General features: G+C 44.5%; 4 protein-coding genes across 5 annotated transcripts; all 4 read right to left on the bottom strand.

The window, feature by feature from the left end:
* Positions 1–15,498: 15,498 nt before the first annotated feature.
* Positions 15,499–17,964, bottom strand: LOC141047897 (uncharacterized). Its single transcript, XM_073543219.1, has 3 exons — positions 17,630–17,964; positions 16,902–17,013; positions 15,499–16,743 (listed from the first exon to the last, which is right to left on the bottom strand). The coding sequence occupies exons 1-3, from the start codon at positions 17,673–17,675 to the stop codon at positions 16,266–16,268; spliced, it is 636 nt and encodes a 211-aa protein (XP_073399320.1). The 5' UTR covers positions 17,676–17,964; the 3' UTR covers positions 15,499–16,265.
* A 24,474-nt stretch (positions 17,965–42,438) lies between these two features.
* Positions 42,439–96,331, bottom strand: LOC141047808 (cytochrome P450 2K1-like). 2 transcript variants are annotated; one of them, XM_073543126.1, is made up of 10 exons: positions 95,554–96,331; positions 78,456–82,343; positions 72,283–72,445; positions 59,570–59,719; positions 59,084–59,244; positions 57,582–57,755; positions 46,693–46,834; positions 45,269–45,456; positions 44,961–45,102; positions 42,439–43,121 (listed from the first exon to the last, which is right to left on the bottom strand). In XM_073543126.1, the coding sequence occupies exons 2-10, from the start codon at positions 78,648–78,650 to the stop codon at positions 42,934–42,936; spliced, it is 1,503 nt and encodes a 500-aa protein (XP_073399227.1). In that variant the 5' UTR covers positions 78,651–82,343; positions 95,554–96,331; the 3' UTR covers positions 42,439–42,933. The 2 variants fall into 2 exon arrangements, with proteins under 2 accessions (XP_073399227.1, XP_073399228.1); XM_073543127.1 differs by lacking the exon at positions 78,456–82,343 and having other exon boundaries at positions 95,554–96,329.
* A 1,029-nt stretch (positions 96,332–97,360) lies between these two features.
* On the bottom strand, positions 97,361–148,202 carry LOC141047809 (cytochrome P450 2K1-like). The gene is made up of 9 exons (XM_073543128.1): positions 147,956–148,202; positions 136,074–136,236; positions 113,793–113,942; positions 113,307–113,467; positions 111,788–111,961; positions 101,216–101,357; positions 99,790–99,977; positions 99,483–99,624; positions 97,361–97,670 (listed from the first exon to the last, which is right to left on the bottom strand). Exons 1-9 carry the CDS (start codon positions 148,148–148,150, stop codon positions 97,483–97,485), a joined length of 1,503 nt encoding a protein of 500 aa, XP_073399229.1. The 5' UTR covers positions 148,151–148,202; the 3' UTR covers positions 97,361–97,482.
* A 16,963-nt stretch (positions 148,203–165,165) lies between these two features.
* Positions 165,166–281,117, bottom strand: LOC141047807 (cytochrome P450 2K1-like). Its single transcript, XM_073543125.1, has 12 exons — positions 279,111–281,117; positions 267,237–267,399; positions 243,674–243,823; positions 243,188–243,348; positions 186,888–187,050; positions 181,763–181,912; positions 181,287–181,447; positions 173,918–174,091; positions 170,296–170,437; positions 168,870–169,057; positions 168,565–168,706; positions 165,166–166,770 (listed from the first exon to the last, which is right to left on the bottom strand). The coding sequence occupies exons 1-12, from the start codon at positions 279,303–279,305 to the stop codon at positions 166,583–166,585; spliced, it is 1,977 nt and encodes a 658-aa protein (XP_073399226.1). The 5' UTR covers positions 279,306–281,117; the 3' UTR covers positions 165,166–166,582.
* Positions 281,118–284,171: the final 3,054 nt, after the last annotated feature.

The following is a 284,171-nucleotide window of genomic DNA, read 5'->3' as shown; positions in this document are numbered from 1 at the left end:
AAGAGATTGAAAACCTTTTGCTGCTTTCCATCATCAGTGATAAGATTAGATTATCATCGGGGATCTTTTCAACCAAAGAAATGGTTAACCTCTTAAAATAGAAATTATTATTTACAGTGGGTTCGGAAAGTATTCAGACCACTTAAAGTTTTTCATTCTTCGTTTCATTGCATGCATTTGGTAAATTCAAAAAGTTCATTTTTTCTCATTAATGTACACTCTGCACCCCATCTTGACTGAAAAAAAATCAGAAATGTAGAAATTTTTGCAAATTTATTAAAGAAAAACTGAAATATCACATGGTCATAAGTATTCAGACCCTTTGCTCAGTATTGAGTAGAACCACCTTTTTAAGCTAGTACAGCCATGAGTCTTCTTGGAAATGATGCAACAAGTTTTTCACGCCTGGATTTGGTGATCCTCTGCCATTCTTCCTTGCAGATCCTCTCCCGTTCCGTCAGGTTGGATGGTGAATGTTGGTGGACAGCCATTTTCAGGTCTCTCCAGAGATGCTCAATTGGGCTTAGGTCAGGGATCTGGCTGGGCCAGTCAAGAATGATCACAGAGTTGTTCTGAAGCCACTCCTTTGTTATTTTAGCTGTGTGCTTAGGGTCATTGTCTTGTTGGAAGGTGATCCTTCGGCCAAGTCTGAGGTACAGAGCACTCTAATACGTGCTGCTGGAGAAAATAGCGCATTAGGGTCCTATCCGGGATACAAATTATTAAAATGATCAAATTGTACTCACCAATTTGAGCCAAAAGACAGGCTTATAGAGATATCAGCTGCAGCAGATCCACCTGTCCACTCATGACCAACCAGAGATAAAAAAAATTGGGTAAGCGTGGATTTAATCTTTGTTGCTGAATGATTTAGGGTCCAAACATGTAGCCATTAAATTGTGTATTTATTCAACGCATTTCAAAGTGCAAGACTTCTTCATCAAGAACACCACAATGGGACAACTGCTACCATCAGCCAACGCCTGCTGCAGCTAATAACAGTAAGAGCAGAAGCAGGTGATGTGCTGTAAATAAATAATTTTTTTAAAAAAACAGCGTGGGTTCCCCTGTATTTTTGATAACCAGTCAGGCAAAACTCACAGCTGAGAGCTACAACCCTCAGCTGTAAGCTTCAGCAAGTCTGTTTATCAAGAATAGAAGGTCCCCATTCCATATTTTTTAATTATTTAAATAAATAATTGTAAAAAATGGTGTGGATTCCCCCCATTTTTGACAACCAGCCTTGCTAAAGCAGACAGCTGGGGGCTGGTATTCTCAGGCTCGTAAGGGGCCATGGACATTGCCCCCCCCAGCCTAAAAACAGCATCCTGCAGCTAATAGATTCACTAATTCTGGCCCTTTGTCTGGCTCTTACCAATTGCCCTGTAGTCGAGGGAAGTGGGCTTCATATTTGTGGGGTTGATATCACTTTTGTATTGTCAGGTGACATCAAGCCCACAGCTTAGTAATGGAGAGGCGTTTATAAGACACTTATCCATTAATCCTATAGTTATATTGTAAATAAACACACAGCCAAAATAAAGTCTTTTATTTGAAATAAAACAAAATACACTTATCCATTTATATTTAAAAATAGCAAACACATTTATACACACCTAACACCTACTACCACTGAATCTTTTATCTCCTGTAATAAAATAAAAATAAAAAACAACCAGCATTGACGCATCTAATAGATGCGTCTTTTCTGGGTGGCTGCAGGCTGCTATTTTTAGGCTGGGGGGCCAATATCCATGGCCTCTTACCAGCCTGAGAATACAAGCCCCCAACTGTCTGCTTTAGCAAGGCTTGTTGTAAAAAATGGGGGGAAACCCAACGCTGTTTTTTATTTATTTATTTAAGTAATTTTTAAAAAAAAAAACAGCATGGGGACCCCTCTATTCTTAATAACCAGCCTTGTTAACGCTGACAGATGAGTTTTGCCTGGCTGGTTATCAAAAATGCAGTAGAACTCATGCTCTTTTTTTAATTAATTATTTATTTACAGCACAGGAGCTTGCTGATGAATACTCCCATCAGCCGCTCCTGCTCTCGCTGTTATTAGCGGCAGCAGGTGTCGGCTTATGGGAGCAGTTGTCCCATCAGCTGACACCAGTGACCAGTGGTAAACTTTAAACCTCCGATCATAGCTGTGGGTTCATGCTGTAATTTTACAGCGTGGGAACCATGGCTGTCTGACCATCAGTGATGATTTTACTGCTGATCAGAAGTGGTGTGTCAAACACACAGTGAAGTCCATGTTCAGTGTCCCTGCCCGAATAGTAGGTGTTTGGTACGGATGCCGAACTTTACTGTTCGGGATTGCCCATCTCTAAAGATGACCTGTCAGAACAATTATTTACATAGTAACATAGTTAGTAAGGCCGAAAAAAGACAATAGTCCATCCAGTTCAGCCTATAAAATTCTGTCAGAATAAATCCCCAGATCTATGTCCTTCTAAAGAACCTAACAATAACTGTAAGATATAATATTGTTACACTCTAGGAAGACATCCAGGCCTCTCTTGAACCCTTCGAATGAGTTCACCATCACCACCTCCTCAGGCAGGGAATTCCAGATTCTCACTGCCCTAACTGTAAAGAATCCTCTTCTATGTTGGTGGAAAAACCTTTTCTCCTCCAGACGTAGCGAATGCCCCCTTGTGATCGTCACCTTCCTTGGTATAAACAGATCCTTGGAGAGATATTTGTATTGTTCCCTTATATACTTATATATGGTTATTAGATCGCCCTCAGTCGTCTTTTTTCTAGACTAAATAATCCTAATTTTGCTAATCTCTCTGGGTATTGTAGTTCCCCCATCCCCTTTATTAATTTTGTTGCCCTCCTTTGTACCTGCTCTAGTTCCATTATATCTTTCCTGAGCACCGGTGCCCAAAACTGTACACAGTACTCCGTGTGCGGTCTAACCAGAGATTTCTTCAGAGGCAGTATAATGCTCTCATCAGTACCCTCAAGTCCTTCATCTAAATCATTGATAAAGATGTTGAACATTACAGGGCCCAGGACAGAGCCCTGTGGTACCCCACTTGAAACAATCTTCCAACTGGATGTGCAGCCATTTGCGACCACTCTTTGGGTCCGATCACTAAGCCAGTTATGAGTCCACGTAACAGTTGCCTTGTCCATTCCATACTTAGTCATTTTTTCAATAAGGATTGTGTGAGATACTTTGTCAAATGCTTTGCTGAAGTCAAGATATACTATATCTACAGCATTTCCCTGATCCACCCAATCAGTGATTCTGTCATAGAAGGAAATTAAGTTAGTCTGACATGACTTATTAGTTACAAACCCATGCTGACTCTGTTTAATCACTTCATTCTTATCCAGGTACTGACATACATGTTGTTTAATAATTTGTTCAAAGAACTTTCCTGGTATAGAAGTCAGACTCATTTGCCTATCGTTGCCTGGATCCACCTTCTTCCCCTTTTTGAAGATAGGAACAACATTTGCTCTTCTCCAGTCTTCTGGGACTTCTCCTGTTCTCCACAAATTTTCAAAGATTATGGAGAGCGGCTCAAAAATTTCTTCTGCCCCAATACTCTGGGGTGTAATTCATCTGGACCTGGAGACTTGAATTCATTTAGGTTAGCTAAGTGTTTCCTCACTATCTTTCTGTTTATAGATATCCTGGATTCTTCTATTCCCTTAATAGGATGGTGAAGAATAGTTAATGCTGCATTTCCTTTCTGAGAGAAAACAGATGCAAAATAGGAATTTAAAAGTTCGGCCTTCTCAACATCCTGTCTTACCATTTCATAATTTTCATCCTTTAAAAATCCTATAGCATCTTTGACTTTTCTTTTACTTTTTACATATCCCAAAATCCTTTATTATTGCTTTTGATGTCTCTTGCAAGCCTCAATTCATTGTCCACTTTAGATAATCTCATTCCTACCCTGCAGGTTCTGCAGACAGCATTATATTCTTCTTTAGATATGCCTCCCTCTTTCCTTTTTATAAACATTTCTTTCTTCCTTTTTAGCATGTGCTTAAGTTCTGTGTTCATCCATCCTGGTTTCCTTAAATGCTTCCTATTCTTCCCTCTTTTCGGAATTGTTAACAATTGTGCTTTGAGAATTTCACTTTTCAAGATTTCCCATCCTTCCTGGACATTTTTGTCCTTGAGGATATCCAGCCATTGGATCCCTCCAATTCTCTTTCTGAATCCCTTAAATTCTGCCTTTCTGAAATCTAACCTTGACGTCTGAGTCTTCACAGGTCTTCCTCCTCTAGTTATCCAAAATTCTAAAATAGCATGGTCGCTACCTCCTAGGGCTCCAGCCACTTTTACCTCCTCAACCATTTCCTCCCTGTTTATAAGGATTAGATCCAAGGTAGCAGTTCCCCTTGTTTTCTCCCCTACCTTTTGGAAGATAAAGCTGTCAGCAAGAGAGGATAAGAATTTCCTTGACCTGTTAGTTTTGCCTGAGAGTGATTCCCAACAAATGTCTGGATAGTTGAAATCTCCCATGACAACTATGTCATATTTTTTGGAGAACTCGGACATTTGAAGCATAAAGAGGTTATCTATATCTTCAGCTTGCACAGGCGGCCTGTAGTAAATGCCTACAATGGTGTCCTTTCCATTATTCTGTTCTTGTATTCTTACCGAAACAGTTTCCACAGGACTCCCAGTCTCAGAAGCTTCAATTTCTGTGCAGATATACGCGTTTCTAACATACAATGCGACACCTCCTCCTCGTTTATCAAGTCTGTTTCTTGCAAATAAGTTGTATCCTTCTAGCCTTGTATTCCAATCATGTGTATTGTCCCACCAAGTTTCTGTGATTCCAATAACATCATATTTCTTTTTCTGCATTAGTAGTTCCAATTCTCCTTGTTTGTTGCCCATGCTTTGTGCATTAGTATAGAAACATTTTAGTTTGTGATTGGTTTCTCTTTCCCCAATATTTTTATTATTTAGATTCTTTTGTCTTTGTCCTTCCTTTCCACTTCTAATAGCAGAGTTCTCAATATCATTTGTCAGGTGTATGGCTTTTTCTGGCCTTTTGCTTCCCTTTTGCTCCCCTTATCCAGGCTGAGTATGAGCAATGGCTGCCTCCACTGAACTTGGAGCCAGGGAAGGTCATGTATGATAACGCTGTGAACCTGGTGGTGGTCCTACGCCAGGGAAACCTCACATACATATCTTGCAAGGCTCACATCCTCAACCTGGTGGTACAGCCTTTTCTCTGTCACTATTCTAGGCTGGATGCACTGCTGCAGAAAGCACTGTTGCTCTATGCTAACTTCCAACAATCGCACCTCGAAAGTCATCGATTTGCATCACTACAGATGCCTTTCAACCGTTTTATTTGCAGTGTTCCGACACAGTGGAATTCCACTCTGCACATGTTGAAGTGACTGTGGCAGCAGCGATGAGCCCTGTTGAAGTATGTCCTTTTGCATAGCCTGGGCCAACGCAGTACGGACGTAGTGCAAATTACGCTTGCGGAATGGGCATAGATGAAAAGATGAAAGGCCTCTGCACAGTTTCAAAATGGCTACTCGGATGGTTAGCACTGACGATGCCATAATCAGCATCACTATTACGGTCATCTACATGGTGGAGCACACTTTGAATAGTTTGCATGAGGAGGTGATGGTCCCAGAGGAAGAGGTGGAAGCAGAGGAGGAAGTGGAGGGATATTGTTGTGAGTTCATTTTCCCCTTTACCACTGAGGCCCGATGAACTCCCTCTTCTGGTAAAGAAAGGTAGTGAGCCTGATTATCAAGCATCTGGGCCTAATGATGATGATTGGCTGAGTGGAGTTTCTGACTGGATTTGAGGCTGTCGACGCCCTTCTGCCCTGCGGGTGATTTCTCTGTGGGATCCTTGGATACCAGTCTGAATTCCTGCTCCTCTAAAGCTAAGTTTTCTGCTCTGCCGTTTGCATTTGTACTTTGACTTTGTTTTGTTGGATTTCTGTCATTCCCTGCTGGGGTGAGCTGAATTCTTTTAGCGCTGTCTTCAGAAAATACTTGACTGCTGATATAGTTTTTGAAGCCTAGCTGCTTCAGGGCCTTTTTCCATATCAGCCTGTTGGCTTATGTCTTTTATAGGGTTTTTGCAGATTGCAGACAGCAGCTTTCCTATCCTGTCCTATTTTTAGTTAGCTTGGGCCCCATTGTTTGCTCAGCCTATCTTTCTACCTGTGTGAGTGTTTTTTCATCTTGCTTCACCATCATTATATGTTGGGGGCTGCATTTTACTTTGGGGTCTGCTCTGGGGCAGTTTAGATTTCCTTTTCTGTCTTTAGGTTATGTAGTTCTCCGGCTGTGATCGAGGGGTCTAGGGCACCGTAGGAACCCCCCACGGCTACTGCTAGTTGTGTTGATAGGTTCAGGGGTCTGCAATCTGATAGTTGCCAACTTCTCCGGTTTTCTGGACGTAGCTTCTATTTTTGTGTCTGCCTCCTACGGTGACTCGTTCATAACAGAATCACCCGCCATACCGCAGATCCTAGGGTACTCAATAGCAGGAAAGAATTGTAAAAAAAAAAAGGTGTGTATATTTTTTCCTCTATATCTCTGAGGCCGTAGGGGGATTTTTTTTTCTCTCAATGGAGATAAAGCAATTGCCTGATCGTGTGGAGCAGCTCGCTGCGTAAGTGCGGGGAATTTCCGCCTACCTTGCTCATTCACATGCTGCTGAACCAAAGATTCCCACACCTGATGTATTTTTTGGGGATCGGTCTAAATTTTTGAATTTCAAAAATAATTTTAAATTATTTTTTGCTTTGAAGCCTAACTCGTCAGGGAGCTCCGTGCAGCAGGTTAAAATTGTCATCTCTTTGCTGCGTGGCGATCACCAGGATTGGGCGTTTTCTTTGAAACCTGATGATCCTATTCTGACTAATGTGAACACATTTTTTCAAGCCTTGGGGTTGTTGTATGACGAACCTAATGCCATTGATCAGGCTGAAAAGACCCTGCTGGCATTGAACCAGGGTCAAGATTCTGCAGAATCGTACTGTCAAAAATTCCAAAAGTGGGCGGTACTTACTACCTGGAATGATAATGCCCTGGCTGCTCTCTTTCAGAAGGGTTTGTCAGAAGCCGTAAAAGATACTATGGTGGGATTTCCTGTTCCCTCTGGTCTTGACGATTCTATGTCATTAGCCATTCAGATTGATCGTCGTTTGCGCGAACGCAAAACTGCACGAGTAGTGTTGCCACTTGTTGAACAAATGTCTGAACCTATGCAATGTGATAGAGTTTTTTCCAGAGAGCAGCGTCAGGAGTTCAGAAGGCGTAATAAGTTGTGTTTTTTCTGTGGAGATGCCTCGCATATTATTTCTGTATGTCCTAAACGAGAGAAACGCTTTGCACACACGTTTTCTGTTGGTGGTGTTCAACCTAAGTTTCTTCTGGCTATTACTCTGATCTGCTCCCTGTCCACATTTTCCACCAAGGCTTTTGTGGATTCGGGAGCAGCTCTAAACCTAATGGACTTGGATTTTGCTAAACATTGTGGATTTCCGATGACACCTCTGCAGACGCCTATCCCTTTGAGGGAGATTGATGCTACTCCTTTGGCAAAAAATAAACCTCATTTTTGGACCCAGGTGGTAATGCGGGTCGCCCCAGACCATCAAGAAAATTGCAGATTTTTGGTGTTGCATAATCTGCGTGATACCATTGTTCTGGGGTTTCCCTGGTTGCAAATTCATAATCCAGTTTTGGATTGGAAATCTGTGTCTGTGGTGAGTTGGGGTTGTCGGTGTGCCTTTAGTGAGGCTCCGGTGTTTTCCACCTCTCCTCAGTCGCATGATGTTCCTGATTATTTGGCGGACTTTTATGATGTATTTAGTGAGAATGAGTCTGCGTCTCTGCCTCCTCATAGGAGTTATGACTGTGCAATTGAACTGAGCCCGGGGTGTAAATTCCCCAAGGGTCGGCTCTTCAATTTATCTGTACCCGAGCACGAGGCTATGCGATCCTATATTAAGGAGGCGTTGGAGAAGGGTCATATTAGACCATCCTCGTCACCCTTAGGTGCCGGTTTTTTTTTTGTAGCCAAAAAAGATGGATCATTAAGACCTTGTATTGATTATCGTGCCCTCAACAAAATTACTGTTAAATGTCAGTATCCGTTACCCCTGATTTCGGATCTATTCTCTAGAGTTAAAGGTGCTTGCTGGTTTACCAAGCTTGACCTCAGGGGGGCGTATAATCTTATTCGCATTAAGCATGGGGATGAATGGAAGACGGCGTTTAATACTCCGGAGGGACATTTTGAGTACCTGGTGATGCCTTTTGGGCTCACTAATGCCCCTTCTGTCTTCCAGTGCTTCATGAACGATATTTTCCGAGATTTTGTTGATAAATTTTTGATTATCTATCTGGATGATATTTTGATCTTCTCCAAGGATTGGGATTCTCATGTGGAACATATTCGGACTGTGTTCCGGATCTTGAGGGAGAATTCCCTGTATGTCAAAGGATCTAAATGCCTTTTTGGAGTACAGAGGATTTCTTTTTTGGGATTTATTTTGTCTCCGTCAACTATTGAAATGGACCCGGCCAAGGTACAGGCCATTCACGATTGGGTTCAGCCCACTTCTTTGAAGGCCCTTCAGAAGTTTTTGGGTTTTGCTACCGTATATACTCGAATATAAGCCGAGATTTTCAGCCCGTTTTTTTGGGCTGAAAGTCCCCCTCTCGGCTTATATTCGAGTCATATACACCGGGGGGGTCGGAGGGGGAGGGGGGGCAGGGGTGTCAGGTCATACTTACCCATCCTGACGCTGTCGCTTGAGTCCCCAGCTTCTCCGCACTCTCTCTTCCTGCCTTCAGCGGTCACGTTGTGCCGCTAATTAAAACTCATGAATATGCGCATATTCATGAGTTTTAATGAGCGGTATCACATGACCGCTGAAGGCAGGAAGAGAGAGCGCGGAGAAGCTGGGGACTCAAGCGACAGCGTCAGGATGGGTAAGTATAGCGATACTCACCTGTCCTGCGTCCATGGCTGCTTGCTGCTGTCTGTCATCGGTCAGTGACTTCAGACAGCAGAGGGCGCGGTGATCTGATTAGTGCGCGCCGCGCCCCCTGCAGTCTGAACGTCACTGACCGATGACGTGGCAGATAGTGGTGAGCAGCCATGGACGCAGGACAGGTGAGTATCTGAAACCCAGCGACGGAGAGGTGAGTATGTCATTTTTTTTATTTTTACATGCAGCAGCAGCACATGGGGGAATAATCTAAGGAGCTTCTTATGGGGGCAGTATATGGGGGAACAATCTATGGAGCTTCTTATGGGGGCAGCATATGGGGGAACAATATGGAGCTTCTTATGGGGGCAGCATATGGGGGAATGATCTATGGAGCTTCTTATGGGGGCAGTATATGGGGGGAACAATCTATGGAGCTTCTTATGGGGGCAGCAAATGGGGGAATAATCAATGGAGCTTCTTCTGGGGACACCATATGGGGGAATAATCTGTGGAGCTGCTTCTGGGGACACCATATGGGGGAACAATCTATGGAGCTTCTTATGGGGGCAGCATATGGGGGAACAATATGGAGCTTCTTATGGGGGCAGCATATGGGGGAATAATCTATGGAGCTTCTTATGGGGGCAGAATATGGGGGAACAATATGGAGCTTCTTATGGGGGCAGCATATGGGGGAATGATCTATGGAGCTTCTTATGGGGGCAGCAAATGGGGGAATAATCGATGGAGCTTCTTCTGGGGACACCATATGGGGGAATAATCTCTGGAGCATTTCCCACCCTAGGCTTATACTCGAGTCAATAAGTTTTCCCATTTTTTGTGGCAAAATTAGGGGGGTCGGCTTATACTCGGGTCGGCTTATACTCGAGTATATACGGTAACTTTTATCGGAAATTTATAGCAAAATTTTCTAGTATTGCCAAGCCATTGACTGATTTGACTAAGAAGGGTGCTGATGTGTTAAATTGGTCTCCAGAGGCTGTTTCTTCCTTTCAGGAGCTGAAGCGAAGATTCACCTCCGCCCCGGTTTTGCAGCAACCTGATGTCTCACTTCCGTTCCAGGTAGAGGTGGATGCTTCTGAGATTGGTGCAGGAGCTGTTTTGTCCCAAAAGGATCCTGTAACATCTAAAATGAATCCCTGTGCTTTCTTTTCCCGAAAGTTCTCTCCATCTGAACGTAACTATGATGTGGGGAATCGGGAACTGTTGGCCATGAAATGGGCATTTGAGGAGTGGAGGCATTGGTTGGAGGGAGCTAAGCATCAAGTTGTGGTCCTCACTGACCACAAGAATTTGATTTACCTAGAGTCGGCTAAGCGCTTGAACCCTAGACAGGCTAGGTGGGCCTTGTTTTTTACACGTTTTGATTTTGTAGTTTCTTTTCTTCCTGGAACTAAGAATGTCAAGGCAGACGCCCTCTCTAGGAGCTTCTTTGCTGATTCTCCTGTGGTGACCAAACCTGCTACCATCTTAGGCGAAGGGGTAGTTCTTTCTGCCATCTCGCCCGATTTGAGACGTGCTCTGGAAGAGTTCCAGGAGGACAAACCTGAGCATTGTCCCAGTGGAAAGTTCTCTAAGATGGTTCATCTTGTACCACTCCCTAAGTTGCCATCTTCCTCTGAGTTGGTACCCCTGTTTTTGCAACAGGTGGTTCGCTTGCACGGGATTCCTGAGAACATTGTATCTGACAGAGGAGTTCAGTTTGTGTCTAGATTTTGGAGAACTTTCTGTTCCAAGCTGGGAATTCAGTTGTCCTTCTCCTCTGCTTTTCACCCTCAGACCAATGGGCAGACAGAGAGAACAAACCAGACCTTGGAGTCATATTTGAGATGTTTTATTTCCGCTGATCAGGATGATTGGGTTTCATTTTTGCCCTTGGCCGAATTTGCTTTAAATAATAGAGCTAGTTCTGCCACTTTGATGTCACCTTTTTTTTGTAACTTTGGGTTTCATCCTCGATTTTCTTCAGGGCAGGTGGAGCCCTCTGCCTGCCCAGGTGTTGACACTGTGGTGGAGAGAATGCACCAGATCTGGGACCAAGTGGTGGATAAGTTATCTCTCTCCCAGGAAAAGGCCCAGCGGTTTTCCAACCGACATAGGACCATTGGTCCCCAGTTTAAGGTTGGTGATATGGTGTGGTTATCATCAAAAAATATTGCTATGAAGGTGGCTTCTCCTAAGTTTAAGCCTAGATTTATTGGACCTTACAAGATTTTGGAGATTATTAATCCGGTCTCTTTTCGTTTGGCTCTTCCTGTCACATTTAAAATCCATAATGTGTTCCATAAGTATTTGTTGAAGAGGTTTGTTGAACCTGTTGTTCCGGGGGTGGCACCTCCAGACCCTGTATTGGTCGAAGGTAACATGGAACATGAGGTAGAGAAAATACTGGATTCCCGTCTGGCTAGACGGAGACTCCAGTATTTGGTTAAGTGGAAGGGTTATGGTCAGGAGGATAATTCCTGGGTCTCTGCCTCTGATATTCATGCCAAAAGATTGGTGCGTGCCTTTCATCGGTCTCACCCTGATCGCCCTGGTGGCGTGGTTGAGGGTTCGGTGACCCCTCCTCAAGTGGGAGGTAGTGTTGTGAGTTCATTTTCCCCTTTACCACTGAGGCCCGATGAACTCCCTCTTCTGGTAAAGAAAGGTAGTGAGCCTGATTATCAAGCATCTGGGCCTAATGATGATGATTGGCTGAGTGGAGTTTCTGACTGGATATAAGGCTGTCGACGCCCTTCTGCCCTGCGGGTGATTTCTCTGTGGGATCCTTGGATACCAGTCTGAATTCCTGCTCCTCTAAAGCTAAGTTTTCTGCTCTGCCGTTTGCATTTGTACTTTGACTTTTTTTTGCTGGATTTCTGTCATTCCCTGCTGGGGTGAGCTGAATTCCTTTAGCGCTGTCTTCATAAAATATCTGAGTGCTGATATAGTTTTTGAAGCCTAGCTGCTTCAGGGCCTTTTTCCATATCAGCCTGTTGGCTTATGTCTTTTATAGGGTTTTTGCAGATTGCAGACAGCAGCTTTCCTGTCCTGTCCTATTTTTAGTTAGCTTGGGCCCCATTGTTTGCTCAGCCTATCTTTCTACCTGTGTGAGTGTTTTTTCATCTTGCTTCACCATCATTATATGTTGGGGGCTGCCTTTTACTTTGGGGTCTGCTCTGGGGCAGTTTAGATTTCCTTTTCTGTCTTTAGGTTATTTAGCTCTCCGGCTGTGATCGAGGGGTCTAGGGCACCGTAGGAACCCCCCACGGCTACTGCTAGTTGTGTTGATAGGTTCAGGGGTCTGCAATCTGATAGTTGCCAACTTCTCCGGTTTTCTGGACGTAGCTTCTATTTTTGTGTCTGCCTCCTACGGTGACTCGTTCATAACAGGATAGTGTAAGGAGTGTATGGAGGCCAGTTTGTGCCCGCTAGCCTTGCACATGTTCCTGTGTCCCTGAAAAGGTGATATCCCTTAATCAGAGGAGCCCAGCCATACAGGGCCTAGGAGCTGACAGTCACATGGTAGTGGAGGAATATCAGGGCAGTATCAAAATGGTAGCAGCTAACTTCATGGGAACAATCCTTAACGTCCGAGGTCTAGGACCTGGTAAGGATTGGAAGAGCCATCCTTCGACTTCACCTTCGGAAAGGGAAGCGGGCGGGGAATACCTGAAGCGGGATAGTCTGACCAGTCAGAAAGTTGTAGTACCGGAGGAGACGGTATGACCCTGCGACATTCCTGGAGGAGTGAGGATCAGTACAGGGAACAGATTGGTTATATTCTGCGAAGAATCTTGTGCTGTTTCTGTGACTAAGCTGGATGAGCTGAGTAAAGTTGTTTTGTTAAAAATGGATCTGGACTTTGACTGTCATTGTGTGATGTTGAAAGGAAATAAGGCCCAGCAGTCCAGAGAGAACCCTGCCTTGCAAATAAGTGAACTACAGAGTGCACTACAGAAGGGACAGTGTGTTAATCTAGCAGGGAGCCAGGGTGTGCCAGAGCAGCCACCGTTAGCCATGACTACAGCCCTGGCCCCCGTTTCACTTGCCGTAGAATGGCAGGATTCAGAAACCTTACAATGTGGAGATACCCTGAATATGACAAAGATGGAGGAAAATGACGCGGAGACTAAGGAGAACTCCACCACTGGTGGGCGTTCTAACCTGAAAATGGCACAAAACTCCATCTGGCAGAGACAGTGGCCCAAGCCTTAGGCTACTTTCACACTTGCGTTTTTTTGCGCTGCGTTTTTTGCGCATACAAACGCATTAAAAAAACGCATACAAACGCTGAGGTTTTTTTCAGCATTTTTTTGTCCGCATGAAGAAAAAAATGCAGCCTTGTATGCTTTTGCATGCGTTTTCAATGCGTTTTCAATGCGTTTGCGTTTTTATGGACATTGTTTGTCTTCCCACAAAAAGAAATCTAGAAAACAATCTTGCAACACACACCACCAATGGGACATCAGTGGCGGTGTGGTATGGTAATATATGGACCCTGTCTACAGCCGTATTCTTCACATTTGCTTGATTTTTCTCGTGTCAATATGGATCTGCACTGGAAGAGTTTTCACTTCAACTTGGATTTGGACATCGCGATGGCTAGGGCATATGCAGTTGCTTGCCATGAACAAAGGAAGAGAGAGACAGCGAAGATGGCAGCGGCGGCGTTTGTGGATACATCCGATTGTTGAACTCCGGGAGAGCCGTGGGGGGTACCACACCCTCTACAGCGAGCTACAGGCAAACCCGGATAAATTTACAGATTATATCCAGATGTCCCAAGAAAGTTTCAGGGATTTGCTTGCTCGTGTCCAAGAATCCATCCGGAGACAGGACACAGCTCCGTCGTGCGATTCCTCCTGAGGAACAGCTCCTGGTGACATTACGGTACGTAATATTTAAAAACCAAGGGGGGGGTGTCTGCATTTTTTTTTTTGTGACCTGTATTATTCAAAACCTGGCCTAATTATTACTAATTTTTCTTTATTGTTTTAAAAAACCATATACAGAAATATTAATTTTACTTCTTTCTTTGTTTCGCAGATTCCTGGCGACTGGAGAGACCCTATCTTCACTACACTTTCAGTACCGTATTGGAATCTCCACCTTGTCTGGAATTGTTGCCGACACCTGCCGGGCTCTCTGGAATGTTCTTTGTCCAGAATTTATGCCCCTGCCCACCGCTGAAAAGTGGATGGAAATTACTGACAAATTCTGGACAGTATGCAATTTCCCCAACTGTTTAGGAGCGGTGGATGGGAAACACATACGGTTCATCAAGCCCAAAAGAACTGGATCGGAGTATTATAATTACAAAAAGTACTTTTCAACAGTACTCATGGCCACTGCCGATGCCGGATGTATGTTTGTAGCAGTGGACATTGGAGCATTTGGCCGTGGTAATGACTCCCAGGCTTTTAAAAACTCAGACATGGGCCGGAGTTTGTATGGCAACCAATTTAATTTCCCTATGCCACGGCCTCTTCCCCACACTGAAGCTCCGCCACTGCCCTTTGTAATGGTTGGGGATGAGGCTTTTCAAATGTGCGCAAACCTACTGAAACCCTACTCCAGCCGTGACTTGGACCACACCAAAAAAATCTTTAATTACAGGCTGACCAGGGCCAGAAGAACTGTAGAGTGTGCTTTTGGGATTCTTGTCTCCAGATGACGAATTCTCGGCACAGCCATTAATCTTAAACTTGAAACAGTGGATGAGGTGGTGAAGGCGTGTGTGGTTCTACATAATTTTGTGATGGCTAAAGAGCACCCGACCTTTGAACTCGATGATGCTGCTCCTAACCCATTGCCTGAATTCACTCAGCACCCTCTCAGGTCATCCGTTGAAGTTGGCCAAATGAGGGACAAATTTGCGGCCTACTTTATCTCTGATGTAGGACGGGGGGTGCACTGGCAAGATGAAATGGTGTAAAAATGTTTTCATGTGTGTATGTTAATAAAAAACCTGTTTGGATACCTGTACCGAGTGCACTATGTCTTTTTACACTACATTAAAATAAACAATTTCCCATGTATACCTGTGAATTAATGATGTTCTCACACCTGGGCAGGTAACTACACATACGAGTTAAACAGCAGCATCGCTAATTTTCGTGAAATATATTGGTACGTAAGTGACGCTGCAGGTTAAAAATCATATGTGTATTAACCTGCCCATGATTGATAAATAGTTATGATACTAGGCCTGGGTATTGGCGATATGATGTGTATTTTATCCATCAGATGATTGAACACACACTTAATAAGAGTATGTTGTTAATTACAAGGTATATCTATCATCCCCCTGGCCTAGTATAACAATTAGTGAAATGAGGATGGTAAAAACAGCTCATCCTCAAAACACTTAATGACACCTTGCAAAGTTAAAGGCGCATTGTGTGTATGGCGCAGTGTGTGTAGGCGGTGCAAAAAATATTAATCAAACTTTGTTATGGTAAACCAGAAATTCAAATTTATTTTTAAACAAAAAAATTATAAAAAACTTTATTTTTTTCGGCGTTTGGTGACAGATGGTTGCAAGTTGGGGGTGTGCAGTGAAGATGAACAGCTTATAGCAAATGAAGGTGTTCTAGGGGAAGGGGCAACAAAACTTGTGGGGGAAGGGAGGCCAGTGATGGGAATGGAACTAGACACACTAGGAGGAGAGAACAGAGGTTCAGCGACAGTGGTCCTAACTGTTTTTTGTTTCCTTAAACTGGCCTTCCTGGACCTCCTTGGGCCCAGTGCCCGCCTTGATTGTTGGCCCCGCCTGAACTTGGGGCAAATAAGGATTGTAGGTCCCCCGTCTGCTGCTGTGGCTGCTGCTGTGCCTGCTGCTGCTGTGCCTGCTGCTGTGGCTGCGGATGCTGCTGCTGTGGCTGCTGCTGATGCTCTGTGGTGGTGGTGGCAGTGTTTGTCCTTGCAGGAGGACAGGTGGCGGCAGTGATGGTCCATGTTTGCGGAGTGTTGGTGGCAGGGCTAGTACATGTTATAGTGCTGGCTGCAGGGCTGTTCCACATTTGAGGAGTGGTCACGGTGGCTGTGCTCCAAGCATGCATGGGGGTGGCGGTGGTGCTCCAGACAGGAGCAGCGCTTGCCATGGTGGTGTTGGTGAAGTGACCAGCAGCACTCAGACTTGTGGTGGTGTAATGGTGGGTGTCCTGGCTTTGAATAGGTGTCCGTGCAGTGGTATGCAGCACAAGTTGGTAGTGAGGTGAAGCGAGTCAATGGTGGCACAGTTGGAAATGACACCACTGACTGCTGCCCGTACCGATTATGCTGCATAGCCTGCTAGAAAGCATTGTTGCAGGCCTGCAGCACACTCTGCTGTTGCTCAGGACTAAGGTGTTCCGCCATGCCCTTTTCAATTTTACTAAAAAAAATGAGGTTGGCCTCCAGACGGTCAAGGCGCTGTTCCACAGAGTGGAAGCGGTGTTCCATGTGGTTAAAACCACGTTCCATTAGTGAAAAACCACTTTCCACTCTGTCTGACAGCGACTTGAGGCTGGCATTAAAGGCCTCGCTCAAGTGCATAAACTTGGGCAAGACATTCCTGGCCAAGGCCCTCTGCCACTGGCGGGTAGTGCCCGCATAACCAGTGGCAGAGACCTGGGATAGGGAAACACCTGATTGACCAGCTTCCTTTTCAGCAGCTGTCCGTGTTGCAGACGTGCAAGGTGCTTCCTGGCTGTTGGATGGCTGAGACAGGTCCGAGGTTGTCCGATGAAGGACCGCTCCAGGGCCAGGTTGCAGGGTGCTGCTCCAGGTGCTGTTGAAGAAAGGAAAAACATTACTATCATGCATTTACAAGAAGCATCAGCTGTGGAATAGAAAAACACAGATTAATAAAAATAAAAACCCCAAAATTATAATACTTATGCTCTGGTGGCAAGGACCAGTCTTAGGAACTGCAAAGCTTCATAGTACCGGTATTTTGTTCTGGTCCTTGCCACTGAACCACTGTGAACATGCCCCTCAGCACGAACATCAGTGTTGAAGCGGTCCTTGATCGAGCACCAACGTGTTCGGACTTTGATCACTGTTGGAAAAACAAACAACATTTAACAATTGTGTATGATGCACGATAAATGCTATCACTAAACCCAACAGTGCCATTATGAACAAGAGTCAATGCGGCACAAAACAACAATACAATACCCAAAGCAGTCACTGTTGAGCCAGATGACACTGTTGGGTTTCCTGCTTGAATATATCTAGCATGAAACTCAACAGTGCCATCACGAACAAGAATCATTGCGGCACAATACAGCAATACAATACCCAAAGCAGTCACTGTTGAGCCAGATGACACTGTTGGGTTTCCTGCTAGATTATATCTAGCAGGAAACCCAACAGTGCCATCACGAACAAGAGTCAATGCGGCACAATACAGCAATACAATACCCAAAACAGTCACTGTTGAGCCAGATGACACTGTTGGGTTTCCTGCTAGAATATATCTAGCATGAAACACAACAGTGCCATCACGAACAAGAGTCATTGCGGCACAATACAGCAATACAATACCCAAAGCAGTCACTGTTGAGCCAGATGACACTGTTGGGTTTCCTGCTAGAATATATCTAGCACGAAACACAACAGTGCCATCAAGGACAATAGTCACTGCAGCATAACAGAGCAAGGGAAATACTTACTAAACGCCTTTTTGGAGGTTGCAGTGGCGCTGTCCCAGCCATCCATCAACGCTGCGGCCACCTCACTCCATGGCCGCTGGGTCACCACATTGTCCTTGTACAGTCGGTCACGGCTGTCCCACAATGGGGAGCGCTCCTGGACCAGGCGGATAAGGTGCTCATTATCCAGGTAGACGTCTTCATCCCGTTGTGGAACCTAGACAAAAAACATTCATTAGAATATTCGAATTTTGTGTGAATAAAAAGTTAAAAAAGATCCAGAAAAGAGGAAAGATAGAAGATAAAAAATAAAGGACATTACAAATCATTTGATACTTACATTCCGTATCACCACCGGGACTTTGCTTGGCTGCTCATGCTGTTCGCCCTCACTAGTCGCGTCCACTGAAGATGACGATATCTGAAAAAAAAACAACAAACATTAGATATTTTGAGAAGCAGCAGATATACTTACCAAACACACGGAAATAATTACCTCACGGTCTGCTTGCGCCAGTTCCTGCCGAGATGGTGAATATTCAGATTCCGAAGACATACTGCATCTAAAAATAATACAAAGCATATCCAATTTAAAAGGACAGGTATACATTTTTAGATGTAATAATACTCACATTCTTGCCGCTGAAGCTGGAATTGAAAATGGTGTCTTCTTTTGCAGTCTGTCTGCTCTCCAGGCTGTCTCTGTAGTTGTGGTACAGTTCTGGCAGACACCTACTTTTATATAGACATGAAGTTTTTGTAGTTGGGGTTTTTTATAACCTGTCTAGCCAATGGTCACCTAAAAAACGCATGCGCAAAAAAAGCATATGCGCGCATGCCAATGCGCACATATGCGCACCCATAGACAATAATGTTAATTTTTTGGGCAAAACGTGCGCATACATGCGCATGCATTTTTTTTAAGCGGTTGGGCGGACTAAAAAATTCAACATGTAGCATCTGGAAATTATGGACGCACATCTTAAAAAAACGCAGTGCACGAAAAACGCATACATGCACATGCTAATGCGCAAGTATGCGCACCCATGTTAAATATAGGTAAAAAAACTAATACGCACGTATGCGCAAAAACGCAGCACAAATAAAAGCAAATGTGAAACCAGCCTTAGATGCATCCCCTGGTGAGCGGTGCCAGCACATGGTGGGCATGATGGAAGAAAAGGAAGCCTGGCCCCTTGCAGAAGATTCCTGAAGAATGGGCAGAATCCGATGCTGAATGGGTGGAGCAGCCGGAAGCGGCTCCACCCTGGAACGGGTGGGGCCCAGAAAAAAACCTTGTGCCCAGCTGCGTAGCGCAGTACTGGCAGCTGCCAGCTCTGGCACATGGTCGTACACCAAAAGAGGTTGATGAGCTGGAGGAATGTGAGCTGGAAGAAACTGATTTGAAAGAGCCCGAGGCAGAAGAGGCTGAACCAGAGGAGCTTGAGTTTGAAGAAGCTAACCTGGAGACTACCGCAGCTGTGCCAGAGGAGTCTGATGGTCACGGAGCTATTGCGGCCGGGATGCCGGAGCAGGCGGTGAGTGGAACTCGGTCCCAAACCCCGGAGCACAGGCCCGTATTCATAGGCGTTCCGTCCCTTAGTCCATCCCCCCTGGGCAGGCAGCGTGGATAGCGAGGGTGATGGAAGGGAAGAAGAAGAGGGATCTGGGTGGAGCCCGATGTGGGACAGAGTGGCACGGCATGAACGTCACTGGAATGATAACTGAGCCTGATCTCTTAAAGGAGAAGTAGTGCAAGTTGCACCTGAATGAGAAAACGGGACTGTTCCGCATTCCTGTGGGCAGAGGAACCCTGTAGCACCGGAGTCAGGTGCAGTGTGGCCGGTACAGGCCACGGTTGAACGTTGAGTGTTGTTTTTTTCCCATCTCAGTTTTTTTGAGAATGTTGCGCTGTGTTTTAGTTTCCTATGTGTAACCTAAATTTTGTCCCTAGGAAAGAGCAGCACACATACGTTAAAGGGCCGTACTCCATGCAAAGGAGGGAGGGAGAAGACCCCCAAAGACAGAAGGACCTGATGAGCAAGACGCGTCAGTATAATATGGTCTGCAGCTAATTGGACTTGTAGTGCTAGATAGCTGACACAAGGATCAGGCCGGGTCATGGAGAACTGTAACCAGGCGACTGCCTAAAGTATTTTACTGGCCAAAAGGTCAAGGGGGACACTAAAAAAACAGACTCTTATTTAGCGCAAAAGGACTTCTTATGGTTACAAAATAAGTTTCATAAATGAAAACAAATGTGTGTTTCATATTAAAGTGGTGTTCTACTGGCACTATATGGTCGGGGATGACTAAGGAGGGAGGTGTGTAAGGGTTGTACAGAGGCCAGTTTGTGCCCCTCTGTCCTTGCACTTGTTCCTATGTCCCTGTAAAGCTGATATACCTCATATGATTTATAATGTTGTTATACTTTGTAATGCATTGTACATGTGTTTATGTGTTGAGGAGATAAAGGAAAAGTGTAGGACTTAGACCAGTAAGGGGGCCACAATAGAATAGGATAAGGGTTAAGTTAGACCAATAGGATTTAGCTGGCTAGTAGGGGCCAACTAAGGGTAGTTGGGGAGCTTCCTGGAGTCAGTCAGTTAGAGCTGGGAGCCAGGACGGGACAGCTGTGTCCGGAATCGTTTAAAGGGAATCTATCACCCCATTTTAGCCCTATCAGCTGTCGGCACAAAAAGAGGACTGGGCAGGTAAGCATCTCTTCCTTTTTGCTGTGTTTTTGAATTTATGGAGGATTTCTAAGTCATCTTTTTGTGCTATTGCTGTTTAGTGTTAGGATAGGACTCTCAAGCGTGAGGATCCGTGATGTGGGTTCCGAGCTTGCATATTTTGGCCAAAATATTAACTAATACTTCACTTTTTTTATATGTGTTTTTTGCACTTTATTTTTCAGGGTGTAGTTGGGCCCATTCGGTCATGTAAACTGTGGTGTCTGTTTACATGGGATGCATTTAGATAGCGCTAGGCCGCACGCCTGATCTCATAGAAGGGCGTCACTTAAAGGCTGTTAACCTGGATGCGGTTCATTTCCAAGGTGTGAACAGCGCCACATACAAGTCTTAATTGTGCATTAATGTACCAAGCAACTGCCCCCTCTATGGATGGGTAGACTGTGAGCAGTTGTCTCATCAGTATTCTTGCACCTGTGTTGCTGCCATCTTAACTATGTGGGTCCACTGCACCTTGATAGTGCATTTGTTTGGAGGCCTGGGCAGGTAAGCATCTCTGCCTTTTTGCTGTGTTTTTGCTGTTTCTGTGACTAAACTGGATGAACTGAGTAAAGCTGTTTTGTTAAAAATAGATCTGGACTCTGACTGTCATTGTCTGATGTTGAAAGGAAAGAAGGTCTACAGTCCAGAGAGGACCTCGTCTTGCAAATAAGTGAACTACAGAGTGCACTACAGAAGGGACAGTGTGTCAATGTAACGGGAAGCCAGGGTGCGCCAGAGCCGCCACCGTTAGCCACGACTACAGCCCTGGCCCCCGTTTCACTAGCAATATCTCTAAGTTCCGGACTGTCTTTGCACAGGCGGCTGTGTTATGAATGGGTCACCGAGGAGGAGAGCGCAATAGGCTATGCCACCAGAACACCAGAGAGGTTGGTCGCTCAGCGGATTGCAGACCCCTGATCTTAACAACACAACTAGCAGTAGCCGTGGAGCGTTCCTACATTGCCCTAGATGCTTCGTCACAGCCGGAGGACTAACTAAGCCTAAAGATAGAAAGGTGAAATCTAAACTGCCCCAGAGCAGATCCCCAAAGGAATAGACAGCCCCCAAACATATATTGTCAGTGAGACAAGATAAAACACAAACACAGACAGAAAATAGACTGAGCAAATGATGGGGCCCACACTGACTAGATAGGACAGGACAGAAAAGGCACTGTCTGCAATCACGCAAAAACCCTAACAATTCCAACACAACTGATGTACAAAAATACTGAAGCTCGCCCTCACCATATAAGCACTCAGGTGTGAACTGGCGGCTAGCAACAGGCTAATATAGCAGGGCACTGAGCAAGCAAACACAAGATACAAAAATACAGGGCAGGAGCCAGCAGCCCGAGGGGGACAAAGCTGACCCCTGACAGCAAGGCAAAATCAGATGCAAAGGGTTTAGCAAATGACACTTAGCTGAAAAAATGCAGGATCAGGCAGGAGACAGAAATCCTCAGTAAGCAAAGAAAGGAGTATCACCGGCAGTCACTGAGAGAAGTCTGCTCGCTATTGTAGTCCTAGTCACTACCCCCACTCCTCCAATTATCCTCTGCAGCTGTTGGGTTAACATCATGTTGACCAGCTCCACTACCAGCAGTATCCACCAGAGGGAGCCTTGCCTCAAAAGTCGGATTAAGAGAGTTCACAACAGTACCCTCTCTTGAGGAGGGGTCACCAAACCCTCATCCATACCACCAGGCCGATCAGGATGGGCCCGGTGAAAAGCACGAACCAATCTCTCGGCATGAATATCGGAAGCAGAGAGACAAGAATTATCTTCCTGGCCATAACCTTTCCACTTGACCAAGTACTGGAGTCTCCGTCTAGCCAGACGAGAGTCCAATATTTTCTCTACCTCATACTCCAAATTACCCTCAACCAATACAGGGTCAGGGGGCGCCGCCACAGGAACTACAGGCCCCACAAACCTTTTCAACAATGATTTGTGAAAAACATTATTAATCTTGAACGTACCTGGAAGAGCTAAACGGAAAGAAACGGGGTTAAGGATTTCCAAAATCTTATAAGGTCCAATGAACCTTGGCTTGAATTTTAGAGACGCAACCTTCATCGGAATATTTTTTGAGGACAACCAAACCATATCACCCACTTTGAACCAGGGACCAAAGGTCCTATGCCAGTTGGAAAACCATTGGGCCTTTTCCTGAGAGTGGGACAACTTGTCCACTACTTGGTCCCAAATCTGCTGCATTCTGTCCACCACAGAATCCACACTTGGGCACGCAGAAGCCTCCACCTGCCCCGAAGAAAATCGAGGATGAAAACTAAAATTACAGAAAAATGGAGACATCAAAGTGGCGGAACTAGCTCTATTGTTTAGAGTGAATTCAGCCAATGGCAGAAATGAGACCCAGTCATCCTGATCAGCAGATATGAAACATCTCAAATAGGAATCCAAAGTCTGGTTTGTTCTCTCAGATTGTCCATTGGTCTGAGGATGAAATGCAGAGGAGAATGATAACTGAATTCCCAGTTTAGAACAAAAGGCCCTCCAAAATCTGGAAACAAACTGGACTCCTCTGTCGGACACAATGTTCTCAGGAATCCCGTGCAAACGAACCACCTGTTGTAAAAACAGGGGCACCAACTCAGACGAAGATGGCAACTTCGGGAGTGGTCCAAGATGGACCATCTTGGAAAATCTATCACAAATCACCCAGATAACAGTCATTCTCTGAGAGACAGGAAGATCAGAAATAAAATGCATTGTAATATGGGTCCATGGCCTGCTGGGCACCGGCAGGGGCATCAACAAACCACTTGAACGAGAACAGGACTTGGACCTGGAACAAGTCCCACAGGACTGGACAAAATTCCTGACATCACGAGATAAGGCAGGCCACCAAAAGGACCGACTCACCAAATCTCTGGTACCAAAAATACCCGGATTACCAGCCAGCGCGAAGCAATGAATTTCAGCCATCACTCTATTCCTCCAGTGGTCAGTGACATACAATTTCCCCACAGGGCATCGTTCAGGTTTGTCCTCCTGAAATTCCTCCAGGGCAAGTCTCAAATTGGGTGAAATGGCAGAAAGAACAACACCCTCACCTAGAATGGAAGTAGGCTCGGTCACATCAAGAGAATCCGCAAAGAAACTCCTAGAAAGGGCGTCCGCCTTAACATTCTTAGTGCCAGGAAGAAAGGTGACCACAAAATTAAAATGCGAGAAAAACAAGGCCCACCTAGCTTGTCTAGGATTCAAGTGCTTGGCTGATTCAAGATAAATCAAATTCTTGTGGTCGGTAAGGACTGCAACTTGATGTCTAGCTCCCTCCAACCAATGTCTCCACTCTTCAAATGCCCACTTCATGGCCAACAACTCCCGATTCCCCACGTCATAGTTACATTCAGATGGGAAAATTTTCGAGAAAAGAAGGCACAGGGATTCATCTTAGAGGTTACCGGATCCCTTTGAGACAAAACGGCTCCTGCACCAATCTCAGAAGTATCTACCTCCACCTGAAATGGGAGTGAAACATTAGGTTGCCGCAGAACCGGAACAGAAGGAGCTTAAGCTCCTGAAACACTGAGACTGCCTCTGGAGGCCAATTCACCACATCAGCGCCTTTTTTGGTCAAATCCGTCAGTGGTTTAACAATACCAGAAAAATTACTAATAAATTTACGATAGAAATTAGAAAAACCCAAAAATTTCTGAAGAGCCTTCAGAGAAGTGGGCTGAACCCAATCATAGATGGCCTGTACCTTGGCCGGGTCCATTTCAATAGCAGACGGGGGGCAAAATGAATCCCAAAAATGAAATCCTCTGTACACCAAAGAGACATTTCGATCCTTTAACATACAGAGTATTTTCTCTCAAGATCCGGAACATAGTCTGAACATGTTCCACATGAGACTCCCAATCACTGGAAAAAATCAAAATATCATCCAGATAAATGATCAAAAACTTATCCACAAAGTCCCGGAAAATATCGTTCATAAAAGACTGGAAGACGGAAGGGGCATTTGTGAGCCCAAAAGGCATCACCAGGTACTCAAAATGTCCCTCCGGAGTATTAAAAGCCGTCTTCCATTCATCCCCATGCTTGATGCGAATAAGATTATACGCCACCCTAAGGTCAAGTTTGGTAAACCAACAAGCACTTTTGACCCTGGAAAATAAATCAGAAATCAGGGGCAAAGGATACTGATATTTAACAGTGATCTTATTAAGGGAGCGATAGTCAATACATGGCCTTAATAAGCCATCTTTCTTGGCCACAAAAAAACAGCACCTAAAGGTGAAGAGGATGGTCTTATATGACCCTTCTCTAATGACTCCCTGATATAAGATCGCATAGCATCATGTTCAGGTACCGAAAAGTTGAAAAGCCGACCTTTGGGAAATTTACACCCGGGCATCAACTCAATTGCGCAATCATAACTCCTATGAGGAGGCAAAGACACGGACTTACTCTCACTAAATACATCAGAAAAATCAGCCAAATAGTCAGGAACATCTTGAGACTGGGGAGAGGTGGAGAAAACAGGAGTGTCACCAAGAGCACATTGACAACCCCAACTCACCACAGACACAGATTTCCAATCCAACACAGGATTATGGGCCTGCAACCACAGAAAGCCTAGTACAATAATATCTTATAAATTATGCAACACCAAAAATTTACAATTCTCTTGGTGGTCCAGGGTGACCGGCATAATCACCTGGGTTCAAAACTGGGGTTTATTCTCCACCAAAGGGGTAGCATCAATACACCTCAAAGGAATAGGGGTCCGCAGGGGTACCATAGGAAAACCACAACGCTTAGCGAAGTCAAAATCCATCAGATTCAAAGCTGCTCCTGAATCCACAAATGCCTTAGCGGAAAATGTAGACAAGGAGTAGATCAAGGTAACAGCCAAAAGCAACTTAGGCTGCACACTGCCCATCCCAAATGAGTGAGCAAAACGTTTCTCTCATTTAGGGCAGACTGAAATAGCATGGGAAGCATCTCCACAAAAGAAGCATAACTTATTACACCTTCTAAACTCTTGACGTTGCACCATAGACAAAACCCTATCACACTGCATGGGTTCAGAGGTTTGTTCGAAAGGTGGCACCTCCTCTCACATAGTTTTACGTTCTCATAAACGTCGATCAACTTGAATGGCCAACGACAGAGTCATCAAGACCAGAAGGGACAGGGAATCCCACCATAACATCTTTTACGGATTCTGCCAGACCTTTCCGAAAGAGAGCTGCTAGGGCATCATCATTCCATTTAGTAAGGACTGCCCACTTTCAGAATTTCTGACAATATAACTCAGCAGCATCTTGACCCTGTTTTAATACCAATAAGGTTTTCTCAGCTTGATCAATAGCATTAGGCTCATCGTACAATAACCCTAGGGCTTGAAAAATGCATCTACATTAGCCAGAATAGGATCTCCAGATATCAGAGAAAAGGCCCAGTCCTGGGGATCGCCGCGCAGCAGGGAAATGACAAATTGTACCTGCTGCACCGAGCTCCCCGAGGAGTTAGGCTTCAAAGCAAGAAATAGTTTACAATTGTTCTTAAAGTTCAGAAATTTAGTCCGATCCCCAAAAAACAGGAGTAGGGATCTTTGGTTCTACTACAGATGATTGGGCGAGATAAGCAGAAATTCTCCATACTTCCGCAGCGAGTTGCTCAACACGATCGGACAATTGCCTAGTCTCCATTAAGGAAAAAATCCTCCTACGGCCCCAGAGAAAAAAGAGGAAAAAATATATAAAAAATTCTGACACCTTTTTGTTTTTGTTTTTTTGCAATTCTTTCCTTCTTTTGAGTACCATAGAATCTACAGTTAGGCTGGTGATGCTGTTATGAATAGGTGACCGAAGAGGAGAGCGCAATAGGCTATGCCACCAGAACACCAGAGAGGTTGGTCGCTCAGCGGATTGCAGACCCCTGATCTTAACAACACAACTAGCAGTAGCCGTGGAGCATTCCTACGTTGCCCTAGATGCTTCGTCACAGCCGGAGGACTAACTAAGCCTAAAGACAGAAAGGTGAAATCTAAACTGCCCCAGAATAGATCCCCAAAGGAATAGACAGCCCTCAAACATATATTGTCGGTGAGACAAGATAAAACATAAACACAGACAGAAAATAGACTGAGCTAATGATGGGGCCCACACTGACCAGATAGGACAGGACAGAAAAGGCACTGTCTGCAATCACGCAAAAACCCTAACAATTCCAACACGACTGATGTACAAAATTACTGAGGCTTGCACAACCTCGCCCCCACTATATCAGCACTCAGGTGTGAACTGGCAGCTAGCAACAGGCTAATACAGCAGGGGACTGAGCAAACAAACACAAGATACAAAAATATAGGGCAGGAGCCAGCAGCCCCAGGGGGAACAAGCTTACCCCGACAGCAAGGCAAAATCAGATGCAAAGGGTTAAGCAAATGACACTTAGCTGAAAAAATGCAGGATCAGGCAGGAGGCAGAAATCCTCAGTAAGCAAAGAAAGGAATATCACCGGCAGTCACTGAGAAGTCTGCTCGCTTATGTAGTCCCAGTCATTACCCCCACTCCTCCAATTATCCTCTGCAGCTGTTGGGTTAACATCATGTTGACAAGCTCCACTACCAGCAGTATCCACCAGAGGGAGCCTTGTGTTGTGAGTTTATTCTCTGGTCCACCAGTTGTGAGTTCTCCTTCCAGACTCCGTCTGGTGGTAACAGGAGGTAGTGAGGCTGATTTAATCAGTAGAGATCTGCCACCTGATAATGAGGATGACAATTGGACCTCAGGAATCTCAGACTGGATTTAAGACAGCCGACTCCCTATTCTGGTGCTGGTGATTCCTTCTGGCTTGTCAGGTCTTGGTATTCAGCTCTGTTCCAGTCATCTAAAGCTAAGTTTTTCTGCTAATGTTCACACTTGATTTTGTTGGTCTATTCAGTTTTTTGTGTGGTCAGCCAGCCCCGGCTGGGGCTGCACTGAATTTCCACTCTTATTTATCTGTATTTGCCAATTTGCTTTTTGTCCCTTACTAGATTGGCCACTTTTTGCTCTGTCTCAGAATATTTCAGAGTGCTGATATAGTGGGAGAAGTCTAGTGACTTCAGGGTTAATGTTGCTATCAGAAGTGTTGGACATTATTTTTGTAGGGTTTTTTGCAGATTGCAGACAGTGTCTTTCCTTTCCTTTCTAGTTAGTTTGGGCCCCATCGTTTGCTCAGCCTATTGTCCTGCCTGTGTTTGTGCTTTCATCTTGTTTCCCCTTCAATACATGTGTGGGGGCTGTCTTTCCTTTGGGGTCTGCTCTGGGGCAGTTAGTTTTCCCCTTTTCACGCTTCAGGCTTATTTAGTCCTCCGGCTGTGACGAAGCGTCTAGGAACATTGTAGGTACGCTCCACGGCTGCTGCTAGTTGTGTGGTTAGGATCAGGGATCTGCAATCTGCATAGTTACCAACCTCTCTAGTTTTCTGTGACTTAGCTTGTTTTGTTTTTTTCTCCTCGGTGACCCATTCATAACAGAATCACTAGCCATACCGCAGATTCAAGGGTACTCAAAAGCAGGAAAAAGTTGTTAAAGAAAGAAAAAAAAAGTGTCAGAATTTTTTTTTTTAATTTATTTTTTCCTCTTTTTTTTCTGGGGCCGTAGGAGGATTTTTTTTTTCCTAATGGAGATTAAGCAATTGTCTGATCATGTGGAGCAACTTGCTGCTGAAGTACAGGGAATTTCCACCTATTTCATTCAGTCACATGCTGCTGAACCTAAGATCCCTACTCCTGATGTGTTATCTGGGGATCGGTCTAAATTTCTGAATTTTAAGAATAATTGTAAATTATTTCTGGCCTTGAAGCCTAACTCATCGGGGAGCTCTGTGCAGCAGGTTAAAATTGTCATCTCCTTGCTGCGCGGCGATCCCCAGGATTGGGCTTTTTCTCTCACACCTGAAAATCCTATTCTGACTAATGTGGATGCATTTTTTCAAGCCTTGGGGTTGTTGTATGCTGAACCTAATGCTGTTGATCAAGCTGAGAGAACCCTGTTGGCATTAAACCAGGGTCAGGATTCTGCAGAGTTATACTGTCAAAAATTCCAAAAGTGGGCGGTCCTTACTACATGGAATGATAGTGCATTGGCAGCTCTCTTTCGGAAGGGTTTATCAGAGACCGTAAAAGATGTTATGGTGGGATTTCCTGTTCCCTCTGGTCTGGATGATTCTATGTCATTAGCCATTCAAGTTGATCAGCGTTTAAGTGAACGTAAAACTTCATGGGAGGAGCTGCCACCTTTTGAACAAACGTCTGAACCTATGCAATGTGATGGGGTTTTGTCTAGGGCACAACATCAGGAGTTTAGAAGGCGTAATAAGCTGTGTTTTTTCTGTGGAGACGTCTCTCATACTATTTCTGTCTGCCCTAATCGAGAGAAACGTTTTGCACACACATTTGCTGTGGGCAGTGTACAACCTAAGTTTCGTTTGGCAATTTCTCTGATCTGCTCCTTATCCACGCTTTCCACAAAGACTTTTGTGGATTCAGGAGCAGCGTTGAATCTGATGGATTTGGACTTTGCTAAACATTGTGGTTTTTCCATGATGCCTCTGCGGACGCCTATTCCTTTGAGGGGAATTGATGCTACTCCTTTGGCGGAGAATAAACCTCAGTTTTGGACCCAGGTGACAATGTGAGTTGCCCCAGACCACCAAGAAAATTGTAAATTTTTGGTGCTGCATAATTTGCATGATACTATTGTTCTGGGTTTTCCCTGGTTGCAAACTCATAATCCAGTTTTGGATTGGAAATCTGGGTCTGTGATGAGTTGGAGTTGTCAGTGTGTTCTTAGGGACGCTCCTGTTTTCTCCACCTCTCCTCAGTCTCATGATATTCCTGATTATTTGGCTGATTTTTCTGATGTATTTAGTGAGAGCAAGTCTGCGTCTTTGCCTCCTCATAGGAGTTATGACTGTGCAATTGAGTTGATGCCTGGGTGTAAATTTCCCAAGGGTCGGCTTTTCAACTTATCAGTACCCGAACATGATGCTATGTGATCCTATGTTAAGGAGTCGTTGGAGAAGGGTCATATTAAACCATCCTCGTCACCTTTAGGTGCTGGGGTTTTTTTTGTGGCCAAGAAAGATGGTTCATTAAGACCGTGCATTGATTATCATTCCCTTAACAAGATGACGGTTAAATATCAGTACCCGTTACCTTTGATGTCTGATTTATTCTCCAGAGTTAAGAGTGCCTGCTGGTTTACTAAGCTTGACCTCAGGGGGTGCGTATAATCTTATTCGCATCAAGCACGGGGATGAATGGAAGACAGCGTTTAATACTCCGGAGGGACATTTTGAGTACCTGGTGATGCCTTTTGGGCTCACTAATGCCCCTTCTGTCTTCCAGTCCTTTATGAATGATATTTTCCGTGACTTTGTGGATAAGTTTTTGATCATCTATCTGGATGATATTTTGATCTTTTCTAGTGATTGGGATTCTCATGTGGAACACGTCCGGACTGTGTTCCGGATTTTGAGGGAGAATTCTCTGTTTGTTAAGGGATCGAAATGCCTCTTTGGTGTACAGAGGATTTCATTTTTGGGGTTTATCTTATCTCCATCGACTTTTGAAATGGAGCCAGCCAAGGTACAGGCCATTTATGATTGGGTTCAGCCTACTTCTTTGAAGGCCCTCCAGAAGTTTTTGGGTTTTGCTAATTTCTATCGTAAATTTATAGGTAATTTTTCTGGTATTGTCAAACCACTGACTGATCTGACCAAGAAGGGCGCTGATGTGCTGAATTGGTCTCCTGAGGCTGTCTCAGCATTTCAGGAGCTTAAGCAGAGATTTACTTCAGCTCCAGTTTTACGGCAACCTGATGTCTCACTTCCATTTCAGGTGGAGGTAGATGCTTCTGAGATTGGTGCAGGAGCTGTTTTGTCCCAAAAAGACCCTGTGACTTCTAAGATGAATCCCTGTGCCTTCTTTTCTCGAAAGTTCTCCCCATCTGAACGCAACTATGACGTGGGCAATCGGGAATTGTTGGCCATGAAATGGGCATTTGAGGAATGGAGACATTGGTTGGAGGGAGCTAGACATCAAGTTGTGGTCCTCACCGATCACAAGAATTTGATTTATCTGGTGTCGGCCAAACGCTTGAATCCTAGACAGGCTAGATGGGCCTTGTTTTTCACGCATTTTAATTTTGTGGTCTCTTTTCTTCCGGGCACTAAGAATGTTAAGGCAGACGCCCTTTCTAGGAGTTTCTTTGCTTATTCTCTTAATGTGACCGAGCCTACTACCATCCTAGGTGAAGGGGTAGTTCTTTCTGCCATTTCGCCCGATTTGAGACGCGCCCTGGAGGAATTTCAGGAGGATAAACCTGAGCGTTGCCCTATGGGAAGATTGTATGTTCCTGACCAGTGGAGAAAGAGAGTGATGTCTGAAATTCTTTGCTCCGCATTGGCTGGTCATCCAGGTATTTTTGGTACCAGACATATTGTGAGTCGGTCTTTTTGGTGGCCTGCCTTATCTCGTGACGTCAGGAATTTTGTACAGTCCTGTGGGACTTGATCTCAGTCTAAACCCTTTTCTCATTCTAGTGGGTTGCTGATGCCCTTGCCGGTGCCCAAGAGGCCATGGACCCATATCTCAATGGATTTTATTTCTGATCTTCCTGTCTCTCAGAGAATGACTGTTATCTGGGTGATTTGTGATAGATTTTCGAAGATGGTCCATCTTATACCACTCCCAAAGTTGCCATCTTCCGCTGAGTTGGTGCCCTTGTTTTTACAACAGGTGGTTCGGTTACATGGGATTCCTGAGAACATTGTGTCCAGTTTGTTTCCAGATTCTGGAAAGCCTTTTGTTCCAATCTGGGAATTCAGTTATCCTTCTTCTCCGCGTTTCATCCCCAGACCAATGGACAGACTGAGAGAACAAACCAGACCTTGGAGTCTTATTTGAGATGTTTTATATCTGCTGATCAGGATGATTGGGTCTCATTTTTGCCCTTGGCCAAATTCGCACTAAACATCTCCTACTCTCTAGGCTCCAGTCACTAGGCATTAAGGACACTGCACTCTCCTGGTTCTCTTCCTATCTCTCTGACCGCTCCTTCAGTGTTTTGTTCTCTGGCTCCACGTCATCTCCTCTTCCTCTTGCTGTCGGGGTACCTCAGGGCTCAGTCCTTGGCCCCCTTCTTTTCTCTCTCTACACGGCCCCAATTGGACAGACCATCAGCAGATTTGGCTTTCAGTACCATCTTTATGCTGATGACACACAACTATACACGTCTTCCCCTGACCTTACCCCCGCTGTACTACAGAACGCCAGTGACTGTCTGTCCGCAGTCTCCAATATCATGTCCGCTCTCTATCTGAAACTCAACCTCTCCAAAACTGAACTTCTTCTGCTCCCGCCGTCTACTAACCTCCCTAAATCTGACATTTCCTTCTCCGTGGGTGGTACCACAATAACGCCCCGGCAGCAGGTGCGCTGTCTGGGTGTTATGTTTGACACCAATCTCTCCTTTACATCCCATATACAATCCCTTGCCCGCTCTTGCCGCTTACACCTAAAGAACATCTCTAGAATCCGCCCTTTTCTCACTATGGAAACAACAAAAACCCTTACTGTTGCATTGATCCACTCTCGCCTGGATTACTGCAACGCTCTATTAATTGGCCTCCCCGTCACTCGACTATCCCCTCTCCAGTCCATACTCAATGCAGCAGCCAGGATCGTCCATCTGGGTAATCGGTACTCGGACGCGTCCGCTCTTCGCCAGTCCTTACATTGGCTGCCCATTCATTATAGGATCCAATTCAAAGTACTTGTTCTCACCCACAAAGCTCTCCACAGTGCGGCACCCCCTTACATCTCTTCTCTCATTTCTGTCTATCGGCCTAGCCGATCGCTGCGCTCTGCAAACGACTTTCGACTAACCTCTGCACTAATCCGTACCTCCCACTCCCGACTCCAAGACTTCTACCGTGCTGCTCCTATCCTCTGGAATGCTCTACCCCAAGAAATCAGGACTATCCACAATTTGCATAGTTTTAGGCGCTCCCTCAAAACACACCTGTTCAGAGTGGCCTATCACATTCACTAATCAAAGTCATTCTCTGTGTAAGTGTGCGTGCGTAGCCCATTCACTATCTCCATCCATCCTTCACTCCTGCATGATGGCTGGACCTTCATTGTAAATACACCATTGTAAATACACACCTGTACTCTGTATCTCCCTCACCTCATTGTAGATTGTACGCTCTCACGAGCAGGGTCGTCTTATTTCGTCTTATTTTGCTTTAATTATTGTATTGTTAGCGTTGTTACTTATGACTTGTGTTTTGAAACTGTTAAACTGTAAAGCGCTGCGGAATATGTTGGCGCTATATAAATAAAGATTATTATTATTATTATTATTATTATTATTAAACAATAGAGCTAGTTCTGCCACTTTGATGTCACCCTTTTTCTGTAATTTTGGGTTTCATCCTCGATTCTCTTCAGGGCAAGTGAAGGCTTCTGCGTGCCCAAGTGTGGATTCTGTGGTGGACAGAATGCAGCAGATTTGGGACCAAGTAGTGGACAAGTTGTCCCACTCTCAGGAAAAGGCCCAACGGTTTTCCAACTGGCATAGGACCTTTGGTCCCCGGTTCAAAGTGGGTGATATGGTTTGGCTGTCGTCTAAGAATATTCCTATGAAGGTTGCATCTCCTAAATTTAAGCCAAGATTTATTGGACCTTATAAGATTTTGGAGATTCTTAATCCTGTTTCGTTTCGATTGGCTCTTCCAGTTACATTCAAGATCCATAACGTATTTCACAAGTCTCTGTTGAAGAGGTTTGTTGAGCCAGTGGTTCCTATGGCAGCACCTCCTGACCCAGTGTTGGTTGAAGGCAATGTGGAATATGAGGTAGAGAAAATATTGGATTCTCGTTTGGTTAGACGGAGACTCCAGTATTTGGTCAAATGGAAGGGTTATGGTCAGGAGGATAATTCTTGGGTCTCTGCCTCTGATATTCATGCCAATAGATTGGTTCGTGCTTTTCACCGGGCCCATCCTGATCGGCCTGGTGGTGTGGATGAGGGTTCGGTGACCCCTCCTCAAGGGGGGGTACTGTTGTGAGTTCATTCTCTGGTCCACCAGTTGTGAGTTCTCCTTCCAGACTCCATCTGGTGGTAACAGGAGGTAGTGAGGCTGATTTAATCAGTAGAGATCTGCCACCTGATAATGAGGATGACGATTGGGCCTCAGGAATCTCAGACTGGATTTAAGACAGCCGACGCCCTATTCTGGTGCTGGTGATTCCTTCTGGCTTGTCAGGTCTTGGTTTTCAGCTCTGTTCCAGTCATCTAAAGCTAAGTTCTTCTGCTAATGTTCACACTTGATTTTGTTGGTCTATTCAGTTTTTTGTGTGGTCAGCCAGCCCCGGCTGGGGCTGCGCTGAATTTCCACTCTTATTTATCTGTATTTGCCAATTTGCTTTTTGTCCCTTACTAGATTGGCCTCTTTTTGCTCTGTCTCAGAATATTTCAGAGTGCTGATATTGTGGGAGAAGTCTAGTGACTTCAGGCTTAATGTTGCTATCAGAAGTGTTGGACATTATTTTTGTAGGGTTTTTTGCAGATTGCAGACAGTGTCTTTCCTTTCCTTTCTTTTCTAGTTAGTTTGGGCCCCATCATTTGCTCAGCCTATTTTCCTGCCTGTGTTTGTGCTTTCATCTTGTTTCACCTTCAATACATGTGTGGCGGCTGTCTTTCCTTTGGGGTCTGCTCAGGGGCAGTTAGTTTTCCCCTTTTCATGCTTCAGGCTTATTTAGTCCTCCGACTGTGATGAAGCATCTAGCAACATCGTAGGTACACTCCACGGCTGCTGCTAGTTGTGTGGTTAGGATCAGGGATCTGCAATCTGCATAGTTACCAACCTCTCTGGTTTTCTGTGACTTAGATTGTTTTGCTTTTTTCTCCTCGGTCACCCATTCATAACAGCCTTGCCTCAAAAGTCAGATTAAGAGAGTTCACAACACGGCTGCCATGGGAGGGTGGATTACAACGATCGAGGGGGGTTATGGTACCAGACAAACTGTAAGTGAAGGTGTAGGAGCCAAGGAACAATTGGAGGAGGATGAGGTGATGTGTGCGTAACCGTCAGGAGATGAAGATGATAATGATCCCCCCTTTATTATCCATGGTTGGTGGGAGGGGATGGAGGAAGCAACCTTGACTTGCCCCACCACAACACACCGTGGACTTGGACCTCTTGGAAGTTCCTGACACAAGAGCGTCTTCTTGCTGCACTATCTTCAACATGATGCTCATATTCTTAGGGTTAGAAATAGTGCTGATTACTGGGTTGCCACTCTGTTAGATCCACGGCTCAAGAGTAAATTTAGCCAGATGCTTTTCCCCCTGGAAAGGGAAAATTCTGAAAAGATTTTTCATTTGTTGATATTTCTGACAATTACATACATGGGAGTTTAGATGCTGCCACCCTCTCCAGTTGTCTACACAGAAGAAAAGGGGTTCCCTTTGCAAAACTTGTGCCAGGTTCTGCTACATAGGACATGACATGCAGATTGTTAGGGACAGCGGAACGCACTAATAAATAAATAATAAGTGCGTTCGCCGCCCGGGGTCCACCGTGCAGTAGGTGTTACACCGCTGCTAGATAATTGCGGACGCACAATATGGCGGTATATTGCACACAGGTTGAACGTCACCCGGTATGCACAGAGCATACTCTGTTATCTCCACAGAGACACTTGGAGCATAAACGTGAATACCGAGCCTGTTGACCTCACAGGACTCGGCGGTGTGCACACACGATAATCGGTCACAGGACTAGGCCCTAGACTCTGGGTCAAAGTCCGTCTTGACCTACCGTGCGTGTGGCGTCGCTACCGCGAACGCCCCAACTGCTGCTGACTGCAGCGCGGTGACCATACTAGCCGCAATACGACAATGCCCGGACAGGCGCACCGTCGGACGCTAGCACTGTGAAGATGGAGAACGTGGCCTGTAACGTGCCACTGATTGGCCCTGTCTCTAACACTAGTTCCCTGTCCACATGCGTAATATCAGAGGGAGGGGAATCATAATGAGTCATTCGCAAGTCCATACATCCATTATCATACACACAGTTAGCATCTAGTGTCTATACTAGCGCATGGCCGCTCGGCCATGCGGACCTTTTATAGTTGTGCGCTTCCGGGACCTTCCAGATCTCTGAGATGGACCAATCAGATCAGGAGAAGGACCTGAGCACGTGACTCCCGATCTCCACTGGGAGATCGTCTCGTGAGCATGCCCAGTAGCGCGGCGAGAGGACTTAGCCTCTGGAGTGGCTTGCTGCAGAGCAGGCTGCGCTACTATTGCTGGTCCAGAGGTGGCAGCAACAACCAGACCCAGAGAACTGGTCTGAGCAGGGCGTCTGGATCGCCGAGGTTGCTGTGCAGGTCCCTGAGAGGTCGGAGGGGAATGGAAGACCGCTGGTTGCATGGCTCTGGATTCCTGTTGTGCAGCTGCAGGTACCCCACGCCTAACACAGATTAGTCCAGTATTAATTGATGCTCCTCCTCTTTACAGAAGTAGCAGTATTGTCTTTGAGAAGCATCGATCATTTTAATACATTTTCGGGGTAGGCCATTTATTTTTTTAATTGAAAGTATGTTAAGTTTTATTCCCAACTGTGACATCGTAGGAAATTTTTTTTATTGTTGTTCACAGATTGCAAGCTCAGCAGTTACATAGGCTATGATTAGATCATAATTGGGGAACTTTTCTACCAAAAAAAATGGTTGACTCCTTAAATTAGAAATTAATATTTATATTTTATTTTGTAACCATTATATATTGGGGCAGATTTATTATTCCTTCTGACTTAAACTTAGCATGAAACCAATTGAAGCAGATTATGAGCAAAATACACCACAAAGGCCTACACTAAATAGAATCATAGAATCATAGAATCGTAGAGTTGGAAGGGACCTCCTGGGCCATCTGGTCCAACCCCTGCTCAAAGCAGGATTCCCTAAATCATCCCAGACAGATGTCTGTCCAGCCTCTGTTTGAAGACTTCCATTGAACGAGAACTCACCACTTCTCGTGGGAGCCTGTTCCACTCATTGATCACTCTGTCAAAAAGTTTTTTCTAATATCTAATCTGTGTCTCCTCCCATTCAGTTTCATCCCATTGCTTCTAGTCTTTCCTTGTGCAAATGAGAATAAAGATGATCCTTCTACAATGTGACAGCCCTTGAAATATTTGTAGACAGCTATTAAGTCTCCTCTCAGTCTTCTCTTTTGCAAGGTAAACATTCCCAAATCATGTAACCTTTCCTCATAAGACAGGGTTTGCAGACCTGTCACCATTCTGGTCACTCTTTTCTGAACTTGCTCCAGTTTGATGATGTCTTTTTTAAAATGTGGTGCCCAAAACTGGACACAGTATTCCAGATGAGGTCTGAACAAAGAGGAGTAGAGGGCAATAATGACTTCACGTGATCTAGACTGTATGCTTCAGTTAATACATCCTAGAATTGCATTTGCCTTTTTTGCTGCTGCATCACACTGTTGACTCATATTCAGTCTGTGATCAATTAGTATACCCAAGTCTTTTTCACATGTGCTGTTGCTTAGCCCTATTCCTCCCATTCTGTATATGCTTTTTTCATTTTTATTGCCCGGATGTAGTACTTTGCATTTTTCCCTGTTAAAAACCATTCTGTTAGTTGCTGCCCACTGCTCCAGTTTATTTATGTCTGTTTGAATCCTATCTCTCTCTCTTCTCTAGTATTAGCTATCCCTCCTCGCTTTGTGTCATCAGCAAATTTAATCAGTTTACCCTCAATTCCATCATCTAAATTGTTGATAAAGATGTTGAACAATACAGGGCCCATGACAGAGCCCTGTGGTACCCCACTTGAGACATTCTTCCAACTGGATGTGCAGCCATTTACGACCACTCTTTGGGTCCGATCGCTAAGCCAGTTATGAATCCACTTAACAGTTGCCTTGTCCATTCCATACCTAGTCATTTTTTCAATAAGGATTGTGTGAGATACTTTGTCAAATGCTTTGCTGAAGTCAAGACATACTATATCTACAGCATTTCCCTGATCCACCCAATCAGTGATTCCGCCATAGAAGGAAATTAAGTTAGTCTGACATGACTTATTAGTTACAAACCCATGCTGACTCTGTTTAACCCTATAACGCATACCTGGGGCCTCGCAGGCCTGCTAGGTTAATTGTTTTCTGTTTTCTGCAAGATTACTTTAGTTAGAATTCTGAAACTCTAGGTATTCATCAGATATATAGTTGTTAGTAATTTCCAGTTGTTCATATATTTTTATGTTACAGACATTTTGGTATAACAACTCTTTTTTGGGAATAAGCCATATTCACATACCTGGGGCCTTTTAGGCCTGTATTAGGTTTACATGTGATCCGCAGTCTTTTTGTCTTTACTGTTGCTGGGGAAGACTTTGTCTTTATGACTCAGTCTTTATGACTCTGCTGTTGCTGTGAAGTGTGTGGATTCTGCCTGACTACATGGTCATGTGATCTTGAGAAGGAGGCTCCCTCACAAGCTACTATGGGATGAATGGTCTGATTTACTGTGGTAAAGAAGTTCATACTCCAGTCCAGAAAGACTTATGTTCTGACAGAGTAAAAACACTTGTTGTACCAATTTTCAATTCTGGAAAAAATATAACAATAGACAACTACTTTACCAGTCTTGAACTGGGCAAATTTTTGCTTCAGAAACAACTTACACTTGTTGGTACTATGAAGCCAGACCACCGAGAAATTCCTCCAATCATGAAGCACAATCCACAGCGAACACTTTATGAGAGTGTCTTTGGTTTCTGCAATCAAGCAACAATGGTGTCTTATGAAGCGAAGAAAGAGAAATCATTGATATTACTGAGTACCATGCATCATGATGGAAGTATTGACACCAATGACAGGAAACAGAAACCAGAAATCTTCCTACATTATAATAAAACTAAAGGAGGTGTGGACAAGATGGACGAAATGATTAGAGAGTATTCGTCCAAGAGGCAGACAAAACGTTGGCCTGTAGTCATTTTTTCTAATATGCTTGATGTGTCAGCCCTCAATACCTATATTGTTTATAGTGAAACTCATCCAGAATTCCATGCCAACAGGAAGGACAAGAGACGTCTATTCTTGACAGAACTTTGCTATCAGCTTTTAATGCCTACCATGATGGAGCGAAGCAACATAAAATGCTTGCCAAGGCAAACTACGGAAGCTATGATCCGATGTGGTATACATTTTCAGGAACATCCAGAGCCAAGAGAAAAAAAAAAGAAAGCATTGTTATATTTGTCCAACAAAGAAGGAATGGAAATCTGAGCGTATCTGTACTACTTGTGGACAAAATGTCTGCAAGGAACATTCTTTCGAACAGATAACATGTGAAAATTGTTGAGGTCATCAGTAAAGTTCAAAATGGAAAGTTTGAAAAGAAATATTCCTGCACCATGTTTACTACAATTTTTATATAAAAAACGTTTAGACAAAAAAATCGTTATTATAAAGAATTATATAGAATCCATATATTGGGCGTTTTAAGCCCGTGTACTTACTTTTTTGTTGTTTTTTGCACATAATTATAATGTTTTGAAATATTCACAGCTTAGGCTGCGTTCCCACTGGTGCTGGGGTCCTCCAGGAGGGCATCCATAATGGATCTGACCTCCTGATAACTCCAGTTAAGGCTGCCGGAATGCCGGGATTCCACCAGACATAGTTGGGGCCATCAGGAGGTCAGATCCATTATGGATCCCTTCCTGGCGGACTCCAGCACTAGTGGGAAAGCATCCTTACTTTGCAATTTTCAAATAAACTTTGAAAAGTATTTTTGAGTTATTACATGTTATTTGCACACAGGTATGTTAAAGTGTGAATTTCTATGGTTATGCATTCTAGGGTTAATCACTTCATTCTTATCCAGGTACTGACATGCATGTTGTTTAAAAATTTGTTCAAAGATCTTTCCTGGTATAGAAGTCAGACTCACTGGCCTATAGTTGCCTGGGTCCACCTTCTTCCCCTTTTTGAAGATAGGAGCAACATTTGCTCTTCTCCAGTCTTCTGGGACTTCTCCTGTTCTCCAAGAATTTTCAAAGATTATGGAGAGGGGTTCAAAAATTTCTTCTGCTGTCTCCTTCAGTACTCTCAGGTGTAATTTATCTGGACCTGGAGACTTGAATTCATTTAGGTTAGCTAAGTGTTTCCTCACTATCTTTCTGTTTATAGATATCCTGGATTCTTCTATTCCCTTAATAGGACAGTGAAGAACAGTTGATGTTACATTCCTTTCTGAGAGAACACAGATGCAAAATAGGAATTTAAAAGTTCGGCCTTCTCAACATCCTGTCTTACCAATTCATCATTTTCATCCTGTAAAAATCCTATAGCATCTTTGACTTTTCTTTTACTTTTGACATATCCCCAAAATCCTTTATTATTGCTTTTGACATCTCTTGCAAGAATCATTTCATTGTCAGCTTTAGATAATCTGATTTGTGCCCTGTGCCCTGTGATAGACTTAGAGAAACTTTCTGCACATGATAAACAGTTTCCCCTTCCTTATGCCACCCCTTGGTTTGTGTATTTGGTTGAACCAAAATTTTGATGCGATTTGGCACTTTTGTAGCTAACTTCGTGCTTAGTGTCTGTGCAGTTCTTAGGCTGGGATGGATATGTTCACTTTTGGGAAGCAATCTTAACCCTAACCGGAGAGTCGGCGATACTAAAGGCTGACACTGTGAAGATGGTAAGCCAGAGGGTCTAGGTGGAGCTAAGAATAAGGCCTTATGTGCACATCATTATTTTTGTCTCTATCAATATTTATAAGGCAAAACCTGTGAAAGTCCCTTGTAGGCTACCGCAGGAGTACTTCTGGCTGAATGCATTATCAGGCCAGTTTGTTAGCTCTGTTGAGTGTGCTGGAATTGTAGGAATAGTCAACCCAGAAAGGTAACAAGTGTTTTGATAGAGTGGTAACGTTCAATCACATACGAGGATTAGACTAGTCAGTGCACCAGTGGCTTGGTCAAGAGGCCAAGTTCACCATTCCACCCACTGGTTTTATATACGTAAGGAAGGAGAGCAGTCTGTGGGTACCTATGAGACACTGGGTCCGGAACTACCAAGGCCGCATCCAGTGTTGCAGGGGGAAGGAAATGGGAGCCGGACAGGACCCATGAGCTTGAGAGAAGGGGCATTGGTAAGCAAGGGGAAGAAGGAGAGTCGAGCACAGGAAAAGTCAGAGAGTTGTTGCCGGAGGGAATAGAGAGTAGGGACCAGCTGCGCACTGCGTAGCAAGTTGAAGCGCAGAGCAGAGATCCGGTAAGGGTTCAAGGAGGACTCCCAGCTACCAGTGGGTGCACAGAGAGACGGGCGCTGAGTGAAGCAGCGCGGTGTGGGTATTCAGGTGCTCACGGGTGTATTGAGGGACGAGCGCCAAGTGAAACACCAGGGTGCGTGAATCCAGTTATCGGCAATTGCGCAGGGGAGCACACGCCGAGCAGAGACTTGTACAGAGCTTCACACTTCGGCTCTGCAGTTCAGTGGACTAGGGTCTCAAAGGGCAAAACCAGTGACTACCCGCTGCTGCCAGAAGCGAGACCGTGTGTTGGGCGGGGAAGCCTGAAGACGCAGTGTCGGCCTCTGCTGGCATCTCATCATCCATCGGACTGCAAGCAAATAAAGGACAGCAAGTCACGATAAGTTAAAGTTGATAGAAAGACTGTTGTATTGAACCACAATTACACTGTTTAACCTGTTTCCCCTTTCCTGTTATCTCCCTGCGAGGAGTTCATTATTGTTAATTAAACCGCACTCTTGTTAACCCTTGATCTGTGCCTCTGCGTTACTGCATCCGTTTACCTGCTTTAGGCTGGATTCACACTAGCGTTTTGTAGCACTGCGGATGGCAGCCTACTTCCTCCTTTCTTCCTCCGTTAAGCCCCGCCCACTGCCGCTCCTCTTCCATTAGCTTTGCCTACATCTGCATGCGTCCTACGTACCCTATCTTTAATAATGGGTACGAAGGCCATGCGGATGTATGTTAACGCATCCGCATGCGTCGTTTTGATGCTGCGCTGAGCTGTGCCGAACGCAGCAAGCTGCATTTTGTTGCAGTCGGCTGATGCGTCAAAACGATGCTTGCGGATGCGACAGCATCAGCATACATTCGCATGGCCTGCGCATCCAATGTTAAAGATAGGGTACGCAGGACGCATGCAGATGTAGGCGGAGCAAAAGGAAGAAGTGTGGCAGCGGGCGGCGTTTAACGGAGGCAGCAAGAAGGATGTAGGCTAGCCAAACGCTAGTGTGAAACTAACCTTACATATGCTCCCACCTCTGTCACTGGTGAATTACAGCACAGGCTTGCTTGAGCTTTCACTGCTGACAATGCAGCCAGCGCTATTGATCACCAGTAACAGGAGCATGCAAAACTAGTGGGTGTAATGGTTCATTAAGCCCCCCAATTGCTTATGCTTTAGGTTCTACAGAGCAGAAGCAGCTATTAGAACATTAAATGTTTGATTTTTTTTATAGGGGTTATATCCCTTACAAAGCTATGTGCTTACTTTATAATGTCAGTTTGGGCTGATAAACTCCCTTTAAATAATTAATTTTTTAGTAATGTCTTTCCCAGGATTAAACTATAATGTATAAGAGAATTTTCTCTAGCTATAGACCTTAATAGTATTATTATTTTTTACATACAATAATATTCTGATATGAGGAGATACATTTCTATATATCTACATTATTGCCCTGCATGTTTGAGCAATAATAACAGCAGCAATTACAATATTGTTCCTATAGTTGGAGGCACCTTAGAGAACTTTCCTCTGTCTTATGTCTTATGCCATTGGGTATAATGACCATTTGCAGGACTTCACTTTCCTGAATATTTGCATTATTATTAGTCAAGGGGATGAGGAACAGCCCAAAGACCCTGATTAGTGATCTACAAGTGCCAATAAACCTAGAAAAAGGTCAGACGACACTCAGTCGACCAACAACTATCTCTCCTGTTCTCCCAAAATAAATGTACTGTATGTTTGGTGTTTAACTTTTTAATGGCAACAGACGAGAAGGGCTTACAGCATTTACCTTGATTATGATGACCATACTTTTTATCTCCGGACATCATTTTACGGTAACAAAGACCCCTTTAAGGATTATATGTTTGTCCAACTTTAATCTAATGTGTATGGGGGTCCTAAACGTTCTATTTTGTGTCCCAGAAAAAAAAGGCACAAGAAGTCAGGAAAAAGCAAAAAAACAAACTTACAAAATATAAACTATGCACGGTTACAGCACATAAACATTTAGATTTGTGCCAGAAGATACCCCTAATCTAAAAATATCCTATCAGCGTTTACTAAAACTAAACAAGATTTCATTAGTTTAAAGGTCGATTAAGATAATTGGAGATCATTGCAAGATTTACTCTACTAAGGTTTGGGAGCTTTAAAAAAGCACAACATTAAATATATTAAAATATAATCAGGCATAAACACCAGTATCTGTGTTGTCTCTGCTTCACACCAAACTAATCGTTTGGCTTTGCACAAGTCATGTATGATGTGGGGACTAATGTTAGTCCAACGCGAGGCTTGAGACTGAGGTCTTCTCTGGAAACTCCTGGAGGCGGATAGAAAGTAAATTCTTGAAGAAGTCCAGTAAAAAACAGGAAAAGTTCCATCTTGGCCAAACTTTCCCCAGCGCAAGCTCTTCTTCCTGCAGAAATGGGATAAGTGAGCTAACAATATCATGTTGAAAGTAGATTTTGACTCTAACACTTGTAGTAATTAAATAAATTAGACATAATTCATACTTTCTAACTTTCTCTAAATGACTACAAGCCTGTAAAAAAGAAAACCTCCACGAAGTCACATAAGTTTACTAGAACCCCCTAGAAAGCATTCTTGACTGAATGTTTCTTGCTCATGACTCCAAGATGTTTCATATCTAGACCAAGCCCCAGCTTACAAAGAATATTACGACAATACTTCATCCTCCACGAGGATGCCAATTGAAGAGCAAGTTCTTGAAAAGGGATGAAAAGTTTGACTTTGCTCCCTTTCTTTGCCCTAGATATAGCTATGCTATTTAGAAATGAATGCTGATCTTCATGAGCTAAAGTACCTGAGAGCATGACCAAGCAACATATCATGAGTCATGACATTTTTAACCACTGGTTCCTACTCTTTTATATGTTTGGGGGATCTCAGTCAAACCACTCTGCCTTGGTCATGGTATTTTATCAAAGGGTCAGAGAAGCAAACTGAATTCTTGCCCCAGGTGAATAAAAACACAAAGAAGATTTTGAGAAATGTACTCGCTGTCTTGGGGTCATATTTGACACAGAACTTCCCTTTATCCCCTATACAGTATTCAATCACTCACTCACTCGCTAATGGTACGTGTATCTTAAAAATATCTCTATAATTCGACCTTTCCTCACCATTGAAACTGCAAAAACAGTTACTGTCGCTCATATTCATTCTCCTCTGGACAACTGCAACTCTGTGCTGATTGGTCTCCCCCTAACTAAATTTTCTCCTCTATAATCCATCCTGAATGCGACAGCCAGGGTCATATTTTGGTCCAGCCACTTCAACAATACCTCCGCCTTGTGCACTATTTACCCATTTGATACAGAGTACAATAAACACTTAATTCTCTTCCCCTCAAAACTCTCCACAGTTCTGCACCACTCTTCATCTCATCACTCATTTCTGTCTATCACCCTACCCATGCCCTCCATTCTGCAACTGATCTAAGGCTAACATTTGCCATAATCCAAACCTTGCACCTCCATTTCCAAGACTTCTCTCATGCTGCAACAGTGTTCTTGAATGCACTACTCTAAACAATCCGACTAATATCTAACCCCCATATTTTTAAACATGCTTTAAAAGAAAATTTCTCTAGACAGGCCTATCACCTCAACTCACCAACCTAACTCTCCCCTGTTCCCTCCTTCTAAATGTTAATCATAATCTGCTCCCTACTATTCAGCTGTCTCCATATCCTCCATACACCCAATAGCACATGGTAACTGCACTTAAACAGATACTGGCTGATGACTGCATCATTCAGCTTTATATGAAAAGCCTTATTTATTATAATGATGGCTGGATCATAAATAACAAGAACGTTCTACCTATTGTGTCCCCTCTATCTCCTCATTATAAACTTGCTAGCAAGGCCCTCACTCCTCCTGTAACTGTTGAACTATGTGTTACTTTGTATTGTTTTTATTGTCTGTACACGTCCCCGCATAATTGTAAAGTGCTGCAGAATATGTTGGTGCTATATAAATGAAATTATTACTATTATTATTATTATTATGCTAGGGTATATTGCAAAAAGAAAATTACAACGTGTTCATGCATATGCTGAACATCTTAAAAAGATCATAGAACATTTTTTAACTTTTTGAAGGAAAAATATGAGATTTAGAAAACATATTATTCCTGGTAAAATATATTCATTCTGTTATACAGTGTTTTGTCAGTTGAGTGACATGTAAAATTATTTATTTTTTTCATCTAAATGATCCTCATTACTTACCCACTGAGAACGGCATAAATGCATCATGTCGAACAAATTTCCCATTTTCATCCAAGAAGTGATTGGGATTGAAATCATTGGGAGTTTTCCACTGAGTCTTGTCATAGAGTACTGATGTCAGGGATGGAATAACCTCTGTACCCTGTGAACAATAAAAAAACAGATATCTTTTATTTATTACATACATTTCATTTAAAAAAAAAATGAGATTATTGGGGTGGCTTTAGACCCCATAGCAGTACTTTATACTAATAAGTAAACACAGGCAGTACTTGAGTTTAAGGACTTTTTTTTATGTATAAACTCACTTTTGGGATAAGGTAACCCCGCAAATACACATCAGTTGGAGTTGAGTGTGACAGGTTCAATGGCACAATATTGCCAAACCTTTGTATTTCATGTATTACTGCATCAGTATAAGGCATTTTCTTCCGATCTTCAGCTGTCGGCAGCTGTCCTGGTTTAATATGTGTTTTAATTTCCTCCTGTACCTTCTCTATAAAGCAAAAGAAAATATATTTTGCTACATATTGCACTAGCACAACAATACCAATGCATTTACTTAACAGATTATAGGATGCGACTCTATGACTGAAAGCCAGAGGCTGCTCAGAGGAATAAAATTCTTTTCCTCCCAGTAGCCGAGCTTTCAGTGCAGCGGCCGGTCAGCTTTGGAGATCTATTAACCTGCAGATTAACCTTATATCTGCATGTTAATAGCATTTGTGAACATAAAAGGTTCTCTTTAAATGGAGCCGGGATCAAGCATGGGCATTGCCGCTCTATTCATTCTTTATTGGACTGTTGGAGATTATATCTAGAATTTCAGTATACTCCTTTGTATAAGAAAATTCTAAAGTTTGATTAGACTAAAACATGGATTTTTATTAGATATGAAAAAAGCTATTTTAGTTGAAATCTAAATGTCATACTCCACCAAAAATCACAAGTCCCCTCTGTCTAGGGTGGGTGGCAGCATCGTGCAAAACATTGGAAAATACAAAATAATAAATGCAAAAAAATATACTAGTATTACCTTAACTTAATTGATAATTTGGATAAAAAATAATAGTGAAACCTATTTGAGAGAACCACCCAAAATTGCACTTAAAAATTTACTTTGGAATCCTATTAACCTGCAGATTAACCTTATATCTGCAAGTTAATAGCATTTGGGAACATGACAGGTTCTCTTTAAAAGGAGTGAAGATCAAGCATGGGCACTGCGGCTCCATTCATTCTCTATTGGACGGCTGGAGATTACATCAAGAATTCCCGGTATACTCCTTAATATAACAAAGTTCTAATGCTTGGAGAGGCTAAAACATGGATTTTTATTGGCTATGAAAAAAGGTATTTCCAGTGAAATCCAAATGTCACACTCTATCAAAAATCACATATCCCTGTCTAGGGTTGGTGGTAGCATCATGCTAAAACATTAGAAAATATAAAACATGCAATAAATGCAAAAAAACATATACTAGAATTACTAGAACTTAATTGATTTGTTTATACAAATAGTAAAATTGCATTTAAAAATTGACTTCTACAAGGTTCGGTCACCAAAAAGGCGGCCATTATACAGTATAAGGAATATGATGCAAAAGTGAAAAAATAACAGACAATCTGGGTAAAGTGATAGCCTTCATGAAGACATGATCTGGTGGTCTTTATAGACTGTGGCTTTTCACCTACAGTTTTATGTAACTTTTAGAAATAAAGTAAGAATTACTTTGAATCTCCGGATACTTCATCATCAATAAAAGTCCCCAGCGGATCGTTGTAGATGTAGTTTCAGTTCCAGCAGCGAAGAGATCCAGGACAGTAACAAGTAGATTTTCTTCATCAAATAATGTATGATCTTTTGTTGACTCCTAAAAGTAAAAAACACAAATATTCCCCATGTTACTATAATCAGCTGCATCTCGGCAATTATAGCCTTCTTCTGTTTCTTATATGGTAGGCACCTTCCTGTTTTGCTTAACATTATTTAACCTGAAACAGGTTGTCACAGAAATGTTCTCATGACTATAGCTGTCTGAATGGGAAGTGCTAAGGCAATTTGTGATATCATTGAAGCAGGCCATATATGACAACTAAGTGCATCAGTATGGAATAGACATCAACAAACTTCAGCATAAACATTGGTCAGGACTCAGGAGATATGTAACCACCAAGGTCTGTGCCTCAATACTGGGTGCAACTACCAAGATTGTAGCCTCATTGGGAGGCTGTAACCATTATGTGAATTGCTTTATATTCAGTGAACATTTGTTCTGATTACATCTTGCAGATCCTGTGCTTTAGCAAAAATGTCATAGTCATAACAATTTTGGTAGCAGCTAAAAGTAGCAGTCACTGACCAGTCTGTAGTGACTTAAGGCCCCATCACACACAGCGAGATCGCTGATTTTGTGACGCCACAGTGATCTCGCCAGCGATATCGCTGTGTGTGACACACATCAGCGACCGGCCCCCCGCCGGGTATCGCTGATCGCGCTCGAACGTCCTGGGCCATTTTTTGATCATTGGTCTCCCGCTGGCCAGCGCGCATCGCTGCGTGTGACAGTGAGAGACCAACGATCAGCGATGCTGGGAGCTGGTTTCCAAGGTAAACAGCGGGTATCTAAGAGCTGTGTGGCTCTTAGATACCCGCTGTTTACCTTGGAAACCAGCTTACTCGCTGGTCCTGATCGCTGGTGAGTCTGTCTATGTGACAGCTCACCAGCAATCAGCTATCTATGTCCCAGCGATCCTATCCACGTCGGATCATTGGTGGGATCGCTGGGACATTGAAGTGTGTAACGGGGCCCTTAGTCCCCCTCGAAACAGGGAAAACAGGTGGCAGAGCATAAAGTGGAGAAAAGTCAGTTAGGTCTAGGAACCTGCAGAGGAAGCGTCCATGAGGTCCGCCAAAACTTGAAGGGCAAAGACTAGGTTACATTATCTGTGTTTTTAAGGAACAAAAGGACCCATTGTTAGTATAGAACATAGAACATGGGAGCTGTTAAAAGGCCTTTAAGCAAAGAAATTCAGCAACAGGGGACTGTGACCTACTTTCACCTCAACATCGACTCTGCTGTTCCCCTGAGGTCAATCAAGGCCGGAGAGCTACCAGAAAAAGAAAGAGGAAGGACAAAGTAGCGACATGTTCCTGCCAAGGTTGGCACTGAATTTCAGACTCTCCTTGCAAGTAGTCACTGATCATGGCTGTGAAATAATAGATTAGAGCAAAAAAATAAAAACAGCAAATACGACGACGGAAACAGCACATAATGAGTAACTAAAGATACTGATTTACATATAATTTTTAAACACACAACTTAATATCCAGATTAACTGTTCTCTGGATGTTTCTAGTATTGTGCCTTAGAAACCACCTCACGTAAAGGAAAAAAAAAAGAAGAGAGAAACCAGCGGCAGTTACACAATTCAAACCTAGTGGTATCACCAGCTGGTAATCCCACATTGGAGGAGAGTGCGGGGAAATACATTTCCAACTTTACCTATTCTGTCCTTATCTGGTGCCCTGTTTTGTCAAAATTCATGTTTTATTTATATGCAAATTGGGCTCACAAGTGCATCAGTGGGCGTAGCATTGCACTTGCAGTCCTCGGGTCCTCCTTGATTCTTTCTGCTGGTGCCACCCCTGAGTGGAGAGCAGAGGTGACATCCGGCAGCAGAGCATGTCTCTACTGTTAATCAATCAAGAAGCAGGGGTAGAGCTGGTGCAGAGAAGCAAAGAGGAGTCAAGGACTGCAAGTGCACTGATACACCTACCTCTGAACTTGTAAGTTTAATTTACATATGAATACAACATGAGTTTTTTTGTAACAGAGCATCAGGTAACGACAGCAAGGTATCTCTGAAAATGTGTTTCTGTGGCGCCCCTGAGGCTCAGTCGCCACAGAGGAACTGCACCTCCTCCTGAGGTGTGGTGCCCCACCATCCAGGTAAGTTGGAGGCTCCTGACCACGCTCCAACACTTGCACCCCACACAACAGAGTAGTTCAGCAAAGCCACATCGTGGCTCCTTGCTTAGATAGTAGCAGAGCAACTTTGGTGGCTCCCTGCTTGGAACACTAAATGTGCTGGGAGGCGGGTGGAGTTAGAGTACATAAAAGAGCGGGAAGGTTTAGGATTTGAGGTCAGTCAGTAAGTGAGTCTGGGAGAGGAAGCCACTCAGAGAGGAGTGAGGATCCCTGGAAGAGGGATGGAGGAAGGAGTGCTGCAGCAGACCTAAGTGACCTGGGTCTGCTGGCACGGGAAAGGAAAGAAGGAGAAAGACATTGAACTGAAACCTGATCTTCCATAAGAAGGAAAGAATAGTACGGAACGAAGGAGTAAAAGGGAACAGAGAGGACGTGGGTTAGAGGAAGAACCCTGCCTAGAAGTTCTAAGCGCAAGGCCGGGGCCCGGTCCCCGAGGTTGTATGGACACTAATGGTTCTGCAACAGACACCGGTGGAGTAGTGGGCTGTAAATGCACTACTCCCATCTAAGACTTGGGGGCACAACAGCAACTTGGATAGTGAGCCGGGACTCAGGAGTAGGGAGTCCCCGAAGCAGGCTACAGCTGTCTGCCATACAAGTAGAGTTCTTGGGAACATCTGTCAGGAGGCACTCCAGTGTAACTCAGTACTGGGAGTACTTCACACTTAAAGGCGCTATAGAGGAGACGTTCAGAAAGGCACATGTTGGTGGAGCATTGGAAGGGAGCATTCCATCTTTCCTAGAGGATGACTGAGTCCCTGACCCGGAGGACACAGCGCGGAGGCAGGCACCTGTGTGTACTACAGACTGTGAGTAAAGCTTTGGAACTGCAAGCCCTGGTGTCCTCCATTCATTCCTGCGCCAACACACCTGGTACCGCTACATCTGGGTACCAGTTTCTACACTCCCTGCGCCTCTCAGCTACCCCCTACATCTACACTGCCCTGGGACTACAGCTCCACCTGTGGGGAGCTTCACCATCTTGGCTGCAACACACCACCAGTCCCAGAGGATCTGCATGCAGCGTCGGCCTAACATCTCACTTTGCCGAACACCGCAGGTGGCGTCACGAACTATTCATTCAAAGCATTACATTCCCCCCATTACTTGGGCGCCCAGGGCCACGGGCTGGGTACCCGCTGCTGTGACACATCCCGCTGACACCGGCCCAGTACCGAGTACCCCACGGCCCTGGGAGGGCGACCCAACTTGGCGTCACGAACAGGATGACTAGACCCAATGCCATCGGGTTCTGTGTGCCTAAGATTTGTTGGACTTAAAACTTTTGAGAATGTGCAGAAGACCCAATTTAATAGACTGTAAAATGAACATTAAAAATGGCCGCTGGCGTGGGGAAGAAGGGCGTGATGAAATGGGAGGTCCTAGGAAAAGACAGCGAACAGTCTTGGGCCTCCCCTGCCTGAATTACTATGTGACAGCAACATGGCCCACCCCCCGAGGGGTTCGTATACTGGCTTGGTATGGAGGCGCTGGAAGAAGACGCCGCCCCAAGAAGGAGGGGCAGAAGCCAGTGGCGGAAAAGGGGCCGAGACAGGAAGAAGAAGAATGCCAGAACGCCATGATGGAAGGAGCCTGGAGGCCAGAAGAAAATGGCGGGGGGAAGCCACTCTCCCCCAGGCAGCGCTCGCGGAGCATACAGCCGCTTCGACACCCTTTACAGCACCCGCCGCTGCCTCCAGGCCGGTGCTGTCACTGGATGCGGCCTGCCAGGAGAAGATACATGTGAGTCCCGGAGATTGTGGGACAGGAGCGGAGTCCCAGCCCAAAGCCGGCACGGCCGCGTAGGCTCCTACCGGCCAGCCCTGGTCCTGAGCCGGGACGGATACAGCTACCGGCCGTACGACAGACAACCTCGGGGGTTGCGGTAGCCATCATTCGCCATCCAGTGCCTCCGCAGGAGCCAGAACATCACCGGGAGGTAGCAGGTATGATGACCGCCCCTACCATGATCCTGGTATTAGGAGCCGCACCCACAGACAGAAACGGTCTAGTGATCGCGCCGACATCATGTGGTGGCCACCAAATTGCCTCATACCCGCAACAACCGGCCGTAGTATCACTCGCTGTGGTACCCCCTGCAATCGCAGAACAACATCTATCGGTACCCGCTACAGCTCTGGCCGAATTGCTGACGGCAGAGATACCGGCTGCAACCCCTGCAGAACCCCAAGTAGCAGACCCATCAGCTACCACAGTATCCACACAAGCAGCTGTCAATCTTATCCCTGAAGAGAGGGAATACCTGCATTTTGTAAGCAACCAGCAACAAGATGAAGACACCCAAAGTTTCACCCCTGGAAGCAGTTCCAGTCCAGAAACCCCAGAAGGGGATAACCACTAGTCAAGATGCTTCTTGAAAATAACTCTCATTACCCAGGAGGGTATTTGCACAGTTGTGCTTTGTTTTCTATTGTGTTTTAGTTTTGGTTTTTCCAGTGTTGCCCTGTTTTGTTGGCAGCCTTTTCCATTTGAACTACAGAGATCATGAACGCTGAATAGGGATGGGCGAATCCTGAAATATTCGGAATCGCTAGGCTGTAACGAGTCCGACTTGGAAACTCGCTATTCGTTGCAAGTCTAGCGAGTCCAATGTTAATGAATGGGGATGTGAGTTTTGCAGCGATTCCTGTGCTGGGGAGGAGGAGAATGGGGATGCAGATTTTTTGTTTTTGCAGAGTTTCTTAGCGATTTTGTGTCAGCAGCTGGACACAAAATCGCTAAGAAACTAGGATTGCTTGTATTAAACTGTTAAAAAACTAGCTAGGAGTTCTCTCTCTCTGTTTTGCAGCGATTCCTGTGCTGGGGAGGAGGAGAATGGGGATGCGAGGAGAGAGAGAGAGAGAGAGAGAGAGAGAGAGAGAGAACGAACTCCTAGCTAGTTTTTTCACAGTTTAATACAAGCAATCCTAGTTTCTTAGCGATTTTGTGTCCAGCTAGGACACACAAAACTAGCTAGGAGTTCTCTCTCTCTCTCCCCTCCAGCACAGGAATCGCTGCAAAACTCGCATCCCCATTCTCCTCCTCCCCAGCACAGGAATCGCTGCAAAACAGAGAGAGAGAACTCCTAGCTAGTTTTTTCACAGTTTAATACAAGCAATCCTAGTTTCTTAGCGATTTTGTGTCCAGCTGCTGACACAAAATCGCTAAGAAACTCTGCAAAAACTAGGATTGCCATTCATTTGCATTGGACTTGTTACTGTGCGAGTAATCGCTTGGAAACTCGCAGAGTACCGACTCCTGCGAGTCCCCTACTACTCGCAGAGTAACGAGTCCTAACGAGTAGATTCGCCCATCCCTAACGCTGAATGGTCCAGAACTGCAATTGTAAATAGTTGCACCTCTTTAGGTGCCCTCTCTTGGTTTTACATAGACACTTTGCGAAGATAAGGTCTACCTCATCTGGAGTATGACTCCAATCAAAGGACACTGCAAGAGATCCCGGCTGGGAGCGGTGTCCAGCGTTTACAAGAATTGTTGAAAGTTTTAATGTGAAGTATTTGATAATGATGTGTCTTATAAGAGCATTGGTAACTAGGAAACTGCTTTTATATAGAATTAGGAATGTTTTGATAGAGAGATGAGAGATTTGAATAAAGAATAAAGAATTGAAAATGTAGGTGATGAACCAGGCACCACGGTTGTCACTCAGAGTTAAAAGAATGTAGAAAATGTGCACTAAAGATGGAAAGAAATGTGTTGATGAAGAATACTGAAGTGATAGTGAGTAACAGACAATAGCACTTTGAATTATGTATTGTATTGAAAATTGCACTTTTGACTTAGGATTTTAGATAGTTAATTAAGAATTGCTTGCAACGTTCAAGAATGGGTGACTCCCACATTGGGAAGTTTAGTATAAGAAATGTTTATTCAGCATTACAAAAATGTTGTATGTTCCTGTGTTGTCAACTTTGTTTGCCTTGCAGCCCGCGGATGTGCTGTGTTTAACGGGGGGTATGTGGCGCCCCTGAGGCTCACTCGCCACAGAGGTACTGCACCTCCTCCTGAGGTGTGGTGCCCCACCATCCAGGTAAGTTGGAGGCTCCTGACCACGCTCCAACATGCGCACCCCATACAACAGAGTAGTTCAGCAAAGCCACATTGCGGCTCCTTGCTTAGAGAGTAGCAGAGCACCTTTGGTGGCTCCCTGCTTGGAACACTAAATGTGCTGGGAGGCGGGTGGAGTTAGAGTACATAAAAGAGCGGGAAGGTTTAGGATTTGAGGTCAGTCAGTAAGTGAGTCTGGGAGAGGAAGCCACTCAGAGAGGAGTGAGGATCCCTGGAAGAGGGATGGAGGAAGGAGTGCTGCAGCAGACCTAAGTGACCTGGGTCTGCTGGCACGCAAAAGGAAAGAAGGAGAAAGACATTGAACTGAAACCTGATCTTCCATAAGAAGGAAAGAATAGTACGGAACGAAGGAGTAAAAGGGAACAGAGAGGACGTGGGTTAGAGGAAGAACCCTGCCTAGAAGTTCTAAGCGCAAGGCCGGGGCCCGATCCCCGAGTTTGTATGGACACTAATGTGTTGTGAGTTCATTTTCCCCTTCACTACTGAGGCCCGATGAACTCCCTCTTCTGGTAAAGAAAGGTAGTGAGCCTGATTATCATGCACCTGAGCCTAATGATGATGACTGGCTGAGTGGAGTGAATGACTGGATATAAGGCTGCCGATGCCCTTCTGCCCTGCGGGTGATTTCTCTGTGGGATCCTTGGAGACCAGTCTGAATTCCTGCTCTTCTAAAGCTTTTCTGCTCTGCCTTTTGCATTTGTGCTTTGACTTTGTTTTGCTTTGTTTTTCTGGATTTCTGCCATTCCCTGCTGGGGTGAGCTGAATTCCTTTAGCTCTGTCTTCAGAAAGTACCTGAGTGCTGATATAGCTTTTGAAGCCTAGCTGCTTCAGGGTCTTTTTCCATATCAGCCTGTTGGCTTATGTCTTTGATAGGGTTTTGGCAGATTGCAGACAGCAACCTTCCTTTCCTGTCCTGTGTAGTTAGTTTGGGCCCCATCGTTTGCTCAGCCTATCTTTTTGTCTGTGTGAGTGTTTTTTCATCTTGCTTCACCGTCATTATATGTTGGGGGCTGCCTTTTACTTTGGGGTCTGCTCTGGGGCAGTTTAGATTTCCTTTTCTGTCTTTAGGCTATTTAGCTCTCCAGCTGTGATCGAGGGGTCTAGGGCACAGTAGGAACCCCCCACGGCTACTGCTAGTTGTGTTGATAGGTTCAGGGGTCTGCAATCTGATAGTTGCCAACTTCTCTGGTTTTCTGGACGTAGCTTCTATTTTTGTGTCTGCCTCCTACGGTGACTCATTCAGAACACTAATGGTTCTGCAACAGGCACCGGTGGAGTAGTGGGCTGTAAATGCACTACTCCCATCTAAGACTTGGGGGCACAACAGCAACTTGGATAGTGAGCCGGGACTCAGGAGTAGGGAGTCCCCGAAGCAGGCTACAGCTGTCTGCCATACAAGTAGAGTTCTTGGGAACATCTGTCAGGAGGCACTCCAGTGTAACTCAGTACTGGGAGTACTTCACACTTAAAGGCGCTATAGAGGAGACGTTCAGAAAGGCACATGTTGGCGGAGCATTGGAAGGGAGCATTCCATATTGCCTGGAGGTTGACTGAGTCCCTGTCCCGGAGGACACGGCACGGAGGCAGGCACCTGTGTGTACTACAGACTGTGAATAAAGCTTTAGAACTGCAAGCCCTGGTGTCCTCCATTCATTCCTGCGCCAACACACCTGGTACCGCTACATCTGGGTACCAGTTTCTACACTGCCTGTGCCTCTCAGCTACACTCTACATCTACACTGCCCTGGGACTACAGCTCCACCTGTCAGGAGCTTCACCATCTTGGCTGCAACACACCACCAGTCCCAGAGGATCTGCATGCAGCGTCGGCCTAACATCTCACTTGCCGAACACCACAGGTGGCGTCACGAACTAGTCATTCAAACCATTACATTCCCCCCCATTACTTGGGCGCCCAGGGCCACGGACCGGGTCCCCATTGCTGTGACACATCCCGCTGACACCGGCCCAGTACGGAGTACCCCATGGCCCTGGGAGGGCGACCTATTTCCCTGCCCTTTTCTCAAGTACCTCAGGTTTCTTAAGTACACTTCTTTTACGTAAGAAAAACTATTGAAAATCACAAAAGAATTTATTACTTGTTTAACCGTAGTGTTACTTTAGGGCCTTTGTCATGAAAGTTGTGTTAATTAAAGGGTTATCAAACAAACAAGAGTATATTTTAATCAACAGATCTTGGAATAAAAATAAGCTCCACAATTGGATTGCTTTGTTGTTGGTTGCTGGGCATGCATGAATTGGCCAAATTATGTGCTAAACGTCTCTTATTATCTACAGCAGTAAAGAAATTCAAGTTTCATATATTTTAAGTTTATATGCTGTAGCACTACAGAGTGCAACTTTGTTTGTCATTAACATTCAAACCTACTACAAAGTACATTTTGAACCTCTTTCATAGATAGTGTGATGATGATACGTATATGCTTTACTGTGCCTTGTTATGCCCTCTGAATTTACCAGTATTTATTCTTCTGTAAATAAACCTGCTAATTATTTCAACACCAGCTCTTGTGAGTGTGAACGGAGCATGGACAGGGGTTTCCAGAGTTGACAACTGGCAGAAGAGGAAGATCGTCCTGCATCCCACTACAGCTTGCAGCAAGATTCGGGTGGAGGCACTGCACCAAGGTTACAAAAGAATTCCTGCAGTACTCAAGGTTCCTAAGAGCACAGAGGCCTCCATAATCCTTAACTGGAAGAAGTTTTGGACCACCAGAATTCTACATAGACCTGGCCATCCAGCCAAACTGAGCAATCGTGGGAGAAGAGCCTTGGTGAGAAAGGTAAAGAAGAACCCCAAGATCACTGTGACTGAGCTCCAAAGATGCCGTAGGGAGATGGGAGAAAGTTCCACAAAGTCAACTATCACAGCAGCCCTCCTCCAGTCGGGCCTTTATGGCAGAGTGGCCCGATGGAAGCCTCTCCTCATTGCCAGACATTTGAAAGCCCATATAAAGTTTGCTAAAAAAAAACACATGAAGGACTCCCAGACTATGAGAAATAAGATTCTCTGGTGTAATGAGACGAAAACAGAACTTTTTGGTGATAATTCTAAGCGGTATCTGTGGAGAAAACCAGGCACTGCTCATCACCTGCCCAATACAATCCCAACAGTGAAATATGGTGGTGGTGGTGGCAGCATCATGCTATTGGGGGTGTGTTTTTCAGCTGCAGGGACAGGATGACTGGTTGCAATTGAAGGAAACATGAATTCGGCCAGGTAGAGAGATATCCTGGTTGAAAAACTCTTCCAGAGTGCTCTGGACCTCAGACTTGGCCAAAGACTCACCTTTCAACAAGACAGTCACCCTATGCACACAGCTAAAATAACAAAAGAGTGGCTTCAGAACAAGTCTGTGACCATTCTTGACTGGCCCAGCCAGAGCCCTGACCTAAACCCAATTGAGCATCTCTGAAGAGACCTGAAAATGGCTGCCCACCAACGTTCACCATTCAACCTGACGGAACTGGAGGGGATCTGCAAGGAAGAATGGCAGAGGATCCCCAAATCCAGGTGTGAAAAGCTTGTTGCATAATTCCCAAGAAGACTCATGGCTGTACTAGCTCAAAAGGTGCTTCTACTCAATACTGAGCAAATGGTCTGAATATTTATGACCATGTGATATTTCAGTTTTTCCTTTTTGATAAATTTGCAAAAATTTCTACATTTCTGTTTTTTTCAGTCAAGATGGGGTACAGAGTGTACATTAATGAGAAAAAATGAATTTTTTTGAATGTACCAAATGGCTGCAACGAAACAAAGAGTGAAAGATTTAAAGGGGTATGACTACTTTCTGTACCAGCTGTACATCTAACAAAAGATGACGGTATAGATATCTGCTGTATCCATTTTCCCAACTTAGTGTTCACTATGGATATCAATTCCATTATATCACAACCTGGATCTGATATATACGGTGGACCGTCAAGAAGGCACATAGTGCTGAAACATATAATCCCTTGCTGGAATGTTACCAATTGTTTGGAGTTCCTCATATATTTTTTATATGATTTAATGGATAATAAAGAAGAAGATTTTATAATTCTGGTGAACTTTCATCTTTTTGCTGGATCCCAATTCTCTTATATTTCTATTTGTTGGGGCATACTCCCTGCCTGGATCCGTGCAGAATATAAGGTGAACACCGACTATTGCATTAAGAGGAACTCCTTTATGGTGAGCTGGCTATATGTTTTTTACATTGTTTGAATATATATATATATATATATATATATATATATATATATATATAAAATATATATATAGCTTCTTTGTCGCCATAAAAGGAGGGGGGCCCAGACACATTTCTTGCACAGGGGACACAAGCTGTCAGTGTCCCCCCCTGGGAGTAGTAGTGCAACATTTACCGGCTTACTTTTCCATTCAGCCACAAGGTCACATGTCGCCTAGAACCAACCGTGTCAAAATAGATATTAAATTCCTCAGATGTTCCCAAAATAATTCTTATCACACCCTTTTGACTACATGAATGAAAATGAAGGTAATATATTAACGCACCTGTTCCTGTTTCAGAAGATATGCATCGATAAATCCTGTGATGTCATTTGCATCAAAATCCGATCGTCGATTCATCGAACAATAGGAAATAAAATTCTTCAGATCTTGTATGTTCTGCTGTACTTTCTTATGTAGACCAAGGAGTGGTCCGAGGAAGGGATAATAGTTATACAGCTGTGGAAATCAACAATTCCTCTTTAGATTTTCTTGCAACAAAAAGTACAGACCAGTTCAATAACGGTGCATAATGGAAGCTGCTCGGCCAGTCAGCGGTGCTCCAACCTACATCAGTAGGAGCCTAGGATAGAACCCAGCCAAGTGTATTCTCTGAAATGGACCCCGTTCAGTTTTTTTTTTTCTACATAAGTTTTGTCAGTGTAGCGGATCCAATTTGTATTCCATTTTTGGTCCTTGTGGATGTTTTTTTTAACCATTCATGTGTGTTGTCCATTTTTCTCATAAGAGAAAAAAAGAACAGATTCAGGTTTCCTAAGTTTCTACCATTATTAGTCAGTTAAAAATGGACAGTGCACAAATTCACTGAAATGGATGTGTTTTATTCGCAAATTGGATCAAAATCAGATATAACTTTGGGTATGTGATAAAGGTCATAGACTATAATAGGTATGTGTTCTATCTGCAAATAAAACAAGCAAATAAAAAAAACACAAAACATATATGCAAAGCTTTTGTAAATGGGACCTAAGTTGGTATGTTCTCCTTGTAGGTTTGCCTGAGTTTCCTCTAGGGCAGTGTTTCTCAACTCCAGTCCTCAAGACCCACCAACAGGTCATGTTTTCAGGATTTCCTTAGTATTGCACAGGTGATGGAATTAATGATTGAGCAGGTGTTGAAATCATCTGTGCAATGCTAAGGATATCCTGAAAACTTGACCTGTTGGTGGGTCTTGAGGACTGGAGTTGAGAAACACTGCTCTAGGGTTTCTACTTTCTTTCCATACTCTAAAAAACATACGGGTAGGCTCATTGGTCCTAGTGTGTATGTGAATGAGAAACAGATTTAGGTTGTGACCCTTATTGGGAACAAGAACTGATAAGAGAAATTGCGGTCTCTGAGGAGCGCTGTAGAATATTACGGTATTTTTACGCCCCAATGGGCAAAGTGGCCAGTTCCCATAAACTCCCTATTATGTTCATCTTGTACCAACTGTATATATCTGGTGAGTGTCTGAGAAGGACTGGTCTGCTCCAGTACAGTAAACCATTAAATTTTAGAAAGGGGAAACAGAATACTAATTGGATATTATACATGAATTGTAAGGAAACATTTTAGGGCTCTAGGTTTGTGCATCATCATCTATTATACAGGACACTTTTATTTCATAAATGAAACAACTGGAGGATATTGGGTGAGAACGAAGAGATAAGTTTGGGTCCATTTGCCTGAGTTCATGATTGCACTACAATTAGTCCTAAAGGTGACCCTGAAACTACTCTTCTGAGAATTCACTAAAAAGGTTAGATATCTGAAGGTTTTCTTACCAGCACTGCGGGTGAACCGGCCAGTTTGGCATTTTCATCTAACATTTTGATTAATTTTTGAAACGTTGGGTCATCATACTCAAACCTTTTCCCAAAGATAATAGAGCAAATTACATTGGAAACTGCACTGTTTATCAGCATGTGAGTATCGAATGGTTTTCCTAAAATAATACAAATATATATACAATAAAATAAAATTTGAATAAAAAACCTAAATAATATTACAAAATGACTCAATGTTAAAGGTCATTTGTAACCCTAGGTTAAAACTACCTTGAGTAATGACAGTAGATCACTAAAACAACACTGTGGCGTAACCTCTACTATATGTGAATGTGGATTTGCAAAACCCCTCTGAATAACATTGTAGTTTAACTATGTTGCAGATTGACAATGTGGATTCTGTAGACCGGGTTGTAGAAAGCGACAAACAAGAAGTTAAGAGTATATGAAAGCTGTGCCATAAATGTGAATGATGTATCTTACCATTGTGAGATCTAAAACTTTCTATAAGGGGCATTAATTCATCTTGAATTCTGGCTTCCACACTTTTCTTCCCCATTCCAAAGTCTCGAAGTGTTGATATCGTGAATCTCCTCATGGATTTCCATGTTTCTCCATTAGCAAATATTATACCTAAAATATAGTTAAATATGAAAAACTTTGGTAAGTATTAATTAATCATACTGAATAGAAAATAGCAATCCAGCAAGTGGTTTCTTTAGTAAGATGAAGTAGTTTAATTCTGTGACATAAAAACTGCATTAAAAAGAAAAGCACAAATAAGAAAACGCACATAAATTGACAATTGAAGTTGCCATACACAATAATAATTAAACTAATAATTAGAAAGAAGAAAATTATGCAAAATTAAGAAGAAAGAAGAAGAGAATAAAAAAAAGAAAAATGTGATGGTTACAAAAAAAAAAGAAATCGAAAGATGAGGAAACAAAACAGGAAAATAAAGAATTAAGAAAATTATGTAAAGATGAAGAAAAAAAAGTAGGAGAAGAAGCTGATGAATGAGGAAGAAGAAATGGAAGAAGAAAAGTAAAATGAAGATGATAATGATAAAGATGGAGAAGAAAAAGGTGAAGGAAGCATGGGCAGACATACCGCATGTGCAGCTAGTGCGGCTGCATCGGGGCCCGGAGGTGGAAGGGGGCCCCTGGAGGGGGGCTAATAATGAGGGCAATCTGGACCGTTTCTCCAGCCCCGAGGCTCTGGGGGGGGCCCTGGCCAGATTGCCCTCATGTGCGGTGAGAAGGGAGCAATCCCTGCAGCTCCGCTGCCTATAGGAGAAAATGGCAGCAGAGCGGAGGTGCAGGGATCCGTCCTGCTTCCCGCCCGCACTTCCTGTCACAGTCGCGTGGCTGGATAACATCATCATTCACGACGCTGTGCCAGAGAGAGGAGGCTGTCAGCGACGGTGATGCTGCGGCTGTGGGCACCATGCCAAGACGTGAGTGGTGCTCTGTGTGAGTGAGTGTGTGTGTAAGTATATGCATGAGTGCATATAGTTGAATAGTGCTGTCTGTGAGTGTGTGTGCGCTGCAGCTGCCGGGTGTGCAGAGAGGTGAGTGATGCTCTAACTCTGTGTATGTGTGCAGAGGTGAGGGTGAGTGTGTGTGTGTGTGTGTGTGTGTGTAGGTGGAGGAGAGGGCAATGATGGGGGTGGTGAAGGAGGAGGCAATGATGGATGTGGTTGAATAGGCAATGATGGGGTGGTGGGGGAGAAGGCAATGATAGAGGTGGTGGAAAGAGCATTGATGGGGTGGTACAGGAGAAATCAATGATGGAGGTGATGAAAAGGACAATGATGGGGTGATGGAGGGAAAATTATGGGAGTGGTGGGAGAGAACAAAGATTGGGTTGGTAGGAGAGGAGATGATGGAGGTGGTGAAGAGGGCAATGTTGGTGGTGGGGGGAGGCAATGATAGGGGTGGTGAGGGAGGAGGCAATGATGGAGGTGGTTTAATGGGCAATGATAGGGTGGATGAGGAACATGCAGTGATGTAGGTGAAGGAAAGAGCAATGATGGGGTGGTGGGGGAGAAGGCAATGATGGTGGTGGAAAGAGCAATGATGGGGTGCTGAGGGAGAAGGCAATGATGGTGGTGGTAGAAAGGGCAATGATGGGGTGGTGGGCGAGAAGGCAATGGCAGAGGTGGTGGAAAGGGCAATGATGGGGTGGTGGGGGAGAAGGCAATGATGGTGGTGGAAAGGGCAATGATAGGGGTGGTGGGGGAGAAGGCAATGATGGAGGTGGAAAGGGCAATGATGAGGGTGCTGCAGGAGAAGGCAATGATGGAGGTGGTGGAAAGGACAATGATGGGGTAGTGGGGAGAACAATGATGGGGTGGGGAGAGGATGATGATGAAAGTGGTGGGGAAGAACAATGATTGGGGTGCTGGAGAGGGCAATGATGGTGGTGGTGGGGGAGAAGGCATTGAGAGAGGTGGTGGAAAGGGCTTTGATGGGGTGGTAGGGGAGAAGGCAATGATGGAGGTGATGGAGAGGATAATGATGGGATGGTGGGGAGGGCAATTATGGGAATGGTGGGGGAGAACAATGATTGGGGTGGTGGAGAGGAAATGATGGGGGTGATGGGGAGGCAATAATGGGGTGGTGGAGATTGAAATTATGGGGATGGGGAGAGGACAATGATGGGATTTGGGGAGAACAATGGGATGTTGGAGAGTGCAATGATGGAGGTGGTGGGGGAGAACAATGATTGGGGGGGTGGAGAGGACAGTGATGGAGGTGGTGGAGCGGGCAATATTGGGGGGATTGGGATGGGAATAAGGGGGACTTATACTGGACTTATGAAAAGGTGGCGGGGAGAAGGACATAAGATATAAGATATGGATGTGGAATGAATTGGTTGGTGGAGGAGGCTGTTAAGCCTCTGAGAGCGTTCTCCCCCATCTCACAATTCATTGTGATGCTGTCAGGGACTTAAAATGTATTGGGGAGAGGAGGTGATAAGGTGCATAGGACTTTTTATAATGAACTGAAGGGTGAGAGAAGACTCTTTCAGGGACTTGTTATAAAATGGGAGGTGGCAGAGAATGCTCAGTACCTGATAATGTCTTCTCCCACCCACAAATTTGTTATGATAATATAAAGGACTTATAACGAATGGGGGGCACAGGACAGGGACTAAGGCTATGTGCACCCGTTCAAGATTTGCAGGAGAAAATTCTGCTGCATATCCTGATGTGTTGGCAGGAAGGACGCTGCGCTAAATACATTTATTTTTTGCCAGTGTTTTTACCATGCTTTTGTTATGTTTTTTTCCCCTAATAGTATGGGTGAAATACGCTGCAAGAATTGACATTATGCAGATTTAAATTTTCTGCAAATCTGCAAGGAAAAAATAAGCAGCGTGTACATGAGACTTCAGGGATCTCAATCTCTTTTCCTGTACTGTAAAACCTTGCATATATTCCATGTGCACATAGCCTTACAGGTAATTGAATAGAGTCACAGACACAATAATTAATATTATTGGGTGGCAGGGATTAAAGTTAATTGGGGACACAGTGCTGTTTAACACTTTATATTTTTAATGTTGGGGTACATATCTGTATTGAGGGGAGAGACACAAGTATATGTACAATATATGTGACCTTGTTAATTTCAGGGCTGCGATGATCATTGTGACAAGACGAGTCATGGCTGGGAGATGTCGACATGAAGGTCTGACCAAATGGAGAAGAAACAGGAGAAAGCGGCTCTAATCAGATGCCTGGATGTAGATATTATTCTGTATCTGTTCTGTGCGACTTGGAATAATAATGTTATCTGTAATATCACTTATTCTACATTCTCATATTTGTATGAAATGTCCGTGTGCTTCCAGATTTTTTTATCTGACTGTACATAGACTCAGTTTTATAGGTCCATTCAACATAGATGAAAATCACAGATCTAAGAATGTTTTGTTCTGATCCGATTTGGAGGATCAGCATAGGGCATGCTCAATGCGTCTGTAAAAGTGCACAGCACACCGACACTGCACACGGATACAGGAATGTAGCTGTTAGGGCTGGCGGAACGCACCAAATTATAAAATAGTAGTAGGTGCGTTCGCAGCCCGGGGTCCACCGTGCAGATGTGGTACACTGCTGCTAGATACTGGCGGAAGAATTAAATGGTGTGAAAACAGTCACACGTGAGTTACGTCACCCAATGTGAACAAGAGCGAACTCTGTTAATTCACAGAGCCGCACGACCGCTGAACATAAATGCCGGGGCCTGTTTAGCTCATAGAGCCCAGCCAAAAGAGCGCACAGTGTACGGCCACAGAACTCTACCCCAAGGACACAGGGATAGAGTCCCTCTAGGCCCACTGAGCGTGCGGCGTCGCTGCCGCGAGAGCCGCTATAGACGCTGGCTAAGGAGTGTGGAGCACGTGCACTGAGGCATGCCGAGTCACTGGTGAGGACTAATGCCTGACTCAAACTCTGACCTACCTACGCCTAAGCCTGGGCGCTAGCAGGCTAGGCTGCACAACACATGAGTACCAAGGGTAGGGGTTTCTTAATGAGTCATTCACCAGAGACATTCATACATGCATACATCACTCACTCCTCATAGTCTGAAAATACAGTCTATCCTAGCGCATGGCAGAGCGGCCATGCGAGCCTTTTATAGCCGCGAGCGTCCGGGACCTTCCTAGCTTCTCGGATGGGCCAATCCGAACACGAGCAGGACCTGAGCACGTGACCTTCAATCTCCAATGGGAGATCACTCCACGGGCATGCTCAGTGGCCCGATAAGGGGACTTAGTCCCTGGAGAATCTCGCTGCCGAGCAGCATGCATTGCCATAGCTGTGCCAGAGGTGGCAGCAGCAAGCAAACCCACGGAGCCAGTCTGGGCAGAGCGCCGGGTCCGACGAGTTTGCTGAGCAATGTCCTTTGCGGCTGGAGAGGTATAGTGTACTCACTTATTATATATAGCACAGTCCCTTAGTATAAAGTGTACTCACTTATTATGTATAACACAGTCTTTTAGTATATAGTGTACTCACTTATTATGTATAACACAGTCCCTTAGTATTGAGTGTACTCACTTATGTATAGCACAGTTCCTTTGTATATAGTGTACTCACTTATGTATAGCGCTGTCCTTAGTTACATAGTTTCCTCTTTTATTATGTACAACACTGTCTGTTATTACGTACCTTCCTCTCTAGTTATATATGGTGCCGTTCCTTATTATATAGCTTCCTTTGCTGTAGAGTACAGTACTGTCTCTTACATAGTGTATTCTTGTTATTCACAGCTCCCTCTTTTATTACATAGTCATCTCTCATAGATATAAAATGACTGCTGATGGAGCAGCCGGTGACCAGACGACCAGTCCATCAGCTCCTCCATTAGAAAAGAAGCTTTACAGTGGTACATCAGCCGTCATTGCATTATATGTGTAACAAGAGAGGACGGTATGTAAGAAAGACAGGGCTCTATATAATCCAATATGTAAGGGACAGAGGCGTACATAACAAGAGAGGGCACTGTGTAATAAGAGATGGCAATATACATACCGTATATACTTGAGTATAAGTCGACCCGAGTATAAGCCGAGGCATCTAATTTTGCCATGAAAAACTGGGAAAACTTATTGACTCGAGTATAAGCCGGGTATGCATTGTAGCCTCATCTCTAACCTGGTATGTATAGCTCCCCATCCCTGTACTTGTAAGCATGGCTCCCCATCCCTGTCCTTGTATGCATGGCTACCCATCCCTGTCCTTGTATGGATTGCTCCCCATCCCTGTCCTTGTATGGATGGCTCCCCATCCCTGTCCTTGCATGCATGGCTCCCTGTCCCCATCCTTGTACGCAGGTATCCCTGTCCCCATATGCATGGCTCCCCATCCCTGTCCTTGTATGCGTGGCTCCCCATCCCTGTCCTTGTATGCAGGTCTCCCCGGCCCCATCCTTGTATGCATGGCTCCCCGTCTCCGTCTTTGTATGCATGGCTTCCCGTCTCTGTCCTTGTATGCATGCATCCCGTCCCTGTCCTTGGATGCATGGTTACTATAAAAAAAAATCCTACTTACCTTCCCTGCGCGCCCTCGCTGCATCTTGCTCTGGTGCCAACAGCTCTTCCAGGCGAGTGATCACATGTCCCTGCTCATTAAGGCAATGAATATTCACTCCACGCCTATGGGAGTGGAGAGGGGTGAATATTCATTACTTTAATGAGTGGATACCCATGTTAGCCTAGCTGCTGCTGGAAGACGGCGGCTGTGGCTGCAACTGGGCACGCTATAAGAGAAATGAATATTCACTGCCAGTGCAGTGAATATTCATTTCTCTTTAGCAGTGGGCACAGACTTTAGCCGCAGCTGCCGCTTCCTGCCTCTGTCACCCAATGCTCCGTGCTCCCCCTCCCCCGCTGTCTTTCTGTGACAATGACTCGTGTATAAGCCGAAAGGGGCATTTTCAGCACACAAAAAATGTGCTTAAAAACTCAGCTTATAATAAAGGAGATGTCATGATCCAGGTTGGATATGACAGGTTTTGAATAAGTAAACTTTTTTTTCCTTTGAGCTGGTTGCTTAGAGTTAGTTTTGTCCCCGGTGGCCATTAGGGTTATTACACAGTGGTGTGTTTTGTTCTAGTTTGCCCCCGGTGGTGGTTAGTGTTATTGCACATGATAATGAAGCAGATGTGAAACCTTGGGTCCTGCCTACAAAGGTGTAGCAGGTGGTTTCACTCACTGTTGGTGATATTGGTCTTTTCCAACCATCCTTGGTGAAGGAAGGAACTTGAGAAGAGTCCCGGGCAGCTCAGTCAGAATCCTGGAGTGGCAGCTATGGTGTCAGCGAGGAGTTCTTGCAAAGCTTGGAGGAGTGGCAGCTATGGTGTCAGTGTGGAGTTCTTGCAAAGCTTGGTGGAGTGGCAGCTATGGTGTCAGCGAGGAGTTCTTGCAAAGCTTGGTGGAGTGGCAGCTATGGTGAAGGCTGCACTCAGATGCTGGACTCTGTTGCTGGAAGAGAGCTGGACTCAGATATTGGACTCTGTTGCTGGAAGAGAGCTGCACTCAGATGCTGGACTCTGTTGCTGGAAAGCTGCACTCAGGTGTTGGATCCGGTTGGAGGAAAAGATGCACTCAGGTGTCGGACTCTGTTGCTTGGAGCCTTAGCAACAGAGCAAAGCTAAGTGGTGTTTCCCTGTTTGTCACTTTCCTCAATGTGTGTTTTAGTGCAGTGGTGGGATTAGTTTCTGCACCTTCCACTTCACTAGTAAGGGATTGGTTCAGGGCGAGCTAGGGATTCCAGGTATCCTGATTGGTGCCCGGTGCTGAACCGGCCTAGGGATCGTTAGGAGTGTAGAGACACTGACTCAGGGGAGTGCAGAAGGTCTCCACGTCCCCGTTCCCTATCGCAGGGCCACCATTGTAATTGTTTTCCTGGTTTTCCTCTTTATTCTGAAATTCGCCCTGCTGGAGGCAGTGTATCCAGACATATGGGTACTACTGAAATTCGCCTGCTGGAGGCGGTGTATCCGGCTGCACGTTCTATTATTTAAATTCACCCTGCTGGAGGCGGTGTATCCAGGGTCACGCATGTCATATAAATTCGCCCTGCTGGAGGCGGTGTGTCCAGTCACACGTGACCATGACAATATCACCCACCCTACTTTTTTTTCTGGTAGGCCTTTGGCCAGGTTCAGGCCGGTGAGTAATTGCTGCTGGGCCTCACTGAGGTGAGTGAGGAGCTGCATGGTGTGTTGAAGCGGTTCCAGCAGCAGTTATCAGGGTCTGGGGCCTTCCCTCTGGCTAAACCAGAAAATCAAATTGCGGCTCTGGCAAAGAAGCCCCCAGAGTCCCTGCTGGTGAGCGGGACTTGCTCATGCATGCAGACGCACCCAGGCAGGTGGGAGGAGTGGGTGTCCCCATGGTGCTGCCTGGTATTCCCCGAGATGAAGGGGTACTTCCCTGTGGTGGGCAGATTTGTGATATAGTCCGCGTGACTCACGCCAAACCTTCCATACCACCAAAGAAGCCACCCCTGTTGTGAGTTCATTTTCCCCTTCACCGTCGATGTCTGATGAACTCCCTCTTCTGGTGAAGGAAGGTAGTGAGGCTGATTACCAAACACCTGATCTGGTAGATGATGACTGGGTAACAGGAACTGCTGACTGGATATAAGGCAGCCGACGCCCTTCTGAGTCGCTGGTGATTTCTCTGCTGGATTCTTGGAGACCAGTCTGATTCCTGCTTCCCAAAGATAAGTTTTTGCTCTGCTATTGAACTTATTAGTTTTGTTTTGTTTTCCTTGTTTTTTGGAGTTCAGCCATCCCCGGTCGGGGGTGTGCTGAGTTCCATTTTTGTCTCTGATCAGTTTGTCTCTTTGCTCTGTCTTCAGAATTTACCTGAGTGCTGATATAGTCATTTTGAAGTCCTAGCGACTTCAGGGCCTGTTTTTCCTATCAGACCGTTGGGACATTTTTTGGTAGGGTTTTTTGCGGATTGCAGACAGCAGCTTTTCTATCCTGTCCTTTTTAGTTAGCTTGGGCCCCATCGTTTGCTCAACCTATCTTTCTATCTGTGTTAGTGTTTTCATCTTGCTTCACCGTCATTATATGTTGGGGGCTGCCTATTGCTTTGGGGTCTGCTCTGGGGCAGTTTAGATTTCCCCTTTCTTTCTTTAGGCCTATTTAGTTCTCCGGCTGTGATCGAGGGGTCTAGGGCATCGTAGGAACCCCCCACGGCTACTGTTAGTTGTTGTGGATAGGATCTTGGGTCTGCAATCCGATAGCTACCAACCTCTCCGGTTTTCTGGACTTAGCTTGTATTTTTGTTTTTTCCTCCTTCGGTGACTCATTTGTTATGAATGAGTCACCGTAGGAGGCAAAAACAGAAATACTAGCTCAGTCCAGAAAACCAGAGAAGTTGGCAGCTTTCGGATTGCAGACCCCTGAACCTATCAACAACAACTAGCAGTAGCCGTGGGGGGTTCCTACGGTGCCCTAGACCCCTCGATCACAGCCGGAGAGCTAAATAGCCTAAAGACAGAAAGGGAAATCTAAACTGCACCAGAGCAGATCCCAAAGCAATAGGCAGCCCCCAACATATAATGACGGTGAAGCAAGATGAAAAAACACTCACACAGATAGAAAGATAGGCTGAGCAAATGATGGGGCCCAAGCTAACTAGATAGGACAGGATAGAAAAGCTGCTGTCTGTAATCCGCCAAAACCCTATCAAAACAAGAGCCAACAGCTGATAGGGAAAAAAGCCCTGAAGACGCTAGGCTTCAAAAAGACTATATCAGTACTCAGGTATTTTCTGAAGACAGAGCAAAAAGGAATTCAGCTCACCCCAGCAGGGAATGGCAGAAATCAAGGAAAACAATGCAAAACAAAACCAAAACAAAAATGCAAAAAGTAGAACAGAAAACTTAGCTTTTGAGGAGCAGGAATCAGACTGGTATCCTAGAATCCCTCAGAGAGATCACCAGCAAGGCAGAAGGGCGTCGGCTGCCTTATATCCAGTCAGTACTTCCCGTCACCCAGTCATCATCATCCTGCTCAGGTGCTTGGTAATCAGCCTCACTAACTTCCTTCACCAGAAGAGGGAGTTCATCAGACCTCAATGGTGAAGGGGAAAATGAACTCACAACACTCATTCATAACACGCCCCCTCCTGGTCATGTGGAGGAAGGCGACCAGGGAGTGTATATTTCCTCCATACCCCCGTCCCCTTCTCCTCCAGTTGTGGCTGCAGGGGTGCTGCCAGGGAGTAGGGGCAAGTCTCAACCCTTGCCATTAGCCAACCCAGAGAGGCGCAGGCCTCGTAGTAGGAGGGGTTGGAATGTGGTGTTTCCCTTGGTGAATAGCGGGGGTGTGAGTATGGTGACACAGGGGGACGCCTCTGTTGTCAGTTCCAGTAAAAGTTCACAGTATTTGACAAAGTAATGAGTGGCAATAAACCTTCTGGTCCGGACCAGTGTGTGAACGAGCGTGTATGGGTGTCCACCAAATAACATCCAGTGGAAGTGTGTGCGGAGTCTTGTCAGCTTGTTTTAGCTCCAAACATGCTCATACACAACTCGTTCCCCAGGACAGTGCTCTGGGGATGTGAAACGCCGCCAGAATATACATTGCCAATACCAGCGGTGCCCACTTGTCATTAACCTGAGGTACAGGTAGTTGCAGAGGTGAACTCTGAATCTGGGCGTCCCCTCTGTAGGTGGTTCCCTGATGAGGAGAGGTCTTGAGGGTCCAGAGGCCCCTCATTGAGAGAGAGTACTGTCATGATCCAGGTTCGATATGACAGATTTTGAATAAGTAACCTTTTTTCCTTTGAGCTGGTTGCTTAGAGTTAGTTTTTCCCCCCGGTGGACATTAGGGTTATTACACAGTGGTGTCTTTTGTTCTAGTTTGCCCCCGGTGGTGGTTAGTGTTATTGCACATGATAATGAAGCAGGTGTGATTCCTTGGGTCCTGCCTATAAAGGTGTAGCAGGTGATTTCACTCACTGTTGGTGATATTGGTCTTTTCCAACCATCCTTGGTGACGGAAGGAACTTGAGAAGAGTCCCGGGCAGCTCAGTCAGAATCCTGGAGTGGCAGCTATGGTGTCAACGAGGAGTTCTTGCAAAGATTGGAGGAGTGGCAGCTATGCTGTCAGTGTGGAGTTCTTGCAAAGCTTGGTGGAGTGGCAGCTATGGTGTCAGCGAAGAGTTCTTTCAAAGCTTGGTGGAGTGGCAGCTATGGTGTCAGTGAGGAGTTCTTGCAAAGCTTGGTGGAGTGGCAGCTGGTGAAGGCTGCACTCAGATGCTGGACTCTGTTGCTGGAAGAGAGCTGCACTCAGATGCTGGACTCTGTTGCTGTAAAGCTGCACTCAGATGCGTGACTCTGTTGCTGGAAAGCTGCACTCAGGTGTTGGATCCAGTTGGAGGAAAAGATGCACTCAGGTGTCGGACTCTGTTGCTGGGAGCATTAGCAACAGAACAAAGCTAAGTGGTGTTTCCCTGTTTGTCACTTTCCTCAATGTGTGTTTTAGTGCAGTGGTGGTGTCAGGAGGCAGCTGGATAACGCTGCCACTCAGATGCCAAGGGCAGGTTACCAGAGAGAAGGGTACCTACTCACCGTGGTGAGAGCCAGGAGTGCAGCGCTGGTATAGATAGACCAGCTTCAGGACCTGCGGGGAGGACGGAGCGGTAGTAAGGCGCCCGAAGTCTGCAGGACCTGCGGTCACGTGACCGCGCATCAGAGAAGCTGGGCGGGGTCACAGACAAGCTTTAGTAGCGCTAACAGTTATGCTGATAATAATGTGGCTCAGAGTAATCCAATAGTCAAACAAGCAATAAGGTCATACATGGGGCGGGCGGCGAGGTACTGGAGGGATGTACAGAGGAAGGTCAATAACATAGCCAAGGGTCATACACAGGACGGGCGAGAAAGTACCAAATCAGCAGACAAGAGATGTAAACCGTGACGGGACCGGATCAAGCACCAGACACACAGCGACAGGTATGAAGCACAGGCAGAACAGGGTCAGGCGCACTCAGCTAAGAGTATAAACAACAGAGGATGGCTCTTCCATGAGGCTATAAGAACCCTTCCTGGATCCACAGAGAGGCTTTCCATGTTAACTCTTACATACCCTAACCTGAAGTCTCAGTAAACCATGATAGGTGGGATTAGTTTCTGCACCATCCACTTCACTAGTAAGGGATTGGTTCAGGGCGAGCTAGGGATTTCAGGTATCCTGATAGGCGCCCAGTGCGGAACCGGCCTAGGGATCGTTATGAGTGTAGAGACACTGACTCAGGGGAGTGCAGGAGGTCTCCACGTCCCCGTTCCCTATCGCAGGGCCACCAATGTAATTGTTTTCCTGGTTTTCCCCTTCATTCTGAAATTCGCCCTGCTGGAGGTGGTGTATACCAGACATACGTGAACTACTGAAATTCGCCTGCTGGAGGCGGTGTATCCGGCTGCACGTTCTATTATTTAAATTCGCCCTGCTGGAGGTGGTGTGTCCAGTCACACGTGACCATGACAGGAGACAATGCAAGATACAGTGTGTCCATAAAGTCATGGTGCACGTTTGACCAGTCATAGGAAAGTATACAATTATACCACAATCCTCAAATCTGACGCCCTTAGACTTTTACTTTTGGGGTTATGTGAAACAGCCTGTGTACATTGAACGTATCAACGACATTAATCACTTAAAATAGAGAATCACAGACGTTGTTCACTCTGTTACACCGGACATCCTTACCCGTGTGTGACAAGAACTTCATTATCATTTGTATGTGTGTTGGGCAACAAATGGAGCCCACATCGTACTTCACTGAATTGGTATAAAACTGGGAGAGTTTTTCTTTTATTTGGAGCAGATTTCACATTTCTATCGTTTTTTGTTGCTTTCCAGTGACTGGTCAAACGTGCACCATGACTTTACGGACACACTGTATTTACATGTATGTGTGTGGCCATATATACATATCTTACATATCTGTAGTTATGTCACCATAAAAGAAGTGGGGCCCAGACACATTTCTTGCACAGTGGCCACAAGAATAATGAAGATGGTGATTATTTGAATGGTAATGATGATGAAGGAGATGGAAAAGAAACTAGGAAGGAGATGACTTGAAGATAACAAAAAATGAAGAGAATGATGAGGTAGATGAATAATTAAAGAAAATGAACAGAAGGAAGATGAAATCAACGAAAAGAGTAAAATGAAAAAGTAGTAAGAATGAACATGATTATGATGATGATGAAGATGAATGAGAAAAAGGAAACCAAAGAAGGAGATGAAGAAGAAGGCAGAACCTGAGCGCTTCCCTCCCTTCCCTTTTTCTTTTGTGTCTTTCTTATTAATGTTCACACTTGACTGATAAAAAATGTTTGAACGTTTGTTCCCCTGGATTTGTTCAAGTAAATATAAGCAGCTTCATTCTAATGTGTTGTGTAAAATTCATTATGGACACTAGCCGCCCACTACGACTTTCTGCAGTCATTACACAACCTCTAAGAGTTGGCATAGATGTTTAAGTGTTCTTCAATTAATAATATAAATGACATTTATTGATGTTGTTAGTGAATATTCAATTAGCAGAATCAACTATTGTAACTGGACCTCAAAGTATTCTTCTCCCCTAACAGTTCATTATGGTGAATTTTACAATTCATAGAATGCACAATATTATAGTTCTATAAATACCATGCTCATTAGATAAAATATAGAAGATTGGAGTAATCGCTCGTTCTCCAAAATCGTCAGCTTGTGTAACAAGTGCTTCTTTCATTATCTTATATCCAGAAAGTATCACCATTTTCTTCGGTCCAAAGTGCAAAGTATATATTTCGCCATACTTCTCAGAAAGCTGCAAAATATAATTTTTTTAGTTATATAAAACATTCATTTGAATAGTACTTCTGTAGAGACAAAAATTGTATACCACAATGTCACTCAAACAGAACTAATAAAGATAAGCTTTCAACAAGCCACAGTTACTGTTGTGACCATAAAGCTGGAGAAATATGCAAAAAGTTTGAAATGATCACAGTCAAGGCACCATAGAATCATAGGTCATCGTGTCCAGCCCACAACTCAATGCAGGATTCACTAAACCATCTTATGTGTGTAGATAAAAACTGGAATGACAATAAGAACAACAGGGTCTTATCCAGATTACAAAAAAGAGAAAATTGGATTTGCTCAACTAGGGGAGATGTGAAAGTCACAACCCCTTTGTTAGTTTGTAAGCAATGACGGTTGCGGCAGATCTAACAAACAGATAATAGACAAACTTGGAGATGAAAGTGGGTGTAAAACTACGCTGCAGAGAATCCAATATACAAAAGGAGACAAGATGCTATTTTTATTTGTCAATGCGCTTTGAAGTTATCCTACCTCTTCATCTGGGCAAACCACAATGATAAACTATGCGGTATGGATGTGATTTTATAGTGGATAATTACTTCACGTCTTCTAGACTCTATGCTTGTCTTAATCCATCACAGAAGTGTGTTTGCCTTTTTTGCTGCTGTATTACACTGCTGACTGATGTGTATACTAATAGATCACAGACTGCACAAGTCCTTTTCACAGATGCTGTTGCTTAGTTCTAGTCCTCCCATTCTGTAGATGTAATTTTCATTTTACTTGCCTAGATGTTGAATCTATTAGTTGCTGCCCATTGTTCAAGCTTATTTAGATCATTCTGAATCCTATCTCTGTCTTCTTTAGTGCTAGCTATGCCTCCTAGCTTTGCATCATCTGCAAATTTGATTAGTTTACCTTCAGTTCCCTTATCTAGATCATTTATAAAAAATGTTGAATAACACTGGGGCCAGGACAGAGAGACTTGTGGTACCCCACTTGAAACACTCTTCTAATTGGATGTGAATCTCACTAAATTGTTCAATAATAAACTGTTCAATAATGTAGAGAGTCAGTGGCAGCAGATCCATGGGTCAGCAAGTAACCATCAGACATCAGACTGTAAAAGGAGTTAGTGGACAATTTTGCGCTGCCGACAGATTTGAGACATATATCCCAGTGTGGTAAAATAAGGTGGTGGTTTATTTCAACGCGTTTCAAAGTACAGAGTTACTTCTTCATCAGGAAATTCACATGTATCAATTGAAATTGTCCACTAACTCCTTTTACAGTCTGAGTACCCTGGGATGTAATTCATCTGGCCCAGGAGATTTTAATTAATTTAAATTAGCTGTGTTCCCTTATCATCTATCTGTTTATACAAAGTTTATACAAATTCTTTTATTTCATCCATAGCACAATGAAGATCAGATACATTTGCTTTCTTAGAGAACACAAATATAAAATAAGAATTTAAAAGTTGGGCCTTCTCCGCAACATTTTTGATCACTTCAACCTTTTCATTCCGCAAAAGTACTATAGCATCTTTGACTTTTCTTTTACATTTGACATACCCTCAAAATTGCTTTTTATTGCTTTTGGTCTCCCTTGCAAGCCTCACTTCATTACTGGCTGTGGCTTATCTAACGCTTGCCCTGTATTCCATGCAGATAGCATTATGTTCTTCTTTAGATATTACCCACTTTTTCCATTGTATATACATTTATTTTTTCATTTTCGGCATGTGTTTGACTTTAGTGTTCATCGATCCTGGTCTCTTTAAATACTTCCAATTCTCCCTTCTTTTTGGGATTGTTACTGATTGTGCAGTGAAAATTTCACTTAGCAAAATCTCCCATCCATATTGAAAATTTCTGACCTTTACGACATCCAGCCATTGGACCTTTCCTATCCTCTTTCTGAGTTTATTAAAATCGGCCTTAATGAAGTTCAACCTTAAAGTCTAAGTCCTTGAAGCCGCAGGTCTTCCTCCTCTTGTAATTCAAAATTCGAGAATAGCATGATAGCTACCTCTTAAATTCCAAACCACCTTTACTTCCTCAACCATTTCCTCCCTGTTGAAAAGAATTAGGTCCACGATGTCATATACCCTTGTTCTCTCTACTACCTTTTGAAAGATAAATTTGTCAGTGAGTGAAGATAATAATTTTCTGAACCTATTGCTTTTCCTGAGAGATTCCAACAAATATCTGGAAAGATAAAATCTCAGACGATCACTATGTCATTTTTTTTTAGAACAAAGACATCTGATGTAAAAAGAGTTCATCTATTCTTCAGTCTGTCCAGGTGGCCTATAGTAAAAACCTACAATAGTGTCCTTTCTGTTCTTCTCTACTTGTATTCTTACCCAGTTTCCACAGAGCTACCATTCCCTGAAGCTTGAATCTCTGTGGAGAAATATGCTTTCCTAATTTACAATTAAACACCTCCTCCCCCTTTTTAAGCCTCTTTCTTATAAATAAGTTGTAGTCTTCAAGGTTTGTATTCCAATCATGTGCATCATCTCACCAAGTTTCAGTGATGCCTATAAGATTGTATCTCTCTTCCTGTGTTAGCAGCTCCAATTCTGCTTGTTTGTTTCCCATGCTCTGTGCATTTGAATAGACACATTTTAGTTTGCAGTCGTTTTTACTTGCTCCTCTATTTTCATTCAGAATTTGTTGTCTTTGTTCTTTATTTCCACTTTTAATAGCAAGGTTCTCATTAGAAATCATTAGCTGCATAGTTTTTCCTATCCCATATTGCCTTAGTTTAAAGCTCTATTGAATAGTGTAGCAAGGCATGTACCAAATATATATTTTCCTGTTTTCGCAACCCATCTCTAGCAAGGATTCCTTCATCCAGGTAATTCACTCCATATGGTCAAGAAACCCAAAATGTTGCTGACAGCACCATCAACGTAGCCAGTTGTTCCCCTGTAGAATCCTGTTCAATCTCCTTGCTCCATGTCCGTTCACTGGGAGGATGGATGTTGCCTTAACACTAAAGTTAGAGATCAAGAGGCCTAAAGACTTGATCGGATCAGCAAAAAATGTAAGCCTGACAGTAGATAGTTAGAAATAGCTAGTGTTTGAAGGATCAAAGCTAACTGGAGTGATTCTCTGACCTAAGGATGGAACCTGGACTTAGAAGTTCAATGGTGACCTTAGGGAATTGAATGCATAGGTCTGCCTGCTTTGAAACGGCTTCTGAGACAGTAAGAGAGGAGCCATAGCTTGGAAGCTAAGCGGTAATACAGTTAGAGACAGTTTGAGAAACTGTGGCTGGAGGTAAGCAGTGGCCTGAACTGGAAGTCTTACAAGAAACTGTGGTGTCCACCAGTAGACCTGAGAAACAATGTGTGGCTCTAAAGTAGTTGCACCCTGCATAGGTAAGATAGTGCACGGTTTGCAGTCATGTTTAAAGGACAAAGACACCCACAACTGCTGGCCAACATGCATATTTATTCATTAATACAGTCCAAACCACACTTTATTGAGTAGATTACAAAACTGTATCTCATGAAACTCAGTTTAGCGGCTCATGATGAATCAGCACATTCATTGAGTATTGAGTTTAGACCAATTTGTTCTGAGTTCAGTTGCAGTCAAAACTGTAATCAGCGATCCTGATAATCAACTATTTAAAGAGTCTCATAACTTTTATTCATTTTTTAATATTTTGTAGACACTGTACGGTGGGACCCTGGATCCTGAGATCCTCACCGATCGCTCAAAACACAGTAGATAAGTGGGCCATACGAGAGGGAGAAGTGCACAACTCTTGCTCACAAGAGTACCCAAAATGGAGTATGGATATAATAGAAAGCCTATCATTTTCTAATGTATCCGTACTGTTTTCTGTGTGCTCACTCGGACAGGAGCTTTACATTCCTGCCTTCATCTCTGCACACTTCTCTGCCAACTTTTCACTGCTTTGAGAAGATCTCAGGACTGTAATCCCCTACTAATCTACAAACATTAAAAGTGCCTGCGAAATATAAAAAATGCATACAAATTTAGTTATTCTTTGATATTTTCATATGTCCACGTATTTTGCACTTTTTCAGATGTTAACCAATAAAATGTACTAACATAGCCACTCATGAAAGAAAAAGTTCATTAAGTTGAACTTTGAAGCTCTGCTATTAGCAGAAGACATACCAACTGTGCAGAAGGAAGGGTCCTGCTACCAATGAAGACCTCCGCCATCTATACAAATTACATTTCCCACAGCTTCTAGGAGCTGATAAAATAGTTTTTTCCAAAGTGTCGTGAAAAAGAACCAAACAAAAAACCCTGATTCCAACAATGAACTTTATTAAAGAGGATGCACACCCCAAATAATCTGGTTCAGTGATCAGTTGATCAGGGCAGATTTGGCTTTTCTAATTCATGGTGGTCATTGCTTCCATAAAGTATGATGCCAACTACAGTGTCCCCCTGAAACACAGTATGATACCTTACAGTGAATTCTTCCACAGTACATACACAGTATGATGACCCTACTGACCCTCGATAAAATATGGTGACTCCAACACACAGTATGATGTCTCAATGGTGATCGTCACACAGCCCTCCATACAGTATAATGGCCCCAATACAACAATCCACACTGGATAATGGCCCCTCTTGCCCACCAAATAGTATAATGGCCCTCACCCAGCCCTAAAAACAAAATACTGACCCACACGTAGCCCCCTACACAGTATTATGGATGCCCAAAAAACCTTCACACTGTATAATTGCTTACATACAGTATAACAGCTCCCACACAGCCCTTCAAACAATATAATGGACTCCACATAGCCCTCCTTACCGTATTATGGGCCCCACGTAACCCTTCATACATTATTAAGGTCCCCACATTGCCCTTCATACAGTATTATTTGCCCCACATAGCCTTTCATACAGTACTATAGGCACCACATAGTCCTTCATACAGTGTTATGGGCACCACATAGCCCTTCATACAGTACTATGGGCACCACATAGCATTCCATAGTGTCTTATGGGCCCCATGTAGCCCTCAATACAGTATTAAGGGCCGCATATAGTCCTCGATACAGTATTATGGCCACCACATAGTTCACCATAAAGTATTATGGGTACCACATAGTTCTCCATACAGAATAATGGGCACTACAAAGTGCTCGATACAGTATAATAGGCACCACATAATGCTACATACAATATAATAATTCCCACATAGTGCTCCACACAGTATAATAGGCTCCACATAGTGCTCCATACACTATTGTGGGCCCATACATTCCTTCATTCAGTATAATAGGCCCCACATAGCGCTCGATACATAAAAAATAAATACTCGCCTCTCCCAGTTCCCCTGCTGCTTTGGTCTCTGCAATCTCTGGCCTTCTGACTCATTACAGAGGGCACGCTGAAGTGACATCATTAGAACCCTCTGTGCTGAGATGTCACAGAGCTCAGACGCAAAGGGGGGAATGATGGGAGAGAGAGCATCAGGTGACGGCTCCCTCTCCCATCATTGTTTACAACAGCATCGTCATCGCAAATACAGTTGAAAGTATGATGCTGGGTGGGGTGGGTCCGATGCTGGCACCAAGCTCCCCAACTCACGGGCCCCATAGAGGCTGTGTGGTCTACTGATATTGGTGGTGCGCCACTGAACATGACAAGTCTCTTCAAGGGGGTTCTTGACTTTGAACCATCTATATTTTATTAGATGGTCTCTTGACAATTGGTTTATCATAAACTGTTCACCTCCAGACAGCTCCAGTGATAAACTATTATTTCAGGGAAATCTGACAGTAAGTATTCATTGTCTCTGCCTCACCACCACAGGGAAAATGGTGCCCATTCACATCAATAGTTTGTGTATAATACAGCCAAGAAAAAGACCTCCAGACCCTTAATGCCCAACATGAATCCAACTGTACCTGTCTCATTCAGAAACCACCCACAATTCCTTTGCCCCCAACTAAATACTGTTGAACCCTTCTTGACTATACAGCAAGTACAGTATCCTACCTGCATCAGAGATTCGTGGGGTCTATTCAGGTCCACCAGGTGGAGATTTCCAATGACAGGCAGAGGCATAGGTCCAGGGGGCATCTTTGCTGTGCTCTTCTTAATTCCATTTATCCAATAGATAAATAGTGCAATGAAAATTGAAAAGTATACCAACACATCGGCTCTAGCCAAAAAGTAGGCAATAAACGCCATAGCAAAGTACTTGTAGGAGTCTGTTCTGATTGTGCTGCTGTCCTTATATTTATACACTTGGGCTTCTTTTTCCTACATGTGTTAATCGTTACTAGGGCACAAATAGCCTATAATAATCTGATTGGCTCACTGCCATTTACCTTGGTCAGACAATCTTTGCTTAGATTGCACAATCTTGTTTTTACATACATAACATTATGTATTGTATCCAAATTAATTTCCAAGTGTATTATAATGTGATGTTTACAGTGGGGTAAAGGAATATCCTTTGCAATTTTTTATCTTATTTGTTCTGCAGCTGTACAAGTGCCATGGTGTAAAGTTCACATACTAATGTTTGGAGACACAAACGAATTGATTTGCAGTTATAGCAGGATGAACTTTACAACTATTGTGGTTTTTTGCATTAAATTTTGTGTATTGAAGGTTTTAATAAATTACCAATGTAATCAGCTAAACAGAACTTGGTGGACAAGAGACTGAAAAGATTTTCCATTTTATGACAAGTCTGACAATTACATCTATCGAAGCCTAGAAATTACCATCTCCAACATTGGTCTACACAGGAAAAATGGGTCCCCTTCGCAACAATTGTGCCAGGTTTTGCCTTGTAGGACATGACTTAGAGAATTAGCCCAGTATAATTTGAGGATCCCCCTCATCTACCCTGTTTCCCCGAAAAAAAGACGCCGTCTTATATTAATTTTTGCTCCGAAAGTTGCACCATGTCTTATTTTCGGGGGGGGGGGGTGTCTTATTTTCTCAAGAAAAAGAATTGACACTGGACACTGTACCGCTACCGTAACAATCACCCACAGCAGTTCCTTTACCGTAGCAGCCCCATCATCATTTTGCAGCCCCAAATATTCCCATCATCCCATTGCAGCCCTCATCATCCCTTTACAGTCCCCAATACAGCACCCCCATCATTCCATTACAGCCCCCGTCATTCTACAGTACAGTACTGCAGCCTTCCATCATCCCACATCATCCCACTGCAGACTCCCGTCATCCCGGTATCCCACTGCAGCCTCCCATTATCACAGTATCCCACTGCAGCCTCCCATGTGTGTACCGTACACACACACACACACACCCTTACACAGACACACCCATACACAGACACACACACCCTTACACAGACACACACACACACCCATACACAGACACACACGCACTTTCACTTTCTTACTGGTTTCCTCCGCGGTGCAGCTTTCAGTGCTTTGGTGGTGCAGGAGCCTTGGGCCAATCAGAGAGCAGGAGCTCTAGGCCAATCACAGCCCAGGAACAATCAGAGGCTATGGATGACGTCAGCTGGCCCATGGTTCCTGCCCTGTGACTGGCGCAGGGCTCATGGGCGGAGATCAGCACACAGCTCCGAGGCTGTGATTAACTCCTGCGAACAGCGCGGCTGCAGTGGCGGGCATCGGACAGCGGGAACAGCGGGAACGGGACACAGCTGCATGCCCCATGCACAGAACAAGGTATGCCTTATTTTCGGGGGGTGCCTTATATTAGCAGGCACAGTGCTCCCCCTAGCATGCCTTACTTTCGGGGAGTGCCCCATTTACGGGGAAACACGGTACATTATTAGATGGACAGTTTCTCATTCTCGAGGACCAATCAAGTTAATGTATTTTAGGGGTAGCTCAATTTTTTTTTCAATTGAATTTGTGTAAAATTGTATTCCCAGCAGTGGCACCATAGGCAAATTGTATACTTTTATTGTGTTCCTGTAAGATGCCCAAGCAAGGTATTCGTGGTCGAGGCTCTGTTCCCACTCGCTTTGGCATACTACAAACAACATGTGTCCCAGTCCCGATGTACTGCTCTGTGCTAGGTACATGACACTTACTTCAGGGCCGCAATCCTTTTCTGACTCCAGGAATTCCACTTCCAGAACCAGGGCAGTAATAAATCAAGGAGAAATGAGGTTCATAAAAACAACCAAACTTTTACTTGGTTATTGACAGTATTTACAATATTTACAGGCAGGTTCAGAAAGAAAAAAATGTACGCAAGAGCCAATAATAATAAAAAGTACAAAAGAAGGCAATAGCTGAAACGTGCGTAGGGGCAGGCACCCTCACCCACCAGAGGTAATGTTTGTACCATCTTGACCTCCTTTAATAGCTCTTCACACTCCTTCAGGAGAACATTTTTCCACTAGGAATTTTTTATTTTTTTTCCTTGTATGTATTACCTTGTGAAGTATTTTATCCCATCAATTCTTATGTACAACCTCTGTTTAACGTGTGGTGGCACTGGTGGGTAGTTGGTGCCATTGTTTTGGTTTCCCACTTCTTAATAACTTTTTCTGTTTTTTTGTTGTTTTTTGGTAAATAAAATTTTGTACTTTTTATTATTATTGGTTCTGGGGTACATTTTTTTCTTTCTTCTTCTATTACATGGTACTGAACCTTATGTATGTCCTTTTAGCTTGGCACTTTATTACTACTTTTTGACACATCGGATCGTGTTTTTTTTTATTTGATGCCTTCATTTTTACCAAACGTCCTGTAAATTTAAAGGCAGGTGTAGAGGATAAGGCCCAAGGGATTGTCACCTTTCACACATTTTCCAAACACAACTTCAACCCTGGTTTTCACTATAGGTAGAAAATCCCTTTTAGGCTATGTGCACACGCTGCGGTTTTTGCTGCGGATCCGCTGCGGTTTTGGCTGCAGCGGATCTGCAGCAGTTCTGCAGACAGTGTACAGTAGCATGTAAATCTAGGTGATTTACAATCTGCTGTGCACATGCTGCTGATTTTTAACTGCGGAAAAGCTGCAGTTTTAAATCCGCAGAAAGAAATGACATGTCACTTCTTTACTGCGGATTCTGCTGCGGTTTACCATCTCTTCCATTGTAGAGGTGATAAACTGCAGGGCAAAACCACAGGCCAATCCGCAGATCATTTTACCTGCGGTTCCGCAGATACAAATCCGCAGACCAATCCGCAGCGTGTGCACGTAGCCTTACCATTTTCTCTAGTCTTAGAGGATCCTCTCTTCTTCTAGCATATATCTGAATTCCATCTCACTCTGCCTCTTATAGTTTGAGTCCAATTTCTACTGCAGCTTCGCAGGAGTGTGCACCCGGACACCGACGTCTAACTTGAGGTTCCCAGGCTGACAAGGGGACTTGTACATAGGGGGGTTCTCTTACAATCCACTGCCCTGAGGTTCTAGGCTCATGCTGTCCCTAGCAGCCTATGACTTGCTCCTATTACTTGTCATTGCTCATCTCTCACTGGCCCTGTCACTTCCTGCCCTTGACACTAACTCTCAGTTCCCCACTCGCAAACAGGGCCGGCCATTAAAGTTAATCCTGTCTAAGCTAACTGCAGCCCCTGTGAGTGTTACCCTTTTATAACATACATGAGCATCAATACATTTCACCCTTTAGAGTGTCAGGGAGTAGACCATCAGCTGCACCACTCCTATATTCTCCTACACTTTAATTATGTTTTTTCTCCGACCATGTCAGACCTTAAAAGAAGAGGTAGTGCAGAGATAAGACATTATAAAACTCTATAAAACATTATGAAACATCAGACTGAATGCTGGTCCCGATGTCTTCTTCCTTGTGTAGATCCGACCCTGCTCGGTTAATGGCCACTGAGTGGCAAGCATGACAGTCCATAACCATAAAACTTTTTTCAAGTAGTACCAATCCTTCTCGGTAAGGAATCTGGAAGCAAAGTGTCCAAGTTAATTAAGCAGGTTAAACTGATGCAATAGCACAGAGGTGCAGAATAGGGGTTAACAAGAGTGCGGTTTAATTTACAGTAATAAACTCCTCGCAGGGATATAACAGGGAATATAACAGGAAGGGGGAAAATCAGGTGAAAACAGTGTCATTGTGATACCACACAACAGTCTTCCTATCAAATACAACTTATCGTGACTTTATCCTTTAGTCGCTGGCTGTCCAATGAAGGACGTACTGCCAGCGGAGTCCGACACTGCATCTGCAGGCTTCCCCGCCGAACACATGGTCTTGCTTCTGGTGGCAGTGGGTGGTCACCGGGTTTTCCCGCTGAGCCCCTAGTCCATTAAATTGCGGAGCAAAAGAATAAAGCTCTCCGCAAAGTTCCACGTGGCACGTGTCTCTCTCAGCAGCTGCCGTCACCTGAATGGCTGCTCTGCACGGCTCTGCTCGGAGTGCGCTCCTCTGTGTGCCAGCCGACACCCGGATGCCCGCGCTGCAATGCTCTGCCTAGCACGCGCTTCTCTGCGTGTCCACCGATACCAGTAAGTCTCTCACGCAGCTGTCCTGGATCTGTGGTCTGTGGCCGGGAGCTTTTCTCAACAAACTCCCGCTCGGCATACTCTGACCTGCGCGCTCGCTGACGCTCCCTGGGTCCTTACTGCCCCTGACCCTTATCTCTGCTGCGTGGCCTGTTTCTGCTCATGGAGCAGCGCAGGTCCTCCCTCACTAATCCCTCCGGCAAGAAGCCCCTCTCTCTTCCCACACAAACCTCTTTATACTCTCTGGACTCTCCACGCCCCCTCCCTGCTGGTCATGGGTCTCGTCCTTAATATGCTTCTCCCTGCAACCGAAGGTTGGCCCCAAAAGTTCTGGAACCGGCTCTTCAGCAGCATTCGCAGCCTGGTCCTCCATTCTACAAGGGTCTGACCTGACAATACAATTAATGTACCATATCCTGTTGGTGGTTCTGGTGATGTATTTCTGTTGTGATGAGGGTTGTCAAGTTGTGTTTTTGTACTGTTGGAGGTTTTGATGATGTACTTCTGTACTTGAAGTGATTCTGGTGATGTGTTTCTGTACTGATGATGGTCATGGTGATATATTCTTGTGCTGTTATTCTCTCTGATCCTGAACACATGTAACAATCCATAACTTGTAAGATTTTGTGATACATGCCTACATTAATAACGTGTTGTGCTCTCTGATAAGTTTCGGGTTACTATTAGGGATGAACAAACATGCGCGGTGATACTTGGATATGACTTGAGTATCTGGGTGCTCGGATGTGCTCGTCACTCAGCGAACATTAGCCGGTGCTCAATTTCAAACTTGAATCTCAGCCCCGCATGTTTGGTGCCTGTTACACAGCCAATAAGCATGCAGGGATTGCGTGCTCATCAATTTAATGCTGTAGCCATCTTGGTAGTGGTGGTGACATTACTGTGATTGGCCAGCCACGTAACATCATCAAGGCTTATTAAAGGATAGTCGCCACCAGGCCTGGCACACTGATGCCATTGCACAGTTCTGTGACAATTGTTATTGGATGGAAAGAGTGCTTGTCCAGACGTGTGTGCACGGTTTAACGAATCAGAGTCCTGTAGGGTTGATACTGGTGCTGAAGCTGAACCATCATACTAACAGTCTTTGCAAGGGCTAATTTTGTGCTTTGCTGTTTGTATAAGATACAATCTGCATTTAACCTAGGGAGGGACAGAGAGTTGCAGAAGCAGAGATAATGGCTGAATACAGTCTCTAGACGGGGATTAGGGCTTTGCAGTCCGTTGCTAAATATATAGCTAGCTGCGGCACTTGACCACATTTTCATTTTTTTGGCGAAAAAATTGACTATATTGTTGTTAGGCGTCGGGTCTCTGCATCTGCTCTGCAGGAATCCAGAGCCTCACATTCTGTGGTCTCCTACTGTTTATCTACAGCAAAGGAGATTGCTCTGCAGCAAATCTCTCCAGAGACTAAGTCCCTCTGTTCTCCTACTGGGCATGCTCACGAGTAGAGTTGAGCGATACCAGCCGATACTTGAAAATATCGGATCGGAATGGATCGGCCGATCTTAAAAAAAAGTATCGGTATCGCTGATTCCGATACCGGAAGTCCCATTCAAGTCTATGGGACTTCCGGTATCGGAATTAGAAATACCCTTTTTTTCCCACGTACAGCCTTTCGAGGGTCTGTACGGGCCTTCCGGGGGTCGGTGCCGGCCTGCCGGGGGGCTGTGCTGGCCTGCCGGGTGTCTGTGCCGACTCCCCGGGGGTCTGTGCCGGCCTGCCGGGGGGCTGTGCTGACTCCCCGGGGGTCTGTGCAGGCTCCGGTGGTCTGTGCCGGCCTGCCGGGGGGCTGTGCAGGCTCCGGGGGTCTGTGCAGGCATCGTCCGATGGGACTACAAGTCCCATCGGGCGATGCCTGCTACCATGACGGTGATTGACACATTTGCCAATGATGGGACAGTAGTAGTCCCATCATCCGGCTAATGTGTTGAATGTAAAAAAAAAAAAAAAAAAATTACATACATACTACATAAATACATGCTACATACATACTACATACATGCTGCATACATGCTACATACTACATACATACTACATACATGCTACATGCTACATACATGCTACATACATACTACATACATGCTACATACTACATACATGCTACATACATGCTACATACATGCTACATACATGCTACATACATGCTACATACTACATACATGCTACATACATGCTACATACATGCTACATACATACTACATACATGCTACATACATACTACATACATGTTACATACATACTACATACATGCTACATACATGCTACATACTACATACATGCTACATACTACATGCATGCTACATACTACATACATGCTACATACATGCTGCATACATGCTACATACATGCTACATACATGCTACATACATGCTACATACATGCTACATACTACATACATGCTACATACATGCTACATACTACATACATGCTACATACTACATACATGCTACATACATACTACATGCATGCAACATATATACTACATACAATACATTCATACAATACATACATATAGACATACAGTACATATAACATAGAGTACATACTCACCATCACTTGTCACATTGTTCCCCGAAGCCATTGTCGTCTGAGGATTAAAAATTAAAATAACAAACCACAAATATACTCACCCTTGATCTGCAGAATTCCACGTATGTCCCACGACGATTTTGTGTGGAGAACAGCAGCATCAGCTGATGCTGCCGTTCTCTACGAGCACCAGGAATCCACTGTAAAAAAAAGGCCCGAGTCTCAATTTATGGCAAAGTGCCATAAAGTGAGACTAGGGACTTTTTTTTACAGTGGCGGAGGAATACAGTGCGGAAGGATATCTACCTTCCGTCATTGGATTCCTGGCGCTCGTAGAGAACGGTAGCATCAGCTGATGCTGCTGTTCTCCACACAAAATCGTCGTGGGACATACGTGGAATTCTGCGGATCAAGGGTGAGTATATTTGTGGTTTGTAATTTTAATTTTTAATCCTCAGATGACAATGGCTTCGGGGAACAATGTGACAAGTGATGGTAAGTATGTACTCTATGTTATATGTACTGTATGTCTATATGTATGTATTGTATGAATGTATTGTATGTAGTATATATGTATGTTGCATGCATGTAGTATGTATGTAGCATGTATGTAGTATGTAGCATGTATGTAGTATGTAGCATGTATGTAGCATGTATGTAGCATGTATGTAGCATGTAGCATGTATGTAGTATGTAGCATGTATGTGGTATGTATGTAGCATGTATGTAGCATGTAGTATGTATGTAGCATGTATGTAGCATGTATGTAGCATGTAGTATGTATGTAGTACTGTATGTATGTAGCATGTATGTAGTATGCATGTAGTATGTATGTAGCATGTATGTAGTATGTATGTAGTATGTATGTAGCATGTATGTAGCATGTAGCATGTATGTGGTATGTATGTAGCATGTATGTAGTATGTAGCATGTATGTAGCATGTATGTAGTATGTAGCATGTATGTAGTATGTATGTAGCATGTATGTAGTATGTAGCATGTATGTAGCATGTATGTAGTATGTAGCATGTATGTAGTATGTATGTAGCATGTATGTAGCATGTAGTATGTATGTAGTATGTATGTAGTATGTATGTAGAATGTATGTAGCATGTATGTAGTATGTATGTAGTATGTATGTAGCATGTATGTAGTATGTATGTAGTATGTATGTAGCATGTATGTAGCATGTAGCATGTATGTAGTATGTATGTAGTATGTAGCATGTATGTAGCATGTATGTAGTATGTATGTAGCATGTATGTATGTAGTATGTATGTAATTTTTTTTTTTTTACATTCAACACATAGGCCGGATGATGGGACTACTACTTTCCCATCATTGACAAATGTGTCAATCACCGTCATGGTAGCAGGCATCACCCGATGGGACTTGTAGTCCCATCGGACGATGCCTGCACAGACCCCAGGAGCCTGCACAGCCCCCCGGCAGGCCGGCACCGACCCCCCGGAGCCTGCACAACCCCCCGGCAGGCCAGTACAGACCACCTAGAAGGCCCGAAGTGACGGCGCATCATGATGCGCACAAACCGCGCATCATGATGACATCATTTCGGCAGCCAATCAGAGCCACAAAAGTGGCTCTGTTCAATTTGGGACTTCCAATTCCGGTATCCGATATAAAAAAAAATATCGGAATCGGTATCGGATTTCCGATACGGCAAATATCGGCCGATACCCGATACTTGCGGTATCGGAAAGCTCAACACTACTCACGAGACAATCTCCCATTGGAGATCGGGAATTATGTGCCCAGGTCCTGCTCCAGATCTCATTGGTCCATCTTGGAGATCTGGAAGCTTCCGGAAGGTCCCGGCTATAAAAAGCGCGCATGACCGTTCGGCCATGCACTAGTATAGTCTCTAGTTGCTACTGTGTGAATGATGATGGATGTATGAACCTGCAAATGACTCATTAAGATCCCCTCCCTCTGATATTCCGAATGTGTACAGGGACTTAGATTAGAGTCAGCGCCAGCGCGTGGCAAGCCTCAAGCCACTACACCATCATCTGGAGTGTTAGCGTCCGACATTGCGCCTGCTTCTTTGCTTTGTCGACTAGCGGCAATGTCCTACACTGTGCTGCAGTTGCAGCCCTTGTTGGCGTCCGCAGTAGCGAAGCCGCACACACAGTAGGTCTAGACGGACGCAGCTCCTCTGCCTTGGGTCCTGCTCCTGTGACCAGATACCGTGTGTGCATTTACCTGAGGCCTGTGACACTAACAGGCTCAGCTTTTGTATGTTTATGTTGCAGCACCTCTGTGAGTTAACAGAGTCCGCTTTGCGCACTTCGGGTGAGGTTGAACCCGTGCGCATTATACCGCCATATAGCACGTCTGCCATTACTCAGCAGCAACACCTTCTGCACGGTGGCCCCCGAGCGGCGAACGCACTTTATTATTTATTTTATTTAGTGCATTCTGCCTTCCCTAACATTTGTTATCCATAGAGTATTAGGCGCTTTGTGGTACATTTCTGGATTATATAAGACTCAAAATAAGCGTTGAAACATTTTTAAATATTCAGTGACTCATCCATATACTTTTACGTGGTCTGTGGTACATATCGGAGTTATAACAGTCCAAAAAAGAATTGATAAATGTTTCTGTGTACAATTATTTATCCACATACTATTACATGTTCTGTGGTACATTTCTATGGCATATAACAGACCAAAAAAGCATTGAAACTTTTTTCTGTATTTAATTACTCATCCATAGTGTATTATGTGCTTTCTGATACATTTCGATGGTATATAACACTTAAAAAAAAGCACTGAAAATTTTTTCAAAAATTTTCTGCATTCAATTACTCATCCATATAGTATTACATACTCTGGGGTACATTTCAGTGGAATGTAACACTCAAAAAAAGTTGACTTTTTGGGTATTATATTACTCATCTATCGAGTATTATGTGCTTTCTGTTACATTTCTGTGGTATACAACAATCCAAAAGAGCATTGAAAAATGTTTGCTATTCAATCACTCATAAATAGAGTATCATGTGCTCTGGGGTACATTTCAGTGGTATATAACAATCTAAAAAAATGTTCAAATATTTTTTTCTGGATTGAATGAGTAATCTGTAGAGTGTAGCGTGCTTAGTGGGCAATAAGGCAACAAAGGTGGCAGAATACTGCGAGACTCCAGAGGGAGTGACCAGAGGAATATTGCAGCCAGACCAAGCTGGGCCGACAGTAGAGGTGGCAGTAGCATGTGGTCCGGAACTGGATGATTTCTCAGAACCACCAAGGCCCAAAATCAGGTTGCAGCCTTCACCACTGGTGCTCTTGTGACTGCAGATGGGAAAGCCAGGATCCAGCAACTAGTGAGCAGAAAGCGGGCCTAGGCTGGTCGTAAGAGAGAACGAGGCAAGCCAGGACCAGGGCTGGAGAAATGCAGGTGGGCCCACTAACTACAAGTTACCATCAGTTGTCATCCCAGTGGGAGGTTGTTAAATATGACCGGCAGCGGAGATGAGGGTCCATAGTAGAGTTTAGGACCCGTCATCACATATCGCTCACCAGCGGGCAGCAGAGATAAAACACTTGCCTCGAAAGCTGCAAGAGCTGACGACTGGAATCAAGGTTATGTTTCTCAAAATTGGATGGCCAACATCATAGGTGTGATCTGAGAAGGAAGGGAGCAAGATGAACCCTTCTTGAGAAATGAACGAGCCTGGGAGAGGCTACTCTAGGCAGGCTTAAGATGGGGCTACAACTCCTGAGAGATCGTACTGTCCTTGGGGTTCCCCACCTCCTATGCAGGAGCAGACAATGGTGCAGGTGACACAGGGGGCTGTCACCCATTTTCTACTTGTCGGGCGCTCTGGCACTACCTGAAGCCAGGTCAAGTAGAGCCCAACTTCATTGCCAGCAGCTCCCTGTCCCCGATGGAGTAGTTCTTTTCTGCCGGTGAGAAGGTCTTAGAGAAGAAGAAGCGGGGATGCTTCCGACCTTGAGCATCCTTCTGGAAAAGGACTGCTCCTGCACTGACGGAAGAAGCATCTACCTCTAGGATAAAACGTTTATCCACATCGGGACGGTGTAAGATGGGAGCGCCTGCAAAATGGGATTTTAGAGACGAGAAGTCCTTGGAGTCTTGTTCAGACCAAGCCTTAGGATTAGCTCCTTTCTTTGTGAGAGCAACCAGAGGAGTTACCAGTGTGGAGAAGTGGGGGATGAACTGGCGATAATAGTTGACGAATCCCAAAAAGTGCTGCACCGCTTTGAGTGAATGTGGTTCCTGCCAGTCCATTACCGCTTGGAGTTTGGCCGGATCCATAGCCAACCCCTGGGCCGAGATGAAGTAGCCCAGGAACGGCAAGGACTCCTGCTCAAACTGGCACTTCTCCAGCTTGGCGAAAAGAGAGTTCGCCCGCAGACGGTTGAAGACCCTGCAGACGTCTCTCCGGTGGGAGGTCAATTCTGGCGAAAAGATGAGGTTATCATCCAGATAGACCACCACCGAGGTAGTGAGCATATCGCAGAAGACGTCATTAACAAAATCCTGGAAGACAGCAGGCGCATTACAGAGGCTGAAGGGCATGACCAGATATTCATAATGGCCGTCCCTGGTGTTAAATGTTGTCTTCCAATCGTCTCCTTCGCGAATGCGGATAAGGTTGTTCACCCCCCGTAGATCTAATTTTGTAAAGATCCGGGCCTCTCGCAACCTGTCAAATAACTCAGAGATCAACGGAAGAGGGTACTTATTTTTAACTGTTATGGCGTTGAGACCTCTGCAGTCAATGCAGGGACGTAACTCTCCGCTCTTCTTCTTCACGAAGAAGAACCCTGCACCAGCCGGCGACACCGACTTTCTGATAAAACCTCTTGCCAGGTTCTCCCGGATATATTGAGACATAGCCTCCGTCTCGGGGAGTGATAGCGGATACACGCAGCCTCCAGGAGGTTCCGTGCCTAGCAATAGATCTATCGGACAATCGTAACGACGATTTTTTAGAGAAGACGTCCGCGTACTGATGGTACAGTTTGGGAAGCGCGGAGAGATCCGCGGGTACTTCAGTGGAAGCTACCTGAACACTACCCCTCAGGCACCTTCCCTCACAGTCCTTGCTCCAATCCAGTATTTTCCCCGAAGCCCAATCAATATGAGGGGAATGGCAACGGAGCCAGGGAACTCCGAGAAGCACCTGGTCGATGCCATCAGGCAAAATGAACAAGGACAAAATCTCACGGTGGGACGGTGAGATTGAGAGACCGAGTGGTGCTGTCTGGTGGGTCACCTGAGATGGTAAAGGTGCACCATTAACCACCCTGATGGTCAGGGGTTGGGGTAGTAACACCAGAGAAATAGCATGCTTTAGGGCGAAGGTCGAGGACATAAAGTTCCCTTCTGCCCCAGAATCCACCGTGACCTCTACTTCCCAGGTAGAAGCCCTGCTATCTAAGGTCTCTCGGAATACTGGTTTGGGAGAAAAGGGTTTCATATTAGTTAGACCACCACCTACGACCACTGGACGTGATCGTTTTTTCGACCGCAGAGGACATGTGCTAGCCGAGTGACCAAACTGCCGGCACTAGTAAAAACATGCGGAGCTTCGCACCGGACGTGGTTTGGGGTCAGCGCGAGACACCTCCATAGGTTCAGAAGGTGTAAGCTCCTGAGCGGGAAATCTTAGCGGCTCGGAGAAGGTGGGAGCCAAGTTAACCCTTTGTCTGGATTGCGCACGTTCCAGCCCGCGCTCCGTAAACCGGAGATCAATGAGGGTTGAGATGGCAATCAATTCCTCCAGGCTTGCGGGGACCTCTCTCGTTGCTAGAGCATCTTTGACACGCTCTGCTAACCCTCTTCAAAACACAGGGACGAGTGCTTTATCAGGCCACTCCAGTTCGGAAGCCAATGTCCGGAATCGGACGGCATAATGGCTGACCGAGAGAGACCCCTGTGTTAGGGCCAATAATTGAAGAGAGGTGTCGTGCGTGATCCTTGGTCCCAAAAAGACCTGCTTCAGGGCCGTGAGGAACTGAGCAGCGCCCTGTACCACGGGATAATCACGCTCCCACAATGGCATAGCCCACTCTAACGCCCTGCCTGATAGGAGAGAAACAATAAACCCCACCTCAGCCCGCTCTGTAGGAAATCTCGTGGCCAGTAACTCAAGCTGGATAGAGCACTGACTCACGAAACCTCTGCAGGCGGTGCTGTCACCGGAAAACTTATCGGGCAACGGGAGGCGGGTTATTGTCGGCATAGGCGTGGGTTTGGACATGCATGAGACAGCCTCTGCGACTGCCCGAGCAGCGGCCACTGTAGCATTCGCAGCTGAGGTGGCGCTCTCAATAGCCGCCAACCTGCTCTCCAGCTGCTGAATGTACCGCTGTAGCTGCTGCAGGTCCGCCATTACTAGCCAGACCCTGGCGCTAGTATATTGTTAGGGACAGCGGAACTCACTAATAAATAAATAAGTGCGTTCGCCGCCCGGGGTCCACCGTGCAGTAGGTGTTACACCGCTGGTAGATAATGGCAGATGCACAATATGGCGGTATATCGCACACGGGTTGAACGTCACCCGGTGTGCACAGAGCGTACTCTGTTATCTCCACTGAGACGCTTGGAACATAAACGTGAATACCGAGCCTGTTGACCTCACAGGACTCAGCGGTGTGCACATACGATAATCGGTCACAGGACTAGGCCCTAGACTCTGGGTCAAAGTCCGTCTTGACCTACCGTGCGTGCGGCGGCTAGTGTCTATACTAGCGCATGGCCGAGCGGCCATGCGGGCCTTTTATAGCCGTGCGCTTCCGGGACCTTCCAGATCTCTGAGATGGACCAATCAGATCATGAGGACCTGAGCACGTGACTCCCGATCTCCACTGGGAGATTGTTTCATGAGCATGCCCAGTAGCGCGGCGAGAGGACTTAGCCTCTGGAGTGGCTTGCTGCAGAGCAGGCTGCGCTACTATTGCTGGTCCAGAGGTGGCAGCAACAACCAGAATGGGAGACCGCTGGCTGCATGGCTCTGGATTCCTGTTGTGCAGCTGCAGGAATCCGACACCTAACACAGATTAGTCCAGTATTAATTGATGCCCCTCCTCTTTACAGAAGTAGCAGTATTGTCTTTGAGAAGCACCAATCATTTTAATACATTTTCGTGGTAGGCCATTTAATTTTTTAATTGAAAGTATGTTAAGCTTTATTCCCAGCTGTGACATCGTAGGAAATTTTTTCTATTGTTGTTCACAGATTGCAAGCTCAGCAGTTACATAGACTATGATTAGATCCTAATTGGAAAACAATCACTGACCTCAGAGAGACCAGTCAAAGAAAACACTGCGGCAGCCGGCAAAGGCGCTCAATCAGTGAAATCCTAGGTGCAATGCTCCCTGGGAAATACAAATATGCAAATAAAGTCTGTGGAGCCTCATTTAAGAGTCTCAAACACGGGACTAGCTAGATCTTCCTCCAGGGAAGGACCCAGCCAAGGGGTGGCTCCTTTCGGAAACCACCATTTCCACCATATTAAGTGGCCCTTTAAGTCAGTATCCAGCTCTTTACGAGTTTACAGATATGGCAAGGGAAATACCAAGGCCAGGTATCCATCCACAGACAGCTGTTTCGGGGTGTTGCCCCTCATCAGTGTGGAGTAGGATTCTGGCTAGGTGGGAGCAATGCCTAGTAGACCAACATCACAAAACAATCACTGACCTCAGGGAGACCTGTCAAAGAAAACACTGCGGCAGCCGGCAAAGGCGCTCAATCAGTGAAATCATAGGTGCAATGCTCCCTGGGAAATACGAATATGCAAATAAAGTCCGTGGAGCCTCATTTAAGAGTCTCAAACACGGGACTAGCCTGATCGTCCCCTTGGCTGGGTCGTTCCCTGGAGGAAGATCTGGCTAGTCCCGTGTTTGAGACTCTTAAATGAGGCTCCATGGACTTTATTTGCATAGATCATAATTGGGGAACTTTTCTACCAAAAAAAAAGGTTGACTCCTTAAATTAGAAATTAATATTTATATTTTATTTTGTAACCATTATATATTGGGGCAGATTTATTATTCCTTCTGACTTAAACTTAGCATGAAACCAATCGAAGCAGATTATGAGCAAAATACACCACAAAGGCCTACACTAAGTAGAATCATAGAATCGTAGAGTTGGAAGGGACCTCCTGGGCCATCTGGTCCAACCCCCTGCTCAAAGCAGGATTCGCTAAATCATCCCAGACAGATGTCTGTCCAGCCTCTGTTTGAAGACTTCCATTGAATGAGAACTCACCACTTCTCGTGGCAGCCTGTTCCACTCACTGATCACTCTGTCAAAAAGTTTTTTCTAATATCTAATCTGTGTCTCCTCCCATTCAGTTTCATCCCATTGCTTCTAGTCTTTCCTTGTGCAAATGAGAATAAAGTTGATCCTTCTACAATGTGACAGCCCTTTAGATATTTGTAGACAGCTATTAAGTCTCCTCTCAGTCTTCTCTTTTGCAAGCTAAACATTCCCAAATCATGCAACCTTTCCTCATAAGACATGGTTTGCAGACCAGTCACCATTCTGGTCGCTTTTTTTCTGAACTTGCTCCATGTCTTTTTTAAAATGTGGTGCTCAAAACTGGACACAGTATTCCAGATGAGGTCTGAACAAAGAGGAGTAGAGGGCATTAATGACTTCATGTGATCTAGACTGTATGCTTCTGTTAATACATCCTAGAATTGCATTTGCCTTTTTTACTGCTGCATCACACTGTTGACTCATATTCAGTCTGTGATCTATTAGTATACCCAAGTCTTTTTCACATGTGCTGTTGCTTAGCCCTATTCCTCCCTGCTTAGCCGCCACTAAGCAGGGACTCACCCGCACCATAGGGACCCCTGGGGACAAGAACAGCCGGACAATAAAGATGCACGGGACCTGAATGTAGAAGTTTAGAAAGCCGGCACAGGACCTACGGTCATGTGAACGGTCATGTGACTGCAAGGGGGTGGAGCTTAGCGTCCTGCTTTCAGAGGAGGAAGAAAACTCAGAGTAGGACAAAGCAGAGGTCAGGCACAATACAGGCAAGCGAGGTACAGGAGGGATAAACAGACGGGAGGTCAGACAAAGCCAAAGGTCATACACAAGATATCAATACAGTACCAGGGATGAGAAAGAACGGACAGTCAGGGTCAAGCAGAGATCAAAAACCAAATGGACATAGAAGGTACCAAGCAGAATCCAAAGCGACATCCAGAGAACAGACCGAGTCATACACAGGGAATCAAGCAACCAGAACACAGCACTAACACACTCAGGGGTCACCACACAATGCCAAGGGCGAAAGTATAACTGACGGGGGATGGGAGCTTCCTGAGGCTATAAGAAGCCTCCCCAGAACCAATGAGAGGCCACCCTAATAGGTCCCAGGTGTGCAGGTGAGAGTCTGCACTGCGATCAGAACATTAACCCCAGAAGTGCCGGTCACCCAGCACTGGTATCATGACATTTTCATTTTTATTGCCCAGATGTAGTACTTTGCATTTTTCCCTGTTAAAAACCATTCTGTTAGTTGCTGCCCACTGCTCCAGTTTATTTATATCTTTTTGAATCCTCTCTCTCTCTTCTCTAGTATTAGCTATCCCTCCTAGCTTTGTGTCATCAGCAAATTTAATCAGTTTACCCTCAATTCCTTCATCTAAATCGTTGATAAAGATGTTGAACAATACAGGGCCCAGGACAGATCCCTTTGGTACCCCACTTCAGACATTCTTCCAACTGGATGTGCAGCCATTTATGACCACTCTTTGGGTCCGATCGCTAAGCCAGTTATTAATCCACCTAACAGTTGCCTTGTCCATTCCATACCTAGTCATTTTTTCAATAAGGATTGTGTGAGATACTTTGTCAAATGCTTTGCTGAAGTCAAGATATACTATATCTACAGCATTTCCCTGATCCACCCAATCAGTGATTCCGTCATAGAAGGAAATTAAGTTAGTCTGACATGACTTATTAGTTATAAACCCATGCTGACTCTGTTTAATCACTTCATTCTTATCCACGTACTGACATACATGTTGTTTAATAATTTGTTCAAAGATCTTTCCTGGTATAGAAGTCAGACTCACCAGCCTATAGTTGCCTGGGTCCACCTTCTTCCCCTTTTTGAAGATAGGAACAACATTTGCTCTTCTCCAGTCTTCTGGGACTTCTCCTGTTCTCCAAGAATTTTCAAAGATTATGGAGAGGTTGTTCAAAAATTTCTTCTGCTATCTCCTTCAGTACTCTGGGGTGTAATTCATCTGGACCTGAAGACTTGAATTCATCTGGGTTAGCTAAGTGCTTCCTCACTATCTTTCTGTTTATAGATATCCTGGATTCTTCTATTCCCTTAATAGGACAGTGAAGAAAAGTTGATGTTAGACTTCCTTTCTGAGAGAAAACAGATGCAAAATAGGAATTTAAAAGTTCGGCCTTCTCAACATCCTGTCTTACCATTTCATCATTTTCATCCTGTAAAAATCCTATAGCATCTTTGACTTTTCTTTTACTTTTGACATATCCCCAAAATCCTTTATTATTGCTTTTGATGTCTTTTGCAAGCCTCAATTCATTGTCAGCTTAAGGTAATCTGATTTGTGCCCTGTGATAGACTTAGAGAAACTTGCTGCACATGATAAACAGTTTCCCCTTCCTAATGCCACCCCTTGGTTCGTGTATTTGCTTCAGCCAAAATTTTGATGCGATTTGGCACTTTTGTAGCTAACTTCGTGCTTAGTGTCTGTGCAGTTAATGGAGGCAGCAAGAAGTAGGCTGCCATCCGCAGCTCTAATGTGAAACTAACCTTACATATGCTCCCACCTCTGTCACTGCTGAATTACAACACAGGCTTTCTTGAGCTTTCACTGCTGACAATGCAGCCAGGGCTATTGATCACCAGTAACAGGAGCATGCAAAACTAGTGGGTGTAATGGTTCAGTAAGCCCCCCAATTGCTTATGCTTTAGGTTCTACAGAACAGAAGCAGCTATTAGAACATTAAATGTTTGATTTTTTTTATAGGGGTTATATCCCTTACAAAGCTATATGCTTACTTTATAATGTCAGTTTGGGCTGATAGACTCCCTTTAAATAATTAATTTTTTAGTAATGTCTTTCCCAGGATTAAACTATAATGTATAAGAAAATTTTCTCTAGCTATAGACCTTAGTAGTATTATTATTTTTTACATACAATAATATTCTGATATGAGGAGATACATTTCTATATATCTACATTATTGCCCTGCATGTTTGAGCAATAATAACAGCAGCAATTACAATATGTTCCTATAGTTGGAGGCACCTTAGAGAACTTTCCTCTGTCTTATGTCTTATGCTATTGGGTATAATGACCATTTGCAGGACTTCACTTTCCTAAATATTTGCATTATTATTAGTCAAGGGGATGGGGAACGGCCCAAAGACCCTGATTAGTGATCTACAAGTGCCGATAAACCTAGAAAAAGGTCAGACAACACTCAGTCGACCAACAACTATCTCTCCTGTTGTCCCAAAATATATGTACTGTATGTTTGGTGTTTAACTTTTTAATGGAAACAGACGAGAAGGGCTTACAGCATTTACCTTGTTCATGACCATACTTTTTATCTCCTGACATCATTTTACGGTAACGAAGACCCCTTTAAGGATTATATGTTTGTCCAACTTTAACCTAATGTGTATGGGGATCCTAAAAGTTCTATTTTGTGTCCCAGAAAAAAAGTCAGGAAAAAGCAAAAAAAAAAAATCTTACAAAATATAAACTATGCGCAGTTACAGCACATAAACATTTAGATTTGTGCCAGAAGATACCCCTAATCTAAAAAAATCCTATCAGTGTTTACTAAAACTAAACAAGATTTCATTAGTTTAAATCGACCATTAAGATAATAGGAGATCATTGAAAGATTTACTCTACTAAGGTTTGATAGCTTTAAAAGAAAGTACAACATTAAATATATTAAAATATAATCAAGCAAAAACATCAGTCTCTGTGTTGTCTCTGTTTCACACCAAACTAATCGTTTGGCTTTGCACAAGTCATGAATGGTGTGGGCACTAATGTGAATCCAACACGAGGCTTGAGACTGAGGTCTTCTCTGGAAACTCCTGGAGGCGGATAGAGAGTAAATGCTTGAAGAAGTCCAGTAAAAAACAGGAAAAGTTCCATCTTGGCCAAACTTTCCCCAGCGCAAGCTCTTCTTCCTGCAGAAATGGGATAAGTGAGTTAACAATATCATGTTGAAAGTAGATTTTGACTCTAACACTTGTAGTAATTAAATAAATTAGACATAATTCATACTTTCTAACTTTCTCTAAATGACTAAAAGCCTGTAAAAAAAGGAAACCTCCACGAAGTCACATAAGTTTACTAGAACCCCCTGGAAAGCATTGTTAACTGAATGTTTCTTGCTCATGACTCCAAGATGTTTCATATCTAGACCATGCCCCAGCTTACAAAGAATATTATGACAATACTTCATCCTCCACAAGGATGCCAATTGAAGAGCAAGTTCTTGAAAAGGGATGAAAAGTTTGACTTTGCTCCCTTTCTTTGCCCCAGATATGGCTATGCTATTTAAAAATGAATGTTGATCTTCATGAGCTAAAGTACCTGAGAGCATGACCAAGTAACATATCATGAGTCATGACATTTTTAACCACCGGTTCCTACTCTTTTATATGTTTGGGGGATCTCAGTCAAACAACTCTGCCTTGGTCATGGTATTTTATCAAAGGGTCAGAGAAGCAAACTGAATTGTTGCCCCAGGTGAACAAAAACACAATGAAGATTTTGGGAAATATACTCGCTGTCATATTTAACACAGAACTTCCCTTTATCCACTATATTCAATCACTCGCTAATGGTACGTGTATCTTAAAAACATCTCTATAATTTGACCTTTCCTCACCACTGAAACGGCAAAAACACTGTCACTCGTATTCATTCTCCTCTGGACTACTGCAACTCTGTGCTGATTGGTCTCCCCTAACTAAATTTTCTCCTCTATAATCCATCCTGAATGTGACAGCCAGGGTCATATTTCGATCCAGCCACTTCAACAATGCCTCCGCCTTGTGCACTATTTACCCATTCTCCACAGAGTACAATAAAAACTTAATTCTCTTCCCCTCAAAACTCTCCACAGTTCTGCACCACCCTTCATCTCATCACTCATTTCTGTCTATCACCCTACCCTTGCCCTCCGTTTTGCAACTGATCTAAGGCTAATATTCGCCATAATCCAAACCTTGCACCTCCATTTCCAAGACTTCTCTCATGCTGCAACAGTGTTCTTGAATGCGCTACCCTAAACAATTCGACTAATATCTAGCCCCAATATTTTTAAACATGCTGTAAAAGAAAATCTCTCTAGACAGGCCTATCACCTCAACTCACCAACCTAACTCTCCCCTGTTCCCTCCTTCTAAATGTTAATCATAATCTGCTCCCTACTATTCAGCTGTCTCCATATCCTCCATACACCCAATAGCACATAGTAACTGCACGTAAACAGATACTGGCTGATGACTGGATCGTTCAGCTTTATATGAAAAGCCTTATTTATTATAATGATGGCTGGATCATAAATAACAAGAACGTTCTACCTATTGTGTCCCCTCTATCTCCTCATTATAAACTTGCTAGCAAGGCCCTCACTCCTCCTGTAACTGTTGAACTATGTGTTACTTTGTATTGTTTTTATTGTCTGTACACGTCCCCGCATAATTGTAAAGTGCTGCAGAAAATGTTGGCGCTATATAAATGAAATTATTACTACTATTATTATTATTATGCTAGGGTATATTGCAAAAAAAATTACAACGTGTTCATGCATATGCTGAACATCTTAAAAAGATCATAGAACATTTTTTAACTTTTTGAAGGAAAAATATGAGATTTAGAAAACATATTATTCCTGATAAAATATAGTCATTCTGTTATGCAGTGTTTTGTCAGTTGAGTGACATGTAAAATTATTTATTTTTTTCATCTAAATGATCCTCATTACTTACCTGCTGAGAACGGCATAAATGCATCATGTGGGACAAATTTCCCATTTTCATCCAAGAAGTGATTGGGATTGAAATCATTGGGAGTTTTCCACTGAGTCTTGTCATAGAGTACTGATGTCAGGGATGGAATAACCTCTGTACCCTGTGAACAATAAAAAAACAGATATCTTTTATTTATTACATACATTTCATTTAAAAAAAAAATGAGATTATTGGGGTGGCTTTAGACCCCATAGCAGTACTTTATACTAATAAGTAAACACAGGCAGTACTTGAGTTTAAGGACTTTTTTTATGTATAAACTCACTTTTGGGATAAGGTAACCCCGCAAATACACATCAGTTGGAGTTGAGTGTGACACGTTCAATGGCACAATATTGCCAAACCTTTGTATTTCATGTATTACTGCATCAGTATAAGGCATTTTCTTCCGATCTTCAGCTGTCGGCAGCTGTCCTGGTTTAATATGTGTTTTAATTTCCTCCTGTACCTTCTCTATAAAGCAAAAGAAAATATATTTTGCTACATTTTGCACTAGCACAACAATACCAATGCATTTACTTAACAGATTATAGGATGCGACTCTATGACTGAAAGCCAGAGGTTGCTGAGAGGAATAAACTTCTTTTCCTCCCAGTAGATGAGCTTTCAGTGCAGCGGCCGGTCAGCTTTGGAGATCTATTAACCTGCAGATTAACCTTATATCTGCAGATTAATAGCATTTGTGAACATAAAAGGTTCTCTTTAAATGGAGCCGGGATCAAGCATGGGCACTGCCGCTCCATTCATTCTTTGTTGGACTGTTGGAGATTATATCTAGAATTTCAGTATACTCCTTCGTATAAGAAAGTTCTAAAGTTTGATTAGACTAAAACATGGACTTTTATTAGATATGAAAAAAGTTATTTTAGTTGAAATCTAAATGTCATACTCCACCAAAAATCACATGTCCCCTCTGTCTAGGGTGGGTGGCAGCATCGTGCTAATACATTGGAAAATACAAAATAATAAATGCAAAAAAATCTATACTAGAATTACTTTAACTTATTTGACAATTGGATAAAAAATAATAGTGAAACCTATTTGAGAGAACCACCCAAAATTGCACTTAAAAATTTACTTTGGAATCCTATTAACCTGCAGATTAACCTTATATCTGCAGGTTAATAGCATTTGGGAACATGACAGGTTCTCTTTAAATGGAGTGAAGATCAAGCATGGGCACTGCGGCTCCATTCATTCTCTATTGGACGGCTGGAGATTACATCAAGAATTCCCGGTATACTCCTTAATATAACAAAGTTCTAAGGCTTGAAGAGGCTAAAACATGGATTTTTATTGGCTATGAAAAAAGGTGTTTTCGGTGAAATCTAAATGTCACACTTTATCAAAAATTACATATCCCTGTCTAGGGTTGGTGGTAGCATCATGCTAAAACATTAGAAAATATAAAACATGCAATAAATGCAAATAAACATATACTAGAATTACTTCAACTTAATTGATTTGTTTATACAAATAGTAAAATTGCATTTAAAAATTGACTTCTACAAGGTTCGGTTACCAAAAAGGCGGCCATTATACAGTATAAGGAATATGATGCAAAAGTGAAAAAATAGCAGAAAATCTGGGTAAAGTGGTAGCCTTCATGAAGGCATGATCTGGTGGTCTTTATAGACTGTGGCTTTTCACCTACAGTTTTATGTAACTTTTAGAAATAAAGTAAGAATTACTTTGAATCTCCGGATACTTCATCATCAATAAAAGTCCCCAGAGGATCGTTGTAGATGTAGTTTCAGTTCCAGCACCGAAGAGATCCAGGACAGTAACAAGTAGATTTTCTTCATCAAATAATGTATGATCTTTTGTTGACTCCTAAAAGTAAAAAACACAAATATTCCCCATGTTACTTTAATCAGCTGCATCTCGGCAATTATAACCTTCTTCTGTATCTTATATGGTAGGCACCTTCCTGTTTTGCTTAACATTTTTTTAACCTGAAACAGGTTGTCACAGAAATGTTTTCATGACTATAGCTGTCTGAATGGGAAGTGCTAAGGCAATTTGTGATATCATTGAAGCAGGCCATATATGACAACTAAGTGCATCAGTATGGAAGAGACATCAACAAACTCCAGCATAAACATTGGTCAGGAGATATGTAACCACCAAGGTCTGTGCCTCAATACTGGGTGCAACTACCAAGATTGTAGCCTCATTGGGAGGCTGTAACCATTATGTGAATTGCTTTATATTCAGTGAACATTTGTTCTGATTACATCTTGCAGATCCTGTGCCTTAGTAAAAATGTCATAGTCATAACAATTTTGGTAGCAGCTAAAAGTAGCAGTCACTGACCAGTCTGTAGTGACTTAGTCCCCCTTGAAGCAGGGAAAACAGGTGGCAGAACATAAGGTGGAGAAAAGTCAGTTAGGTCTAGGACCCTGCAGAGGATGCGTCCATGAGGTCCGTCAAAACTTAAAGGGCCAAGACGAGGTTACTTTATCTGTGTTTTTAAAGAACAAAAGCACCCATTGTTAGCATAGAACATGGGAGCTGTTAAAAGGGCTTTAAGCAAAGAATTTCTGCAACAGGGGACTGTGACCTACTTTCACCTCAACATTGACTCTGCTGTTCCCCTGAGGTCAATCAAGGCCGGAGAGCTACCAGAAAAAGAAAGAGGAAGGACAAAGTAGCAACATGTTCCTGCCAAGGTTGGCACTGAATTTCAGACTCTCCTTGCAAGTAGTCACTGATCATGGCTGTGAAATAATAGATTGGAGCAAAAAGATAAAAACAGCAAATATGACGTAAACAGCACATAATTGTCAGAGACACCGCACTACACTTGCTCATAAAGCCAGTGCGCGTGTCCTGAGTACAGAAGCAGTGCTAAGAGTTACCTGGGGAGCAGGGCAGCAGAGGTGACAATGGGTGCTACAAGCTAATAGTGTTAGGGTCCAGTCAGCGCTGGAACGTAAAGAGGCACGGGATCTGCGGACACTGAAAATAAACAAGCTTGCACGGGACCTATGGTCATGTGACTGCAAGGGGGCGTGGCTTAGCGTCCTGCTTTCAGATATGACAGTACAACTCAGAGTCAGGCAAAACGGAGGTCACAACAGTACAGGCAAATGGAGTACAGGAGGGACAAACAGATGGGAGGTCAGACAAAGCCAAAGGTCATACACAGGATCACAGTACAGTACCAGGGATGAGACAGAGTGGATAATCAGGGCCAAGCAGAGATCAAAACCAAACAGACATAGGAGGTACCAGGCAGAATCCAAAGCGATATCCAGGGAACAGACCGAGTCATACACAGAGAATCAAGTAACCAGAACACAGCACTAACACACTCAGGGGTCACCACACAATGCCAAGGGCAAGAGTATAACTGACAGGGATGGGAGCGTCCTGAAGCTATAAGAAGCCTCCCCAGAACCAGGGAGAGGCCACAATCATAGCCCCAGGTGTGCAGGTAAGCCTGCATCAGGATCACAACCTTTAACCCCAGAAATGCCAGTCATCAGCACTGGTTCCAAACATTAACCCCACGTGTGCGAGTCAAACCCGCACTGAGATCATGACAGTACCCCCCTCTCAACGGGGGGCCTCTGGACGCCCAGGCTTGCCCGGGTGCTTAGCATGGAAAGCCCGTACCAGGCGATCAGCATGCATCAACCGGGCCGGTACCCAGGACCTGTCCTCCGGTCCATACCCCTTCCAATGAACCAGGTACTGTACCGACCACCGTACCAACCTGGAATCTACGATATGACCAACCTCGTACTCCACCTGCCCCTCGACCAAAACAGGAGAAGCAGCAGACTCTGAGTCTCCCCGGACTGCTTCAAAAGGTTTCAGTAGAGATTTGTGGAAGATGTTAGGGATCTTGAAAGAGGGTGGAAGGCACAGCCTATACGCCACTGGATTGATTTTTTCCACAATCTTGTACGGGCCAATGAATTTGGGTCCTAACTTGGCTGACGGAATCTTTAACTTAATGTTTCGCGTGGAGAGCCAAACTTTCTCTCCAACCTGAAACGTGGGACCAGGTGTTCGTTTCCTGTCCGCGAAAAACTTATACCTGCCTTGAGACCTGGATATACGCCGCTGGACTTCTGCCCATGTATCTTTTAACCGCTGAACAGAGTCCTCAGCCCCGGGGCACCCCGAATCCAGATGAGAAAACTCACCAAAATGAGGACTGAACCCATAGTTAATCAAGAAAGGGGACCTACCAGTGGATTGACTCACCCGACTATTGAAGGCAAATTCAGCCAATGGCAGTGCATCGCACCAGTCACTCTGTCTAGCAGAAGTTAGGCACCTGAGGATCTGTTCCAGGGACTGGTTAGTGCGCTCCGTCTGCCCATTGCTCTCAGGATGGTATGCAGAAGAAAAGGACAGAGACATCCCTAATTTTTTGCAGAAAGCACGCCAAAACGTAGCCACAAACTGCACACCACGATCAGACACCACATTCAGGGGTACCCCATGCAACCGGATCACATGCTGCACAAACAACCTGGACAAAGTCTCAGCTGACGGTAGTGCGGACAGGGGTACGAAATGACCCTGCTTAGAAAACCTGTCCACCACTACCCATACCACTGTATTACCCTTAGATGGAGGGAGATTGGTAACAAAATCCATGGACAAGTGAGTCCATGGCCTCTCGGGCACTGCCAAGGGTATCAGCTCCCCTGCCAGCCGGCTATGAGAGCTTTTAGAACGAGCGCAGACCCCACAACCAGCAATGAATTTTTTTATGTCCGAACCAAGGGTAGGCCACCAAAAGATCCTAGCCACCGCCAGACGTGTGGCTGAAATACCAGGGTGAGCACTCAGCTTGGATTCATGGAACTCCTGCAAGAGTTTCAGGCGAAGTTGCTCTGGGACAAACAACTTCCCCTCTGGCTTGGCCGCCAAGGCCTGCGTCTGGGCCCCCTGAATCTCCCGTTCCAATTCAGATGAGACCTCTGCTATCACAACCCCAGGGTGAAGAATGGAGGACGGTGGCTCAGGGGGAGACACCGGCTGAAAACTGCGTGATAAGGCGTCAGCCTTGACATTCTTAGACCCTGGACAAAATGTAATCGTAAACTGAAAACGGGAAAAAAAAAGTGACCAACGGGCTTGTCTGGGCGTTAGTCTTTTAGCAGATTCAATGTATGACAAATTTTTGTGATCCGTGATCACCGTAACCGGGTGACTGGCCCCCTCCAAAAAGTGCCTCCATTCTTCAAACGCCAATTTGACCGCAAGAAGCTCTCTATTGCCTACGTCGTAATTTCTTTCCGCAGCAGAGAACTTCTTGGAAAAGAAAGCACATGGCCTGAGGTTGGTTAGAGTGGCAGGCCCTTGGGACAACACCGCCCCCACCCCCACCTCAGAGGTGTCCACTTCCACGACGAATGGTTTGGACGGATCTGGCTGCACTAACACAGGAGCAGACATAAAACATTTTTTCAGCGTCGCAAAGGCCTCTTTTGCGAGCGAGGACCAATTTCTCACATCCGCACCTTTGCATGTTAGATCCGTGAGAGGTTTGACCACTTGCGAAAACCCCCGGATAAATTTGCGGTAATAATTGGCGAACCCCAAGAAGCGCTGAAGACCCTTAAGATCTCGGGGTTGCACCCAATCCGCAAGGGCCTGCACCTTCCTGGGGTCCATGCGAAAACCCTCACCGGATACAATTAACCCCAAAAAGGACAACTCTTGTACACAGAATACACATTTTTCCAATTTGGCATACAAATGATTTTCTCTCAGCCTTTGGAGCACAGTTCGTACATGTTCCAAATGAGAATACTTGTCGGGGGAATATATCAAAATATCATCTAAGTAGATAACGACAAAACGACCAATGAGATCCGAGAATACCACGTTGATGAAATTCTGAAATATGGCAGGGGCGTTGGTAAGACCAAACGGCATGACTAAATTTTCAAATAGTCCCTCGGTCGTGAGGAACGCGGTTTTCCATTCATCCCCCTCACGGACCCTTATCAAATTATATGCCCCCCGAAGGTCCAGTTTAGAAAACCACTTTGCCCCTGATAGTTGGTTACATAAATCGGGAATCAATGGAAGGGGGTACGTATTCCGTACAGTAATTTGATTAAGCTCCCGGAAGTCGAGACAGGGACGTAACCCGCCATCTTTTTTCTTTACAAAAAAGAAACCTGCTGCCACAGGTGAGACTGAAGGACGTATGTGTCCTTTGCGCAGACTTTCAGTAATGTACTCCTTCATAGCCAAGCGCTCAGGACCTGACAAATTAAACAGACGGGCTTTTGGTAATTTAGCCCCCAGGACCAGCTCAATAGCGTAGTCAAAGGGTCTATGTGGCGGTAACGTCTCGGCCTCGCTTTCGGAGAATACATCTTCGAAGTCCTTCAGGCATTCCGGAATACCTTCCAGCTCGACAGATGATACAGACACAGATTTAACAGGTTCAACCAGCAGTGCGGATTTATCATACAACTCAAAATCATTAAACCCCCATTGTACAATCTCCCCCGTTTTCCAGTTAATAACTGGGTTATGGTGTTGTAACCAGGGCATGCCCAGCACCAACCCTGCAGGTAGATTGTCCAGCACAAAACAACTTCTTTTTTCCACATGAGTAGCGCCCACTCTGAGCGAAAACACATCAGACATAAAGCGAATTCCCTCCTTAGTGAGGGGAGATGAGTCAATGGCCATCACCTTGATCGGAACCTTGAGCCTAACTGTCCCTATCTTGCAGTGTGTGACCAATTGGGAGTCAATAAGATTAATAGATGATCCACAGTCCACGAAGGCTGTAGAGGAAAAAGAACTACCATCCACAAACAGTTCCACAGGCAGTACTACTTTAGAAAACGAGGAAAATGGTACCTGAGGGTCTGAGCAGCCTCCCCGTTGACTACCCAGACCTAGTCGTTTCCCGCCGACCGGGTTTGAAGACGGGCAATTCGGGCACTCCCTTTTCCAATGTCCCGTTTTACCGCAGTAAAAGCATAATTGCATGTCCTTCCGGCATTTCCTCTCCATATCCTTCAGGGAGAGGGCGCCTACATCCATGGGCTCAGGGGCAGTCTCTTTTCCACTGGGGAATAATGGAGTATCCACCTGCATCACCCCTCTGTCCCGCAGCCTGCGGTCCATCCGGACGGCCTGGGTCATGGCGTCCTCGAGAGAGTTAGGTGGGGGATGTAACGCCAAGGCATCCTGCAGCCGCTCGGACAAACCTCTGCGAAAGAGTCCTCGGAGTGCGGCGTCGCTCCAAGAGACCTCTGCCGCCCAGCGGCGGAACTCAGAACAAAACCACTCAGCTGAGTGTTTACCCTGACAGACACTCATCAACATGTCCTCTGCCAATCGCACTCGGTCAGGTTCATCATAAATGTGCCCGAGGGCCTCAAAGAATGCGTTCACTGACATACGTTCAGGAGCAGAGGAAGACAGAGAGAAAGCCCATGCTTGCGGAACCCCCCGAAGTAGGGAAATAATGACCCCCACCCTCTGGAACTCATCCCCGGAGGAGCGGGGCCTTAGAGAAAAAAAAAGCTTGCATCCTTCTCTGAAAGACCTGAACTCCTTTTTATCCCCTGAGAAAAGGTCTGGTAATTTGACCGGAGATTCGGGGGACGCTAATGACACATCCCTACCCCCAGCACCAGAAGCCCCTGCATCGACAGCCCCCTGCACAGTAACCACCAACTGTTGCTGGGTCTGGGCCATCGTGTGTTGTTCCACATTGAGCTTATGGAACATTTGGGTCAGGTGCTTGACCTGATCAGACAAGGCTTGTATGGGATCCATGAGGATAACACACTTTTTTTTTTTTCCTGAGTACAGAAGCAGTGCTAAGAGTTACCTGGGGAGCAGGGCAGCAGAGGTGACAATGCGTGCTACAAGCTAATAGTGTTAGAGTCCAGTCAGTGCTGGAAAGTAAAGAGGCACGGGACCTGCGGACACTGAAAATAAACAAGCTTGCACGGGACCTATGGTCATGTGTCAGCAAGGGGGCGTGGCTTAGCGTCCTGCTTTCAGATATGACAGTACAACTCAGAGTCAGGCAAAACAGAGGTCACAACAGTACGGGCAAATGGAGTACAGGAGGGACAAACAGACGGGAGGTCAGACAAAGCCAAAGGTCATACACAGGATCACAGTACAGTACCAGGGATGAGACAGAGCGGATAATCAGGGCCAAGCAGAGATCAAAACCAAACAGACATAGGAGGTACCAGGCAGAATCCAAAGCGATATCCAGGGAACAGACCGAGTCATACACAGAGAATCAAGTAACCAGAACACAGCAAAAACACACTCAGGGGTCACCACACAAATGCCAAGGGCAAGAGTAAAACTGACAGGGATGGGAGCGTCCTGAAGCTATAAGAAGCCTCCCCAGAACCAGGGAGAGGCCACAATCATAGCCCCAGGTGTGCAGGTAAGCCTGCATCAGGATCACAACCTTTAACCCCAGAAATGCCAGTCATCAGCACTGGTTCCAAACATTAACCCCACGTGTGCGAGTCAAACCCGCACTGAGATCATGACAATAATGAGTAACTAAAGATACTGATTTACACATAATTTTTAAACACACAACTTAATATCCAGATTAACTGTTCTCTGGATGTTTCTAGTATTGTGTCTTAGAAACCACCTCACATAAAGGAAAAAAAAAAAAAAAAGAGAGAGAAACCAGCGGCAGTTACACAATTCAAACCAAGTGGTATCACCAGCTGGTATTCCCACATTGGAGGACAGTGCGGGGAAATACATTTCCAACTTTACCTATTCTGTCCTTATCTGGTGCCCTGTTTTGTCAAAATTCATGTTTTATTTATATGCAAATTGGGCTCACAAGTGCATCAGTGGGCGTATCATTGCACTTGCAGTCCTTGGTTCCTCCTTGATTCTTTCTGCTGGTGCCACCCCTGAGTGGAGAGCAGAGGTGACATCCGGCAGCAGAGCATGTCTCTACTGTTAATCATTCAAGAAGCAGGGGTAGAGCTGGCGCAGAGAAGCAAAGAGGAGTCAAGGACTGCAAGTGCACTGATACGCCTACCACTGAACTTGTAAGTTTAATTTACATATGAATACAACATGAGTTTTTTTGTAACAGAGCATCAGGTAATGACAGCAAGGTATCTCTGAAAAAGTGTTTCCCTGCCCTTTTCTATAGTACCTCAGGTTTCTTAAGTACACTTCTTTTACGTAAGAAAAACTATGAAAAATCACAAAAGAATTTCTTACTTGTTTAACTGTAGTGTTACTTTAGGGCCTTTGTCATGAAAGTTGTGTTACTTAAAGGGTTATCAAACAGAGTATAGTTTAATCAACAGATCTTGGAATAAAAATTAGCTCCACAAATGGATCGCATTGTCGTTGGTTGCTGGGCATGCATGAATTGGCCAAATTATGTGCTAAACGTCTCTTATTATCTACAGCAGTAAAGAAATTCAAGTTTCATATATTTTAAGTTTACATGCTGTAGCACTACAGAGTGCAACTTTGTTTGTCATTAACATTCAAACCTACTACAAAGTACATTTTGAACCTCTTTCATAGATAGTGTGATGATACGTATATGCTTTACTGTGCCTTGTTATGCCCTCTGAATTTACCAATATTTATTCTTCTGTAAATATACCTGCTAATTATTTCAACACCATCTCTTGTGAGTGTGTACGGAGCATGGACAGAGGTTTCCAGAGTTGACAACTGGCAGAAGAGGAAGATCCTCCTGCATCCCACTACAGCTTGCAGCAAGATTCGGGTGGAGGCACTGAACCAAGGTTACAAAAGAATTTCTGCAGTACTCAAGGTTCCTAAGAGCACAGTGGCCTCCATAATCCTTAACTGGAAGAAGTTTTGGACCACCAGAAGTCTACTTAGACCTGGCCATCCAGCCAAACTGAGCAATCGTGGGAGAAAGGTAAAGAAGAACCCCAAGATCACTGTGGCTGAGCTCCAAAGATGCAGTAGGGAGATGGGAGAAGGTTCCACAAAGTCAACTATCACTGCAGCTCTCCTCCAGTCGGGCCTTTATGGCAGAGTGGCCCGACGGAATCCTCTCCTGTTATGAGCACATTTTCTCCTTCACCTCTGATGTCCGATGAGCTCCCTCTGCTGGTGAAGGGAGGTATTAAGGCTGACCAGGCTGGGAGAGACTTGTCATCAGATCAGGCGGAGTGTGATTGGACATCCTGAGTTTCTGAGTGGATATAAGGCTGCCGACGCCCTGCTGGGTTGCTGGTGATACTTCTCTGTTCTGAGCTCTGGCCTCCAGTTTGTTCCAGTCTTCTAAAAGCTAAGTTTGCTCTTCTGTTGTTTCTTGAGATTTTGTCTGGTTTACTTAGTGCATGTTTTCAGCCAGCCCTGACTAGGACTGGCTGGACTCCATTTTTGGTCCCTGATCACTTGCCCTTTTTGCTTTGTTTGCAGGAATTACCTGAGAGCTGATATAGGTATTTGGAAGTCTAGTGACTTCAGGATCTTTTTCTTATCAGTCGGTTGCCATGATTTTTTGGCAGGGTTTTTGCGTGATGGCAGACAGCAGCTTTTCTGTCCTGTCCTATCCAGTTAGTACGGGTCCCATCGTTTGCTCAGTCTGTCTTTCTATCTGTGTTTGTGCTTTCTTCTGTTTTCACCGTCAATACTCTTTGGGGGCTACCTATTGCTTTGGGGTCTGCTCTGGTGCAGTTTAGATTTCCCCTTTCTTTCTTTAGGTTTATTTAGTCCTCCGGCTGTGATCGCGGGGTCTAGGATCACCGTAGGAACCCCCCACGGCTGCTGTTAGTTGTGTGTTTAGGATCAGGGGTCTGCAATCCGCTAGTTACCAACCTCTCGGTTTTTCTGGACTTAGCTTATATTTTGTTTTCCTCCTCCGGTGACTCAATCACAACACTCTCCTCAGTGCCAAACATTTGAAAGCCCATATAGAGTTTGCTAAAAAGAAAACACGAAGGACTCCCAGACTATGAGAAATAAGATTCTCTGATGTAATGAGACGAAAACAGAATTTTTTGGTGATCATTCTAAGCGGTATCTGTGGAGAAAGCCAGGCACTGCTCATCACCTGCCCAATACAATCCCAAAAGTGAAATATGGTGGTGGCAGCAACAAGCTATTGGGGATGTTTTTCAGCTGCAGGGACAGGATGACTGGTTGCAATTGAAGGAAACATGAATTCGGCCAGGTAGAGAGATATCCTGGATGAAAAACTCTTCCAGAGTGCTCTGGACCTCAAACTTGGTCAAAGACTCACCTTCCAACAAGACAATGACCCTATGCACACAGCTAAAATAACAAAAGAGTGGCTTCAGAACAACTCTGTGACCATTCTTGACTGGCTCAGCCAGAGCCTTGACCTAAACCCAATTGAGCATCTCTGAAGAGACCTAAAAATGGCTGTCCACCAACGTTCACCATTCAACCTGACAGAACTGGAAGGGATCTGCAAGGAAGAATGGCAGAGGATCCCCAAATCCAGGTGTGAAAAGCTTGTTGCAGAATTCCCAAGACAACTCATGGCTGGACTAGCTCAAAAGGGTGCTTTCACTCAATACTGAGCAAATGGTCTGAATACTTAGGACCATGTGATATTTCAGTTTTTCTTTTTTAATAAATTTACAAAAATTTCTACATTTCTGTTTTTTTCAGTCAAGATGGGGTGCAGAGTGTACATTAATGAGAAAAAAATGAATTTTTTTGAATTTACCAAATGGCTGCAACGAAACAAAGAGTGAAAGATTTAAAGGGGTATGACTACTTTCTGTACCAGCTGTACATCTAACAAAAGAGGACGGTATAGATATCTGCTGTATCCATTTTCCCAACTTAGTGTTCACTATGGATATCAATTCCATTATATCAGAACCTGGATCTGATATATATATATACTGTTTATATATATATATATACACACATATATATACATATATATACATATACATATACAGTATATATATATACATATATATACATATATATATACATATACAGATACTTATATATATGCATATATATATATATATATATATATAGCTTTGTCGCCATAAAAGGAGGGGGGCCCAGACACATTTCTTGCACAGGGAACCCAAGCTGTCAGTGTCCGCACCTGGGAGTAGTAGTGTAACATTTACTGGCTTACTTTTTCATTCAGCCACAAGGTCACATGTCGCCTAAACCAACAGTGACAAAATAGATATTAAAATCCTCAGATGTTCCCAAAATAATTCTTATCACACCCTTTTGACTGCATAAATGAAAATGAAGGTAACATATTAACGCACCTGTTCCTGTTTCAGAAGATATGCATCGATAAATCCTGTGATGTCATTTGCATCAAGATCCGATCGTCGATTCATCGAACATTGGGAAATAAAATTCTTCAGATCTTGTATGTTCTGCTGTACTTTCTTATGTAGACCAAGGAGTGGTCCGAGGAAGGGATAATAGTTATACAGCTGTGGAAATCAACAATTCCTCTTTAGATTTTCTTGCAACAAAAAGTACAGACCAGTTCAATAACGGTGCATAATGGAAGCTGCTCGGCCAGTCAGCGGTGCTCCAACCTACATCAATAGGAGCCTAGGATAGAACCCAGCCAAGTGTATTCTCTGAAATGGGCCCCGTTCAGTATTTTTTTCTACATAAGTTTTGTCAGTGTAGTGGATCCAATTTGTATTCCATTTTTGGTCATCGTGGATCTTTTTTTCAACCATTCATGTGTGTTGTCCATTTTTCTCATAAGAGAAAAAAACAACAGATTCAGGTTTCCTAAGATTCCATCATTACCATTACCATCATTAGTCAGTTAAAAAAGGACAGTGCACAAATTCACTGAAATGGATGAGTTTTATTCACAAATTGGATCAAAATCAGATATAACTTTGGATATGTGATAAAGGTCATAGACTATAATAGGTATGTGTTCTATCTGCAAATAAAACAAGCAAATAAAAAAGCACAAAACATACTGTATGCAAAGCTTTTGTAAATGGGACCTAAGTTGGTATGTTCTCCTTGTAGGTTTTACTGAGTTTCCTCTAGGGCAGTGTTTCTCAACTCCAGCCCTCAAGACCCACCAACATGTCATGTTTTCAGGATTTCCATAGTATTGCACAGGTGATGGAATTAATGATTGAGCTGGTGTTGAAATCACCTGTACAATGCTAAGGATATCCTGAAAACTTCACCTGTTGGTGGGTCTTGAGGACTGGAGTTGAGAAACACTGCTCTAGGGTTTCTACTTTCTTTCCATACTGTAAAAACCATACGGGTAGGCTCATTGGTCCTAGTGTGTATGTCAATGAGAAACAGATTTAGGTTGTGAACCTCATTGGGAACAAGAACTGATAAGAGAAATTGCGGTCTCTGAGGAGCGCTGTAGAATATTACGGTATTTTTACGCACCAATGGGCAAAGTGGCCAGTTCCCATAAACTCCCTATTATGTTCATCTTGTACCAACTGTATATATCTGGTGAGTGTCTGAGAAGGACTGGTCTGCTCCAGTACAGTAAACCATTAAATTTGAGAAAGGGGAAACAGAATACTAATTGGATATTATACATGAATTGTAAGGAAACATTTTAGGGATCTAGGTTTGTGCATCATCATCTATTATACAGGGCACTTTTATTTCATAAATGAAACAACTGGAGGGTATTGGGTGAGAACGAAGAGATAAGTTTGGGTCCATTTGCCTGAGCTCATGATTGCACTACAATTAGTCCTAAATGTGACCCTGAAACTACTCTTCTGAGAATTCACTAAAAAGGTTAGATATAAGATCTGAAGGTTTTCTTACCAGCACTGCGGGTGTACCGGCCAGTTTGTCATTTTCATCTAACATTTTGATTAATTTGTGAAACGTTGGGTCATCATACTCAAACCTTTTCCCAAAGATAATAGAGCAGATTACATTGGAAACTGCACTGTTTATCAGCATGTGAGTATCGAATGGTTTTCCTAAAATAATAAAAATATATATACAATAAAATAATATTCGAATAAAAAACCTAAATAATATTACAAAATTACTCAATGTTAAAGGTCATTTGTAACCCTAGGTTAAAACTACCTTGAGTAATGACAGTAGATCACTAAAACAACACTGTGGCGTACCCGCTACTATATGTGAATGTGGATTTGCAAAACTCCTCTGAATAACATTGTAGTTTAACTATGTTGCAGATTGACAATGTGGATTCTGTAGACCGGGTTGTAGAAAGCGACAAACAAGAAGTTAAGAGTATATGAAAGCTTTGCCATAAATGTGAATGATGTATCTTACCATTGTGAGATCTAAAACTTTCTATAAGGGGCATTAATTCATCTTGAATTCTGGCTTCCACACTTTTCTTCCCCATTCCAAAGTCTCGAAGTGTTGATATCGTGAATCTCCTCATGGATTTCCATGTTTCTCCATTAGCAAATATTATACCTAAAATATAGTTAAATATGAAAAACTTTGGTAAGTATTAATTAATCATACTGAATAGAAAATAGCAATCCAGCAAGTGGTTTCTTTAGTAAGATGAAGTAGTTTAATTCTGTGACTTAAAAACTGGATTAAAAAGAAAAGCACAAATAAGAAAATGCACATAAATTGACAATTGAAGTTGCCATACACAATAATAATTAAACTAATAATGAGAAAGTAGAAAATGATGCAAAATTAAGAGGAAAGAAGAAGAGAATAAAAAAAAGAAAAATGTGATAGTTACAAAAAAAAAAGAAGTCGAAAGATAAGGAAACAAAACAGGAAAATAAAGAATTAAGAAAATTATGATAAAGATGAAGAAAAAAAAGTAGGAGAAGAAGCTGATGAATGAGGAAGAAGAAATGGAAGAAGATAAGTAAAATGAAGATGATAATGATAAAGATGGAGAAGAAAAAGGTGAAGGAAGCATGGGCAGACATACCGCATGTGCAGCTAGTGCGGCTGCATCGAGGCCCGAAGGTGGAAGGGGGCCCCTGGAGGGGGGCTAATAATGAGGGAAATCTGGACCGTTTCTCTGGCCCCGAGGCTCTGGGGGGGCCCTGGCCAGATTGCCCTCATGTGCGGTGAGAAGGGAGCAATCCCTGCAGCTCCGCTGCCTATAGGAGAAAATGGCAGCAGAGTGGAGCTGCAGGGATCCATCCTGCTTCCCGCCCGCACTTCCTGTCACAGTCGCGTGGCTGGATGACATCATCATTCGCGACGCTGTGCCAGAGAGAGGAGGCTGCCAGCGACGGTGATGTTGCGGCTGTGGGCACCATGCCAAGACGTGAGTGGTGCTCTGTGTGAGTGAGCGAGTGTGTGTGTATGTATATGCATGAGTGCATATAGTTGAATAGTGCTGTCTGTGAGTGTGTGTGCGCTGCATCTGCCGGGTGTGCAGAGAGGTGAGTGATGCTCTAACTCTGTGTATGTGTGCAGAGGTGAGCGGTGATTGTGTGTGTGTGTGTAAGTGGAGGAGAGGGCAATGATGGGGGATGGTGGAAAGGGCAATGATGGTGGTGGAGGAGGCAATTATGGGGGTGGTGAAGGAGGAGGCAATGATGGATGTGGTTGAATAGGCAATGATGGGGTGGTGGGGGAGAAGGCAATGATAGAGGTGGTGGAAAGAGCAATAATGGGGTGGTACAGGAGAAAGCAACGATGGAGGTGATGAAAAGGACAATGATGGGGTGGTGGAGGGAAAATTATGGGAGTGGTGGGAGAGAACAATGATTGGGTTGGTGGAGAGGAAATGATTGAGGTGGTGAAGAGGGCAATGTTGGTGGTGGGGGAGGAGGCAATGATAGGGGTGGTGAGGGAGGAGGCAATAATGGAGGTGGCTTAATGGGCAATGATAGGGTGGATGAGGAACATGCAGTGATGTAGGTGAAGGAAAGAGCAATGATGGGGGTGGTGGGGGAGAAGGCAATGATGGTGGTGGAAAGAGCAATGATGGGGTGGTGAGGGAGAAGGCAATGATGGTGGTGATAGAAAGGGCAATGATGGGGTGGTGGGCGAGAAGGCAACGACAGAGGTGGTGGAAAGGGCAATGATGGGGTGGTGGGGGAGAAGGCAATGATGGTGGTGGTGGAAAGGGCAATGATGGGGGTGGTGGGGGAGAAGGCAATGATGGAGGTGGAAAGGGCAATGATGAGGGTTCTGCAGGAGAAGGCAATGATGGAGGTGGTGGAAAGGACAATGATGGGGTAGTGGGGAGAACAATGATGGGGTGGGGAGAGGATGATGATGAAAGTGGTGGGGAAGAACAATGATTGGGGTGCTGGAGAGGGCAATGATGGCGGTGGTGGGGGAGAAGGCATTGAGAGAGGTGGTGGAAAGGGCTTTGATGGGGTGGTAGGGGAGAAGGCAATGATGGAGGTGATGGAGAGGATAATGATGGGATAGTGGGGAGGGCAATTATGGGAATGGTGGGGGAGAACAAAAATTGGGGTGGTGGAGAGGAAATGATGGAGGTGATGGGGAGGGCAATAATGGGGTGGTGGAGATTGAAATTATGGGGATGGGGAGAGGACAATGATGGGATTGGGGGAGAACAATGGGATGTTGGAGAGTGCAATGATGGAGGTGGTGGGGGAGAACAATGATTGGGGGGGTGGAGAGGACAGTGATGGAGATGGTGGAGCGGGCAATATTGGGGGGATTGGGATGGGAATAAGGGGGACTTATACTGGACTTATGAAAAGGTGGAGGGGAGAAGGACATAAGATATAAGATATGGATGTGAAATTAATTGGTTAGTGGAGGAGGCTGCTAAGCCTCTGAGAGCGTTCTCCCCATCTCACAATTCATTGTGATGCTGTCAGGGACTTAAAATGTATTGGGGAGAGGAGGTGATAAGGTGCATAGCACTTTTTATAATGAACTGAAGGGTGAGAGAAGACTCTTTCAGGGACTTGTTATAAAATGGTTGGTGGCAGAGAATGCTCAGTACCTGATAATGTCTTCTCCCACCCCAAATTTGTTATGATGCTATAAAGGACTTATAATGAATGGGGGGCACAGGACAGGGACTAAGGCTATGTGCGCCCGTTCAAGATTTGCAGGAGAAAATTCTGCTGCATATCCTGATGTGTTGGCAGGAAGGACGCTGCGTAAAATACATTTATTTTTTGCCAATGTTTTTACCATGCTTTTGTTATGTTTTTTTCCCCTAATAGTGTGGGTGAAATACGCTGCAAGAATTGACATTATGCAGATTTAAATTTTCTGCCAATCTGCAAGGAAAAAATAAGCAGCGTGTACATGAGACTTCAGGGATCTCAATCTCTTTTCCTGTACTGTAAAACCTTGCATATATTCCATGTGCACATAGCCTTACAGGTAATTGAATAGAGTCACAGACACAATAATTAATATTATTGGGTGGCAGGGATTAAAGTTAATTGGGGACACATTGCTGCTTAACACTTTATATTTTTAATGTTGGGGTACATATCTGTATTGAGGGGAGAGACACAAGTATATATACAATATATGTGACCTTGTTAATTTCAGGGCTGCGATGATCATTGTGACAAGACGAGTCATGGCTGGGAGATGTCGACATGAAGGTCTGACCAAATGGAGAAGAAACAGGAGAAAGCGGCTCTAATCAGATGCCTGGATGTAGATATTGTTCTGTATCTGTTCTGTGTGACTTGGAATAATAATGTTATCTGTAATATCACTTATTCTACATTCTCATATTTGTGTGAAATGTCCATGTGCTTCCAGATTTTTTTATCTGACTGTACATGGACTCAGTTTTATAGGTCCATTCAACATAGATGAAAATCACAGATCTAAGAATGTTTTGTTCTCATCCGATTTGGAGGATCAGCATACGGCATGCTCAATGCGTCTGTAAAAGTGCACAGCACACCGACACTGCACACGGATACAGGAATGTAGCTGTTAGGGCTGGCGGAACGCACCAAATTATAAAATAGTAGTAGGTGCGTTCGCAGCCCGGGGTCCACCGTGCAGAGGTGGTACACTGCTGCTAGATAATGGCGGAAGAATTAAGCGGTGTGAAAACAGTCACACGTGAGTTACGTCACCCAATGTGAACAAGAGCGAACTCTGTTAATTCACAGAGCCGCACGACCGCTGAACGTAGATGCCGGTCCTGTTTAGCTCACAGACCCCGGCCAAAAGAGCGCACAGTGTACGGCCACAGAACTCTACCCCAAGGACACAGGGATAGAGTCCCTCTAGGCCCACTGAGCGTGCGGCGTCGCTATCGCGTACGCCGCTATAGACGCTGGCTAAGGAGTGTGGAGCACGTGCACTGAGGCATGCCGAGTCACTGGTGAGGACTAATGCCTGACACAAACTCTGACCTACCTACGCCTAAGCCTGGGCGCTAGCAGGCTAGGCTGCACAACACATGAGTACCAAGGGTAGGGGTTTCTTAATGAGTCATTCACCAGAGACATTCATACATGCATACATCACTCACTCCTCATAGTCTGAAAATACAGTCTATCCTAGCGCATGGCCAAGCAGCCATGCAAGCCTTTTATAGCCGCGAGCGTCCGGGAGCTTCCTGGCTTCTCGGATGGGCCAATCCGAACACGAGCAGGACCTGAGCACGTGACCTTCGATCTCCAGTGGGAGATCACTCCACAGGCATGCTCAGTGGCCCGACATGGAGACTTAGTCCCTGGAGAATCTTGCTGCTGAGCAGCATGCATTGCCATAGCTGTGCCAGAGGTGGCAGCAGCAAGCAAACCCACGGAGCTGGTCTGGGCAGAGCGCCGGGACCGACGAGTTTGCTGAGCAACCTCCTCTGCGGCTGGAGAGGTATAGTGTACTCACTTATTATATATAGCACAGTCCCTTAGTATAAAGTGTACTCACTTATTATGTATAACACAGTCTTTTAGTATATAGTGTACTCACTTATTATGTATAACACAGTCCCTTAGTATTGAGTGTACTCAGTTATGTATAGCACAGTCCCTTTGTATATAATGTACTCACTTATGTATAGCGCTGTCCTTAGTTACATAGTTTCCTCTTTTATTATGTATAACACTGTCTGTTATTACGTACCTTCCTCTCTAGTTATATATGGTGCCGTTCCTTATTATATAGCCTCCTTTGCTGTAAAGTGCAGTACTGTCTCTTACATAGTGTATTCTTGTTATTCACAGCGCCCTCTTTTATTACATAGTCATCTCTCTTAGATATAAAATGACTGCTGATGGAGCAGCCGGTGACCAGACGACCAGTCCATCAGCTCCTCCATTAGAAAAGAAGCTTTACAGTGGTAAATCAGCCGTCAGTGCTTTATATGTGTAACAAGAGAGGACGGTATGTAAGAAAGTCAGGGCTCTATATAATCCAATATGTAAGGGACAGAGGCGTACATAACCAGAGAGGGCACTGTGTAGTAAGAGATGGCAATGTACATACCGTATATACTTGAGTATAAGTCGACCCGAGTATAGGCCGAGGCACCTAATTTTGCCAAGAAAAACTAGGATAACTTATTGACTTGAGTATAAGCCGGTTATGCATTGTAGCCTCATCTCTAACCTGGTATGCATGGCTCCCCATCCCTGTACTTGTAAGCATGGCTCCCCATCCCTGTCCTTGTATGCATGGCTCCCCATCCCTGTCCTTGTATGGATGGCTCCCCATCCCTGTCCTTGTATGGATGGCTCCCCATCCCTGTCCTTGTATGCATGGCTCCCTGTCCCCATCCTTGTACGCAGGTATCCCCGTCCCCATATGCATGGCTCCCCATCCCTGTCCTTGTATGCGTGGCTCCCCATCCCTGTCCTTGTATGCAGGTCTCCCCGGCCAAATCCTTGTACGCATTGCTCCCCGTCTCCGTCCTTGTATGCATGGCTCCCCGTCTCTGTCCTTGTATGCATGGCATCCCGTTCCTGTCCTTGGATGCATGGTTCCTATAAAGAAAACCATCCTACTTACCTTCCCTGCGCCCCCTCGCTGCATCTTGCTCTGGTGCCAACAGCTCTTCCAGCCGAGTGATCACATGTCCCTGCTCATTAAGGCAATGAATATTCACTCCACGCCTATGGGAGTGGAGAGGGGTGAATATTCATTGCTTTAATGAGTGGATACCCATGCTAGCCTAGCTGCTGCTGGAAGATGGAGGCTGTGGCTGCAACTGGGCATGCTATAAGAGAAATAAATATTCTCTGCCAGTGCAGTGAATATTCATTTCTCTTTAGCAGTGGGCACAGGCTTTAGCCACAGCTGCGGCTTCCTGCCTCTGTCACCCAATGCTCCACGCTCCCCCTCCCCCACCGTCTTTCTGTGACAATGACTCGTGTGTAAGCCGAAAGGGGCATTTTCAGCACACAAAAAATGTGCTTAAAAACTCGGCTTATAATAAAGGAGATGTCAAGATCCAGGTTGGATATGACAGGTTTTGAATAAGTAAACTTTTTTTCCTTTGAGCTGGTTGCTTATAGTTATTTTTGCCCCCGGTGGCCATTAGGGTTATTACACAGTGGTGTCTTTTGTTCTAGTTTGCCCCCGGTGGTGGTTAGTGTTATTGCACATGATAATGAAGCAGGTGTGATTCCTTGGGTCCTGCCTATAAAGGTGTAGCAGGTGGTTTCGCTCGCTGTTGGTGATATTGGTTTTTTCCAACCATCCTTGGTGAAGGAAGGAACTTGAGAAGAGTCCCAGGCAGCTCAGTCAGGATCCTGGAGTGGCAGCTATGGTGTCAGTGTGGAGTTCTTGCAAAGCTTCGTGGAGTGGCAGCTATGGTGTCAGCGAGGAGTTCTTGCAAAGCTTGGTGGAGTGGCAGCTAGGGTGAAGGCTGCACTCAGATGCTGGACTCTGTTGCTGGAAGAGAGCTGCACTCAGATGCTGGACTCTGTTGCTGTAAAGCTGCACTCAGATGCGGGACTCTGTTGCTGGAAAGCTGCACTCAGGTGTTGGATCCAGTTGGAGGAAAAGATGCACTCAGGTGTCGGACTCTGTTGCTGGGAGCATTAGCAACAGAGCAAAGCTAAGTGGTGTTTCCCTGTTTGTCACTTTCCTCAATGTGTATTTTAGTGCAGTGGTGGCGTCAGGAGGCAGCTGGATAACGCTGCCACTCAGATGCCAAGGGCAGGTTACCAGAGAGAAGGGTACCTACTCACCATGGTGAGAGCCAGGAGCGCAGCGCTGATATAGATAGACCAGCTTCAGGACCTGCGGGGAGGGCGGAGCGGTAGTAAGGCACCCGAAGTCTAGAGGACCTGCGGTCACGTGACCGCACGTCAGAGAAGCTGGGCGGAGTCACAGACAAGCTTTAGTAGCGCTAACAGTTATGCTGATAATAATGTGGCTAAGAGTAATCCAATAGTCAAACAAGCAATAAGGTCATACCCGGGGCAGGTGGCGAGGTACTGGAGGGATGTACAGAGGAAGGTCAATAACGTAGCCAAGGGTCAGCGAGGTACAGGAGGGGTATTCCAAAGGAGGTCAATAACGTAGCCAAGGGTCATACACATGACGGGCAAGAAAGTACCAAATCAGCAGACAAGAGACGTAAACTGTGACGGGACCGGATCAAGCACCAAACAGACACACCATGACAGGTATGAAGCACAGGCAGAACAGGGTCAGGCACACTCAGCTAAGACTATAAACGACAGAGGACGGCTTTTCCATGAGGCTATAAGAACCCTCCCTGGATCCACAGAGAGGCTTTCCATGTTAACTCTTACATACCCTAACCTGATGTCTCAGTTAACCATGACAGTACCCCCCTTTCAACGGGGGGCCTCCGGACCCCCAGGTCTCTCAGGATATCAAGCATGATATGCCCTATCCAGGCGATCAGCGTGCACCGATCTGGCTGGTACCCAAGACCGGTCCCCCAGACTGTACCCCTTCCAATGCACCAGGTATTGCAAAGACCCACGAACCCATCGAGACTGTACAATATGTTGAATTTCGAATTCCATATGTCCGTCAACCAATACTGGGATTGGAAGAGAACCAGGATCCTCCACCATCGAACCTACAGGTTTAAGCAAAGACCTATGGAAAACATTATGGAGTTTCAAAGATGAAGGAAGGAGTAAGCGATACGCTTCCCGGGTTAATCACTTCGGTTATCTCATAAGGGCCAATGAATTTCGGCCCAAGTTTGGTGGAGGGTAACCTTAGGCTTATGTTTCACGTGGAAAGCCACACCTTATCCCCATGCTGAAGCGTCTGACCAGAGCCCCTCTTATTATCAGCGAAAAATGTATATCTCCCTTGTGCTTTAGAGATATTCAAACGCACCTTTGACCATAGATCACTGATCCGGTTGACACAGTCCTCAGCCCCCGGACAGTTAGAATCCAGACGTGAGAATTCACCGAAATAAGGGTTTAATCCGTAATTAATAAAAAACGGTGACCTACCAGTGGATTGATTTACACGATTGTTGAAGGCGAATTCCGCCAATGGCAAGGCATCACATCAGTCATCCTGCAAAGTGGAAGTCAAACATCGGAGAATCTGTTCCAGCGACTGATTGGTGCGCTCCGTTTGTCCATTGCTTTCTGGGTGATAAGCTGAAGAAAAAGATAGAGATATCCCCAACTTCTTGCGAAAGGCCTGCCAAAACTTAGCTACAAATTGTGTCCCCCTATCGGACACAATATTCATAGGCACCCCATGAAGACGAACAACCTGAGAAAGGAAATGTTTAGAAAGAACTTCAGCAGATGATAACTTAGCCATAGGTACAAAGTGTGCCAACTTGGAGAATCTGTCCACAATTACCTAAACCACAGTGTTACCCTGGGATGGAGGGAGATTAGTAATGAAGTCCATGGACAAATGAGTCCAAGGTCTTCTAGGGATTGGTAAAGGCACCAATTTCCTGGCCGGCAATGAGAGCTCTTGGAACGGGCACACACCCCACATGCTGCGACATATCTCTTAACCTCTGCAAATATAGACGGCCACCAAAAAACTCTTTTTACTGCTTCACATGTGGCTGCAATACCTGGATGAGCGCCCAGTTTTGAGTCATGGAACTCCAGCAGGAGATTGGTGCGCAAGTGCTGTGGAACAAACAATTTATGTGCGGGTTTGGACATTGGAGCTAAAGATTGAGCCCCCACAATCTCTCGCTCCAATTCCGAAGACAGCTCCGCTATAACCACCCTGGGTTGAAGAATGGAGGACGGTAGGTCAGGGGCGGACAACGGCTCAAAACTGCGTGATAATGCATCCGCTTTCACATTCTTCACCCTGGTTGAAAGGTAATCGAAAATTGAAACCTGGAGAAAAAAAGTGACCAGCAGGCCTGCCTGGGAGTCAATCTTTTGGCAGTTTTAATATATTCCAAATTTTTGTGATCAGTAATGACTGTGATAGGGTGAGCTGCCCCCTCCAAAAAATGCCTCCACTCTTCAAAACGCCAACTTGATTGCCAGAAGCTCTCTGTTCCCAACGTCGTAATTTCTCTCTGCTGGAGAAAATTTTTTTGAAAAATAGGCACAAGGCCTAAGGTTAGTCAGAGTAGATGACCCCTGAGACAATACAGCCCCCACCCCCACCTCTGAAGCATCAACCTCCACTACAAATGGCAAGGATGGGTCCGGTTGAACCAATATCGGAGCAGACATAAAGCAATTCTTTAGGACAAGAAAAGATTGTTTGGCTTGAGGAGATCAATTGCTAATATCAGCCGCTTTACATGTGAGGTCAGTGAGAGGCTTAACTATCTGTGAAAAGCCTTTAATGAACCTGCGATAATAGTTTGCGAATCCCAAGAAGCGCTGGAGTCCCTTCAGGTCCTGAGGTTGGACCCACTCCACAATGGCTTGCACCTTCTTGGGATCCATCCAAAACCCCTGTGGCGAGATTATGAGCCCTAAAAATGTCAATTCCTGGACAAAAAATGTAAATTTTTCAAGCTTGACGAAGAGTTGATTTTCTCTGAGTCTTTGGAGAACTGTCTTAACATGTAATAAATGAGAATCCTTGTCAGCGGAATATATTAGGATATCATCTAGATAGACAACAACAAAGCGGCCAATAAGGTCCACAAATACCACATTAAAGAAATTTTGAAAGACAGCTGGTGCGTTAGCGAGACCAAATGGCATCACCAAATTTTCAAACAATCCCTCTGACGTGAGGAACGCTGTCTTCCATTCATCTCCTTCTCTGATTCTTATCAAGTTATAGGCCCCTCTAAGATCCAATTTAGAAAATCACTTAGCCCCTGAGAGCTGGTTACTAGAGTTGAGCGACTTTTGTTTTTTTAGGGTCGAGTTTCGTTTCGTGAAACCCGACTTTTCCAAAAGTCGGGTCGAGCAAGATCGGCCGATTATAGGGAAAAGTCGGGGTCGTCCCGAAACACGAAACCCAATGTAAGTCAATGGGGAATAAAAGTCGGCAGTGAGAGGAGGACAGGAAACACACCTACAGTGCTCATTTGAATGCCAAAAGCATCAATTCTTCTTACTTAAGCTTGTCAACCTTAATTAACTTCATAATACAAGTTACGCACTGAAAAATGGGGGTTATTTGGCTAAAGTTGTGGGGGGGTAGGGCTGGCTCCAGGTTTTTATGTGCCCTGGGCGAAAGAGCGCCCCTTTAACACATACCACAACTCATCATGCTCCGATACGGCAGAGAAATAGCGGTATAGTACAATGAAAAATACTTCACTTTTTACATCTCATGACGGCGCCCATCTATTTCTCCATACAGAATCATTGGTCCCATATAATGTTTGAAACAGTATATGATGAGCTCCACATAAAGCTACAGTATATGTTGGTCCCCATGGATGAAGCTCCACTGTCTTATGGGCCCAAATAATGCTCCAAACATAATGGGCCCCATTTCTAATGCTCTAGTGTATAGTGGGCCCCATCTATCATTCTCCAGAGTATAGTGCTCCCCAAAAATTGCTGTCCCAACATTGAAAACAATGAAATAAGTCTCCTCGCTAGGGAATCCCTGTACTAGTCTGGACTCCTCGTCGTCCCCATCTTCCATCTCACTGCACAGTATTTCAATCTTGCAAGTGCTGTGATCCTGAGCAAGCAGGGGGGGCCCACTCGTTGGCGACGGCACTGGCACAGGGCCCCTGATAGTACGGTGGTGTGTCTGATGGTGGGTGGGCCGAACCTGCACTTTCATCTGCAGCTTCCTCTTTGTCACCGTGTAAGATGGAACTGTATATGGGAAGGGTAACCTGAGTTTCATCAGGGTCAGATTCAGGCCGTGTAGCGTGCGAGGGGAATGTAGTGGTCTGGGTCAATGTACCAGCAGATTCATTGAGCAGTGGCTGGGCATCAGTGCACTTGTGTCGCCCCCAGGAGTACGGTCGCCACAGTGGCATTACCTTCCTCCTAGGGAGTGTGATGTCATGCTTGGGAGCAACGAAGGATCTCTCTAGCAGGTTAACTGATTGGGCGGCGTTATTCCCACGAGTCATGACCCTCCAAACAGCGTTCATGAAGGCAAAGTGTTTGTTTTACATGGGCAGTATGGTTGCAAAGCTGAACCTTAAAGGAATGTCCAGAAGGGCACCACCAGGAGTGGAGCCTACGGTTAAATTCGACTCCACCTGGGAAACCTCAACCATGCCAGCTACAGAACAGATGCACACATTGCAAGCTTAATTCCGTTAACGAACGAGACTCCGTCATGCCCCGCGGTCCGAGTCCGGCTTACTAAAGGGACACGTGAGGCTCTGGCACATGAGATTGGCCAATAACTGGTGTGTCATGCCCTTACATGTCCGTGGCTGCATGTGAACTACACTGAAAAGGCCAGCGTTTGTCGCTTACAGGTGTAGATAACCCGCTGAACAACGTTAGTGATGGGGATCACTGATTACAATTATTACCCGCGAACGATGATTTCCCAGTAAGTGCCGGTCAACCGCAGTTCCGGAATTAGGCCTAACCGTCATTCCTGCAAAAATGAAAAACTTACGTGTGCAAACCACAGGTGCTGTAGCTTGCTTAACAGCTCGCCAGCCGTTCTCACGCCCAGTATGGATTACATGTGATTGCACAAAGGTGAGAAAGGGTACCGTATCCCCGGATAACATGTATGGATAGCGTACACATTCAAAATATATGTCTATAAATCAGGAGGCAGGCTCAGACGGTGTTAGGCCCAGTATGGATTGCACGTGATTGCACAAAGGTGAGAAAGGGTACCGTATCCCAGGATAACATGTATGGATAGCGTACACATTCAAAATATATGTCTATACATCAGAAGGCAGGCTCAGACGGTGTTAGGCCCAGTATGGCTTGCACGTGATTGCACAAAGGTGAGAAAGGGTACCGTATCCCAGGATAACATGTATGGATAGCGTACACATTCAAAATATATGTCTATACATCAGGAGGCAGGCTCAGATGGTGTTAGGCCCAGTATGGCTTGCACGTGATTGCACAAAGGTGAGAAAGGGTACCGTATCCCCGGATAACATGTATGGATAGCGTACACATTCAAAATATATGTCTATACATCAGGAGGCAGGCTCAGATGGTGTCAGGCACAGTATGGATTTGACGGCCCTGACTACACAGTGGAGGAGCAGGGAGAGGTAAAGATTGCAAATGCTGGGGCCCTGCCCAAGCAAGGGGGGCCCACTCGTGGGCGTCGGTACTGGCACTGGGCCCCTCATAGTACGGCGGTGTGTCTGACGGCGGGTGTGCACCACCACCGTCAGAGACACTTGATTGCACTATGAGGGACCCTGTGCCAGTGCCCGCGCCCAAGAGTCAGCCTACCCACCTGTCCAGGGCAACGGCACTCGCACGGTGTCGTGCGCTAGGTGGTGACCCCGGCCATGGGGGGGGGAGGCAGCACAGTTAGGGAGTTTTAGAAAGTGGCATATGTTGATGTTGGACATTCAGCTGATGCAAAAGGCGAAATAGGTCAAGTCCCAGGAAGAGGTGGACCAAAGCAAGCCATTTTTCTGTCACCCTATGTGTCATCAGGGGAAGGTGGGACAAAATCCTTGGAAACCCATGCATGGTTCATTTTAATGAAGGTTAGATCATCCACATTTTGGGTTGACAGACGGGTCCTTTTTTTTCTGTCAGGATTGATCCAGCTGTCCACAGGTGTCCAGTTTAAACAGGTGTCCAGTTTAGCGGCCCAATAGTCAAAGGGGAATGACCTGTGTGGGAGAACATCGATATGGGAGGAAAAGTAGTTTGTAACCATAGTTGACAACTGCTGTCTCCTGTCACTTTCCATCGATGCAGTATTACCAGTTGTGTGAGCGGTACTTGAAAAATCAGTCCACAACATTGTCATGAAACCCCTGTCTCCAACGCCACTTCTGCTGTGTGCACCATGAACACCTCTACCAAGCTGCCCCCGGCCCGTACGGCTCGTGTGAGAACCATCACCGCTGCTGTGTGCTGGGAATGCCTCAAGCAACCGATTTACCAGAGTTGCTTGTTTATTAGCCAATATTAGGTCAAGGTTCTCCTGTGGCATGATGTTTTGTAATTTGCCTTTATAGCGTGGATCCAGGATGCTGGCCAACCAGTAGTCGTCATCGTTCATCATTTTGGCAATGCGGGGGTCCCTTTTTAGGATCCGAAATGCATAATCTGACATGTGGGCCAATGTTCCCGGTGTCAATGATGCACTGCGAATGCTGGTTGGAGGAGCACTTTCTGGCAAATCCACATCCCTCCAGTCACGCACAAACCCTGTACCAGATCTTGCCACGCCAACATTTTCACTTGCCCCACGAGATGCATCCTCCTCCCCAAAGTAATCATCCCCATCATCATCCTCCTCCTCCTCTTCTTCCTCCACCTCGTCCAGGAGAGGTCCCTGAGCAGACAATGGCTGAATGTCATCAAGGATTCCCTCCTCGTCAACATTGGCTGCAGACGCCTGCTCCTTAAGGTGCGTCAAAGTTTGCATGAGCAGACGCATAAGTGGGATGCTCATGCTTAGGATGGCATCGTCTGCGCTTACCAGCCGTGTGCATTCCTCAAAACACTGAAGGACTTTACAGAGGTCTTTCAGCTTTGACCACTGCACACCTGTCAACTCCATGTCTGCTCTCAAAGTGCCTGGCCGTGTATCCTCCCACAAATGCATTATGGCCTGCCTCTGCTCGCACAGCCGCTCCACCATGTGCAGGGTGGAGTTCCACCTTGTTGCAATGTCGATAATGAGGCGGTGGTTGGGAAGGTGGAGCAATCGCTGCAGCTTCTGCATACGAACGGAGTGTACAGGCGACCGGCGGCTGTGCGCGCACAGTCTTCACACCTTCTGGATAATTTTTGAGGAAGCACTGCACCACCAGGTTCAAGGTGTGAGCCAAGCAAGGTATGTGGCTGAGTTTTGAAAGGGCTATGGCTGCCACAAAATTACGGCCGTTATCACTAACTACCTTGCCTGCCTCAAGATGTACACTGCCCACCCATGACTCAGTTTGCCGCTTCAAGTACTCGGCCAGCACCTCGGCGGTGTGTCTGTCGCCCAAACACATCATCTGCAACACAGCCTGCTGACGCTTTCCACTAGCTGCTCGATAGGGGGACACCTCATGTGCAACAGTGGCAGCTGCAGATGGAGTGCTCGTACGACTGCGCTCTGTGGACGAGCTTTCACTTCTGGAGGAGGAGGAGGAGGAGGGTCGAACTCCTACAGCCAACTGTTTCCTATACCGTGGGCTAGGCAGCACTGTCCCACCACCGCTGTCCCCTGTGGACCCTGCATCCACCACATTAACCCAGTGCGCAGTGATGGACACGTAACGGCCCTGGCCATGCCGACTGGACCATGCATCAGTTGTGAGGTGCACCTTTACACTCACTGACTGCTTGAGTGCATGGACAATGCGGTCTTTTACATGATGGTGGAGGGCTGGGATGGCTTTGCGAGAGAAGAAGTGGCGACTGGGTAGGTCATAGCGTGGTACTGCATAGGCCATGAGTTCGCGGAAAGCTGCGCTTTCCACCAACCGATAGGGCATCATCTCAAACGAGATTAGTTTGGCAATGTGGGCGTTCAAACCCAGTGTACGCGGATGAGAGACTGAGTACTTTCTTGACCTACTCAAAGTGTCTGGGAGGGTGAGCTGGACTTGAGAGCTGCATATGGTGGAAGTAGCGGTGGACAGGGCGGACTGAGAGAGGGTTGATGATGGTGATGGAGTTGGTGTTCTTTCTGATGGCCTAGATTCAGTATTTCGTTGATATAACAGTGGGATTCCCTGACTGCTGTGGCCTTGCAACGACACCTCAACATTTGCTGCTGTGCTAACCGGTGGGCTTACAGTGGGGGAAACAATGTAGCGTTGCTGACTACCTTCTTTGTGATCAGTTGCACATGTGGCACTTGAGGTTTGGTGTTGTGTCCACGCTTACAAGTGCATGGTGGTTAAATGTCTAAGCATGCAACTGGTATTCAAATTTTTCAGATTTTTCCCTCGGCTAAAGGTCTTTGCGCACTTCTTACAGATAACCTTGGCCTGATCATGAGGATTTTGTTCAAAAAAGTGCCACACTGCACTCTTCCTACTTTGGCAGACATTTTGCGGCCTAGCACGCTGTGATCTTTTGACCCTCTGGACAAGCTGTCCAGCAACTCTTTTGATTTTTGGAACCTGTCTTTGGAGTGCTCCGGGCCTGCCAGATAACAGCTGTTGCGATGTCGATGTCTGCTGTGGATGCTCCTCATCTGAGCTATTGGAAGCAGCACCCTCTTCCCCCAATGGATGCCAATCTGGGTCAACAACTGGGTCATCCATCACCTCCTCTTCAATGTCATGTGCACCTTCCTCTGTGTCACCGTGTATGGTGGTATAGTGTGCGGGAAGGGGCACCTGAGTCTCATCAGGGTCAGAATCTGGCTCTGTACACTGCGAGGACAATGTAGTGCTCTGAGTGAATGTACCAGCAGAATCATCTGTCAGCAGCTGTGCATCAGTGCACTCCATGTCAGATTCATCTTGGCCTGGGTAATTCACCATTTCACTTGATAATCCAGGCATGGTATGTGAAAACAGCTCCATGGAGTAATCAGTAGTATGGCCTGCGTCATCCTTCAATCTTGGTTGGGGTGAAGGACACAAGGAAAGGTGTGGTTCATGAACATGAGCCTCCAATGACGACTCAGTGCTTTTACTTTTTACAACTTCAGAAGAGGAGGCGATAGAGCTGGAGGCTGAGTCAGCAATGTAAGACAAAACTTTTGCCTGATGCTCTGGCTTTAAAAGCGGTTTGCCAACTCCTAGAAAACTAAGCCTTCGAAGCCTTATGGAGCCAGACGATGACACAGGCTCAACACCTCCTGTATTCGGCCCTATTTTGCTCTTGCCACTACCATCAGATCCACCACCAACACCATCATTACCAGCTGCCAACCCCCGCCCAAATCCATGGCCTCTTCCACCAGCCTTCCTCATTTTTTGTAGAAATGTAGACAAAATCCAACAAACTATATAGTAATGTAAAACAAGGTACAAGGTGTCTATAGGACAGGGGAGATTTTGAATTTCTGCACACACTTGTGGACACTGGACACTTATGGATTGTGTGAGGCCCACTGAATATCAGAGCGCTATGTCACAGGCTCGATGGCACAGGTGTGAAAAAAGTGACTACAGGATAAGGGAGATTTTGAATTTCTGCAGACACTTGTGGACACTGGACACTTGGATTGTGTGAGGCCCACTGAATATCAGAGCGCTATGTCACAGGCTCGATGGCACAGGTGTGAAAAAAGTGACTACAGCATAAGGGAGATTTTGAATTTCTGCAGACACTTGTGGGCACTGGACACTTTTGGATTGTGTGAGGCCCACTGAATATCAGAGCGCTATGTCACAGGCTCGATGGCACAGGTGTGAAAAAAGTGAGTACAGGATAAGGGAGATTTTGAATTTCTGCAGACACTTGTGGACACTGGACACTTGGATTGTGTGAGGCCCATTGAATATCAGAGCGCTATGTCACAGGCTCGATGGCACAGGTGTGAAAAAAGTGACTACAGGATAAGGGAGATTTTGAATTTCTGCAGACACTTGTGGACACTGGACACTTTTGGATTGTGTGAGGCCCACTGAATATCAGAGCGCTATGTCACAGGCTCGATGGCACAGGTGTGAAAAAAGTGACTACAGGATAAGGGATATTTTGAATTTCTGCAGACACTTGTGGACACTGGACACTTTTGGATTGTGTGAGGCCCACTGAATATCAGAGCGCTATGTCACAGGCTCGATGGCACAGGTGTGAAAAAAGTGACTACAGGATAAGGGAGATCTGGAATTTCTGCAGACACTTGTGGACATTGGACACTTGGATTGTGTGAGGCCCACTGAATATCAGAGCGCTATGTCACAGGCTCGATGGCAAAGGTGTGAAAAAAGTGACTACAGGATAAGGGAGATTTTGAATTTCTGCAGACACTTGTGGACACTGGACACTTTTGGATTGTGTGAGGCCCACTGAATATCAGAGCGCTATGTCACAGGCTCGATGGCACAGGTGTGAAAAAGTGACTACAGGATAAGGGAGATTTTGAATTTCTGCAGACACTTGTGGACACTGGACACTTTTGGATTGTGTGAGGCCCACTGAATATCAGAGCGCTATGTCACAGGCTCGATGGCACAGGTGTGAAAAAAGTGACTACAGGATAAGGGAGATTTTGAATTTCTGCAGACACTTGTGGACACTGGACACTTTTGGATTGTGTGAGGCCCACTGAATATCAGAGCGCTATGTCACAGGCTCGATGGCACAGGTGTGAAAACAGTGGCTACAGGATAAGGGAGATTTTGAATTTCTGCAGACACTTGTGGACACTGGACACTTTTGGATTGTGTGAGGCCCACTGAATATCAGAGCGCTATGTCACAGGCTCGATGGCACAGGTGTGAAAAAAGTGACTACAGGATAAGGGAGATTTTGAATTTCTGCAGACACTTGTGGACACTGGACACTTTTGGATTGTGTGAGGCCCACTGAATATCAGAGCGCTATGTCACAGGCTCGATGGCACAGGTGTGAAAAAAGTGACTACAGGATAAGGGAGATTTTGAATTTCTGCAGACACTTGTGGACACTGGACACTTTTGGATTGTGTGAGGCCCACTGAATATCAGAGCGCTATGTCACAGGCAGAAATTGGCTAGTGTGTCACAAACTACAAGGTGTATGTAGAATTGGGCAGAATAGGAATCTCCCTAGAGTGTAGGTCTGTAAGAACGGAACAAGTCCTCCACTTATCCTTCCACAGTGACACACAGATAGCTTCACTGTGGCTGTGATAACAGCCGTTACACGGTACTGTGTGAGGAGCGTACACCGCTGTATGGTGTGAAAAAATGCACGCTCAGTACCTCATCAGGACAAAAAAAAATATTGGGATTGCTTTTAAAAAAGCAGTTTGCAGAGCAGTGAGGAAACAGCAATGCAGCTGTCAGGAAGCCTTAGAAGGCAGCCTAACAACCAACACCGCTGATCCACCACAATATAGCCTCCCCTTGCACTGCACACACAGTGACTGGTGTGTTGTACAGGCAAAATCGCTAGCAGCAGAAGCAGTTTTTTTTTCTTCTTCCCTGCCTAACGCTCTCCCTACAGAATCAGCAACCTCTCCCTATGCTAAGATCGGCAGAAGTAAGATGGCGGTCGGCGTTGCCGCCCTTTTATAACCCCTGTGACGCCCACCAAAGCAAGCCAATCACTTGCATGCCCTTCTGAAAGATGGTGGTGACCCCTGCCTATGTCATCACGTTGCCCACAGTGTCCGTGGATCCTGATTGGCTGAAAAAGAGCGCAAAACAAACTTTTGAAACGCGACTTTGGCGCGTAAGTCGCTGACCTCGTGGCCGACCTGATCCTAGGGTCGGGTTTCGTTTCATGAAACCCGACTTTGCCAAAAGTCGGGGACTTTTGAAATTTTTCGACCCGTTTCGCTCAACTCTACTGGTTACACAAATCTGGAATCAGGGGTAAGGGGTATGTATTTCTGACCGTAATTTTGTTGAGTTCTCGAAAGTCGAGGCAGGGACGTAGGCCACCATCTTTCTTTTTAACAAAGAAAACTCCTGCTGCTACTGGGGAAACTGAAGGTCTTATGTGCCCTTTACGGAGACTTTCAGCGATGTATTCCTTCATAGCTAGACGCTCAGGGCCTGACAAATTGAATAAATGAGCTTCGGGCAATTTGGACCCAGGGATCAGATCAATATTTCAGTCAAATGGCCTATTCGGGGGTAATGCCTCGGCCTCACTTTCAGAAAACACGTCTTCAAAGTCCTTGAGGTACTCCGGAATACCCTCCAGACTGACAGAAGACTCGTAGACAGTTTTTGCGGGTGACACACACAAGACAGATTTATGGCAACAGTCAAAACATTTAGAACCCCACTTGACAATCTCCCTTTTTTCCCAATCAATCACTGGGTTGTGCCGTTGAAGCCACGGCATGCCTATTACCAGCCCTGCGGGCAATTTGTCCATCACAAAACATTTAATCTTCTCTAGATGAGAAGCACCGATTTGCAGGGAAAAACTGTCAGAAACAAAAAGAATCCCTGAACGGGTGAGGGGGGAAGAGTCGATGTGTTATGATCAGTCACCGAAGGAGGAAAAAACAAAATACAGCTAAGTCCAGAAAAACCAGAGAGGTTGGCAGCTATCGGATTGCAGACCCCTGAACCTATCCACAACAACTAGCAGTAGCCGTGGGGGGTTCCTACGGTGCCCTAGACCCCTCGATCACAGCCGGAGAGCTACATAGCCTAAAGACAGAAAGGGGAAAAACTAAACTGCCCCAGAGCAGATCCCAAAGCAATAGGCAGCCCCCAACATATAATGACGGTGAAGCAAGATGAAAACACAAACACAGATAGAAGGATAGGTTGAGCAAATGATGGGGCCCAAGCTAACTACATAGGACAGGATAGGAAAGCTGCTGGCTGCCATCCGCAAAAACCCTATCAAAATGAGCCACCCGACTGATAGGAAAAACAGGCCCTGAAGTCGCTAGGCTTCAAAAGACTATATCAGCACTCAGGTATATTCTGAAGACAGAACAAAAGATCAACAGATCAGAGACAAAAATGGAATTCAGCTCATCCCCGGCCGGGGCTGGCAGAATTTCCAAAAAACAAGGCAAGACAAAAACAAAACTGAAGAGTACAAAGCAGAGCAGAAAAACTTAGCTTTGAGATGCAGGAATCAGACTGGTCTCCAAGAATCCAGCAGGAAAATCACCAGCCAGGAAGAAGGGCGTCGACAGCCTTATATCCAGTCCTCAATTCCAGCCACCCAGTTATCATCTAGCTGCCCAGGTGTTTGGTAATCAGTCTCACTACCTTCCTTCACCAGAGGAGGGAGTTCATCAGACCTCAATGGTGAAGGGAAAAATGAACTCACAACACGATGGCCACGATTTTCAGTGGGGTCTCCAGCCTGACTGTCCCTATCTTGAGTTGGGAGATGATACGGGAGCAGACCAGATTGAGGGATGAACCGCAGTGTACCAATGCTGTAGAAACAAAATGATAATAGTCTACTACCAGTTATTTGAAGGATGCCTTCTCCAAACTGCCATTTTTAGATCTCTCCACAGGTGTTCTATGGGATTCAGGTCTGGACTCATTGCTGGCCACCTTATAAGTCTCCAATGCTTTCTCTCAAACCATTTTCTAGTGCTTTTTGAAGTGTGTTTTGGGTCATTGTCCTGCTGGAAGACCCATGACCTCTGAGGGAGACCCAGCTTTCTCACACTGGGCCCTACATTATGCTGCAAAATTTGTTGGTAGTCTTCAGACTTCATAATGCCATACATACGGTCAAGCAATCCAGTGCCAGAGGCAGCAAAGCAACCCCAAAACATCAGGGAACCTCCGCCATGTTTGACTGTAGGGACCGTGTTCTTTTCTTTGAATGCCTCTTTTTTTCTCCTGCAAACTCTATGTTGATGCCTTTGCCCAAAAAGCTCTACTTTTGTCTCATCTGACCAGAGAACATTCTTCCAAAACGTTTTAGGCTTTTTCAGGTAAGTTTTGGCAAACTCCAGCCTGGCTTTTTTATGTCTCGGGGTAAGAAGTGGGGTCTTCCTGGGTCTCCTACCATAAAGTCCCTTTTAATTCAGATGCCGACGGATAGTACGGGTTGACACTGTTGTACCCTTGGACTGCAGGGCAGCTTGAACTTGTTTGGATGTTAGTCAAGGTTCTTTATCCAACATCCGCACAATCTTGTGTTGAAATCTCTTGTCAATTTTTCTTTTCCGTCCACATCTAGGGAGGTTAGCCACAGTGCCATGGGCTTTAAACTTCTTGATGACACTGCGCACGGTAGACACAGGAACATTCAGGTCTTTGGAGAAAGACTTGAAGCCTTGAGATTGCTCATGCTTCCTTAAAATTTGGTTTCTCAAGTCCTCAGACAGTTCTTTGGTCTTCTTTCTTTTCTCCATGCTCAATGTGGTACACACAAGGACACAGGACAGAGGTTGAGTCAACTTTAATCCATGTCAATTGGCTGCAAGTGTGATTTAGTTATTGCCAACACCTGTTAGGTGCCACAGGTAAGTTACAGGTGCTGTTAATTACACAAATTAGAGAAGCATCACATGATTTTTCGAACAGTGCCAATACTTTTGTCCACCCTCTTTTTTATGTTTGGTGTGGAGTTATATCCAATTTGGCTTTTGGACAATTCTTTTTGTGTTTTTTCATTTAAGACAAATTAAATGAAGATAATAATACCAAAGAATTTGTGTTTGCAATCATTTTCAGGAAGAAACTGAGTATTATCTGACAGAATTGCAGGGGTGTCATTACTTTTGGCCACAACTGTATGTGTGTGGCCATATATACATATCTTACATATCTGTAGTTATGTCACCATAAAAGAAGGGGGGCCCAGACACATTTCTTGCACAGTGGCCACAAGAATAATGAAGATGGTGATTATTTGAATGGTAATGATGATGAAGGAGATGGAAAAGAAACTAGGAAGGAGATGACTTGAAGGTAACAAAAAATGAAGAGAATGATGAGGTAGATGAATAATTAAAGAAAATGAACAGAAGGAAGATGAAATCAACGAAAAGAGTAAAATGAAAAAGTAGAAAGAATGAACATGATTATGATGATGAGGAAGATGAATGAGAAGAAGGAAACCAAAGAAGGAGATGAAGAAGAAGGTAGATAAAAGTTAAAAACAGGACTGCTGGCTACTTTCTAGGAATAACCTCCCTTCCCTTTTTCTTTTGTGTCTTTCTTATTAATGTTCACACTTGACTGATAAAAAAAATGTTTGAATGTTTGTTCTCCTGGATTTGTTCAGGTAAATATAAGCAGCTTCATTCTAATGTGTTGTGTAAAATTCATTATGGACACTAGCCGCCCACTACGACTTTCTGCAGTCATTACACAACCTCTAAGAGTTGGCATAGATGTTTAAGTGTTCTTCAATTAATAATATTTTGCTCATAAATGACATTTATTGATGTTGTTAGTGAATATTCAATTAGCAGAATCAACTATTGTTACTGGACTTCAAAGTATTTTGCTCCCCTAACAGTTCATTATGGTGAATTTTACAATTCATAGAATGCACAATATTATAGTTCTATAAATACCATGCTCATTAGAGAAAATATAGAAGATTGGAGCAATCGCTCGTTCTCCAAAATCGTCAGCTCGCGTAACAAGTGCTTCTTTTATTATCTTATATCCAGAAAGTATCACCATTTTCTTCGGTCCAAAGTGCAAAGTATATATTTCGCCATACTTCTCAGAAAGCTGCAAAATATAATTTTTTTAGTTATATAAAACATTCATTTGAATAGTACTTCTGTAGAGACAAAAATTGTATACCACAATGTCACTCAAACAGAACTAATAAAGATAAGCTTCCAACAAGCCACAGTTGCTGTTGAGACCATAAAGCTTGGGGAATATGCAAAAAGTTTGAAATGATCACAGTCACGGCACCATAGAATCATAGGTCATCATGTCCAGCCCACAACTCAATGCAGGATTCAATAAACCATCTTATGTGTGTAGATAAAAACTGGAATGACAATAAGAGCAACAGGGTCTTATCCAGATTACAAAAAGAGAAAATTGGATTTGCTCAACTTGGGGAGATGTGAAAGTCACAACCCCTTTGTTAGTTTGTAAGGCCTCTTTCACACTTCCGTTTTTGACAATCAGTCAAGATCCGCCAATTTAGAAAAAAAACGGATCCGCCATTTTTCTTTGCGGATCCGTTTTTTTCCCCATTGACTTTCATTATTGGCGGATCATGACTGATTGCCGTCCGTTACATCCGTTTTTTTGAGGATCCACCACAATGTTAGTGTCCGTCACCATCCTCAAAGATTTCTAAACGGAGCTTGCAACGTTTCTTTTTCCGGCGGATCCTCCAGACACTGAATTAACCCCAAAATCTGTCTGGGTGCCGGAAAAAAAAAAATCTCTCTCTCTCTCTCTCTCTCTCCATCCCTCCCTCGCTCTCTCTCTCTCTCCTTCCCAGCCAGCGGTTCCTTTAAATTTCCTCATTTTCAGGATCCGTCTAAAAACGGATCCTGTGCCATCCGTTCACATCAGTTCAGAACGGATCCGCTTGTCTGCCTTTTTGGTGGATTGTAACTGATGCAAATAACTGAAGTGTGAAAGAGGCCTAAGCAATGACGGTTGCAGCAGATCTAACAAACAGATAATAGACAAACTTGGAGATGAAAGTGGGTGTAAAACTACGCTGCAGAGAATCCAATATACAAAAGGAGGCAAGATGCTATTTTTATTTGTCAATGCGTTTTGAAGTTATCCTACCTCTTCATCTGGGCAAACCACAATGATAAACTATGTGGTATGGATGTGATTTTATAGTGGATAATTACTTCACGTCTTCTAGACTCTATGCTTGTCTTAATCCATCACAGAAGTGTGTTTGCCTTTTTTGCTGCTGTATTACACTGTTGACTGATGTGTATACTAATAGATCACAGACTGCACAAGTCCTTTTCACAGATGCTGTTTCTTAGTTCTAGCCCTCCCATTCTGTAGATGTAATTTTCATTTTACTTGCCTAGATGTTGAATCTATTAGTTGCTGCTCATTGTTCAAGCTTATTTAGATCATTCTGAATCCTATCTCTGTCTTCTTTAGGCCTCTTTCACACATCAGTTTTTTGCCTTCAGGCGCGATCCGGCTTTTTTTGGAAAAAACGGATCCGGCAAAATGCAATGCCGGATCCGGTTTTTCCCCATTGACTTGCATTAGCGCCGGATCGTGCCGGATGGCATTGCGTTTCATCCGTTTTTTGCCGGATCCGGCAACTTGTCTCATTCCGGCGTCTTGAAAAAACGTCTACTGTAACGTTTTTTGTCTCCGGCGAAAAAGCCGGAAGCGCCGGATCCGGCGCTTCCAGCTTTTTGCTACAATGAAAGTCTATGGGTGCCGGAATGCGCCGGATCCAGAAAAAGACGGATCCAGCAACCGGATCCGGTTTTTTTAAGTCTGCGCATGCTCAGATCCAATTGGCCAGCCCCCAGGAACAGAGACGGATCCAGCAAAAAAACGGATCCGTTTCTACAGTTCTCCAAAATTTATGCCGGATCCGTTTTTTCTAAAAAAAGCCGGATCATGCCTGACGGCAAAAAACTGATGTGTGAAAGTAGCCTTAGTGCTAGCTATGCCTCCTAGCTTTGCATCATCTGCAAATTTGATTAGTTTACCTTCAGTTTCCTTATCTAGGTAATTTATAAAAAATGTTGAATAACACTGGGGCCAGGACAGAGACTTGTGGTACCCCACTTGAAACACTCTTCTAATTGGATGTGAATCTCACTAAATTGTTCAATAATAAGCTATTCAATAATGTAGAGAGTCAGTTGCAGCAGATCCATGGGTCAGCAAGTGACCATAAGACATCAGACTGTAAAAGAAGTTAGTGGACAATTTTGCGCTGCCGACAGATTTGAGACATATATCCCAGTATGGTAAAATAAGGTGGTGGTTTATTTTAACGCATTTCGAAGTACAGAGTTACTTCTTCATCAGGAAATTCACGTGTATCAATTGAAATTGTCCACTAACTCCTTTTACAGTCTGAGTACCCTGGGATGTAATTCATCTGGACCAGGAGATTTTAATTAATTTAAATTAGCTGTGTTCCCTTATCATCTCTCTGTTTATACAAACTTTATACAAATTCTTTTATTTCATCCATAGCACAATGAAGATCAGATACATTTGCTTTCTTAGAGAACACAAATACAAAATAAGAATTTAAAAGTTGGGCCTTCTCCGCAACATTTTTGATCACTTCAACCTTTTCATTCCGCAAAAGTCCTATAGCATCTTTGACTTTTCTTTTACTTTTGACATACCCTTAAAATTGCTTTTTATTGCTTTTGGTCACCCTTGCAAGCCTCACTTCATTACTGGCTGTGGCTTATCTTACGCTTGCCCTGTATTCCCTGCAGACAGCATTATGTTCTTCTTTAGATATTACCCACTTTTTCCATTGTATATTCATTTATTTTTTCCTTTTCGGCATGTGTTTGACTTTTGTGTTCATCCATCCTGGTCTCTTTAAATGCTTCCAATTCTCCCTTCTTTTTGGGATTGTTACTGATTGTGCAGTGAAAATTTCACTTAGCAAAATCTCCCATCCTTATTGAAAATTTCTGACATTTAGAACATCCAGTCATTGGACCTTTCCTATCCTCTTTCTGAGCTTATTAAAATCGGCCTTTCTGAAGTTTAACCTTAACCCCTTCACCCCCAAGGGTGGTTTGCACGTTCATGACCGGGCCAATTTTTACAATTCTGACCACTGTACCTTTATGAGGTCATAACTCTGGAACGCTTCCATGGATCCCGGTGATTCTGACATTGTTTTCTCATGACATATTGTACTTCATGTTAGTGGTAAAATTTCTTTCAAATAACTTGCGTTTATTTGTGAGAAAAACGGAAATTTGGCGAAAATTTTGAAAATTTCGCAATTTTCCAACTTTGAATTTTTATGCCCTTAAATCACAGAGATACAGCTCACAAAAAACTTGATAACTAACATTTCCCACATGTTTACTTTACATCAGCACAATTTTGGAACCAAAATTTTTTTTTGTTAGGAAGTTATAAGTGTTAAAATTTGACCAGCGATTTCTCATTTTTACAACACCATTTTATTTTTAGGACCACATCACATTTGAAGCCACTTTGAGGGGTCTATATGATAAAAAATACCCAAAAGTGACACCATTCTAAAAACTGCACCCCTTAAGGTGCTCAAAACCACATTCAAGTAGTTTATTAACCCTTTAGGTGCGTCACAGGAATTTTTTTGAATATTTAAAAAAAAATGAACATCTAACTTTTTTTCACAAAAAAAATACTTCAGGTTCAATTTTTTTTATTTTACCAAGGGTAACAGGAGAAATTGGCCTGCGAAAGTTATTGTGCAATTTGTCCTAAGTACGCTGATATCTGATATGTGGGGGGAACGACTGTTTCGGCGCATGGCAGAGCTCAGAATGGAAGGAGCGTCATTTGACTTTTTCAATGCAAAATTGGCTGGAATTCAGATCGGACGCCATGTCACGTTTGGAGAGTCCCTGATGTACCTAAACAGTGGAAACACCCTACAAGTGACCCCATTTTGGAAACTAGACCCCCCAAGGAACTTATCTAGATATGTGGTGAGAACTTTGAACCCACAAGGGCTTTACAGAAGTTTATAACGTACAGCGGTACAATTAAAAAATCTTATTTTTTCCACAAAAATGACCTTTTCACCCCAATTTTTATTTTCCCAAGGGTAACATGACCATAAAAGTTATTGTGCAATTTGTCCTGAGTACGCTGATACCCCACATGTGGGGGTAAACCACTATTTGGGCGCATGGCAGAGCTCGGAAGGGAAGCAGCGCCATTTGACGTTTTTGGCTGGAATTGAGATCGGACATCATGTCGCGATTGGAAAACCCCTGATGTACCAAAACAGTGGAAACCCCCCACAAATGACACCATTTTGGAAACTAGACCCCCCAAGGAACTTATCTAGATGTGTGGTGAGAACTTTGAACCCCCAAGGGCTTCACAGAAGTTTATAACATACAGCCGTACAACTAAAAAATCATATTTTTTCCACAAAAATGATCTTTTCAGCCTCAATTCTTATTTTTCCAAGGGTAACAGGACCCTAAAAGTTATTGTGCAATTTGTCCTGAGTACGCTGATACCCCACATGTGGGGTAAACCACTATTTGGGCGCATGGCAGAGCTCGGAAGGGAAGCAGCGCCATTTGACGTTTTTGGCTGGAATTGAGATCGGACACCATGTCGCGATTGGAAAACCCCTGATGTACCTAAACAGTGGAAACCCCCCACAAATGACACCATTTTGAAAACTAGACCCCCCAAGGAACTTATCTAGATGTGTGGTGAGCACTTTGAACCCCCCAGTGCTTCACAGAAGTTTATAATGCCCGGGCATGAAAATAAAAAATTTGTATTTTTTCCACAAGCATGATCTTTTAGTCACCATTTTTTTATTTTCCCAAGGGTACCAGGAGAAATTGGACCCCAAAAGTTGTTGTCCAATTTGTCCTGAGTATGCTGATACCCCATATGTGGGAGAAAACTATTGTATGGGCACACGTCGGGGCTCGGAAGGGAAGTAGTGACGTTTTGGAATGCAGACTTTGATGGAATGGTCTGCGGGTGTCATGTTGCCTTCGGAGAGCCCCTAATGTACCTAAACAGTGGAAACCCCCCACAAATGACACCATTTTGGAAACGAGACCCCCTAAGGAACTTATCTAGATGTGTGGTGAGCACTTTGAACCCCCAAGGGCTTCACAGAAGTTTATAATGCCCGGGCATGAAAATAAAAATATCGTTTTTTTTCCACAAACATGATCAATTAGTCCCCAATTATTTTATTTTCCCAAGGGTAACAGGAGAAATTGAACCCCAAAAGTTGTTGTCCAATTTGTCCTGAGTACACTGACGCCCCATATGTGGGAGAAAACTATTGTATGGACACACGTCGGGGCTCGGAAGGGAAGTAGTGACGTTTTGGAATGCAGACTTTGAGGGAATGTTCTGCGGGTGTCATGTTGCCTTTGGAGAGCCCCTAATGTACCTAAACAGTGGAAACCCCCCACAAATGACCCCATTTTGGAAACGAGACCCCCTAAGGAACTTATCTAGATGTGTGGTGAGCACTTTGAACCCCCAAGGGCTTCACAGAAGTTTATAATGCCCGGGCATGAAAATAAAAAAATCTTATTTTTTCCACAAACATGATCAATTAGTCCCCAATTTTTTCATTTTCCCAAGGGTAACAGGAGAAATTGGACCCCAAAAGTTGTTGTCCAATTTGTCATAAGTACGCTGACACCCCATATGTGGGAGAAAACTACTGTATGGACACACGTCGGGGCTCAGAAGGGAAGCAGTGACGTTTTGGAATGCAGACTTTGATGGAATGGTCTGCAGGTGTCATGTGCGTTTGGAGAGCCCCTGATGTACCTAAACTATTGAAACTGCCCACAAGTGACCCCATTTTGGACACTAGACCCCCCATGGAACTTATCTAGATGTGTGGTGAGCACATTGAACCCCCAAGTGCTTCACAGAAGTTTATAACGCTCGGACGTGAAAATAAAAAAATCATTTTTTTCCACATAGATGATATTTTTGCCCCCAATTGGACCCCAAAAATTGTTTTGCAATTTGTCCTGAGTAGTCTGATACCCTACATGTGGGCGTAAAACACTGTTTGGGCGCATGGCAGAGCTTGGAAGGGAAGGAGCACCATTTGACTTTTTCAACTCAGAATTGGCTGGAATTGAGATCAGACGCCATGTTGCATTTGGAGAGCCCCTGTTGTGCCCAAACAGTGGAAACCCCCCAATTCTAACTCCAACCCGAACCCCAACACACCCCTAACCCTAATCTCAGCCCTAACCCTAACCCTAGCCCTAACCCTAGCCCTAACCCTAGCCCTAGCCCTAACCATAATGGAAAAATGGAAATAAATACTTTTTTTTATTTTATTATTTTTCCCTAACTAAGGGGTGATAACGGGGGGGTTTGATTTACTATTTATGGCGGTTTTTATATTTGGCAGCTGTCGCACGCTAAAAGACGCTTTTTATTGTAAAAATAGTTTTTGCATCACCACATATTGAGAGCTATAATTTTTCCGTATTTTGACCCACCGAGTCGTGTGAGGTCTTATTTTTTGCGGGACGAGTTGACATTTTTATTGGTACCATTTTCGGGCACGTGAGATTTTTTGATCGCTTTTTATTCCGATTTTTGGGACGCAGAATGAACAAAAACGAGCATTTCATGAATTTCTTTTGGGGGGGTGCATTTACACCGTTCCGCATGCGGTAAAATTGATAAAGCGGTTTTATTCTTCGGGTCAGTACGGTTACAGCGATACCTCATTTAGGTCGTTTTTTTATGTTTTGTCGGTTTTATGCAATGAAAACTATTTTATATAAAAAATAATTATTTTTGCATTGCTTTATTCTGCGAGCTATAACTTTTTTATTTTTTCGTTGATGATGCTGTGTGGTGGCTCGTTTTTTGCGGGACAAGATGACGTTTTCAGCGGTACCATGGATATTTATATTCGTGTTTTTGATCGCACGTTATTACACTTTTTGTTTGGCAGTATGATAATAAATCATTATTTTTTGCTTCGTTTTTTATTTTTATTTTTTAAGGGGTTCACTAAAGGGGTTAACTAATGGGACAGTTTTATAGGGCGGGTCGTTACGGACGCGGCGATACCTAATATGTGTACTTTTATTGTTTTGGGTTTTTTTATTTCCAAAAAATGGATTTATTTGGGGGAATATTTTTCTTTTTCTAATTTATTTGGCGATTTTTTTTAAATTATTTTAACACTTTTTTTAATTTTTTTTTAACTTTATTAAATAGTACCAGGTGGGACATCACTGTCCTGTGACAGATCGCTGATCTGTCACATCACGGATCACTGTGACAGATCAGCGATCTGTCACAGGCAGTGCAGAAGGCTTCCTCATGCCTGCGCTTTGCAGTCACTGAGGAAGCCAGCTTCCTGCAGGCCCCCCGAAGGCCCCCGTAGCCATCTTGGATTTGGGGGCCTGCAGGAAAGGAGCCCCTCGCAGCAGCGCTGCACATTGCGCTGCCGTGGGGGGCTCAGGGAAGCACGGAGGGAGCCCCCTCCCTGCCGATGCTTCCCTTTAACCCCCGGTACACCGCGATCATGTTTGACCGCGGTGTGCAAGGGGTTAACGTGTCGGGGGCGGTCCGTTACCACCCCTGACACATTGTGCCGGGTGTCAGCTGTGATAATCAGCTGACACCCGGCCGCGATCAGCGGCGCTCATCAAGTGGGCGCCGCTGATCGCGGTAGACGTACTATCCCGTCCATGGGCATAGGGGCCCGGGTCCCATGGACGGGATAGTACGTCGGATGTCAGGAAGGGGTTAAAGTCTAAGTCCTTGAAGCCGCAGGTCTTCCTCCTCTTATAATTCAAAATTCGAGAATAGAATGATAGCTACCTCTTAAATTCCAAGCCACCTTTACTTCCTCAACCATTTCCTCCCTGTTGAAAAGAATTAGGTCCACGATGTCATATACCCTCGTTCTCTCTTCTACCTTTTGAAAGATAAATTTGTCAGTGAGTGAAGATAAAAATTTTCTGAACCTATTGCCTTTCCTGAGAGATTCCAACAAATATCTGGATAGTTAAAATCTCAGACGATCACTATGTCATTTTTTTTAGAACAAAGACATCTGATGTAAAAAGAGTTCATATATTCTTCAGTCTGTCCAGGTGGCCTATAGTAAAGACCTACAACAGTGTCCTTTCTGTTCTTCTCTACTTGTATTCTTACCCAGTTTCCACAGAGCTACCATTCTCTGAAGCTTGAATCTCTGTGGAGAAATATGCTTTCCTAATTTACAATTAAACACCTCCTCCCCCTTTTTCAAGCCTCTTTCTTATAAATAAGTTGTAGTCTTCAAGGTTTGTATTCCAATCATGTGCATCATCTCACCAAGTTTCAGTGATGCCTATAACATTGTATCTTCCAATTCTGCTTGTTTGTTTCCCATGCTCTGTGTATTTGAATAGACACATTTTAGTTTGCAGTCGTTTTTACTTGCTCCTCTATTTTCATTCAGAATTTGTTGTCTTTGTTCATTATTTCCACTTTTAATAGCAAGGTTCTCATTAGAAATCATTAGCTGCATAGTTTTTCCTATCCCATATTGCCTTAGTTTAAAGCTCTATTGAATAGTGTAGCAAGGCATGTACCAAATATTTATTTTCCTGTTTTCGCAACCCATCTCTAGCAAGGATTCCTTCATCCAGGTAATTCACTCCATATGGTCAAGAAACCCAAAATGTTGCTGACAGCACCATCAACGTAGCCAGTTGTTCCCCTGTAAAATCCTGTTCAATCTCCTTGCTCCATGTCCACTCACTGGGAGGATGGATGTTGCCTTAACACTAAAGTTAGAGATCAAGAGGCCTAAAGACTTGATCGGATCAGCAAAAAATGTAAGCCTGACAGTAGATAGTTAGAAATAGCTAGTGTTTGAAGGATCAAAGCTAACTGAAGTGATTTCCTGACCTAAGGCTGGAACCTGGACTTAGAAGTTCAATGGTGACCTTAGGGACTTGAATGCATAGGTCTGCCTGCTTTGAAACGGCTGCTGAGACAGTAAGAGAGGAGCCATAGCTTGGACGCTAAGCGGTAATACAGTTAGAGACAGTTTGAGAAACTGTGGCTGGAGGTAAGCAGTGGCCTGAACTGGAAGTCTTACAAGAAACTGTGGTGTCCACCAGTAGACCTGAGAAAACAATATGTGGCTCTAAAGTAGTTGCACCCTGCATAGGTAAGATAGTGCACGGTATGCAGTCATGTTTAAAGGACAAAGACACCCACAACTGCTGGCCAACATGCATATTTATTCATTAATACAGTACAAACCACACTTTATTGAGTAGATTACAAAACTGTATCTCATGAAACTCAGTTTAGCGGCTCATGATGAATCAGCACATTCATTGAGTATTGAGTTTAGACCAATTTGTTCTGAGTTCAGTTGCAGTCAAAACTGTAATCAGCGATCCTAATAATCAACTATTTAAAGAGTCTCATAACTTTTATGCATTTTTTAATATTTTGTAGACACTGTACAGTGGGAGCCTGAATCCTGAGACCCTCACCGATCGCTCAAAACACAGCAGAGAAGTGGGCCATACAAGAGGGAGAAGTGCACAACTCTTGCTCACAAGAGTACCCAAAATGGAGTATGGATATAATAGAAAGCCTATCACTTTCTAATGTATCCGTACTCTGTCCTGTGTGCTCACTCGGGCAGGAGCTTTGCATTCCTGCCTTCAACTCTGCACACTTCTCTGCCAACTTTTCACTGCTTTGAGAAGATCTCAGGACTGTAATCCCCTACTAATCTACAAACATGAAAAGTGCCTGCGAAATATAAAAAAATGCATAAAAATTTAGTTATTCTTTGATATTTTCATATGTCCACGTATTTTGCACTTTTTCAGATGTTAACCAATAAAATGTACTAGCATAGCCACTCATGAAAGAAAAAGTTCATTAAGCTGAACTTTGAAGCTCTGCTATTAGCAGAAGACATACCACCTGTGCAGAAGGCAGGGTCCTGCTACCAATGAAGACCTCCGCCATCTATACAAATTACATTTCCCACAGCTTCTAGGAACTGATAAAATAGTTTTTTGCAAAGTGTCGTGAAAAAGAACCAAACAAAAAACCCTGATTCCAACAATGAACTTTATTAAAGAGGATGCACACCCCAAATATTCTGGTTCAGTGATCAGTTAGTTGATCAGGGCAGATTTGGCTTTTCTAATTCATGGTGGTCATTGCTTCCATAAAGTATGATGCCAACTATAGTGTCCCTCTGAAACACAGTATGATACCTTACAGTGAATTCTTCCACAGTACATACACAGTATGATGACCCTACTGACCCTCGATAAAATATGGTGACTCCAACACACAGTATGATGTCTCAATGGTGATCGTCACACAGCCCTCCATACAGTATAATGGCCCCAATACAACAATCCACACTGCAAAAAGGCCCCTCTTGCCTTCCAAATAGTATAATGGCCCTCACCCAGCCCTACAAGCAAAATATTGACCCACACGTAGCCCCCTACACAGTATTATGGATCCCAAAAAAAACCTTCACACTGTATAATTGCTTACATACAGTATAACAGCTCCCACATAGCCCTTCAAACAATATAATGGACTCCACATAGCCCTCCTTACAGTATTATGGGCCCCACGTAACCCTTCATACATTATTAAGGTCCCCACATTGCCCTTCATACAGTATTATTTGCCCCACATAGCCTTTCATACAGTACTATAGGCACCACATAGCCCTTCATACAGTGTTATGGGCACCACATAGCCCTTCATACAGTACTATGGGCACCACATAGCATTCCATAGTGTCTTATGGGCCCCATGTAGCCCTCAATACAGTATTAAGGGCCGCATATAGTCCTCAATCCAGTATTATGGCCACCACATAGTTCTCCATACAGAAAAATGGGCACTACAAAGTGCTCGATACAGTATAATAGGCACCACATAATGCTACATACAATATAATAATTCCCACATAGTGCTCCACACAGTATAATAGGCTCCACATAGTGCTCCATACACTATAATTGGCCCATACATTCCTTCATTCAGTATAATAGGCCCCACATAGCGCTCGATACATAAAAAATAAATACTCGCCTCTCCCAGTTCCCCTGCTTCTTCGGTCTCTGCAATCTCTGGCCTTCTGACCCATTACAGAGGGAACGCTGAAGTGACATCATTAGAGCCCTCTTTGCTGAGATGTCACAGAGCTCAGACGCAAAGGGGGGAATGATGGGAGAGAGAGCATCAGGTGACGGCTCCCTCTCCCATCATTGTTTACAACAGCAGCGTCATCGCAAATACAGTTGAAAGTATGATGCTGGGTGGGGTGGGTCCGATGCTGGCACCAAGCTCCCCAACTCACGGGCCCCATAGAGGCCGTGTGGTCTACTGATATTGGTGGTGCGCCACTGAACATGACAAGTCTCTTCAAGGGGGTTCTTGACTTTGAACCATCTATATTTCAATAGATGGTCTCTTGACAATTGGTTGATCATAAACTGTCCACCTGCAGACAGCTCCAGTGATAAGCTATTATTTCAGGGAAATCTGACAGTAAGTATTCATTGTCTCTGCCTCACCACCACAGGGGAAATGGTGCCCAGTCACATCAATAGTTTGTGTATAATGCAGCCAAGAAAAAGACCTCCAGACCCTTAATGCCCAACATGAATCCAACTGTACCTGTCTCATTCAGAAACCACCCCCAATTCCTTTGCCCCCAACTAAATACTGTTGAACCCTTCTTGACTATACAGCAAGTACAGTATCCTACCTGCATCAGAGATTCGTGGGGTCTCTTCAGGTCCACCAGGTGGAGATTTCCAATGACAGGCAGAGGCATAGGTCCAGGGGGCATCTTTGCTGTGCTCTTCTTAATTCCATTTATCCAATAGATGAACAGTGCAATGAAAATTGAAAAGTATACCAACACATCGGCTCTAGCCAAAAAGTAGGCAATAAATGCCATAGCAAAGTACTGGTAGGAGTCTGTTCTGATTGTGCTGCTGTCCTTATATTTATACACTTGGGCTTCTTTTTCCTACATGTGTTAATCGTTACTAGGGCACAAATAACCTATAATAATCTGATTGGCTCACTGCCATTTACCTTGGTCAGACAATCTTTGCTTAGATTGCACAATCTTGTTTTTACATACATAACATTATGTATTTCATCCAAATTAATTTGCCAAGTGTATTATAATGTGATGTTTACAGTGGGATAAAGGAATATGCTTTGCAATTTTTTATCTTATTTGTTCTGCAGCTGTACAAGCGCCATGGTGTAAAGTTCACATACTAATGTTTGGGGACACAAACAAATTGATTTGCAGTTATAGCAGGATGAACTTTACATCTATTGTGGTTTTTTGCATTAAATTTTATGTATTGAAGGTTTTAATAAATTACCAATGTAATCATCTAAACAGAACTTGGTGGGCAAGAGACTGAAAAGATTTTCCATTTTATGACAAGTCTGACAATTACATCTATAGAAGCCTAGAAATTACCATCTCCAACACTGGTCTACACAGGAAAAATGGGTCCCCTTCGCAACAATTGTGCCAGGTTTTGCCTTGTAGGACATGACTTAGAGAATTAGCCCAGTATAATTTGAGGTTCCCCCTCATCTACCCTGTTTCCCCGAAAATAAGACACCGTTTTATAATAATTTTTGCTCCAAAAGTTGCACCATGTCTTATTTTCGGGGGGGGTGTCTTATTTTCTCAAGAAAAAGAATTGACACTGGACACTGTACCGCTACCGTAACAATCACCCACAGCAGTCCCTTTACCGTAGCAGCGCCATTATCATTTTGCAGCCCCAAATATTCCCATCATCCCATTGCAGCCCTCATCATCCCTTTACAGTCCCCAATACAGCACCCCCATCATTCCATTACAGCCCCCGTCATTCTACAGTACAGTACAGTACTGCAGCCTTCCATCATCCCACATCATCCCACTGCAGTCTCCCATCATCCCGGTATCCCACTGCAGCCTCCCATTATCACAGTATCCCACTGCAGCCTCCCATGTGTGTACCGTACACACACACACACACACCCTTACACAGACACACCCATACACAGACACACACACACACACACCCTCACACAGACACACACACACACCCTTACACAGACACACACACACACCCATACACAGACACACACACACCCTCACACAGACACACACACACACCCTTACACAGACACACACACACACCCATACACAAACACACACACACTTTCACTTTCTTACTGGTTTCCTCCGCGGTGCAGCTTTCAGTGCTTTGGTGGTGCAGGAGCCTTGGGCCAATCACAGCCCAGGAACAATCAGAGGCTATGGATGACGTCAGCTGGCCCATGGTTCCTGCGCTGTGATTGGCGCAGGGCTCATGGGCGGAGATCGGCCCACAGCTCCGAGGCTGTGATTAACTCCTGCGCGGCTGCAGTGGCAGGCACCGAACAGCGGGAACAAGACACAGCTGCATGCCCCATGCACAGAACAAGGTATGCCTTATTTTCGGGGGGGTGCCTTATATTAGCAGGCACAGTGCTCCCCCTAGCATGCCTTACTTTCGGGGGGTGCCCCATTTACGGGGAAACACGGTACAGTATTAGATGGACAGTTTCTCATTCTCGAGGACCAATCAAGTTAATGTATTTTAGGGGTAGCTCAATTTTTTTTTCAATTGAATTTGTGTAAAATTGTATTCCCAGCAGTGGCGCCATAGGCAAATTGAATACTTTTATTGTGTTCCTGTAAGATGCCCAAGCAAGGTATTCGTGGGCGAGGCTCTGTTGCCCCTTGCTTTGCTACATACTACAGACAACATGTGTCCCAGTCCCGATGTACTGCTCTGTGCTAGATACATGACACTTACTTCAGGGCCGCAATCCTTTTCTGACTCCAGGAATTCCTCTTCCAGAACCAGGGCAGTAATAAATCAAGGAGAAACGAGGTTCATAAAAACAACCAAACTTTTACTTGGTTATTGGCAGTATTTACAATATTTACAGGCAGGTTCAGAAAGAAAAAAATGTACGCAAGAGCCAATAATAATAAAAAGTACAAAAGAAGGCAATAGCTGAAACGTGCCTAGGGGCAGGCACCCTCTCCCACCAGAGGTAATGTTTGTACCATCTTGACCTCCTTTAATAGAAGAAGAGAGGATCCTCTAAGACTAGAGAAAATGGTAAGGCTATGTGCACGCGCTGCAGATTGGTCTGCGGATTTGTATCTGCGGAACTGCAGGTAAAACCGCAGGTAAAATGATCTGCGGATTGGCCTGCGGTTTTGCCCTGCAGGAGAACATTTTTCCACTAGGAATTTTTTATTTTTTCCTTGTATGTATTACCTTGTGAAGTATTTTATCCCATCAATTCTTATGTACAACCTCTGTATAACGTGTGGTGGGTAGTTGGTGCCATTGTTTTGGTTTCCCACTTCTTAATAACTTTTTCTGTTTTTTTGTTGTTTTTTGGTAAATAAAATTTTGTACTTTTTATTATTATTGGTTCTTGGGTACATTTTTTTCTTTCTGCTTCTATTATATGTTACTGAACCTTATAGATGTCCTTTTAGCTTGGCACTTTATTACTACTTTTTGACACATCGGATCGTGTTTTTTTTTATTTGATGCCTTCATTTTTACCTAACTTCCTGTAAATTTAAAGGCAGGTGTAGAGGATAAGGCCCAAGGGGTTGTCAACTTTCACACATTTTCCAAACACAACTTCAACCCTGGTTTTCAGTATAGGTAGAAAATCCCTTTTAGGCTATGTGCACACGCTGCGGTTTTGGCCGCATCGGATCTGCAGCAGTTCTGCAGACAGTGTACAGCAGCATGTAAATCTAGGTGATTTACAATCTGCTGTGCACATGCTGCTGATTTTTAACTGCGGAAAAGCTGCAGTTTTAAATCCGCAGAAAGAAATGACATGTCACTTCTTTTCTGCGGATTCTGCTGCGGTTTACCATCTCTTCCATTGTAGAGGTGATAAACCACAGGGCAAAACCGCAGGCTAATCCTCAGGTCATTTTACCTGCGGTTCCGCAGATACAAATCCGCAGACCAATCCGCAGCGTGTGCACATAGCCTTACCATTTTCTCTAGTCTTAGAGGATCCTCTCTTCTTCTAGCATATATCTGAATTCCATCTCACTCTGCCTCTTATAGTTTGAGTCAAATTTCTACTGCAGCTTCGCAGGAGTGTGCCCCCAGACACCGACGTCTAACTTGAGGTTCCCAGACTGGCAAGGGGACTTGTACATAGGGGGGTTCTCTTACAATCCACTGCCCTGAGGTTCTAGGCTCATGCTGTCCCTAGCAGCCTATGACTTGCTCCTATTACTTGTCATTGCTCATCTCTCACTGGCCCTGTCACTTCCTGCCCTTGACACTAACTCTCAGTTCCCCACTCGCAAACAGGGCCGGCCATTAAAGTTAACCCTGTCTAAGCGAACTGCAGCCCCTGTGAGTGTTACCCTTTTATAACATACATGAGCATCAATACATTTCACCCTTTAGCGGGGAGTAGACCATCAGCTGCACCACTCCTATATTCCCCTACACTTTAATTATGTTTTTTCTCCGACCATGTCAGACCTTAAAAGAAGAGGTAGTGCAGAGATAAGACATTATAAAACTCTATAAAACATTATGAAACATCAGACTGAATGCTGGTCCCGATGTCTTCTTCCTTGTGTAGATCCGACCCTGCTTGGTTAATGGCCACTGAGTGGCAAGCGTGACAGTCCATAACCCTAAAACTTTTTTCAAGTAGCACCGATCCTTCTCGGTAAGGAATCTGGAACCAAAGTGTCCAAGATAATTAAGCAGGTTAAACTGATGCAATAACACAGAGGTGCAGAATAGGGGTTAACAAGAGTGCGGTTTAATTTACAGTAATAAACTCCTCGCAGGGATATAACAGGGAATATAACAGGAAGGGGGAAAATCAGGTGAAAACAGTGTAATTGTGATACCACACAGCAGTCTTGCTATCAAATGCAGCTTATCGTGACTCCACAGTCCTTTAGTCGCTGGCAGTCCAATGAAGGACGTACTGCCAATGGAGTCCGACACTGCATCTGCAGGATTCCCCGCCGAACACATGGTCTTGCTTCTGGTGGCAGCGGGTGGTCACCGGGTTTTCCCGCTGAGCCCCTAGTCCATTAAATTGCGGAGCAAAAGAATAAAGCTCTCCGCAAAGTTCCACGTGGCACGTGTCTCTCTCAGCAGCTGCCGTCACCTGAATGGCTGCACTGCACGGCTCTGCTCGGTGTGCGCTCCTCTGTGTGCCAGCCGACACCCGGATGCCCGTGCTAAAATGCTCTGCCTGGCATGCGCTGCTCTGCGTGTCCACCGATACCAGTAAGTCTCTCACGCAGCTGTCCTGGATCTGTGCTCTATGGCCGGGAGCTTTTCTCAACAAACTCCCGCTCGGCATACTCTGACCTGGGCGCTCGGTGATGCTCCCTGGGTCCTTACTGCCCCTAACCCTTATCTCTGCTGCGCCGCCTGTTACTGCTCATGGAGCGGCGCAGGTCCTCCCTCAATAATCCCTCCGACAGGAAGCCCCTCTCTCTTCCCACGCAAACCTCTTTATACTCTCTGGACTCACCACGCCCCCTCACTGCAGGTCATGGGTCTCGTCCTTAATATGCTTCTCCCTGCAACCGAAGGTTGGCCCCAACAGTTCTGGACCCGGCTCTTCAGCAGCATTCGCAGCCTGGTCCTCCCTTCTACAAGGGTCTGACCTGACAATACAATTAATGTACCATATCCTGTTGGTGGTTCTGGTGATGTATTTCTGTTGTGATGAGGGTTGTCAAGTTGTGTTTCTGTACTGTTTGAGGTTTTAATGATGTACTCCTGTACTTGAAGTGATTCTGGTGATGTGTTTCTGTACTGATGATGGTCATGGTGATATATTCTTGTGCTGTTATTCTCTCTGATCCTGTACACATGTAACAATCTATAACTTGTAAGATTTTGTGATACATGCCTACGTTAATAACGTGTTGTGCTCTCTGATAAGTTTTGGGTTACTATTAGGGATGAACAAACGTGCGCGGTGATACTTGGATATGACTTGAGTATCTGGGTGCTCGGATGTGCTCATCACTCAGCGAACATTAGCCGGTGCTCAATGTCAAACTTGAATCTCAGTCCCGCATGTTTGGTGCCTGTTACACAGCCAATAAGCATGCAGGGATTGCGTGCTCATCAATTTAATGCTGTAGCCATCTTCGTAGTGGTGGTGACATTACTGTGATTGGCCAGCCGCATAACATCATCAAGGGTTATTAAAGGATAGTCGCCACCAGGCCTGGCACACTGATGCCATTGCACAGTTCTGTGACAATTGTTATTGGATGGAAAGAATCAGAGTCCTGTAGGGTTGATACTGGTGCTAAAGCTGAACCATCATACTAACAGTCTTTGCAAGGGCTAATTTTGTGCTTTGCTGTTTGTATAAGATACAATCTGCATTTAATCTAGGGAGGGACAGAGAGTTGCAGAAGCAGAGATAATGGCTGAATACAGTCTCTAGATGGGGATTAGGGCTTTGCAGTCCGTTGCTAAATATATAGCTAGCTGCGGCACTTGACCACATTTTCATTTTTTTGGCGAAAAAATTGACTATATTGTTGTTAGGCGTCGGGTCTCTGCATCTGCTCTGCAGGAATCCAGAGCCTCACATTCTGCGGTCTCCTACTGTTTATCTACAGCAAAGGAGATTGCTCTGCAGCAAATCTCTCCAGAGACTAAGTCCCTCTGTTCTCCTACTGGGCATGCTCACGAGACAATCTCCCATTGGAGATCGGGAATCATGTGCCCAGGTCCTGCTCCAGATCTCATTGGTCCATCTTGGAGATCTGGAAGCTTCCGGAAGGTCCCGGCTATAAAAAGCACGCATGACCGTTCGGCCATGCGCTAGTATAGTCTCTACTCTAGTTGCTACTGTGTGAATGATGATGGATGTATGAACCTGCAAATGACTCATTAAGATCCCCTCCCTCTGATATTATGAATGTGTGCAGGGACTTAGATTAGAGTCAGCGCCAGTGCGTGGCACGCCTCAAGCCACTACACCATCATCTGGAGTGTTAGCGTCTGACATTGCGCCTGCTTCTTTGCTTTGTCGACTAGCGGCAGTGTCCTACGCTGCGCTGCAGTTGCAGCCCTCCTTGACGTCCGCAGTAGCGACGCCGCACACACAGTAGGACTAAACGGACGCAGCTCCTCTGCCTTGGGTCCTGCTCCTGTGACCAGATACCGTGTGTGCATTTACCTGAGGCCTGTGACACTAACAGGCTCAGCTTTTGTATGTTTATGTTGCATCACCTCTGTGAGTTAACAGAGTCCGCTTTGCGCACTTCGGGTGAAGTTGAACCCGTGCGCATTATACCGCCATATAGCACGTCTGCCATTACTCAGCAGCAGTTATAACACCTTCTGCACGGTGGACCCCGAGCGGCGAACGCACTTTATTATTTATTTTATTTAGTGCATTCTGCCGTCCCTAACATTTGTTATCCATAGAGTATTAGGCGCTTTGTGGTACATTTCTGTATTATATAAGACTCAAAATAAGCGTTGAAACATTTTTAAATATTCAATGACTCATCCACATATTTTTACGTGGTCTGTGGTACATATCGGAGTTATAACAGTCCAAAAAAGAATTGATAAATGTTTCTGCGTACAATTATTTATGCACATACTATTACATGTTCTGTGGTACATTTCTATGGCATATAACAGACCAAAAAAGCATTGAAACTTTTTTCTGTATTTAATTACTCATCCATAGTGTATTATGTGCTTTCTGATACATTTCGATGGTATATAACACTTAAAAAAAAGCCCTGAAATTTTTTTCAAAAATTTTCTGCATTCAATTACTCATCCATATAGTATTACGTACTCTGGGGTACATTTCAGTGGAATGTAAAACTCAAAAAAAGTTGACTCTTTTGGGTATTATATTACTCATCTATCGAGTATTATGTGCTTTCTGTTACATTTCTGTGGTATACAACAATCCAAAAGAGCATTGAAAAATGTTTGCTATTCAATCACTCATAAATAGAGTATCATGTGCTCTGGGGTACATTTCAGTGGTATATAACAATCTAAAAAAATGTTCAAATATTTTTTTCTGGATTGAATGAGTAATCTGTAAAGTGTAGCGTGCTTAGTGGGCAATAAGGCAACAAAGATGGCAGAATACTGCGAGACTCCAGACGGAGTGACCAGAGGAATATTGCAGCCAGATCAAGGTGGGCCGACAGTAGAGGTGGCAGTAGCATGTGGACCGAAACTGGATGATTTCTCAGAACCACCAAGGCCCAAAATCAGGTTGTAGCCTTCACCACTGTTGCTCTTGTGACTGCAGATGGGAAAGCCAGGATCCAGCAACTAGTGAACAGAATGCGGGCCTAGGCTGGTCGTAAGAGAGAACGAGGCAAGGCAGGACCCGGGCTGGAGAAATGCAGGTGGGCCCACTAACTACAAGGTACCAACAGTTGTCATCCCAGTGGGAGGTTGATAAATATGACCGGCAGCGGAGATGAGGGTCCATAGTAGAGTTTAGGACCCGTCATCACATATCGCTCACCAGCGGGCAGCAGAGATAAAACACTTGCCTCGAAAGCTGCAAGAGCTGACGACTGGAATCAAGCTTATGCTTCTCAAAATTGGATGGCCAACATCATCGGTGTGATCTGAGAAGGAAGGGAGCAGGATGAACCCTTCTTGAGAAATGAACGAGCCTGGGAGAGGCTACTCTAGGCAGGCTTAAGATGGGGATACAACTCCTGAGAGATCGTACTGTCCTTGGGGTTCCCCACCTCCTATGCAGGAGCAGACAATGGTGCAGGTGACACAGGGGGCTGTCACCCATTTTCTACTTGTTGGGCGCTCTGGCACTACCTGAAGCCAGGTCAAGTAGAGCCCAACTTCATTGCCAGCAGCTCCCTGTCCCCGATGGAGTAGTTCTTTTCTGCCGGTGAGAAGGTCTTAGAGAAGAAGAAGCAGGGATGCTTCCGACCTTGAGCATCCTTCTGGAAAAGGACTGCTCCTGCACTGACGGAAGAAGCATCTACCTCTAGGATAAAAAGTTTATCCACATCGGGACGGTGTAAGATGGGAGCGCCAGCAAAATGGGATCTTAGAGACGAGAAGTCCTTGGAGTCTTGTTCAGACCAAGCCTTAGGATTAGCTCCTTTCTTTGTGAGAGCAACCAGAGGAGTTACCAGTGTGGAGAAGTGGGGGATGAACTGGCGATAATAGTTGACGAATCCCAAAAAGTGCTGCACCGCTTTGAGTGAATGTGGTTCCTGCCAGTCCATTACCGCTTGTAGTTTGGCGGGATCCATAGCCAACCCCTGGGCCGAGATGATGTAGCCCAGGAACAGCAAGGACTCCTGCTCAAACTGGCACTTCTCCAGCTTGGCGAAAAGAGAGTTCGCCCGCAGACGGTCGAAGACCCTGCAGACGTCTCTCCAATGGGAGGTCAATTCTGGTGAAAAGATGAGGATATCATCCAGATAGAACACCACCAAGGTAGTGAGCATATCGCAGAAGACGTCGTTAACAAAATCCTGGAAGACAGCAGGCGCATTACAGAGGCTGAAGGGCATGACCAGATATTCATAATGGCCGTCCCTGGTGTTAAATGCTGTCTTCCAATCGTCTCCTTCGCGAATGCGGATAAGGTTGTTCACCCCTCGTAGATCTAATTTTGTAAAGATCCGGGCCCCTCGCAACCTGTCAAATAACTCAGAGATCAACGGAAGAGTGTACTTATTTTTAACTGTTATGGCGTTGAGACCTCTGCAGTCAATGCAGGGACGTAACTCTCCGCTCTTCTTCTGCACGAAGAAGAACCCTGCACCAGCCGGCGACACCGACTTTCTGATAAAACCTCTTGCCAGGTTCTCCCGGATATATTGAGACATAGCCTTCGTCTCGGGGAGTGATAGCGGATACACGCAGCCTCCAGTAGGTTCCGTGCCTAGCAATAGATCTATCGGACAATCGTAATGACGGTGCGGCGGAAGCGTCTCCGCAGATTTTTTTAGAGAAGACGTCCGCGTACTGATGGTACGGTTTGGGAAGCGCGGAGAGATCCGCGGGTACTTCAGTGGAAGCTACCTGAACACTACCCCTCAGGCACCTTCCCTCACAGTCCTTGCTCCAACCCAGTATATTCCCCGAAGCCCAATCAATATGAGGGGTATGGCAACGGAGCCAGGGAACTCCGAGAAGCACCTGGTCGATGCCATCAGGCAAAATGAACAAGGACAAAATCTCACGGTGGGACGGTGAGATTGAGAGACCGAGTGGTGCTGTCTGGTGGGTCACCTGAGATGGTAAAGGTGCACCATTAACCACCCTGATGGTCAGGGGTTGGGGTAGTAACACCAGAGAAATAGCGTGCTTTAGGGCGAAGGTCGAGGACATAAAGTTCCCTTCTGCCCCAGAATCCACCGTGACCTCTACTTCCCAGGTGGAAGCCCTGCTATCTAAGGTCCCTCGGAATACTGGTTTGGGAGAAAAGGGTTTCATATTAGTTAGACCACCACCTACGACCACTGGACGTGATCGTTTTTTCGCCCGAAGAGGACATGTGCTAGCCGAGTGACCAAACTGCCGGCACTAGTAACAACATGCGGAGCTTCGCACCGGACGTGGCTTGTGGTCAGCGCGAGACACCTCCATAGGTTCAGAAGGTGTAAGCTCCTGAGCGGGAAATCTTAGCGGCTCGGAGAAGGTGGGAGCCAAGTTAACCCTTTGTCTGGATTGCGCACGTTCCAGCCCTCGCTCCGTAAACCAGAGATCAATGAGGGTTGAGATGGCAATCAATTCCTCCAGGCTTGCGGGGACCTCTCTCGTTGCTAGAGCATCTTTGACACGCTCCGCTAACCCTCTCCAAAACACAGGGACGAGTGCTTTATCAGGCCACTCCAGTTCGGAAGCCAATGTCCGGAATCGGACGGCATAATGGCTGACACGAGAGAGACTCCTGTGTTAGGGCCAATAATTGAAGAGAGGTGTCGTGCGTGATCCGTGGTCCCAAAAAGACCTGCTTCAGGGCCGTGAGGAACTGAGCAGCGCCCTGAACCACGGGATAATCACGCTCCCACAATGGCATAGCCCACTCTAACGCCCTGCCTGATAGGAGAGAAACAATAAACCCCACCTTAGCCCGCTCTGTAGGAAATGTCGTGGCCAGTAACTCAAGCTGGATAGAGCACTGACTCACGAAACCTCTGCAGGCGGTGCTGTCACCGGAAAACTTATCGGGCAACAGGAGGCGGGTTATTGTCGGCATAGGCGTGGGTTTGGACACGCATGAGACAGCCTCTGCGACTGCCTGAGCAGCGGCCACTGTAGCATTCGCAGCTGAAGTGGCGCTCTCAATAGCCGCCAACCTGCTCTCCAGCTGCTGAATGTACCGCTGTAGCTGCTGCAGGTCCGCCATTACTAGCCAGACCCTGGCGCTAGTATATTGTTAGGGACAGCGGAACGCACTAATAAATAAATAAGTGCGTTCGCTGCCCGGGGTCCACCGTGCAGTAGGTGTTACACCGCTGCTAGATAATGGCAGACGCACAATATGGCGGTATATCGCACACGGGTTGAACGTCACCCGGTGTGCACAGAGCGTACTCTGTTATCTCCATTGAGACGCTTGTAACATAAACGTGAATACCGAGCCTGTTGACCTCACAGGACTCAGCGGTGTGCACACACGATAATCGGTCACAGGACTAGGCCCTAGACTCTGGGTCAAAGTCCGTCTTGACCTACCGTGAGTGCGGCGGCTAGTGTCTATACTAGCGCATGGCCGAGCGGCCATGCGGGCCTTTTATAGCCGTGCGCTTCCGGGACCTTCCAGATCTCTGAGATGGACCAATCAGATCAGGAGAAGGACCTGAGCACGTGACTCCCGATCTCCACTGGGAGATCGTCTCGTGAGGATGCCCAGTAGCACGGCGAGAGGACTTAGCCTCTGGAGTGGCTTGCTGCAGAGCAGGCTGCGCTACTATTGCTGGTCCAGAGGTGGCAGTAACAACCAGACCCAGAGAACTGGTCTGAGCAGGGCGTCTGGATCACCAAGATTGCTGTGCATGTCCCTGAGAGGTCGGAGGGGAATGGGAGACCGCTGGCTGCATGGCTCTGGATTCCTGTTGTGCAGCTGCAGGAATCCGACACCTAACACAGATTAGTCCAGTATTAATTGATGCCCCTCCTCTTTACAGAAGTAGCAGTATTGTCTTTGAGAAGCACCAATCATTTTAATACATTTTCGTGGTAGCCCATTTATTTTTTTAATTGAAAGTGTGTTAAGCTTTATTCCCAGCTGTGACATCGTAGGAAATTTTTTTTATTGTTGTTCATAGATTGCAAGCTCAGCAGTTACATAGACTATGATTAGATCATAATTGGAAAACAATCACTGACCTCAGGGAGACCAGTCAAAGAAAACACTGCGACAGCCAGCAAAGGCGCTCAATCAGTGAAATCCTAGGTGCAATGCTCCCTGGGAAATACAAATATGCAAATAAAGTCTGTGGAGCCTCATTTAAGAGTCTCAAACACAGGACTAGCCAGATCTTCCTCCAGGGAAGGACCCAGCCAAGGGGTGGCTCCTTTCAGAAACCACCATTTCCACCATATTAAGTGGCCCTTTAAGTCAGTATCCAGCTCTTTACGAGTTTACAGATATGGCAAGGGAAATACCAAGGCCAGGTATCCATCCACAGACAGCTGTTTCGGGGTGTTGCCCCTCATCAGTGTGGAGTAGGATTCTGGCTAGGTGGGAGCAATGCCTAGTAGAACAACATCACAAAACAATCACTGACCTCAGGGAGACCAGTCAAAGAAAACACTGCGGCAGCCGGCAAAGGCGCTCAATCAGTGAAATCCTAGGTGCAATGCTCCCTGGGAAATACGAATATGCAAATAAAGTCCGTGGAGCCTCATTTAAGAGTCTCAAACACGGGACTAACCTGATCGTCCCCTTGGCTGGGTCCTTCCCTGGAGGAAGATCTGGCTAGTCCCGTGTTTGAGACTCTTAAATGAGGCTCCATGGACTTTATTTGCATAGATCATAATTGGGGAACTTTTCTACCAAAAAAAATGGTTGACTCCTTAAATTAGAAATTAATATTTATATTTTATTTTGTAACCATTATATATTGGGGTAGATTTATTATTCCTTCTGACTTAAACTTAGCATGAAACCAATCGAAGCAGATTATGAGCAAAATACACCACAAAGGCCTACACTAAGTAGAATCATAGAATCATAGAATCGTAGAGTTGGAAGGGACCTCCTGGACCATCTGGTCCAACCCCCTGCTCAAAGCAGGATTCGCTAAATCATCCCAGACAGATGTCTGTCCAGCCTCTGTTTGAAGACTTCCATTGAACGAGAACTCACCACTTCTCGTGGCAGCCTGTTCCACTCACTGATCACTCTAACTGTCAAAAAGTTTTTTCTAATATCTAATCTGTGTCTCCTCCCATTCAGTTTCATCCCATTGCTTCTAGTCTTTCCTTGTGCAAATGAGAATAAAGATGATCCTTCTACAATGTGACAGCCCTTGAGATATTTGTAGACAGCTATTAAGTCTCCTCTCAGTCTTCTCTTATGCAAGCTAAACATTCCCAAATCATGCAACCTTTCCTCATAAGACATGGTTTGCAGACCAGTCACCATTCTGGTCGCTTTTTTCTGAACTTGCTCCAGTTTGTTGATGTCTTTTTTAAAATGTGGTGCCCAAAACTGGACACAGTATTCCAGATGAGGTCTGAACAAAGAGGAGTAGAGGGCAATAATGACTTCACATGATCTAGACTGTATGCTTCTGTTAATACATCCTAGAATTGAATTTGCCTTTTTTGCTGCTGCATCACACTGTTGACTCATATTCAGTCTGTGATCTATTAGTATGCCCAAGTCTTTTTCACATGTGCTGTTGCTTAGTCCTATTCCTCCCATTCTGTATATGCTTTTTTCTGTCAGGGTCCTGACAGCGCCGGCGTACAGCCCCCACTAAGCAGGGACTCACTCGCACCATAGGGACCCCTGGGGACAAGAACAGCCGGACAATAAAGATGCACGGGACCTGAATGTAGAAGTTTAGAAAGCCGACACAGGACCTACGGTCATGTGAACGGTCATGTGACTGCAAGGGGGCGGGGCTCAGCGTCCTGCTTTCAGAGGAGGAAGAAAACTCAGAGTAGGGCAAAGCAGAGGTCAGGCACAATACAGGCAAGCGAGGTACAGGAGGGATAAACAGACGGGAGGTCAGACAAAGCCAAAGGTCATACACAAGATATCAATACAGTACCAGGGATGAGACAGAACGGACAGTCAGGGTCAAGCAGAGATCAAAAACCAAATGGACATAGAAGGTACCAAGCAGAATCCAAAGCGATATCCAGAGAACAGACCGAGTCATACACAGGGAATCAAGCAACCAGAACACAACACTAACACGCTCAGGGGTCACCACACAATGCCAAGGGTGAAAGTATAACTGACGGGGGATGGGAGCTTCCTGAGGCTTTAAGAAGCCTCCCCAGAACCAATGAGAGGCCACCCTAATAGGTCCCAGGTGTGCAGGTGAGAGTCTGCACTGCGATCCGAACATTAACCCCAGAAGTGCCGATCACCCAGCACTGGTATCATGACATTTTCATTTTTATTGCCCAGATGTAGTACTTTGCATTTTCCCTGTTAAAAACCATTCTGTTAGTTGCTGCCCACTGCTCCAGTTTATTTATATCTTTTTGAATCCTCTCTCTCTCTTCTCTAGTATTAGCTATCTCTCCTAGCTTTGTGTCATCAGCAAATATAATCAGTTTACCCTCAATTCCTTCATCTAAATCGTTGATAAAGATGTTGAACAATACAGGGCCCAGGACAGATCCCTGTGGTACCCCACTTGAGACATTCTTCCAACTGGATGTGCAGCCATTTACGACCTCTCTTTGGGTCCGATCGCTAAGCCAGTTATGAATCCACCTAACAGTTGCCTTGTCTATTCCATACCTAGTCATTTTTTCAATAAGGATTGTGTGAGATACTTTGTCAAATGCTTTGCTGAAGTCAAGATATACTATATCTACAGCATTTCCCTGATCCACCCAATCAGTGATTTCGTTATAGAAGGAAATTAAGTTAGTCTGACATGACTTATTAGTTACAAACCCATGCTGACTCTGTTTAATCACTTCATTCTTATCCAGGTACTGACATACATGTTGTTTAATAATTTGTTCAAAGATCTTTCCTGGTATAGAAGTCAGACTCACCAGCCTATAGTTGCCTGGGTCCACCTTCTTCCCTTTTTTGAAGATAGGAACAACATTTGCTCTTCTCCAGTCTTCTGGGACTTCTCCTGTTCTCCAAGAATTTTCAAAGATTATGGAGAGGTTGTTCAAAAATTTCTTCTGCTATCTCCTTCAGTTCTCTGGGGTGTAATTCATCTGGACCTGAAGACTTGAATTCATTTAGGTTAGCTAAGTGCTTCCTCACTATCTTTCTGTTTATAGATATCCTGGATTCTTCTATTCCCTTAATAGGACAGTGAAGAACAGTTGATGTTACACTTCCTTTCTGAGAGAAAACAGATGCAAAATAGGAATTTAAAAGTTCGGCCTTCTCAACATCCTGTCTTACCATTTCATCATTTTCATCCTGTAAAAATCCTATAGCATCTTTGACTTTTCTTTTACTTTTGACATATCCCCAAAATCCTTTATTATTGCTTTTGATGTCTTTTGCAAGCCTCAATTCATTGTCAGCTTAAGATAATCTGATTTGTGCCCTGTGATAGACTTAGAGAAACTTGCTGCATATGATAAACAGTTTCCCCTTCCAATGCCACCCCTTGGTTCGTCTATTTGCTTCAGCCAAAATTTTGATGCGATTTGGCACTTTTGTAGCTAACTTCGTGCTTAGTGTCTGTGCAGTTCTTAGGCTGGGATGGATATGTTCACCTTTGGGAAGCAATCTTAACCCTATCCGGAGAGTGGGCGATAGTAAAGACTGACACTGTGAAGATGGTAAGCCAGAGGGTCTAGGTGGAGCTAAGAATAAGGCCTTATGTGCACATCATTATTTTTGTCTCTATCAATATTTATAAGGCAAAACCTGTGAAAGTCCCTTGTAGGCTACCGCAGGAGTACTTCTGGCTGAATGCATTATCAGGCCAGTTTGTTAGCTCTGTTGAGTGTGCTGGAATTGTAGGAATAGTCAACCCAGAAAGGTAACAAGTGTTTTGATAGAGTGGTAAAGTTCAATCACATACGAGGATTAGACTAGTGCACCAGTGGCTTGGTCAAGAGGCCAAGTTCACCATTCCACCAACTGGTTTTATATGCGTAAGGAAGGAGAGCAGTCTGTGGGTACCTATGAGACACGGGGTCCGGAACTGCCGAGGCCGCGCCCAGTGTTGCAGGGGGAAGGAAATGGGAGCCTGACAGGACCCATGACCTTGAGAGAAGGGGCGTGGTAAGCAAGGGGAAGAAGGAGAGTCGAGCACAGAAAAAGGCAGAGAGTTGCTGCCGGAGGGAATAGAGAGTAGGGACCAGCTGAGCACTGCGTAGCAAGTTGAAGCGCAGAGCAGAGATCCAGTATGGGTTCAAGGAGGACTCCAAGATACCAGTGGGTGCACAGAGAGACGGGCGCTGAGTGAAGCAGCGCGGTGTGGGTATTCAGGTACCCACAGGTGTATTGAGGGACGAGCGCCAAGTGAAACACCGGGGTGCGTGCATCCAGTTATCGGTGAGTGCGCAGGGGAGCACACGCCGAGCAGAGACTTGTACAGAGCTTCACACTTCGGCTCTGCAGTTCAGTGGACTAGGGTCTCAAAGGGCAAAACCAGTGACTACCCGCTGCTGCCAGAAGCAAGACTGTGTGTTGGGTGGGGAAGCCTGAAGACGCAGTGTCGGCCTCTGTAGGCATCCCATCATCCATCGGACTGCAAGCAAATAAAGGACAGCGGAGTCACGATAAGTTAAAGTTGATAGAAAGACTGTTGTGTTGAACCACAATTACACTGTTTAACCTGTTTCCCCCTTCCTGTTATCTCCTTGCGAGGAGTTCATTATTGTTAATTAAACCACACTCTTGTTAACCCTTGATCTGTGCCTCTGCGTTACTGCATCCGTTTACCTTCTTTAGGCTGGATTCACACTAGCGTTTTGTAGCACTGCAGATGGCAGCCTACTTCCTCCTTTCTTCCTCTGTTAAGCCCCGCCCACTGCCACACCTCTTCCTTTAGCTTTGCCTACATCTGCATGCGTCCTGCGTACCCTATATTCAACAATGGGTACGAAGGCCATGCGGATGTATGTTGACGCATCCGCATGCGTCGTTTTGATGCTGCGCTGAGCTGCACCGAACGCAGCAAGCTGCATTTTGTTGCAGTCGGCTGATGCGTCAAAATGACGCTTGCAGATGCGACAGCATCGGCATACATTCACATGGCCTGCGCACCCAATGTTAAAGATAGGATAGGGTATGCAGGATGCATGCAGATGTAGGTGGAGCTAAAGGAAGAGGTGCAGCAGTGGGCGGCATTTAATGGAGGCAGCAAGAAGTAGGCTGCCATCCGCAGCTCTAGTGTGAAACTAACCTTACATATGCTCCCACCTCTGTCACTGCTGAATTACAACACAGGCTTTCTTGAGCTTTCACTGCTGACAATGCAGCCAGCGCTATTGATCACCAGTAACAGGAGCATGCAAAACTAGTGGGTGTAATGGTTCAGTAAGCCCCCCCAATTGCTTATGCTTTAGGTTCTACAGAACAGAAGCAGCTATTAGAACATTAAACGTTTGATTTTTTTTTTATAGGGGTTATATCCTTTACAAAGCTATGTGCTTACTTTATAATGTCAGTTTGGGCTGATAGACTCCCTTTAAATAATTAATTTTTTAGTAATGTCTTTCCCAGGATTAAACTATAATGTATAAGAAAATTTTCTCTAGCTATAGACCTTAATAGTATTATTATTTTTTACATACAATAATATTCTGATATGAGGAGATACATTTCTATATATCTACATTATTGCCCTGCATGTTTGAGCAATAATAACAGCAGCAATTACAATATGTTCCTATAGTTGGAGGCACCTTAGAGAACTTTCCTCTGTCTTATGTCTTATGCCATTGGGTATCATGACCATTTGCAGGACTTCACTTTCCTGAATATTTGCATTATTATTAGTCAAGGGGATGGGGAACGGCCCAAAGACCCTGATTAGTGATCTACAAGTGCCGATAAACCTAGAAAAAGGTCAGACAACACTCAGTCGACCAACAACTATCTCTCCTGTTGTCCCAAAATATATGTACTGTATGTTTGGTGTTTAACTTTTTAATGGCAACAGACGAGAAGGGCTTACAGCATTTACCATGATTATGACTATACTTTTTATCTCCTGACATCATTTTACGGTAACGAAGACCCCTTTAAGGATTATATGTTTGTCCAAGTTTAACCTAATGTGTATGGGCATCCTAAAAGTTCTATTTTGTGTCCCAGAAAAAAAGTCAGGAAAAAGCAAAAAAAAATATCTTACAAAATATAAACTATGCGCAGTTACAGCACATAAACATTTAGATTTGTGCCAGAAGATACCCCTAATCTAAAAAAATCCTATCAGTGTTTACTAAAACTAAACAAGATTTCATTAGTTTAAATCGACCATTAAGATAATAGGAGATCATTGAAAGATTTACTCTACTAAAGGCCCCGTCTCACTAAGCGACTCACCAGCGATCCCGACACCGATATGAAGGTGTCAGGATCGCTGGTAAGTCGTTATGTGATCGCTGGTGAGCTGTCACACAGACAGCTTCACCAGCGATCAGCACAGCGACGCCGAGCGCCCGGCATCGCTGGCTATCGCTGTAGAAAATAGTATCACTGGGACCGGAGCGTGGAGAGAGGCAGGATGGCTGAACAGGACGTCGGAAGGTGAGAATAACTATATTTTTTATTTTTTTTTATTATTTTTTTATACCTGATCGCTGGTCTCCCGCTGTCACACACAGCGATGCGTGCTGGCCAGCGGGAGACCAGCGACCAAAGAAATGTCCAGAGGTTTCTTCCAGCGATCAGCGATACCGGCAGGGGGGCCGCTCGCTGATCGCTGTCACACTCAGCAATCTCGCTGGTGAGATCGCTGTTACGTCACAAAAGTTGTGACTCAGCAGCGATCTCGCTACCGAGATTGCTTAGTGAGACGGGGCCTTAAGGTTTGGGAGCTTTAAAAGAAAGTACAACATTAAATATATTAAAATATAATCAAGCAAAAATATCAGTCTCTGTGTTGTCTCTGTTTCACACCAAACTAATCATTTGGCTTTGCACAAGTCATGTATGATGTGGGCACTAATGTGAATCCAACACGAGGCTTGAGACTGAGGTCTTCTCTGGAAACTCCTGGAGGCGGATAGAGAGTAAATGCTTGAAGAAGTCCAGTAAAAAACAGGAAAAGTTCCATCTTGGCCAAACTTTCCCCAGCGCAAGCTCTTCTTCCTGCAGAAATGGGATAAGTGAGCTAACAATATCATGTTGAAAGTAGATTTTGACTCTAACACTTGTAGTAATTAAATAAATTAGACATAATTCATACTTTCTAACTTTCTCTAAATGACTAAAAGCCTGTAAAAAAAGGAAACCTCCACGAAGTCACATAAGTTTACTAGAACCCCCCGGGAAAGCATTGTTGACTGAATGTTTCTTGTTCATGACTCCAAGATGTTTCATATCTAGACCATGCCCCAGCTTACAAAGAATATTACGACAATACTTCATCCTCCACAAGGATGCCAATTGAAGAGCAAGTTCTTGAAAAGGGATGAAAAGTTTGACTTTGCTCCCTTTCTTTGCCCCAGATATGGTTATGCTGTTTAGAATGAATGTTGATCTTCATGAGCTAAAGTACCCGAGAGCATGAACAATCAACATATCATGAGTCATGACATTTTTAACCACTGGTCCCTACTCTTTCATATGTTTGGGGGATCTCAGTCAAACAACTCTGCCTTGGTCATGGTATTTTATCAAAGGGTCAGAGAAGCAAACTGAATTGTTGCCCCAGGTGAACAAAAACACAATGAAGATTTTGGGAAATGTACTCGCTGTCATATTTAACACAGAACTTCCCTTTATCCCCTATATTCAATCACTCACTCGCTAATGGTACGTGTATCTTAAAAACAACTCTATAATTCGACCTTTCCTCACCATTGAAACAGCAAAAACAGTTACTGTCGCTCATATTCATTCTCCTCTGGACAACTGCAACTCTGTGCTGATTGGTCTCTCCCTAACTAAATTTTCTCCTCTATAATCCATCCTGAATGCGACAGCCAGGGTCATATTTCGATCCAGCCACTTCAACAATGCCTCCGCCTTGTGCACTATTTACCCATTCGCTACAGAGTACAATAAAAACTTGATTCTCTTCCCCTCAAAACTCTCCACAGTTCTGCACCACTCTTCATCTCATCACTCATTTCTGTCTATCACCCTACCTATGCCCTCCGTTCTGCAACTGATCTAAGGCTTACATTAACCATAATCGAAACCTTGCACCTCCATTTCCAAGACTTCTCTCATGCTGCAACAGTGTTCTTGAATGCGCTACCCTAAACAATTCGACTAATATCTAGCTCCCATATTTTTAAACATGCTTTAAAAGAAAATCTCTCTAGACAGGCCTATTACCTCAACTCACCAACCTAACTCTCCCCTGTTCCCTCCTTCTAAATGTTAATCATAATCTGCTCCCTACTATTCAGCTGTCTCCATATCCTCCATACACCCAATAGCACATAGTAACTGCACTTAAACAGATACTGGCTGATGACTGGATCATTCAGCTTTATATGAAAAGCCTTATTTATTATAATGATGGCTGGATCATACATAACAAGCACGTTCTACCTATTGTGTCCCCTCTATCTCCTCATTGTAAACTTGCTAGCAAGGCCCTCACTCCTCCTGTAACTGTTGAACTATGTGTTACTTTGTATTGCTTTTATTATCTGTACACGTCCCTGCATAATTGTGAAGTGCTGCAGAATATGTTAGCGCTATATAAATGAAATTACTACTACTATTATTATTATTATGCTAGGGTATATTGCAAAAAAACATCTTAAAAAGATCATAGAACATTTTTTTAACTTTTTGAAGGAAAAATATGAGATTTAGAAAACATATTATTCCTGGTAAAATATAGTCATTCTGTTATACCGTATTTTGTCAGTTGAGTGACATGTAAAATTATTTATTTTTTTCATCTAAATGATCCTCATTACTTACCCACTGAGAACGGCATAAATGCATCATGTCGAACAAATTTCCCATTTTCATCCAAGAAGTGATTGGGATTGAAATCATTGGGAGTTTTCCACTGAGTCTTGTCATAGAGTACTGATGTCAGGGATGGAATAACCTCTGTACCCTGTGAACAATAAATCACCAGATATCTTTTATTTATTACATACAGTTCATTTAAAAAAAAATGAGATTACTGGGGTGGCTTTAGACCCCATAGCAGTACTTTATACTAATAAGTAAACACACAGTACTTGAGTTTAAGGGCTTTTTTTTATGTATAAACTCACTTTTGGGATAAGGTAACCCCGCAAATACACATCAGTTGGAGTTGAGTGTGACAGGTTCAATGGCACAATATTGCCAAACCTTTGTATTTCATGTATTACTGCATCAGTATAAGGCATTTTCTTCCGATCTTCAGCTGTCGGCAGCTGTCCTGGTTTAATATGTGTTTTAATTTCCTCCTGTACCTTCTCTATAAAGCAAAAGAAAATATATTTTGCTACATTTTGCAATAGCACAACAATACCAATGCATTTACTTAACAGATTATAGGATGCGACTCTATGACTGAAAGCCTGAGGTTGCTGAGAGGAATAAACTTCTTTTCCTCCCAGTAGAAGAGCTTTCAGTGCAGCGGCCGGTCAGCTTTGGAGATCTATTAACCTGCAGATTAACCTTATATCTGCAGATTAATAGCATTTGTGAACATAAAAGGTTCTCTTTAAATGGAGCCGGGATCAAGCATGGGCACTGCCGCTCCATTCATTCCTTGTTGGACTGTTGGAGATTATATCTAGAATTTCAGTATACTCCTTCGTATAAGAAAGTTCTAAAGTTTGATTAGACTAAAACATGGATTTTTATTAGATATGAAAAAAGTTATTTTGGTTGAAATCGAAATGTCATACTCCACCAAAAATCACATGTCCCCTCTGTCTAGGGTGGGTGGCAGCATCGTGCTAAAACATTGGAAAATACAAAATAATAAATGCAAAAAAATATACTAGTATTACCTTAACTTAATTGATAATTTGGATAAAAAAATAATAGTGAAACCTATTTGAGAGAACCACCCAAAATTGCACTTAAAAATTTACTTTGGAATCCTATTAACCTGCAGATTAACCTTATATCTGCAGGTTAATAGCATTTGGGAACATGACAGGTTCTCTTTAAATGGAGTGAAGATCAAGCATGGGCACTGCGGCTCCATTCATTCTCTATTGGACGGCTGGAGATTACATCAAGAATTCCCGGTATACTCCTTAATATAACAAAGTTCTAAGGCTTGAAGAGGCTAAAACGTGGATTTTTATTGGCTATGAGAAAAGGTGTTTTCGGTGAAATCTAAATGTCACACTCTATCAAAAATCACATATCCCTGTCTAGGGTTGGTGGTAGCATCATGCTAAAACATTAGAAAATATAAAACATGCAATAAATGCAAATAAACATATACTAGAATTACTTCAACTTAATTGATTTGTTTATACAAATAGTAAAATTGCATTTAAAAATTGACTTCTACAAGGTTCGGTCACCAAAAAGGCGGCCATTATACAGTATAAGGAATATGATGCAAAAGTGAAAAAATAACAGAAAATCTGGGTAAAGTGGTAGCCTTCATGAAGACATGATCTGGTGGTCTTTATAGACTGTGGCTTTTCACCTACAGTTTTATGTAACTTTTAGAAATAAAGTAAGAATTACTTTGAATCTCCGGATACTTCATCATCAATAAAAGTCCCCAGCGGATCGTTGTAGATGTAGTTTCAGTTCCAGCAGCGAAGAGATCCAGGACAGTAACAAGTAGATTTTCTTCATCAAATAATGTATGAGCTTTTGTTGACTCCTAAAATTAAAAAACACAAATATTCCCCATGTTACTTTAATCAGCTGCATCTCGGCAATTATAACCTTCTTCTGTTTCTTATATGGTAGGCACCTTCCTGTTTTGCTTAACATTTTTTTAACCTGAAACAGGTTGTCACAGAAATGTTCTCATGACTATAGCTGTTTGAATGGGAAGTGCTAAGGCAATTTATGATATCATTGAAGCAGGCCATATTTGACAACTAAGTGCATCAGTATGGAAGAGACATCAACAAACTTCAGCATAAACATTGGTCAGGAGATATGTAACCACCAAGGTCTGTGCCTCAATACTGGGTGCAACTACCAAGATTGTAGCCTCATTGGGAGGCTGTAACCATTATGTGAATTGCTTTATATTCAGTGAACATTTGTTCTGATTACATCTTGCAGATCCTGTGCCTTAGAAAAAATGTCATAGTCATAACAATTTTGGTAGCAGCTAAAAGTAGCAGTCACTGACCAGTCTGTAGTGACTTAGTCCCCCTTGAAGCAGGGAAAACAGGTGGCAGAGCATAAAGTGGAGAAAAGTCAGTTAGGTCTAGGACCCTGCAGAGGATGCGTCCATGAGGTCCGTCAAAACTTGAAGGGCCAAGACGAGGTTACTTTATCTGTGTTTTTAAAGAACAAAAGGTCCCATTGTTAGCATAGAACATGGGAGCTGTTAAAAGGGCTTTAAGCAAAGAAATTCAGCAACAGGGGACTGTGACCTACTTTCACCTCAACGTGGACTCTGCTGTTCCCCTGAAGTCAATCAAGGCCGGAGAGCTACCAGAAAAATAAAGAGGAAGGACAAAGTAGTGACATGTTCCTGCCAAGGTTGGCACTGAATTTCAGACTCTCCTTGCAAGTAGTCACTGATCATGGCTGTGAAATAATAGATTAGAGCAAAAAAATAAAAACAGCAAATATGACGTAAACAGCACATAATGAGTAACTAAAGATACGGATTTACACATAATTTTTAAACACACAACTTAATATCCAGATTAACTGTTCTCTGGATGTTTCTAGTATTGTGCCTTAGAAACCACCTCACATAAAGGAAAAAAAAAAAAAGAAGAGAGAAACCAGCGGCAGTTACACAATTCAAACCAAGTGGTATCACCAGCTGGTAATCCCACATTGGAGGACAGTGCAGGGAAATATATTTCCAACTTTACCTATTCTGTCCTTATCTGGTGCCCTGTTTTGTCAAAATGGGTTATCAAACAGAGTATAGTTTAATCAACAGATCTTGGAATAAAAATAAGCTCCACAATTGGATCGCTTTGTCGTTGGTTGCTGGGCATGCATGAATTGGCCAAATTATGTGCTAAACGTCTCTTATAATCTACAGCAGTAAAGAAATTCAAGTTTCATATATTTTAAGTTTACATGCTGTAGCACTACAGAGTGCAACTTTGTTTGTCATTAACATTCAAACCTACTACAAAGTACATTTTGAACCTCTTTCATAAATAGTGTGATGATACGTATATGCTTTACTGTGCCTTGTTATGCCCTCTGAATTTACCAATATTTATTCTTCTGTAAATATACCTGCTAATTATTTCAACACCATCTCTTGTGAGTGTGTACGGAGCATGGACAGGGGTTTCCAGAGTTGACAACTGGCAGAAGAGGAAGATCCTCCTGCATCCCACTACAGCTTGCAGCAAGATTCGGGTGGAGGCACTGCACCAAGGTTACAAAAGAATTTCTGCAGTACTCAAGGTTCCTAAGAGCACAGTGGCCTCCATAATCCTTAAATAGAAGAAGTTCGAGACCACCAGAAGTCTTCCTAGACCTGGCCATCCAGCCAAACTGAGCAATCGTTGGAGAAGAGCCTTGGTGAGAAAGGTAAAGAAGAACCCCAAGATCACTGTGACTGAGCTCCAAAGATGCAGTAGGGAGATGGGAGAAAGTTCCACAAAGTCAACTATCACTGCTGCTCTCCTCCAGTCGGGCCTTTATGGCAGAGTGGCCCGACGGAAGCTTCTGCTCAGTGCCAAACATTTGAAAGCCCATATAGAGGTTGCTAAAAAAAAACACATGAAGGACTCCCAGACTATGAGAAATAAGATTCTCTGGTGTAATGAGACGAAAACAGAACTTTTTGGTGATAATTCTAAGCGGTATCTGTGGAGAAAACCAGGCACTGCTCATCACCTGCCCAATACAATCCCAACAGTGAAATATGGTGGTGGAAGCATCATGCTATGGGGGATGTTTTTCAGCTGCAGGGACAGGATGACTGGTTGCAATTGAAGGAAACATGAATTCGGCCAGGTAGAGAGATATCCTGGATGAAAAACTCTTCCAGAGTGCTCTGGACCTCAGACTTGGCCAAAGACTCACCTTCCAACAAGACAATGACCCTATGCACACAGCTAAAATAGCAAAAGAGTGGCTTCAGAACAACTCTGTGACCATTCTTGACTGGCTCAGCCAGAGCCTTGACCTAAACCCAATTGAGCATCTCTGAAGAGACCTGAAAATGGCTGTCCACCAACGTTCACCATTCAACCTGACAGAACTGGAAGGGATCTGCAAGGAAGAATAGCAGAGGATCCCCAAATCCAGGTGTGAAAAGCTTGTTGCAGAATTCCCAAGATGACTCATGGCTGTACTAGCTCAAAAGGGGCTTCTACTCATTACTGAGCAAATGGTCTGAATACTTATGACTGTGTGATATTTCAGTTTTTCTTTTTTAATAAATTTACAAAAATTTCTACATTTCTGTTTTTTTCAGTCAAGATGGGGTGCAGAGGGTACATTAATGAGAAAAAAATGAATTTTTTTGAATTTACCAAATGGCTGCAATGAAACAAAGAGTGAAAGATTTAAAGGGGTATGACTACTTTCTGTACCAGCTGTACATCTAACAAAAGAGGACGGTATAGATATCTGCTGTATCCATTTTCCCAACTTAGTGTTCACTATGGATATCAATTCCATTATATCAGAACCTGGATCTGATATATATATACAGTATATATATATATATATATACATATATATATACAGATACTTATATATATATATATATGCATATATATATACATATATAGCTTTGTCACCATAAAAGGAGGGGGGCCCAGACACATTTCTTGCACAGGGGACCCAAGCTGTCAGTGTCCGCCCCTGGGAGTAGTAGTGCAACATTTACGGGCTTACTTTTTCATTCAGCCACAAGGTCACATGTCGCCTAAAACCAACCAAGTGGTGAGTTCTCCTTCAATGGAAGTCTTCAAACAGAGGCTGAACAGACATCTGACTGGGATGATTTAGCGAATCCTGCTTTGAGCAGGGGGTTGGACCAGATGGCCCAGGAGGTCCCTTCCAACTCTACGATTCTATGAATCTATGAATCTAACCGTGACAAAATAGATATTAAAATCCTCAGATGTTCCCAAAATAATTCTTATCACACCCTTTTGACTACATAAATGAAAATGAAGGTAACATATTAACGCACCTGTTCCTGTTTCAGAAGATATGCATCGATAAATCCTGTGATGTCATTTGCATCAAAATCCGATCGTCGATTCATCGAACATTGGGAAATAAAATTCTTCAGATCTTGTATGTTCTGCTGTACTTTCTTATGTAGACCAAGGAGTGGTCCGAGGAAGGGATAATAGTTATACAGCTGTGGAAATCAACAATTCCTCTTTAGATTTTCTTGCAACAAAAAGTACAGACCAGTTCAATAACGGTGCATAATGGAAGCTGCTCGGCCAGTCAGCGGTGCTCCAACCTACATCAGTAGGAGCCTAGGATGGAACCCAGCCAAGTGTATTCTCTGAAATGGACCCCGTTCAGTTTTTTTTTCTACATAAGTTTTGTCAGTGTAGTGGATCCAATTTGTATTCCATTTTTGGTCATTGTGGATGTTTTTTTCAACCATTCATGTGTGTTGTTCATTTTTCTCATAAGAGAAAAAAAGAACAGATTCAGGTTTCCTAAGCTTCTACCATCATTAGTCAGTTAGAAAAGGACAGTGCACAAATTCACTGAAATGGATGAGTTTTATTCGCAAATTGGATCAAAATCAGATATAACTTTGGGTATGTGATAAAGGTCATAGACTATAATAGGTATGTGTTCTATCTGCAAATAAAACAAGCAAATAAAAAAACACAAAACATATACTGTATGCAAAGCTTTTGTAAATGGGACCTAAGTTGGTATGTTCTCCTTGTAGGTTTGCTTGAGTTTCCTCTAGGGCAGTGTTTCTCAACTCCAGTCCTCAAGACCCACTAACATGTCATGTTTTCAGGATTTCCTTAGTATTGCACAGGTGATGGAATTAATGATTGATTGAGCAGGTGTTGAAATCACCTGTGCAATGCTAAGGATATCCTGAAAACTTGACTTGTTGGTGGTCTTGAGGACTGGAGTTGAGAAACACTGCTCTAGGGTTTCTACTTTCTTTCCATACTGTAAAAACCATACGGGTAGGCTTATTGGTCCTAGTGTGTATGTCAATGAGAAACAGATTTAGGTTGTGAACCTCATTGGGAACAAGAACTCATAAGAGAAATTGCGGTCTCTGAGGAGCGCTGTAGAAAAACAGGATTTTTGGTTTGCTTACCATAAAATCTGTTTCTCGGAGCCTTCATTGGGGGACACAGAGACCATGGGTGTATACTGCTGCCACTAGGAGGCTGACACTATGCACAAAAAAAGGTTAGCTCCTCCTCCGCAGTATACACCCCACCAACCGGCAGGAATTTCCTCAGTTAGTGAGAAAGCAGTAGGAGAAGTAACAGAATAGATTGAAACAGAACAGACAACTCAACTGTACATAATCAACAACATAAGAACAGGAGTTGTAGAACATGGGAGGGTGCTGTGTCCCCCAATGAAGGCTCCGAGAAACAGATTTTACGGTAAGCAACCCAAAAATCCTGTTTTCTCGTTCGCCTTATTGGGGGACACAGAGACCATGGGACGTCCCAAAGCAGTCCCTGGGGTGGGAAACAAACTTCCATCGGGCCAGTGGACTCACCACCGCTGCCTGCAGGATCCTTCTACCTAGGCTGGCCTCCGCCGAAGCGTAGGTGTGGACCTTGTAGAATGTCACAAACGTGTGAACAGATGACCAGGTTGCAGCTTTGCAAAGTTGCAGCACGTAAGCTCTGTGGCGCACCGCCCAGGAGGCACCCGCTGCCCGGGTAGAGTGAGCTATAATTCCCGGAGGGGCCACTCGATGCTTGATCCGGTAGGCCTCCAACCTCCAAAATTGCCGACCTGATCCAGCGAGCAATAGTAGCTTTGGAGGCCGGCTGACCTTTCCGTGCCCCATCTGGAATGATGAAAAGAGAGTCAGACTTCCTCAAACGAGTCGTTCTAGCTAGGTAGACCTTCATTGCCCTGACCAAGTCCAGCTTGTTCAAGGAGCGCTCCGGAGGGTGAGTTGGACCCGGACAAGAGGACGGGAGAACAATATCCTCATTCAGGTGGAAAGTGGACACCACCTTAGGAAGGAAAGAAGGCGGAGTCCGTAGAACTACCTTGTCCTGGTGGAGCTCCAAGAAAGGGGAACGACAAGAAATGGCCGCCAATTCCGACATGCGCCGGATGGAGGTGACGGCTACTAGGAAGGCTACTTTCCATGAAAGGAGAGATAGGGAAACTTCCCTGAGAGGTTCAAAGGGAGGACCTTGCAGAACCTCGAGAACCAGATTAAGATCCAATGGATGTACGGGCGCACGGTAGGAGGAGCCGCATGAGCCACTCCCTGAAAGAAGGTCTTGACCTGAGGACGGGAGGCCAATGTCTTCTGGAACAAAATGGATAGCGCCGAGACTTGACCTTTTAAAGAGCTGAGGGCAAGGCCCACATCAAGGCCTGCCTGAAGAAACGCCAGGACAGAAGGGGGAGAAAATGACATGGGCGGAATGTTATTGGCCTCACACCAAGTGAAATAGGCTTTCTGGCCCGGATCATGGTATGAATAACCCAATCAGAAAAACCTGATCGTTTCAAAAACTTGGTCTCAATAGTCACGCCGTCAAATTGAGCGGCCGAGAATTGAGGCGGCAAATCGGGCCCTGAGACAGCAGCTCTGCCCTGTCTGGAAGCTTCCAGGAGGCGTCCGCGAGAAGGTTGACGATGTCCACGAACCAAGACCTTCTGGGCCAATTCGGGGCGATGAGGATGACTGGACTTCCTTCTGCTTTGATTTTCTTCAACAGCTTGGGAAGAAGGGGAAGGGGAGGGAACAGGAAGGGGAGCTTGAACTAAGACCAAGGAATGGTCAGAGCATCGGCGCCCATGGCGAGAGGATCTCGAGCCCTGGATACAAACTGTGGGACTTTCCTGTTAAGACGAGACGCCAGCAGGTCAACGTCCGGAGTTCCCCAACGACGGCAAAGCTGATGAAATACATCCGGATGTAAGGACCACTCTCCCGCCGCGGGACCCCCGTGGCTGAGAAAATCGGCGGCCCAGTTGTCCATGCCGGGAATGTGCACCGCGGATATTGTTGGAACTGAAACCTCTGCCGCTTGAAGAATTTTGGACACTTCCGCTAGGGCTGAGGCACTCCGTGTCCCCCCCTGGTGGTTGATATCTGCCACCGCTGTGGCAGTTTGTCTGAATACGGATTGGCAGGCCCCTGAGAAGTCTCTCCCAGTGAACGAGAGACAGATAGATCGCCCGTATCTCGACGACGTTGATCAGCAGAGCTGTCTCTAGTCGACCACTGACCCTGAACAGTGTGATTGCGAAATACTGCCCCCCCAGCCGAGGAGGCTGGCATCCGTTGTCACAATCTGCCAGAGAATGAGAAGGAATGACCGTCCTAGGGCAATGAGAGGTGACGTCCGCCACCAAATGAGGGACTGCCTGACCTGGTATGAAAGGCGAATTGGACAATCCAGGGAAGGAACAGACCTGTTCCACCGAGACAGGATGGCCTGTTGGAGGGGTCTGGAGTGAAATTGAGCAAAGGGAATCGCTTCTGTCGACGCCACCATCCTTCCTAGAACTTTCATGGTTGTCCGGTCTGCAGTGATCGTACATCTCGCTGCAGAGAAACTATCTTCTCCTCTGGGAGAAAACCCCTCGATCGACGAGTGTCGAACAATAGGCCCAGAAACACCAGACGTTGTGTCGGACCAAGGCAGGACTTCTTTTTGTTGCCGAGCCACCCAAAATTGGACAGGGTGTCGAAGACGATGGTAAGATTTTGGCGAGCCTGGTGAAAAGACGGAGCTTTAATCAGAATGTCGTAGAGGTACGGAAAAAGAACGAGACCTCTGATCCTCAACAAGGCCATCAACGCCGCCATGATCTTTGTAAAAACTCTGGGTGCGGTGGCGAGACCGAACGGCAGTGCAACGAGCCGGTAGTGGTCCTGGTGAATCGCAAAACGCAGGAATCACTGATGCCCGGGAAAGATGGGAACATGTAGATAGGCATCTTGAATGTCTATTGAACACATGAACTCCTGCGCCTCCATGGAAGCGATTACCGACCGAAGAGACTCCATCCTGAAATGACGCAATCGGACCATCTTGTTCAGTAACTTGAGATCCAGGATGGGATGAACTGCACCATCTTTTTTCGGCACTGCAAACAGGTTTGAATAAAACCCTGTGAAACGTTCTGATTCGGGAGTGGGCAAAATCACCCCGGAACTGAGGAGAGAGGTGATGGATGCAAAGAAACCCGGACTAAGGCATGGTCTTTTGGAGGGACTTGAAGAAACGATCCCGGGGACGAGAAACAAACTATCTTGTATCCTGGGGATACAACTTCCCTGACCCAAGCGTCCTCTACTGAGGCAAGCCAGACGTCTCTGTAGAAAAGGAGTTGACCGCCCAGTTGGGAAGGACCCTCGGGACTTCCTTGATAGTCATGCTGATGTGGACCAACCAGATCTGGACCTGGAGGATCTGCCCCGGGATGAGTGAGATCGCCAGGAGGGAGTGGGTCTGAAGGAGACCTTCTTTCTATCCTGGCGTGCCTGCGGCCTCTGTTGGTAGACCGAAAGGGCCGAAACTGACGCCTTAGCGGAGGCCTACGAGGCTTGGACTGAGGGAGGAAGGAACTTGTGCCTCCAGTAGTGTTCCTAACAATCTGGTCCAGCTGGGATCCAAAGAGACGCGCTCCCTGAAAAGGCAGATTGGTAAGGGACTTTTTGAAGACAAATCCACCTGCCAAGCCTTGAGCCAAATTGTACGCCAGATTGTCATCACATTGCTGGACGCCTGAGCCGCGCAAGACGCGGCATCCAAGGAGGCAGAGAGCAGATAATCCCCTGCATGGGAGATCTGGTTAGCCAGTTCATCCAATTGCTCCGGTTGGGCTTTATCTAGGATGCCCTTGCAGAGATCCTCCGCCCAAGTAGCTATGGTCTTTGCTACCCAAGATGAAGTGAAGGCTGGGCTTAGAGCCACCGCAGCCGCTTCGAATACTGACTTTGCTAGGGATTCTATAATTCTGTCATTAGAATCCTTTAGCGACGCCACACCTGAAATCGGGAGGACCGTGTTGTTAAGATAGTCTGGACACGGGAGCGTCTACAGAGGGGGGAGCCGACCAGTTGTCGGTGAGCTCTATTGAAAATGGATAGAGCACGCCGAGGCGCTTCCCTCTTTGAAAGCATCTGGTCGAATTTTCTCTCTCCCTGGTAAGGATCTTGCCAAACTCAGAGTGGGAGGCGAAGACTCTGGAAGGTGTTTCTGACCGTCTGAACGAAACCTCCTGATCTGAGAGTTTCGCAGGGGAGTCTGTATTTCGAAGGTGTGGTTAATCGCAGCAATGAGGTTCTGTACCGTAATCTTCATGTCCGCGTCCTGGTCCGAATCCAGCTCTAAAATCTCTTCGGATGACGCGTCCGAGAACGCTTCACCTGACTCGGGTGAGGAGGCACGGGAAGGACTATGTGGAGAAACCAGGTCAGGAGAGGATTCCGGCTGGAGATCCTGCCTGGGTCTTTTGCGGCTTCTGCTGGCTGGCTCAGATGGAACCCCTTGCGACCTGCTGGACCCTGCAGAAGTGTCCAGGGGCAACTTATCAAGAACGGCCACTAGGGACTGAGACACCCTGGTGAGGTCCGCCACTGATTGTGATAGAGAAGAGGCCTAGCCAGGAATGGGGGGTTTCACACTCACGTGGCGCAATAGATGGTTCCTGGACGGCATCGGGCTGAATGGGATTACTGCAGTCTAAGCTGAGTGGCGTGGGAAAGTTCTCTGTGCTGGCGGACGGGCACGTTCCGGTTTGGGGTTAGACATAATGAAAGAAAAGAAGAAAGAACCCCGAGGAGATGCCGGAAGGTTGAGGGAAAGAAGGCAGAGGAGGGTGTCAATCTGCAGTTGCAGAGCTACTCACAGTCCGGTGGCCCGAAAGGCGATGTGCCCAGCTCGTCTGAGATGCAGGGCGGCAGTAGAGCATAACGAGGAACCCCTTTCCGCTGCCCGGTGTCTTCAAAGGCGTCCGGCTGACAGGCTGCAAAGATGGCGGCAGCCTGAGGTAAAAGGAGCGTGCAGTTCAGGAGAGAAGAAGAAGGGCGGAGCTAGCCGCCTGACCCGAAGAGAAGACCGCCCGCTGCCCAGCTAGACTAGGAGGGTGGGTGGTCCTAGAACGGGCGGGAGAGCAGCCCGCCTATAACAGAGGGCGGGGGGCGTGGCCACGACGGCCGAGTAGGCCCGAAATGAAGCCGGGGACTAAATTAGTATCGGCGGCCGCCTGTCAGCGCGGGGTGGCGCGGAAGTCCTGCAGCGCTGCTACGGCCACCCAAGAAGAAACCGCCGCCCGGAAAAAAACCCTCAGGATACGCCCGCATAAGAATGTGGGCGGGGGGAACAAGGCCCGCACCGCAGCCGGGGCCTGGCATGTGGCGCAACAGAAAGTGCGGCGGCTGCCGGGAGACGCAGGCAGCTGAGGACCCTGCGGCACTGCCCTGTGCCGCTCCGAAGAATCCTCCAGTGGTGTCTTCAATAAAGGTACCTTATAAATCCAACGCTGTCTGAGTCTATTTTCCCCCGTGTCCGCGCCTCGTCCAACCGACAGGCTCTGGTAGGCGAGTGGGTGGGAGGCGGGGGGCAAGGACCATCCGTATAGCTGGCACGCACCTGTGCAAAGCTCCTGGTCCTGCTGCGGAGAGCTATGAGGATACCGGGTGGCAGTACACGCCGTACTCATAGTCTCTGTGTGGGAGTACAGTTGTGACTGATCACACTGTATCCCTCCGGAACCTGAAAGGGAACGACGCACACCGAGGTAGATATGGGTCTAATAAAAGACCCGTGTCCACCTCCTACTGACACTAAGCTAAACTGAGGAAATTCCTGCAGGTTGATGGGGTGTATACTGCGGAGGAGGAGCTAACCTTTTTTTGTGCATAGTGTCAGCCTCCTAATGGCAGCAGCATACACCCATGGTCTCTGTGTCCCCCAATAAGGCGAACGAGAAATTACGGTATTTTTACGCCCCAATGGGCAAAGTGGCCAGTTCCCATAAACTCCCTATTATGTTCATCTTGTACCAACTGTATATATCTGGTGAGTGTCTGAGAAGGACTGGTCTGCTCCAGTACAGTAAACCATTAAATTTGAGAAAGGGGAAACAGAATACTAATTGGATATTATACATGAATTGTAAGGAAACATTTTAGGGCTCTAGGTTTGTGCATCATCATCTATTATACAGGGCACTTTTATTTCATAAATGAAACAACTGGAAGGTATTGGGTGAGAACGAAGAGATAAGTTTGGGTCCATTTGCCTGAGTTCATGATTGCACTACAATTAGTCCTAAAGGTGTCCCTGAAACTACTCTTCTGAGAATTCACTAAAAAGGTTAGATATAAGATCTGAAGGATTTCTTACCAGCACTGCGGGTGTACCGGCCAGTTTGGTATTTTCATCTAACATTTTGATTAATTTGTGAAACGTTGGGTCATCATACTCAAACCTTTTCCCAAAGATAATAGAGCAGATTACATTGGAAACTGCACTGTTTATCAGCATGTGAGTATCGAATAGTTTTCCTAAAATAATAAAAATATATATACAATAAAATAATATTCGAATAAAAAACCTAAATAATATCAATGTTAAAGGTAATTTGCAACCCTAGGTTAAAACTACCTTAGTAATGACAGTAGATCACTAAAACAACAACACTGTGGCGTACCCGGTACTATATGTGAATGTGGATTTGCAAAACCCCTCTGAATAACATAGCAGTTTAACTATGTTGCAGATTGACAATGTGGATTCTGTAGACCGGGTTGTAGAAAGCAACAGACAAGAAGTTAAGAGTATATGAAAGCTATGCCATAAATGTGAATGATGTATCTTACCATTGTGAGATCTAAAACTTTCTATAAGGGGCATTAATTCATCTTGAATTCTGGCTTCCACACTTTTCTTCCCCATTCCAAAGTCTCGAAGTGTTGCTATTGTGAATCTCCTCATGGATTTCCATGTTTCTCCATTAGCAAATATTATACCTAAAATATAGTTAAATATGAAAAACTGTGGTAAGTATTAATTAATCATACTGAATAGAAAATAGCAATCCAGCAAGTGGTTTCTTTAGTAAGATGAAGTAGTTTAATTCTGTGACTTAAAAACTGGATTAAAAAGAAAAGCACAAATAAGAAAATGCACATAAATTGACAATTGAAGTTGCCATACACAATAATAATTAAACTAATAATGAGAAAGTAGAAAATGATGCAAAATTAAGAGGAAAGAAGAAGAGAATAAAAAAAAGAAAAATGTGATGGCTACAAAAAAGAGAAATCGAAAGATAAGGAAATAAAACAGGAAAATAAAGAATTAAGAAAATTCTGATAAAGATGAAGAAAAAAAAGTAGGAGAAGAAGCTGATGAATGAGGAAGAAGAAGTGGAAGAAGAAAAGTAAAATGAAGATGATAATGATAAAGGATGGAGAAGAAAAAGGTGAAGGAAGCATGGGCAGACATACCGCATGTGCAGCTAGTGCAGCTGCATCGGGGCCCGGAGGTGGAAGGGTGCCCCAGGAGGGGGGCTAATAATGAGGGCAATCTGGACCGTTTCTCCGGCCCCGAGGCTCTTGGGGGGGCCCTGGCCAGTTTGCCCTCATGTGCGGTGAGCAGGGAGCAATCCCTGCAGCTCTGCTGCCTATAGGAGTGCTGTCTGTGAGTGTGTGTGCTCTGCAGCTGCCGGGTGTGCAGAGAGGTGAGTGATGCTCTAACTCTGTGTATGTGTGCAAAGGTGAGCGGTGATTGTGTGTGTGTAGGTGGAGGAGAGGGCAATGGAAAAGGCAATGATGGTGGTGGAGGAGGAGGCAATTATGGGAGTGGTAAAGGAGGAGGCAATGATGGGTGTGGTTGAATGGGCAATGATGGGGTGGTGGGGGAGAAGGCAATGATAGAGGTGGTGGAAAGAGCAATGATGGGGTGGTACAGGAGAAAGCAATGATGGAGGTGATGAAAAGGACAATGATGGGGTGGTGGAGAGCACAATTATGGGAGTGGTGGGAGAGAACAATGATTGGGTTGGTGGAGAGGAAATGATGAAGGTGGTGAAGAGGGCAATGGTGATGGTGGGGGAGGAGGCAATGATAGGGGTGGTGAGGGAGGAGTCAATGATGGAGGTGGTTTAATGGGCAATATGATAGGGTGGATGAGGAACATGCAGTGATGTAGGTGAAGGAAAGAGCAATGATGGGGGTGGTGGAGGAGAAGGCAATGATGGTCGTAGAAAGAGCAATGATGGGGTGGTGGGGGAGAAGGCAATGATGGTGGTGGTAGAAAGGGCAATGATGGGGTGGTGGGCGTCAAGGCAATGATAGAGGTGGTGGAAAGGGCAATGATGGGGTGGTGGGGAAGAAGGCAATGATGGTGGTGGTGGAAAAGGCAATGATGGGGGTGGTGGGGGAGAAGGCAATGATGGAGGTGGAAAGGGCAATGATGGGGGTGGTGCAGAAGGCAATGATGGAGGGGGTGGAAAGGACAATGATGGGGTAGTGGGGAGAACAATGATGGGGTGGGGAGTGTATGATGATGAAAGTGGTGGGGAAGAACAATGATTGGGGTGCTGGAGAGGGCAATGATGGCAGTGGTGGGGGAGAAGGCATTGAGAGAGGTGGTGGAAAGGGCATTGATGGGGTGGTAGGGGAGAAGGCAATGATGGAGGTGATGGAGAGGATAATGATGGGATGCTGGGCAATTATGGGAGTGGTGGGGGAGAACAATGATTGGGGTGGTGGAGAGGAAATGATGTGGGTGATGGGGAGGGCAATGATGGGGTGGTGGAGATTGAAATTATGGGGATGGGGAGAGGACAATGATGGGATTGGGGGAGAACAATGGGATGTTGGAGAGTGCAATGATGGAGGTGGTGGGGGAGAACAATGATTGGCGTGGTGGAGAGGACAGTGATGGAGGTGGTGGAGCGGGCAATATTGGGGGGATTGGGATGGGAATAAGGGGGACTTATAATGGACTTATGAACAGGAGGAGGGGGAGAAGGACATAAGATTTAAGATATGGATGTGGAATGAATTGGTTAGTGGAGGAGGCTGCTAAGCCTCTGATAGCGTTCTCCCCCATCTCACAATTCATTGTGATGCTGTCGGGGACTTAAAATTTATTGGGGAGAGGAGGTGATAAGGTGCATAGGACATTTTATAATGAACTGAAGGGTGAGAGAAGACTCTTTCAGGGACTTGTAATAAAATGGGAGGTGGCAGAGAATGCTCAGTACCTGATAATGTCTTCTCCCACCCCAAATTTGTTATGATGCTATAAAGGACTTATAATGAATGGGGGGGCACAGGACAGGGACTAAGGCTATGTGCACCCGGTCAAGATTTGCAGGAGAAAATTCTGCTGCATATCCTGATGTGTTGGCAGGAAGGACGCTGCGCAAAATACATTTATTTTTTGCCAATGTTTTTACCAAGCTTTTGTTATATTTTTTCCCCTAATAGTATGGGTGAAATACGCTGCAAGAATTGACATTATGCAGATTTAAATTTTCTGCAAATCTGCAAGGAAAAAATAAGCAGCGTGTACATGAGACTTCAGGGATCTCAATCACTTTTCCTGTACTGTAAAATCTTGCATATATTCCATGTGCACATAGCCTTACAGGTAATTGAATAGAGTCACAGACACAATAATTTATATTATTGGGTGGTAGGGATTAAAGTTAATTGGGGACACATTGCTGCTTAACACTTTATATTTTTAATGTTGGGGTACATATCTGTATTGAGGGGAGAGACACAAGTATATACACAATATATGTGACCTTGTTCATTTCAGGGCTGCAATGATCTTTGTGACAAGACGAGTCATGGCTGGGAGATGTCGACATGAAGGTCTGACCAAATGGAGAAGAAGCAGGAGAAAGCGGCTCTAATCAGACGAGATGTCAGCGGTAAGTGCCTGGATATTATTCTGTATCTGTTCTGTGTGACTTGGAGTAATAATGTTATCTGTAATATCCCTTTTTCTACATTCTCATATTTGTGTGAAATGTCTGTGTGCTTCCAGATTTTTTTATCTGACTGTACATGGACTCAGTTTTATAGGTCCATTCAACATAGATGAAAATCACAGATCAAAGAATGTTTTGTTCTGATCCGATTTGGAGGATCAGCATACGGCATACTCAATGCATCTGTAAAAGCGTCCAGCACACCGACACTGCACACGGATACAGGAATGTAGCCTTATTATTAATAGCACAATCCCTTAGTGTATAGTGTACTCACTTATTATGTATAACACAGTCCTTTAGTATATAGTGTACTCACTTATTAAGTAGAACACAGTCCCTTATTATATAGTGTACTCACTTATTATGTATAGCACAGTCCCTTAGTATAGAGTGTACTCACTTATGTATAGCACAGTCCCTTTGTATATAGTGTACTCACTTATTATGTATAGCGCTGTCCTTAGTTACATAGTTTCCTCTTTTATTATGTATAACATTGTCTGTTATTACGTACCATCCTCTCTAGTTATATATGGTGCCGTTCCTTATTATATAGCTTCCTTTGCTGTAAAGTACAGTACTGTCTCTTACATAGTGTATTCTTGTTATTCACAGCACCCTCTTTTATTACATAGTCATCTCTTTTAGATATAAAATGACTGCTGATGGAGCAGCCGGTGACCAGACGACCAGTCCATCAGCTCCTCCATTAGAAAAGAAGCTTTACAATGGTACATCAGCCGTCATTGCATTATATGTGTAACAAGAGAGGACGGTATGTAAGACAGACAGGGCTCTATATAATCCGATATGTAAGGGACAGAGGTATACATAACAAGAGAGGGCATTGTGTAATAAGAGATGGCAATATACATACCATATATACTTGAGTATGTCGACCCGAGTATAAGCCGAGGCACCTAATTTTGCCATGAAAAACTGGGAAAACTTATTGACTCGAGTATAAGCCGGGTATGCATTGTAGCCTCATCTCTAACCTGGTATGCATGGTTCCCCATCCCTGTCCTTGTATGGATGGCTCCCCATCCCTGTCCTTGTATGGATGGCTCCCTGTCCACATCCTTGTACGCAGGTCTCCCCGTCCCGATATGCATGGCTCCCCATCCCAGTCCTTGTATGCAGGTCTCCCCGTCTCCGTCCTTGTATGCATGGCTCCCCGTCCCTGTCCTTGTATGCATGGCTTCCCGTCCCTGTCCTTGTATGCATGGTTCCTATAAAAAAAAACATCCTACTTACCTTCCCTGCGCGCCCTCGCTGCATCTTGCTCTGATGCCAACAGCTCTTCCAGCTGAGTGATCACATGTCCCTGCTAATTAAGGCAATGAATATTCACTCCACGCCTATGGGAGTGGAGAGGGGTGAATATTCATTACTTTATTGCTAGCCTAGCTGCTGCTGGAAGATGGCGGCTGTGGCTGCAACTGGGCACGAGATAAGAGAAATGAATATTAACTGCCAGTGCAGTGAATATTCATTTCTCTTTAGCAGTGGGCACAGGCTAAAGAAGGAGATGAAGAAAAAGGTAGATAAAAGTTAAAAACAGGACTGCTGGCTACTTTCTATGAATAACCTGAGCGCTTCCCTCCCTTCCCTTTTTCTTTTGTGTCTTTCTTATTAATGTTCACAATTGACTGATAAAAAATGTTTGAATGTTTGTTCTCCTGGATTTGTTCAAGTAAATATAAGCAGCTTCATTCTAATGTGTTGTGTAAAATTCATTATGGACACTAGCCGCCCACTACGACTTTCTGCAGTCATTACACAACCTCTAAGAGTTGGCATAGATGTTTAAGTGTTCTTCAATTAATAATATTTTGCTCATAAATGACATTTATTGATGTTGTTAGTGAATATTCAATTGGCAGAATCAACTATTGTTACTGGACTTCAAAGTATTTTGCTCCCCTAACAGTTCATTATGGTGAATTTTACAATTCATAGAATGCACAATATTATAGTTCTATAAATACCATGCTCATTAGAGAAAATATAGAAGATTGGAGAAATCGCTCGTTCTCCAAAATCGTCAGCTCGCGTAACAAGTGCTTCTTTTATTATCTTATATCCAGAAAGTATCACCATTTTCTTCGGTCCAAAGTGCAAAGTATATATTTCTCCATACTTCTCAGAAAGCTGCAAAATATAATTTTTTTAGTTATATAAAACATTCATTTGAATAGTGCTTCTGTAGAGACAAAAATTGTATACCACAATTATCCCTCTTTACCCTTCCCTTCTTTCTTTTTCCCTTTCCCCACCCACTTTTCCCTCCCCCCTTTCCCTCCCTTTCACCTTGGACCGACTCCTAAACAATACTTCGCCAATTGTACTTGTAAAATGGTGTTGTGTCTTTTGGTGTAATTTAAATTTGAAAATAAAGAATTTAAAAAAAAAAAATTGTATACCACAATGTCACTCAAACAGAACTAATAAAGATAAGCTTCCAACAAGCCACAGTTGCTGGTGAGACCATAAAGCTGGGGAAATATGCAAAAGTTTGAAATGATCACAGTCATGGCATCATAGAATCATAGGTCATCATGTCCAGCCCACAACTCAATGTAGGATTCACTAAACCATCTTATGTGTGTAGATAAAAACTGGAATGACAATAAGAACAACAGGGTCTTATCCATATTACAAAAAAGAGAAAATTGGATTTGCTCAACTAGGGGAGATGTGAAAGTCACAACCCCTTTGTTAGTTTGTAAGCAATGACGGTTGCGGCAGATCTAACAAACAGATAATAGACAAACTTGGAGATGAAAGTGGGTGTAAAACTACGCTGCAGAGAATCCAATATACAAAAGGAGACAAGATGCTATTTTTATTTGTCAATGCGCTTTGAAGTTATCCTACCTCTTCATCTGGGCAAACCACAATGATAAACTATGTGGTATGGATGTGATTTTATAGTGGATAATTACTTCACTTCTTCTAGACTCTATGCTTGTCTTAATCCATCACAGAAGTGTGTTTGCCTTTTTGCTGCTGTATTACACTGTTGACTGATGTGTATACTAATAGATCACAGACTGCACAAGTCCTTTTCACAGATGCTGTTGCTTAGTTCTAGTCCTCCCATTCTGTAGATGTAATTTTCATTTTACTTGCTTGGATGTTGAATCTATTAGTTGCTGCCCATTGTTCAAGCTTATTTAGATCATTCTGAATCCTATCTCTGTCTTCTTAGTGCTAGCTATGCTTCCTAGCTTTGCATCATCTGCAAATTTGATTAGTTTACCTTCAGTTCCCTTATCTAGATAATTTATAAAAAATGTTGAATAACACTGGGGCCAGGACAGAGACTTGTGGTACCCCACTTGAAACACTCTTCTAATTGGATGTGAATCTCACTAAATTGTTCAATAATAAACTGTTCAATAATGTAGAGAGTCAGTGGCAGCAGATGCATGGGTCAGCAAGTGACCATCAGACATCAGACTGTAAAAGAATTTAGTGGACAATTTTGCACTGCTGACAGATTTGAGACATATATCCCAGTATGGTAAAATAAGGTGGTGGTTTATTTTAACGCGTTTCGAAGTACAGAGTTACTTCTTCATCAGGAAATTCACATGTATCAATTGAAATTGTCCACTAACTCCTTTTACAGTCTGAGTACCCTGGGATGTAATTCATCTGGACCAGGAGATTTTCATTAATTTAAATTAGCTGTGTTCCCTTATCATCTCTCTGTTTATACAAAGTTTATACAAATTCTTTTATTTCATTAATAGCACAATGAAGATCAGATACATTTGCTTTCTTAGAGGACACAAATACAAAATAAGAATTTAAAAGTTGGGCCTTCTCCACATCATTTTTGATCACTTCAAACTTTTCATTCCGCAAAAGTCCTATAGCATCTTTGACTTTTCTTTTACTTTTGACATACCCTCAAAATTGCTTTTTATTGCTTTTGGTCACCCTTGCAAGCCTCACTTCATTACTGGCTGTGGCTTATCTAACGCTTGCCCTGTATTCCCTGCAGACAGCATTATGTTCTTCTTTAGATATTACCCACTTTTTCCATTTTATATACATTTATTTTTTCCTTTTCGGCATGTGTTTGACTTATTATTGTATTCCCTTGTGTATTAACTGTGTGGTGTTTCTTTTACCCCTGTCCATATGTATTTGTGGGGTCTGGTGTCTAGTCCCCTCACTGGGTGGAGGGAGGTGGGTTCAGCTTAGGGCTGGACAGGAGACAGGGACAGGGTGGAGGCTCAGGCAGGCACACCTTCAGTGTAAACCCTGGGTAGAGGGACAGACAGGGTTCCCCTAGTCTGAGGGACATCGCAGGGGTCCCGGGGTTTTTGCCTAAAGTAACCTAGGCATACCATGACATTATAGTCGGCCCAAATAATAAAGTGAGAGAAAAAAAAAAAAAAAAAGGTATAGATAGGGAATATAGGGGTTACTTACTATGGATCCTATACTTTCCCTAACCAAGCAGCTGGAGGCTCTATCCATACAGGTCACTGAACTTAGGGGGGCGGTCCAGCAACAAGGCCTGTCAGCTCCTGCAGTACCTGCTGAGGCTGCAGCCAGGGCAGCTGAGCCCAAGTTTCCCCTTCCTGAACGATTTGCTGGTGATCGTGGTAAGTTCACGGTGTTTCTTGAATCATGCAAATTGTATTTCCGTATGCGTCCACATTCCTCAGGTAATGAGGCTCAACGCGTGGGCTTGGTGATTTCTTTGCTGAGTGGTGACCCACAGGCCTGGGCCTTTTCACTCCCTTCAGACTCACCGGCATTTGAATCTGTAGATTTTTTTTTCTCTGCTCTGGGTTTGATCTATGACGATCCGGATAGATTAAACTTAGCAGAGTCTAAGATACGCTCACTGCTACAGTGTGATCGACCAGCTGAGGATTACTGCACGGAATTCCGGCGCTGGGCGGTGGACACGCAGTGGAATGACCCTGCGCTTAGGCTGGTTTCACATTTGCGTTTTTTAGCGCTGGAAAAAAATGCATACCTGCGCATGCGTTTTTTCCCCTATATTTAACATGGGTGCGCATACCTGCGCGCTGGTAAGCGCATGTATGCGATTTTCATGCGCTGCGTTTTTTTGGGGTGTGCGTTTGGATTTTCCAGACGCAGCATGTTGCATTTTTTGGCCCTGCAAAAAAGCGCATGCGCACATATGCGCACGTTTTGCGCTAAAAATGGCCATTATAGCCTATGGATGCGCATACATGCGCACTGGCATGCTCATGTATGCGTTTTTTTGCACATGCGTTTTTTTTTTTAACCATGGAATTTAGGGGTTTAGGGTTAGGGTTAGGGTCAGGGTCAGGGTTAGGGTTGGGGTTAGGGTCAGGGTTAGGGTTAAGTATGGTTTGGTTAAGGGTTAGGGTCAGGGTTAGGGTTGGGGTTAGGGTCAGGGTTAGGGTTAAGTATGGTTTGGTTAAGGGTTAGGGTCAGGGTTAGGGTTAGGGTTAGGGTCAGGGTTAGGGTCAGGGTTAGGGTTAAGTATGGTTTGGTTAAGGGTTAGGGTCAGGGTTAGGGTTAGGGTCAGGGTGGGTTAGGGTTAGGGTTAGTTAGGGTTTAGGGTTTGGGTTAGGGTTAAGTATGGTTTGGTTAAGGGTTAGGGTCAGAGTTAGGGTTAGGGTCAGGGTTAGGGTTAGGGTTAGGGTTAGTTAGGGTTTAGGGTTTGGGTTAGGGTTAAGTATGGTTTGGTTAAGGGTTAGGGTCAGGGTTAGGGTTAGGGTCAGGGTTAGGGTTAGGGTTAGGGTTAGGGTTAGTTAGGGTTTAGGGTTTGGGTTAGGGTTAAGTATGGTTTGGTTAAGGGTTAGGGTCAGGGTTAGGGTTAGGGTCAGGGTTAGGGTTAGGGTTAGGGTTAGTTAGGGTTTAGGGTTTGGGTTAGGGTTAAGTATGGTTTGGTTAAGGGTTAGGGTCAGGGTTAGGGTTAGGGTTAGGGTCAGGGTTAGGGTTAGGGTTAGGGTCAGGGTTAGGGTTAGTAAAGTCATGGTTTGGGTTAGTGTGAGGGGCCAACTAATGTTGGAAAAAACCGCAAACGCGGTAAAAACGCACTAAAAACGCATACAAACGCATAAAAACGCTGCGTTTTTTTCATGCATGCTCATAAAAATGCTTGAAAAAAACGCAGCAGTTGTATGCTTTTGTATGCGTTTTTTCAATGCGTTTTTTTGCGGGAAAAACGCGCTGCAAAAAAAGCAAGTGTGAAACTAGCCTTAGAAGTCAATTTTTGCATGGGGTTTCTGGAAGGGTTAAACAGACTCTCCTAATGTACGAGACTCCCGTCTCTCTGGAGGCTGCGATGGCACTTGTAGTACGCATAGACCGACGTCTCCGTCAGGGGGCGCTGGTTTCGTTGCCTCAGGGAGGTGGGGGAGTGGTCGGTGAGGTTGCCGCGGGTGAATCCGTGGAACCCATGCAGATCGCTGGTATAGCACAGTCACCGAGTAACAAGCCTAAACGTCCTTGGCACAGAAGGCAGGGGCTCTGTTTTTTTTGTGGCAAAGGAGGACATTTTATTAACGCTTGCCCCCTGGTACCTAAGAAGGGCGCGCCGGCGGAAAACTGATAGGCTCAGAGGGTTTGGAGGAGTCTAGTCTGAGCCTTTGTGTATCCTCCGTCATGGTTTCCCAGTGTATGCTCCCTGCTAGGGTGGTACTTGGGGGGCAAATGCTCTCTATTACAGTATTTATTGATAGTGGCTCAGCTGCCAATCTCATTGATGAGAGGTTCGCGCATACAGCGGGATTTCCGGTGGAGAAATTGCCGAACCCCATCCGGGTGGTTACCATCAATGCTTCCCCGTTGTCTCAAGGGGAGATCACAGAGTGTGTGTTGGATATACAACTCCACATCGGAGTATTACACTCAGAGCGGGTAACTTGTAAGGTGCTTAGTAACTTACCGGCTCAGATGGTTCTGGGCTTTCCATGGTTGTCAATGCATAATCCTGTTATTGATTGGAAGACCCAGGACATAATTCAGTGGAGCAGGGAGTGTCAGGAGAGGTGCCTGGCTACATGTATTTCCGCTTTGACCCCCAGTATCCCGGAGCCGTTGCTGTATTATGCGGATGTATTTTCTGAGAAGGGTTGTTCGGAACTACCACCGCATCGCCCCTATGACTGTGCTATTAGGTTGAAACCAGGGGCCAAGTTACCCAAAGCTAGAATGTTTAATATCTCAGGTCCCGAGAGGCTAGCTCTCAAGGAGTACATTGCGGATAGTCTGAGCAAGGGTCATATTAGACCTTCCTCTTCTCCTCTGGCTGCTGGCTTCTTCTTTGTTAAAAAGAAGGATGGCGGTTTACGCCCGTGTCTGGATTTCAGAGAACTCAACCAGATTACGGTCCGTGATCCTTACCCTATGCCACTTATACCCGATTTATTCAACCAAGTGGTTGGTGCCAGGCGGTTCTCCAAACTGGACCTCAGGGGGGCGTACAATCTTATAAGAGTCCGTCAGGGGGATGAGTGGAAGACAGCGTTCAATACCCCTGAGGGTCACTTTGAGAGTTTGGTAATGCCGTTTGGGTTGACTATGGCACCGGCGGTCTTTCAACACTTCATTAATGATGTCTTCTCTCAGTTGTTGGGGAGGTTCGTTATAATTTATCTTGACGAAATCCTCATTTTCTCTCGCGACCATGATACACATATAGAGCATGTTAGACAGGTTCTGCAGTTGCTCAGAGAGAACAGGCTCTATGTCAAGCTTGAAAAATGTGTGTTTTTCGTACAGGAGCTACCGTTCTTGGGTTATATAATCTCCACCTCAGGTTTTAAGATGGACACCGCAAAGGTGCAGGCGGTACTACATTGGGATCGGCCTGATAATCTTAAGGCGCTTCAGCGATTTCTTGGCTTCTCCAATTACTATAGGAAATTTATTAAGAACTTCTCTATGATTGCCAAACCACTGACTGACATGACTAAGAAGGGTACCAACTTTTCTGACTGGTCTGAGCCTGCGGTACAGGCGTTTGAATTCCTCAAGAATAGTTTTGCCTCAGCACCCATTCTGGTGCAGCCCGATGTCTCCTTACCGTTTGTCGTGGAGGTGGATGCGTCGGAGGTTGGAGTGGGGGATGTACTGTCTCAGGGCCCTTCTTGGGCCAAGTTGCATCCGTGTGCCTTCTTCTCCAAGAAGCTGTCGCCTGTGGAGCGTAATTATGATATTGGCAACAGGGAACTATTGGCCATGAAATTGGCATTTGAGGAGTGGCGACACTTCTTGGAGGGGGTTGTTCATCAGATTACTGTGATAACCGACCATAATAAGAATTTGCTTTATTTAGAATCTGCTAAGCGCCTGTCCTCCAGACAGGCTCGCTGGGCATTATTCTTCACCCGGTTCAACTTCATTGTTACCTATCGACCTGGGTCAAAGAATGTTAAGGCAGACGCTTTATCCAGGTGTTTTCCTGGTGGAGAGTTATGTGAAGAGCCGGTGCCTATTCTCCAAAAGGGTGTGGTGGTATCTGCCATCACGACAGAGATTGAGGCAGAGATTGCGGAGGCTCAGGAGGTGGTACCGCCGGGGTTGCCTGCTAATAAATCTTTTGTGCCGCTACATCTACGCTCTAGAGTGTTGGGCGAACATCACGACACGGTACTGGCAGGTCATCCAGGGGTTAAGAGCACTCTGGAACTGGTATCGCGTTGTTTTTGGTGGCCTAAAATCCGTCAGGATGTGGCCTCATATGTGGCTGCCTGTACCACATGCGCACGGGCCAAGACTCCTCGTTCCCGTCCCGCTGGTAGCTTGCAGCCTCTCGGGGTGCCCAGTAAGCCATGGACTGAGATTTCCATGGATTTTACTACTGACTTGCCCGCCTCGGCAGGGAACTCGGTCATTTTGGTAATTGTTGATAGGTTCTCCAAAATGTCACATTTCGTTGCTTTACCGTCTTTGCCCAATGCTAAGACTCTTGCTCAGATATTTACTCGCGAGGTGGTCAGACTTCATGGTGTCCCGTCTGACATTGTGTCTGATCGAGGTACGCAGTTTGTGGCAAAGTTTTGGAGAGTTTTTTGTTCTCGCCTTGGAATCAAATTATCTCATTCATCGGCTTTCCACCCTCAGTCGAATGGACAGACTGAGCGGATGAACCAAAACCTGGAGCAATACTTGCTTTATTTCCGACAATCAGGAAGAGTGGTCAGCGTTTCTTCCTCTGGCAGAATTCGCAATAAACAACCATTGCCAGGAATCATCTGGGGAATCTCCTTTTTTTTGTGTGTATGGTCAACATCCTCAATTTTGCACCTTGCGTCAGGGGTGCTCAGTTGGCGTCCCTGAGGAGGACCAGTTGGGAGCTCAATTGTCGTCTGTTTGGAGGAGAGTCAAGCAGCGCTTGTTGAAGGTGGGTTCCAGATACAAACGGGTGGCTGACTGCAGACGTGTGCCAGGTCCGGACCTGTGTGTGGGTGATTGGGTGTGGATATCTACTAGGAACATTAAGCTCAAGATACCGTCACTTAAGTTGGGTCCCAGGTTCATTGGCCCATTTAGAATCTCTGCAGTGATCAACCCCATGGCATTTCGTTTGGAGTTGCCGGCTGTGTATAAGATTCATAATGTATTTCACAAAGCATTGCTAAAGAAGGTCGTGGGTTTGGTGGATGGTTCCCCCGGGCCACCACCTCCCGTCTTGGTGGATGGTGCGTTGGAATTTGAGGTGTCCAAAGTGGTGGACTCTAGGGATGTGCGTCGCACTCTACAGTACTTGGTCCACTGGCATGGCTATGGTCCTGAGGAGAGGACATGGGTGCCGGCCTCTGACATTCATGCTGATCGACTGGTTACTATGTTCCATCGTCGCCATCCGGACAAGCCAGGTCCTCGACATGGTGAGGTTCCGGAGGTCCCTCGTAGAAGGCGGGGTACTGTCATGTCGGACACTGTTCACACCAGGGTGTCCGGCAGACAGCGGTAATACCCTGTTGGGTATTCTGTTCCAGTCGGGATAGGGTTAACCAGGTTGTCATGCTGGCTGAGGGCTGGGCCACACCCTTGGTCTTTAAATAGTTCATCCTGACTATGGGCGTCGCCGACTATAGCTTTAGCCTAGTGCTAGCAATACCGGTCAGCAGTGGTGGTGTTGGAGCGTCTGATATCTGGTGCAGTATATCCCTCAGTGGTTCTTTCTCCAATCTGTTATATATATATTTGGTTGCCCTTGCACATTATTGTATTCCCTTGTGTATTAACTGTGTGGTGTTTCTTTTACCCCTGTCCATACGTATTTGTGGGGTCTGGTGTCTGGTCCCCTCACTGGGTGGAGGGAGGTGGGTTCAGCTTAGGGCTGGACAGGAGACAGGGACAGGGTGGAGGCTCAGGCAGGCACACCTTCAGTGTAAACCCTGGGTAGAGGGACAGACAGGGTTCCCCTAGTCTGAGGGACATCGCAGGGGTCCCGGGGTTTTTGCCTAAAGTAACCTAGGCATACCATGACACTCTGATCCTGTACACATGTAACAATCCATAACTTGTAAGATTTTGTGATACATGCCTACGTTAATAACGTGTTGTGCTCTCTGATAAGTTTCGGGTAACTATTAGGGATGAACAAACGTGCGCGGTGATCCTTGGATATGACTTGAGTATCTGGGTGCTCGGACGTGCTCATCACTCAGCGAACATTAGCCGGTGCTCAATGTCAAACTTGAATCTCAGCCCCGCATGTTTGGTGCCTGTTACACAGCCAATAAGCATGCAGGGATTGCGTGCTCATCAATTTAATGCTGTAGCCATCTTGGTAGTGGTGGTGACATTACTGTGATTGGCCAGCCGCGTAACATCATCAAGGGTTATTAAAGAATAGTCGCCACCAGGCCTGGCACACTGATGCCATTGCACAGTTCTGTGACAATTGTTATTGGATGGAAAGAGTGCTTGTCCAGACGTGTGTGCACGGTTTAACGAATCAGAGTCCTGTAGGGTTGATACTGGTGCTAAAGCTGAACCATCACACTAACAGTCTTTGCAAGGGCTAATTTTATGCTTTGCTGTTTGTATAAGATACAATCTGCATTTAACCTAGGGAGGGACAGAGAGTTGCAGAAGCAGAGATAATGGCTGAATACAGTCTCTAGGCGGGGATTAGGGCTTTGCAGTCCGTTGCTAAATATATAGCTAGCTGCGGCACTTGACCACATTTTCATTTTTTTGGCGAAAAAATTGACTATATTGTTGTTAGGCGTCGGGTCTCTGCATCTGCTCTGCAGGAATCCAGAGCCTCACATTCTGCAGTCTCCTACTGTTTATCTACAGCAAAGGAGATTGCTCTGCAGCAAATCTCTCCAGAGACTAAGTCCCTCTGTTCTCCTACTGGGCATGCTCACGAGACAATCTCCCATTGGAGATCGGGAGTCATGTGCCCAGGTCCTGCTCCAGATCTCATTGGTCCATCTTGGAGATCTGGAAGCTTCCAGAAGGTCCCGGCTACAAAAAGCGCGCATGACCGTTCGGCCATGCGCTAGTATAGTCTCTAGTTGCTACTGTGTGAATGATGATGGATGTATGAACCTGCGAATGACTCACTAAGATGCCCTCCCTCTGATATTACGAACCTGTACAGGGACATAGATTAGAGTCAGCGCCAGCGCGTGGCAAGCCTCAAGCCACTACACCATCATCCAGAGTGCTAGCGTCCGACATTGCACCTGCTTCATTGCTTTGTCGACTAGCGGCAGTGTCCTACGCTGCGCTGCAGTTGCAGCCCTCCTTGGCGTCCGCAGTAGCGATGCCGCACGCACGGTAGGTCTAGACGGACGCAGCTCCTCTGCCTTGGGTCCTGCTCCTGTGACCAGATACCGTGTGTGCATTTACCTGAGGCCTGTGACACTAACAGGCTCAGCTTTTGTATGTTTATGTTGCAGCGCCTCTGTGAGTTAACAGAGTCCGCTTTGCGCACTTCGGGTGAAGTTGAACCTGTGCGCATTATACCGCCATATAGCACGTCTGCCATTACTCAGCAGCAGTTATAACACCTTCTGCACGGTGGACCCCGAGCGGCGAACGCACTTTATTATTTATTTTATTTAGTGCGTTCCGACGTCCCTAACATTTGTTATCCATAAAGTATTAGGCGCTTTGTGGTACATTTCTGTATTATATAGGACTTAAAATAAGCGTTGAAACATTTTTAAATATTCAATGACTCATCCATATACTATTACGTGGTCTGTGGTACATATCAGAGTTTTAACAGTCCAAAAAAGAATTGATAAATGTTTCTGTGTGCAATTATTTATCCACATACTATTACATGTTTTGTGGTACATTTCTATGGCATATAACAGACCAAAAAAGCATTGAAACTTTTTTCTCTATTTAATTATTCATCCATAGTGTATTATGTGCTTTCTGATACATTTCGATGGTATATAACACTTAAAAAAAAGCACTGAAAATTTTTTCAAAAATTTTCTGCATTCAATCACTCATCCATATAGTATTACATACTCTGGGGTACATTTCAGTGGAATGTAAAACTCAAAAAAAGTTGACTCTTTTGGGTATTATATTACTCATCTATCGAGTATTATGTGCTTTCTGTTACATTTCTGTGGTATACAACAATCCAAAAGAGCATTGAAAAATGTTTGCTATTCAATCACTCATAAATAGAGTATCATGTGCTCTGGGGTACATTTCAGTGGTATATAACAAATATTTTTTTCTAGATTGAATGAGTAATCTATAGAGTGTAGTGTGCTTAGTGGGCAAAAAGGCAACAAAGATGGTAGAATACTGCGAGACTCCAGAGGGAGTGACCAGAGGAATATTGCAGCCAGACCAAGCTGGGCCGACAGTAGAGGTGGCAGTAGCATGTGGTCCGGAACTGGATGATTTCTCAGAACCACCAAGGCCCAAAATCAGGTCGCAGCTTTAACCACTGGGGCTCTTGTGACTGCAGATGGGAAAGCCAGGATCCAGCAACTAGTGAGCAGAATGCGGGCCTAGGCTGGTCGTTACCGAGAACGAGGTGAGCCAGGACCAGGGCTGGAGAAATGCAGGTGGGCCCACTAACTACAAGGTACCAACAGTTGTCATCCCAGTGGGAGGTTGTTAAATATGACCGGCAGCGGAGATGAGGGTCCATAGTAGAGTTTGGGACCCGTCATCACATATCTCTCACCAGCGGGCAGCAGAGATAAAACACTTGCCTCGAAAGCTGCAAGAGCTGACGACTGGAATCAAGGTTATGTTTCTCAAAATTGGATGGCCAACATCATCGGTATGATCTGAGAAGGAAGGGAGCAGGATGAACCCTTCTTGAGAAATGAACGAGCCTGGGAGAGGCTCCTCTAGGCAGGCTTAAGATGGGGCTACAACTCCTGAGAGATCGTACTGTCCTTGGGGTTCCCCACCTCCTATGCAGGAGCAGACAATGGTGCAGGTGACACAGGGGGCTGTCACCCCATTTTCTACTTGTCGGGCGCTCTGGCACTACCTGAAGCCGGGTCAAGTAGAGCCCAAATTAATTGCCAGCAGCTCCCTGTCCCCGATGGAGTAGTTTTGTTCCACCAGTGAGAAGGTCTTAGAGAAGAAGAAGCAGGGATGCTTCCGACCTTGAGCATACTTCTGGAAAAGGACTGCTCCTGCACCGACGGAGGAAGCATCTACCTCTAGGATAAAACGTTTATCCACATCGGGACAGTGTAAGATGGGAGCGCCTGCAAAATGGGATTTTAGAGACGAGAAGTCCTTGGAGTCTTGTTCAGACCAAACCTTAGGATTAGCTCCTTTCTTTGTGAAAACAACCAGAGGAGCTACCAGTGTGGAGACGTGGGGGATGAACTCGCAATAATAGTTGACGAACCCCAAAAAGTGCTGCACCGCTTTGAGTGAATGTGGTTCCTGCCAGTCCATTACCGCTTGCAGTTTGGCCGGATCCATAGCCAACCCCTGGGCCGAGATGATGTAGCCCAGGAACGGCAAGGACTCCTGCTCAAACTGGCACTTCTCCAGCTTGGCGAAAGGAGAGTTCGCCCGCAGACGGTCGAAGACCCTTCAGACGTCTTTCCGGTTGGAGGTCAATTCTGGTGAAAAGATGAGGATATCATCCAGATAGACCACCACCGAGGTAGTGAGCATATCGCGGAAGACGTCGTTAACAAAATCCTGGAAGACAGCAGGCGCATTACAGAGGCCGAAGGCCATGACCAGATATTCATAATGGCCGTCCCTGGTGTTAAATGCTGTCTTCCAATCGTCTCCTTCGCGAATGCGGATAAGGTTGTACACCCCCTGTAGATCTAATTTTTTAAAGATCCGGGTCCCTCGCAACCTGTCAAATAACTCAGAGATCGACAGAAGAGGGTACTTATTTTTAACCGATATGGCGTTGAGACCTCTGTAGTCAATGCAGGGACGTAACTCTCCGCTCTTCTTCTACACGAAGAAGAACCCAGCACCAGCCGGCGACACCGACTTTCTGATAAAACCTCTTGCCAGGTTCTCCTGGATATATTGAGACATAGCCTCCCTCTCGGGGAGTGATAGCGGATACACGCAGCCTCTAGGAGGTTCCGTGCCTGGCAATAGATCTATCGGACAATCGTAAGGACGGTGCAGCGGAAGCGTCTCCGCAGATTTTTTAGAGAAGACGTCTGCGTACTGATGGTACGGTTTGGGAAGCGCGGAGAGATCCGCGGGTACTTCAGTGGAAGCTACCTGAACACTACCCCTCAGGCACCTTCCCTCACAGTCCTTGCTCCAACCCAGTATATTCCCCGAACCCCAATCAATATGAGGGGAATGGCAACGGATCCAGGGAACTCTGAGAAGCACCTGGTCGATGTCATCAGGCAAAATGAACAAGGACAAAATCTCACGGTGGTACGGTGAGATGGAGAGATCGAGTGGTGCTGTCTGGTGGGTCACCTGAGATGGTAAAGGTGCACCATTAACCATCCTGATGGTCAGGGGTTGGGGCAGTAACACCAGAGGAATAGCGTGCTTTAGGGCGAAGGTCGAGGACATACTTCAGCCCCAGAATACACCGTGACCTCTACTTCCCAGGTGGAAGCCCTGCTATCTAAGGTCCCTCGGAATACTGGTTTGGGAGAAAAGGGTATCATATTAGTTAGACCACCACCTACGACCACTGGATGTGATCGTTTTTTCAACTGCAGAGGACATGTGCTAGCCGAGTGACCAAACTGCCGGCACTAGTAACAACATGCGGAGCTTCGCACCGGACGTGGCTTGGGGTCAGCGCGAGACACCTCCATAGGTTCAGAAGGAGTAAGCTCCTGAGCGGGAAATCTTAGCGGCTCTGAGAAGGTGGGAGCCAAGTTAACCCTTCGTCTGGATTGCGCACGTTCCAGCCCGCGCTCCGTAAACCGGAGATCAATGCGGGTTGAGATGGCAATCAATTCCTCCAGGCTTGCGGGGACCTCTCTGGTTGCTAGAGCATCTTTGACATGCTCCGCTAACCCTCTCCAAAGCACAGGGACGAGTGCTTTATCAGGCCACTCCAGTTCGGAAGCCAATGTCCGGACGGCATAATGGCTGACCGAGAGAGACCCCTGTGTTAGGGGCAATAATTGAAGAGAGGTGTCGTGCGTGATCCGTGGTCCCAAAAAGACCTGCTTCAGGGCCATGAGGAACTGAGCAGCGCCCTGAACCACGGGATCATCACGCTTCCACAATGGCATAGCCCACTCTAACGTCCTGCCTGATAGGAGAGAAACAATAAACCCCACCTTAGCCCGCTCTGTAGGAAATCTCATGGCCAGTAACCCAAGCTGGATAGAGCACTGACTCACGAAACCTCTGCAGGCGGTGCTGTCACCGGAAAACTTATCGGGCAACGGGAGGTGGGTTATTGTCGGCATAGGCGTGGGTTTGGACACGCGTGAGACAGCCTCTGCGACTGCCTGAGCAGCGGCCACTGTAGCATTCGCAGCTGAGGTGGCGCTCTCAATAGCCGCCAACCTGCTCTCCAGCTGCCGAATGTACCGCTGTAGCTGCTGCAGGTCCGCCATTACTAGCCAGACCCTGGCGCTAGTATAATGTTAGGGACAGCGGAATGCACTAATAAATAAATAATAAGTGCGTTGGCCACCCGGGGTCCACTGTGCAGTAGGTGTTACACCGCTGCTAGATAATGGCAGACGCACAATATGGCGGTATATCGCACACGGGTTGAACGTCACCCGGTGTGCACAGAGCGTACTCTGTTATCGTGGATACCGAGCCTGTCGACCTCACAGGACTCAGCGGTGTGCACACACAATAATTGGTCACAGGACTAGGCCCTAGACTCTGGGTCAAAGTCCGTCTTGACCTACCGTGCGTGCGGCGTCGCTACCGCGAACGCCCCAACTGCTGCTGACTGCAGCGCGGCGACTAAACTAGCCGCAATATGACAATGCTCGGACAGGTGCACCGTCGGACACTAGCACTGTGAAGATGGAGACCGTGGCCTGTAACGTGCCACAGATTGGCGCTGACTCTAACACTAGTTCCCTGTCCACATACGTAATATCAGAGGGAGGGGAATCATAATGAGTCATTCGCAAGTCCATACATCCATCATGATACACACAGCTAGTATCTAGTGTCTATACTAGCGAATGGCCGAGCGGCCATGCGGGCCTTTTATAGCCGTGCGCTTCTGGGACCTTCCAGATCTCTGAGATGGACCAATCAGATCAGGAGGACCTGAGCACGTGACTCCCGATCTCCACTGGGAGATCGTCTCGTGAGCATGCCCAGTAGCGCGGCGAGAGGACTTAGCCTCTGGAGTGGCTTGCTACAGAGCAGGCTGCGCTACTATTGCTGGTCCAGAGGTGGCAGCAACAGCCAGACCCAGAGAACTGGTCTGAGCAGGGCGTCTGGATCACCAAGATTGCTGTGCAGGACCCTGAGAGGGCGGAGGAGAATGGGAGACAGCTGGCTGCATGGCTCTGGATTCCTGTTGTGCAGCTGCAGGAATCGGACTCCTAACACAGATAAGTCCAGTATTAATTGCTGCTCCTCCTCTTTACAGAAGTAGCAGTAGTGTCTTTGAGAAGCACCAATCATTTTAATACATTTTCGTGGTAGGCCATTTATTTTTTTAATTGAAAGTATGTTAAGTTTTATTCCCAGCTGTGACATCGTAGGAAATTTTTGTTATTGTTGTTCACAGATTGCAAGCTCAGCAGTTACATAGACTATGATTAGATCATAATTGGGGAACTTTTCTACCAAAAAAAATGGTTGACTCCATAAATTAGAAATTAATATTTATATTTTATTTTGTAAACATTATATATTGGGGCAGATTTATTATTCCTTCTGACTTAAACTTAGCATGAAACCAATCGAAGCAGATTATGAGCAAAATACACCACAAAGGCCTACACTAAGTAGAATCATAGAATCATAGAATCGTAGAGTTGGAAGGGACCTCCTGGGCCATCTGGTCCAACCCCTGCTCAAAGCAGGATTCCCTAAATCATCCCAGACAGATGTCTGTCCAGCCTCTGTTTGAAGACTTCCATTGAATGAGAACTCACCACTTCCCGTGGCAGCCTGTTCCACTCACTGATCACTCTAACTGTCAAAAACTTTTTTCTAATATCTAATCTGTGTCTCCTCCCAGTTTCATCCCATTGCGTCTAGTCTTTCCTTGTGCAAATGAGAATAAAGATGATCCTTCTACAATGTGACAGCCCTTGAGATATTTGTAGACAGCTATTAAGTCTCCTCTCAGTCTTCTCTTTTGCAAGCTAAACATTCCCAAATCATGCAACCTTTCCTCAAAAGACATGGTTTGCAGACCAGTCACCATTCTGTTTGCTCTTTTCTGAACTTGCTCCAGTTTGTTGATGCCTTTTTTAAAATGTGGTGCCCAAAACTGGACACAGTATTCCAGATGAGGTCTGAACAAAGAGGAGTAGAGGGCAATAATGACTTCACGTGATCTAGACTGTATGCTTCTGTTAATACATCCTAGAATTGCATTTGCCTTTTTTGCTGCTGCATCACACTGTTGACTCGTATTCAGTCTGTGATCTATTAGTATACCCAAGTCTTTTTCACATGTGCTGTTGCTTTGCCCTATTCCTCCAATTCTGTATATGCTTTTTTCATTTTTATTGCCCAGATGTAGTACTTTGCATTTTTCCCTGTTAAAACCATCCTGTTAGTTGCTGCCCACTGCTCCAGTTTATTTATATCTTTTTGAATCCTCTCTCTTCTCTAGTATTAGCTATCCCTCCTAGCTTTGTGTCATCAGCAAATTTAATCAGTTTACCCTCAATTCCTTCATCTAAATTGTTAGAAAGATGTTGAACAATACAGGGCCCAGGACAGAGCCCTGTGGTACCCCACTTGAGACATTCTTCCAACTGGATGTGCAGCCATTTACGACCACTCTTTGGGTCCGATCGCTAAGCCAGTTATGAATCCACCTAACAGTTGCCTTGTCCATTCCATACTTAGTCATTTTTTCAATAAGGACTGTGTGAGATACCCTTTACGAATAAACCTTGTGACAGATAAGAGTGTGACCGAATGAGCACAGGACCGTGAAATGAGCCTGTGACAGGATATGACTGAAGAACCCCAGTAGATGGACACTTTATTTACAATCCTGTGTGTTGTGGGAGTATTTCTGTTCGGATGCTACATAGCATATAAGTACACGAAACACGTAGTACACCGAGGAACAGACACTCCATTTAGCCTGTTAGCACCTTAGGAAGAAGGTAACGAGGTATAGTAGAGCCTAGTCTTGAGCTTACCCAATACACCACCTAAGGCAGGGGACTAACAGGAAGACAACAAGAGAGACAGGATAAGAATAAAAGATAAGATGGGGAACAGTCAGGGAAAGATACCTGAAGAAGGAAATCGGTTATGTGATATAATTGAGGATAGATATGGAAGTAGTGCAGCAAAGAACCTGGAAAAAGTATTAATCAAATCCAAAGTGCAAGATAGGCAGGCTGTGTGAATCCTTGTATATATGTCTATGAGAACCTCTGAATAAGATGAGAGATGAGTAATTGAGTATAAAAAAAAAAAAAAAAAATCAGTGAATGAGCACGTATGAATGAATCATCACACATCATTTTTGTGTCAAGAGATTTGTGACCTTTCTAGTTGTGGTGGAATCCCGGACAGATGCGTTATAGATATTTCAAATCTACATCTGAGACTGAATGAATTGAGTAATGATATAGTTCGTGTTATATGTGGCATTACATTGTAAAGTTTCCTGAATGCATTTGGCCAGAAAAAGGGCAAAGCATGGTTAATCTCATTATACAGTTATCTGCCCTTACAGTGAAATCCCGTGATTTTGAGTTTCTTTGTAGAAATTGATTTTGATAAGTCTAAAGAACTACAGAATTCTGTGAAGGACGACGCTGCATTCTGACGGGAGGGGGGAAGGATGGCGCTGCGCAGTTTTTCTTCTCCCTTCGCTCTTATCTCTGCTGAGTGTGAGCTGTGCTCAAAATTCTCTGTAATTCTATCCGTAAGGTACACGCTGAAAGATTTGTGCATTTTAAAGCAACAGTACTTAATTGAAGATTGGAAGTTAAAAGTAAGATATGGTGCCTAATTTAGAAGGGAATTGTAAGTGATTGCTTGGTCATTAATGTGTTTGAACCTGCTTCTAGTTGTGTGATTGATTTGTATAGCAAATTGTGTCAAATTACAAAAGACAGAGAAGGAAGGAAGCAGTAAAACAAGTGGGACAAATATTGAAAAAGGCAAAAATACCAGAGTGTGAATGTTTGGATGTACAAAAAGGCACAGACAAGGGAAGAAAATAGCAAGTGAATAAATGATGCTTGAGAATGTGCAGCAGTGTGGAAGGTGTATTATGAATGTTTGATTGACAAAGTGTAACCAGAGACCCAGACAAAACAGATGGACTTGTAAACACTGTGGTCAGACTCAGACAAATCCAGACTGAATAGCTACTTGTGTGACCTGTGCTACTGACCTAAGAGAATTGCACTAAATCTTATCCAGACAAGATCATAAGAAGCTGACATAATAGTGTGGATAGTGGGTAGTGGGGACATTGGCCCTTGAGGAGTAAGCTGACAGTAGACATCAGACGGCCAACCCCATCAGGACCTAGAAGTGTGACTAGAATAAGAAAGATACAGGTGTATTATCCCTGGAGCCCCTCTGACCAGCTAGCTTTGCTGAAGCAGCTGCCTGCCCCTGAAGACCAACCATTCCCGTTTTACAGACACATAAAGGAAGTACAGCAGACATATAAGTGTACCTGGGCAGACCTAGAGAGGTTGATGAGTTTAAAGGCAGGTGACGCACTAGATCATATAATTAAGACACACACAGATGTGACAAAGAATCAGGCTTGGGGCATGGATGATAAATCTGCACGATCTGGGGAGACGTACTGTGAGTCACTAAGACAATGGGCTGCAGTGGAACAATCAGAGCAGTCTGTACTCCTGACTAATGTGACACAGCAAAGAGGAGAGAGAGTAGAGATATACCTTGGACGGTTACAGCTGAAATGGGCAGACATGGGGTACATTTGCATAAACCCACTTGATGTTAGAATACTGGTGAATGCATTCATTGACGGTATGAACAAAGACTTACGAGACGCAGTACAGACAGCCAGACCTGAATGGAGACATGTAGATCCGAAAGACCTCCTTAAGGTAGCTAAAGAAATTGAGCAAACAAGGACAATAAAACGACCTGTCATGTATGCTGGAGCACAAGGAAAAAAGTGGAGACGTAATAGGGAAGGCATGTGAGATGACACTGACGTTTCTTTTGACAATCTATTCCCCACATGACATCCATGCCATACTCGTACAAGTTCAACCAAAACATCTGTCTATGGCCAGACAGCTCCGACTTGAGTGTGCTCTACTAATTCCTGAGTATGTCACTCCTCAAAAGATGTAACGTTCTGAATCCAGCCACCCTCCTGCCTGTGGATTCAGAAAAGGGGGAATTGGTGACCGTATTGGCAAGTGAGGAAGGATACTTTGACATGACGCATGAACATGTCTGCATAGAACTGATGAGTCAGGAGACAGTTGGGTTTGCACACATTCATGAAAAACCTGTTCCTAATGCAGACTTTGAGTTTCTTTTTTGTAGATGGCCCCAGATACCACCAGGATGGACGATTCTACACTGGATATGCAGTAGTATCCTCACATGAGGTAATCCGAGCGGAACCACTCTCTCCTCACATGTCGGCGCAGGAGGCAGAGTTGAAGGCACTCACTGAGGCGTGTAGAGCCGCTGCAGGTAAAGTCGCTAATATTTTCACAGATTCGAAGCCCATTAAAAATGCAGAGCTGGTGAAACAATTGATGGAGGCATTGATGTTACCAGTCCAGGTTGGCATTGTCAAGGTAAAAGCACACACAAAGGTGACTCCGTGGAGGTAGAGGGCAATAGAAGGGCGAACGAGGCTGCTAAAATAGCACAAGGCGGCCTAGAGAGAGCAGTGGACGGTGGCGGGGAGTCAGCGTATTCCAGCCACATTGGGTCTAGATGTCCTGAAATCCCTCCAGCAAAAGGCTGCCCAAACAGAGAAGGTACACCGGGGGAGACTGGGAGCTGAGCTGAACTCAAATGGAGTATGGGAGAATAAGGATAAAATGTGCCCACCAAAGTCCCTGTTCCCAATCATGGCGCAAGCAGCACATGGCCCCAATCACACCTCAAAAAGTCACATGTGTGCCATGGTAGATGCCTTCTGGATCGCTCCTGGCTTCAGTTGCGCAGCCGCGAAACTTGTACAATCATGCCTCATCTGTGCACAGCACAACCCAGGTAAAACAGTAAAAGTCCCTAAGAAAGCGACACCTAGGCCTTTCTACCCGTTTCAGAGACGGCAGATTGACGACATACAGCTACCAAGGTAGGAGTGTATGCAAATATCCTAGTATGTGTAGATCTCTTCTCTGGATGGCCAGAGGCCTACCCGGTGAAAACGGCTACAGCTCGAGCCACTGCAAAGAAACTGGTGATGGAACTAGTACCACGATTCGGTGTCCCTGAAACAATTGAATCAGACAGAGGTACACACTTTACTGCTGAGGTAATGCAAAATGTCATGCAAATGATAGGTGTAGAACAGGCATTTCATACACCCTACCACCCACAGAGTTCAGGGAAGGTAGAAAGAATGAACGGGACACTGAAATTGAAAATACAGAAAACCATGGAGCAGACCCATAGACCATGGCCAGAGTGTCTCCCATTAGCATTATTCTCAGTAAGGTACACACCCACGGGGAAAGCTAAACTGTCACCCTTCGAGATACTGTTTGGAAGACCACCGAACACAGGGTTGTACTACCCACAGGTCTTAACACTCAATGTGGATAATTTGACAAGTTATGTAATCCAGTTGCAAAAGCATTTAACTCAAATGCATTCTCTAGTTTTCTCTTCCACTCCAGATCCAGATAGTGTGGAAGGAACTCATTGTCTACAACCTGGTGATTACGTATATGTCAAGAAACACTCCAGAAAGACCCTTGAACCCCGATATCAAGGACCTTACCAAGTACTCCTAACAACGCCTACTTCTGTTAAGTTGGAAGGACAACCAACCTGGATCCACGCATCGCATTGCAAACTAGCCACAGGAGTTAACAAAGCATAAGAGTGCATAATGTTTTGGTTTGGTTTTGTTGCATTATCTGTAATAATGGTAGCTGCGTGGGACAATCTAAATTCTCCAATGTCCTTGAATAATAAGTTTATACAACATCATGAAAAATTACTGAATGATTGGTCAAATCATTTGCTGGATCTGCACACATTCACCAGTATCAGCCACTAGTATTCCGTTCCTTGTTATTCCTGTGCCACCCGAGGAATTATTTGCCTGGACCAGTTGTTCTGATACACTTGCTAATAATGCCACAAATAATGTGAAGTTATGGAACACAACTGTTGGTATACCTATTGTGGGATGGGTAGGATACCCTTGGTGGCAGGGTAATCTTTCAGGAAGTAATACATACCTTCAATATCTGGCATATAAAGGGGGGGCTTGGGTACCCAGGAATAGAACTCGATTAACCTACCTGGGGCAAATTCCAATGTATGGCCTACAAGTTAGTTTTAATGTAACTTCCCACTCTACTGATGCCTTCAAACCAATACTGCTAGAAAGAAGGTTGCATAACACGTCCTGGGAGTATTCCAATTTATTTCCCCAGGGCAATAATGAAACTTGTTTTAATATTTCAGGTAATATACCTTGCAACGAGTCATCTGGATATGAGAAAGGAACTCCCACCTGTGGAAATCCCGATGTAGGGTATTGTAGCCCTTTAGGACAACTTCCAAATTGGTGTATGCTTCAGAATGTATCTGCGTTCATAGATTTAGTTCATAGACTGGTATTACAACATTCAGCCCTATGGGACCTACCTAGTGACATGTACTGGGTATGTGGAGACAATGCATATAAATGGTTGCCAGTAGGGGTAAAAGGTGCTTGTACTCTGGGTCGTTTGACTCCAGCTACCTTTGTTATTCCGAATGACCAGTTGAATACTCAGAGCATACCTAAACACACGTTGTACAAAAGAGCTGCTGACAATACACCTCGCCTCTCTGGGAGACCACATATAGTGCAGATGAGTGTGGCCAATAAAATTGTCAGCTCTATTTTTATTTATCCTATGCTTACTCAAATGTGGGATAAATTAGTCAGGGCTACAGATTACTTAGATGACCAAATATGGGATATATTGGATATATTGAACACCACCGTTGCTGTCCAAAATCAGCTTATTATAGTCACTAATCAGCATACCATAGTATTAGATTATTTAACTGCAGCGCAAGGAGGTATGTGTCAAGTCATCGGACCAGCTTGCTGTCATTATATAGATCCCAACAGTAGTTTAAAGTTAAGATCAAAAATAGAGGATGTTCAAAAACTTAGAGATCAGTACAATAAAGACAATGATCGTACTAAGGATAGTTGGTGGTCAGATACATTCTCCTTTCTTAATCCAGCTAATTGGTTTAAGGGTATTGGAGGCTGGATAACTGGGATTATACTAAGTCTATTACATATTGTTGTTTGTATCTTCGTAATATATGTGCTATTGAAACTTGTTTTTTGGTGTATCTCTGTATGCAGGAAAAGATGTAGAAATAGATAAGGAAGTTTGACTGTAAACAACAAGAATTTAACTATTATTCCTTTGAGTCCTAGATTGACATCTCATTTCTGGCATGAAGGAGCGTACTCTTGCAATGATGGACGTGGCTTCAGTATCTGGGGGATGGAGAAGGTAGAAGACCTGTCTCCCTTGGGCAACCCGTCGGCCTGGGATAGTACCTGGTGAACGAGCCACTATCCGCTGTTGTTGCAGGATCCAGTGTTCCAGATTGTGGAAAATGAAGATGTCAAAGGGGGGAATGATAGGAACTGAAGGAGTTAAATTGAGTTCTGTCTATATTGCATTCTCTTGTTTAAAACCTTATCTGTTCTTCGAGGAGATGTCTCAGAAATCTCCCTTGTGAACCAAGGTCAAATACCTCTGCTTTTTCGCCTAAATGACTTTCTTTGTCGAAAACAAGTTGTAAAATCATTTGTACTGCGCATGTCTGTAAAATGTTTAAATTCTTTACTATAAAAGACGAAAGCCTAACTGATAAGCCAGAGGCGTCTTGAGAGGCATCCCGAGTGGTATTATACAGCCGTGTCTGTGTTATCCTTCTCGACGGAGCAATTGATTAGAGACATATGGTGCTTCACACCTAAGAACATCGGTCCTTCAGATGAAAGAGTAATCTGAGGGATCCCGACATGTGTATGTATGTATGTATGTGTGTATGTGTGTATATGTGTGTGTGTGTGTGTGTGTGTATGTCCGGGATAGGCATCCGCACTGTCGCAGCTACAGCCACAAAATTTGGCACAGTCACACATCTGGACCCCGAGAGCGTCCTAAGCTATGTTTTAACCCAGCGCGCTACAATTCACCAAACAATTTTGCCCCGTCTACATACTGGGGAAAAAGTGTGTGCGCGTCAAGCCCCGCCCCTCATTATGATGTCATAATGCCCTATCTACATAATGGGGAAACAGTGTGTGTGCATCAAGCCCCGCCCCTCATTATGATGTCACAATGGTTGCCTTGGCGACGCTGCTTCATCATAGGTTGCAAGCCCCGCCGCTCATTATGATGTCATAATGGTTGACTATGGAATGGAGGATGTGTGATGGGTACTGTATATGGGCAGTGGACTATGGGATGGAGGATATGTGTTATGAGCTCATTTTCTCCTTCACCTCTGATTTCCGATGAACTCCCTCTGCTGGTGAAGGGAGGTGGTGAGGCTGATCTGGATGGGAGAGACTTGTCATCAGATCAGGTGGAGTGTGATAGGACATCCGGAATCTCTGAGTGGATATAGGCTGCCTACACCCTGCTGGGTAGCTGGTGATACTTCTCTGCTCAGAGCGCTGGCCTCCAGTTTGTTCCAGTCTTCTAAAAGCTAAGTTTGCTCTTCTGTTTCTTGAGATTTTGTCTGGTTTACTTCGTGCCTGTGTTCAGCCAGCCCTGGCCAGGACTGGCTGGACTCCATTTTGGTCTCTGATCAATTGCTCTTTTTTTTGCTCTGTTTGCAGAAAATACTTGAGGGCTGATATAGGTATTTGAAAGTCTAGTGACTTCAGGGCATTTTTCTTATCAGACGTGTTGGCATTATTTTTTGGTAGGGTTTTTGCATGATTGCAGACAGCAGCTTTTCTGTCCTGTCCTATCTAGTTAGTAAGGGCCCCATCGTTTGCTCAGCCTGTCTTTCTATCTGGGTTTGTGTTTTCTTCTGTTTTCACCGTCAATACATGTTCGGGGCTGCCTATTGCTTTGGGGTCTGCTCTGGGGCAGTTTAGATTTCCCCTTTCTTTCTTTAGGTTTAGTTAGTCCTCCGGCTGTGATCGAGGGGTCTAGGACCACCGTAGGAACCCCCCACGGCTACTGTTAGTTGTCTGTATAGGATCAGGGGTCTGCAATCCGCTAGTTACCAACCTCTCGGTTTTTCTGGACTTAGCTTATATTTTCGTTTTCCTCCTCCGGTGACTCAACCATAACAGAATCACCAGCCAAACCGCAGATTCTAGGGTAATCAATAGCAGGAAAGAATTGTAAAAAGAAAAAAAAAGTGTCAGAATTTTTTTAGATATATTTTTTCCTCTTTCTCTCTGAGGCCGTAGGAGGAATTTTTCTTAATGGAGATTAAGCAATTGTCTGATCGTGTGGAGCAGCTGACTGCTGAAGTGCGGGGAATTTCCGCCTATCTTGTCATTCACACACTGCTGAACCAAAGATTGCTACTCATGATGTGTTTTTTGGGGATCGGTCTAAATTCTTGAATTTTAAGAATAATTGTAAATTATTTTTTGCCTTGAAGCCTAACTCATCGGGGAGCTCTGCGCAGCAGGTTAAAATTGTCATCTCTTTGCTGCGCGGAGATCCCCAGGATTGGGCGTTTTCTTTGACATCTGATGATCCTATTCTGACTAATGTGGATGCATTTTTTCGAGCCTTGGGGTTGTTGTATGATGAACCTAATGCTATTGATCAAGCTGAGAAAGCCCTGTTGGCATTGAGCCAGGGTCAGGATTCTGCAGAGTTATACTGTCAAAAATTCCGAAAGTGGGCGGTCCTTACTACCTGGAATGATGGTGCCTTGGCGGCTCTCTTTCGGAGGGGTTTGTCAGAAACCGTAAAGGATACTATGGTGGGATTTCCTGTTCCCTCTGGTCTTGACGATTCTATGTCATTAGCCATTCAGGTTGATCGGCGTTTACGTGAACGTAAAATTACACGAGAAATGTTGCCACCTGTTGAACAAATGTCTGAACATATGCAATGTGATAGAGTTTTGTCTAGGGCGCAACGTCAGGAGTTCAGGAGGCGTAATAAGCTGTGTTTTTTCTGTGGAGATGCCTCTCATATGATTTCTGTCTGCCCTAAACGAGAAAAACGTTTTGCACACACATTTGCTGTGAGTGGTGTTCAACCTAAGTTTCTTCTGGCAATTACTCTGATCTGCTCACTGTCCACATTTTCCGCCAAGGCTTTTGTGGATTCGGAAGTGGCTCTGAACCTGATGGACTTGGATTTTGCTAAACGTTGTGGGTTTCCTATGACACCTCTGCGGACGCCTATCCCTTGGAGGGGTATTGATGCTACTCCTTTGGCGAAAAATAAACCTCAGTTTTGGACCCAGGTGGTAATGCGGGTCGCTCCAGACCATCAGGAGAATTGCAGATTTTTGGTGTTGCATAATTTGCATGATTCCATTGTTCTGGGATTTCCCTGGTTGCAAATTCATAATCCAGTTTTGGACTGGAAATCTGTGTCTGTGGTGAGTTGGGGTTGCCGGTGTGCTATTGGTGACACTCCTGTTTTCTCCACCTCTCCCCAGTCGCATAATGTTCCTGACTATTTGGCTGATTTTTATGATGTATTTAGTGAGAATGAGTCTGCATCTTTACCTCCTCATAGGAGTTATGACTGTGCAATTGAGTTGAGCCCTGGGTGTAAATTTCCCAAGGGTCGACTTTTCAATTTATCTGTACCCGAGCATGAGGCTATGCGATCTTATGTTAAGGAGTCGTTGGAGAAGGGTCATATTAGACCATCCTCTTCACCCTTGGGTGATGGGTTTTTTTTCATGGCCAAGAAAGATGGTTCATTAAGGCCTTGTATTGACTATCGTTCTCTCAACAAAATTACTGTTAAATATCAGTATCCGTTACCCTTGATATCTGATCTATTCTCCAGAGTTAAAGGTTCTTGCTGGTTTACCAAGCTTGACCTCAGGGGGGCGTATAATCTTATTCGCATTAAGCAGGGGGATGAATGGAAGACGGCGTTTAATACTCCGGAGGGACATTTTGAGTACCTGGTGATGCCTTTTGGGCTCACTAATGCCCCTTCTGTCTTCCAGTGCTTCATGAACAATATTTTCTGGGACTTTGTGGATAAATTTCTGATCATCTATCTGGATGATATTTTGATCTTTTCCAGGGATTGGGACTCTCATGTGGAACATGTTCGGACTGTGTTTCGGATTTTGAGGGAGAATTCCCTGTATGTTAAGGGATCAAAATGTCTTTTTGGTGTACAGAGGATTTCATTTTTGGGGTTTATTTTGTCTCCGTCAACTATTGAAATGGACCCGGCCAAAGTACAGGCCATTTATGATTGGGTTCAGCCCACTTCTTTGAAGGCCCTCCAGAAGTTTTTGGGTTTTGCTAATTTTTATCGCAAATTTATAGCTAATTTCTCTGGTATTGCCAAACTATTGACTGATTTGATTAAGAAGGGTGCGGATGTACTGAATTGGTCTCCAGAGGCTGTTTCTTCCTTTCAGGAGCTGAAGCGGAGGTTCACTTCTGCTCCGGTTTTGCGGCAACCTGATGTCTCACTCCCGTTTCAGGTAGAGGTGGACGCTTCTGAGATTGGCGCAGGAGCTGTTTTGTCCCAAAAGGATTCGGTAACATCTAAAATGAATCCCTGTGCTTTCTTTTCCCGAAAGTTCTCCCCATTCGAACGCAACTATGATGTGGGGAATCGGGAACTGTTAGCCGTGAAATGGGCATTTGAGGAGTGGAGACATTGGTTGGAGGGAGCTAAACATCAAGGCGTGGTCCTTACTGACCACAAAAATTTGATTTATCTTGAGTCGGCCAAACGCTTGAATCCTAGACAGGCTAGGTGGGCCCTGTTTTTCACACGTTTTGATTTTGTGGTCTCTTTTCTTCCTGGCACTAAGAATGTCAAGGCAGACGCCCTCTCTAGGAGTTTCTTTGCTGACTCTCCAATTGTGACCAAGCCTGCTACCATCTTAGGTGAGGGGGTAGTTCTTTCTGCCATCTCGCCTGATTTGAGATGTGCTCTGGAAGAGTTTCAGGAGGACAAACCTGAGCGTTGTCACATTGGAAAATTGTATGTTCCTGACCAGTGGAGGAAGAGAGTAATGTCTGAAGTTCATTGCTCCGCATTGGCTGGTCATCCGGGTATTTTTGGTACTAGAGATTTGGTGAGTCGGTCTTTTTGGTGGCCCGCCTTGTCTCGTGATGTCAGGATTTTTGTGCAGTCCTGTGGGACTTGCTCCCGGTCTAAACCTTGCTCTCGTTCTAGTGGGTTGTTGATGCCTTTGCCGGTGCCCAGGAGGCCATGGGCCCATATTTCAATGGATTTTATTTCTGATATGCCTGTCTCTCAGAGAATGACTGTTATTTGGGTGATTTGCGATAGATTCTCTAAGATGGTCCATCTTGTACCACTCCCTAAGTTGCCATCTTCCTCAGAGTTGGTGCCCTTGTTTTTGCAGCAAGTGGTTCGCTTGCATGGGGTTCCTGAGAACATTGTATCTGACAGAGGAGTTCAGTTTGTTTCTAAATTTTGGAGGACTTTTTGTTCCAAGCTGGGAATTCAGTTGTCCTTCTCCTCTGCGTTTCACCCTCAGACTAATGGGCAGACGGAGAGAACAAACCAGACTTTGGAGTCTTATTTGAGATGTTTTATTTCTGCTGATCAGGACGATTGGGTTTCATTTTTGCCCTTGGCCGAATTTGCTTTAAATAATAGAGCTAGTTCTGCCACTTTGATGTCACTTTTTTTTGTAACTATGGGTTTCATCCTCGATTCTCTTCAGGGCAGGTGGAGTCTTCTGCCTGCCCAGGTGTTGACACTGTGGTGGAGAGAATGCACCAGATCTGGGACCAAGTGGTGGATAAGTTGTCTCTCTCCCAGGAAAAGGCCCAGCGGTTTTCCACCCGGCATAGGACCATTGGTTCCCGGTTTAAGGTGGGTGATATGGTTTGGTTGTCATCAAAGAATATCTCTTTGAAGGTGGCTTCTCCAAAGTTTAAACCTAGATTTATTGGACCTTACAAGATTTTGGAGATTCTTAATCCGGTCTCTTTTCGATTGGCTCTTCCTGTTACATTCAAGATCCAAAACGTGTTTCATAAATCTCTGTTAAAGAGGTTTGTTGAGCCAGTGGTTCCTGTGGTGGCACCTCCTGACCCTGTATTGGTTGATGGTAATATGGAATACGAGGTTGAGAAGATACTGGATTCTCGTCTGGCTAGACAGAGACTCCAGTATTTGGTTAAGTGGAAGGGTTATGGCCAGGAGGATAATTCTTGGGTCTCTGCATCCGATATTCATGCCGACAGATTGGTTTGTGCTTTTCATCGTGCCCATCCTGATCACCCTGGTGGCGTGGATGAGCGTTCGGTGACCCCTCCTCAAGGGGGAGGTACTGTTATGAGCTCATTTTCTCCTTCACCTCTGATATCCGATGAACTCCCTCTGCTGGTGAAGGGAGGTGGTGAGGCTGATTTGAATGGGAGAGACTTGTCATCAGATCAGGTGGAGTGTGATTGGACATCCGGAATCTCTGAGTGGATATATGGCTGCCTACGCCCTGCTTGGTTGCTGTTGATACTTCTCTGCTCAGAGCGCTGGCCTCCAGTTTGTACCAGTCTTCTAAAACAGTGGTTTTCAACCAGTGTTCCGCGGCACACTAGTGTGCCGCGACACATGGTCGGGTGTGCCGCGTGTCCGCATGGCTAATTTACATGCGATGCAAATTAGCCATGTGGAGGCAAGCAGGGTGGCGGGTCGGAGAGGCAGCAGTCCCGTGTTCCTGTGTCGCTTCCTCCCTGACACAGCAGTCAGCGGCGCGGCTGGATGACATCATCATTCAGCCCCGCGGCTGCTGTGCCAGTGAGAGGAAGCTGCCGGTGAGGAGAGGTGAGGGGTGTGTGTGTGTGTGTGTCTAGGTGAGAGGTGTGTGTTTGTGTGCGTGTGTAGGTGAGTTGATGGATTTGATGAGAAGCAATGATGGGAGTCATGGAGAAGGCGGTGATGGGGAGAGGGCAATGGAGAAGGCGGTGATGGGGGTGATAAGAAGGCGGTGGTGGGGAGAGGGCAATGATGGGGTTGTCGAAAGGGCAATAATGGGGTGGTGGGGAGAAGGAAATGATGGAGGTAGTGGAATGGGCAATTTCTACATGAAGGGGATTATGATGGGGCATATTACTACAAGAAGGTGATAATGATGGGGCATATTACTAAAAGAAGGGGATAATGATGGGGCATATTACTAAAAGAAAGGGATAATTATGTGGCTCATATACTGCAATATAAAGGGGTACAATGAGAAATACTATGGCCATGAGGCTGGAGTACAAGCGCCAGCTCATATACTATATATATATGGTATATGCTGATAATTATGTGGCTCATATACGTGGGACTGTATGTATGACTTTACATGGGACTGTATATATATATGGGAATACATGGGACTGTATGTATGAGGTTACATGGGATTGTATATATGAGGGGGTTATCCTTTTTTATTTAACTTTTTTAAAATAAATAATTTATTGAAAGGACCTCTGCTAGGCATATTTCACTCTTGAGGGCTTAAAAAGCAGCTCTTGTGGTGATAAGAAGCTGATTTAAAACCCCCAAGAGTGAACTCCGTGAGAGCTGTATGTGTGGAATAATAAATAATATTTTGCCGGTCTTCAGCAGTAATGTCCTGCTTGAATTGACTCTAGTGGCGTAGCTCGTAGCACTTTGCAGCCGGCTCTATTCTACTTATAGAGAAAGCTGAGTGCTACGTCACTAGTGTCAATTCAAGCAGGAAATGCAGACCGTAGTAATATAAGTCATTATTACACACATACAGCTCTCACGAAGTTCACTCTTGGGGGTTTTAAATCGGCTTCTTATCACCACAAGAGCTGCTTTTTAAGCCCTCAAGAGTGAAATATGCCTGGCAGAGGTCCTTTAAGACTTAAAGTTTAAGTGTGGCAGATAATGTAATACTCTTCTATTTTAGTGTGTGGCTGCGCACACTATCTCAGCAGTGATGGAGAAGTATTTGAGAATGGAAAAGGCAAATGCCGAACAGGACCCTGGACACAATTCTAACCCAGATGAAGGCCCTAGTATGAGAGGTCGACAAAAGAAAAAAGACAAGACAGTGAGCTCAAGGCAATACAGTGAAAGCTATCTTTCATTTGGATTTACTTCCGCTGGGGATGCGACAGCACCAACACCACTGTGCTTGGTGTGTGGTGAGAAGCTTTCCAATAGCGCCATGGTGCCAAGCAAGCTTAAACGCCATCTCCAAACGAAACACCCTTCTGTTCAAAACAAGCCGATGGAGTATTTTGTACGCTTACGTACAAACAATGAGAAAGGGGCAACTTTTTTGAGAAAAAGCACAAAGGTAAATGAGAGAGCCCTCAAAGCTAGCTACCTTGTTGCTGAACTCATAGCTAAATCAAAAAAGTCCCACACTGTGGCAGAAACATTAATACTGCCAGCTTGTAAAGCTATTGTAAATGAGATGCTTGGCCCTGACGCAGCCAAAGAGATAGCTAAAGTGCCTCTCTCTGATAACACAATTGCCAGACGGATTGATGACATGTCTGCGGACATTGAAACTGTTGTTTTGGAAAAGGTGCGCATCAGTAAGAAATTTGCCTTGCAACTTGATGAGTCGACGGATATCAGTGGACATTGTCAGCTGTTGGCCAATGTGCGTTTTGTGGATGGAGAAGCCATTAGAGAAAACTTCCTATTTTGCAAGGCACTGCCAGAAAAATCAACAGGAGAGGTAATATTCCAGGTCACATCGGAATATCTTGATAAAAGTGGGCTTACATGGGAAAACTGCACAGGTGTCTGCACTGATGGAGCCGCAGCCATGGTCGGGCGCATCAAAGGCTTTGTAAGTAGGGTTAAAGAAAGAAACCCAGATGTTCTTGTTACCCACTGTTTCTTGCACCGTGAGGCCCTCGTTGCAGAGACCTTACCAGCAGATCTAGCTCCTGTGTTGGATGATGTTGTGCGCATAGTGAACTTTGTGAAGACGCGACCTTTGAGATGTCGCTTATTTGCGTCTTTGTGTACAGAAATGGGAGCGGAACATAAAATCTTATTGCTCCACACGGAGGTCAGGTGGCTGTCACGCGGCAAAGTGCTGGCCCGTGTGTATGAGTTGCGAGAGGAACTTAAAATATTTCTGACAAACGAGAGGTCCGATTATTCAAAGCTGCTTGCAAGTGATGAGTGGTGTGCAAAGCTAGCATACCTGGCTGATATATTTCAATATCTGAATGAACTAAACACACGGATGCAAGGCCGAAATGAAAACCTGCTTACAAGCACTGATAAAATGAACGGATTCCGTTTAAAGGTGCAGCTCTGGCAGCAACATGTGCAGGGTGGCAACTTTCAGATGTTCCCGCTCACCGAGAAACTGCATGATGACAACACTGCTGCAATGTGCGAGGTGATTGGCAGACATTTGAAAACTCTTGAGGAGAAGTTATCGTTTTATTTCTCTTCAACCTTCACAGAATGCCTTGACTGGGTTAGGGACCCATACAGCTCATTATCCGTTGCTGGAAAGGACATGACTTTAAAGGAGCAAGAGGAACTCATTGAACTGAAGCAAGACCGCGGTTTAAAGCTAAAGTTTGCTGATCTTCCTTTGCACAGTTTTTGGTTATCTGTTGCCAAGGAGTTCCCCATTCTGGCCAACAAAGCTATTTTGACATTGCTCCCATTTTCGACCACATATCTATGTGAGCTGGGCTTCTCAAGCTTGACTGCGATAAAAACTAAAAACAGGGAGAGACTGAGAACTGTTGAGGAAGAGCTTCGTGTGTGTCTTTCCACCATTCCTGCCAGGATATCCCTTTTGTGTTTATCGAAACAGGCCCAGGTTTCACACTGAGTTAGTAAAAATACATTTAGAATCTATATTATTAACTATATGTATAATATGTACTGTTTTAGTGTCATTTTGTGCCATTTTGGTTGGTGGTGTGCCCCGGGATTTTTTACGTATAAAAAGTGTGCCGCGGCTCAAAAAAGGTTGAAAATCACTGTTCTAAAAGCTAAGTTTGTTCTTCTGTTGTTTCTTGAGATTTTGTCTGGTTTACTTCGTGCCTGTGTTCAGCCAGCCCTGGCCAGGACTGGCTGGACTCCATTTTGGTCTCTGATCAATTGCTCTTTGTTTGCTCTGTTTGCAGAAAATACCTGAGGGCTGATATAGGTATTTGGAAGTCTAGTGACTTCAGGGCATTTTTCTTATCAGACGTGTTGGCATTATTTTTTGGTAGGGTTTTTGCGTGATTGCAGACAGCAGCTTTTCTGTCCTGTCCTATCTAGTTAGTAAGGGCCCCATTGTTTGCTCAGCCTGTCTTTCTATCTGGGTTTGTGTTTTCTTCTGTTTTCACCGTCAATACATGTTGGGGGCTGCCTATTGCTTTGGGGTCTGCTCTGGGGCAGTTTAGATTTCCCCTTTCTTTCTTTAGGTTTAGTTAGTCCTCCGGCTGTGATCGAGGGGTCTAGGACCACCGTAGGAACCCCCCACGGCTACTGTTAGTTGTCTGTATAGGATCAGGGGTCTGCAATCCGCTAGTTACCAACCTCTCGGTTTTTCTGGACTTAGCTTATATTTTTGTTTTCCTCCTCCGGTGACTCAACCATAACAGATATGTATGACGGGTATATGGGCACGGGACTATGGGATGGAGGATATGTATGATGGGTATATGGGCACGGGACTATGGGATGGAGGATGTGTATGATGGGTATATGGGCATGGGACTATGAGATGAAGGATGTATGATGGGTATATGGACACTCGACTATGGAATGGAGGATATGTTTGATGGGTATATGGGCACAGGCCTATGGGATGGAGGATATGTATGATGGGTATACGGGCACGGGACTATGGGATGGAGGATGTGTGATGGGTATATAGGCATGGGACTATGGGATGGAGGATATGTATGATGGGTATATGGGCATGGGACTATGAGATGAAGGATGTATGATGGGTATATGGACACTCGACTATGGGATGGAGGATATGTATGATGGGTATATGGGCACGGGACTATGGGATGGCGGATATGTATGATGGGTATATGGGCATGGGACTATGAGATGAAGGATGTGTGATGGGTATATGGGCACTCGACTATGGGATGGAGAATATGTATGATGGGTATATGGGCATGGGATTATGGGATGGAGAATATGTATGATGGGTATATGAGCATGGGACTATGGGATGGAGAATATGTATGATGGGTATATGGGCATGGGACTATGGGATGGAGGATGTGTGATGGGTATATGGGCATGGGACTATGGGATGGAGGATGTGTGATGGGTATATGGGCACTCGACTATGGGATGGAGGATATGTATGATGAGTATATGGGCATGGGACTATGGGATGGAGGATAATTATAATTAGATATAACTAACCACAGTTAGTTACTATGCCCAGGCAGCGCCGGGCTCTTCAGCTAGTTTTCAAATAAACTTTGAAAAGTATTTTTATTTGAGTTATTCCATGTTATTTGCACACAGACCTAAAAGGCCCCAGGTATGTGAAAGTGTAGATTTGTATGGTTATGCGTTCTAGGGTTAATCACTTCATTCTTATCCAGGTACTGACATACATGTTGTTTAATAATTTGTTCAAAGATCTTTCCTGGTATAGAAGTCAGACTCACCAGCCTATAGTTGCCTGGGTCAACCTTCGTCCCCTTTTTGAAGATAGGAACAACATTTGCTCTTCTCCAGTCTTCTGGGACTTCTCTTGTTCTCCAAGAATTTTCAAAGATTATGGAGAGGTTGTTCAAAAATTTCTTCTGCCATCTCCTTCAGTACTCTGGGGTGTAATTCATCTGGACCTGGAGACTTGAATTCATTTAGGTTAGCTAAGTGCTTCCTCACTATCTTTCTGTTTATAGATATCCTGGATTCTTCTATTCCCTTAATAGGACAGTGAAGAACAGTTGCTGTTACATGTCCTTTCTGAGAGAAAACAGATGCAAAATAGGAATTTAAAAGTTCGGCCTTCTCAACATTATGTCTTACCATTTCATCATTTTCATCCTGTAAAAATCCTATAGCATCTTTGACTTTTCTTTTACTTTTGACACATCCCCAAAATCCTTTATTATTGCTTTTGACATCTTTAGCAAGCCTCAATTCATTGTCAGCTTTAGATAATCTGATTTGTGCCCTGTGATAGACTTAGAGAAACTTGCTGCACATGATAAACAGTTTCCCCTTCCTAATGCCACCCCTTGGTTCGTGAATTTGGTTGAGCCAAAATATTGATGCGATTTGGCACTTTTGTAGCTAACTTCGTGCTTAGTGTCTGTGCAGTTCTTAGGCTGGGATGGATATGTTCACCTTTGGGAAGCAATCTAAACCCTATCTGGAGAGTGGGCGATAGTAAAGGCTGACACTGTGAAGATGGTAAGCCAGAGGGTCTAGGTGGAGCTAAGAATAAGGCCTTATGTGCATATCATTATTTTTGTCTCTATCAATATTTATAAGGCAAAACCTGTTATGATGAGTCACCGAAGGAGGAAAAAACAAAATACCAGCTAAGTTCAGAAAAACCAGAGAGGTTGGCAGCTATCGGATTGCAGACCCCTGAACCTATCCACAACAACTAGCAGTAGCCGTGGGGGGTTCCTACGGTGCCCTAGACCCCTCGATCACAGCCGGAGAACTATATAGCCTAAAGACAGAAAGGGTAAAAACTAAACTGCCCCAGAGCAGACCCCAAAGCAAAAGGCAGCCCCCAACATACAGTGGGGCAAAAAAGTATTTAGTCAGTCAGCAATAGTGCAAGTTCCACCACTTAAAAAGATGAGAGGCGTCTGTAATTTACATCATAGGTAGACCTCAACTATGGGAGACAAACTGAGAAAAAAAAATCCAGAAAATCACATTGTCTGTTTTTTTTTCATTTTATTTGCATATTATGGTGGAAAATAAGTATTTGGTCAGAAACAAGCAATCAAGATTTCTGGCTCTCACAGACCTGTAACTTCTTCTTTAAGAGTCTCCTCTTTACTCCACTCATTACCTGTAGTAATGGCACCTGTTTAAACTTGTTATCAGTATAAAAAGACACCTGTGCACACCCTCAAACAGTCTGACTCCAAACTCCACTATGGTGAAGACCAAAGAGCTGTCAAAGGACACCAGAAACAAAATTGTAGCCCTGCACCAGGCTGGGAAGACTGAATCTGCAATAGCCAACCAGCTTGGAGTGAAGAATTCAACTGTGGGAGCAATAATTAGAAGATGGAAGACATACAAGACCACTGATAATCTCCCTCGATCTGGTGCTCCACGCAAAATCCCACCCCGTGGGGTCAGAATGATCACAAGAACGGTGAGCAAAAATCCCAGAACCACGCGGGGGGACCTAGTGAATGAACTGCAGAGAGCTGGGACCAATGTAACAAGGCCTACCATAAGTAACACACTACGCCACCATGGACTCAGATCCTGCAGTGCCAGACGTGTCCCACTGCTTAAGCCTGTACATGTCCGGGCCCGTCTGAAGTTTGCTAGAGAGCATTTGGATGATCCAGAGGAGTTTTGGGAGAATGTCCTATGGTCTGATGAAACCAAACTGGAACTGTTTGGTAGAAACACAACTTGTCGTGTTTGGAGGAAAAAGAATACTGAGTTGCATCCATCAAACACCATACCTACTGTAAAGCATGGTGGTGGAAACATCATGCTTTGGGGCTCTTTCTCTGCAAAGGGGCCAGGACGACTGATCCGGGTACATGAAAGAATGAATGGGGCCATGTATCGTGAGATTTTGAGTGCAAACCTCCTTCCATCAGCAAGGGCATTGATGATGAAACGTGGCTGGGTCTTTCAACATGACAATGATCCAAAGCACACCGCCAGGGCAACGAAGGAGTGGCTTCATAAGAAGCATTTCAAGGTCCTGGAGTGGCCTAGCCAGTCTCCAGATCTCAACCCTATAGAAAACCTTTGGAGGGAGTTGAAAGTCCGTGTTGCCAAGCGAAAAGCCAAAAACATCACTGCTCTAGAGGAGATCTGCATGGAGGAATTGGCCAACATACAACAACAGTGTGTGGCAACCTTGTGAAGACTTACAGAAAACGTTTGACCTCTGTCATTGCCAACAAAGGATATATCACAAAGTATTGAGATGAAATTTTGTTTCTGACCAAATACTTATTTTCCACCATAATATGCAAATAAAATGAAAAAAAAACAGACAATGTGATTTTCTGGATTTTTTTTTCTCAGTTTGTCTCCCAAAGTTGAGGTCTACCTATGATGTAAATTACAGACGCCTCTCATCTTTTTAAGTGGTGGAACTTGCACTATTGCTGACTGACTAAATACTTTTTTGCCCCACTGTATAATGACGGTGAAGCAAGATGAAAACACTAACACAGATAGAAAGATAGTTTGAGAAAATGATGGGGCCCAAGCTAACTACATAGGACAGGATAGGAAAGCTGCTGTCTGCCATCCGCAAAAACCCTATCAAAATGAGCCAACCGACTGATAGGAAAAACAGGCCCTGAAGTCACTAGGCTTCAAAAGACTATATCAGCACTCAGGTATATTCTGAAGACAGAGCAAAATATCAACAGATCAGAGACAAAAATGGAGTTCAGCTCACCCCCGGCCGGGGATGGCAGAACTCCCAAAAAACAAGGCAAAACAAAAACCAAACTGAAGAGTACAAAGCAGAGCAGAAAAACTTAGCTTTGAGATGCAGGAATCAGACTGGTCTCCAAGCATCCAGCAGGAAAATCACCAGCCAGGAAGAAGGGCGTCGGCAGCCTTATATCCAGTCCTCAATTCCAGCCACCCAGTCATCTAGCTGCCCATGTGTTTGGTAATCAGCCTCACTACCTTCCTTCACCAGAGGAGGGAGTTCATCAGACCTCAATAGTGAAGGGAAAAATGAACTCACAACAGTACCTCCCCCTTGAGGAGGGGTCACCGAACCCTCATCCATGCCACCAGGGCGATCCGGGTGAGCCCGATGAAAGGCACGCACCAATCTTTCGGCATGAATATCAGAGGCAGAGACCCAGGAATTATCCTCCTGACCATAACCCTTACACTTAACCAAATACTGGAGTCTCCGTCTAGCCAGACGGGAATCCAGTATCTTCTCTACCTCATATTCCATGTTACCTTCAACCAATATAGGGTCAGGAGGTGCCACCACAGGAACTACTGGTTCAACAAACCTCTTCAACAAGGACTTATGAAACACATTATGAATTTTAAATGTGACAGGAAGAGCCAACCGAAAAGAGACCGGATTAATAATCTCCAAAATCTTGTAAGGTCCAATAAATCTAGGCTTAAACTTAGGAGAAGCCACCTTCATAGCGATATTTTTTGATGACAACCAAACCATATCACCCACCTTAAACTGGGGACCAACGGTCCTACGCCGGTTGGAAAACCGCTGGGCCTTTTCCTGGGAGAGAGACAACTTATCCACTACTTGGTCTCAGATCTGGTGCATTCTCTCCACCACAGTGTCAACACCTGGGCAGGCAGAAGGCTCCACCTGCCCTGAAGAAAATCGAGGGTGAAAACCAAAGTTACAAAAAAAAGGTGACATCAAAGTGGCAGAACTAGCTCTATTATTTAAAGCAAATTCGGCCAAGGGCAAAAATGACACCCAATAATCCTGATCGGCAGAAATAAAACATCTCAAATACGACTCCAAAGTCTGGTTTGTTCTCTCCGTCTGCCCATTGGTCTGAGGGTGAAACGCAGAGGAGAAGGACAACTGAATTCCCAGCTTGGAACAGAAAGTCCTCCAAAATCTAGACACAAACTGAACTCCTCTGTCAGATACAATGTTCTCAGGAATCCCGTGCAAGCGAACCACCTGTTGCAAAAACAAGGGCACCAACTCAGATGAAGATGGCAACTTAGGGAGTGGTACAAGATGGACCATCTTAGAGAATCTATCACAAATCACCCAAATAACAGTCATTCTCTGAGAGAGAGGCATATCAGAGATAAAATCCATTGAAATATGGGTCCATGGCCTCCTGGGCACCGGCAAAGGCATCAACAAGCCACTAGAGCGAGAACAAGGTTTAGACCGGGAGCAAGTCCCACAGGACTGCACAAAATTCCTGACATCATGAGACAAGGAGGGCCACCAAAAAGACCGACTCACCAGATCTCTAGTACCAAAAATACCTGGATGACCAGCCAATGCAGAGCAATGAACTTCAGACATCACTCTCTTCCTCCACTGGTCAGGAACATACAACTTTCCACTGGGACAACGCTCAGGTTTGTCCTCCTGAAACTCTTCCAGTGCACATCTCAAATCGGGCGAGATGGCAGAAAGAACTACCCCCTCGCCTAAGATGGTAGCAGGCTTAGTCACAACAGGAGAATCAGCAAGGAAACTCCTAGAGAGGGCGTCTGCCTTGACATTCTTAGTGCCCGGAAGAAAAGAGACCACAAAATCAAAACGTGTGAAAAACAAGGCCCACCTAGCCTGTCTAGGATGCAAGCGATTGGCCGACTCAAGGTAAATCAAATTCTTGTGGTCAGTAAGGACCACGACTTGGTGTTTGGCTCCCTCCAACCAATGTCTCCACTCCTCAAATGTCCATTTCATGGCCAACAGTTCCCGATTCCCCACATCATAGTTACGTTCGGATGGGGAGAACTTTCGGGAAAAGAAAGCACAAGGATTCATTTTAGATGTCACAGGATCTTTTTGGGACAACAACGCTCCTGCACCAATCTCAGAAGCGTCCATCTCCACCTGAAACGGGAGTGAGACATCAGGTTGCCGCAAAACCGGAGCAGAAGTGAATCTTCGCTTCAGCTCCTGAAAGGAAGCAACAGCCTCTGGAGACCAATTCAGCACATCAGCACCCTTCCTAGTCAAATCCGTCAATGGCTTGGCAATACCAGAAAAATTAGCTATAAATTTCCGATAAAAATTAGCAAAACCCAAAAACTTCTGGAGGGCCTTCAAAGAAGTGGGCTGAACCCAATCATAAATGGCCTGTACCTTGGCCGGGTCCATTTCAATAGTTGACGGAGACAAAATAAATCCCAAAAATGAAATCCTCTGTACCCCAAAAAGGCATTTTGATCCCTTGACATACAGGGAATTCTCCCTCAAAATCCGGAACACAGTCCGAACATGTTCCACATGAGAGTCCCAATTCTTGGAGAAGATCAAAATATCATCCAGATAGATAATCAAAAATTTATCCACAAAGTCTCGGAATATATCGTTCATGAAGCACTGGAAGACAGAAGGGGCATTAGTGAGCCCAAAAGGCATCACCAGGTACTCAAAATGTCCCTCCGGAGTATTAAACGCCGTCTTCCATTCATCCCCATGCTTAATGCGAATAAGATTATACGCCCCCCTGAGGTCAAGCTTGGTAAACCAGCAAGCACCTTTAACTCTGGAGAATAGATCAGAAATCAGGGGTAACAGATACTGATATTTAACAATAATTTTGTTGAGGGCACGATAGTCAGTAAAAGGCCTTAATGAACCATCCTTTTTAGCCACAAAAAAAAAAACAGCACCTAAGGGTGAAGAGGATGGTCTAATATGACCCTTCTCCAATGCCTCCTTAATATAGGATCACATAGCCTCGTGCTCGGGTACAGATAAATTGAAAAGCCAACCCTTGGGGAATTTACACCCCGGGTTCAGCTCAATTGCACAGTCATAACTCCTATGAGGAGACAAAGACGCAGACTCATTCTCACTAAATACATCATAAAAGTCAGCCAAATAGTCAGGAACATCATGCGACTGGGGAGAGGTGGAGAAAACAGGAGCATCACTAAGGGCACACCGACAACCCCAACTCACCACAGACAAAGATTTCCAATCCAGAACTGGATTATGAATTTGCAACCAGGGAAACCCCAGAACAATGGTATCATGCAAATTATGCAACACCAAAAATCTGCAATTTTCTTGATAGTCTGGGGCGACCCGCATTACCACCTGGGTCCAAAACTGAGGTTTATTCTTCGCCAAAGGAGTAGCATCAATACCCCTCAAAGGGATAGGCGTCCGCAGAGGTGTCATAGGAAATCCACAACGTTTAGCAAAATCCAAGTCCATTAGGTTAAGAGCTGCTCCTGAATCCACAAAAGCCTTGGCGGAAAATGTGGACAGGGAGCAGATCAGAGTAATTTCCAGAAGAAACTTGGGTTGAACACCACCCACAGAAAACGTGTGTGCACAACGTTTCTCTCGTTTAGGGCAGACAGAAATAATATGCGAGGCATCTCCACAAAAAAAACACAGCTTATTATGCCATCTGAACTCCTGACGTTGCGCCCTAGACAAAACTCTATCACATTGCATAGGTTCAGACATTTGTTCAACAGGTGGCAACATCTCTCGTGTAGTTTTGCATTCATGTAAACGCCGATCCACCTGAATGGCTAATGACATAGAATCGTCAAGACCAGAGGGAACAGGAAATCCCACCAAAGTATCTTTTACAGTTTCTGACAAACCCTTCCGAAAGAGGGCTGCCAAGGCACCATCATTCCAGGTAGTAAGGACCGCCCACTTTTGGAATTTTTGACAGTACAACTCTGCCAAATCCCGACCCTGGCTTAATGCCAACAGGGTCTTTTCAGCCTGATCAATAGCATTAGGTTCATCATACAACAACCCCAAGGCTTGAAAAAATGCGTTCACATTATTCAGAATAGGATCATCAGGTTTCAAAGAAAACGCCCAATCCTGGGGATCGCCGCGCAGCAAAGAGATGACAATTTTAACCTGCTGCACGGAGTTCCCCGACGAGTTAGGCTTCAAGGCAAAAAATAATTTACAATTATTCTAGAAATTCAAGAATTTAGACCGATCCCCCAAAAATACATCAGGAGTAGGAATCTTTGGTTCAGCAGCATGTGAATGAGCGAGATATGCGGAAATTCCCCGCACTTCAGCAGCGAGCTGCTCCACATGATCAGACAATTGCTTCATCTCCATTGAGAGAAAAATTCCTCCTACGGCCTCAGAGATATAGAGGAAAAAATATGCACATAAAAAAAAAAAAAAAAAAAATTCTGACACTTTTTTTCCTGTTTTTTTTTTTTTTTTCTTACAATTCTCTCCTGCTATTGAGTACCCTAGGATCTGCGGTATGGCTGGTGATTCTGTTATGATGAGTCACCGAAGGAGGAAAAAACAAAATACCAGCTAAGTCCAGAAAAACCAGAGAGGTTGGCAGCTATCGGATTGCAGACCCCTGAACCTATCCACAACAACTAGCAGTAGCCGTGGGGGGTTCCTACAGTGCCCTAGACCCCTCGATCACAGCCGGAGAACTATATAGCCTAAAGACAGAAAGGGTAAAAACTAAACTGCCCCAGAGCAGACCCCAAAGCAAAAGGCAGCCCCCAACATATAATGACGGTGAAGCAAGTTGAAAACACTAACACAGATAGAAAGATAGTTTGAGAAAATGATGGGGCCCAAGCTAACTACATAGGACAGGATAGGAAAGCTGCTGTCTGCCATCCGCAAAAACCCTATCAAAATGAGCCAACCGACTGATAGGAAAAACAGGCCCTGAAGTCGCTAGGCTTCAAAAGACTATATCAGCACTCAGGTATATTCTGAAGACAGAGCAAAATATCAACAGATCAGAGACAAAAATGGAGTTCAGCTCACCCCCGGCCGGGGATGGCAGAACTCCCAAAAAACAAGGCAAAACAAAAACCAAACTGAAGAGTACAAAGCAGAGCAGAAAAACTTAGCTTTGAGATGCAGGAATCAGACTGGTCTCCAAGCATCCAGCAGGAAAATCACCAGCCAGGAAGAAGGGCGTCGGCAGCCTTATATCCAGTCCTCAATTCCAGCCACCCAGTTATCATCTAGCTGCCCATGTGTTTGGTAATCAGCCTCACTACCTTCCTTCACCAGAGGAGGGAGTTCATCAGACCTCAATGGTGAAGGGAAAAATGAACTCACAACAAAAACCTGTGAATGTCCCTTGTAGGCTACCGCAACAAGTGTTGTGATAGAGTGGTAAAGTTCAATCACATACAAGGATTAGACTAGTGCACCAGTGGCTTGGTCAAGAGGCCAAGTTCACCATTCCACCCACTGGTTTTATATGCGTAAGGAAGAAGAGCAGTCTGTGGGTACCTATGAGACATGGGGTCCGGAACTGCCGAGGCCACGTCCAGTGTTGCAGGGGGAAGGAAATGGGAGCCGGGCAGGACCCACGACCTTGAGAGAAGGGGCGTGGTAAGCAAGGGGAAGAAGGAGAGTCGAACACAGGAAAAGGCAGAGAGTTGCTACCGGAGGGAATAGAGACTAGGGACCAGCTGCGCACTGCGTAGCAAGTTGAAGCGCAGAGCAGAGATCCGGTAAGGGTTCAAGGAGGACTCCCAGCTACTAGTGGGTGCACAGAGAGACGCGCCCCGAGTGAAGCAGTGCGGTGTGGGTATTCAGGTACCCACGGGTGTATTGAGGGGCGAGCGCCAAGTGAAACACCGGGGTGCGTGCATCCAGTTATCGGTGAGTGCGCAGGGGAGCACACGCCGAGCAGAAACTTGTACAGAGCTTCACACTTCAGCTCTGCAGTTCAGTGGACTAGGGTCTCAAAGGGCAAAACCAGTGACTACCCGCTGCCGCCAGAAATGAGACTGTGTGTTGGGCGGGGAAGCCTGAAGACGCAGTGTCGGCCTCTGCTGGCAACCCATCATCCATCGGACTGCAAGCAAATAATTGACAGCGGAGTCAAAATAAGTTAAAGTTGATAGAAAGACTGTTGTGTTGAACCACAATTACACAGTTTAACCTGTTTCCCCCTTCCTGTTATCTCCCTGCGAGGAGTTCATTATTGTTAATTAAACCGCACTCTTGTTAACCCTTGATCTGTGCCTCTGCGTTACTGCATCCGTTTACCTGCTTTAGGCTGAATTCACACTAGCGTTTTGCAGCGCTGCGGATGGCAGCCTACTTCTTCCTTTCTTCCTCCGCTAAGCCCCGCCCACTGCCGCACCTCTTCCTTTAGCTTTGCCTACATCTGCATGCGTCCTGCGTACCCTATCTTTAACAATGGGTACAAAGGCCATGCGGATGTATGTTAACGCATCAGCATGCATCGTTTTGATGCTGCGCTAAGCTGCGCCCAACGCAGCAAGCTGCATTTTGTTGCGGTCGGCTGATGCATCAAAACGATGCTTGCGGATGCGACAGCATCACCATACATTGCATGGCCTGCGCACCCAATGTTAAAGATAGGGTACGCAGGACGCATGCAGATGTAGGCGGAGCAAAATGAAGAGGTGCGGCAGTGGGCAGCATTTAACGGAGGCAGCAAGAAGGAATTAGGCTGCCATCCGCAGCCCTGCCAAACGCTAGTATGAAACTAACCTTACATATGCTCCCACCTCTGTTACTGCTGAATTACAGCACAGGCTTTCTTGAGCTTTCACTGCAGACAATGCAGCCAGCGCTATTGATCACCAGTAACAGGAGCATGCAAAACTAGTGGGTGTAATGGTTCAGTAAGCCCCCCAATTGCTTATGCTTTAGGTTCTACAGAACAGAAGCAGCTATTAGAACATTAAATGTTTGATTTTTTTTATAGGGGTTATATCCTTTACAAAGATATATGCTTACTTTATAATGTCAGTTTGGGCTGATAGACTCCCTTTAAATAATTAATTTTTTAGTAATGTCTTTCCCAGGATTCAACTATAATGTATAAGAGAATTTTCTCTAGCTATAGACCTTAATAGTATTATTATTTTTTACATACAATAATATTCTGATATGAGGAGATACATTTCTATATATCTACATTATTGCCCTGCATGTTTGAGCAATAATAACAGCAGCAATTACAATATGTTCCTATAGCTGGAGGCACGTTAGAGAACTTTTCTCTGTCTTATGTCTTATGCCATTGGGTATAATGACCATTTGCAGGACTTCACTTTCCTGAATATTTGCATTATTATGCAAATGGAGAACGGCCCAAAGACCCTGATTAGTGATCTACAAGTGCCGATAAACCTAGAAAAAGGTCAGACAACACTCAATCGACCAACAACTATCTCTCCTGTTGTCCCAAAATATATGTACTGTATGTTTGGTGTTTAACTTTTTAATGGAAACAGACGAGAAGGGCTTACAGCATTTACCTTGATTATGACCATACTTTTTATCTCCTGACATCATTTTACGGTAACGAAGACCCCTTTAAGGATTATATGTTTGTCCAACTTTAACCTAATGTGTATGGGGATCCTAAAAGTTCTATTTTGTGTCCCAGAAAAAAAGTCAGGAAAAAGCAAAAAAAAAAAATCTTACAAAATATAAACTATGCGCAGTTACAGCACATAAACATTTAGATTTTTGCCAGAAGATACCCCTAATCTAAAAAAATCCTATAAGCGTTTACTAAAACTAAACAAGATTTCATTAGTTTAAATCGACCATTAAGATAATAGGAGATCATTGAAAGATTTACTCTTCTAAGGTTTGGGAGCTTTAAAAGAAAGAGCAACATTAAATATATTAAAATATAATCAAGCAAAAACATCAGTCTCTGTGTTGTCTCTGTTTCACACCAAACTAATCATTTGGCTTTGCACAAGTCATGTATGATGTGGGGACTAATGTGAATCCAACACGAGGCTTGAGACTGAGGTCTTCTCTGGAAACTCCTGGAGGCGGATAGAGAGTAAATGCTTGAAGAAGTCCAGTAAAAAACAGAAAAAGTTCCATCTTGGCCAAACTTTCCCCAGCGCAAGCTCTTCTTCCTGCAGAAATGAGATAAGTGAGTTAACAATATCATGTTGAAAGTAGATTTTGACTCTAACACTTGTAGTAATTAAATAAATTAGACATAATTCAGACTTTCTAACTTTCTCTAAATGACTACAAGCCTGTAAAAAAAAGAAACCTCCACGAAGTCACATAAGTTTACTAGAACCCCCTGGAAAGCATTGTTGACTGAATGTTTCTTGCTCATGACTCCAAGATGTTTCATATCTAGACCATGCCCCAGCTTACAAAGAATATTATGACAATACTTCATCCTCCACAAGGATGCCAATTGAAGAGCAAGTTCTTGAAAAGGGATGAAAAGTTTGACTTTGCTCCCTTTCTTTGCCCCAGATATGGCTATGCTATTTAAAAATGAATGTTGATCTTCATGAGCTAAAGTACCTGAGAGCATGACCAAGCAACATATCATGAGTCATGACATTTTTAACCACCGGTTCCTACTCTTTTATATGTTTGGGGGATCTCAGTCAAACAACTCTGCCTTGGTCATGGTATTTTATCAAGGGGTCAGAGAAGCAAACTGAATTGTTGCCCCAGGTGAACAAAAACACAATGAAGATTTTGGGAAATGTACTCGCTGTCATATTTAACACAGAACTTTCCTTTATCCACTATATTCAATCACTCGCTAATGGTACGTGTATCTTAAAAACATCTCTATAATTTGACCTTTCCTCACCACTGAAACGGCAAAAACACTTACTGTCACTCGTATTCATTCTCCTCTGGACTACTGCAACTCTGTGCTGATTGGTCTCCCCTAACTAAATTTTCTCCTCTATAATCCATCCTGAATGTGACAGCCAGGGTCATATTTCGATCCAGCCACTTCAACAATGCCTCCACCTTGTGCACTATTTACCCATTCTCCACAGAGTACAATAAAAACTTAATTCTCTTCCCCTCAAAACTCTCCACAGTTCTGCACCACCCTTCATCTCATCACTCATTTCTGTCTATCACCCTACCCTTGCCCTCCGTTTTGCAACTGATCTAAGGCTAACATTCGCCATAATCCAAACCTTGCACCTCCATTTCCAAGACTTCTCTCATGCTGCAACAGTGTTCTTGAATGCGCTACCCTAAACAATTCGACTAATATCTAGCCCCCATATTTTTAAACATGCTGTAAAAGAAAATCTCTCTAGACAGGCCTATCACCTCAACTCACCAACCTAACTCTCCCCTGTTCCCTCCTTCTAAATGTTAATCATAATCTGCTCCCTACTATTCAGCTGTCTCCATATCCTCCATACACCCAATAGCACTTAGTAACTGCACGTAAACAGATACTGGCTGATGACTGGATCGTTCAGCTTTATATGAAAAGCCTTATTTATTATAATGATGGCTGGATCATACATAACAAGCACGTTCTACCTATTGTGTCCCCTCTATCTCCTCATTGTAAACTTGCTAGCAAGGCCCTCACTCCTCCTGTAACTGTTGAACTATGTGTTACTTTGTATTGTTTTTATTATCTGTACACGTCCCCGCATAATTGTAAAGTGCTGCAGAAAATGTTGGCGCTATATAAATGAAATTATTACTACTATTATTATTATTATGCTAGGGTATATTGCAAAAAAAATTACAACGTGTTCATGCATATGCTGAACATCTTAAAAAGATCATAGAACATTTTTTAACTTTTTGAAGGAAAAATATGAGATTTAGAAAACATATTATTCCTGGTAAAATATAGTCATTCTGTTATGCAGTGTTTTGTCAGTTGAGTGACATGTAAAATTATTTATTTTTTTCATCTAAATGATCCTCATTACTTACCTGCTGAGAACGGCATAAATGCATCATGTCGGACAAATTTCCCATTTTCATCCAAGAAGTGATTGGGATTGAAATCATTGGGAGTTTTCCACTGAGTCTTGTCATAGAGTACTGATGTCAGGGATGGAATAACCTCTGTACCCTGTGAACAATAAAAAAACAGATATCTTTTATTTATTACATACATTTCATTTAAAAAAAAAATGAGATTATTGGGGTGGCTTTAGACCCCATAGCAGTACTTTATACTAATAAGTAAACACAGGCAGTACTTGAGTTTAAGGGCTTTTTTTTATGTATAAACTCACTTTTGGGATAAGGTAACCCCGCAAATACACATCAGTTGGAGTTGAGTGTGACAGGTTCAATGGCACAATATTGCCAAACCTTTGTATTTCATGTATTACTGCATCAGTATAAGGCATTTTCTTCCGATCTTCAGCTGTCGGCAGCTGTCCTGGTTTAATATGTGTTTTAATTTCCTCCTGTACCTTCTCTATAAAGCAAAAGAAAATATATTTTGCTACATTTTGCAATAGCACAACAATACCAATGCATTTACTTAACAGATTATAGGATGCGACTCTATGACTGAAAGCCAGAGGCTGCTGAGAGGAATAAACTTCTTTTCCTCCCAGTAGAAGAGCTTTCAGTGCAGCGGCCGGTCAGCTTTGGAGATCAATTAACCTTCAGATTAACCTTATATCTGCAGATTAATAGCATTTGTGAACATAAAAGGTTCTCTTTAAATGGAGCCGGGATCAAGCATGGGCACTGCCACTCCATTCATTCTTTGTTGGACTGTTGGAGATTATATCTAGAATTTCAGTATACTACTTCGTGTAAGAAAGTTCTAAAGTTTGATTAGACTAAAACATGGACTTTTATTAGATATGAAAAAAGTTATTTTAGTTTAAATCTAAATGTCATACTCCACCAAAAATCACATGTCCCCTTTGTCTAGGGTGGGTGGCAGCATCGTGCTAAAACATTGGAAAATACAAAATAATAAATGCAAAAAAATCTATACTAGAATTACTTTAACTTATTTGACAATTGGATAAAAAATAATAGTGAAACCTATTTGAGAGAACCACCCAAAATTGCACTTAAAAATTTACTTTGGAATCCTATTAACCTGCAGATTAACCTTATATCTGCAGGTTAATAGCATTTGGGAACATGACAGGTTCTCTTTAAATGGAGTGAAGATCAAGCATGGGCACTGCGGCTCCATTCATTCTCTATTGGACGGCTGGAGATTACATCAAGAATTCCCGGTATACTCCTTAATATAACAAAGTTCTAAGGCTTGAAGAGGCTAAAACATGGATTTTTATTGGCTATGAAAAAAGGTGTTTTCGGTGAAATCTAAATGTCACACTTTATCAAAAATTACATATCCCTGTCTAGGGTTGGTGGTAGCATCATGCTAAAACATTAGAAAATATAAAACATGCAATAAATGCAAAAAAACATATACTAGAATTACTTCAACTTAATTGATTTGTTTATACAAATAGTAAAATTGCATTTAAAAATTGACTTCTACAAGGTTCGGTCACCAAAAAGGCGGCCATTATACAGTATAAGGAATATGATGCAAAAGTGAAAAAATAGCAGAAAATCTGGGTAAAGTGATAGCCTTCATGAAGGCATGATCTGGTGGTCTTTATAGACTGTGGCTTTTCACCTACAGTTTTATGTAACTTTTAGAAATAAAGTAAGAATTACTTTGAATCTCCGGATACTTCATCATCAATAAAAGTCCCCAGTGGATCGTTGTAGATGTAGTTTCAGTTCCAGCATTGAAGAGATCCAGGACAGTAACAAGTAGATTTTCTTCATCAAATAATGTATGAGCTTTTGTTGACTCCTAAAAGTAAAAAACACAAATATTCCCCATGTTACTATAATCAGCTGCATCTTGGCAATTATAGCCTTCTTCTGTTTCTTATATGGTAGGCACCTTCCCGTTTTGCTTAACATTTTTTTAACCTGAAACAGGTTGTCACAGAAATGTTCTCATGACTATAGCTGTCTGAATGGGAAGTGCTAAGGCAATTTGTGATATCATTGAAGCAGGCCATATATGACAACTAAGTGCATCAGTATGGAAGAGACATCAACAAACTCCAGCATAAACATTGGTCAGGAGATATGTAACCACCAAGGTCTGTGCCTCAATACTGGGTGCAACTACCAAGATTGTAGCCTCATTGGGAGGCTGTAACCATTATGTGAATTGCTTTATATTCAGTGAACATTTGTTCTGATTACATCTTGCAGATCCTGTGCCTTAGTAAAAATGTCATAGTCATAACAATTTTGGTAGCAGCTAAAAGTAGCAGTCACTGACCAGTCTGTAGTGACTTAGTCCCCCTTGAAGCAGGGAAAACAGGTGGCAGAACATAAGGTGGAGAAAAGTCAGTTAGGTCTAGGACCCTGCAGAGGATGCGTCCATGAGGTCCGTCAAAACTTGAAGGGCCAAGACGAGGTTACTTTATCTGTGTTTTTAAAGAACAAAAGCACCCATTGTTAGCATAGAACATGGGAGCTGTTAAAAGGGCTTTAAGCAAAGAATTTCTGCAACAGGGGACTGTGACCTACTTTCACCTCAACATGGACTCTGCTGTTCCCCTGAGGTCAATCAAGGCTGGAGAGCTACCAGAAAAAGAAAGAGGAAGGACAAAGTAGCAACATGTTCCTGCCAAGGTTGGCACTGAATTTCAGACTCTCCTTGCAAGTAGTCACTGATCATGGCTGTGAAATAATAGATTAGAGCAAAAAATTAAAAACAGCAAATACAGTCATATGTTAAAGTTTGGGCACCCCTATTAATGTTAACTTTTTTCTTTATAACAATTTTGTTTTTTGCAACAGCTATTTCAGTTTCATATATCTAATAACTGATTGACTCAGTTATATTTCTGGATTCAAATGAGGTTTATTGTACTAACAGAAAATGTGCAATCTGCATTTAAACAAAATTTGACCGGTGCAAAAGTATGGGCACCTCAACATAAAAGTGACATTAATATTTCGTAGATCCTCCTTTTGCAAAAATAACAGCCTCTAGTCGCTTCCTGTAGCTATTAATGAGTTCCTGGATCCTGGATGAAGGTATTTGTGACCATTCCTGTTTACAAAACAATTCCAGTTCAGTTAAGTATGATGGTCGCCGAGCATGGACAGCCCGCTTCAAATCATCCCACAGATGTTCAATGATATTCAGGTCTGGGGACTGGGATGGCCAATCCAGAACATTGTAATTGTTCCTCTGCATGAATGCCTGAGTAGATTTGGAGCGGTGTTTTGGATCATTGTCTTGCTGAAATATCCATCCCCTGCGTAACTTCAATTTCGTCACTGATTCTTGCACATTATTGTCAAGAATCTGCTGATACTGAGTTGAATCCATGCAACCCTCAACTTTAACAAGATTCCCGGTGACGGCATTGGCCATACAGCCCCAAAGCATGATGGAACCTCCACCAAATTTTACTGTGGGTAGCAAGTGTTTTTCTTGGAATGCTGTGCTTTTTTAGCCTCCATGCATAACGCCTTTTTGTATGACCAAACAGCTCAATCTTTGTTTCATCAGTCCACAGGACCTTCTTTCAAAATGTAACCGGCTTGTCCAAATGTGCTTTTGCATACCTCAGGCGACTCTGTTTGTAGCGTGCTTGCAAAAACGGCTTCTTTCGCATCACTCTCCCATACAGCTTCTCCTTGTGCAAAGTGCGCTGTATTGTTGACCGATGTACAGTGACACCATCTGCAGCAAGATGATGCTGCAGGTCTTTGGAGGTGGTCTGTGGATTGTCCTTGACTGTTCTCACCATTCTTCTTCTCTGCCTTTCTGATATTTTTCTTGGCCTGCCACTTCTGGGCTTAACAAGAACTGTACCTGTGTTCTTCCATTTCCTTACTATGTTCCTCACAGTGGAAACTGACAGGTTAAATCTCTGAGACAACTTTTTGTATCCTTCCCCTGAAAAGCTATGTTGAATAATCTTTAATTTCAGATCATTTGAGAGTTGTTTTGAGGAGCCCATGATGTCACTCTTCATAGGAGAATCAAATAGGAGAACTACTTGCAAGTGGCCACCTTAAATACCTTTTCTCATGATTTGATACACCTGGCTATGAAGTTCAAAGCTCAATGAGGTTACAAAACCAATTTAGTGCTTCAGGAAGTCAGTAAAAAGTAGTTAAGAGTGTTCAAATCAAGAAAATAATAAGCGTGCCCATACTTTTGCACTGGTCAAATTTTGTTTAAATGCAGATTGCACATTTTCTGTTAGTACAAAAAACCTCATTTGAATCCAGAAATATAACTGAGTCCATCAGTTATTAGATATATGAAACTGAAATAGCTGTTGCAAAAACCAAAATTGTTATAAAGAAAAAAGGTTAACATTAATAGGGGTGCCCAAACTTTAACATATGACTGTATGACATAAACAGCACATAATGAGTAACTAAAGATACTGATTTACACATAATTTTTAAACACACAACTTAATATCCAGATTAACTGTTCTCTGGATGTTTCTAGTATTGTTTCTTAGAAACCACCTCACATAAAGGAAAAAAAAAAAAAGAAGAGAGAAACCAGCGGCAGTTACACAATTCAAACCAAGTGGTATCACCAGCTGGTATTCCCACATTGGAGGACAGTGCGGGGAAATACATTTCCAACTTTACCTATTCTGTCCTTATCTGGTGCCCTGTTTTGTCAAAATTCATGTTTTATTTATATGCAAATTGGGCTCACAAGCGCATCAGTGGGCGTAGCATTGCACTTGCAGTCCTTGGTTCCTCCTTGATTCTTTCTGCTGGTGCCACCCCTGAGTGGAGAGCAGAGGTGACATCCGGCAGCAGAGCATATCTCTACTGTTAATCGATCAAGAAGCAGGGGTAGAGCTGGCGCAGAGAAGCAAAGAGGAGTCAAGGACTGCAAGTGCACTGATACGCCTACCACTGAACTTGTAAGTTTAATTTACATATGAATACAACATGAGTTTTTTGTAACAGAGCATCAGGTAATGACAGCAAGGCATCTCTGAAAATGTGCTTTCCTGCCCTTTTCTACAGTACCTCAGGTTTCTTAAGTACACTTCTTTTACGTAAGAAAAACTATGAAAAATCACAAAAGAATTTCTTACTTGTTTAACTGTAGTGTTACTTTAGGGCCTTTGTCATGAAAGTTGCGTTACTTAAAGGGTTATCAAACAGAGTATAGTTTAATCAACAGATCTTGGAATAAAAATTAGCTCCACAATTGGATCGCATTGTCGTTGGTTGCTGGGCATGCATGAATTGGCCAAATTATGTGCTAAACGTCTCTTATTATCTACAGCAGTAAAGAAATTCAAGTTTCATATATTTTAAGTTTACATGCTGTAGCGCTACAGAGTGCAACTTTGTTTGTCATTAACATTCAAACCTACTACAAAGTACATTTTGAACCTCTTTCATAGATAGTGTGATGATACGTATATGCTTTACTGTGCCTTGTTATGCCCTCTGAATTTACCAATATTTATTCTTCTGTAAAAAAACCTGCTAATTATTTCAACACCATCTCTTGTGAGTGTGTACGGAGCATGGACAGGGGTTTCCAGAGTTGACAACTGGCAGAAGAGGAAGATCCTCCTGCATCCCACTACAGCTTGCAGCAAGATTCGGGAGGAGGCACTGCACCAAGGTTACAAAAGAATTTCTGCAGTACTCAAGGTTCCTAAGAGCACAGTGGCCTCCATAATCCTTAACTGGAAGAAGTTTTGGACCACCAGAAGTCTACTTAGACCTGGCCATCCAGCCAAACTGAGCAATCGTGGGAGAAGAGCCTTGGTGAGAAAGGTAAAGAAGAACCCCAAGATCACTGTGGCTGAGCTCCAAAGATGCAGTAGGGAGATGGGAGAAAGTTCCACAAAGTCAACTATCACTGCAGCTCTCCTCCAGTCGGGCCTTTATGGCAGAGTGGCCCGACGGAAGCCTCTCCTGTTATGAGCACATTTTCTCCTTCACCTCTGATGTCCGATGAGCTCCCTCTGCTGGTGAAGGGAGGTATTAAGGCTGATCAGGCTGGGAGAGACTTGTCATCAGATCAGGCGGAGTGTGATTGGACATCCTGAGTTTCTGAGTGGATATAAGGCTGCCGACGCCCTGCTGGGTTGCTGGTGATACTTCTCTGTTCTGAGCTCTGGCCTCCAGTTTGTTCCAGTCTTCTAAAAGCTAAGTTTGCTCTTCTGTTGTTTCTTGAGATTTTGTCTGGTTTACTTAGTGCATGTTTTCAGCCAACCCTGACTAGGACTGGCTGGACTCCATTTTTGGTCCCTGATCACTTGCCCTTTTTGCTTTGTTTGCAGGAATTACCTGAGAGCTGATATAGGTATTTGGAAGTCTAGTGACTTCAGGATCTTTTTCTTATCAGTCGGTTGGCATGATTTTTTGGCAGGGTTTTTGCGTGATTGCAGACAGCAGCTTTTCTGTCCTGTCCTATCCAGTTAGTACGGGTCCCATCGTTTGCTCAGTCTGTCTTTCTATCTGTGTTTGTGCTTTCTTCTGTTTTCACCGTCAATACTTGTTGGGGGCTGCCTATTGCTTTGGGGTCTGCTCTGGTGCAGTTTAGATTTCCCCTTTCTTTCTTTAGGTTTATTTAGTCCTCCGGCTGTGATCGCAGGGTCTAGGATCACCGTAGGAACCCCCCACGGCTGCTGTTAGTTGTGTGTTTAGGATCAGGGGTCTGCAATCCGCTAGTTACCAACCTCTCGGTTTTTCTGGACTTAGCTTATATTTTGTTTTCCTCCTCCGGTGACTCAATCACAACACTCTCCTCAGTGCCAAACATTTGAAAGCCCATATAGAGTTTGCTAAAAAGAAAACACATGAAGGACTCCCAGACTATGAGAAATAAGATTCTCTGGTGTAATGAGACGAAAACAGAATTTTTTGGTGATCATTCTAAGCGGTATCTGTGGAGAAAGCCAGGCACTGCTCATCACCTGCCCAATACAATCCCAACAGTGAAATATGGTGGTGGCAGCAACAAGCTATTGGGGATGTTTTTCAGCTGCAGGGACAGGATGACTGGTTGCAATTGAAGGAAACATGAATTCGGCCAGGTAGAGAGATATCCTGGATGAAAAACTCTTCCAGAGTGCTCTGGACCTCAAACTTTGTCAAAGACTCACCTTCCAACAAGACAATGACCCTATGCACACAGCTAAAATAACAAAAGAGTGGCTTCAGAACAACTCTGTGACCATTCTTGACTGGCTCAGCCAGAGCCTTGACCTAAACCCAATTGAGCATCTCTGAAGAGACCTAAAAATGGCTGTCCACCAACGTTCACCATTCAACCTGACAGAACTTGAAGGGATCTGCAAGGAAGAATGGCAGAGGATCCCCAAATCCAGGTGTGAAAAGCTTGTTGCAGAATTCCCAAGACGACTCATGGCTGGACTAGCTCAAAAGGGTGCTTTCACTCAATACTGAGCAAATGGTCTGAATACTTAGGACCATGTGATATTTCAGTTTTTCTTTTTTAATAAATTTACAAAAATTTCTACATTTCTGTTTTTTTCAGTCAAGATGGGGTGCAGAGTGTACATTAATGAGAAAAAAATGAATTTTTTTGAATTTACCAAATGGCTGCAACGAAACAAAGAGAGAAAGATTTAAAGGGGTATGAGTATTTTCTGTACCAGCTGTACATCTAACAAAAGAGGACGGTATAGATATCTGCTGTATCCAGTTTCCGAACTTAGTGTTCACTATGGATATCAATTCCATTATATCAGAACCTGGATCTGATATATATATATATATATATATATATATATATATACTGTTGATATATATATATATATATATATATACACACACACATATATATACATATACAGTATATATATACATATATATACATATATATATACAGATACTTATATATATATATATGCATATATATATATATATATATATATATATATATATATAGCTTTGTCGCCATAAAAGGAGGGGGGCCCAGACACATTTCTTGCACAGGGGACCCAAGCTGTCAGTGTCCGCACCTGGGAGTGGTAGTGCAACATTTACCGGCTTACTTTTTCATTCAGCCACAAGATCACATGTCGCCTAAACCAACCGTGACAAAATAGATATTAAAATCCTCAGATGTTCCCAAAATAATTCTTATCACACCCTTTTGACTGCATAAATGAAAATGAAGGTAACATATTAACGCACCTGTTCCTGTTTCAGAAGATATGCATCGATAAATCCTGTGATGTCATTTGCATCAAAATCCGATCGTCGATTCATCGAACATTGGGAAATAAAATTCTTCAGATCTTGTATGTTCTGCTGTACTTTCTTATGTAGACCAAGGAGTGGTCCGAGGAAGGGATAATAGTTATACAGCTGTGGAAATCAACAATTCCTCTTTAGATTTTCTTGCAACAAAAAGTACAGACCAGTTCAATAACGGTGCATAATGGAAGCTGCTCGGCCAGTCAGCAGTGCTCCAACCTACATCAATAGGAGCCTAGGATAGAACCCAGCCAAGTGTATTCTCTGAAATGGGCCCCGTTCAGTTTTTTTTTCTACATAAGTTTTGTCAGTGTAGTGGATCCAATTTGTATTCCATTTTTGGTCATCGTGGATCTTTTTTTCAACCATTCATGTGTGTTGTCCATTTTTCTCATAAGAGAAAAAAAGAACAGATTCAGGTTTCCTAAGATTCCATCATTACCATTACCATCATTAGTCAGTTAAAAAAGGACAGTGCACAAATTCACTGAAATGGATGAGTTTTATTCACAAATTGGATCAAAATCAGATATAACTTTGGATATGTGATAAAGGTCATAGACTATAATAGGTATGTGTTCTATCTGCAAATAAAACAAGCAAATAAAAAAGCACAAAATATACTGTATGCAAAGCTTTTGTAAATGGGACCTAAGTTGGTATGTTCTCCTTGTAGGTTTTACTGAGTTTCCTCTAGGGCAGTGTTTCTCAACTCCAGCCCTCAAGACCCACCAACAGGTCATGTTTTCAGGATTTCCATAGTATTGCACAGGTGATGGAATTAATGATTGAGCTGGTGTTGAAATCACCTGTACAATGCTAAGGATATCCTGAAAACTTCACCTGTTGGTGGGTCTTGAGGACTGGAGTTGAGAAACACTGCTCTAGGGTTTCTACTTTCTTTCCATACTGCAAAAACCATACGGATAGGCTCATTGGTCCTAGTGTGTATGTCAATGAGAAACAGATTTAGGTTGTGAACCTCATTGGGAACAAGAACTGATAAGAGAAATTGCGGTCTCTGAGGAGCGCTGTAGAATATTACGGTATTTTTACGCACCAATGGGCAAAGTGGCCAGTTCCCATAAACTCCCTATTATGTTCATCTTGTACCAACTGTATATATCTGGTGAGTGTCTGAGAAGGACTGGTCTGCTCCAGTACAGTAAACCATTAAATTTGAGAAAGGGGAAACAGAATACTAATTGGATATTATACATGAATTGTAAGGAAACATTTTAGGGATCTAGGTTTGTGCATCATCATCTATTATACAGGGCACTTTTATTTCATAAATGAAACAACTGGAGGGTATTGGGTGAGAACGAAGAGATAAGTTTGGGTCCATTTGCCTGAGCTCATGATTGCACTACAATTAGTCCTAAAGGTGACCCTGAAACTACTCTTCTGAGAATTCACTAAAAAGGTTAGATATAAGATCTGAAGGTTTTCTTACCAGCACTGCGGGTGTACCGGCCAGTTTGGCATTTTCATCTAACATTTTGATTAATTTGTGAAACGTTGGGTCATCATACTCAAACCTTTTCCCAAAGATAATAGAGCAGATTACATTGGAAACTGCACTGTTTATCAGCATGTGAGTATCGAATGGTTTTCCTAAAATAATACAAATATATATACAATAAAATAATATTCGAATAAAAAACCTAAATAATATTACAAAATTACTCAATGTTAAAGGTCATTTGTAACCCTAGGTTAAAACTACCTTGAGTAATGACAGTAGATCACTAAAACAACACTGTGGCGTACCCGCTACTATATGTGAATGTGGATTTGCAAAACTCCTCTGAATAACATTGTAGTTTAACTATGTTGCAGATTGACAATGTGGATTCTGTAGACCGGGTTGTAGAAAGCTACAAACAAGAAGTTAAGAGTATATGAAAGCTTTGCCATAAATGTGAATGATGTATCTTACCACTGTGAGATCTAAAACTTTCTATAAGGGGCATTAATTCATCTTGAATTCTGGCTTCCACACTTTTCTTCCCCATTCCAAAGTCTCGAAGTGTTGATATCGTGAATCTCCTCATAGATTTCCATGTTTCTCCATTAGCAAATATTATACCTAAAATATAGTTAAATATGAAAAACTTTGGTAAGTATTAATTAATCATACTGAATAGAAAATAGCAATCCAGCAAGTGGTTTCTTTAGTAAGATGAAGTAGTTTAATTCTGTGACTTAAAAACTGGATTAAAAAGAAAAGCACAAATAAGAAAATGCACATAAATTGACAATTGAAGTTGCCATACACAATAATAATTAAACTAATAATGAGAAAGTAGAAAATGATGCAAAATTAAGAGGAAAGAAGAAGAGAATAAAAAAAAGAAAAATGTGATAGTTACAAAAAAAAAGAAGTCGAAAGATAAGGAAACAAAACAGGAAAATAAAGAATTAAGAAAATTATGATAAAGATGAAGAAAAAAAAGTAGGAGAAGAAGCTGATGAATGAGGAAGAAGAAATGGAAGAAGATAAGTAAAATGAAGATGATAATGATAAAGATGGAGAAGAAAAAGGTGAAGGAAGCATGGGCAGACATACCGCATGTGCAGCTAGTGCGGCTGCATCGAGGCCCGAAGGTGGAAGGGGGCCCCTGGAGGGGGGCTAATAATGAGAGCAATCTGGACCGTTTCTCTGGCCCCGAGGCTCTGGGGGGGCCCTGGCCAGATTGCCCTCATGTGCGGTGAGAAGGGAGCAATCCCTGCAGCTCTGCTGCCTATAGGAGAAAATGGCAGCAGAGTGGAGCTGCAGGGATCCATCCTGCTTCCCGCCCGCACTTCCGGTCACAGTCGCGTGGCTGGATGACATCATCATTCGCGACGCTGTGCCAGAGAGAGGAGGCTGCCAGCGACGGTGATGTTGCGGCTGTGGGCACCATGCCAAGACGTGAGTGGTGCTCTGTGTGAGTGAGCGAGTGTGTGTGTATGTATATGCATGAGTGCATATAGTTGAATAGTGCTGTCTGTGAGTGTGTGTGCGCTGCATCTGCCGGGTGTGCAGAGAGGTGAGTGATGCTCTAACTCTGTGTATGTGTGCAGAGGTGAGCGGTGATTGTGTGTGTGTGTGTAAGTGGAGGAGAGGGCAATGATGGGGGATGGTGGAAAGGGCAATGATGGTGGTGGAGGAGGCAATTATGGGGGTGGTGAAGGAGGAGGCAATGATGGATGTGGTTGAATAGGCAATGATGGGGTGGTGGGGGAGAAGGCAATGATAGAGGTGGTGGAAAGAGCAATAATGGGGTGGTACAGGAGAAAGCAACGATGGAGGTGATGAAAAGGACAATGATGGGGTGGTGGAGGGAAAATTATGGGAGTGGTGGGAGAGAACAATGATTGGGTTGGTGGAGAGGAAATGATTGAGGTGGTGAAGAGGGCAATGTTGGTGGTGGGGGAGGAGGCAATGATAGGGGTGGTGAGGGAGGAGGCAATAATGGAGGTGGCTTAATGGGCAATGATAGGGTGGATGAGGAACATGCAGTGATGTAGGTGAAGGAAAGAGCAATGATGGGGGTGGTGGGGGAGAAGGTAATGATGGTGGTGGAAAGAGCAATGATGGGGTGGTGAGGGAGAAGGCAATGATGGTGGTGATAGAAAGGGCAATGATGGGGTGGTGGGCGAGAAGGCAACGACAGAGGTGGTGGAAAGGGCAATGATGGGGTGGTGGGGGAGAAGGCAATGATGGTGGTGGTGGAAAGGGCAATGATGGGGGTGGTGGGGGAGAAGGCAATGATGGAGGTGGAAAGGGCAATGATGAGGGTTCTGCAGGAGAAGGCAATGATGGAGGTGGTGGAAAGGACAATGATGGGGTAGTGGGGAGAACAATGATGGGGTGGGGAGAGGATGATGATGAAAGTGGTGGGGAAGAACAATGATTGGGGTGCTGGAGAGGGCAATGATGGCGGTGGTGGGGGAGAAGGCATTGAGAGAGGTGGTGGAAAGGGCTTTGATGGGGTGGTAGGGGAGAAGGCAATGATGGAGGTGATGGAGAGGATAATGATGGGATAGTGGGGAGGGCAATTATGGGAATGGTGGGGGAGAACAAAAATTGGGGTGGTGGAGAGGAAATGATGGAGGTGATGGGGAGGGCAATAATGGGGTGGTGGAGATTGAAATTATGGGGATGGGGAGAGGACAATGATGGGATTGGGGGAGAACAATGGGATGTTGGAGAGTGCAATGATGGAGGTGGTGGGGGAGAACAATGATTGGGGGGGTGGAGAGGACAGTGATGGAGATGGTGGAGCGGGCAATATTGGGGGGATTGGGATGGGAATAAGGGGGACTTATACTGGACTTATGAAAAGGTGGAGGGGAGAAGGACATAAGATATAAGATATGGATGTGAAATTAATTGGTTAGTGGAGGAGGCTGCTAAGCCTCTGAGAGCGTTCTCCCCATCTCACAATTCATTGTGATGCTGTCAGGGACTTAAAATGTATTGGGGAGAGGAGGTGATAAGGTGCATAGCACTTTTTATAATGAACTGAAGGGTGAGAGAAGACTCTTTCAGGGACTTGTTATAAAATGGTTGGTGGCAGAGAATGCTCAGTACCTGATAATGTCTTCTCCCACCCCAAATTTGTTATGATGCTATAAAGGACTTATAATGAATGGGGGGCACAGGACAGGGACTAAGGCTATGTGCGCCCGTTCAAGATTTGCAGGAGAAAATTCTGCTGCATATCCTGATGTGTTGGCAGGAAGGACGCTGCGTAAAATACATTTATTTTTTGCCAATGTTTTTACCATGCTTTTGTTATGTTTTTTTCCCCTAATAGTGTGGGTGAAATACGCTGCAAGAATTGACATTATGCAGATTTAAATTTTCTGCAAATCTGCAAGGAAAAAATAAGCAGCGTGTACATGAGACTTCAGGGATCTCAATCTCTTTTCCTGTACTGTAAAACCTTGCATATATTCCATGTGCACATAGCCTTACAGGTAATTGAATAGAGTCACAGACACAATAATTAATATTATTGGGTGGCAGGGAATAAAGTTAATTGGGGACACATTGCTGCTTAACACTTTATATTTTTAATGTTGGGGTACATATCTGTATTGAGGGGAGAGACACAAGTATATATACAATATATGTGACCTTGTTAATTTCAGGGCTGCGATGATCATTGTGACAAGACGAGTCATGGCTGGGAGATGTCGACATGAAGGTCTGACCAAATGGAGAAGAAACAGGAGAAAGCGGCTCTAATCAGGTGCCTGGATGTAGATATTGTTCTGTATCTGTTCTGTGTGACTTGGAATAATAATGTTATCTGTAATATCACTTATTCTACATTCTCATATTTGTGTGAAATGTCCATGTGCTTCCAGATTTTTTTATCTGACTGTACATGGACTCAGTTTTATAGGTCCATTCAACATAGATGAAAATCACAGATCTAAGAATGTTTTGTTCTCATCCGATTTGGAGGATCAGCATAGGGCATGCTCAATGCATCTGTAAAAGTGCACAGCACACCGACACTGCACACGGATACAGGAATGTAGCTGTTAGGGCTGGCGGAACGCACCAAATTATAAAATAGTAGTAGGTGCGTTCGCAGCCCGGGGTCCACCGTGCAGAGGTGGTACACTGCTGCTAGATAATGGCGGAAGAATTAAGCGGTGTGAAAACAGTCACACGTGAGTTACGTCACCCAATGTGAACAAGAGCGAACTCTGTTAATTCACAGAGCCGCACGACCGCTGAACGTAGATGCCGGTCCTGTTTAGCTCACAGACCCCGGCCAAAAGAGCGCACAGTGTACGGCCACAGAACTCTACCCCAAGGACACAGGGATAGAGTCCCTCTAGGCCCACTGAGCGTGCGGCGTCGCTATCGCGTACGCCGCTATAGACGCTGGCTAAGGAGTGTGGAGCACGTGCACTGAGGCATGCCGAGTCACTGGTGAGGACTAATGCCTGACACAAACTCTGACCTACCTACGCCTAAGCCTGGGCGCTAGCAGGCTAGGCTGCACAACACATGAGTACCAAGGGTAGGGGTTTCTTAATGAGTCATTCACCAGAGACATTCATACATGCATACATCACTCACTCCTCATAGTCTGAAAATACAGTCTATCCTAGCGCATGGCCAAGCAGCCATGCAAGCCTTTTATAGCCGCGAGCGTCCGGGAGCTTCCTGGCTTCTCGGATGGGCCAATCCGAACACGAGCAGGACCTGAGCACGTGACCTTCGATCTCCAGTGGGAGATCACTCCACAGGCATGCTCAGTGGCCCGACATGGAGACTTAGTCCCTGGAGAATCTTGCTGCTGAGCAGCATGCATTGCCATAGCTGTGCCAGAGGTGGCAGCAGCAAGCAAACCCACGGAGCTGGTCTGGGCAGAGCGCCGGGACCGACGAGTTTGCTGAGCAACCTCCTCTGCGGCTGGAGAGGTATAGTGTACTCACTTATTATATATAGCACAGTCCCTTAGTATAAAGTGTACTCACTTATTATGTATAACACAGTCTTTTAGTATATAGTGTACTCACTTATTATGTATAACACAGTCCCTTAGTATTGAGTGTACTCACTTATGTATAGCACAGTCCCTTTGTATATAATGTACTCACTTATGTATAGCGCTGTCCTTAGTTACATAGTTTCCTCTTTTATTATGTATAACACTGTCTGTTATTACGTACCTTCCTCTCTAGTTATATATGGTGCCGTTCCTTATTATATAGCCTCCTTTGCTGTAAAGTGCAGTACTGTCTCTTACATAGTGTATTCTTGTTATTCACAGCGCCCTCTTTTATTACATAGTCATCTCTCTTAGATATAAAATGACTGCTGATGGAGCAGCCGGTGACCAGACGACCAGTACATCAGCTCCTCCATTAGAAAAGAAGCTTTACAGTGGTAAATCAGCCGTCAGTGCTTTATATGTGTAACAAGAGAGGACGGTATGTAAGAAAGTCAGGGCTCTATATAATCCAATATGTAAGGGACAGAGGCGTACATAACCAGAGAGGGCACTGTGTAGTAAGAGATGGCAATGTACATACCGTATATACTTGAGTATAAGTCGACCCGAGTATAGGCCGAGGCACCTAATTTTGCCAAGAAAAACTAGGATAACTTATTGACTTGAGTATAAGCCGGTTATGCATTGTAGCCTCATCTCTAACCTGGTATGCATGGCTCCCCATCCCTGTACTTGTAAGCATGGCTCCCCATCCCTGTCCTTGTATGCATGGCTCCCCATCCCTGTCCTTGTATGGATGGCTCCCCATCCCTGTCCTTGTATGGATGGCTCCCCATCCCTGTCCTTGTATGCATGGCTCCCTGTCCCCATCCTTGTACGCAGGTATCCCCGTCCCCATATGCATGGCTCCCCATCCCTGTCCTTGTATGCGTGGCTCCCCATCCCTGTCCTTGTATGCAGGTCTCCCCGGCCAAATCCTTGTACGCATTGCTCCCCGTCTCCGTCCTTGTATGCATGGCTCCCCGTCTCTGTCCTTGTATGCATGGCATCCCGTCCCTGTCCTTGGATGCATGGTTCCTATAAAGAAAACCATCCTACTTACCTTCCCTGCGCCCCCTCGCTGCATCTTGCTCTGGTGCCAACAGCTCTTCCAGCCGAGTGATCACATGTCCCTGCTCATTAAGGCAATGAATATTCACTCCACGCCTATGGGAGTGGAGAGGGGTGAATATTCATTGCTTTAATGAGTGGATACCCATGCTAGCCTAGCTGCTGCTGGAAGATGGAGGCTGTGGCTGCAACTGGGCATGCTATAAGAGAAATAAATATTCTCTGCCAGTGCAGTGAATATTCATTTCTCTTTAGCAGTGGGCACAGGCTTTAGCCACAGCTGCGGCTTCCTGCCTCTGTCACCCAATGCTCCACGCTCCCCCTCCCCCACCGTCTTTCTGTGACAATGACTCGTGTGTAAGCCGAAAGGGGCATTTTCAGCACACAAAAAATGTGCTTAAAAACTCGGCTTATAATAAAGGAGATGTCATGATCCAGGTTGGATATGACAGGTTTTGAATAAGTAAACTTTTTTTCCTTTGAGCTGGTTGCTTATAGTTAGTTTTGCCCCCGGTGGCCATTAGGGTTATTACACAGTGGTGTCTTTTGTTCTAGTTTGCCCCCGGTGGTGGTTAGTGTTATTGCACATGATAATGAAGCAGGTGTGATTCCTTGGGTCCTGCCTATAAAGGTGTAGCAGGTGGTTTCGCTCGCTGTTGGTGATATTGGTTTTTTCCAACCATCCTTGGTGAAGGAAGGAACTTGAGAAGAGTCCCAGGCAGCTCAGTCAGGATCCTGGAGTGGCAGCTATGGTGTCAGTGTGGAGTTCTTGCAAAGCTTGGTGGAGTGGCAGCTATGGTGTCAGCGAGGAGTTCTTGCAAAGCTTGGTGGAGTGGCAGCTAGGGTGAAGGCTGCACTCAGATGCTGGACTCTGTTGCTGGAAGAGAGCTGCACTCAGATGCTGGACTCTGTTGCTGTAAAGCTGCACTCAGATGCGGGACTCTGTTGCTGGAAAGCTGCACTCAGGTGTTGGATCCAGTTGGAGGAAAAGATGCACTCAGGTGTCGGACTCTGTTGCTGGGAGCATTAGCAACAGAGCAAAGCTAAGTGGTGTTTCCCTGTTTGTCACTTTCCTCAATGTGTATTTTAGTGCAGTGGTGGCGTCAGGAGGCAGCTGGATAACGCTGCCACTCAGATGCCAAGGGCAGGTTACCAGAGAGAAGGGTACCTACTCACCGTGGTGAGAGCCAGGAGCGCAGCGCTGATATAGATAGACCAGCTTCAGGACCTGCGGGGAGGGCGGAGCGGTAGTAAGGCACCCGAAGTCTAGAGGACCTGCGGTCACGTGACCGCACGTCAGAGAAGCTGGGCGGAGTCACAGACAAGCTTTAGTAGCGCTAACAGTTATGCTGATAATAATGTGGCTAAGAGTAATCCAATAGTCAAACAAGCAATAAGGTCATACCCGGGGCAGGTGGCGAGGTACTGGAGGGATGTACAGAGGAAGGTCAATAACGTAGCCAAGGGTCAGCGAGGTACAGGAGGGGTATTCCAAAGGAGGTCAATAACGTAGCCAAGGGTCATACACATGACGGGCAAGAAAGTACCAAATCAGCAGACAAGAGACGTAAACTGTGACGGGACCGGATCAAGCACCAAACAGACACACCATGACAGGTATGAAGCACAGGCAGAACAGGGTCAGGCACACTCAGCTAAGACTATAAACGACAGAGGACGGCTTTTCCATGAGGCTATAAGAACCCTCCCTGGATCCACAGAGAGGCTTTCCATGTTAACTCTTACATACCCTAACCTGATGTCTCAGTTAACCATGACAGTACCCCCCTTTCAACGGGGGGCCTCCGGACCCCCAGGTCTCTCAGGATATCAAGCATGATATGCCCTATCCAGGCGATCAATGTGCACTGATCTTGGTGGTACCCATGACCGGTCCCCCAGACTGTACCCCTTCCAATGCACCAGGTATTGCAAAGACCCACGAACCCATCGAGACTGTACAATATGTTGAATTTCGAATTCCATATGTCCGTCAACCAATACTGGGATTGGAAGAGAACCAGGATCCTCCACCATCGAACCTACAGGTTTAAGCAAAGACCTATGGAAAACATTATGGAGTTTCAAAGATGAAGGAAGGAGTAAGCGATACGCTACCGGGTTAATCACTTCGGTTATCTCATAAGGGCCAATGAATTTCGGCCCAAGTTTGGTGGAGGGTAACCTTAGGCTTATGTTTCACGTGGAAAGCCACACCTTATCCCCATGCTGAAGCGTCTGACCAGAGCCCCTCTTATTATCAGCGAAAAATGTATATCTCCCCTGTGCTTTAGAGATATTCAAACGCACCTTTGACCATAGATCACTGATCCGGTTGACACAGTCCTCAGCCCCCGGACAGTTAGAATCCAGACGTGAGAATTCACCGAAATAAGGGTTTAATCCGTAATTAATAAAAAACGGTGACCTACCAGTGGATTGATTTACACGATTGTTGAAGGCGAATTCCGCCAATGGCAAGGCATCACATCAGTCATCCTGCAAAGTGGAAGTCAAACATCGGAGAATCTGTTCCAGCGACTGATTGGTGCGCTCCGTTTGTCCATTGCTTTCTGGGTGATAAGCTGAAGAAAAAGATAGAGATATCCCCAACTTCTTGCGAAAGGCCTGCCAAAACTTAGCTACAAATTGTGTCCCCCTATCGGACACAATATTCATAGGCACCCCATGAAGACGAACAACCTGAGAAAGGAAATGTTTAGAAAGAACTTCAGCAGATGATAACTTAGCCATAGGTACAAAGTGTGCCAACTTGGAGAATCTGTCCACAATTACCTAAACCACAGTGTTACCCTGGGATGGAGGGAGATTAGTAATGAAGTCCATGGACAAATGAGTCCAAGGTCTTCTAGGGATTGGTAAAGGCACCAATTTCCTGGCCGGCAATGAGAGCTCTTGGAACGGGCACACACCCCACATGCTGCGACATATCTCTTAACCTCTGCAAATATAGACGGCCACCAAAAAACTCTTTTTACTGCTTCACATGTGGCTGCAATACCTGGATGAGCGCCCAGTTTTGAGTCATGGAACTCCAGCAGGAGATTGGTGCGCAAGTGCTGTGGAACAAACAATTTATGTGCGGGTTTGGACATTGGAGCTAAAGATTGAGCCTCCACAATCTCTCGCTCCAATTCCGAAGACAGCTCCGCTATAACCACCCTGGGTTGAAGAATGGAGGACGGTAGGTCAGGGGCGGACAACGGCTCAAAACTGCGTGATAATGCATCCGCTTTCACATTCTTCACCCTGGTTGAAAGGTAATCGAAAATTGAAACCTGGAGAAAAAAAGTGACCAGCAGGCCTGCCTGGGAGTCAATCTTTTGGCAGTTTTAATATATTCAAAATTTTTGTGATCAGTAATGACTGTGATAGGGTGAGCTGCCCCCTCCAAAAAATGCCTCCACTCTTCAAAACGCCAACTTGATTGCCAGAAGCTCTCTGTTCCCAACGTCGTAATTTCTCTCTGCTGGAGAAAATTTTTTTGAAAAATAGGCACAAGGCCTAAGGTTAGTCAGAGTAGATGACCCCTGAGACAATACAGCCCCCACCCCCACCTCTGAAGCATCAACCTCCACTACAAATGGCAAGGATGGGTCCGGTTGAACCAATATCGGAGCAGACATAAAGCAATTCTTTAGGACAAGAAAAGATTGTTTGGCTTGAGGAGATCAATTGCTAATATCAGCCGCTTTACATGTGAGGTCAGTGAGAGGCTTAACTATCTGTGAAAAGCCTTTAATGAACCTGCGATAATAGTTTGCGAATCCCAAGAAGCGCTGGAGTCCCTTCAGGTCCTGAGGTTGGACCCACTCCACAATGGCTTGCACCTTCTTGGGATCCATCCAAAACCCCTGTGGCGAGATTATGAGCCCTAAAAATGTCAATTCCTGGACAAAAAATGTAAATTTTTCAAGCTTGACGAAGAGTTGATTTTCTCTGAGTCTTTGGAGAACTGTCTTAACATGTAATAAATGAGAATCCTTGTCAGCGGAATATATTAGGATATCATCTAGATAGACAACAACAAAGCGGCCAATAAGGTCCACAAATACCACATTAAAGAAATTTTGAAAGACAGCTGGTGCGTTAGCGAGACCAAATGGCATCACCAAATTTTCAAACAATCCCTCTGACGTGAGGAACGCTGTCTTCCATTCATCTCCTTCTCTGATTCTTATCAAGTTATAGGCCCCTCTAAGATCCAATTTAGAAAATCACTTAGCCCCTGAGAGCTGGTTACTAGAGTTGAGCGACTTTTGGTTTTTTAGGGTCGAGTTTCGTTTCGTGAAACCCGACTTTTCCAAAAGTCGGGTCGAGCAAGATCGGCCGATTATAGGGAAAAGTCGGGGTCGTCCCGAAACACGAAACCCAATGTAAGTCAATGGGGAATAAAAGTCGGCAGTGAGAGGAGGACAGGAAACACACCTACAGTGCTCATTTGAATGCCAAAAGCATCAATTCTTCTTACTTAAGCTTGTCAACCTTAATTAACTTCATAATACAAGTTACGCACTGAAAAATGGGGGTTATTTGGCTAAAGTTGTGGGGGGGTAGGGCTGGCTCCAGGTTTTTATGTGCCCTGGGCGAAAGAGCGCCCCTTTAACACATACCACAACTCATCATGCTCCGATACGGCAGAGAAATAGCGGTATAGTACAATGAAAAATACTTCACTTTTTACATCTCATGACGGCGCCCATCTATTTCTCCATACAGAATCATTGGTCCCATATAATGTTTGAAACAGTATATGATGAGCTCCACATAATGCTACAGTATATGTTGGTCCCCATGGATGAAGCTCCACTGTCTTATGGGCCCAAATAATGCTCCAAACATAATGGGCCCCATTTCTAATGCTCTAGTGTATAGTGGGCCCCATCTATCATTCTCCAGAGTATAGTGCTCCCCAAAAATTGCTGTCCCAACATTGAAAACAATGAAATAAGTCTCCTCGCTAGGGAATCCCTGTACTAGTCTGGACTCCTCGTCGTCCCCATCTTCCATCTCACTGCACAGTATTTCAATCTTGCAAGTGCTGTGATCCTGAGCAAGCAGGGGGGGCCCACTCGTTGGCGACGGCACTGGCACAGGGCCCCTGATAGTACGGTGGTGTGTCTGATGGTGGGTGGGCCGAACCTGCACTTTCATCTGCAGCTTCCTCTTTGTCACCGTGTAAGATGGAACTGTATATGGGAAGGGTAACCTGAGTTTCATCAGGGTCAGATTCAGGCCGTGTAGCGTGCGAGGGGAATGTAGTGGTCTGGGTCAATGTACCAGCAGATTCATTGAGCAGTGGCTGGGCATCAGTGCACTTGTGTCGCCCCCAGGAGTACGGTCGCCACAGTGGCATTACCTTCCTCCTAGGGAGTGTGATGTCATGCTTGGGAGCAACGAAGGATCTCTCTAGCAGGTTAACTGATTGGGCGGCGTTATTCCCACGAGTCATGACCCTCCAAACAGCGTTCATGAAGGCAAAGTGTTTGTTTTACATGGGCAGTATGGTTGCAAAGCTGAACCTTAAAGGAATGTCCAGAAGGGCACCACCAGGAGTGGAGCCTACGGTTAAATTCGACTCCACCTGGGAAACCTCAACCATGCCAGCTACAGAACAGATGCACACATTGCAAGCTTAATTCCGTTAACGAACGAGACTCCGTCATGCCCCGCGGTCCGAGTCCGGCTTACTAAAGGGACACGTGAGGCTCTGGCACATGAGATTGGCCAATAACTGGTGTGTCATGCCCTTACATGTCCGTGGCTGCATGTGAACTACACTGAAAAGGCCAGCGTTTGTCGCTTACAGGTGTAGATAACCCGCTGAACAACGTTAGTGATGGGGATCACTGATTACAATTATTACCCGCGAACGATGATTTCCCAGTAAGTGCAGGTCAACCGCAGTTCCGGAATTAGGCCTAACCGTCATTCCTGCAAAAATGAAAAACTTACGTGTGCAAACCACAGGTGCTGTAGCTTGCTTAACAGCTCGCCAGCCGTTCTCACGCCCAGTATGGATTACACGTGATTGCACAAAGGTGAGAAAGGGTACCGTATCCCCGGATAACATGTATGGATAGCGTACACATTCAAAATATATGTCTATAAATCAGGAGGCAGGCTCAGACGGTGTTAGGCCCAGTATGGATTGCACGTGATTGCACAAAGGTGAGAAAGGGTACCGTATCCCAGGATAACATGTATGGATAGCGTACACATTCAAAATATATGTCTATACATCAGAAGGCAGGCTCAGACGGTGTTAGGCCCAGTATGGCTTGCACGTGATTGCACAAAGGTGAGAAAGGGTACCGTATCCCAGGATAACATGTATGGATAGCGTACACATTCAAAATATATGTCTATACATCAGGAGGCAGGCTCAGATGGTGTTAGGCCCAGTATGGCTTGCACGTGATTGCACAAAGGTGAGAAAGGGTACTGTATCCCCGGATAACATGTATGGATAGCGTACACATTCAAAATATATGTCTATACATCAGGAGGCAGGCTCAGATGGTGTCAGGCACAGTATGGATTTGACGGCCCTGACTACACAGTGGAGGAGCAGGGAGAGGTAAAGATTGCAAATGCTGGGGCCCTGCCCAAGCAAGGGGGGCCCACTCGTGGGCGTCGGTACTGGCACTGGGCCCCTCATAGTACGGCGGTGTGTCTGACGGCGGGTGTGCACCACCACCGTCAGAGACACTTGATTGCACTATGAGGGACCCTGTGCCAGTGCCCGCGCCCAAGAGTCAGCCTACCCACCTGTCCAGGGCAACGGCACTCGCACGGTGTCGTGCGCTAGGTGGTGACCCCGGCCATGGGGGGGGGAGGCAGCACAGTTAGGGAGTTTTAGAAAGTGGCATATGTTGATGTTGGACATTCAGCTGATGCAAAAGGCGAAATAGGTCAAGTCCCAGGAAGAGGTGGACCAAAGCAAGCCATTTTTCTGTCACCCTATGTGTCATCAGGGGAAGGTGGGACAAAATCCTTGGAAACCCATGCATGGTTCATTTTAATGAAGGTTAGATCATCCACATTTTGGGTTGACAGACGGGTCCTTTTTTTTTCTGTCAGGATTGATCCAGCTGTCCACAGGTGTCCAGTTTAAACAGGTGTCCAGTTTAGCGAACCAATAGTCAAAGGGGAATGACCTGTGTGGGAGAACATCGATATGGGAGGAAAAGTAGTTTGTAACCATAGTTGACAACTGCTGTCTCCTGTCACTTTCCATCGATGCAGTATTACCAGTTGTGTGAGCGGTACTTGAAAAATCAGTCCACAACATTGTCATGAAACCCCTGTCTCCAACGCCACTTCTGCTGTGTGCACCATGAACACCTCTACCAAGCTGCCCCCGGCCCGTACGGCTCGTGTGAGAACCATCACCGCTGCTGTGTGCTGGGAATGCCTCAAGCAACCGATTTACCAGAGTTGCTTGTTTATTAGCCAATATTAGGTCAAGGTTCTCCTGTGGCATGATGTTTTGTAATTTGCCTTTATAGCGTGGATCCAGGATGCTGGCCAACCAGTAGTCGTCATCGTTCATCATTTTGGCAATGCGGGGGTCCCTTTTTAGGATCCGAAATGCATAATCTGACATGTGGGCCAATGTTCCCGGTGTCAATGATGCACTGCGAATGCTGGTTGGAGGAGCACTTTCTGGCAAATCCACATCCCTCCAGTCACGCACAAACCCTGTACCAGATCTTGCCACGCCAACATTTTCACTTGCCCCACGAGATGCATCCTCCTCCCCAAAGTAATCATCCCCATCATCATCCTCCTCCTCCTCTTCTTCCTCCACCTCGTCCAGGAGAGGTCCCTGAGCAGACAATGGCTGAATGTCATCAAGGATTCCCTCCTCGTCAACATTGGCTGCAGACGCCTGCTCCTTAAGGTGCGTCAAAGTTTGCATGAGCAGACGCATAAGTGGGATGCTCATGCTTAGGATGGCATCGTCTGCGCTTACCAGCCGTGTGCATTCCTCAAAACACTGAAGGACTTTACAGAGGTCTTTCAGCTTTGACCACTGCACACCTGTCAACTCCATGTCTGCTCTCAAAGTGCCTGGCCGTGTATCCTCCCACAAATGCATTATGGCCTGCCTCTGCTCGCACAGCCGCTCCACCATGTGCAGGGTGGAGTTCCACCTTGTTGCAATGTCGATAATGAGGCGGTGGTTGGGAAGGTGGAGCAATCGCTGCAGCTTCTGCATACGAATGGAGTGTACAGGCGACCGGCGGCTGTGCGCGCACAGTCTTCACACCTTCTGGATAATTTTTGAGGAAGCACTGCACCACCAGGTTCAAGGTGTGAGCCAAGCAAGGTATGTGGCTGAGTTTTGAAAGGGCTATGGCTGCCACAAAATTACGGCCGTTATCACTAACTACCTTGCCTGCCTCAAGATGTACACTGCCCACCCATGACTCAGTTTGTCGCTTCAAGTACTCGGCCAGCACCTCGGCGGTGTGTCTGTCGCCCAAACACATCATCTGCAACACAGCCTGCTGACGCTTTCCACTAGCTGCTCGATAGGGGGACACCTCATGTGCAACAGTGGCAGCTGCAGATGGAGTGCTCGTACGACTGCGCTCTGTGGACGAGCTTTCACTTCTGGAGGAGGAGGAGGGTCGAACGCCTACAGCCAACTGTTTCCTATACCGTGGGCTAGGCAGCACTGTCCCACCACCGCTGTCCCCTGTGGACCCTGCATCCACCACATTAACCCAGTGCGCAGTGATGGACACGTAACGGCCCTGGCCATGCCGACTGGACCATGCATCAGTTGTGAGGTGCACCTTTACACTCACTGACTGCTTGAGTGCATGGACAATGCGGTCTTTTAAATGATGGTGGAGGGCTGGGATGGCTTTGCGAGAGAAGAAGTGGCGACTGGGTAGGTCATAGCGTGGTATAGGCCATGAGTTCGCGGAAAGCTGCGCTTTCCACCAACCGATAGGGCATCATCTCAAACGAGATTAGTTTGGCAATGTGGGCGTTCAAACCCAGTGTACGCGGATGAGAGACTGAGTACTTTCTTGACCTACTCAAAGTGTCTGGGAGGGTGAGCTGGACTTGAGAGCTGCATATGGTGGAAGTAGCGGTGGACAGGGCGGACTGAGAGAGGGTTGATGATGGTGATGGAGTTGGTGTTCTTTCTGATGGCCTAGATTCAGTATTTCATTGATATAACAGTGGGATTCCCTGACTGCTGTGGCCTTGCAACGACACCTCAACATTTGCTGCTGTGCTAACCGGTGGGCTTACAGTGGGGGAAACAATGTAGCGTTGCTGACTACCTTCTTTGTGATCAGTTGCACATGTGGCACTTGAGGTTTGGTGTTGTGTCCACGCTTACAAGTGTATGGTGGTTAAATGTCTAAGCATGCAACTGGTATTCAAATTTTTCAGATTTTTCCCTCGGCTAAAGGTCTTTGCGCACTTCTTACAGATAACCTTGGCCTGATCATGAGGATTTTGTTCAAAAAAGTGCCACACTGCACTCTTCCTACTTTGGCAGACATTTTGCGGCCTAGCACGCTGTGATCTTTTGACCCTCTGGACAAGCTGTCCAGCAACTCTTTTGATTTTTGGAACCTGTCTTTGGAGTGCTCCGGGCCTGCCAGATAACAGCTGTTGCGATGTCGATGTCTGCTGTGGATGCTCCTCATCTGAGCTATTGGAAGCAGCACCCTCTTCCCCCAATGGATGCCAATCTGGGTCAACAACTGGGTCATCCATCACCTCCTCTTCAATGTCATGTGCACCTTCCTCTGTGTCACCGTGTATGGTGGTATAGTGTGCGGGAAGGGGCACCTGAGTCTCATCAGGGTCAGAATCTGGCTCTGTACACTGCGAGGACAATGTAGTGCTCTGAGTGAATGTACCAGCAGAATCATCTGTCAGCAGCTGTGCATCAGTGCACTCCATGTCAGATTCATCTTGGCCTGGGTAATTCACCATTTCACTTGATAATCCAGGCATGGTATGTGAAAACAGCTCCATGGAGTAATCAGTAGTATGGCCTGCGTCATCCTTCAATCTTGGTTGGGGTGAAGGACACAAGGAAAGGTGTGGTTCATGAACATGAGCCTCCAATGACGACTCAGTGCTTTTACTTTTTACAACTTCAGAAGAGGAGGCGATAGAGCTGGAGGCTGAGTCAGCAATGTAAGACAAAACTTTTGCCTGATGCTCTGGCTTTAAAAGCGGTTTGCCAACTCCTAGAAAACTAAGCCTTCGAAGCCTTATGGAGCCAGACGATGACACAGGCTCAACACCTCCTGTATTCGGCCCTATTTTGCTCTTGCCACTACCATCAGATCCACCACCAACACCATCATTACCAGCTGCCAACCCCCGCCCAATTCCATGGCCTCTTCCACCAGCCTTCCTCATTTTTTGTAGAAATGTAGACAAAATCCAACAAACTATATAGTAATGTAAAACAAGGTACAAGGTGTCTATAGGACAGGGGAGATTTTGAATTTCTGCACACACTTGTGGACACTGGACACTTATGGATTGTGTGAGGCCCACTGAATATCAGAGCGCTATGTCACAGGCTCGATGGCACAGGTGTGAAAAAAGTGACTACAGGATAAGGGAGATTTTGAATTTCTGCAGACACTTGTGGACACTGGACACTTGGATTGTGTGAGGCCCACTGAATATCAGAGCGCTATGTCACAGGCTCGATGGCACAGGTGTGAAAAAAGTGACTACAGCATAAGGGAGATTTTGAATTTCTGCAGACACTTGTGGGCACTGGACACTTTTGGATTGTGTGAGGCCCACTGAATATCAGAGCGCTATGTCACAGGCTCGATGGCACAGGTGTGAAAAAAGTGACTACAGGATAAGGGAGATTTTGAATTTCTGCAGACACTTGTGGACACTGGACACTTGGATTGTGTGAGGCCCATTGAATATCAGAGCGCTATGTCACAGGCTCGATGGCACAGGTGTGAAAAAAGTGACTACAGGATAAGGGAGATTTTGAATTTCTGCAGACACTTGTGGACACTGGACACTTTTGGATTGTGTGAGGCCCACTGAATATCAGAGCGCTATGTCACAGGCTCGATGGCACAGGTGTGAAAAAAGTGACTACAGGATAAGGGATATTTTGAATTTCTGCAGACACTTGTGGACACTGGACACTTTTGGATTGTGTGAGGCCCACTGAATATCAGAGCGCTATGTCACAGGCTCGATGGCACAGGTGTGAAAAAAGTGACTACAGGATAAGGGAGATCTGGAATTTCTGCAGACACTTGTGGACATTGGACACTTGGATTGTGTGAGGCCCACTGAATATCAGAGCGCTATGTCACAGGCTCGATGGCAAAGGTGTGAAAAAAGTGACTACAGGATAAGGGAGATTTTGAATTTCTGCAGACACTTGTGGACACTGGACACTTTTGGATTGTGTGAGGCCCACTGAATATCAGAGCGCTATGTCACAGGCTCGATGGCACAGGTGTGAAAAAAGTGACTACAGGATAAGGGAGATTTTGAATTTCTGCAGACACTTGTGGACACTGGACACTTTTGGATTGTGTGAGGCCCACTGAATATCAGAGCGCTATGTCACAGGCTCGATGGCACAGGTGTGAAAAAAGTGACTACAGGATAAGGGAGATTTTGAATTTCTGCAGACACTTGTGGACACTGGACACTTTTGGATTGTGTGAGGCCCACTGAATATCAGAGCGCTATGTCACAGGCTCGATGGCACAGGTGTGAAAACAGTGGCTACAGGATAAGGGAGATTTTGAATTTCTGCAGACACTTGTGGACACTGGACACTTTTGGATTGTGTGAGGCCCACTGAATATCAGAGCGCTATGTCACAGGCTCGATGGCACAGGTGTGAAAAAAGTGACTACAGGATAAGGGAGATTTTGAATTTCTGCAGACACTTGTGGACACTGGACACTTGGATTGTGTGAGGCCCACTGAATATCAGAGCGCTATGTCACAGGCTCGATGGCACAGGTGTGAAAAAAGTGACTACAGCATAAGGGAGATTTTGAATTTCTGCAGACACTTGTGGGCACTGGACACTTTTGGATTGTGTGAGGCCCACTGAATATCAGAGCGCTATGTCACAGGCTCGATGGCACAGGTGTGAAAAAAGTGACTACAGGATAAGGGAGATTTTGAATTTCTGCAGACACTTGTGGACACTGGACACTTGGATTGTGTGAGGCCCATTGAATATCAGAGCGCTATGTCACAGGCTCGATGGCACAGGTGTGAAAAAAGTGACTACAGGATAAGGGAGATTTTGAATTTCTGCAGACACTTGTGGACACTGGACACTTTTGGATTGTGTGAGGCCCACTGAATATCAGAGCGCTATGTCACAGGCTCGATGGCACAGGTGTGAAAAAAGTGACTACAGGATAAGGGATATTTTGAATTTCTGCAGACACTTGTGGACACTGGACACTTTTGGATTGTGTGAGGCCCACTGAATATCAGAGCGCTATGTCACAGGCTCGATGGCACAGGTGTGAAAAAAGTGACTACAGGATAAGGGAGATCTGGAATTTCTGCAGACACTTGTGGACATTGGACACTTGGATTGTGTGAGGCCCACTGAATATCAGAGCGCTATGTCACAGGCTCGATGGCAAAGGTGTGAAAAAAGTGACTACAGGATAAGGGAGATTTTGAATTTCTGCAGACACTTGTGGACACTGGACACTTTTGGATTGTGTGAGGCCCACTGAATATCAGAGCGCTATGTCACAGGCTCGATGGCACAGGTGTGAAAAAAGTGACTACAGGATAAGGGAGATTTTGAATTTCTGCAGACACTTGTGGACACTGGACACTTTTGGATTGTGTGAGGCCCACTGAATATCAGAGCGCTATGTCACAGGCTCGATGGCACAGGTGTGAAAAAAGTGGCTACAGGATAAGGGAGATTTTGAATTTCTGCAGACACTTGTGGACACTGGACACTTTTGGATTGTGTGAGGCCCACTGAATATCAGAGCGCTATGTCACAGGCTCGATGGCACAGGTGTGAAAACAGTGGCTACAGGATAAGGGAGATTTTGAATTTCTGCAGACACTTGTGGACACTGGACACTTTTGGATTGTGTGAGGCCCACTGAATATCAGAGCGCTATGTCACAGGCTCGATGGCACAGGTGTGAAAAAAGTGACTACAGGATAAGGGAGATTTTGAATTTCTGCAGACACTTGTGGACACTGGACACTTTTGGATTGTGTGAGGCCCACTGAATATCAGAGCGCTATGTCACAGGCTCGATGGCACAGGTGTGAAAAAAGTGACTACAGGATAAGGGAGATTTTGAATTTCTGCAGACACTTGTGGACACTGGACACTTTTGGATTGTGTGAGGCCCACTGAATATCAGAGCGCTATGTCACAGGCAGAAATTGGCTAGTGTGTCACAAACTACAAGGTGTATGTAGAATTGGGCAGAATAGGAATCTCCCTAGAGTGTAGGTCTGTAAGAACGGAACAAGTCCTCCACTTATCCTTCCACAGTGACACACAGATAGCTTCACTGTGGCTGTGATAACAGCCGTTACACGGTACTGTGTGAGGAGCGTACACCGCTGTATGGTGTGAAAAAATGCACGCTCAGTACCTCATCAGGACAAAAAAAAATATTGGGATTGCTTTTAAAAAAGCAGTTTGCAGAGCAGTGAGGAAACAGCAATGCAGCTGTCAGGAAGCCTTAGAAGGCAGCCTAACAACCAACACCGCTGATCCACCACAATATAGCCTCCCCTTGCACTGCACACACAGTGACTGGTGTGTTGTACAGGCAAAATCGCTAGCAGCAGAAGCAGTTTTTTTTTCTTCTTCCCTGCCTAACGCTCTCCCTACAGAATCAGCAACCTCTCCCTATGCTAAGATCGGCAGAAGTAAGATGGCGGTCGGCGTTGCCGCCCTTTTATAACCCCTGTGACGCCCACCAAAGCAAGTCAATCACTTGCATGCCCTTCTGAAAGATGGTGGTGACCCCTGCCTATGTCATCACGTTGCCCACAGTGTCCGTGGATCCTGATTGGCTGAAAAAGAGCGCAAAACAAACTTTTGAAACGCGACTTTGGCGCGTAAGTCGCTGACCTCGTGGCCGACCTCATCCTAGTGTCGGGTTTCGTTTCATGAAACCCGACTTTGCCAAAAGTCGGGGACTTTTGAAATTTTTCGACCCGTTTCGCTCAACTCTACTGGTTACACAAATCTGGAATCAGGGGTAAGGGGTATGTATTTCTGACCGTAATTTTGTTGAGTTCTCGAAAGTCGAGGCAGGGACGTAGGCCACCATCTTTCTTTTTAACAAAGAAAACTCCTGCTGCTACTGGGGAAACTGAAGGTCTTATGTGCCCTTTACGGAGACTTTCAGCGATGTATTCCTTCATAGCTAGACGCTCAGGGCCTGACAAATTGAATAAATGAGCTTCGGGCAATTTGGACCCAGGGATCAGATCAATATTTCAGTCAAATGGCCTATTCGGGGGTAATGCCTCGGCCTCACTTTCAGAAAACACGTCTTCGAAGTCCTTGAGGTACTCCGGAATACCCTCCAGACTGACAGAAGACTCGTAGACAGTTTTTGCGGGTGACACACACAAGACAGATTTATGGCAACAGTCAAAACATTTAGAACCCCACTTGACAATCTCCCTTTTTTCCCAATCAATCACTGGGTTGTGCCGTTGAAGCCACGGCATGCCTATTACCAGCCCTGCGGGCAATTTGTCCATCACAAAACATTTAATCTTCTCTAGATGAGAAGCACCGATTTGCAGGGAAAAACTGTCAGAAACAAAAAGAATCCCTGAACGGGTGAGGGGGGAAGAGTCGATGTGTTATGATCAGTCACCGAAGGAGGAAAAAACAAAATACAGCTAAGTCCAGAAAAACCAGAGAGGTTGGCAGCTATCGGATTGCAGACCCCTGAACCTATCCACAACAACTAGCAGTAGCCGTGGGGGGTTCCTACGGTGCCCTAGACCCCTCGATCACAGCCGGAGAGCTACATAGCCTAAAGACAGAAAGGGGAAAAACTAAACTGCCCCAGAGCAGATCCCAAAGCAATAGGCAGCCCCCAACATATAATGACGGTGAAGCAAGATGAAAACACAAACACAGATAGAAGGATAGGTTGAGCAAATGATGGGGCCCAAGCTAACTACATAGGACAGGATAGGAAAGCTGCTGGCTGCCATCCGCAAAAACCCTATCAAAATGAGCCACCCGACTGATAGGAAAAACAGGCCCTGAAGTCGCTAGGCTTCAAAAGACTATATCAGCACTCAGGTATATTCTGAAGACAGAGCAAAAGATCAACAGATCAGAGACAAAAATGGAATTCAGCTCATCCCCGGCCGGGGCTGGCAGAATTTCCAAAAAACAAGGCAAGACAAAAACAAAACTGAAGAGTACAAAGCAGAGCAGAAGAACTTAGCTTTGAGATGCAGGAATCAGACTGGTCTCCAAGAATCCAGCAGGAAAATCACCAGCCAGGAAGAAGGGCGTCGACAGCCTTATATCCAGTCCTCAATTCCAGCCACCCAGTTATCATCTAGCTGCCCAGGTGTTTGGTAATCAGTCTCACTACCTTCCTTCACCAGAGGAGGGAGTTCATCAGACCTCAATGGTGAAGGGAAAAATGAACTCACAACACGATGGCCACGATTTTCAGTGGGGTCTCCAGCCTGACTGTCCCTATCTTGAGTTGGGAGATGATACGGGAGCAGACCAGATTGAGGGATGAACCGCAGTGTACCAATGCTGTAGAAACAAAATGATAATAGTCTACTGCCAGTTATTTGAAGGATGCCTTCTCCAAACTGCCATTTTTAGATCTCTCCACAGGTGTTCTATGGGATTCAGGTCTGGACTCATTGCTGGCCACCTTATAAGTCTCCAATGCTTTCTCTCAAACCATTTTCTAGTGCTTTTTGAAGTGTGTTTTGGGTCATTGTCCTGCTGGAAGACCCATGACCTCTGAGGGAGACCCAGCTTTCTCACACTGGGCCCTACATTATGCTGCAAAATTTGTTGGTAGTCTTCAGACTTCATAATGCCATACATACGGTCAAGCAATCCAGTGCCAGAGGCAGCAAAGCAACCCCAAAACATCAGGGAACCTCCGCCATGTTTGACTGTAGGGACCGTGTTCTTTTCTTTGAATGCCTCTTTTTTTCTCCTGCAAACTCTATGTTGATGCCTTTGCCCAAAAAGCTCTACTTTTGTCTCATCTGACCAGAGAACATTCTTCCAAAACGTTTTAGGCTTTTTCAGGTAAGTTTTGGCAAACTCCAGCCTGGCTTTTTTATGTCTCGGGGTAAGAAGTGGGGTCTTCCTGGGTCTCCTACCATAAAGTCCCTTTTAATTCAGATGCCGACGGATAGTACGGGTTGACACTGTTGTACCCTCGGACTGCAGGGCAGCTTGAACTTGTTTGGATGTTAGTCAAGGTTCTTTATCCAACATCCGCACAATCTTGCGTTGAAATCTCTTGTCAATTTTTCTTTTCCGTCCACATCTAGGGAGGTTAGCCACAGTGCCATGGGCTTTAAACTTCTTGATGACACTGCGCACGGTAGACACAGGAACATTCAGGTCTTTGGAGAAAGACTTGAAGCCTTGAGATTGCTCATGCTTCCTCAAAATTTGGTTTCTCAAGTCCTCAGACAGTTCTTTGGTCTTCTTTCTTTTCTCCATGCTCAATGTGGTACACACAAGGACACAGGACAGAGGTTGAGTCAACTTTAATCCATGTCAATTGGCTGCAAGTGTGATTTAGTTATTGCCAACACCTGTTAGGTGCCACAGGTAAGTTACAGGTGCTGTTAATTACACAAATTAGAGAAGCATCACATGATTTTTCGAACAGTGCCAATACTTTTGTCCACCCTCTTTTTTATGTTTGGTGTGGAGTTATATCCAATTTGGCTTTTGGACAATTCTTTTTGTGTTTTTTCATTTAAGACAAATTAAATGAAGATAATAATACCAAAGAATTTGTGTTTGCAATCATTTTCAGGAAGAAACTGAGTATTATCTGACAGAATTGCAGGGGTGTCATTACTTTTGGCCACAACTGTATGTGTGTGGCCATTTATACATATCTTACATATCTGTAGTTATGTCACCATAAAAGAAGGGGGGCCCAGACACATTTCTTGCACAGTGGCCACAAGAATAATGAAGATGGTGATTATTTGAATGGTAATGATGATGAAGGAGATGGAAAAGAAACTAGGAAGGAGATGACTTGAAGGTAACAAAAAATGAAGAGAATGATGAGGTAGATGAATAATTAAAGAAAATGAACAGAAGGAAGATGAAATCAACGAAAAGAGTAAAATGAAAAAGTAGAAAGAATGAACATGATTATGATGATGAGGAAGATGAATGAGAAGAAGGAAACCAAAGAAGGAGATGAAGAAGAAGGTAGATAAAAGTTAAAAACAGGACTGCTGGCTACTTTCTAGGAATAACCTCCCTTCCCTTTTTCTTTTGTGTCTTTCTTATTAATGTTCACACTTGACTGATAAAAAAATGTTTGAATGTTTGTTCTCCTGGATTTGTTCAGGTAAATATAAGCAGCTTCATTCTAATGTGTTGTGTAAAATTCATTATGGACACTAGCCGCCCACTACGACTTTCTGCAGTCATTACACAACCTCTAAGAGTTGGCATAGATGTTTAAGTGTTCTTCAATTAATAATATTTTGCTCATAAATGACATTTATTGATGTTGTTAGTGAATATTCAATTAGCAGAATCAACTATTGTTACTGGACTTCAAAGTATTTTGCTCCCCTAACAGTTCATTATGGTGAATTTTACAATTCATAGAATGCACAATATTATAGTTCTATAAATACCATGCTCATTAGAGAAAATATAGAAGATTGGAGCAATCGCTCGTTCTCCAAAATCGTCAGCTCGCGTAACAAGTGCTTCTTTTATTATCTTATATCCAGAAAGTATCACCATTTTCTTCGGTCCAAAGTGCAAAGTATATATTTCGCCATACTTCTCAGAAAGCTGCAAAATATAATTTTTTTAGTTATATAAAACATTCATTTGAATAGTACTTCTGTAGAGACAAAAATTGTATACCACAATGTCACTCAAACAGAACTAATAAACATAAGCTTCCAACAAGCCACAGTTGCTGTTGAGACCATAAAGCTTGGGGAATATGCAAAAAGTTTGAAATGATCACAGTCACGGCATCATAGAATCATAGGTCATCATGTCCAGCCCACAACTCAATGCAGGATTCAATAAACCATCTTATGTGTGTAGATAAAAACTGGAATGACAATAAGAGCAACAGGGTCTTATCCAGATTACAAAAAGAGAAAATTGGATTTGCTCAACTAGGGGAGATGTGAAAGTCACAACCCCTTTGTTAGTTTGTAAGGCCTCTTTCACACTTCCGTTTTTGACAATCAGTCAAGATCCGCCAATTTAGAAAAAAAACGTATCCGCCATTTTTCTTTGCGGATCCGTTTTTTTCCCCATTGACTTTCATTATTGGCGGATCATGACTGATTGCCGTCCGTTACATCCGTTTTTTTGAGGATCCACCACAATGTTAGTGTCCGTCACCATCCTCAAAGATTTCTAAACGGAGCTTGCAACGTTTCTTTTTCCGGCGGATCCTCCAGACACTGAATTAACCCCAAAATCTGTCTGGGTGCCGGAAAAAAAAATCTCTCTCTCTCTCTCTCTCTCTCTCTCTCTCCATCCCTCCCTCGCTCTCTCTCTCTCTCTCTCTCTCTCCTTCCCAGCCAGCGGTTCCTTTAAATTTCCTCATTTTCATGATCCGTCTAAAAACGGATCCTGTGCCATCCGTTCACATCAGTTCAGAACGGATCCGCTTGTCTGCCTTTTTGGTGGATTGTAACTGATGCAAATAACTGAAGTGTGAAAGAGGCCTAAGCAATGACGGTTGCAGCAGATCTAACAAACAGATAATAGACAAACTTGGAGATGAAAGTGGGTGTAAAACTACGCTGCAGAGAATCCAATATACAAAAGGAGGCAAGATGCTATTTTTATTTGTCAATGCGTTTTGAAGTTATCCTACCTCTTCATCTGGGCAAACCACAATGATAAACTATGTGGTATGGATGTGATTTTATAGTGGATAATTACTTCACGTCTTCTAGACTCTATGCTTGTCTTAATCCATCACAGAAGTGTGTTTGCCTTTTTTGCTGCTGTATTACACTGTTGACTGATGTGTATACTAATAGATCACAGACTGCACAAGTCCTTTTCACAGATGCTGTTTCTTAGTTCTAGCCCTCCCATTCTGTAGATGTAATTTTCATTTTACTTGCCTAGATGTTGAATCTATTAGTTGCTGCCCATTGTTCAAGCTTATTTAGATCATTCTGAATCCTATCTCTGTCTTCTTTAGGCCTCTTTCACACATCAGTTTTTTGCCTTCAGGCGCGATCCGGCTTTTTTTGGAAAAAACGGATCCGGCAAAATGCAATGCCGGATCCGGTTTTTCCCCATTGACTTGCATTAGCGCCGGATCGTGCCGGATGGCATTGCGTTTCATCCGTTTTTTGCCGGATCCGGCAACTTGTCTCATTCCGGCGTCTTGAAAAAACGTCTACTGTAACGTTTTTTGTCTCCGGCGAAAAAGCCGGAAGCGCCGGATCCGGCGCTTCCAGCTTTTTGCTACAATGAAAGTCTATGGGCGCCGGAATGCGCCGGATCCAGAAAAAGACGGATCCAGCAACCGGATCCGGTTTTTTTAAGTCTGCGCATGCTCAGATCCAATTGGCCAGCCCCCAGGAACAGAGACGGATCCAGCAAAAAAACGGATCCGTTTCTACAGTTCTCCAAAATTTATGCCGGATCCGTTTTTTCTAAAAAAAGCCGGATCATGCCTGACGGCAAAAAACTGATGTGTGAAAGTAGCCTTAGTGCTAGCTATGCCTCCTAGCTTTGCATCATCTGCAAATTTGATTAGTTTACCTTCAGTTTCCTTATCTAGATAATTTATAAAAAATGTTGAATAACACTGGGGCCAGGACAGAGACTTGTGGTACCCCACTTGAAACACTCTTCTAATTGGATGTGAATCTCACTAAATTGTTCAATAATAAGCTATTCAATAATGTAGAGAGTCAGTTGCAGCAGATCCATGGGTCAGCAAGTGACCATAAGACATCAGACTGTAAAAGAAGTTAGTGGACAATTTTGCGCTGCCGACAGATTTGAGACATATATCCCAGTATGGTAAAATAAGGTGGTGGTTTATTTTAACGCGTTTCGAAGTACAGAGTTACTTCTTCATCAGGAAATTCATGTGTATCAATTGAAATTGTCCACTAACTCCTTTTACAGTCTGAGTACCCTGGGATGTAATTCATCTGGCCCAGGAGATTTTAATTAATTTAAATTAGCTGTGTTCCCTTATCATCTCTCTGTTTATACAAACTTTATACAAATTCTTTTATTTCATCCATAGCACAATGAAGATCAGATACATTTGCTTTCTTAGAGAACACAAATACAAAATAAGAATTTAAAAGTTGGGCCTTCTCCGCAACATTTTTGATCACTTCAACCTTTTCATTCCGCAAAAGTCCTATAGCATCTTTGACTTTTCTTTTACTTTTGACATACCCTTAAAATTGCTTTTTATTGCTTTTGGTCACCCTTGCAAGCCTCACTTCATTACTGGCTGTGGCTTATCTTACGCTTGCCCTGTATTCCCTGCAGACAGCATTATGTTCTTCTTTAGATATTACCCACTTTTTCCATTGTATATTCATTTATTTTTTCCTTTTCGGCATGTGTTTGACTTTTGTGTTCATCCATCCTGGTCTCTTTAAATGCTTCCAATTCTCCCTTCTTTTTGGGATTGTTACTGATTGTGCAGTGAAAATTTCACTTAGCAAAATCTCCCATCCTTATTGAAAATTTCTGACATTTAGAACATCCAGTCATTGGACCTTTCCTATCCTCTTTCTGAGCTTATTAAAATCGGCCTTTCTGAAGTTTAACCTTAACCCCTTCACCCCCAAGGGTGGTTTGCACGTTCATGACCGGGCCAATTTTTACAATTCTGACCACTGTACCTTTATGAGGTCATAACTCTGGAACGCTTCCATGGATCCCGGTGATTCTGACATTGTTTTCTCATGACATATTGTACTTCATGTTAGTGGTAAAATTTCTTTCAAATAACTTGCGTTTATTTGTGAGAAAAACGGAAATTTGGCGAAAATTTTGAAAATTTCGCAATTTTCCAACTTTGAATTTTTATGCCCTTAAATCACAGAGATACAGCTCACAAAAAACTTGATAACTAACATTTCCCACATGTTTACTTTACATCAGCACAATTTTGGAACCAAAATTTTTTTTTGTTAGGAAGTTATAAGTGTTAAAATTTGACCAGCGATTTCTCATTTTTACAACACCATTTTATTTTTAGGACCACATCACATTTGAAGCCACTTTGAGGGGTCTATATGATAAAAAATACCCAAAAGTGACACCATTCTAAAAACTGCACCCCTTAAGGTGCTCAAAACCACATTCAAGTAGTTTATTAACCCTTTAGGTGCGTCACAGGAATTTTTTTGAATATTTAAAAAAAAATGAACATCTAACTTTTTTTCACAAAAAAAATACTTCAGGTTCAATTTTTTTTATTTTACCAAGGGTAACAGGAGAAATTGGCCTGCGAAAGTTATTGTGCAATTTGTCCTAAGTACGCTGATATCTGATATGTGGGGGGGAACGACTGTTTCGGCGCATGGCAGAGCTCAGAATGGAAGGAGCGTCATTTGACTTTTTCAATGCAAAATTGGCTGGAATTCAGATCGGACGCCATGTCACGTTTGGAGAGTCCCTGATGTACCTAAACAGTGGAAACACCCTACAAGTGACCCCATTTTGGAAACTAGACCCCCCAAGGAACTTATCTAGATATGTGGTGAGAACTTTGAACCCACAAGGGCTTTACAGAAGTTTATAACGTACAGCGGTACAATTAAAAAATCTTATTTTTTCCACAAAAATGACCTTTTCACCCCAATTTTTATTTTCCCAAGGGTAACATGACCATAAAGGTTATTGTGCAATTTGTCCTGAGTACGCTGATACCCCACATGTGGGGGTAAACCACTATTTGGGCGCATGGCAGAGCTCGGAAGGGAAGCAGCGCCATTTGACGTTTTTGGCTGGAATTGAGATCGGACATCATGTCGCGATTGGAAAACCCCTGATGTACCAAAACAGTGGAAACCCCCCACAAATGACACCATTTTGGAAACAAGACCCCCCAAGGAACTTATCTAGATGTGTGGTGAGAACTTTGAACCCCCAAGGGCTTCACAGAAGTTTATAACATACAGCCGTACAACTAAAAAATCATATTTTTTCCACAAAAATGATCTTTTCAGCCTCAATTCTTATTTTTCCAAGGGTAACAGGACCCTAAAAGTTATTGTGCAATTTGTCCTGAGTACGCTGATACCCCACATGTGGGGTAAACCACTATTTGGGCGCATGGCAGAGCTCGGAAGGGAAGCAGCGCCATTTGACGTTTTTGGCTGGAATTGAGATCGGACACCATGTCGCGATTGGAAAACCCCTGATGTACCTAAACAGTGGAAACCCCCCACAAATGACACCATTTTGAAAACTAGACCCCCCAAGGAACTTATCTAGATGTGTGGTGAGCACTTTGAACCCCCCAGTGCTTCACAGAAGTTTATAATGCCCGGGCATGAAAATAAAAAATTTGTATTTTTTCCACAAGCATGATCTTTTAGTCACCATTTTTTTATTTTCCCAAGGGTACCAGGAGAAATTGGACCCCAAAAGTTGTTGTCCAATTTGTCCTGAGTATGCTGATACCCCATATGTGGGAGAAAACTATTGTATGGGCACACGTCGGGGCTCGGAAGGGAAGTAGTGACGTTTTGGAATGCAGACTTTGATGGAATGGTCTGCGGGTGTCATGTTGCCTTCGGAGAGCCCCTAATGTACCTAAACAGTGGAAACCCCCCACAAATGACACCATTTTGGAAACGAGACCCCCTAAGGAACTTATCTAGATGTGTGGTGAGCACTTTGAACCCCCAAGGGCTTCACAGAAGTTTATAATGCCCGGGCATGAAAATAAAAATATCGTATTTTTTCCACAAACATGATCAATTAGTCCCCAATTATTTTATTTTCCCAAGGGTAACAGGAGAAATTGAACCCCAAAAGTTGTTGTCCAATTTGTCCTGAGTACACTGACGCCCCATATGTGGGAGAAAACTATTGTATGGACACACGTCGGGGCTCGGAAGGGAAGTAGTGACGTTTTGGAATGCAGACTTTGAGGGAATGTTCTGCGGGTGTCATGTTGCCTTTGGAGAGCCCCTAATGTACCTAAACAGTGGAAACCCCCCACAAATGACCCCATTTTGGAAACGAGACCCCCTAAGGAACTTATCTAGATGTGTGGTGAGCACTTTGAACCCCCAAGGGCTTCACAGAAGTTTATAATGCCCGGGCATGAAAATAAAAAAATCTTATTTTTTCCACAAACATGATCAATTAGTCCCCAATTTTTTCATTTTCCCAAGGGTAACAGGAGAAATTGGACCCCAAAAGTTGTTGTCCAATTTGTCATAAGTATGCTGACACCCCATATGTGGGAGAAAACTACTGTATGGACACACGTCGGGGCTCAGAAGGGAAGCAGTGACGTTTTGGAATGCAGACTTTGATGGAATGGTCTGCAGGTGTCATGTGCGTTTGGAGAGCCCCTGATGTACCTAAACTATTGAAACTGCCCACAAGTGACCCCATTTTGGACACTAGACCCCCCATGGAACTTATCTAGATGTGTGGTGAGCACATTGAACCCCCAAGTGCTTCACAGAAGTTTATAACGCTCGGACGTGAAAATAAAAAAATCATTTTTTTCCACATAGATGATATTTTTGCCCCCAATTGGACACCAAAAATTGTTTTGCAATTTGTCCTGAGTAGTCTGATACCCTACATGTGGGGGTAAAACACTGTTTGGGCGCATGGCAGAGCTTGGAAGGGAAGGAGCACCATTTGACTTTTTCAACTCAGAATTGGCTGGAATTGAGATCAGACGCCATGTTGCATTTGGAGAGCCCCTGTTGTGCCCAAACAGTGGAAACCCCCCAATTCTAACTCCAACCCGAACCCCAACACACCCCTAACCCTAATCTCAGCCCTAACCCTAACCCTAGCCCTAACCCTAGCCCTAACCCTAGCCCTAGCCCTAACCATAATGGAAAAATGGAAATAAATACTTTTTTTTATTTTATTATTTTTCCCTAACTAAGGGGTGATAACGGGGGGGGGTTTGATTTACTATTTATGGTGGTTTTTATATTTGGCAGCTGTCGCACGCTAAAAGACGCTTTTTATTGTAAAAATAGTTTTTGCATCACCACATATTGAGAGCTATAATTTTTCCGTATTTTGACCCACCGAGTCGTGTGAGGTCTTATTTTTTGCGGGACGAGTTGACATTTTTATTGGTACCATTTTCGGGCACGTGACATTTTTTGATCGCTTTTTATTCCGATTTTTGGGACGCAGAATGAACAAAAACGAGCATTTCATGAATTTCTTTTGGGGGGGTGCATTTACACCGTTCCGCATGCGGTAAAATTGATAAAGCGGTTTTATTCTTCGGGTCAGTACGGTTACAGCGATACCTCATTTAGGTCGTTTTTTTATGTTTTGTCGGTTTTATGCAATGAAAACTATTTTATATAAAAAATAATTATTTTTGCATTGCTTTATTCTGCGAGCTATAACTTTTTTATTTTTTCGTTGATGATGCTGTGTGGTGGCTCGTTTTTTGCGGGACAAGATGACGTTTTCAGCGGTACCATGGATATTTATATTCGTGTTTTTGATCGCACGTTATTACACTTTTTGTTTGGCAGTATGATAATAAATCATTATTTTTTGCTTCGTTTTTTATTTTTATTTTTTAAGGGGTTCACTAAAGGGGTTAACTAATGGGACAGTTTTATAGGGCGGGTCGTTACGGACGCGGCGATACCTAATATGTGTACTTTTATTGTTTTGGGTTTTTTTATTTCCAAAAAATGGATTTATTTGGGGGAATATTTTTCTTTTTCTAATTTATTTGGCGATTTTTTTTAAATTATTTTAACACTGTTTTTAATTTTTTTTTAACTTTATTAAATAGTACCAGGTGGGACATCACTGTCCTGTGACAGATCGCTGATCTGTCACATCACGGATCACTGTGACAGATCAGCGATCTGTCACAGGCAGTGCAGAAGGCTTCCTCATGCCTGCGCTTTGCAGTCACTGAGGAAGCCAGCTTCCTGCAGGCCCCCCGAAGGCCCCCGTAGCCATCTTGGATTTGGGGGCCTGCAGGAAAGGAGCCCCTCGCAGCAGCGCTGCACATTGCGCTGCCGTGGGGGGCTCAGGGAAGCACGGAGGGAGCCCCCTCCCTGCCGATGCTTCCCTTTAACCCCGGTGTGCAAGGGGTTAACGTGTCGGGGGCGGTCCGTTACCACCCCTGACACATTGTGCCGGGTGTCAGCTGTGATAATCAGCTGACACCCGGCCGCGATCAGCGGCGCTCATCACGTGGGCGCCGCTGATCGCGGTAGACGTACTATCCCGTCCATGGGCATAGGGGCCCGGGTCCCATGGACGGGATAGTACGTCGGATGTCAGGAAGGGGTTAAAGTCTAAGTCCTTGAAGCCGCAGGTCTTCCTCCTCTTATAATTCAAAATTCGAGAATAGAATGATAGCTACCTCTTAAATTCCAAGCCACCTTTACTTCCTCAACCATTTCCTCCCTGTTGAAAAGAATTAGGTCCACGATGTCATATACCCTCGTTCTCTCTTCTACCTTTTGAAAGATAAATTTGTCAGTGAGTGAAGATAAAAATTTTCTGAACCTATTGCCTTTCCTGAGAGATTCCAACAAATATCTGGATAGTTAAAATCTCAGACGATCACTATGTCATTTTTTTTAGAACAAAGACATCTGATGTAAAAAGAGTTCATCTATACTTCATTCTGTCCAGGTGGCCTATAGTAAAGACCTACAACAGTGTCCTTTCTGTTCTTCTCTACTTGTATTCTTACCCAGTTTCCACAGAGCTACCATTCTCTGAAGCTTGAATCTCTGTGGAGAAATATGCTTTCCTAATTTACAATTAAACACCTCCTCCCCCTTTTTCAAGCCTCTTTCTTATAAATAAGTTGTAGTCTTCAAGGTTTGTATTCCAATCATGTGCATCATCTCACCAAGTTTCAGTGATGCCTATAACATTGTATCTTCCAATTCTGCTTGTTTGTTTCCCATGCTCTGTGTATTTGAATAGACACATTTTAGTTTGCAGTCGTTTTTACTTGCTCCTCTATTTTCATTCAGAATTTGTTGTCTTTGTTCATTATTTCCACTTTTAATAGCAAGGTTCTCATTAGAAATCATTAGCTGCATAGTTTTTCCTATCCCATATTGCCTTAGTTTAAAGCTCTATTGAATAGTGTAGCAAGGCATGTACCAAATATTTATTTTCCTGTTTTCGCAACCCATCTCTAGCAAGGATTCCTTCATCCAGGTAATTCACTCCATATGGTCAAGAAACCCAAAATGTTGCTGACAGCACCATCAACGTAGCCAGTTGTTCCCCTGTAAAATCCTGTTCAATCTCCTTGCTCCATGTCCACTCACTGGGAGGATGGATGTTGCCTTAACACTAAAGTTAGAGATCAAGAGGCCTAAAGACTTGATCGGAACAGCAAAAAATGTAAGCCTGACAGTAGATAGTTAGAAATAGCTAGTGTTTGAAGGATCAAAGCTAACTGAAGTGATTTCCTGACCTAAGGCTGGAACCTGGACTTAGAAGTTCAATGGTGACCTTAGGGACTTGAATGCATAGGTCTGCCTGCTTTGAAATGGCTGCTGAGACAGTAAGAGAGGAGCCATAGCTTGGAAGCTAAGCGGTAATACAGTTAGAGACAGTTTGAGAAACTGTGGCTGGAGGTAAGCAGTGGCCTGAACTGGAAGTCTTACAAGAAACTGTGGTGTCCACCAGTAGACCTGAGAAAACAATATGTGGCTCTAAAGTAGTTGCACCCTGCATAGGTAAGATAGTGCAAGGTATGCAGTCATGTTTAAAGGACAAAGACACCCACAACTGCTGGCCAACATGCATATTTATTCATTAATACAGTCCAAACCACACTTTATTGAGTAGATTACAAAACTGTATCTCATGAAACTCAGTTTAGCGGCTCATGATGAATCAGCACATTCATTGAGTATTGAGTTTAGACCAATTTGTTCTGAGTTCAGTTGCAGTCAAAACTGTAATCAGCGATCCTGATAATCAACTATTTAAAGAGTCTCATAACTTTCATGCATTTTTTAATATTTTGTAGACACTGTACAGTGGGAGCCTGAATCCTGAGACCCTCACCGATCGCTCAAAACACAGCAGAGAAGTGGGCCATACAAGAGGGAGAAGTGCACAACTCTTGCTCACAAGAGTACCCAAAATGGAGTATGGATATAATAGAAAGCCTATCACTTTCTAATGTATCCGTACTCTGTCCTGTGTGCTCACTCGGGCAGGAGCTTTGCATTCCTGCCTTCAACTCTGCACACTTCTCTGCCAACTTTTCACTGCTTTGAGAAGATCTCAGGACTGTAATCCCCTACTAATCTACAAACATGAAAAGTGCCTGCGAAATATAAAAAAATGCATAAAAATTTAGTTATTCTTTGATATTTTCATATGTCCACGTATTTTGCACTTTTTCAGATGTTAACCAATAAAATGTACTAGCATAGCCACTCATGAAAGAAAAAGTTCATTAAGCTGAACTTTGAAGCTCTGCTATTAGCAGAAGACATACCACCTGTGCAGAAGGCAGGGTCCTGCTACCAATGAAGACCTCCGCCATCTATACAAATTACATTTCCCACAGCTTCTAGGAACTGATAAAATAGTTTTTTGCAAAGTGTCGTGAAAAAGAACCAAACAAAAAACCCTGATTCCAACAATGAACTTTATTAAAGAGGATGCACACCCCAAATATTCTGGTTCAGTGATCAGTTAGTTGATCAGGGCAGATTTGGCTTTTCTAATTCATGGTGGTCATTGCTTCCATAAAGTATGATGCCAACTATAGTGTCCCCCTGAAACACAGTATGATACCTTACAGTGAATTCTTCCACAGTACATACACAGTATGATGACCCTACTGACCCTCGATAAAATATGGTGACTCCAACACACAGTATGATGTCTCAATGGTGATCGTCACACAGCCCTCCATACAGTATAATGGCCCCAATACAACAATCCACACTGCAAAAAGGCCCCTCTTGCCTTCCAAATAGTATAATGGCCCTCACCCAGCCCTACAAGCAAAATATTGACCCACACGTAGCCCCCTACACAGTATTATGGATCCCAAAAAAAACCTTCACACTGTATAATTGCTTACATACAGTATAACAGCTCCCACATAGCCCTTCAAACAATATAATGGACTCCACATAGCCCTCCTTACAGTATTATGGGCCCCACGTAACCCTTCATACATTATTAAGGTCCCCACATTGCCCTTCATACAGTATTATTTGCCCCACATAGCCTTTCATACAGTACTATAGGCACCACATAGTCCTTCATACAGTGTTATGGGCACCACATAGCCCTTCATACAGTACTATGGGCACCACATAGCATTCCATAGTGTCTTATGGGCCCCATGTAGCCCTCAATACAGTATTAAGGGCCGCATATAGTCCTCGATCCAGTATTATGGCCACCACATAGTTCTCCATACAGAAAAATGGGCACTACAAAGTGCTCGATACAGTATAATAGGCACCACATAATGCTACATACAATATAATAATTCCCACATAGTGCTCCACACAGTATAATAGGCTCCACATAGTGCTCCATACACTATAATTGGCCCATACATTCCTTCATTCAGTATAATAGGCCCCACATAGCGCTCGATACATAAAAAATAAATACTCGCCTCTCCCAGTTCCCCTGCTTCTTCGGTCTCTGCAATCTCTGGCCTTCTGACCCATTACAGAGGGAACGCTGAAGTGACATCATTAGAGCCCTCTTTGCTGAGATGTCACAGAGCTCAGACGCAAAGGGGGGAATGATGGGAGAGAGAGCATCAGGTGACGGCTCCCTCTCCCATCATTGTTTACAACAGCAGCGTCATCGCAAATACAGTTGAAAGTATGATGCTGGGTGGGGTGGGTCCGATGCTGGCACCAAGCTCCCCAACTCACGGGCCCCATAGAGGCTGTGTGGTCTACTGATATTGGTGGTGCGCCACTGAACATGACAAGTCTCTTCAAGGGGGTTCTTGACTTTGAACCATCTATATTTCAATAGATGGTCTCTTGACAATTGGTTGATCATAAACTGTCCACCTGCAGACAGCTCCAGTGATAAGCTATTATTTCAGGGAAATCTGACAGTAAGTATTCATTGTCTCTGCCTCACCACCACAGGGGAAATGGTGCCCAGTCACATCAATAGTTTGTGTATAATGCAGCCAAGAAAAAGACCTCCAGACCCTTAATGCCCAACATGAATCCAACTGTACCTGTCTCATTCAGAAACCACCCCCAATTCCTTTGCCCCCAACTAAATACTGTTGAACCCTTCTTGACTATACAGCAAGTACAGTATCCTACCTGCATCAGAGATTCGTGGGGTCTCTTCAGGTCCACCAAGTGGAGATTTCCAATGACAGGCAGAGGCATAGGTCCAGGGGGCATCTTTGCTGTGCTCTTCTTAATTCCATTTATCCAATAGATGAACAGTGCAATGAAAATTGAAAAGTATACCAACACATCGGCTCTAGCCAAAAAGTAGGCAATAAATGCCATAGCAAAGTACTGGTAGGAGTCTGTTCTGATTGTGCTGCTGTCCTTATATTTATACACTTGGGCTTCTTTTTCCTACATGTGTTAATCGTTACTAGGGCACAAATAGCCTATAATAATCTGATTGGCTCACTGCCATTTACCTTGGTCAGACAATCTTTGCTTAGATTGCACAATCTTGTTTTTACATACATAACATTATGTATTTCATCCAAATTAATTTGCCAAGTGTATTATAATGTGATGTTTACAGTGGGATAAAGGAATATGCTTTGCAATTTTTTATCTTATTTGTTCTGCAGCTGTACAAGCGCCATGGTGTAAAGTTCACATACTAATGTTTGGGGACACAAACAAATTGATTTGCAGTTATAGCAGGATGAACTTTACATCTATTGTGGTTTTTTGCATTAAATTTTATGTATTGAAGGTTTTAATAAATTACCAATGTAATCATCTAAACAGAACTTGGTGGGCAAGAGACTGAAAAGATTTTCCATTTTATGACAAGTCTGACAATTACATCTATAGAAGCCTAGAAATTACCATCTCCAACACTGGTCTACACAGGAAAAATGGGTCCCCTTCGCAACAATTGTGCCAGGTTTTGCCTTGTAGGACATGACTTAGAGAATTAGCCCAGTATAATTTGAGGTTCCCCCTCATCTACCCTGTTTCCCCGAAAATAAGACGCCGTCTTATATTAATTTTTGCTCCAAAAGTTGCACCATGTCTTATTTTCGGGGGGGGTGTCTTATTTTCTCAAGAAAAAGAATTGACACTGGACACTGTACCGCTACCGTAACAATCACCCACAGCAGTCCCTTTACCGTAGCAGCGCCATTATCATTTTGCAGCCCCAAATATTCCCATCATCCCATTGCAGCCCTCATCATCCCTTTACAGTCCCCAATACAGCACCCCCATCATTCCATTACAGCCCCCGTCATTCTACAGTACAGTACTGCAGCCTTCCATCATCCCACATCATCCCACTGCAGCCTCCCGTCATCCCGGTATCCCACTGCAGCCTCCCATTATCACAGTATCCCACTGCAGCCTCCCATGTGTGTACCGTACACACACACACACACACCCTTACACAGACACACCCATACACAGACACACACACACACACCCTCACACAGACACACACACACACCCTTACACAGACACACACACACACCCATACACAAACACACACACACTTTCACTTTCTTACTGGTTTCCTCCGCGGTGCAGCTTTCAGTGCTTTGGTGGTGCAGGAGCCTTGGGCCAATCACAGCCCAGGAACAATCAGAGGCTATGGATGACGTCAGCTGGCCCATGGTTCCTGCGCTGTGATTGGCGCAGGGCTCATGGGCGGAGATCGGCCCACAGCTCCGAGGCTGTGATTAACTCCTGCGAACAGCGCGGCTGCAGTGGCGGGCACCGGACAGAGGGAACAGCGGGAACAAGACACAGCTGCATGCCCCATGCACAGAACAAGGTATGCCTTATTTTCGGGGGGGTGCCTTATATTAGCAGGCACAGTGCTCCCCCTAGCATGCCTTACTTTCGGGGGGTGCCCCATTTACGGGGAAACACGGTACAGTATTAGATGGACAGTTTCTCATTCTAGAGGACCAATCAAGTTAATGTATTTTAGGGGTAGCTCAATTTTTTTTTCAATTGAATTTGTGTAAAATTGTATTCCCAGCAGTGGCACCATAGGCAAATTGAATACTTTTATTGTGTTCCTGTAAGATGCCCAAGCAAGGTATTCGTGGGCGAGGCTCTGTTCCCACTTGCTTTGGCATACTACAGACAACATGTGTCCCAGTCCCGATGTACTGCTCTGTGCTAGGTACATGACACTTACTTCAGGGCCGCAATCCTTTCTGACTCCAGGAATTCCTCTTCCAGAACCAGGGCAGTAATAAATCAAGGAGAAACGAGGTTCATAAAAACAACCAAACTTTTACTTGGTTATTGGCAGTATTTACAATATTTAAAGGCAGGTTCAGAAAGAAAAAAATGTACGCAAGAGCCAATAATAATAAAAAGTACAAAAGAAGGCAATAGCTGAAACGTGCCTAGGGGCAGGCACCCTCACCCACCAGAGGTAATGTTTGTACCATCTTGACCTCCTTTAATAGAAGAAGAGAGGATCCTCTAAGACTAGAGAAAATGGTAAGGCTATGTGCACGTGCTGCAGATTGGTCTGCGGATTTGTATCTGCGGAACTGCAGGTAAAACCGCAGGTAAAATGATCTGCGGATTGGCCTGCGGTTTTGCCCTGCAGGAGAACATTTTTCCACTAGGAATTTTTTATTTTTTCCTTGTATGTATTACCTTGTGAAGTATTTTATCCCATCAATTCTTATGTACAACCTCTGTATAACGTGTGGTGGGTAGTTGGTGCCATTGTTTTGGTTTCCCACTTCTTAATAACTTTTTCTGTCTTTTTGTTGTTTTTTGGTAAATAAAATTTTGTACTTTTTATTATTATTGGTTCTTGGGTACATTTTTTTCTTTCTGCTTCTATTATATGTTACTGAACCTTATAGATGTCCTTTTAGCTTGGCACTTTATTACTACTTTTTGACACATCAGATCGTGTTTTTTTTTATTTGATGCCTTCATTTTTACCTAACTTCCTGTAAATTTAAAGGCAGGTGTAGAGGATAAGGCCCAAGGGGTTGTCAACTTTCACACATTTTCCAAACACAACTTCAACCCTGGTTTTCAGTATAGGTAGAAAATCCCTTTTAGGCTATGTGCACACGCTGCGGTTTTGGCCGCATCGGATCTGCAGCAGTTCTGCAGACAGTGTACAGTAGCATGTAAATCTAGGTGATTTACAATCTGCTGTGCACATGCTGCTGATTTTTAACTGCGGAAAAGCTGCAGTTTTAAATCCGCAGAAAGAAATGACATGTCACTTCTTTTCTGCGGATTCTGCTGCGGTTTACCATCTCTTCCATTGTAGAGGTGATAAACCACAGGGCAAAACCGCAGAGCAATCCTCAGGTCATTTTACCTGCGGTTCCGCAGATACAAATCCGCAGACCAATCCGCAGCGTGTGCACATAGCCTTACCATTTTCTCTAGTCTTAGAGGATCCTCTCTTCTTCTAGCATATATCTGAATTCCATCTCACTCTGCCTCTTATAGTTTGAGTCAAATTTCTACTGCAGCTTCGCAGGAGTGTGCCCCCAGACACCGACGTCTAACTTGAGGTTCCCAGACTGGCAAGGGGACTTGTACATAGGGGGGTTCTCTTACAATCCACTGCCCTGAGGTTCTAGGCTCATGCTGTCCCTAGCAGCCTATGACTTGCTCCTATTACTTGTCATTGCTCATCTCTCACTGGCCCTGTCACTTCCTGCCCTTGACACTAACTCTCAGTTCCCCACTCGCAAACAGGGCCGGCCATTAAAGTTAACCCTGTCTAAGCGAACTGCAGCCCCTGTGAGTGTTACCCTTTTATAACATACATGAGCATCAATACATTTCACCCTTTAGCGTGTCAGGGAGTAGATCATCAGCTGCACCACTCCTATATTCCCCTACACTTTAATTATGTTTTTTCTCCGACCATGTCAGACCTTAAAAGAAGAGGTAGTGCAGAGATAAGACATTATAAAACTCTATAAAACATTATGAAACATCAGACTGAATGCTGGTCCCGATGTCTTCTTCCTTGTGTAGATCCGACCCTGCTTGGTTAATGGCCACTGAGTGGCAAGCATGACAGTCCATAACCATAAAACTTTTTTCAAGTAGCACCGATCCTTCTCGGTAAGGAATCTGGAACCAAAGTGTCCAAGATAATTAAGCAGGTTAAACTGATGCAATAACACAGAGGTGCAGAATAGGGGTTAACAAGAGTGCGGTTTAATTTACAGTAATAAACTCCTCGCAGGGATATAACAGGGAATATAACAGGAAGGGGGAAAATCAGGTGAAAACAGTGTAATTGTGATACCACACAGCAGTCTTGCTATCAAATGCAGCTTATCGTGACTCCACAGTCCTTTAGTCGCTGGCAGTCCAATGAAGGACGTACTGCCAATGGAGTCCGACACTGCATCTGCAGGATTCCCCGCCGAACACATGGTCTTGCTTCTGGTGGCAGCGGGTGGTCACCGGGTTTTCCCGCTGAGCCCCTAGTCCATTAAATTGCGGGGCAAAAGAATAAAGCTCTCCGCAAAGTTCCACGTGGCACGTGTCTCTCTCAGCAGCTGCCGTCACCTGAATGGCTGCACTGCACGGCTCTGCTCGGTGTGCACTCCTCTGTGTGCCAGCCGACACCCGGATGCCCGTGCTAAAATGCTCTGCCTGGCATGCGCTGCTCTGCGTGTCCACCGATACCAGTAAGTCTCTCACGCAGCTGTCCTGGATCTGTGCTCTATGGCCGGGAGCTTTTCTCAACAAACTCCCGCTCCGCATACTCTGACCTGGGCGCTCGGTGATGCTCCCTGGGTCCTTACTGCCCCTAACCCTTATCTCTGCTGCGCCGCCTGTTACTGCTCATGGAGCGGCGCAGGTCCTCCCTCACTAATCCCTCCGACAGGAAGCCCCTCTCTCTTCCCACGCAAACCTCTTTATACTCTCTGGACTCACCACGCCCCCTCACTGCAGGTCATGGGTCTCGTCCTTAATATGCTTCGCCCTGCAACCGAAGGTTGGCCCCAACAGTTCTGGACCCAGCTCTTCAGCAGCATTCGCAGCCTGGTCCTCCCTTCTACAAGGGTCTGACCTGACAATACAATTAATGTACCATATCCTGTTGGTGGTTCTGGTGATGTATTTCTGTTGTGATGAGGGTTGTCAAGTTGTGTTTCTGTACTGTTTGAGGTTTTAATGATGTACTCCTGTACTTGA

The sequence above is a fragment of the Dendrobates tinctorius genome, unplaced genomic scaffold (assembly GCF_039654945.1).
Source record: "Dendrobates tinctorius isolate UK_male_01 unplaced genomic scaffold, ASM3965494v1 ptg000129l, whole genome shotgun sequence".
NCBI lineage: Eukaryota > Metazoa > Chordata > Amphibia > Anura > Dendrobatidae > Dendrobates > Dendrobates tinctorius.
Note: the sequence above shows the minus strand (reverse complement) of the source record. Positions and strands in the feature narration are given on the sequence as shown.

Bases quoted from the DNA above. Each gene is read 5' to 3' on its own strand.
- LOC141047809 (XM_073543128.1), bottom strand. From the start codon at position 148,150: ATGGCATTTATTGCCTACTTTTTGGCTAGAGCCGATGTGTTGGTATAC. The intron at 113,943-136,073 runs GTATTTATAGAA...ACTATATTTTAG, and splicing joins TATTTTCTCTAATGAGCATG to GTATAATATTTGCTAATGGA. The intron at 99,978-101,215 runs GTAATTCTTACT...TTTGCTTTATAG, and splicing joins GAAGTATCCGGAGATTCAAA to AGAAGGTACAGGAGGAAATT.
- LOC141047897 (XM_073543219.1), bottom strand. From the start codon at position 17,675: ATGGATGGCTGGGACAGCGCCACTGCAACCTCCAAAAAGGCGTTTA. The intron at 17,014-17,629 runs GTAAGTATTTCC...TTTTTCCAACAG, and splicing joins AACCTCCAAAAAGGCGTTTA to TGATCAAAGTCCGAACACGT. The intron at 16,744-16,901 runs GTACTATGAAGC...TTTCTTCAACAG, and splicing joins AGGACCAGAACAAAATACCG to CACCTGGAGCAGCACCCTGC.
- LOC141047807 (XM_073543125.1), bottom strand. From the start codon at position 279,305: ATGGCATTTATTGCCTACTTTTTGGCTAGAGCCGATGTGTTGGTATAC. The intron at 243,824-267,236 runs GTATTTATAGAA...ACTATATTTTAG, and splicing joins TATTTTCTCTAATGAGCATG to GTATAATATTTGCTAATGGA. The intron at 243,349-243,673 runs GTAAGATACATC...GTATTATTTTAG, and splicing joins AAGTTTTAGATCTCACAGTG to GAAAACCATTCGATACTCAC.
- LOC141047808 (XM_073543126.1), bottom strand. From the start codon at position 78,650: ATGGCGTTTATTGCCTACTTTTTGGCTAGAGCCGATGTGTTGGTATAC. The intron at 45,103-45,268 runs GTGAGTTTATAC...TATTGTTCACAG, and splicing joins GGGGTTACCTTATCCCAAAA to GGTACAGAGGTTATTCCATC. The intron at 43,122-44,960 runs GTAAGTAATGAG...CCATTTCTGCAG, and splicing joins ATTTATGCCGTTCTCAGTGG to GAAGAAGAGCTTGCGCTGGG.